At 45.3% G+C, this 210,647-nt stretch overlaps 5 protein-coding genes, 1 non-coding gene and 1 pseudogene across 22 annotated transcripts; 3 read left to right on the top strand and 4 right to left on the bottom strand.

Annotated features, from left to right (window-relative positions):
- Window positions 1-12,896: 12,896 nt before the first annotated feature.
- On the top strand, window positions 12,897-23,376 carry LOC100728558 (cytochrome P450 2J2-like). Its single transcript, XM_003476917.4, has 9 exons — window positions 12,897-13,067; window positions 13,771-13,933; window positions 14,686-14,835; window positions 15,324-15,484; window positions 16,056-16,229; window positions 16,571-16,712; window positions 17,148-17,335; window positions 22,498-22,639; window positions 22,738-23,376. Exons 1-9 carry the CDS (start codon window positions 12,897-12,899, stop codon window positions 22,959-22,961), a joined length of 1,515 nt encoding a protein of 504 aa, XP_003476965.1. The 3' UTR covers window positions 22,962-23,376.
- Window positions 23,377-25,650: 2,274 nt separating this feature from the next.
- Window positions 25,651-57,056, top strand: Parl (presenilin associated rhomboid like). 8 transcript variants are annotated; one of them, XM_003477049.5, is made up of 10 exons: window positions 25,652-25,844; window positions 29,836-30,031; window positions 30,516-30,656; window positions 33,568-33,616; window positions 43,903-43,998; window positions 44,900-45,049; window positions 47,008-47,078; window positions 53,428-53,529; window positions 53,621-53,718; window positions 56,744-57,056. In XM_003477049.5, the coding sequence occupies exons 1-10, from the start codon at window positions 25,720-25,722 to the stop codon at window positions 56,853-56,855; spliced, it is 1,140 nt and encodes a 379-aa protein (XP_003477097.2). In that variant the 5' UTR covers window positions 25,652-25,719; the 3' UTR covers window positions 56,856-57,056. The 8 variants fall into 8 exon arrangements, with proteins under 8 accessions (XP_063117195.1, XP_063117196.1, XP_003477097.2 ...); XM_063261124.1 differs by lacking the exon at window positions 56,744-57,056 and adding an exon at window positions 53,889-54,143; XM_063261125.1 differs by lacking the exon at window positions 47,008-47,078 and having other exon boundaries at window positions 25,651-25,844.
- Window positions 37,105-37,208, bottom strand: LOC111753655 (U6 spliceosomal RNA). The gene has a single exon (XR_002788443.1). It is a non-coding gene; the product is annotated as a U6 spliceosomal RNA (small nuclear RNA).
- Window positions 57,057-59,141: 2,085 nt separating the features above from the next.
- On the top strand, window positions 59,142-64,603 carry Map6d1 (MAP6 domain containing 1). The gene is made up of 3 exons (XM_003477048.5): window positions 59,142-60,036; window positions 62,933-63,050; window positions 63,412-64,603. Exons 1-3 carry the CDS (start codon window positions 59,690-59,692, stop codon window positions 63,490-63,492), a joined length of 546 nt encoding a protein of 181 aa, XP_003477096.2. The 5' UTR covers window positions 59,142-59,689; the 3' UTR covers window positions 63,493-64,603.
- Window positions 64,604-65,190: 587 nt separating this feature from the next.
- On the bottom strand, window positions 65,191-150,853 carry Yeats2 (YEATS domain containing 2). Of its 7 annotated transcripts, none has more exons than XM_063261120.1 (31): window positions 150,719-150,853; window positions 136,999-137,116; window positions 136,098-136,195; window positions 135,434-135,526; window positions 132,495-132,740; window positions 130,562-130,677; window positions 127,953-128,114; window positions 114,934-115,045; window positions 111,240-111,284; window positions 104,569-104,749; window positions 103,160-103,399; window positions 100,956-101,114; window positions 99,612-99,715; window positions 98,042-98,149; window positions 97,416-97,598; window positions 92,689-92,947; window positions 90,977-91,138; window positions 89,361-89,527; window positions 88,683-88,841; window positions 85,726-85,902; window positions 82,800-82,986; window positions 79,283-79,411; window positions 78,735-78,833; window positions 74,760-74,862; window positions 73,872-73,945; window positions 71,545-71,624; window positions 70,746-70,947; window positions 69,130-69,356; window positions 68,446-68,520; window positions 67,459-67,532; window positions 65,191-67,204 (listed from the first exon to the last, which is right to left on the bottom strand). In XM_063261120.1, the coding sequence occupies exons 2-31, from the start codon at window positions 137,096-137,098 to the stop codon at window positions 67,096-67,098; spliced, it is 4,230 nt and encodes a 1,409-aa protein (XP_063117190.1). In that variant the 5' UTR covers window positions 137,099-137,116; window positions 150,719-150,853; the 3' UTR covers window positions 65,191-67,095. The 7 variants fall into 7 exon arrangements, 4 of the variants coding, with proteins under 4 accessions (XP_063117190.1, XP_023416033.2, XP_063117191.1 ...); XM_023560265.2 differs by having other exon boundaries at window positions 82,800-82,983; XM_063261121.1 differs by lacking the exons at window positions 97,416-97,598; window positions 98,042-98,149.
- LOC134478751 (peptidyl-prolyl cis-trans isomerase-like 1) lies at window positions 137,123-150,284 on the bottom strand (annotated as a pseudogene).
- Window positions 150,854-166,190: 15,337 nt separating the features above from the next.
- On the bottom strand, window positions 166,191-203,481 carry Klhl24 (kelch like family member 24). Of its 4 annotated transcripts, none has more exons than XM_003477047.5 (8): window positions 203,245-203,481; window positions 196,014-196,076; window positions 191,295-192,275; window positions 180,567-180,751; window positions 179,500-179,618; window positions 175,656-175,844; window positions 174,149-174,337; window positions 166,191-171,225 (listed from the first exon to the last, which is right to left on the bottom strand). In XM_003477047.5, the coding sequence occupies exons 3-8, from the start codon at window positions 192,212-192,214 to the stop codon at window positions 171,025-171,027; spliced, it is 1,803 nt and encodes a 600-aa protein (XP_003477095.1). In that variant the 5' UTR covers window positions 192,215-192,275; window positions 196,014-196,076; window positions 203,245-203,481; the 3' UTR covers window positions 166,191-171,024. The 4 variants fall into 4 exon arrangements, with proteins under 4 accessions (XP_003477095.1, XP_063117189.1, XP_013015641.1 ...); XM_063261119.1 differs by having other exon boundaries at window positions 203,341-203,476; XM_013160187.3 differs by lacking the exon at window positions 203,245-203,481 and adding an exon at window positions 202,359-202,495.
- Window positions 203,482-210,647: the final 7,166 nt, after the last annotated feature.

Raw genomic sequence — 210,647 nt, 5'->3', positions numbered from 1 at the left:
TGCCAGAAGCGGGATGCCACGGAGGAGCCTGAGGCATCTAGGGATAGAAAATTCAAAATAAAGAGAGCATGTGAAAGAATATTTCTAGGAGACCCTCGGGTTGGGTACCAGGTTTCCCCTTTTATTTTATCCATAGTAGATTTGAGGGAGCGATGTGCATGTTCAACAATACTTTGTCCTTGAGGATTGTAAGGTATACCTGTAGTATGGAGAATGCTGAGACATTTGCAAAATTGAGCAAAAGAGGTGCTGGTATAGCCAGGGCCATTATCTGTTTTGAGCTGTTGGGGACATCCCAGGACAGAGAGGGCTGACAGCATGTGGGCTATAACATGTTTGGTAGCCTCTCCTGTCTGAAGGGTGGCAAAAATGAAACTGCTGTATGTATCAACAATTACATGTATGTATTTTAAGTTGTCAAATTCATTGAAATGTGTAACATCTATTTGCAATAGGGTGTTAGGGATTAAACCTTTTGGACTGACTCCTAGATGTTGAACAGGTAGCTGAGTAGCACAAGAGGAACAATTTTTTATAATTTGTCGAGCTTATTCGCAAGTGATTTTGTGGAGGAGGTGAAGCGTTTGGGCATTGAGGTGGTGTAACTGATGAGTCCGTTGGGCCTTGGATACCTTAGAGTCTTTCGTGGGCTTAGAATGGGTTATGAAGACCTGTGCCTGTGTGGCAATATCAGCCAAATGATTTCCCTGAGCAAGGGGACCCGGGAGGCCGGAATGGGCTTTTAAATGACCAATGAAAAACTTAAGACTGCGAAGCCGAATCATGTCTTGTTTGAATAGGTTTGCAGCTGGGGAGGCATGACTTATGGTGGCAACAGTTTTTAATAATGGAACAGACTGAGCGAGGTAGGCACTATCAGTAAACAAATTGAAGGGTTGGTCGGGGTAAGCAGTAAAAACTGCAAGAATAGCCTGTAGTTTTGCCAGCTGCATGGATGATGTATCTGTCTATAGGGTAAAAACACTGTTTTGTGCTACGTAAGCAGCTCTGCCGGAGGAGGAACCATCAGTGAATAACACTGGGGCATCAGGAAGAGGTTGTAAGGCTGTAATCTTGGGGAATACGAATGGGTGACGGTTAGCAAAATCAATCATTTTATTTGGAGGGTAATGATTATCAATGGTCCCTGAGAAGGAGGCTATAGCAATAGGCCATGCCTCAGTGGTCTGGAGCAGCCAGTCCACCTGATCTTTGGTGAAGGGTTGATTAATGACATCCAGTTCTTTTTCAAAATAACATTTTCCTAGCTTTCTGCCTCGAATTATCAGGTCAGAGACCGCTTGGTAGTAGGGCAATAGTACTCTCTTTGGGGAGACTGGCAGATGAAGCCACATAAGGGGAGCGTGTTGCCAAAAAACTGCCGTGGGAGAAAGTTTTGTGTTAAAAATGAGAAATTGTAGTGGCTTGTTATAATCTATGAAGGAGACAGTTTGTTGGGCGATAGCCTCTTCCACTGTGTGGAGTGCTTTTCTAAGCGCTGGAGGTGAGCTCTCGGGGGGAAGTTGGGTCAACGTCTCCTCGGAGGACCTCATAGAGGGGTTGTAGATCATATTTGGTCAATTTTAAATAGGGTAAAAGCCAATTAATATCACCCAGAAGCTTTTGAAAATCATTAAGTGTCTTAAGGTTATCAAGTCTTAGTTGGGGCTTTGGTGAATATATTCGAGAGCTCTGTAGCTGGAAACCCAAATATGTATATGGGTCTGTAAGCTGGACTTTATCTGGCGCTATTTGAAGTCCAGCCTCCTGTAAGGCAGCCTGTAGTGCCAGATAACATTGTAAGGTCTGGTCTTTATTATTTCCTGCTAGGAGGATGTCATCCATATAATGAAGGATGTATATGTTTGGCCAATGACCTCTAATTGGCTGTATGACAGCGTCCACGAAAGCCTGGCATAAAGTGGGAGAGTTGGCCATCCCTTGAGAGAGGACACACCATTGAAATCTCTGCATAGGGGCCTGAAAATTAGTGGATGGGAGACTAAAGGCAAAGCGTTTTTGATCTTGTGGATGTAGGGGAATTGAGAAGAAACAGTCTTTGAGATCTATGACAATTTTGAAAAATACTAAAGGAATGGCACTGGGTGAAGGAAATCCTGGCTGTAATGGTCCCATTATAACCATGGTTTTGTTTATTGCCCTGGGGTCCTGTAACAACCTCCATTTTTCTGACTTCTTTATAATTACAAAAATGGGTGTATTCCAGGGGGAATCACTTGGTACAATGTGGCCTGTATTTAGCTGGTCCTGCACCAGCTGTTGAACAGCTGCAAGTTTTTCAGATGTAAGGGGCCACTGATCGACCCAAACAGGGGCATCTGATAACCACGTAATTTCTTTGGCATGGGCCACAGGAACATCACTGACCCCTATTGAAAATGGCCTAGGCCTGCTCTTGAAGGGTTTGGGGTTGGGGAGATAGGAACTTTGATGCCTGAGCTCTGTTTACCTAAACCTTGATTAGGAAGGAATCCCTGAGTAAGCATTTGTTTGGTGACTATGTATTAGGGCTGCCCATCATCATTCCCACTTGGGTCAGCAAGTCTCTGCCCCACAAATTAAGGGGTAGCCCCACAAATTAAGGGGTAGCCCTTCCACGATATAGGGCTGTATGTGCCCCTGATTGTTTTCGTTATCTTTTCAGGTAAGTAGATTGGCACTACACTGTGGATTTTAGATTGTCCAATCCCTTGCAGATGAGTCATAGTGGTCTCTAGAGGCCATGTGGGAGGCCAGTCTTCTTTTTTAATAACGGTCACATCAGCACCTGTATCTATAAGCCCTGAGAAACTTTTCCCATTGAGCAATAAAGCCATAAGGGGTTTATCTTTGGAAATGAATTGAGCCCAATATATATCTGAAGACCCAAGGGAAGAATTTCCCCTATAGGAAGCCACAGCTGCATTAGGAGTTTGAACTAAAGGCAATAGCACCAACTGAGCAATACGTTGCCCTTGACAAATGGAAACCAGGCCAGAGATAGAGGATGCCATAACAGTAATTTCACCAGTATAGTCATTATCTATGACTTCTGGGACAATTTGTAATCCTTTTAATATTGTGTTGCCACATCCAAGAATCAACCCACAGGTGCCTTTGGGAAGGGGCCAAAAAACCCAGTAGGGATGGCTTTTATACCCATGTCAGGAGCTAATACTGTGTTGGAGGCAGAACAGAGGTCCAGTCCTGCACTTCCTGGTGTGGCGCAGAGGAGGTCTGAAACGGATTGTTTCGTGCTGGATTGTTTTGTTGTTGTGGGACAAATCCTATAGCCCCAGGGGTCTATCTCAAGTTGGGGGTCTGGGGCTGACCCCGAGTCCTGTTTCCCTGCTGGGGGAGGGGATTGCCATCTGTATCTGTCTTTGACCTGCATTCATTAACCCAATGATATCCCCTTCTGCATTTTGGGCATAAGCTTGTAGGTTTTGGTCTTGAGTTATTGTGTTGAGACTTTGGGGCTGTTGGGCATTCTCTGGCAAAATGGCCCATCTGATCACATTTAAAACATTTGCCGTTATTTGTTTTTCCTCCTTGCTTGTACGCAAGGAGGATCTTTTACAGCTGCAGCCGTACTTGCAGCTGTGACCTGAGTTGATGATGGGCAGGGCATATATCAGCGCACAAGCGAATATAACCTGAGAGGTCTTCTCTTTTTCTATATGGTTTGATTGCGGCCTGGCAGGCAGAATTTGCATTTTCATAAGCTAATTGTTTAACTAGGTCAGTGTTGTCCTCAGAGGTGCCAAAAAGATGCTCAGTTGCCTGTAAGAGGCGATCAACGAAATCACAGAAGGGCTCCTTGGGTTTTTGTTTAATTTTAGTAAGAGAGGAAGCAACTCTACCAGAAGGGAGTTTTTTCCATGCTTTAGTTGCTGCCAAGGTGATCTGAGCAAAAAGGCCTGCCTCATATCACATTTGAGCTTGTTGTGTAGCATATCGGCCTGTTCCTGTTAGCATGGAAAGAGTGTAATGATTTTTCCTGTTAGCATTATCTTTAGCCAAAAGTTCACATTGGTCTTGGAATTCTGCTTTCCAGAGCAGATAATTGCCCCCTGAGAGTGTAGCCCTAGTTAAGTCCCTCCAATCATTAGGTGTAATCCAACCTTGGGTTAAGGAGTCTAAAACTGCAAGGGTGAAGGCTGCCATGGGGCCATATTGGGATACTGCTGTTTTTAATTCTTTCAGGGTAGTTATAGGGAACAGTGTGTGGGCCCTGTTAGCCTGTGGCCCTGGAGGGTCTGTTTCTGTATCGCTATCATGTAGGTCAGAGTCATTTTCTTCTTTGCTATTATCAATTTTTATTTCTCACCTCTGTAGACGTGGTGGCTGTCTATCTCTCCTAGTTGTAGTAGCAGCTTGTGTTCTATCCCTCCTGTTTTCCTGACTTTCCTCACGTCTAGTTCGTCCCTTTTGTCTCCCTCTTTCCTTAACTGTTTTGTTCCCGCCATTTTGTGGACCAGCGTCATCTTGGGCGGGTTGAGTTGCCTTCCCGCCATATTGTGGGCTAACACCAGCTGTAGCAGTCTGGGCGATTTCCGTTACTGGAAACGCTAAATGAGGCGCCATTTTTAAGGCGTCTGTTTTTGGTGGGTGAGTTGTTTCCGTTACCAGAAACATCATTGTTGGTGTGTCTGAGAAGGGATGAGAGCCCACATCTAACGACTGGAGTTGTAAAATGAGTCTCTGTTTCTCCTGTTTTAATTGGAGCCGCTGTTGTAAATAGTGAATTTCTGTTTCTAAATCAAGGAGATCAGGAGGTGGCCCCGGGCGGCTTTTGGAAGCCAGGCTCGATGTTATCTGGTTTTCTTGTCAGTATTTTAGTCATTAATTTGGGATCAATGGATAATGCAGGGGCTGCAAAAGTTGGTTTCTCACCCTGATATTGCACAGCCTCTTCCACCAACTGCAACCAATCAACCCCTTGGAGCTTAGAAAGGTCAGAGTACGTAGGCCTATATGGGGGAGGGCTGTAGCGGCATCGAGCTCCAGGGAGCGCTGGAAGCCACTTTGAATAGTGGCGCCATTTTGAGTATCCCCATGTGCTCTAGAAAGGGGAAGTGGCGGCAAGTCACCATTTTGGGAGTCCCCGAGGGGGAGAAGCGAAGCTGCCATCTTGAGGGGGGTCTGGAATATTAAGAACTTCAGAGCCGGGAGGGCTGGGTCCTTTAGATAAGTCTGGTGGCTGTGGGGTACAACTGTGGGAGGCAGATAATGCAGCCTCACCCTGAGCAAGTGTCTCTGCAATCTGGGGATCTTCGTGACGTTGTGTCAGCAGCTCAGAGATTAAAGTCTAATATGCAAAAGCAGTTACCGGAACCTTTTCCGGACCAAAAACCCTATAATAATTCTTAAGAGCGTCTCCTACTCTCTCCTACCTTTTTAAATCAATGGTGCCCTCTAGTGGGAACTATGGGCAAACAGAATGAACAAACTGAAAGTCACATTGGCCGAACAAGGATGGGCCATGAGCCCACAGTTTACCGCGTGGTCCATGGACGGAGGGAGAGAGGGTTCAACTCACGTAGCCACCCATAGACCCGCCTCCACCCTGTCACTCTCTGGGCCACTCTCCGGGCTGCAGGCTTAGGTTTTCAGCAGGACCTGTAGTGCAGGCTGTCGGTGGATCAGGGAAGAGACCATAGTATGAGAGCACAGGGTGTCTGTAACGGGCCAGGCCTAAAGGAGCCACGTACACACCACATCCTGTGGCTTCCGTTCCCTGGAACTCGGGTGCCCTGTCCTTGACTCTTTCAGTAGGACCTTCTTCAGTCCTCTCAATCATTTTACAGCGTAGGAATTCTGTAACATCTTTTGCAAGTGGGAAATTTGGTGAAGTTTGTCATCTCGACCACGCATCCTGCAGATGGTCAATTGCAGAATTCATGCCTAGACAGCCATGGCGTCTCAGGATCTTGGCTTCCCTTTCACCAGGAAAGGGTGCATGGACTAAGCTCTTACTCTGTGGCTAATGTGAACCAATAAATCTCACCTGAAAAGCCTGTCCCTGGCTGACCATGCTGGAAGATTAACCCCAGAGCTATGCCTGCGGCTCCCAGCTCCCAGGAGGGGGACAGCAGCATATAAGGGGACAGAGTCCCTCTCCTCTGGGAACCCCGCTCCCATGGCTGCCTCTGGCTTGGGCCAGCTCCCTTGCTGCCTTTCTGGGGAGCCTCAGGGCCACTGACCGAGGAGGAAACCAGTCTCCTAAAGCTCTAGCATAGTGTCTTCCTGCAAGGAGCCCCATCGCCTGCCAGGTCTGGCCCAGGACCAACCAGATGGGACCACAGGCTCAGAGACATGATCTTGCCAGGAATGCGTGGTTTCCAGGGCTGGAGGTACTGTCCTGACTCGTGTTTTGTGTCCTCAACAGAGAATCTGGTGGGCCACTGTGGGAGACACTTTGAGCGACTGCCCTTGAATGCAGAACAACTGCTACAGCACTTATCACATGGAGGCTTATTCCCATGTACTGACGTGTACAGAGCCGACTGTGGTATTTCCTTCTCTTCAACTGGCTCTAAGCAACGCACCTAAGGCCAGTGGAGGTACTGGGATGTAATCTCCAAAGCCATCCGACAGTCTCCTGTTTCCTTGCACAGTGCTCTCTGTAACAGATGAGTACAGCGCAATGGCAGAGCCAGTCAGCTCCGGGAATGTCTGCGGGTAGGAGCCTCAAAGTAAGAGGCTATGAGTCCCCAGCGCACAGACGTTCCCATATCAGAAACTAAAACAACAGCCTCAAAAAACAACTCAATGACTACCTTTATTGAATTATGCAGACTGATCCTTCTCTATGTCATTCTCCCTGCATTTTGCAGAGATGGTTCTCTCCCCACCTGGCCAGCCAGTTCAAGTTACTCACGGAGTTCCCACTATCCTCACTGTCACTCATCCAGAGTGACACTGTCGCTCACCCCCTTCTTCACAGGATAATAAATCCTGGAAGCGGCCTAGGATCAGGCCACTGTCTGCACATTCTCATGGGGATTGGATTTAGGACCCCTTGGCTGCCCTTAACTTTGAATAAGTCTTTGGGTCTATACCCTTACCGTGGTTGCATTGGAGGTGCATTGGAACTAACTTGCTGGGATTCCAATAACATCTCAGTGGGATTACAAATACAGCTTTCTGGGTTGTGAGGAAGATTAGAAAAGGGATTACAATACTTAGATTACAATACTCAATGTTTGGGATTATACTAGGCCACAGTCCCAGGGCCATTCTGACCACAGTAGTGGGCCCACAGGGCAGCTCTGAGCCTATTCCCTCAATTTCATCCACCTGGACCTCTCTCCAACCCTCCAGAAACTGCGGCCACCCCGCTTCTGCCCTCAGTCTTAGGAGTAACTGATGAGTCCGTTGGGCCTCGGATACCTTAGAGTCTTTTGTGGGCTCAGAATGGGTTATGAGTGTCAACACTGTCTTCCCTCACAGCTCCCCAGTGATATAGGGGAAGGAAACTCCTGACCTACTATGCCCAGTAGGAGTTCATGTTCTCTAAAATTGAAGAGTGAATTTTAGGAACAATGGAGATTAAGAACAGAATGCATTTACTGAGAGAAAGAAAGCTTCTATCTGAGACGGGTCCCGAGCGGGCTACCAAAGGACTCTGTCTTCTCTAGGGACTTTCATAGAGTAAAATCATGGGGTGAGATGGTTCAAGGTGGGGAAGGCAAGGCAGAGGGGCATAAGGTGGGACAGAACTATGGTTAACCAGTAAGATTAACTGTTGAGGTAAAACTGATTAAATCATTAGAAAGCTGGCATGCTTCACAGCACTGACTCTTCCTGTTGGGGGTTAGGACGGTGGCTCCCAACTTCCTCAGTGGTAGAGACCTATTTAGAGTACTTGTTGTTAGGGTGTGGGTGCATTTGTTTGAACTTTTGTCTCGAGGCCTGGCCCACAGCAGATGTGTGTCTCCCCAACAGTTGCAAGACATCTGGGCTTCTACACTGGCTCCTTTGGGGACCCGGCCCTGTCTCACTGCCTGTAATATTTCTAACTAACTCAGCTGCCTGCAACAGCGTGAGGGACTGGTCCTGCAGGGAGCACGGCAGATGGTCAAGAATGCAGGGCCACTGCTAAGAAGGCAAATGACATTGGTGGTTGGCTTTGTGAAGGGTTAGCTCTTGGGGAGATGCTCCCTTTTGAGCACGTTGGGTCTTTTCTTTTGACTGTCTAGTGTATTTCCAGAATCTTGAGTAACAGCTGCCGGAAGTTGTTTTGGGATGAGATGAACATGCTGAGCACAATGAAGACATCATCCCACCAACCCCGCAGCTCTTTACAGGCAGAATCCGTCAGACATGGGGTGTGCTTGTGGGACCAGGGTGACGAGAACGTCTGCTGGCTGCCCTGTGCTGCACGCATCAGACACTGAGTCCCTCCTGAGCTCAAGGTTGTGCCCGGAGCACCAGCACAGCACAGGGGTGTCTCCTGATGCCACACCCACTTCGTCACAGCTTGGGGTAAAATCCCCACAATACTCAGCAGAATTCCCGGTTCGTTCCGGCTCCATTTCCCCATCTACACAACCAGGAAACTCAGGGTTCATGTAGACGCTCGCGAGGCACAGCCACACTAGTGAAAGAAGGCAGTGTTAATAAAATCTGCAAACCAGTCGGTCCCTTCCATGAGGGATTCCTGGGTTTCCCAATCCTCCCTGGAAACAGCTTTATCCTGCAGAGACCATGTAACATGCCTCGGCAGCCAGGTGGTTTATATGTCCCATGTCTGCCATGAGGCACTGGGCACATTAGGCAGGTGAAACATGAACCCTCTTGGTTGGGATGCCTCAAGATGAGTCTGGGGATCTCTCCTGCCTCATCTCCTCGTTTCTCCCATTTCCAGTGATCTCCATATCTCCATGTTGTCTCTTCCCTCCTTCATGGCAGGCACAGAGTGAAGGGAAGTGACCCCTGCCTGGGCTCAGACTGTGATGTACAGCTCTTCTCCAGTTTCTCCAGAGGCCACGGAAAGGCCTCTCCTCAGCAGGCACAGGAGGAGGCGGGCAGGAGCGGTTTCGGGTACAGCATCAGTGTGGGAGCAGTCTTAGCCCTGGAAGCGGGGGACCCCCGCAGCTGGATCTGAACCCCCAGGAGATGCCAAGCTTGCATTTGCCCATGTGTGTTTGCTCAGCCCTTAGGTGCCTTCTGCTGGCGCTGCTGACCCATCCCAGCTGGGAGGCAGCTGTGGAAGAGAAAACGGAATTTAGAGACAGAAGACCCAGGTCTGAATTGTAGACTGCCCACTTTCTCAAGAAAATGACCCACAGCAGTGTGGAGAGTAGTTTAGAAATTCAATGCAAAAAGAGTAACTCATACAAAGGGCCGAGGGTTTAGCTCACTGGCACAAGCGCCTGCCTGGTAAGCTCGAGGTCGTGAGTTCAATCCTTGATACAAAAAAAAAAGAGTAACTCATACAGGTAAGAGGCTCAGGGAAGACTTCTGAGAGGGACACAGGAGAGGAGTCTGAGATGCGTCTGTCCTTGGCCTGCTGTTCTAAATGGGACCTAGGCAGCCCTTAGCCCGGGTAGTGATGTGAATGAAATCACAGGGTGACTGTGGACAGGGGGCAGGGACTCCCTTCAACAAGGGACCTTGTGGCCACTGCCATCAATCTGCTGAGGAGGCCGCCTCTCAGACATTAGGGGTGAACAATGGAGGGACAGTTCCCCAGGCCTCCCTGTCCCTGCCCTGCTGCTCTGCGGGAATCCAGCTGCCTCTGGCCCAGTGTGCCAGGTGTGTCTCTGCTCTGGGAACCAAGCCCCACCCACACAGCCAGAACGCTGTGACCCTCGGGCTAGGGAGGGAGGATGCTTGTCAGAGGTCAGCAAGCTTGGAAATGCTGAGCTGGCCAGTTTCCCACTAGGGTGATGGATTCTTCCCTCTTAAAGAAAAGGTGTCAGATGCTTTGCTTCGCTGACTTGAAGGGAGGCTCAGAGTCGCATGCCTGCTTCAGAGAGCCTAGTGTAAGGGCCTCACAGGGCAGATGACAGGTCTGTCTTTGGGTCTCAACTCTGTCTCCAGGGTCCTGGCAACCATCATCTCTTTCATCCATGCTAGGACTTCCACTGAGCCCCTCATGTTCACCAGCACTGCCCATTCCAGCACCCACGATGACAGCTATGGTGTGCCAACACCTGAATTGACTGAATGAACACAGGAACCACATACTGAGTGTGCAAGACACGTCAGCTGCCAAGGCTCCCGGCTTGAGTAGCCCTAAGGGCAGGGGAGGGAAGAAGCGGTCAGCGGTCAGCAGCTGCTGGCACAGATGGAGCTTGGAGCAGCGCTGTGGGGCAGGGTCCTGTGGGCCACCAGCTCCACCAGTGAGCCACGACTTTCAAGAGTGGTTGGGGACTGAGCGATCACTGACACGGTCAGAGAAACCCAGCGGAAGGGAGATGTGGAGCTGTGAAAAAGATGAGGCAGAAACTGCAGGGAATACAGAGCCTGGAAGCCCACCCGGAGCGAGGGGCAGCACGCCTGCTGCCAGCAGAGAGGGTGTGTGAGGAGGGGTGGTTAGAGATTGGCGGAGTTGGTTGTGGAAGCTTTCAGAGACCTGTGGGATTATTTTTTCCTTGTGATACTGGAAGTTGAACCCAGGGCCTTGTGCATGTTAGGCAGGCACTCTGCCACTGAGCTACATCCCAAATCACCATCATCATCATTAACTCTAAGATAGGGTTTCTCTAAGTTAGACATACACACCGTTCTAGGCTCTTAAACCATGTTTTGTGTTTTCAAATGCAGTTCAGGCTGCCTTTCAGCTTACTTTGTAACCCAGGGTGGTCTTGAACTTGCAACGATCCTCCTGCCTCAGCCTCTCAAGTGCTGGGAGCAAGCATTATGCCACTGAACCATGTCCCCAGCCTGTCAGCAATGTTTTGAAGAGGGAGGAACATGGCTTGGAGGGGGGAAGGCAGCCTTTGAAACCAGGAGGCAGCAGTTTTGTAGAAGTTGCCCAGCAGCAGAATTTGTAGGAGCATAACCCAGGCACACAGCCCCTCCACATCTCACCACCTCACAGCCTGTGACACAGCCCAGGAACCCCTGGAGGAGGAGTCCCTGGGGAGCCAGGACAGAGGCACCATGCAATTACCCTCTCCCCCCAGCAGTAAGGTCCTGGTCACACAGCATGTGACCCACCATGTTCCCCACCTCAGGAGCACAGCTGGGCACCAGTGCTGCTGTCCACTGTCTCCCCTACCTGGGGCTCTGTACCCTTCTTTTGCAGAAACCTGGTACCAAACCAAAAGGAAGATGCCCCGGCGTGCCGAGGAGTTGAAAGGCAAACTATTTATCATGCTGGTGGGCTGGTGGGAAGATGGGTCCCAAATCACCAGCCTGGGTTAGCTTTGGGTTTTGGTTTTGCAGGATTTGCAAGCAGGAAGCACAGAAGCCAACAGCAAATCAGTTAGAGGCTCCATCATACGTCGTTAGGCAAATGAGGCAGAGGCCATTGCAGGGATTTTTTTTTTTAACGGTACAGGGGATCAAACTCACGACCATGCGATTGCAAGGCAGGTACTTATGCCGCTGAGCTAAATCCCTAGCTCCAAGGGATTGTTTATCATAAGGCGGGAGAGTCCTGGGAGGGAGTTGGGGCTAGGAGGTGGGTGAAATCATCTATTTCCAGGCCAGGGCTATAGCTTAGCAGCACAGCACCTGTCTGGTAAGTGCAAGGTTGTGAGTTCGATTCCTGGTACAAAAAATAAATAAAGGAAACCATAGATGTCTTTGTCCTTGCCTAGGCTGGAAAACACTTGGAACAGCTTGGTAAAACAGGATACATTTTTAGATAGGAAAACAGAAGCCCTGTAGCCTCACTGAGTTGAGTTGGCCTGTATACGGCTATCTATGGAAAGCAACCAGATGTGGTCAGTCAGGGCTGACTGGGCTTGGTGGTCCAGCTATGGGGCAGGCCCAATGAGCACATCTGTCTCAGTATGGTACAAAGCTGCCGGCTGGTTTACACATTTTTAATTTCCTGTTACACTTCCACAAGGGGGTCCCCTGCCTATATCAGCCCCAGTGGAAAGGGCTCCCCACTGTGGCCAATATTCTCCCTGCAGGTTCCCTCTGCTCCCCTCTGGATTAAACTTTCCTTAGTTTGCCCAACTGCCGGGTGGCCTCTCTCTGCTGCTGGGCCCTGGCCTTGCACAGACAGTTTGGCCACGGCATCTCCCATTTCCATCATACAAGTGGGAAACTGAGGCAGAGAGAGGCCAAATAACTTGCCCAAGATCAACTAGTGAGGGTGACACTGGGGTTTAGACGCCAGCTGTCTACTTCGGAGACAGCTGACACACACAAAAAGGCCCAGATCTCAACTGCCGGCAAACATGAGGACCTGGGGCAGGTGAGGAGCCTGAGGTCCAGGCTGGAATGAGCACGGGTGGGAGGCTGGAGACGGTGTACTACCCATGCACAGCGGAAGAGCAGGTCCGAGAGTAGCCACAGTTGTGTCCAAATGGAGCAGCATGTCCCCAAGAAGGCATGGTCCACAAGGCCCTATGGCCCCCAGCTGTCCCATGCAGTCTGCTGAGGGCCCTCACCCCAGGCAGGAGGTGAAAGGAGCTGTGCCAGGGCAGAACTTCTTGGGCAAGAGGTGTGGCTGATGTAGCATTTGGGGTCTCCCAATGCATCTCCATGCTGGAGTCCGTGCTGAGCAGCATGGCCTGGGTGTGGCTGGTGTGACCAAAAGGATTTTACTCCTCTGGGAAAAGATGCCTGGGGTTTGACTCTCTCCATGACGCTGCCTGAAAGGCCAGCATAAAAGCTGGGTCATCCAGGAGAGAGAGGAGAGGAGAGAGGAGAGCAGTCAGGTGGTACGGGAAACAGAGGGCAGGCGACAGGACAGGACCCTGAAGATGTTCTCTCTGCTCGGTGGACTGGCCCTCCTGGCTGGCTCCTTCCTGCTCCTGAAACTTGGCACCTTCTACTGGGAAAGGAGCCGCCTTCCTCCTGGCCCCTTGCCCTTCCCCGTCCTCGGCAACCTGTGGCAACTCAGCTTCCGGCTGCACCCAGAGATGCTGCTCCAGGTAGGGGACCTGTCCTGGAGCTGAGGCCCTGGAGGGGTGGACAGAGGGGCCTCTCCTCCTCTCAGCCCAGGCACAGTGGAGCTGGATGGGCCCAGAGACTGGGGGGCCTGGGGAAATCCTGGCCCCATCACTTGCAGCCCCTGAAGCCTGGAGCCTCCATCTCCACACCTGTCAAGCATAGGCTCAGAGGGATGAGAAAGTGGAATGTCAAAAGAAAAAAAAACCCAGAGTGCAAAACCAAAGTCCACTGGGGAGAAAACTGCATGTGACCAACCAGGATACCAGGAGAGCACTGCTGTGGCCTAAAGGCATTTTCTGTCCTGGCCCGGCCTGCAGTAGAAAGAGCATTGGACCGAGAGCCAGGGTCTGTCTTTTGGTCTCTGGTTTCCAACGGCACGCTGAGGCTGAGGGTGACATGGGAAGCCCGCCCGAGACACGAAGCCTCAAGCACTGTGCCTGCAGTCATTATCATTGTAAAGATAGCAGACCACCGCTGCCCCAGGACAGATGGGTCCAGATTCCTCCAGGGGTCCAAGGGGACTGTAACTGCTATGTGGGCTGGCCTGGGGACAGGGTGAGGATGCTCCAAGGAGGCGTCCCCCAAAGTGCATGTTGACACAAGAAGGTGGGGGGCTCACGTCCAGGATAGGGTTCTGGGGGGCAAGGCCAGCAGCTCTGCCTCAGCTGCCCTCTCTGTGCACAGCTGGCTGAGGCCCATGGCCGTGTGTTCACTGTGTGGGTCGGCTCCACGCCGGTCGTGGTGCTGAGTGGCTTCCGGGCCGTGAAGGAAGCGCTGATCTCCAACTCGGAGCAGTTCTCGGGCAGGCCCCTCACCCCGCTCTTCCGGGACCTATTCGGAGAAAGAGGCAAGTCTCACCTCACCTCAAGTCTCCGGGTCCCCAGGATGGGGAGGGGAAGCAAATACCTCTAGGGGACCCCTTGGACCCTTAGAGCTGGGTACAGGGCCCACCTCAATCAATGCTCCCCAAAGCATCCTTCCTCCCTTCTTTTCTTACTTCTGTCTCCATTTCTTTTCCTCTTTTTTTTTTTTTTTAAGTGAAGCTTTGGTTGTGGTATAATAGCACACAGTGAAAAGCCCTATTTTGTCACTATTTGCTTCCTTCCAAGCCCACAAGTAATTTGTATTTTTTATTGTCTTTTTATGAGACAGGGTCTTACTATTAGTTCAGGCTGGCCTTAAGCTCACTTTGTAGCCCAGGCTGGTCCTGAATTTGCAATGATCCTCCTGCCTCAGCCTCCCCAGTGCTGAGATTACAGGCGTGCACCATCAGCTCCTGGCTAGTAATTTTTATTTTTAATTCATTAATTTTTGCAGTGTTGGGGGCAAACTGGGCCTCCGGCAGGGTAGGCAAGTGCTGTCCCACTGAGCTGCCTCCCTGGTCCTGCTCCCCCACCATTTCTTGCAAGAACTCTTTCCGGGGACATCAGGATGGGGACTGGGATGGGCCATCTGTGCAGGCACCAGGATTGCTAACCACCTCCCCACAGCGCCCCTCACTCTGTGGGCAGGCACCAGCCCAGAACTGGTGGGGAAAGGTTGTAAAGAGCCAGGGACTTGGAGGTTGGAGGGGTCTAGTGACCGTCTGTCCCTCCGCAGGGCTCATCTGCAGCAATGGACACACCTGGCGGCAGCAGAGACGCTTCTGTCTGGTGACGCTGCGTGGGCTGGGCCGAGGCAGGCTGGCACTGGAGGGGCAGCTGCAGGAGGAGGTGGCAGAGCTGGCCGAGGCCTTCCGCCAGAAGCAGGGTGAGGAGTGGGCTGCTCAGCGCCCACCCCCGGGCATGCACGTGCTTACAGAGGAGGATGTACGTCCCTGAGGTCGGGGACATTTCGAGCCAGGTCAATAGACCGGAAGTTTCTCCAAAGTGGGTGGACACAGGCCTGGAATGCCCAGGTCAGTGGAGGGCGGAAGCCCTCCTTCTCCGTCAGCCTTTCACACCTCCAAGTTTCTGCACTGCCTGCTGGCCCTTCCTTCTCCGTGAGGAAACAGTGCTCCCCCTTCCAGGAAAAGCCCTCCCTGAGTCCCAGGCACTGCTGGTTACCTGCCCCTTATGTCCCCAGCAGTAACTCGCCCGCTGACCTCTCTCAGAAAACCCAGCCCCTGAAGGTGCTTAGTAAGCACTGGGCAGTGGGTAAATGAGGAAGGAGGGGAAACCACACTAAGGTGCAGGCGAGAGTTGGGCCAGGGGTCCTGCTGCCCGCTGTCCCTCAGCCCTGCCCCTCTGTGTCCTCAGGGAGACCCTTCGACCCTCAGGTCCTCATCGTCAGGTCCGCGGCCAGGGTCATCGGGGCCCTCGTGTTTGGCCACCGCTTCCTCTCGGAGGAGCCCATCTTTCAGCAACTGACTCAAGCCGTCAACTTTGGCCTGGCCTTTGTGGGCACTGTGTGGCGCCGGGTAACTGGCATTTGAGGGAATAAGCTGGGGCCCAGGTGCCAGGGATAGGGCCTCAGCCAGGGCCTGGCAAGGAGCTTGCAAAGCATGAAAAAAATAGAGGTCGTGAGGCCCCATTCTGGGTATTTTTTGGCTTTTGTTGTTTGAGACAGTCTCACTATATAGTCTAGGCTGGCCTTGAACGCATGGAGATCCTCCTGCCTCAGCCTCCAGAGTGCTGGGATTATAGGCATGTGCCACCACACCCAGATCATTCTGAGTTTTGTAGCTGTGTTCCAGCACCAAACCCCCTTTACTGTGCTCATTTAGCATGGGTCAGGGGGTAAAGGCAGGTGGTGACCTCATAGTCACACATTTCTCAGCCTGCAACATCTTAGCTAAGCCCCAGAATCATGATCGCTGTTACCACCACTCTCCTTTTCATCTGGATTACGTTGGGGTCTCAGGTGAGAGGTGGCCTGGGTTGCCGCCGTCAGATCCTCCAGCTTAATGTGGCACCCTAAGCACAGCTCCCAGCTGCCCTGACTCAGGGGATGGCGCCTGAGTGGGCCCTGGGGGACCCCTCTCCCCACAGCTGTACGATTTGTTTCCCTGGGCCCTCCGTCACCTGCCAGGACCCCACCAGGAGCTGTTCAGGTACCGAGAGGCTGTGCGAGGCTTCATCAGCCAGGAGATCTCCCGGCGCAAGCTCAGGGCACCGGAGGCCTCTGAGGACTTCATCAGCTGCTACTTGGCGCAGATCACCAAGGTGGGCCTGGCTTGGTGGAGGAGAGACCAAGCGAGCCTCGGTCCCTGCTGCACCTGCATCTAGGCTGTCGTCTCAGTTCTTTGATTCCATTAGCAGACCCTTGATGCCCAGAAGCCTGGGTGAAGAAAAGGGTTCCTCCCTGTGTTTCCCCAGGCGGGGGCTGATTTCTGCCAATGGGGCCAAGTGGGAGGAGATGACCTGGCTACTATTGGGGTCAGCATGCCAGGACAACCCCCAGCAAAGGCCAACGCAGTCCTGAGTCTCAGGTCCTCTCAAGCCTTGGGTTCAGTTGGGCTCCATTAGGCGAGAAATTTTAGGCCCATACCTGCTCCCTCTGCCAGACCGTGGATGACCCGGTCTCCACATTCAACGAGGAGAACCTGACCCAAGTGGTGATTGACCTGTTCCTGGGCGGCACCGACACAACGGCCACCACCCTGCGCTGGGCGCTCATCTACATGGTCCAGCATGGAGCCATACAGGGTGAGGGGCTTTGGTCACACCCTAACTGGTTCTCCTGCAGTTCATACCTCCTGGGGCTTTCTGACGGCTGGCGTGTCTCCTGCTCCACACACTGGTCACTGTGCTCCATGGCCCCAGGGCTGGGTCATGATCTCAGCCTGAGAGACAGGCAGTGTGGGCAGCTTTGAGTCACACAGAAAGAGCTTTTGTGCTTGGTCTGCTGTTTGCTGACCTTAGACCACCATTCCACGGTATCAGGCGGTAGGTAGGGAGATCCGGTCCCTTTCCCTTCCCGCAAAGGTCCCCGGCAAGAACAAACCCCCAAAGTCCTGCTCACGCCTGACTCTGAGCCGAGGTGGCTGGGTGGGGGGCACTGTGAGCCAGGGTCGGGAGCTCGGGTGGCCACCTGGGTCAGGATGGGGAGGCCTTCCGGGACCCACACCGAGCCACCGGCAGAGAGGGTGCAGCAGGAGCTGGATGAGGTGCTGGGCACAGCCCCGATCGTCTGCTATGAGGACCGCGAGCGACTGCCCTTCACCCGAGCTGTCCTCCACGAGGCACAGCGCCTCAGCAGTGTCGTGGCCGTGGGTGCTGTGCGCCAGTGTGTGACGTCCACACGCCTGCATGGTTACTCCGTGCCCAAGGTAGGTGGCCCCGCGGAGCCCCGCCCTCCACTTGGTACCTGCAACAAATATCTTCCAGCTGCTGCAGCTTCTGCCAGCCTGCCAGCTGTCTATTAGTCAATTGTCTATCATCTATGTATCATCTCTATCCATCTGTATCTATCTATCTATCTATCTATCTATCTATCTATCTATCTATCATCTCTATCATCAATCTACCTACCTATTATTTCTGTCTATCTATCTATTCATGGAATTAGGAATGGGACACTCACTGGTGGATATTTTAAAATTTTCCTGCTGTCCACAGAAAACCCTCACAGACATTTCCATGGACCCTTTCCCAGCCTTTGTGGTTTGCATATATTTAGGTGATTGTGGTTCTGCTGCATTGATCATTCTGAATGCTCATTTCACTTAACACAGCACCCAGCTTTCTGCAGAATGGTGCCCAAACCTCTAGCTCCGCAGAGGCTCTCTCTGGGGCTCCCCACCCAGCATCGGGATTTCCCACAGCTCCTGCTTGGTTCCTGTAGTCCAGGGACTGCACTATGCAAACCACTGCTCGCATCACTTAATGTCTGTACCATGTTCTGCCAAATGGGTGTTTTTCTGGGTTCTGGTCCTTACTGATGAATATATAGGCCATTTGCAATTTATTTATTTGTTCTTATTTCATTTTAACTTTTTTGGTTGTTTGTAGCTCAGGCTGACCTTGAACTCATTATGTAGCTCAGGCTGGCCTTGAATTCATAGTGATCCTCCTGCCTCAGCCTCCCAAGGGCTGGGATTACAGGCATGTGCCATTGCGCCCAGCTCTTATTTCTTTTTATAATAAGAGTTTTTTTTAAAAAGGTACCAAATAAGAAGAGAGAAGAAGAGATTGTATAAAAATATTTAGGTTAAACACAGCCTCCTAAACCGAATGTAGTTGCCTATACCTATAGTCTCAGTACTTGGAAGGCTGAAGCAGGAGGATTGCTGCCAAGTTCAAGGTCCGCCCAAACTATACTGTGAGTCCCTGTCACAATCAAACAAATGAACGAACAAACAAAATATTTAGGTCAAAAGCGACTATTATATATGTTTCTTTTCTTTTTTTTTTTGTACCAGGAATTGAATTTACAACCTCATACTTGCCAAGCAAGCACTGTACCACTGAGCTACATCCCCAGGCCCTTAAAGAAGCTACTATATATGTACATAAAACTTGTGTTGAACTTCCTTAGAGACAGGTACAGAAGGAAATTCCAGTGGGTTGTATCCCTCCTTACATAACAAAAGAAGGCGCCTATGCTCCAAGAGAGCTTTGGCTTATCACATTCTGAAATGCTAGTATGAGGACGTCTTTCATAAAAGCCTTTCAAGACTTGAAGTGGGAAGAGGTTTCATTTTTTATTTTTTTAGTTTTCTGGTACCAGGGATCAAACTCATGACCTCACACTTGCCAGGCAGGCACTTGTGCCACTGAGCTAAATCCCCAGCCCAGGAAGCTTTAAAAGATGCAGAAATGTTCTTAAAAATGGCATCGGCTTCTTATCTCCAACCCTTCATTATTCGAAATATCTTTATTGACTGAAACATCGATTATCTTGGGGTGCAGACCACATTGCATATTCTTTTTTTTAATTGTAAGTTTAAATGGAAGTATTTTAGTCTTTAATGATAAAGCAAACTATACAAAATTTGATCTTTAGGGTCAGGGACATAGCTCAGTGGCACAAGCAACTGCTTGGCAAGCTCAAGGTCCTGAGTTTGATTCCTATTACCAAAAAAACCTTGATCTTCTCAGGGACTGCGCCATGCAAACCACTGCTCACATCACTTAATATCTGTATTTGTATAAGTAGATACGATTATTATAGAGCAAGCAAGCAAGCAAGACAGGGCACTGATCGGCCTGGGACAGATAAATGTCAACTGTCAGCAACAAAGGAGATATTTTGCCTTTAAAAATGTTTTATATCATGCCATTTCATGTCCATCAACACAGTGAAGTCCAGTGCTAACAGCACAAGACAGGAGGATAATACTCTCCTTGTACATCTGGAGCTGACTCTCAAAAGATTTTGGTTTCCATCTAAATGCATGCACAGATTCTTAAAAATTAGAGACCTAACTAACATGATACACATGGAGCCTTTCTATTTACGGTCTCACTTCTAAAGAGCTTCTCTTAAATTTAAGCTGTAGTCGTACTTTTATTGAGAAGTCTTTTTCCTGTTAGCATAATTCCAAGGTCAGATTTCTTACCCATGAAAATATCCTTACACACAGAAATAGTTAACTTGAAAGACAAAACACAAATGTTTAAGAAGTGACTTCTCAGCTGATGTGTCTCGTTGGTGTTAAATGCTGGTTATAAAGGCCTGCAGTTCTTTTTCTGTTTTAAGGCTCAGTAGTTCGTACTGATACCTGCTTTCTGCCTTCTGCATAGATGAGATGTCTTCTATGACCCAATGAACACTGAAGTTGATGTTTATTTTCTTGCATGAAAGTTTAACATGATGTTGAGTGCATTTCTATGTGATGCCAAAATAATATCTCTGTGGCTTACAGGTCTTGGGCAAGCCACCTCCAGTTAAGTTTCCACACAGGGCTTGGACACAGCTGGGCAACAGCACACTAATCCCTGCCCTTAGCCAAAGCTGTCTGTGTGTGGGAGCTCTGTGACAGGCATACTTTTCAAGAGGTACATGGTGTCCGGTACCATTGGCTGAGCGAGGACAAGCCTGCATTAGCTACCGCCCCAGAGCAGTGGGAACAGCAGCACTAAGGGCTTCACAGCTTCTGAGGCTCAGGATCTGGGTGCAGCGTAGCTGGACCAGGGGGCAGCCAGTGGGGCAGGACTGCAGGCCCCACCAGGAGACTCTGCTTCCAGCTCCCTCACACAGATTCCCCAGGACTCGCTTGCTCGTGGGCTGCTGGCTGGAGGCCATGCTCAGTTTCTAGCTCAAAACACGGCAGCTGACCTCCGACAGGGAGAGCAAGCAGCGAGCACCCGAGTAGAGGCTTTTGGCTTTTGTAAGATAATCTCAGACCTGGTGATACCCCATTGCCTTCACCAGGCTCCATTTGCCAGAAGGGAGTAATAGATCCTGCTCTGCCTCAGAGCAGGGTATTCCATAAGGGTGGGGATACAATAGCAGGACTCAAGGATGTCGGGGAGCATTTAATAGCTCACCTAGCAGGGGTGCAGAGGGTATAAGAGTGCTTGGGGTCCGAGGCAGATTCAACTCCAGCCTTCCCAGGACGGCATCATTAATTTACTATTAATCGATCAAACTCTTGATTCCTGCCTCCCCTTATTTTATTTCTGCTTCATGGTAACCTTAGCCTTTAGGTCCATTGTGATGGCTTTTATGAGAGCACGAAGACATCACCCTACAGAGCTCCCGTACCTGCCCCAAACACAGCTAGGAGCTGGCTTTGCTCAGTTTCAAATTCACGGCTCTGTGACTGCAAAGGTTTTATTCCTCCCACAGAGATGGCTCCATAAATGCCACCCTAGAAAAGCCAGCAAGCCAGTGGGTTAGGTGGGCATTTTGCATGGCTCCTTGGTTAGCCAGAGTGGAGGACACAGAGCTGTCCTTGACACTGATGGGCCACCAGTTCATAGGTATGTGATTTGTATCCCAGGAAGGTAGAACGGGACCAGGGTGGCATCAGCTTGTCTCACTGCTGGCACGACAGGTTGTCTAAACCCAGTGCCAGATTATGTCAAGTGAAAAAGGTGGGGACCAGACTCGGCCTGTTTTATGCTGTTTGGGATTAGAAATACCCTGATTAAGAGTCCAATACCCTGATTAAGAGCCAATTGGGTTTGAGGAGTTGCTCTGTGAAACAGACTCCTGGGGGTCATTAACAACTTGGAATCAATACCCAGCTTTTACAACTTTGGAGACAGACATCTGCTGAAAGCGGAATCAAAGCTTGACAGTAGATCATTAAATGTGACAGATATCACTAAACACTCCCCAGCCATTTCATCAGCGACGACAGCCTTGGTCCCTGTTACAGCAGGCACACAAGCCCACCTCTGCTCAGTCTATTTGATTGTCCAAAGTGCCATTGACCGGGGAGAAGCTGGCACATGTGCCCAGGAGGTGCCAGAGGCAGATGGCTTTGTCTCCTGGAGACAGGGAGAGCTGCCCTTTGTGTGCAGCTAAAATCAGTTCTGAACCCTTCCCCAGAGCTGAGATTAATCAGTCAGTGTGCAAGGAGGCAAAAGGTCACTCAGAAGAGGGTGGAAATAATTCTGGAGGGAGCATAGCAAACTTGGCAAGGGCCCCATGGTCTGAAGGTGACTGGCACTGATCGCTGAGCCAGCTGAGGATGGAACTCAGTGGTAGAGCACATGACCTATGTGCGGCCTTGGCTTTGAGCTCTGGCACCGCCACAAAAAGAAAACAGCAGGGGCATGGTTAAAAAGGATTGTTACCATGCAGAGGGTGCTTAATGCCATGTAAAGAAAACCAGGGTGGACTATAATGGGACAATGTGAAGGAACACAATGCCTCCTCCGTGCCTCTGCTTACAACCAGAGTGCTGGGCCTGGCTGGCGTATCAGTCCAAAGGCCATGGCCAGGCCCCCTGACCAGGCAGCACGGCAGCAGCAGCACAAAGCAGCTTCTGGCTTCTTTATTGGTTTCTGCTTGGGATTCAGGCTTCAAATTCAAATCTCAGGCAGCTGAGATTTTGTTGGCTTTTTGCTTTTGTTTTAAATTTAAACTGTGTTTGTCAAAACCTATAGTGGGTACCCTGGTTCAATCCTATGGCCCTTGGGAAGTAGGAGGCCTTCCCAGAATCTCAGTGCCAGGTCCTGGGACCATAATCAGGTCCCTTTTTGCTACAACAGTAGCCTCCTTGTGTTGTTTCTGGTCAGCCCAGGGCCACAGGGGAAGGAGCAGAGGTTACCCTGGCTGCAGCCACTGGCTCCTTCTTCAGAGACAGGCTTTCACCATGTAGTTCTGTTTGTCCATCTGTTTCTCACACGTGGGTACCACTAGCCCAAGAGGTGTGATGCTCAGCCCTTTACTGTGGTGACCTAGATGGAGGTCCTCTGCGGCCACCTACTGGACAGCCCTAGCCTCGGCCCCTGTCGCCACTGCTGCCAGCACAGGTTCCCTTTGGTCAGAGTCAGGGCCTCTGAGCTCCCTGAGCCCATCGATTTCTGTTTGCAGGGCACCATCATCCTGCCCAACCTGGCCTCTGTGCTGCATGACCCTGAGCACTGGGAGACCCCGTGCCAGTTCAACCCTAGCCATTTCCTGGACAAGGATGGCAATTTCATGGTGAACGAGGCCTTCCTGCCATTCTCTGCAGGTACTTGGCACAGTGCTGGGTGCTGGGTACTAGGTAGTAGGTGGGAGGGTGATGGCGACTGACATAGACAGCCACTACCCCTGACCTCCTGCTTCCAGGACATCGGATGTGCCCGGGGGACCAGCTGGCCCGAATGGAGCTCTTCCTGATGTTTGCCACTCTCCTCCGGACCTTCCGGTTCCAGCTGCCAGAGGGGACCCCGGGGCTCAGGCTGGAGTACGTCTTCGGGGGCACCCTGCAGCCCCAGCCCCAGGAGATCTGTGCAGTGCCCCGCCTGAGCAGCTGCAGCCCCAGCTCAGCCCCGAGCAGGGAAGGCCTGTAGCCAGCTGGCCTCCTTCCCAGTCTCCCCTGGTCCCTGCAAAGGCAGAGAAGAGGGTGGACAGGGGTTCACCCAGCTGTCCTGTTCACAGGTTCCCTAACACAAGCTCCACAGGTGACAACAGTATGGCGACTTCTCAAGAATTCTACGCAGGTAGCTTAGTTCTCAGGTTAGATAGGCAGGGAAGGATATACAGCGTTCAGTAGAGTTGACATTAAATCAATTTGCATGGTACATTCGGTGAATCAGGCCTCGAAAGGCAGCAGCTAAGCAGATTCAGCGGGACAAGGCTTTCAGGCAAAACTGTACATACAATAATGTGTGCCAGCATTTGGGATATGGAGGACTGAGGAGCTTAATAAAAGAGAGGGGAGACAGGCATGCTGGTGCAGACTTGTCATTTCCACACTCTGGGAGGCTGCACCATGAGGATTCCCAAGTTCAAGTTAGATTCTGTTTCAAAAATGAAAAAGACTGGGGATGCAGTTAATTCAGTGAGAAGGCCTGTACCACCCTCCCCCCAAAAAGAAAGCAGCCTATTTTTGCCCTCTTCTGGTAAGATGGGAGAAGTGCAGACACAGCACAGGGAAAGACACACACACACACACACACACACACACCTGTTCCCAGCAACTCTTCCCCCAAGGACCTTCTACTTCCCAGAAGGGTCCCCAAGCTTTGTGTTTCCAGACAAGCCTTACTTCTTAAAAGGGAGCAGCCTGGTGAAGGAATGAAAACCAGATACTACTACATAGCGTTACGGTTGCCAGACACAAAACCCTGAGGGTCCTGAGAGCCAGAAAAGATGTGGAGAAACTGGAACGCACATCCACTGCTGCTGGGAAGGCAGAATGGCACAGCCATTTACCAGCTTTCTGGTAAAAGGAAGCAGGACACCGGGCAACACAGCCACCCCGGCCTGGGTAGTGTTACCTAAAGAAATGAAAACACACATTTGCGCATATGCATGTTAATAGGCATCTGTTTCTATGACATTGTTGAAAAATCAAAACTGTAAGAATCAGTGTTGCCAAGGTCTGGAAGTAGGGTTGACTAGAAAGGGATATAAGGTGACTATATATATATATATTTCTTTTAGCTTTTTGAGACAGGGTCTCACTATGCAGTACAGGCTGGCCTTGAGCTCACTGTGTAGCCCAGGCTGGTCTCAAACTCACAACAATCTTCCTGCCTCAGCCTCCCGAGTGCTGAATTTACAAGTGTGCACCACCCCCACCCCCCACCCCCGCTAATGCTCTAGATTTTGACTGTGATGATGATTCCATGAGTGTACGTGTTTATTAAAACACAGCTGCACACTTACAGCCTATTGTGTGTGTGTAGTATGTACATACTTCACACCTCAATAAACTTGACTTTTTTTTTTAATAAACCTGACTTTTAACAACAAATGCTTTATGTTTCCTGGAACGTGGTCAGCACACTCCTAGTGACCCTTGCACACATGGTCTCAACCTACTGATCCCTGGGTGTTCCCCAAACACCCCCCTTTTTCCACAGCCTCCTTCTTGGTCAGTTTGGGTTCTGGCAGGGAATAGAATGCTCATTCTCTACTACTGAGCCTAGAGGAGAGTTTTGGAACAGAGCACACAAGCCAAGAGCATGTGAGCCCAGGAGCAAAGGCACAGGAGATGAGCTCTCACTTTTCCTTCCTCCTCCCTCCCAGCTCCTGTCCTGCCTGTCACTGAACCCAGCTGGAAGCCACAGTGAAAGCGTCCATTCACCAGGCTCAGAAAAATGAGCATCAGAAGGCCTGGGGCAGTGTGAGAGAGTGACCGGAAAGGGTGAGGCCTAGAACATTTGGGTGCATCCCAGTGCCAGCTCCCCCAGGTTCTGGGTGGGCCACACCCACCTGTGCCTTAATGATCTTTCCAGATTTCTCACCCACCGATTATCTTGGGTGCATAATTTTTCCTCCACCAAGATTCTGCCCTTTATCTTCAGCACCAAAGACACTTATTGCAGCCTCTCCCTCACTAGAGTCTTAGGGCTCCATCCCTAGTCCAGCCATCATCCTAGAGACCCCATCTTCTTTGGACAATGCTGTCTATGTCCTGAACTCAGCCTCTGGGCTTCCTCGTCTTCAGGAAGTTCTATTTTCCTTTGTCTTCTCCCATCAGCCCTAGGGCCACCCCTAGGTTTTCTGTTGGCACCTAGAGACCCGTCCACCATCCCTAACCCCAATACTGAGACAGGTTTGATATTTTTCCCTACCTGAAAGCTAACAAGACAGCAGCTCCGCTGGTAGAAAACACAAGACCTGGGGTTCAGAGATGCAGGGTAATGCATTGCAGCAAGGGCACACGCCTGTAATCCCAGCATTGGGGAAGCTGAGGCAGGAGGATGGCTATGAGTTCGAGACTGCCCTGGGTTACAAAGTGAGCCTGAACTGCATGATGAGGCCCTATCTCAAAAGACCAAAAAAAAGAGAAAAAAAGTCACTTTCCCCACACTTCTTCTACTTTAGAGCCTCATATTCCTCATCTGCAAGTGGGGAGAAAGCCTGGCTCCCCTCGCTAGAGGGGTTCAGGTCGGGGCTCCAGGACGTCTGTACAGCTATAGCTGTAGAACCGCCGCCCGCGAGTCACGCATGCGCCCTTTCGCCTGGTCGGGCCTCCACTGGGTCGCACGGGGGCGCTCTAGGCGGCTCCTCTGCGCTCTATGGTGCCTCCTTCGCCCCGGAAGTGGTTCCGCGGCATTGGTGATAGGGTCGGGCCATGGTGGGGCAGAGGTTGGGAAGATGGCGTGGCGAGGCTGGGCACACAGAGGTTGGGGCTGCGGCCAGGCGTGGGCCCTACAGGTGGGCGGCCACATCTGCGAAGAGGTCACCACGGTCCCGGCCCCGCCGCGACTCTTCGGACGCCGGTAATGGTCGTCGTCCTCGGCTTGTCGCCTCTCGGCCCCGGCGCTTCGGCCGCGCATTTTCGGGGCGCTCGGGCTGCGGCTCTTCGCGTCCTTTCCTCACTCGTCGCCAGCCCCTTCCGCTTTTCCTTAGCCTTCGTTCAGTTCTTCCTTCTCAAGGCGCCCCCCTGCGCTGGGCTGGCCGGACTGTGATCGCCCCAGCCGGCCTTGGAGAGCCCGCGCTTTCCTGTCGGGAGGGACCTGACCGGAAAGGGGGACCGGCCTCTTGGGGCGACTTGCGGGCCACCCTCATCATCCTGAGCGGATAGTATTAAACTGTTCTTAAGGGAAACAGTTGCCCCGCTGGTAGAATGGCAGAGTCTAGTAGCCTAATTATAAAGACTGTATTTCGCTGCACCACTCCCTTCGTTAGGGTGCCGAGTACATCATTCTGCCTTTCTTGCAAAGCTTGTGTGTGTGTGTGTGTGTGTGTGTGTGTGTGTGTGTGTGTGTGTGTGTGAGAGAGAGAGAGAGAGAGAGAGAGACGGTCTCAGTATGCAGTTCAGCCTGGCCTTGAGCTCACTTCGTAGCCCATGCTGGTCTCAAACTCGCAAGGATCCTTTTGCCTCCGCCTCCCAGAGTGCTGGGATTACAGGCGTGCGCCTTCACGCCCGGCTTCTTGCAAAGTTTTAAGAAGAGTTTTTCTGTTGAAGAGTTGAGAAAGTGAAACTTGGTTTCTCCATGCTTTGGAGAAACCCTTGCTTGATGTATGAGAAGCTGTATGAAGATCGTGGTGTCTCAGTGTTCGCTGATTTTTCTGTAAGGGTTTTTCTGTAAGGGTTCGGTTCTATATTGAGAGAAATCCTTCAGCGTTCTAAGAATCGGATGTGTGCTGACTTTTAAATTTCACCCAGATCTAAATTTCATTCAGCTTTCCCAGTTCTAACTGGACCTCTTTCTTACTAGGCAGGCACTTGTGCCACTGAGCTAACCCCTTGGTCCTCACTATCCATTTTTTGATGTTGCCTCATTTCTGTTTTCCTAACTTACTTTAGGTGAGTAATTCATCTTTTTATCTTAGATACTCTTCTGAATGGTAGAGCTAAATAACCTAAACCTGTGAAAAGATCACAGGCATTTGCAGTTTGAAACATTATTGTTCTTGAGGTTTATTTTTGCCTCTTAGGAAATTTATGTGCTCCCAGCACTCAAGAGGCAGAGGCAGGAAGGTCCCCTCCAGTTCGAAGCCAGCCTGGGCTACATAATTAGTTCAGAGCAGCCTGCACTAGATCCTGTCTTAAAAAAAAATTAAAAATATGAAAAGCTATCTAAGAAGACTACCTGCCATGTAACAGGTCATGATATAATTATCCTTACACCTGAGAGTGTCCTCCTGTTAGCTTTGATCCCGTGCGTCTAGCAGCTAGAGTCCAGGCTCTTATGTACAAACTGAAGAGCCTTCATCCTGTAGTAAATGAGAAACAGCTGCATTGACTGAAGGTGCCCTGGAGACATGCTCAGGGTCGTGGGAATCAGCCCCTGGGTAACTTCTGTTGGAATTGTTTCTCACCTAATCCTGTAGGATTGAAATGTAGGTAAGACTGTTCTGATTAAAATCTCAGCATCACTAGAAGAGCTGGAAGAGTGGGGAATCACTCAGGAACTAACAGTGTAGGCGTTGTGTGGGACAGGGGTTTGGCCAACTGCTTTCATAAAAGGCCAGACATGAAAGTTGGACCGCGTGTATCTTCTCTAACACCCCCCAAAATGTAAAGACCATTCCTCGACAGAGGATCACATTCACCTTTCAGCCCTTGGTTTGTCAACTCCTGATTTAGGAGCTTTTTAGACATAAAAGCTTAACCTACCCCAGGGACTACGAAGTTACAGTGATGTTAATGTGATTCCCCAGGTGATCTGTATGTAGACTAAGGTTTTCCCCAAAGCTGTGATAAGGCTTGGCCCTGCTTGGACCGGAGAGTCCTTTGAGGAGCCCTTAGATGCTGAAGCCCTGGACTGCTCCTGGAATCTTAATTAATTTGACATGGAGCCAGGGTGTGGTCATTTTAAGAGCACACCAGGCTCTATTCCAGGACCAAGAATCACTGCTGTAAGCTGAGCTTTTAGAATTTCACCTGCCTCTACCACAGCTGGTCCATCGATTAAAAATCATGGCACGGTGTTGTCACTCCTGCGGCATCGAAGTGCATTTCTCTATTTGAAGCTGGCTGGCCCAGTCATGTGTGGCAGAAGAAGCATTGAGGAAGGTCCAAAGTCATTCCAGTGTTGAGAGACCTTGCGGTTTTTGTCCCCTGGAGCTCCGTCCCTTGTGTGTGGTAGCCCCTGCTAGACTGCTACATGCTGGGAGGCCACATGCAGAGATGCAGCGGGCACCCAGGCTCCAGACAGGGGACGCTGCCCTCTTTAGCTCTCTAGTTCCTGTTCTCTAGTCCAGTAGGTGACTGGCTGCACCAGTGCCCCAGGTGAGAGCAGCAGGACTGCCTAGCTGAGGGCAGCTGCCCTACGCAATCACCAGAAGCAGTGAGGTATGGCTTTAAGCCAGTGTGTTTGAGAATCGTTTGAAAACACGGCATTGAGCAGCTGAGGAAGTCTCTACCAAACCAAACCCAGGTCTGCGAAGCTCAGACTAGTGCTGCTTCTACTTCCCCTTGCTAGCGAACCTGGCCCCTCGGACCTTACTGATCGCAGTTTTGAAGTCAAGTATCGTGCTGTGTGTCCGATTGGCACCTGATTACATCTGGAACCTTAACCACAAAGAGGCTTAGGAAATAATTTTTGGCTTTGCAATCCCCGTGCTGTGTGAATACCAGATTCTGTCCATCAAATTCCATATGCACAACTGTAATTTTATATGTGTGCACCAGGACACACTTAAATGCATGTATACTGCATCCATTATGTTCTAACATAACCCTGAGTTCAGCTTGTTTAGCATGCTTGATATCCTCAGGTCTCTGCTTATTGCTAAGGAAACTGTCGAGGTAAAGAATCAAAGCTAATGGCCTCACTTAGCTTGAAGTCCGGATTCTCAACTGAGTATGTTTGTGTTTCTTTTCAAACATTGTGCTTCAGATTGTTAAGTGAATCGATGAGATGCCAAGGTTGGAGTTTTTAATTAGAATTGGAGTCTTTAGAGGTTGGGCGTGGTGGCACATGCCTGTGACCCTAGCACTGGGGAGGCTGAGGCAGGAGGACTGGTATGAGTTTGAGGCCAACCTGAACTATAAAATAGGAGGACCTTGCCTCAAAAAAAGGGGAAGGGCCTGGGGATTTAGCTCAATGGCATAAGCACCTGTCTTGCAAGCGCGTAGTTGTAAGTTCGATCCTCGATAGCGGGGTGGGGGGCAGTGTGTGTGGGGGCTTTGCACATATTTGGTAGTAAAGGTATAGAAGAAAACTTTCAGTTGAAATTGGAGCTGAATACAGTTTGTAGTTTCCCGGAAGCTGGGAATGGGAGAGGTGATCAGTAGTGTCAGGAGTGCTGAGGCTACGCTTTGCACTCAGCAAAACATCTCACTAGTGTATTTGTTGGCTGTTCCCCAAACTGAATTGGCATGAGGTAAGAGGAACTCATCAATTTACAATGGTCATTCTTGTTTGAATTTGGAATAACTGAAAGGATAATATATTGAAATGCCTGTTCTGGAACTTGATCAGACTTCAAAGTGAAGCCATTCTATACTGATTAAAACCGACAGCTGAAGAGTTCTCTTGCTGTTTACAAGATGGCAGAGTCTTTCTGTAGAATAGATACAAATTGTTCTGTTGATTGGTACATGAATAGCCCCAACTAGCACCCTCTTGGGGGCTGTAGTCCTGGCTCATCTTTTCTAGAAAGGTTAAATGCCGGGAGTGAATCCTGCCTGGGTTAGGAGTCCTGGCGCTCGCTGGACTACAGAGAATGAACAGTGAGGAAACCTGCCGGCTGGAGGCTCGCGGAGGCCAATGTTTGCAAGATGCCACCGTGTTTCTGACCCAGTATTTTCCCTCACAGGTTTAACTTCTTTATTCAGCAAAAATGCGGATTCAGAAAAGCACCCAGGAAGATTGAATCTCGAAGATCAGACACAGGGTTGAGTGGTGGAGCCCACAAGAGAAGTGCTTTGATTCCTCCCGTGGAAGAGACGGTCTTAGAACCTTCTCCCTATCCCATAAGGACTCTGCTGAAACCTTTTGTTTTCACTGTTGGGGTAAGAGTTCGTGGTGCCAGAAGTTACCCAGCTCACTGCCAGTGCAGTGGTGAGGTTCTGTGTCCCGCTTGGGCCCCATCAGAGCAGGAGTGGGTGAGGGTGAGGAGCAGAAGGCTCCACACAGCTGGGCTCGTGGATTCTATTTTCAGAATGAACTTAATAATCGCTTTTAGATGCTGGCCTGCTTACCTGAGCAATAGAGAAGAAATTATGGGCTTTCAATTTGCCACAGTGTTTGAAGTGATACTGATTAAGTATTTTGAATTTTGTCTGGGGATTTGTTGCTGGAAGCAGGCCTCAGGGTGCTCTAAAGTTAATAAAATGGAAAACAGTAAAATGTTCTTGGCACCTAGTAGGTTTTACTGTGTCAGGTGTATCTTCTGTTGGTTGTGAAAAGTAATAAAAATGAAATAATGTCCTTGGAAATACATGTAGATCTACTTCCCTATGAGGGCTGTTGTGTAATATTTTTAATTTCATATAGTTTACAGGCTGTGCATTTGGATCAGCTGCCATTTGGCAATACGAATCGCTGAAATCCAGGGTCCAGAGTTACTTTGATGGGGTAAAGGCTGATTGGTTGGATAGCATAAGACCACAAAAGAAAGGAGACCTCAGAAAGGAGGTAAGGATCAACATCTTTTCTTTGTTCTAACTAGTTGCAATTTTTTTTTTTTTAATACTGGGGCTCGAACTCAAGACCTTGTGCTTGCCAGGCAGGTGCTTACCCCACTGAGCTAAATCCCTGCCCCTGGAATCATAGTGTTTGAAGTCTGGTTGTAAAGTATTTTAGTTAACGGCAATGTTCCATCCACCGATGTGAAGTCAGTGCCCTTAACACTGTCAGTCTCACTATGGTGAGTGTTTACTAATGTGCTGGCCGTCTGGAAGTGTCATGCTTGGCAGTGTCCCCAGAATTTGGTTGTGACCCCCAGGCATCATAGTGGCCACAGATTATTGCCAAAAATGAAAGCTTTGGGCCCCACTGCAGTTTAAAGGCTGTCTTCTCTGGAACTCTCCTCCTGGAGTAGAGTATGTACCACAATCCCTGCAGGCATTTTTAAAAACACAGCCTTAGGGGCTGGGGATTTAGCTCAGCGGCATAAGTGCCTGCCTTGCAAGCAGGCAGTCGTGAGTTCGATCCCCGGTACCGATAAAAAGGAAACAGACAAAAAAAAACAAAAACAAAAACAAAAAAACGCAGCCTTGCAGTTTGCGGGATTTTTCAAGCTGCTCAGCAGCGCAGTGTCCCAGATGCAAGGTAGATCTCTGTGATCGAGCGTGTCTGGCGGTGCCCGCAAGGGGTGCGGGTGCAGGGCAGGAGCACAAACATAGAGCGCACAGGTCTTGCACCTTCAATATAGCCATGGCCCTTTTTCCTTTTATCTAAAAAGTTTTTAAAAGTTTCCTTCTAGATAAAGCATATAAATACTTATTTTACGTCCCAATATTTATTGAGTGCTCAGGCCATTTGTCAGTATGTTTCCAGCACCATTTGGTTTTCAGACACCTTTTTTTGTTTTGGTTTGGTTTGGGTTTTGTTTTTTTTTTTTGAGATGGGGCCTCACTGTGTAGTCCAGGCTGGCCTGGAAGTTACAGCGAGCTTCTGCCTCAGCCTCCTGAGTGCTAGGATTGCAGGCCTGTGCCACCTTGCATAACCCTCACACACCTTTTCTTAGATGACACACTGCCCAGCAAGTTTGGAGAGAGGTCGATGTTCTTATTCTTCCCTTCTTAAGAACAGTTCAGTCCTGGTCAGCAAGGCCCTGAGAAGGAAGCCGGGCTTCTGTTTTTACTAGTGACAGTTTGAGTTCCTACATGGAGGAGCTCGGGGAGCAAGTACCTTGTGCAGGAGAGGCTGATGGCAGGAGAACAGTGGGTAATGTTTACCTGTGAAGCAGTACCTAGCAGATTTCTAGTTGCTACTGTGTATCAGATGATAGTAAAGCCAGCCACTTCCCTAATCCTGGATCCCTTTGAAAGTTATGAGTTTCTACACATCTCTGTACTGAGAACTTTTAACGCCCAAAGGTACCCAAGTGGTTCTTTAGGATAAGAAAAACAGAGACATAAGCAGTGTATATAATCTTTTTTCCTCCCAGTTCTGGAGTTTGAACCCAGGGAGTACTTCATTTATTTGTTTGTTTGTTTATTGAGGCAGGGTCTTGCTTTGTCATCCAGGCTGGCCTTGAACTCAAAGGGATCCTCCGGCCTCAGCCTCCAAAATGCTGGGATTATAGCATGTGCCACCATAATCAGTTTATTTTATTCTTATTTTGAGACAGATTCTTGTTAAATTGCCCAGGCTGGTCTAGGACTTGTGCTCCTCCTCCCTTCGCTGCCTGAGTAGCTGATGTTACGTGTGCTTTATAGTACCCAGCTTCAAAGACAAACTTTTTAAAAAATAATGCACAAACAGTAGGTTATAATAGTCTCTGCACTTTAAAGACAATTGAAACAGTATGTAAATATAATGTGGGAAATGAAAATCCTACCCAGATGTGGTGGTGTGTACTTGTATGCTCAGCTGTTTAGGAGGCTGAGGCAGGAGAACAGCTTGAGTGTGAGGCCAGCCTCAGCAGCAAAGTGAGATTCTGTCTTGACAAAAAAGAAAAAAGAAAAAGAAAGAAAGAAAGAGAAAATGAAAGCCCTGGGAATCCCATTCATACCACTATGTGGACACTGAGGAAGGTCTGGGAGCTCACACACAAAAGTGTAGATACGGAATTGCATACACACTGTTCTGTACATTTTTTAACCTTGAATTTTAACAAAGCCTGGTTCAATATCTCAATTTTATATATATATATGTATATATATTCTTTTTGAGGGGCCAGTACTGGAGGGGCACTTTACACTGAGCTATGTCTCTGGCTTGTTTTATTTTTTGTGTTTAGACAGGGTCTCGCTGAGTCCTGGGTGGCCTTGGACATGTCCTCTTCTAGCCTCCTGAGTGCTAGCAGTGCAGGCTTCTTTTACCATGCCTGATTCAGAATTCTTTTTTTTTTTTTTTTTTAAATTTAAATCTTTAATCATGGAAGATTTCAAACAGATGTAGACTTAGCGAGAATCGTATAGATGAGCTGCTGTCGTCCAGCTACAGGGTGGCGGTTGGGAATAACTGAAGTGATGGCCAGCAGGAGCCCCCTCCTCCTCACAGCATTACCGTTACGCAGGCCCTGGGCTTTTTTCAGAAAAATTTCAGTTTAAATCTCCGAACACTTAGAGTTCTCAGTGTCTTTGTGAAGCCCAGTACCATTATATCTAAAAATAGATGAGTATACAATATTCTGTGAATTTTGTTCTGCTTCAGTTTTGAGACAGGGCCTCTCCATGTGGCCCAGGCCAGTTCTGAGCTCCTGTAGCACACATACCTTTTCCAAGCGCCCACACACTTGCTGTGTTTATTGGTCTCCAGCGGTTTTGTTTGAGGTTGAGGAATTGCACTTTTATACACGGCGTTTTCCTTCTGGGTTTTCGTTTTCACGCCCTGAAGTGTTTCGCATGTGGTGACACCAGCTTTCCTTCTATTATAGATTAACAAGTGGTGGAATAACCTAAGTGATGGCCAGCGGACTGTGACAGGTTTGTGTTAGCTTACACGTTTAGCCATTCAAAGGAAGAGAAATCAAACCAAAAGGTACAGTATGTCACAGGCAACGGCTTCCCTGCGCTCCTCAGTGGTAGAAGATGGAGACAGTGTCTGTACCGATGGGCTAATGTTTCAGCAGGAAAAGTGAAGCCTGAAGGTGTCAGGATTTTAGGGATATTTCTCCTCCGGTTTCATCCAGTGTAATACTGACCAGATGGTCAGTTTGTTGTAGAATCTTGCCAATTAGCTCCTGAGTAATTTTATTTGTTTGTTTTTGCTTTTTTGAAACAGGGTCTCACTGTGTAGTCCAGGCTAGCCTTAATCTCACTATGTATCCCAGGCTGGCCTCAAATTTACTGCAGTCCTCCTGCCTCGGCCTCCAGGTGTTGGGATTACAGGCATGTGCACACAATGCCTGGCTAACTCTAGTAATTTTTACTTTATTATTAAAGTTGCTAAAGGAAACTCTGACTCTGCACAGGTTACTTTATATACATTGTTCCCCAGGGTTGCTTAAAGGGTAGTTGTCTCCCTTTGCATAGATAAACTTTCAGAGAAAGAATTTTTTTTCTTTTTGTCTTTTTGAGACAGTTTCACTATTCAATTCAGGTTGGCATTGAACTCACTTTGTAGCCAAAGCTGGCCTCCAACGTCTAGCAATCCTCTTGCCTCAGCCTCCCAAGTGCTGGGATTGCAAGCATGAGCCACCATGCCCAGGGAAAGCAAGAAATTTTTGAAAATCAGACTGCTAGTAAGTAGTAGGGTTCAGATTTAAAACTGAGGCCTCTCTCAAAAGCCAGTTTTCTGGCTCTTCTACCATACTATTTATAAGATCCTCTTTAAGCAGTCCATGGCATCATGATTGTTTTTATTCTTTGTAAATTTTTATGGAAAGAGTTTGGGCTCTTTAACATTTGTACAGTGTCTTGATGGGGTTATTTGAGAAGGGTGGGAAAGTGTATTTGTAAATCCTTTAAATTTTGTAGGGAAAGATATTTCTAGAAAATGGGTATTTCTCACACAAGATTAGATTGATGTGCTTTTAAGTGCCTGTACCTAAGTGGAGAAAGAATGTTCTTTTTTCTTTATTCGCACTGTGCCCTCTGTCTGCAAGGCGTAATTTTTCTCATCTTTTTAGAATCCGATGGGCTTTCAAGCTTATAGTTAGTGTTGCTTCCCTCTGATTTTCTGATCAGTGCCTCACACACCTGCTGTCCCAAGGACAGTGCTGAGACTCGGTTTTCTTTCGTGTCTGGTACGGAGCTTGCACGGAGAAGGAGCCTCAGTTAGAATCTGCTGAGTGATTGTTTGGTGAGATCTCGGACCAATAAGTCAAATTTTTTCTAATCGTGTTGCCTCAGCCGCAACAGTAGGACTGATATCTCTGTCAGGCACATCTGTTTCCACCAAGGCCATGTGTTTTGTTTGTGCTGAAAGCAACCAACACTGATAGCATTTCCTTAGGGTAACACAGCTGTAAGTGTTTTCTGCCATTTAACGTGAAGGCCAGGCTCAGAATTTAAAGGCTTTTCTCCTGCCAGTAAATACTTCATTCAAAAAAGTCATTTGGAATATAATTTTACTCCTTAGACTATTTTACTCCTTTGCTCAGAATTTTACTCCTTAGAATTTTTAAAAACTCAAAACAGTAGAGAATGAATTGTGGTCTAACTAGCACCTTGAAGGGGACAGTGTTTGGGATGCCATCATGTGATCATGTGATGTCACGACATTGCCTGAGGGACTTCACAACTGGGGAGGTACTTCTAGGCAGTTCAGTGTCACCTAGGCCTCTGGTAGTGGCTATTCTAACTCCGCAGTGTTGGTTAGTGACCGAAGCTCTGAGAATCGCAGGGAAGAGCGGGGCTCCTTGCACAGGTCCCGTGGAGCCCTGCTTGCCTGGCTTAGCTTTCCCTGTTGCCGTTCTTAGACTGACACTGTTTCAGGGTGGCCCTGGAGAGGTTCAAAGCCCTGTGAGACTGGAGCTGTGCTCTGTGCTTTCCTTGGTAGCATTTGCACCTGGACAGCGGGGATGAGAAAGCTCTAAGAGATTAAAAACCTCTGCTGAAAACCAAGCCCTTCAAGGTACTGGGGTCTTGAATTTTGAACAGCAGGAGTCTAGGTAGTGCTAAGTTCAGGTAGTGGAGCCTTTTACTCAAGTGTCTGGTTCCTGAGTCTCAGAGACCCATGTGTCCAACTTCAATCATACTTTTTTTGACACTTTTTATTAATGCATACTGGTTATACAAATGAATGCGGTTCACCCTGGTGGATTTGTACACCACATAATATACTTAATTATTTTTATCCTGTTCTCTCTCCAGCTTAACGTGGTTTTTTTGGAGGGGGCCTTGGCTGTGTATAATATGTTTTGATCGAATTCATTCCTCCTCTTACCTGCTCACCCATCTCTCCCTAGTTCCGGATAAGAACTGCGGGACACCTGCAGTTTATTTAGTCATGGTGAGGTCTCTTGAGGTGGAAAACCTCCCTTCTTTACAGCTGATGGCAATGTTCAATTGTTGGATTTCAGTCTGTCCTTGAGAATTAAAATTTTATAGGTGTAGTAAAAAACTAGTTTTAATTCTTTTTTGTTGTCATGGTTATTTAATTTTGGCATTTTTTGTTGGTTTTGTTACACAGAAATATGTCCCTCAATTTCCAATAGCTCAGAGGAGTGGTAAGCTTCCATGGTGCTCAGGATAAAGAGGGCATAACGTAGAGTTCTCCAGGGTTAGACTCGTGTTTATGCTCTGGTGTTTCAGCTGGTTTCCTGTCCTGCAGTGACCAAAGGCTTTGAAACCTGCCCCCGATGTCCAGGCGGCCCTCGAGGGGGAGGGTTTTCTCTCGAATTCTAGCTGTGCAGGGTGGCTCTGAGGGTCTGGCCGGGCTTCCTGGTAGCTCAGCAGAATGCACACTTGAGCCCATTGATTAAAGCCGAGAGGAAAGAACCAGCAAAAGCACTGTTTCTGGTGTGGAGAATGCAGGGTAATCTCAGACACACTACCCAGTTCTTCTGCTGCCATCTGCCCGTCTCTAATGTCTGTTTATTTTCTTTGCTATTCTGTTTCCAGGCTTTTTATTCCCCCTTGTTTTTCAGTTTTCTCTTCCCTTTGCTTGTCCAAGGTTTTGAGCTCCCAGTCTAAAAATCTCCTTTTCTCTGGGGTTCTTGGTAAGGGAATATTTCCCTTGACCTGCTAGTTCATGGTCACCTCTTTCATTTTTTGGGAGGACAGGGCCTTTCTCTGTAGACCAGGCTGGCCTTGAACCCGCAGTGAGCCTCCTGCCTCAGCCTCCCAAATGCTAGGTTGACAGGTGTGCACCAGCAGCCTGGTTCATGTTCACTTTTTGTTTTATTTTATTTTACTTTATTTACAGAGAAAAGTAAAACAAAATTTCAAAACAATAACAATAGTTAATACATTCATTGCATATTATTATCTTCAAAATAGTCACTTAGAGTAGAGGAAATGGACATAAAATAGATGTGGAAGGCTTCACAGATTTGTGTGTCGTCCTTGCACAGGGACCGTGCTAATCTCTGGATTGTTCCAGCTTTAGTATATGCACTGCCAGAGCGAGCACTAATGTTCACCCTTTAATCAGGCACTTTTCTGTAACTCCTGTGGGGAAAGAAGAGCAAAAGTAGTGCCTGAGTGCAACTGAGGTTGCTAGTACTAAGCTAGGTGTGTTGCACACTTGTGTACAGTGACATTGTTCCTGATCAGGGTACACACAGTAGTGCCGTTATTGTTCAGCAGGGAGTAGCCCAGGTTAAGTAACAGGCTGAGATCACATGGCTAGAAAGGTGTGGAGACGAGAATCAAGTGTACTTTGTAGTCCCGGTCACACTCTGCTACGGCAGACCTCTACCAGTTACCGTACCGCCCCTCCGGTCCCAAGTGTCCCTGCTGATTCATAGCCCAGACTGTCCAACCCCCAGGTTGGCACCCAGGGGAGAGAGGGAGCCCTTTATGACTTCCTAAGTTAGACTTCGTCATTGTAAAATGAAGAATGTGCATAGTAACCAATGAAAACAGTAGTAAAGGACACAGTGATGCAGATCTTCCTCCAATGTCCAGTTCCACAGTTCACTGCTGCTTCGCATGTGTATTCTCCCGAAGCACCTTTTAATAGGCGTTTATATCTGCCCATCTGCAATTTAAAACCAAGGGCTCATGTAGTATATTTTCTGTACTTCAATTTTCCTGGTTTACGTAATATTTTAACAAACATTTCATTTCAGTACTTACTTGTCTGTTGCATTTTTTAATACTTTATTGAAGTGTTGCATAGAGGGAATGCACAAATCAGATGTACAACTCAGCTGATCTGTACAAACTGAGCACATCCATGAAACCAGCAGCCAAATGAAGAAGTGGAAATTATATCCTAGCCTTTCTCTTTTTAATGGCACTGTAGTTTTCCTCATGAATGAATATTCAAAAAACATTCTCTTTGTGAATTTAGGTTATTTCAGTCTTTTGCTTCCATAAATAATACTGCAGCGAATATCCCTATGTATTGACCTTTGCATAGTTGTGCAAATATATTTTTAGGCTAAGTTACTGAAAAATAGTATTACTGAATCATGGTGTTCAGTATATACATTTGTTTTGTATATTAAAAGAAGTATACCAATTTAAACATCTTCCAATAAGTATAGAGTTTAATTTCCAAGATCTTCTCAGAGGGGAGGTTAGAGACCCTCATCTTCCAACAATGTGTAGGTTGTGTATAGCTTAACTTGAAAAGTTGTTTCTTGCTAAGGTCCTTGCCTCTCTTAATTTAATTTTTCGCACATTAGTTTCTGTTTTCCCCTATTAGTTAGGAACTTTGTCTCTGTCCCAGTGGGCAGACGGAGGGGGAACAGTCTGGGTTTCCTCCGATTCTGTGGTTGTGGCCTACGTCGTAACTAGTTCCCTGGGTGCTACCTAGGAGGAGAGGTAGCTGCAGAGATTGCCCACAGGTGACCCCTGCACCTGCCTGTGTCCCACCCACCAAGGCGGGGACGGTGGGTTCAGCTTGGCTGGCGTGGCGCCTGTTCTTGTCCCTTCCTGTCTTTATTCTGCTGTTTAAGTATACAGTTTAGTGGGTTTTGCTCTATTCACAAGGTTGTGCATCTGTCTAACCCCAAAATACTGTCATCAGCCCAAAAGAAACCTGTGCCCATTAGCAGCCACTCCCTGCCCCCCCCCCCCAGCCCTCGGCAGCCACTCATCTTTCTTTTTCTGTGGATTTATGTATTCTGGGTAAGTGGAATCACGCAGGAGGCATCCTTTTGTGTCTGCTTCTTCCACTTAGCCTAATGATTTTAAGGTTCATCCGTGCTATATCTTGTTTCAGTTCAGTCATCTCTTGAATTCCACTGGGCATTGGTTCTGGGTTCAAGGAAAGTAGTCCAATTCAAAGTCACAAAGATTTATATCTAAATCTTTTTCTTTAGAGTTATACCCAAATCTAAATTTTTGCACTGGGAATCGAACTCAGGACCTCGTATTTGCCAGGCAGGCACTATGCTACTGAGCTATGTCACAGGCCTTAAATCTTTTCCTTAAAAAGAGTTTAAAATTTTCACTCTTATATTCAGGCCTTTGATTCATTTTGAACCATATAAATACATACACTGGACTTCTGTCCCATACATTTGGTATGGTAGAGGTCCAGACTCATTCTTTTGCTGTGAATATCCACTTGACTTGCACCATCTTTTGAAAAGTGTTAATTCCCCACTGAATTGTCTTTCACCCGAACACTAGTCCAAAATCAGTGGAGGCAGGCATGGTAGAACATACATGTAATAAATACTAACTGCTTGGGAAGTTCAGACATGAAGATCACAAGCTTAAGAGCTGCCTGGGCTACTGAATAAGACCTTGTATCAAAAAAAAAAGCAGGGGGGCTGGGGATTTAGCTCAGCGGCATAAGTACCTGCCTTGCAAGCAGGCGGTCGTGAGTTCGATCCCCAGTACCGATAAAAAGGAAAAAGACAAAAAAAAAAAAGGCTTGGAGATGAAACTCAGTGATAGAGAACTTGCCTTGCATGCGTGAGACCCTGGATCTTTCTTTTCTTTTCATTTTTTGATACCAGGAATTGAACACACAACCTTGCATTTGCCAGGCGGGCGCTGTGCTGCTGAGCTGTATCCAGTCCAAGGCCCTGGGTTTTATCCCTAGTACCACACATACACACAAGACACAGTTGACCCTAATTGTGTGTATTTCTGGATCCAGCTCTGTTTCATTGATCTGTGTGCCCTTGTACCTGAGCACACTGTCTTGATTACTGTAGGTTTGTGGTGTAAGTTTTGAAGCAGAATTATGAGTCTCTTTAATTTCATTAGTATGTATTGTGACATTGATTGACGTTCATATGTGAACCAAGCTTGTGTTCTTGTAGTGAGTTCCATCTGGTCATGATTTATAATCCTTTATAAGCTGCTGGGCCTGTTTTACTAACATTTTCTCTAGAATTTTGGTACCTTTGGCATTCATAAAGCAGTGTTAGTTCTCTTGTGATTTCTTCAGCTGATGTTGATACTACAGTAAGGCTGCTTAGACTGAATTGGGACATGTTCCTCCCTCTTTCTGTTTTAGGAGAGTTTAAGAATGATTGGTGTTGATTCATCTTTATTTTTGGTATTCACCAGCTATAAGGTGAATAGTATTCTCTCCAAAACTCCTGTCCACTGGAGCCACAGAACATTCCCTTATTTGAAATAGGGTCTTTCCAGATACAGTGATCACAATATGATCATTCTACACTGTGGGAGGACTTGGGCCAGTCACTTGTCCTCCTAGGACGAGGAAAGGACAAAGAAAGACACAGAAAAGGCCTCAGGCACAGATGGCCGCGGAGGCATGAAACAGTTGGCATGAGGCAGCTACAGGGCAGGCAACACCAGGAGTCATCAGGAGCCCCCAGAATCCAGGAGGAGAGAAGCATTTGTCCCCAGTGCTTGGGGAGGAGGCCAGCCTTGGCAGCACCTCGCTCCAGGCCTCCAACCTTGGGGAGTGGTAAGGGAACCAGCAAGTTCGAGGGAGTTCATCATGGCAGGCCTAGGAAAGAGCCCTGGGGAAGCCATGCAGTTCTCAACTGTGCTTTGCAGAAAGTTTCTTGGTCATGATTCAGTCTCTTTGCTCTTGAGCTATTTCAATTTTCTGTTTCTGTCTTTCTTTTTGAGACAGGGTCTTACTATGCAGTTCAGGCTGGCCTTGAGCTCATTTTGTAGCTGAGGCTGGTCTCAAACTTGCAGAGTTCTCCTGTCTCAGCCTCCCAAATGCTGGGGTTACAGGAGTGTGTCACCACGCCTGGCTTAGATTTTCTGTTGCTCTTTGAGTAGGTGTCAGTAGTTTGTGTCTTCTTAGGAGTTTTTTTAGTTTCACCTAGTTTTTGTTGTTGTTGTTGTTTATTGGTGTACAATTACAGTGTCATGGTTTATGTTGTGTCCCCCAGGCCTCATGAGTTTGCATTGTTCATTTGTGATGGTTCATTGTATAGTGCTTAGACTGATGGTGTCAGTGCTCCACCCACATAGGGGTGGAGCCAGGATGTGATGTAATGGCAGGAAGAAGGTGTGTCTGTCTCTTTGCTAGTTCCTGTTTGCAGCAGCCATGAACTGCAGCCCAGCCATGCCCGCCTGTCTTGGAGACAACTGAGTGTGGACTGAAACCTCCAAAAGCTGTAAGAAATAAACCTTTCCTTTCCCAACTTGGGCATCAGGTATTTTGTCTCAGCGACGAGTGAAAAGTAACTAAGACATACAGTATTCCGTGAAAATCTTCCTGCCCTCTGCTGTTGGTAAGCTCAGGGCTCCACACATTCTGCCACTGAGCTGCTCCTCCTAGCCCCTGTGATCCTCATCTCTCTGCTCTCATTCCTGATTTTAGTCATTGGGATTTTAGTTACTTAAGTCTCTGTTCGAACTGAAAAGTTTGTCAGTTTTTGAGTGTTATCTTGGAGAATCAAGTTGGGTTCACTGATTTTCTATTCTCCTCATCTTGTTTTGCCTCTGGTCACAGTTTTTGTCTTAAAGTCTGTTTTATTATATGGCATTCTGGATCCTAGGAGTATACTGGAGGTTTTCCAAGCTGATACAGAAATCTTACTCTTCTGCTCTTCCTTTTAAGATTTTTGAGTTGTTAGTCTCTTATTTGCCACAAACGTTACTCAGCAACTCAGGCAAACTTGAACTTAAAACCTTACCCGTAATTGTTTCTGACCAATGTCTTTTGGGAAAAGGAGTTTTATATGTGCAGAATTCAGTCAGGCGTCTCTTTTTGGTAGCAGGAATAGAGCTCAGGACTTCGCGCTGCCAGGTAGGCGCTGTCTCGTCCCCAGCCCAGGCAGGTAAATACAGACCTGGCCTGGTGAGCCGCTCTGCCAGGCCCCAGTACACGACCTTCCCGCTTCCTCGGGCCATCAGGCTGCACTGGGGACCCCTCCGGCCGCGGAGGGGGTGGAACGGGCATAGGTAAGCGCCGGGTGGCTGTGACCCGGGTCGCCCTGTTCCCCCTCCCCCCAAGCCTCTGCATAGTGCCCAGGATATGGGAACGCTGCTTCTGACGGTTTCTGTCTCAGTTTGTGTGGACGTCGTCCTGTGCTCACGCATGGCAGAGTGGGCACCAGGCCTGTCGGAGGAGGAGGGGTCACCGGGTCCACAGGGAGCATCCCGAGCTCAAGGGGCGGGGCCAGGCCGCTCAGCTGCTGCCCAGTGGCTCCTCTTGTGCCCGCATCCTGACCAGAGCGTGTGCGCATGTGCACTGCCGGGTTAGTTCCGGCTCGGCCCTTGGCACGCGCGGGGGCATCTCGCTCACCTTACAGCCGAGGAGCTGACCTGGAGCACGGAGAGCCACCGTCCCAGAGCTCCCGAGAGGCCTGCTGAGGGTCGAGGCTTTTCGGAGCTGTGCTCTGCCTGTCCCCCTCGCTCCTTCCCCCGCCCCATCCTCACATGGCTGCTGCAGGAAGCCGTGTTTTCCGACTCCTGGCCGCAGCCATTCCCGGGAGCTTTTCCTGAAGAGGAAACAGACTGCGAGGCCAGGCCGCTCGCAGGGCTTCGGGCTTTCTGTCCTCGGAAGTTCGTTTGTGCATCAGTGAAGTAATCCACCAACGAAGCCAAGCGGGCCGGAAGAGTCCAGTCCAGCTGCTCCCGCATTCCTGCCTCCCGCTGCCAGGCAGGGGCCCCCTTTCCTCTGCTGTCCCCTCTGCCGCGCCGTTTCCGTCGTGGAGCCTACCAGCTGTGGCCTGAGACCTTTAACAGCCGCTTGACCCCGATCCCATCCGGAACAGGCAGTGTAACAGTTCCCAAAAAGGCCTTGTGCATTTGGCTGGAGCGGTGGCAGGGTCAGCCCTTCTAGCCCCCGCCCGCAGTGTGCTCTGCAGTGCTGTGGTCCCGAGGTGCACGTGCTGTCCCTGGTTTAAGGAAGTAGCCTTCGGGTCGCTGAGCGGCCAGGGTTGGGCTGCCGTCGGAAGTGCTGCCTGCCTGTTGCCCAGAGAGGGAGGAGGACCGAGTCAGCGACTGTACCGGGCACTGTTTAAGGTCCTGTGATTCGGCAAGTAGAAGTGGGCCTGCTGTATGCAGGGAGTGTGGCCACTCGAACGTTAGTGGTTTTTTTTTTTTTTTTTTTAAAGTTTACAGTTTTTAAGAATAACAAGTATTTTTTTTCCTAAAGGGTGACTAGTTCTGAAATTAAATCTACTCAATTTTCTGATAGTTCTTGCAGCATGAACTCTTACAGACAAATGATAGCCAGCCACTCAACTCCCACATGTGAACATTTTAAAGATACTCCGGATTTAAATCTGTCAAATGAGTATTTTTCTCAGACACACTGACCTTCACTTACACAAAAGAGCCATCATTTCCATGAGCCATTTGGAAATTATAGAAGCTTACCGTCCCTGCAGAAAGACGTAATGTTAGCTTTTCTACTCATGGCCAAAGAACCTGATTCCTTGCCCCTGTCTCTAGGTTGGCTGTTGTTGAACAGTAGCTTTGGATCTAGTTATTGAGAAGGGTAAACTGTTGTGAAGACATAAAATAAGTCAATCTGGGTGCAGGAAGTGAGCCGCTAGGGCATTAGCAGTTCCCGGAATCCTGACTTCATCAGCCTGTGACAGTTTTGATACTGAAAGGCACGGAATTCACTGATTTCCTTAGCTCTCTGCACCCCCTTTCCCAGAAGTAGTAGTACTCTCGCGGAATTGTAGTAGAAATTTGTATTCAGATGGTGGTTGCTGCACAGCAGATTTTCTTATTTTTAAACCTTTATTTCACAGGTATCATAACTGCAAATGTTCTTGTATTCTGTTTATGGAGAGTTCCTTCTCTGCAGCGGACAATGATCAGATATTTTACATCCAATCCAGCCTCAAGTAAGTCACTTCTTTTTTTTTTTTTTTTAAGTCACTTCTGATTTAAATCGCTGTGTGTGGTTGTGAGGTAGAGATAATGTGAAAGAAATACACTTTGCTAATTGAATTACAAAAAAAGGTGTTACTTGTCAGTACTACAAGTGAAATCTGGAGGGTAGACTGCAAGTTCCTTATGGGCAGGGACTTTGACTGTTGTGTTACCTTGCATAGGTGTCTAAATAATTTTTAATGAATTAAGATTTGCATTTGCTTACAAAGGTGTTGTTTTTGTTTTGCAGATAGTATTATACAGCTTTTGTTTTGTTTTTGTCTCTGAGACAGGGTCTTACTATGCAGTTAAGGCTGGCCTTGAGCTCACTTTGTAGCCTAGGCTGGTCTTGAACTTGCCACGATCTTCCTGCTTCAGCCTCCCGAGTGTGGAGATTACAGATGTGCACCACCATGCCCAGCTGATACACAGTTTTATAATTGAAACAATTTACTCTCTGTCTCACTTTTGCCATAAATAAGGACAAGTTGCTTTCAATGAGTTGAGAATTTTCATTGGCTTCTAAGTAGCAGTGAAGATTTAAGAAAGCTTTTTATCACTTTGAAAAATGCTCTCTTGGGGCCGGGGATTTAGCTCAGTGGCAGAAGTGCCTGTCTGGCAAGTGTGAGGTCATGAGTTCGATCCCTGGTACCAAAAAAAAAAGAAAGAAAAATGCTCTCTTAGGCCAGGGATTTAGCTCAGTGGTATAAGCGCCTGCCTGGGGAATACACAGTTGAGAGTTGGATCCTAGCATCAGAAAAAGGGAAAGGAGACCACTCTGGGAAGCCTTCTCATTGCCTGCTGTTGTTGCTCCCTGTGCTGGTTCAGTTGTGTGGGGCGGCTGAGCCGGCTGTGTTCTCCCCAACCCCCCAGAGGTCCTCTGCGTGCCGATGTTGCTGTCGTCCTTCAGTCACTTCTCCCTGCTCCACATGGCGGCAAACATGTACGTTCTGTGGAGCTTTTCCTCCAGCATCGTGAACATCCTGGGTCAAGAGCAGTTCATGGCAGTGTACCTGTCTGCAGGTAAGAGCCTCTCCCTCAGGCCCTGGGACTGCAGATACCCCTAGCTCTCCAAAGAAAGCACAAGGGGGCGGGGCGTGGTGTGGTGCTGTACGCCTATAATCGCAGCACTCAGGAGGCTGAGGCAGAAGGGTCACTGTAAGTTCAAGGCCAGCCTTGGTTACACAGTGAGTTCAAGGCCAGTTTGGGCTACACAGTGAGACCCTGTCTCAATAAAACAGGCCAAAGGGAATGATTAGAGTGGAAGTGCCGAGGACACACTTGCCTCTCATGCTGTCTGCAGAGAAGGCTTCCTCAGACTGGTGGCACTGTTCACCTCCTTGTTCCTTGCTCCTTGCTGTGCAGGTTTTTTTCAATGAGTTGCTTGGGTGTGCTCAGTTTTAAATTAGTCAGGATTGGGGCTGGGGATTTAGCTCAGCGGCATAAGCACCTGCCTTGCAAGCAGGCAGTCGTGAGTTCGATCCCTGGTACCGATAAAAACGAAAAAGACAAAAAAAAAAAAAAAAAAAAAAAAAAAAAAATAAATTAGTCAGGATTGAGCCGGGTGTGGTGGCTCATGCCTGTAATCCCAGCTCTGGGGAGGCTGAGGTGGGAGGATCGTTAAGAGTTCGAGACCAGCCTGGGCTACAAAGTGAGCTCAAGGCCAGCTTGAACTGCATAGCGAGACCCCATCTCAAAAAAAAAAAAAAATTAGAATAAGCAGGAAATGAGCTCAGCATGCCGTCACTGGCTCCCTGCACCTCTGTTTCTCTAGCTCAGGCCTCTATTTTATACTTAATGGCTCCCAGACCTCCAACTACCGCAGTCATCCAGTTCTCTGTGAAATCCCCTGGAGCGAGCTCCCTTCCCCGTCCTTGGCTTGCAGAAAGCTTTAAATCAGTGGCATCCAGTGTGAGTGTCGGGATAGTAAAGTGTGTTCTGCCCTGTTTTGCATGGTCAAGTGTTGGCTTGGGGCCGCTCCCTGGTTCTGGTCCTGTGTGTTTCACCTAGGACATGGTATAGTAGTGTATGATTCCAGGTCAAATGAACCATTGCTCAGGTTTAATTTCCCTCACTTACTTGTAAAATTTATTTGAAAACAAATGCAAACATTCATTTCTAAAGTCCTATATTGCTTAAAAACTGCGTCTGGCCGTTGTGCCGTAGGGCAGAAAGCACTGAGCTCATAGAGACTGCAAACTGGGCTCGGAGCCCATTCCTGCTGGCAGCTGTGTGGGGTGGTCGGAATCACCACACCTTTGGGGGCGGGATGCTACTTTCCATGGCCAAGCGCGTGAGAAAAAAGAGTGTCAGCTGCAAAGCTGGAGTGGATGCTGCTTTAGGTTAATTGATGACTGATGCGGGTATAGCAAGTCCTTCAAAGCTAGATGCCAAGCAGTCTTTTTAGGATACAGTTCTTCCCCCAGCGCTGGTTACATGGTCGTAGGAGAAGCCACTCATCCCTGTGGCACAGGAAGTCGCTTCACAGTGAGCCACACTTAGCTGCACTGAAGTGCGGGGCCTGACAGGTCCTTTAGTGGAAGGCCTTACCCCAGAGACCGAGCCAGCCCAGAATGGGCATTTGCCATAGCTGCTGGGCTTGGGCGCCAGCCTTCTTGTCCTGTTACCCAGTGAAGATGATGACTGGGGTAAAGCGAATGACCCTGTGACAGTCAGCAAAAAGCGTGGTGGGCAAGGCTTTTCTCTCTCTCTAAATCAGTGACAGTGATGGGAGCATCATGGAATCTGACCCTTTACCTGCATGGAAATCAGGAGTAGGAACCATTTTTTAATTTTGTCTTTTGTTTGTTTTGAGACAGGATCTTGCTGTATGGTTCAGGCTGGCCTCAAACTCAGCAATCCACCTGCCTCAGCCTCTTGAGTGCTGGGATTACAGACTGATGTCATCATGCCCAGCTAGGAATAGGAATCATTTTTATACCTTACTTCTTACAGCTGTTGAAATATAACTTATTTCTTAGGTGTTATTTCCAATTTTGTCAGTTACGTGTGTAAAGTTGCCACGGGAAGATATGGACCATCACTTGGTGCAGTAAGTATTTGTGATTTTAAATTCGTTTTGCAATAATCATATACTTACAGAAAAGTTAAGAAAGTTTCCATATGTTTTTCACCCCAGTTTTAACATCTTACAGAGCCACAGTGTAACTGCCACAATCAGGAGATTGACAATAAAAAGCTATTTCATGGTCTGCATCTCAGTTGTGCACTTACTCATTTATGATGCTAGTTTTCAGGCTGTAGGGTTTAAGCACTGAACATCTATGAGTGCTGCCTGGGGTGCAGTTCAGACCAAGAGGGGTCCTGCCAAATAGCGAGTGTCTGATCCTGGAAAGCATCGGGCCTCATCCAGCTTTGGAAGCACTAATTGCAGATTGGAATCTGGTACTGCCTTGTGTGCACAGTCAGTATTTGAGCATCTGGGCTGACGAGACCACCAGCACTGTGACCAGGCTCTATGGGGGTACCTTTTTGGGGCAGGGGTACTGGGACTCAAACTTGCTACCTTTCACTTGTCAGGCAGGCGCTGTGACACTGAGCTGTAACCTCTGGCCCTAGCTTTTTTTTTTTTTTTAAGTGCGTCTTGAGTTTAGTGGCAGTCTCTAGATGTGGAAGGCTTTAATATTTCTTTAATGAGTGTGCATTCAGTCTGCGTACATATAGATACTAGTGCATTTGAATATATTTGAGTAGGAGGTTTCATATTTAAAGGAGCTCTAGAAAAGTTCAATTCTGGAAAAGAATGTAAGATAGTCATCTCATAATTGGTGTATTCTTCAGACCTGTGTATACTCAATCTTCCTAATGAGGCTGCATCTCACCTCCTGACCTACCTGCTTTCCCAGTCACCCCCTTGATCTGAAATGTTTGTTTTCTCTCTAAGGTTTGACTCTGGTATAATTTCTCTATTCGTCTCTTTCTCTACCTTGTCTCCCTGAGCACCTGGCTGCATGAAGCCGGTGAAGGCCTGTCAGGCCACCTGGAAGCAAACTTGGCTTCCAGTTCAGTTAGCTGAGAAGACACACATCCACCCATGGAGGCTCCGAAGCCCTAGCTGTGCAGCTGGGAGGGTATTGGCCATGCCCATGGGCAGCTGGTACTCTCAGGGTGACAAAAACAGAAGTGCAGGCCTAAGGATGCAGCTTTGGGGTGTCTGGAGGTGGGGTGGGATGGAGACCACGACCCAGTGACTTCTGGGACATGGAGCAGCTGTTGGTGTGCCCCTTTCTCCGCATGAGATGTTCAGAGTGGTACTAGAGAGCTGGTCACTGAGGGATTTCACACAGTGCTTGTGTTCTTTCAGATCAGCTCTGAGAATTCCATTTGCTTCATTTTGGAGGAAATTTTAATTGTGTTGGGGTTTTTTTCTCTGAGAAAGTAAGGTTTCAATTTGATTTCTTCTGGGATTTGAGTTGTACTTTCCAGCATTTATTTAAAAGGAAACCCAGGCTGCTAAGGTTGTGCATAGGCCCTGGGGCTGCTGCTCAGCTGTCAGTGGCACTGCCATCTATGCCAGATCCAGCACTGTCCGGCTGATAGATTTGGGGCAGGTGTGGAATGTGGAAGCGCCAGCCGGAACTGATCTCCCAGAGTAGGTGCAGACATGGTGACCTGGCAGGTTTTATAAGAATTAAGCAAAGCACCCGTGCGTCGGTCCTCACAGCCTTGGAGGTTGCCGTGCCCCAAGTGGGAGGTGGAGTAGAGCTCTGGGAATGGAGATGTGGCTCCATGTTGCGAGCAGAGGCTATGCTTCAGGGAGTAAGGATCAGAGAATCCCTGCCGTACCACACAGGACCAGGTTGGGGAACAGACGGTAGCCAGTGACCCTAGACCTAGACACAGTGCAGGAATCCCACTGCTGCCGTGCTCCATGTCCTAGGAGTGTAACTGAGGTCACTCTTGGCTTGTGATTCTCCCTGTTCAACCTGGGTACTGTGTTCTCTTCATCCATTTAGCTAAAATCAGGCCTGGAACTCTGTTCTCCAGAGGGCTTTCTGCTTGCTTCTGTCCTCCAGTTACCCCATCCCGCCCTCTGCACACTGCTGGAGCTGGTTTCTGTGTTTGGCCAGCAGCCAGCTGTGTATTTACAGGCTCTGGACATCCGAGCTCTCCAGGATTCGTAATATGTCTTAAGGTTCTAGTAACCCCTGTAACACAAGGTCATCCTGTATTCGGAAGCAGACTTCACATAGAAGACACTGAGAAAATAGCTGTGCACAGCGGTACACAGCTGTAATCCCAGTACTCTGGTAGGCTGAGGCAGGAGGATTGCAAGTTCCAACTCAGCCTGGTGACTTAGCAAGAACACCCAGCCTCAGAATTGCAAAGAGCTGGAGGTGTAGCTCAGTGAGAAGGCCCTGGGCTCAGTTCCTAACATCCAGCGGGGGAGGGCGTTGATGATTGAAAGATGTAAATGGTGTTTTATAGAAATAATATTTTTAGGGGCTGGGGATTTAGCTCAGCGGCATAAGCACCTGCCTTGCAAGCAGGCGGTCGTGAGTTCGATCCCTGGTACCAATAAAAAGGAAAAAGACCAAAAAAAAAAAAAGAAGAAATAATATTTTTAATATAAGCGTTCTTTTTATTGTTACTGTTGAGAGATTGGGGTTTAACCCAGGACCTTTTACTTTGAGTTGCATCCCCAGCCTGTTTTTGGTTTGTTTGTTTGTTTTGAGACAGGGTTTTACCAAATTGCCCAGGCTGTGCTTGAATTCATAGTCTTCCTGCTTCAGCCTTCCAGAGGGCCAGGATTAGAGGTACCACAGTGCCTAGGGGCTCCTTTTAAAAGTTGTTTCTGTCTTTTATTTTAACATACAATTTATAAATAATTTAGAATTTATAGCACCAGATGTGGTGGCGCACTCCTATAATCCCAGCTTTTGCGAGGCCTCGGAGGCAGGAGGATAGCTTGAGTTTGAGGCCAGCCTGCACTACATAGTGAGACCCTATCTACAGCACCCCCTTTCCCCCCAAAAGTCAAATCTTACAGAAAAGTGGCAGAAACTGGGCATGGTGACGTACTCCTGTAATCCCAGCACCTGGGAGGCTGAGGCAGGAGGATTGTTGTGAGTTTGAGGCCAGCCTGGGCTACACAGTGAGTTCAAGACCAGCCTAAATTACATTGCAGAAACCTAGTCTCAAAAAACAAACTTGTAGGAAATACTTTGAAGAAGTAACTCAGGGCTTTGAGTACCAAAAGGGCACATATTTAGAATCCATAATTTGTTAAGTTTTGACAGTAGATACCCATAAACCCACAGCACCCTCAATCAGAAGCATGTTCCCTATTCCCAGAAGTTTCCTGGTTTCCCTTTGCTGCCCCTGCCCTCCCCCTCCAGCCAGCTTTCTGACCTCCTGTGAGGATGGGAGGTGTGCAGACAGTCGCAGTGCGGCTTTCACGCACTGTTGTGGCTCCGCTTGGCACTGCCCGCCCGAGGCTGTCCTGTGGTGCCTCTGCGCGGCGTGCCAGTCACGCCCGGGAGAGGTGCTGCCGTGCCTGCACTGCCAGCTCTGGGGGCTGAAGTGAGAGGATTGCCAGTTTGAGGCCAGCTGGGGGACTTAGTGAGATTCCATCTCAAACATGATAATGCTTTTCCTGCACATTGGTGAATAGCCTCCATTCCACAGGGAGACGGGTTCAATGGCCGAGCGCTTGGGTGGTTTCTCGTGTTTTGGCCATTATTAAAAAACTGCGTGAGCGTCTGTGGACAGCTCTTCATAGATACACGCTTTCATTTCTCTTGGTTTAACGCCTACGAGGGCAGTAGTCAGGGCATAGAGTAGCTATGTTGAGCGTCTGAGGATCTGCAAGCCCTTTTCCCGAGTTGTGTGCTTCCCCGGCACCGAGGCGGCTCCTGGCTTTCCCTGAGGAGCTCAGTGCCGGTGAGAGCAAGGTGCGGCTGGAATCTTTGCTTTCCTAACAACTGATGACGTGTGTCATCTGCGTGCCTCTTTGCTATCTGTGTATCATCTTTGAAGCATCCCTCAAATCTACCCATTTAAAAAAGAAGTTTTTAACAGTATCTTAACAGTATCTTTCAAAGAGTGTTAAAATTTTTCATTTGCAAGGCCAGGGATTTAGCTCAGGGGCATAAGCACCTGCTTGGCAAGCCTGAGGTTGAGTTCAATCCCCGGTACCAACAACAACAACAACAACAACAAAAAGATTTTCATTGTGTGTAGTCTTTATTATGGGTCCTGCATGTAGTGTCACAGGAAATTTTTGTCTACACCACGGTTACAATGAATTTTCTCCTCTTTTTATTTTAGGTGCCTTTTACTTAAAAAATAAATAAACCACACAAACTCCTGGGCTGGGGAGGTAGCTCAGTGGCACAGTGCCTGCCTCGAAAGTGTGAGACCAAGAGTTCGATTCATGGCACCAACCCCCCCCCCCAAAATCTTTCAAAATACTCATTAATTTTAAACATTTTGCCACATTTCACTTAACATTTTCTGTCCGTGTTTATTTTTCTGCACCACTGGGAGCTACTGCTTACTCCTCTGTACTTGAGCGTGGATCTGCTAAGAATACAAAGACCTCCCATGCTGCACAGAGCCGTTACTGAGTGATAAACTCGGTAAATGCTGACAGACGTACCCCAGCGTTTACCAGGCAGTGCACCTTGTGGTTTGTCTGTCTCCCAGTGGTGCCCTTTGGGGTTCCGTGTCCCCTGAGGTCTGTGCTGTCCTTAGTTCTGGGAGCTGGGCCATGGCCGCAGCCTCTGCTCCTCTCCCGGGCTAGGGCTCGCCTGCTGCCCCGTGGCCGGATCCAGGCTCAGTGTTTGGGGTGGGAGTGGCCCAGAAGTACGGTGTCCTCAGAAGTCACCCAAGAGGGGCATGGTGTCTGCCCGCCTTCTGCGGGGTAATTTCTGGGAATGATTAAGGTCAGCCCAGCTTCTTGGCTGTGCAGAGACTCAGTAACTGGGAAGAAGGCACTTCGGGGTTACATGAGCATCATGTCCCCCCTACCCCCCCCCCCAGGGGGGTGGCTGCAAGCCTTTGAAGCGCTGCAGCCGGTCACTGAGGCCCAGCATTGTCCTCTGGCTCTCCAGTTCTTTTGTGATGTCCTTTGATGTTCTGATGTGCTATCCGCATTTAATCCTCACCTTCTCAGTCTCCCATTGGTGACAGTTTCTTGTCTTTCCTGACCTTGGATACTTTTTTTTTAAAATTTTTTTTTTGGTCTTTTTCTTTTTTATCCGTACCGGGGATCGAACTCCTGACTGCCTGCTTACAAGGCAGGCGCTTATGCTGCTGAGCTAAATCCCCAGCCCCAACCTTGGATACTTTTGAAAAATGGCAGGAGCATTATTTGTGGAATGTCCGAGGGTATTTGATTATTTTCCATCAGACGCCTGAGGTCCATCTTCTACTCGTTCTCCAGCACTCCCTTGGGCTCAGGTTTCTCTGCCAGGCCAGGTGATTACCTGGCCAGTCTGGTCACCCTTGTGCGCACAGCTTGATGGCGTTCGTTACTCTGGTCTCACATAGCTCTCTCTCCCTGAGCACGCTGCTTCTCATTGGGACTGTCACCGTTATTCTTACCTGTTCGGTGTCCTTCCGGGCACACTGGGAGCTCCAGGAAGGTGGGACTTCTCCCTTACTGCTGTCTGCCGTAGAGTGGGGCTCGATGATTCCCCTGAAACTTAATGTGAGCTCGGGATTATGACCCCTCCTCAAGTGTGCAACCACCCAGAGGAATTGGTAGCATGGGTTTTTTCCTTGTTGGTTTTTTTTTTGTTTGTTTGTTTATTTTTTTTGAGATAGTGGCCTAGGCTGGCCTTGAATTTACTGTGTAGCCCAGGCTGGCCTCGAATTTTGATGACCCTCCTGTCTCAGCCTCCCAAGTGGTGAGATTAAGGATTATAGTAGTGTGCCATCATGCCCGGCTCCATATCTGACGCTGAGAGAGACTGAATTAATATAAAAAGATGCCACGTGGACACTAACAATTTAAATGGCAACAATTATGTATGTGACCGGGAAAAAGTGTAAGAAAAAACACACAGTGAAGCGGCCAAGCCGCAGGTCCCAGGATGCGGCTCTGCAGGTGGTTGGGGCAGGCGCCCTTCCACAGGTGGACCAGCCCTGGGGTGCTGAGAAAGGACCCCACCAACCGAGGGATGAGGAGGGCACCCATTCCCTCACCCTGGCATTCATCCCAAGCTTTAAGGAAAACTTTCTGTCTCTGTGAAGTCACATTTCTAGTGACACTGAGAGTCTGGTGTTACACTTGGAAGAGATGCCGCTCGGGTGGCCGTTGTGGGTGGTGATTGTGCACTGTGCTGAACGATGCTGGTGCCGAGGACCCCATGTCCTGCTTGGTGGGTGGGGCTGGGAGCCTCTGTCCTGGTCCCCACCGGCTCTGTACCTTGCAGTCGGGCGCCATCATGACCGTGCTGGCTGCTGTGTGCACCAAGGTGCCAGACGGGAGGCTCGCCATCATCTTCCTGCCCATGCTCACCTTCACGGCCGGCAGCGTGAGTACAGGGTGCCCTGGCGTGGGGGCTGTGCACTACCCCAGTAGAACCGAGGGGTGTGCCACTCCTGCTCTCTGTCCCCCACCCACAGGCCCTGAAAGCCATCATTGCCTTGGACACTGCAGGAATGATCCTGGGCTGGAAGTTCTTTGATCATGCAGCACATCTTGGGGGCGCCCTCTTTGGAATGTAAGTTGGGGGACCGCCAAGGCTAAGCAGCTTCCTGGGGTGGGAGGCCAGACCCAGGCCCCGAAGCAGGAGCAGCGGGGCTGGGAGGGAGGAAGACACAGCGGCAAGGTCACCAAGGACCCGCCTCTGCTCAGCCATTGGCATTGACCTTCCCCCCACCATTACTGTAGTCACCCCAGCTGCTGAGAGGACAGAGCCTGCCTGCGCACCAGCTTCGTCCCCTCAGGCCCTGTCACTCTGCCAGCCGAGTCACACAGCTGTGCAGATGCTGAGCTTGTGGCATCGAGGGCAGTGCTGAGCACACCCAGCCTCTGGGCTCTGCCTGGACCTCATCCTTGGGCCCTGGAGCCCCCACAGCACGGTTGTCATCTGCTGGCTCTGGTCTGAAAGGCCTGTCTTTCCTTGCATAAATGCTGTCACCTGCCCTTTGTTTTGCCTTTGTTTCGTGACAGTGGGAAACTTATTTTTTAATTTTAGAAAACAGAAAAATCTATTCTAAGTGACGCTGATTTCTCCCACCAGTGGGTGGGGGAATTAAATGTCATTATTCCATTTATAATTTCAGTGGTGATTACAGAAGCACATGTGTGTGCTGCAGCGTAAGGGCAGCGTGGTATAAATAGTGCACGTTGACCTGCTATTGCAGCAAGAAACAAAGATGTTCAAGAGGGGTTTGCTTCCCAAGCTCTAAATTTATCTGGGAATTCATGAAGGGTCTTCTCCCCGGAAAGGGTTTATTCTCCTGAACTATAAATAGATGGCTTTTTCCATCCTGCAGAAAACTGGATCAAATGCATTGCAAAATTCAGGACCTAAAAGGCAGGAATCCTTTTGTTTGCTGCTTTTAATTTCAACTCCTTTTCATCGGTTAAACTTGTTACAGTCAGAATTTTTTTTTTTTTTGTCTTTCTGAGACAGGGTCGTACTATGCAGGCCTTGAGCGCACTTTGTAGCCCATTCTGGTCTCAAACTTGCAACAATACGCCTGCCTCAGCCTCCCAAGTGCCGGGATTACAGGTGTGTCACCATGCCCGGCTACTCAGAATTCATTTTTTTCTTTTTTCTTTTTTTTTTTTTTTTTTGGTACTGGGACTCAAACTCAGGGCCATGCACTTTGCCAGGCAGGTGCTGTGCAGAATTAATCTTTCCTTGAAAGTGAATTTAGAAATGTTAACAGGCTAGTCTCTTTAATTTGTTTGAGGTACTGGATTGAACCCAGAGCCTTTGCATTGAGCTATAGCCCTCCCCCGCTTTCAGTTTGAGACAAGGTCATGCTAAATTGCCCAAGCTGGGCTTGAATTTGGGATCCTCCTGCCTCAGCCTGTCAAATGCTGGGACTATAAGCCTATGCCACCATGCCCGGCAGGTGATTCAGTTCTTACAAGGATTTTTACCATTGCATTTGAATGTCAGGGTGGTCTTTTTTCTGTTGTTATAAATTCATTAAAGAACATTACTTTAGGCCCAAAGAATTTTGTTGCCTTGCCTAATAAGCCACTTTTTCTCCCCCAGTACTGGGGATTGAATCCAGGGCTTTTGCACTGACTTGTATCTCCATCTCTTTTTTCATTTTTATTTTTGGTAAAATTTTGTTAAATGGCTCATGCTGGGCCAGATTTTTTCATTCCTGCCTCAGCCTCCTAAAGTGCTTCGATCACAGAATGAGCTACCATATGTGGCTTGATTTCCGTATTATTCAGTGTTTTCTTGAAAATTTATGTGTTTTTTGAGAAAACTTTAATTCAATGTACGTTCAATCCCATTTTAACTGTAGTTAATATTAAGATTCAAATACAAATCCAATGCCTTATTTAAAAATGTTCTCAACATTTAAAAAATGTTCACACTGCTGTTTTGACACCAGTTGGTGACACCAGTTGCAGGCAGATGGAGCCACATTTTCAGGCAGGTGTCTGGCTGTGGGTAAGACCACGCAGTGCAGCCTCTGCTTGGGGGAAACCGAACCACAAAGAAAGGTTTCAAGAAAGCAGGCTTGGGGCTGGGGATTTAGCTCAGCGCCATAAGCACCTGCCTTGCAAGCAGGCAGTTGTGAGTTCGATCCCCGGTACCGATAAAAATGAAAAAGACAAAAAAAAAAAAAAAGAAAGCAGACTTTCCTTAACTGCCGCTCCAGATCAGGTAGTGCAGACTCCCCAGCCTTCCCCACCCCTGCACCTCGGCTTGAGAGTCCCTGAGAGGCGGTCAGCTGGCTGCCTGCTCGGAGCACAGGTTTCTCCCTGTGAGGTGGATCCAGCTCCTACCCGTCCCGGGGCTTCAGGAGCTGGGGCTCACAGCCTCGGCTGCTTCCTAGCAGGAAGATGGGAGCCAGGTGGGCCACACACGCCTGTGATCCCAGCAGTGTGGGAGGCTAAGGCTAGAGGACCCCAAGTTCAAGCCCAGCCTGAGCAACTTCATGAGGTCCCCCCCCCCACCTCTCAAAATTTAAGAAACAGGAAAGGCTGGAGCCACAGCTCACTGTGAAGGCCCTGGGCTAAGTCCCTGGTGTCAGAAATGGACAGGAATGGGTTTCAGTCAGAAAGAGTGGGTGAGGTTTGGGTGAGCTGGGTGGGGCTGGGGAATGACAGGCGTGGAAGTCACTGGAGCCATCGCCGGCCCCTGCTGCTGGGGACCCTCCTGACACTTGTCCTGGTGAAGAGAGCTAGGCTTACGTGAGCTGCTTTGGGTCTGATCTTGACTGACCTGAGTGTCCTTCCTGCATTGGATGGTGATGCCCACAGCAGCGCTCACCGTCCCTGCCCTGTGGGACAGTGTGATCTTGTTTTTGTGTTAAGACAAAGCCCCTGCTATGTAGCCTGGGCTGGTCTTGAACTCGCAGCAGTCCTCTTGCCTCCTGAGCACTGGGATGACAGGTGTGTGCCACCGCGCTGGGTTTGCAGACTCATTTATTAACGTTAGATAAGCAGTTGCTTCAGTGGGGTCTGTGGGGAATGGCAGGGGCCACCCGGCCAGTCCCCGCCCTGTGCTGTGCTGTGCTGCCTGAGCTGAGCCGGGTCTGTCTCCCCAGATGGTACGTCACCTATGGCCACGAGCTCATCTGGAAGAACAGGGAGCCGCTGGTGAAGCTGTGGCACGAGATGAGGACTCAGGGCCCCCGGAAAGGAGGCGGCTCCGAGTGAAGCCCACGTGGATGTTCTGGTGCATGACTTCACCGCGGGCGGGCTCCCGGGCCTGGAGGGCCGCCTCCTGTCCTGTCCTGCCTGGAGGGCACCCGGCACTGCCACCGCTGCCTCTGCTGCTTCGGCCTCTGGACCGTGTCCCTCTTGGCTCTGGATGCAGGTGGCAGAGCTGTGGAATAAAGGTTTCTGGCCCTTTTGCAACCGGTGTGCTCTGTGTTCCCTGGCCCCTCCTGGCCCACCCAGTGCTATCTGTGCCTGGCCCTGTCCTGGGCCGCAGCAGGGGACCCATTTCCCTGAGTCTTCACCTCCGTCAGGAAGCAGCTCACACAGAAAGCCAGTTTAAATTTTGCTTTTCTGGGTTGAAAGTGTAGCCACCTGGAGGAAGTGACTGGGATAATCCCGACCTCCCGGACTGTAAGGATGTGTGCCTTGTCCTCCGGGATAGCACTACAGAGGGACATGGCCTGCGAACCCTCGTCCCTCGTCATCTGTGGCCGCCTTTGGGAGATGCTGTGGCAGTGGTGCGGCCTCCTAGGAGCTGTGTACATGGCTGCCCGGAGCCGCCTTCCTGCTGCTCACAGCCCCCTCCCTGGTGCTCCTGAGTACCAGGGGCCCTGTGGCCAGCTGGGCAGGACGTGTTCAAGAGGTGCAGCAGGGACCGAGCCACACAAGTTCCTGTTTTGCTGTGTCCTAGGTGGAGGGAGAGGCAGTGGAGACGTCTCTGCCATCCCGGCTTGTTGATGGGGCAGGAGGGCGTACCTGTCCCTGGGCCGAGTCTCTGTCTGTCTGTCCGTCCCCTCCCTCAGGTCTCTGACAGGCCTGGAGTAAAGAGCCTCCCCCAGCCGCCTCAGCATGACTTCTTCGCTGGCCTTGGTCCCTGACCACTGTGGCCACTCGGGGTCCCAAAATGTGTCCTGGGTGCTGTCTCCTGCCGACTGACCTGGTGGGGCCTCTGTGGCTCACGGCCCTCCAGGTGGCTTTAGTCCTGTCCGGTCTGGTAGCTGTCATCTGTGTTGCCCCTCTGTGGTCAGCTCTTCAGGGCCAGCCTCGGCCAAGCAGGAGCACGCAGGGCTTTTGAACTTGTTTGGTGAGTGGAAATAGAGCAGAGGCCGCGGGCGGGCACTCGCCTGGCAGGTGCAAGGCCCTGGTGTGCAATAGTCCACTATGGACCGTGGCTTAGATTCAGTATTTTAGTCCTGAGCTTCATCTGCTGGGTTAAGTTAACCCAGGGCCTGGTGTGTGGGGTGACAGAGCATGGAAGGGAGCTGTGGGCTGGGGAGCCAGGGCGGGGTCCCTTGGGTGCAATTCTGGCCACCAACTCCTGAGCAGGGACCCTGCGGCTTGTTGGTGCCAGAGACTTCCTGAGCTCAGTGGCCCACTATTCCTGTACCCCGGCTCTCACACTGCGAAGGGCTCCTCCTCTGCCTGCTGGGTATGTGGGAGATGATAGACCGGCCGAGCACCCAGGCCTGCCGAGGTGCAGGCTGGATCCTTGCTGAGCACACTGCAGTGGTTACTGCTGCGAGCAGGGCCACCTGTGGCCCTGTCACACTTGGAGTTGTTTCTGGTGCCCTGGCCATGATCACCAAACTCCAGCCTGGAGAGGGACGCAGAGTCGGCACTGTACGACAGCCCCGTCTGCAAGGTGGGGCAGGGTCTTTGAGCTCTGCGTCCCAGTCCCCCTCTCCTCACAAAGCCCTGGACTTTGCAGCCTATTGGGTCCTGGCCTAGATCCCTGATCACCCAAACAAGTGTACGGCAGAGACTTGCTTAAATTGAGACAAGTTATATGATTTTAGGGCTCCAGGAGGGTCAAAACTCTAGCTGAGCTCAAGACTCGGAGGGCTAAGACGAAGACTTCTCTGGATCAGGCTACTTTTATTAGGACCAAGGACAAAAGGGGAGGAAACTGGGGAAAGTGCAGGAAATGAGCGGGACCTTGGGAGTCATTTCAAAGACTTCTCCAAGTAGTAAATTATGCCAATTTAGAACTGTCTTATCTCCTGATAACATTTATGGTAGGGATGACTGCAGGAGTGAGATTCCTTCAGCTGCAGGCTCTATTAGTGTTGGAGCCAAGGCATCAGGCCCCTGTGGCCTTACCTGGCCCTTTGAGGGACCTCTGGCCACTGCAGGCCTCAGCAGGACCAGTGATTCATAGAGATTCACCTGCTGAGTGTGCTCAGAGACCAAGGGGCCGGGGCCTAGGACGGAGTTGCACATAAACTTAGAAAGCCAATTAGTTAATTTTAAATCCTGCTCAGAGCCGCTTCATAGTGGTCTCCAACAGCAGCCATGCTTATTTTGTATTTTTTTCCCCAAATCCATTTTATTCAAAGATAAAAACAAATTTTAAAGCATGCCAGTCGTCGTGCAACCAGACATTCACCCAGGGCGCTTCTGTGTTCCGCGGTCAGCACACTCAGCGGCGACCGGCTGAACTTTTCACACGTGTCACTTTTCTCACTGCTTAGTGTGCTCACGGCGCATCTGTTTCCTTGTGGAAGTGACCAGTGCATCCTCTGCAGCCCAAACCCGAGCTGCCAGCGCTGGGAAGGAGGCGGGCAGTGCCAGTCTCCCTGATCAGGGCAAAGCGAGGGTCCCCCGCCGGCGGCCTCAGCCTCTGCAGCCCAGGACCCGCTGCCGCGGTTTGGGCTGTGCAGCCTTCCTGCAGCGGGACGCGGCCCCGGGGCGCTGCCGAGCCCCAACTCCCGAGCCCCAGCCGCGCTGGGTCCCCACCCTCAGGCCAACAGCGCTGCGGCGCGGGCGGGCGCGGGGCGGGGCCGGGCGGGGAGCCCAGGGAGCCGAGGGAGCGGAGCCGCCGCGGTGCCGCAATGGCCTGGCCCTGCATTTCCCGCCTGTGCTGCCTGGCGCGGCGATGGAACCAGCTGGACCGCTCAGACGTGGCGGTGCCGCTGACCCTGCACGGCTACTCGGAGCTTGAGAGCCAGGAGCGGGGCCTGAGCAGCGCCGCCCCGCGCAGCAGCGTGCACCCCGCGGGCGGCCAGGATGAGGACCGGGCCGCGCCGCTCACTCAGTATCAGTGCGACTTCGGGGTGTGCACGGGGCCCCGAGACTTGGGGCCGGGTGGCCGCAGGGCCAGGCCTTCTGCGACCCCTCCACGGGGCGTCTACGTGCTGCCCATTGGCGACGCGGCTACAGCGGCCACCACCTCGTACAGGTACCAGACTGGAGCCGGGCAGCGGGAGGTTAGGGGTGCATGAGGTCCAGCAGGAGGCGCCTGGAGCGCGGATCTCAGAGCGTGGATCTGCGCGGGGGGTCATCCTGGGACCCCAGCCGGCCCTGCAGCGCCCCTTCTGTGCTCCCTGCCCGAGTGCCCACTGCTCATTTGCCCCGCTCTCCAGAGGCCTGGGCAAGGCCGCTTTGCCCAAGTTACAATCCGCTCCCCTCAGACTTTCATCGGGCGGGCCAGGCTGGGGGCGCCGCTGGCCAGGGCCCGCCCCCAGGACGGGCTCACGTGGACAGCTCCCCCTCACCCCATCCCCGGCTGCCTAGGCTCCTTGCCACCTTTGGTAATCACAAGTGACTTATCTGTACTCACTGTAGAGAACTGGGGTGACAGCAATGTCCTGAGCTGCACCCACACTAATTTTTAATGTGCCTCATGGTTTGATTCTCACTGTACACATCTTTCCCCCACTGTGGGCCGGATGTGCCTCTGCCGCATTGATCATAATAAGCGTGTACTGTTATCCTGTAGGTGCAGACATCTGCGTGTCCATGTGTCCTAGCACTGGCCATGCTAAGTATTCAGGATGATTTGGGGCAGGCATTTCTGTGCCTCTAGCAATTTCCCTGGAGATTCCTGGAAGGTGGGGTAGAGCTTGTGGCTCAGGTGCCTGGAAACAGGTTGCCTTGAGAGCGTAGGCTGTGCCACAGAGAAGGACACCAAAGCCCAGTTCGAGGTAGTGAAGCCTTAGAGGCGAGGGGTAGTTTCCAGTGCGGTGTGCACCTGAGAGCACGTCTTGCCGTGCTGACCTCAGGCTGAGCTGCTGGAACCTGAGTGGCGTTCACAGTGCCTAGGCAGACACGGTCGGCACTGACTCTTGCTGGGGGTGAGGATGAGCTGCAGACCATGGTGGGCCCGAGCTTCAGGGTGCAGCACTGAGGTCCTAGGCACTGGCACAGAGGCAGAAGTCCTGGCCCAGCAGAAAGCCCCATTCTGGGAACCGGTGCCATAGGTGTGCTGCAGCCACCCCAGGCAGCTTGCCAGCCACACTGGGAGGCGCACGCTGGTAGAGCACAGGGCAGCCTGCATGCCACTGGCAAAGGTAGCACACTCTCTTTTCCCTTGGCACAGGCCTGCTGGGCTTTGCACTGCCTGTGGGGGAGTCCCTGAGGCTGCTGTTACTGTCAACCCCTTTCTACAGGTGAGGAACCTAGCCTGGTGCAGGGAGTGGGACTGGAGTCTGTCTTGTATAGGTTCACAGCCCTGCCATCTGCTTCAGAATCAGTTCTGGGTCCTGAACTCATGATCTGAGCTACATCCCTAAGCTTTTTAACATTTAGCAGGAGGGATGCACTAAGTGCATCAGTTGCCCAGGCTTGCCATCCTCCTGCCTCAGCCTCCCAGACTGCTGGGATTCCAGATGTGAAAGATGTTTATTGAACTGAGTCCTGAAATCAGCCGTGGACAAGGACTGACAGATGGGAGTGGGTACGCACTAGAACGCCCACTTTCTGCTGTGCAAACTGACCTCGGACCCTGGCCCCGAGAATGGGAGATGCTGAGGTCCACTGCCCGGGCTCTCTCTGGGCTGCTCTGCACCTCTGGCTCAGGGTCCAGCTGAGGTCTACAGGAGGCAGCAGGGCTGGGGATAGAGAGGGCTGGCACACGGTGGCACGGTCAGGCTTGGAGTTCTCACTCTCCTTGGCTGGACCATCAGTTGCCTTTCTCCTCTCCTGGGCAGTTGCCAGGTCCGCTGATTCCACCTCTCATATTGCTTCCCTGTCCCTTGCTGCAGCGCACTCTGTCCAGGCTTCTCCAGCACAGCCCAGGGATGGCTCCAGCTCTGCTGCCTTAAGGGGCAGTCTGGGGACAGAAGGGTACACCTGGGGGGAGGGGGACCTGCTTCTCTGGGAGAAACATAGTGGCAGATGGCCTGGCCGAGCAGTAGCTCTCTGCAGAACCCTGCAGCTTGGAAGCGGAGCTTAGTTGCCAGGGCCCCACCCAGCTCTCCTCCTGGCACTGTGGCTTCCCCGAGTGCTGACCATGGCCAGACACCACCCTCCCTGCCCAATCGAGGCCCCAGCTGTGCACTGCCAAGGACAGGAGGCGCTTTTGTTGACCTCAGGGCTTAAAGCTGGGCCAGGGCTGGAGGGGAAAAGGGAGCCTAAGGCACCTGCAGGCTCTGCCCCGCAGGCCCACCCTTCTCCCTGGCCAGGTGTCCCTATGGTCACAGGGTCCCTCTGCTTTCTAAGCTCACCATCCAGCAGGGACGCTGATAACTGAGAGGAACTTTAGGGGACTAAAATCTGACTGAAAGACACTCCAGGACCAGGAGCCAGGCTGTGCCAGCCTTGTGGCTTCCCTGTGTCAACATTGCTCGTGCAGATCACCAGGGAAGTTCACGGATCCACGCTGCACTGTGCCCAGGCCATGCTGCCTCAAGGTTTCTCGGGAGGGCCACCAGGACCCATGCCTGTGTGACGCCACATCAGTGAAAACCACACCGAGCCTGCCCTCCTCTCCTGCCTGAGGGGGGTAGAGCCTTTGGCTGGCACTCTGCAGACCCACAGGGCCACCACGACCATGATGGAGGTGGCTGTCACTGGCTGTGGGGTGCCCGAGAAGCAAGTGCAGACCCTGAGTAGGCGCAAGGCCCAGCACACAGCAAGCACTGGCATTCCTTCCTGGATGAAGCCTGGGTACCAAGCGAGTTCCGCCCTGAGCTGGCTGCTGCCCTTAGCAGCAGTGCCCCTGCCTACCCTCGGGGCCAGGCCAGCCAAGGTTTCCTCGGAGGTGAAGACCGGGGCGGCTACCAGCTCCCTGCCCTCGTGAGGGGACACAGGACCATCTGGAACTGCTGCCAGGCTCACTGTGTTCTCTGTTCCAGGCAGGAGTTCCAGGCGTGGACTGGAGTGAAGCCCTCAAGAGCCACCAAGGCAAAGCCAGCCAGGGTCATCACCACACACAGCTCCGAATGGAATGGCAGCCCGGAGCCTGGCTTCCAGGTCAGCTGAAAGTGGTGCTACAGGGTCCTTGGCCAGGGTAGGGGTTAGGAGCCACATTTCAGTGGTGTGACACTGTAGCCAAGGACAGCAGGGCCAACTCACTTGTGCCTGACAGCAGCAGACCCAGGTGCTTGTCCCTAGAAGGTGGGTGCCCTCTGGGCTGGCTTCCCTGGTGAGCCACACCAAACAGCAGGCACTGAGGGAGGAAGACACAGGTTCCCTGGTGGAGGTGGCTTCTTGGGCAGGACGCCACTCAGGGCAACTGGCAGTCCTTCATTCCTGCTGGGTGCGAGTTCTGTCCCCTGGCGCTGCAGCTGGAACTGAGCATCCCCACTCATGTCGCCTCAATTTTGTTTTTTAGGTCCCCAAGGTGAAGAGAAAGTTCACGCCTAACACCTCAGCCATCTTTCAGCCTTCCGCTCCCCAGGTTCTCAACGTGTGACCCCGAGCAGTGACTGAGCTGCTGTTAGGAGCGTGACTGCATCGGGCTGCAGGCCTGCTGCGTGGCAGAGCTAAAGGGGACAGCGCCCTGGCTCTGCCAGCCTCCAGCAGTCTCTCCTGAAGCTTCCCGTTCTTGGGGTATCAGCCGTGCCTGTCTCCAAACCGCACAGCATGGGGATCTGTTGAGGAACCCGTACCTCTCCGGCAGCTTCCCCAGGACGCTCGGTCCTTTATTCATCTTGTACCCCACAGCAACCGCCGTCTGCCTCGTCCGTTTCCGTTGTAAACTCAGGTCACCACCTGCATGTCACTCACGGTGATGCCCAAGAACCTCAAGCTCAGGGGCTCCGCCTTGCGAGGTGTTTCTCTCCAGCCAGGATGACCCTCAGGTTTCAGCACAGCGCTGAGGCAAACGTGGTACCTAGGGCATGAATGGCCATTACCCTGCAGGACTTTCTACTTTGACCGGAACACAGGGTAACTCCGAGTGACCTGGCATGGCCGTTAGGGGGCGCGCTTCGGGGATGGTGGCCTTCGCCTCACTCCTTAAAGGCCTGTAGACGGCGCCTGCGCCAGCTTTCAGCCCTGCTGAAGCTTGCAGGACAGGTCTCGGGCTCCGGGAGCTCCCCCGGAGCCGCCCCGCAAGGAAGGATGCGTGCCCTGCAGAAGCCCTGGCCCTCTGCCCAGCAGCTTCCTGCCACCTCAGGGGCTCTGTCCCTTCTTGCAGAGTAGAGGTATAAAGCTCAAGGTGGTTTGGGGGAAGGAAACCAAAGGATTCCTGTGATTCTTTCTCCCAGGCCCTAGGGGTGGCATTCGGCTGCAGAATCCCGTCCCCTCCCCTCAGAGGTGCTAGCTCTGCAGGCCCAGCCCCTCCTGCGGGCCCTGAGGCTCACGTTGTGGGGGGAGGGGGACGGCGGGGCGTGGGCTTGCGGTTTGCAGCTCTAAGCGATGGTTTGCATATTGAAGGCCGGGAGGAAGGGCCCCCTGCTGGGAGCGCCGCAGATTAACACAGATTAACATACAATCTGACCTTACTAAAACGCAGACACGCCGTTCGTTTCTTCTTTAAATTATAAACGGGGTTTAAATTATAGACCTGAAAGTCTCCTTGGTCAATGCCTCGGGGCTACTGCCAGTCTCCATGGAGGCTTGGCAACCCTGGCCCCTTCCGCAAACAGGCTGAGAGTGACAGGGCCGCTGCAGGCATGTCCTCCTCACCCATGGAGAAACCCAGAGGGAACAGATGGATGGCAGCACCAGCCAGGCTCACACCCTGCCTCTGGCCAGGATGGGTGCTTCTGCTGCCTATGCAGGTCCCCTTCGGAGCCGCCCATTCTCACCCCAGCCACAGCTGTGCCAGGAGCCTCCTGGTTCTGTGCAGAGGACACACAGGCTTTGCTGCTGCCACCCTTGGGGACAAAGGCCTGCTTATCCCTGGCGGCCGGCCGGTGCTGGTGCCACAGGAGGTTCCCACCCTAAGGGGCCAGACCTCCGACAGGGCAGCTGCTCACCAGACCTTTCAGGAGTCTGCCACCTCCCCAGGAGGTGTCACCACCAGATGACCCCTGGTCACTCCATGTCTCACGAAGGCTGGGCTTCTGCTCAACCTGCCCCAGCCTGCGGGCCTCACAAGTGCCCTACAAGCTGCTGACAGGAGGTGGCGGCCTGTGACGGCTTGTGGAAGCGCTGGAGAAGGGGCTGGATGGCTTCCCACCTTTATTATGCTCGCCAACATTTCTATAGAATCAGCATTTTTGTATTAATTCTCGGAAGGAAAAGCTTTTAGAAAGGGAAAGCAATTCAGCCTGGTGGGTAACTGTATCAGAGCAAAGCGTGGCACATGAGGGAGCCTCACTGCACATGCAGTGAAGCCCCCAGTCCTGCACCAGTGAGTGCCCACAGGATGCCAGGATTCCTGAAGAGCTGCTTCAAGACGACCCCCCCCACCTCGTCTCCCCGCCTCCCTGCAGCCTCCAGGGCTTCTCAGCTCTGCCCTGTGGCTGTCTGCACTGCGCGTGGGTGGCAGGAAGCATCCTCTCCCTCTTCTTGCCCAGGCTTCCCAGCTGTGCTGACACCTGTGCGTCTGAACAGCCTCTCGGCATGAGGCTCCTGGGCATTGAGGCCTCTTTCAGCCCACTGCACCCCACTGCCGGACAAAGTGACCTCTCTCGGCAGGACCTCAGGAGCTGCCTCCCTCTGCTCTTTTTGGAGGAAACACTGGGCTCATTTAAGGGCGAAGCTGTCAGAAAGAATGTCCCTGCTGCTCAACAGGTGTCCCCCAAAGTTTAGACCTTCATGTAACTGCAGTCCATTGTTTTATAGGGCTGCAAGTTCTTTTTGGAAAGCAGAGGAATTCAACTCTCAGCCTGTAGCGCATCACAGCCCACCGCCAATGCTAAGGCTTACTGCAGATGTGCTGATCCATTAGCACAAGCGGCTTAAAATCATTTACTATTTCTTTCTCAAAAAGAAAACGTAAGGGCTGGGGATTTAGCTCAGTGGCATAAGCGCCTGCCTTGCAAGCAGGCAGTCGTGAGTTCGATCCCTGGTACCGATAAAAACAAAACAAAACAAAAGAAAATATCCAGGGCCAAGGGTTTAGCTCAGTGGCACAAGGCCTGCTTGGCAAACTCCAAATCGTGAGTTCAATCCCCGGCACCCAAAAAAAAAAAAAAAAAAAAACCCACACAAAAAAACATCCTTAGGCTCTCACACCTATATCCAGGCGTCTGTCTCCCGATCTTGCAGCCTGTGCCCTTTTGCTGAGGAGGACCCACTGAGCTGCTCCGCTGGCCCAGCAGTGACCCTGAGGCCTGCGCCCCGCTGTAAAGGATTCTCCGTATTCACATCCTGCATGCGGCAGATCCCACTCCGCCACCTGGCTTCATTTCCAGCAGACACCTAGGGTCCCGTGGAATTGGGATCTTGCTGCTTGCGTTCGTTTCTCTGGCTCTGCTTACAGGCTGCAAATATTATTCACTGGGCAGGACAGGAGCAGCGCAGCCCTGGCATAGGCAGGTCAGGGGCCCGAGCAGCGTCTCCCGTTGTCTTCCCTGTTGCAGCTCCTGCTGACCCCACTCTCTGCTTAGGCCCGCACTGGGTGAGCAGCTCCTCCAGACTTAAAGGCACTCGCAGGTGTTTCCTCCTGGGGAAACTGGCAGGAGGACAGCACAGACAGCCTGGAGGGCTGGTGAGCTGCTTGGAGCCCATGGGAGTCTGCAGGCCAGGCCAGAGGCTGCTGCCGGCTCCTGAGGCTCAGGCTCCCGGCTCGGCCAGTCCTTCCCGGCTGCTGCTCAGTGCTCATCCCGATCCTGGTTCCTCATGGCTGCACTGTGCTCCCTGATGCGAAATTCTGCAGGGTCCTTGCTGAATGTGGAGCCCCGCCTGCCTCTTGGCGACCCCATGCCTGACTTGTTTCTGTCCCGAGGAGTCAGGCCTGCAGCTTGGCTGCTCCAAACCTGCCGCAAGGAGGACGTCAGACTTCTGTCCTAACTGGTATCACTTGGAGTGGACACTGCAGTACAGTCAGGCAGGCAAAAGCAGTGTCTGGTGGCCACTCTCCAAACAGCAGTCACAACAGTCCGCCTGCCCAGCGCGATGGTGCTTATGGGTCCACACTCAGTACCCCCATGTGTTTGTTGGTGAGGAAGTCCAGGAAGGGAATGTTGCAGATGGCCTGGTGGATGTTACTCACTGTGATTTCTTTGGGAATCCTGATCCAAAAAAAAAAAAAAAAAAACAAAAAAAAACAAAGGCCTTACCAGGTGTAATTCTCCCAAGTATATCCAACAATTAAACCATCAAATTTGTACTGAGTGTCCCCGTGGGCTGGGGACACAGCAGCATAAACGTCTGCCTGGCAGGTGCAAGGTCCCAAGTTCAATTCCCAGTACCAAAAATGAAACACCGCCTGGGCACCCTCTGCCTCAGAGGTGCCTGCAGGCTGCACCCTAGGCGCATGCAGTACCTGTTGTGCGACACTGTCTGGTACCCAACGGCCAGTGCCTGTCGCAGGATGTCGCTCACCAGCTGCTCTGTGGCCTGCAGTGAAGACATCATCATTGTCATGCGACCCCTCCTGAAGGCAAACATGCCTGACCCCATCCCACGCCTACACTTTCGAAATAACTGCAACTAAAAATCAAAACGCCCTCCAGGAAAACCAAAGATCTCAGTCCCAGACTCAAATGACTGAGGCCGTGGCTCAAGACACTTATGTTCAGAGATTGCTTTGGTGAAGCAGATCCCATTCTGAAGGGAGGGCTATGGCTGCCACTGAGGCACCCTAACTGTTGAAGAGGCTGTGTAAGGAGCAGCTGCCAAGCTGGTGCCAAGCTGGGTGCAGAAGCCCTGGTGCTACCCAGGGAGGGGATGCAGGGGCTGGGTCTCTGTCACAACACGCACAGCACAGCCACCTCACACCCAGACCACCTCACACCCAGATGCTTCCTGAGAAGCACCGAGGCCAGGCACCAAAGCACCTGCATCTAAAACTGCAGCCGCTTGGAGGGCCGAGGTAGGAGGATTGCAAGTCTGAGTCCACCTGGAACCCTGTGCGACCTTGTCTCAAAGTGAACAAGGCGGCTGCAGGCAGAACTCATGCAGAGCACCTGGCTTAGTCTGGGTTCAGCCCCAACATGGCAAACTGCCACTTTAGCTGTATCAGTGGAAACTCCTGAAGATACCTCCACATACAGAAAACGAGTTGGTGCCCTTAAAATCAGAAGAGACAGAAGAGAAAACAACAGAGATATCCCAAGGAAGAGAACCATAGAAACCTGCCGTCTGTGTTCCTTTTCCGTCCTTGTCCTCCCCGAGAGCAGCTGGGGTAGCTCAGTGGCCGAGTGCTTGCCTGGCACAACTAGGACCTGGGTCTCACCTGCAGCTCCACCAAGAAAGCCACTTCCGCCCCAACCCTCAGGTCTCCGAGCCCGCCCCACCTGCTGGCACCCACCTTGAGGATCATGTCCTCCACCACTGAGGCATACACGTGCCGGTGCAGTGCCACGGGCTGCAGCGTGATCCCAATCTGGAAGGGAGGAGATGTTCTGTTCCTTTTCCGTGTTTCATAGCACCTCCTTCCTGCGGGCAGAGCCTGACACCTCGGAAGGGCTCCTGGGTGGCACCAACAGTCTTCCCTTTGGTGGGGAACTGGCTGCCACCTGCCTAGAGTTCTGGCAGCAGGGCCAATAACCTGCAACCCCCCCAACCCCCAGCAAGCAGGAAAGGAGCACGGAGCCTGCCCCCGCTTTCCTCTCATCCCAAGCTGCAGGCAGGCGGGCAGGTGGGCGGGCGGCAGGTGTCAGCGAGCTGCTAGCTTTGGGGGAGGACAAGCTGCTCCCTCTCATGTCACTGGGGCAGGGTGCCTGCACAGGCAGGCCCACAGGAGCCATCAACTGTCAGGAAAGGTCACCGGCTACAGCCTGACTTGGAAATATTATGATGCACTGCATGGAGGGAAGGGCTTCTCCTGGGACAGCAGAGAAGGGGCGAAGGTAACAAGCTGCCCTGTCCACCAGGCAGTGCTGCCCCGGGACCCTTCTCTCTGAGGCTCTGCTGAGAGGGCACCCAGCTGCAGGTGGGAGGAAGGCACATTGCTGCCACCAGCATCATCTGTTGCCCCCGGCCAGCTGCCTACCTTCTGTGTGATGTCGCCAATGAACTCAGAGCCCGGGGTGGGCGGCAGGTAAAACTTCATTTCTTCCTGCTTCTCTTCCTGCTCTTTTTTGATGTTTATCTTCAGCGGCTCCGAGAGGCTGAGGATGTCCACTTCCTCCTCGTTTTCCGGTTCTCGTTTCTGGAACTGCTGCAGGTCCTCCAGCTTCCGGCAGAGGTTATCAGCAGAGGAGAAGGATGACGGGCACTCTGAATGAGGAATCAGTGCTGTCACAGCTCTGAATCAGGGAATCACTGCTGTCACAGTTCTGTGCGACCCAGGGTCGAGAAAGGCAGCCACATCCCAAGGGAGCCGACCTCCTCTCCACTCTTTGAGCTCCGCAGATCCAGCTTGCAAAGCACCAGCCCTTCCCAGGGAGAGACACACTCACAGCCGCCCCCCACAACTGCCACTGGAGCCACACACACAGCACTGATTCTGACTTTCGCCACCAAAAACCAGGCTGATCTCCTACCCAGAGTATTAATGGCTGAGCTGTTGTACCTTTTAAACATGGAAAACTAAGTAGGCACAGTACAGAACACAGAAAGCATCCACACCGACACGGTTGGGGTATAGCAGGCCTTACTAAACACTCCTCAGGGTGAGGCTCATGAGGCTGCACCTCCTTCCCCTCCACCAAGGCCGCCAGTCCCACAGCAGCCCATGACGGGCTTCCTGCACCCAGTACCAGGGCCTCCGCTCTGGCCTTTTCTGTTCTACTGACCAGACTCTGACTCATCCGTTGGTGCCTTAACAAGACCTGCATAAGCAGAGTACCGTGCAACACGGCCATCAGTATGGTCTCTACCTGCCTGGGAGCACAGAGTGAGGAGCCAGTGACGCCTCTGAGGAACTGCAGGCAGCAGGGATGACAGGAGGGGACAAGGCACCTGCACAGGGCTCCTGCAGGTGGCATGCAGCAAGGGATCCTGCATGAGGTCCTGGAAGGACACTGCTCCGGGCTTCAGTCCCGGAGACTGGGAGGCAGATTCATCTTCTTGTAAACAGGGCAGAACCTTTCCTTTCCTCTCCTCCTGTCTTGTGGGGATGCTAGGAATGGAACCCAGGCCTCTGTGTGCAAGGCCGGCACTGCCCCCAGCTTTTCAGAAACAGGATCTCTACGCTGCTCAGGCTGGCCTTGAACTTGCAATGCTCTTGCCTTAGTCTCCCTAGTGGCCATGCAGCACACCCTTTATAATCTTGGGAGGAAAAACTCAAAATGCTGCTTCTCCTCCAACACCTCTTTGTTGTTTTGCCTAAGACACCAGGGAGCGTAGCCCCAGCTATGTGTGGAGGTACAGTGACAGATAGGAACAGGGCCCGTCTCCATGCAAGGAGGACAGGCGAGTCCATCAGGAGTCCTAAGGTCACGAAAGGAGGGAGGTCACCTCATTTTGGAGGAGAGGGGGCACAGGAGGGATCTTCAAAGAAGAAAGGAAGTCCAAGGGGCACCCGGAACACACATGCCTGCTGCACAGCTCCATGGAGTACCCCGGCTTGGGCTCCACTTGAGACTTGGGTCAACAGTGCTGCGGGCTGTGCACGGGCACAGTGGGGTTGGCGGGGGTGTCAGGTCCTGTGCCGCACCCACTCACCCGGCTCACTATCGATCTGGGTCAGCACGTCCTCGATGGAGTCGCCCTCGCTCCGCAGGCTCTCTGGGTCCGGGGGTGTGTAGCCGTGGCAGCGGCACCAGTGTGCAATGTGCTTGGTCTTCAGGGGTGTCAGGTGGTGAAACCGTGGATTCTTCTCCAGGATTTCTTGTAAAACTTTTCGCATGGTCATTGCTCTCTGCCACTTAAAAAAATTTTATTGAACCATCATTAAATCATTCAGCTTAATAGGTGAGTGCTGAAACGAATCCTGTACCTGAAAAATCACCATGATAACTTAACTTGCTGCAGTCACCGTAGTCTAAGGGAAAAAAATCAGACTGCTATGCTCCAGAGTGAAAAATAAAAGAAAGGGGCCTACTGGCTCCCTAAGGCCTAGGAAATGGCAGAGATGCCCGGTTGGCGTCTGTGCCTCCCCCCAGGGGCCAGCCACACTGCTTTCCAGACGCCTCTCCACATAGGCTCTACCTTTTCTTCTTTACCCATTTTGTGGGGCTAGGGACCAAACCCAGGGCCTCAGCGGCTAAGCAAGCCCAACACCGCTGCACTACGATTCCCAGCCCTTACGCCTCTTTTCATACTGCTACTGTATCACACTTTAATTCCTGTCATGTTTTAAAAACTTTTAGAATGTAGGAAAGATGCTCCTGTGAAGGGAGGAGCTTCCTAGCGCAGGCTGGAGGGTTGGAGGGACCCACTCTGCTTACTGCCCTCAACACTGACCCAGTTGCAGGTGTCCCTGTAGCCCTGGGGCGGGGCGGGGCGGCAGGAGAAGCCTTACCTCGGCCGCTCTCCTCTTCCCGATGTTCCAGCTGTAATACTGCTCCACGGACTTGGCGGAGAAGCAGCTGGTGTCTTCACCTAGAATGCACAGGCCCCGCACACTCTGAGTTAGCTGTGGCCACTCAGACCGAATTGCACCCTGTACAGCACGGCTGGAGTCTCCCAGCTCCTTTCTGGATCTGCACTCGCACCTGGGCAAGTCTGAGAACAGCATAGTTCCTGCTATTCTAAGCATAACCATCCCTGGAGAATCAACTTCTTGGGCAATTTCCTGCCTCCTACCTCCCAGTACTGGGGACTGAACAAGGTGTCTACTATGATCCACCTCCCAGTCCTGTTTCTGGTATTTCGTGAGGCAGTGTTTCACTATGCAGTTTAGGCTGGCTTTGAACTCACAGCCATCCTCCGGCCTCAGCCTCCTGAGTGCTGGGGTTACAGGTGTGCGCCACTGAGCCAGGCTCATCCCAGTCCCATTTATAGTTTACTTTGAGACGAGAGTCTTGCCAAATTGGCCATGCTGGCCTTGAATTTCTAATTCTCCTTCCTTAGCCTCCCAAGTAGCTAAAATTATAGCATGTGGTACCATGCTTGGCTCACAAGGGTATTAAATGGGTGCACATGGCATTCTGGTTGGGTGTGTGGCCTTATCACTAATTCACTGAGCAGCCTTGGGCCCTAAGGCATTTTTCTGGACCTCAGTCTTTCAGGGTGGCGAGGTCTCACTACATTGCTCGGGCTGGTCTGGAACTTACACTCCTCTATCTGGCTTGCCAGCCCCCTAAACAGCTAGGACTGTAAGCGTGTGCCACTGTGCCCTGGTGGTTTTGATTTGGAGTGTCCTTGGGAGACTGACCCAGGGCTTCATGCAGACCAGGTGGGCATCTCACCATGGTCCACACATTCCCATCCCCTCCAGCTCTAACACTTTGTATCTAAATTATGAGAAAAATCCAGAGTTTTGAATAATTTCTGTTGGGCTAGGAAACTGTCACTGAAATTTTATTTTGAGCACCCTCAGAAACAATTCCTCAAAAACAAAAAAGAACCCTCAAACTTAGAATAAAAACAAAAAGATCATTTTTTTGCTGTTCCTGTTGGAACTTGGACCTGAACCATGGTTTCATTTCCCATGACAGCTCAGAGCGGAAGACCATGTGCTCTGAGCCTCCTCTGAGTGAGCCTGCCCCGGCCCCGGGAGGCTAACCAGTTCCATCACACAGGGCTGGACAGGACCACTTGGCACAGGCAGGGACATGGCAGGCCTCACTTTTCAGTCTTGGGAACTGCGCCTCCCCATATGGTGCGGGGCCTCCCCATATGGTACGGGAACTGAGCTCCAGAGGAAAGCTCAGTGGCCCTTCACAGCCACTCAGGACGCTCTCTACTTTGCCTCCCCACCAAGGCTGGGCGCCTGGCTTCTCAGCCCTCCCACTGGTCTCTTCTGCGAAGGGGAGGTGACCTGTTACGTGAGGGCCTGCAAGTAACTGGGCATTACGCAGAAGGCCCTGCACCAGGAGGCAAATGCTGCTTACTTTCCTCATTAAAAAACAGCAGCGGCTAATGGAGAACTTAACTACATATGTAACTGTTGTGGCTTAGCATAACTGATGCCCTCGTGAGCCTTGCATTTAACTAGTGCCCTGTATTTGACTCAGAAAAATGGAAAATTACTCAGGGTACAAGTCCCATGAGAAAAGCAGAATGAGCTGTACCTATAGGAGAAAAATTAGCCTGCTCAACAAAATAAGCAAGATACAGGTGTCAACTGAAAATTAATGAAAGATTCGATCTAAACTGTTTCCAACAGGATGTCTTTTGTGATTCTCTCTTTTAAAAACTCTGTAACTTGGGGCTGGGGATTTAGCTCAGCGGCATAAGCGCCTGCCTTGCAAGCACATGGTCGTGAGTTCAATCCCTGGTACCAATCAAAAAAAAAAAAAAAAAAAAAAAAACTCTAACTTTTCAGTTCTGGGCCACTTGTTTGGACCCTGAACCAGGGGAGTCTATATACAAGTGGTCCTGAGCTCAGTTAATAAATTCCAAATTTATCAATTTGGCTATTTGGATTCCTATACTGTTGTTCATGAACCCCTATCAGTAACAATTCATAATTTACATACAGAAGTAAATGCAAAAAAATTCCTTTGGCATCAAGCAGTGAAAATAAACTGAATGACCAAAATATTGTGAATTATAAAACCCCTGAAAATGAGCTATCTCTAGCTAAGACTCCTAAGATCATAATTTTACAATTCCAAGTGATTTGAGCTCACTCCTCAATACTCTAAGCAGGTCATAAGCATATATTCAGTATAACTGTCTTACTTTTTGCAGTGATTAATGGAATCTTCTTTACCACTGCCGTTAAGAGTTGCTGAATCGTCTCCAAGTGCTCTATCCTGAGAAGGGGACAGGGAAGGGAGGCAGTAAATACCCAGGGGAGTTTGTAACCCACACATGCAGCTACACAAGTAACACACAGCTACACATCCAATGCCACTCCCTGAGGATAATAAAACCGTGATGTCTTCCTTCTAGGACAGCCTTTATAAAGGAACGGCCCTGCTCGCTCTCATAGAAAATGTCAAGAGTAAACAAACAGGGCGGGGAGGGGAGGGAAAAGATTAAGTGCGACACACACGCCAACTCCCCACAAGAATGTAAATCACTATATATCACAAGCACGCACCAGTAAAACTTTAAAGGAAAAACAAGTGAACAGATCCTGGCAAATGTCAGAAGCATCACCGTGTTCAATCTGCATTTTACAAGAGCAACAAAGTCTTTTTAGATGTCTTTACAAGGCAACTGCTGCTGGATCAGAGAAGCCGCAGCACGTAATAGCTCCAGGCTACTTGGGGTGCCGCCTGCACCCAAAGCCGAACCTCGGTGCGTACTGCCCTGTGAACAGCTTGGGAGGAGGCAGCTGTGTAAGAGTGGCCAGGTGTGTGGATAGAAAGTGATCAGGGCTGAGGGACTGAGAGAAACCTGGATTTCATCTCCCATCCTGATCCCACGGTGGGAAGCTGTAACCCGCAGGAAGCATCAGGGGCTGATATCAGGGGCTGATATCTGGGGCTGCCCCTAAACCACGATGCCACCTACACAGACTTTCAATGCCTGGGGCAGGCTGTGCCCTCCCCAGGGCTCATAGGTCTAATTTCGCAGAATCACCCAAGGCAGAGCACCTTTGGAAAGGACCACAATAATTACTTAATGACATAGCTGCCCAGCTCCGAACTTTCTTCTGTTTTCACCGCTGTCTGGACCTCCTGCGACAGGCAGCTGGGTGCAGGGGCTTCCGGTTCAGTTTTCACTGCAAGGGAGAAAGGGAGAGGGAAGAGAGAGGAGCGGTTAGGGCTGGTGATTGGGGGGCCTGCCGGCGGCCAGAGACCCCTGCAATCACTCCAGCTGCTGTGGGGACACAGCTGGGGACCAGTGGGCTCTGGTCACCATGAGGTCAGCACAAAGGGAAGAACAGAAGAAGTACCCGAAGGCACATGACAGCCAGGACAATCAAAAGGCTTTTCGGATGGGGACCTGCCCCTGTGGACAGCGCCACACTATTTTGCGTGCAGCTGCCCTGGTGGGACGGCCTCTCCCTGCAGGCTTACGACTGTTAGCAACGTGCCAGTGCTCTAGGGCACAGTCAGAGATCAAAAATCAGATCTGCTGTGCCTGGAAATGTACAAGTGAATCACGGTTTAACATTAAGGATGGAAACTGGGGGTGGTGGCACACATCTATAATCTCAGTACTTTGGAGGCTGAGGCAGGAGGATCATTCCAAGGTCAGACCAGCCTGGGCTACAAAGTGAGCTCAAGGCCAGCCTGAACTGCATAGTGAGACCCTGTCTCAAAAAAACAAATATAAAAACAAAACAAAAATAGTATTATGGGTGGACCATACTTCATCTGAATATCTGCAATTCTCCAAAATAAAACTTTCTGGGCACCAATATGATACAATAAGTGAAAAACTCCACAACGTGAAACTCTTATTTCATGTAAAAAATTAAAAATACTGCATAAAATTATCTGCAGGCAATGTTCACGTGAGACATAAATACATTTCACGTTTAGAATTGAGTCCAAATGCCAAGATATTTCTCTGTATACAAACACTGTGTTTCAAAGCCTGAACTATGTCTAAAACCTGAAACTTAGAGCCAAGCATTTGCAGTAACAGGAACCCGCCTGGACTGCATCTAGTGATGAGCAGACAGCCGAGTGTCGGGTAGAGGCCGCCGTCCTCTCCCAGACAGCACTCTCTGATCAAACACCAGGGCTCCACACCTCCCTGACACGTGCCCTGAACCAGGTAACCTGAGACTGTGTGGGGGTCGCGGTGATATCCCTGTATTTCCTTCTCCACTTTCCTTATCAGCCTTTCCCTTTGGGGCTACGATCCAACTCAAGTTATTTATGTCCACATTTATGTAAAGACAAGGCTCCCTGCTTTCTCAAACAGATAGCACTGTTTACTGAGAAGACCTCCTTTCCGTACTGAACTCATCATAAACCAGGTTAACGATTATGTGCAGCTTGAATTCTGGACTCTCTGCTGTTTTATTATGTGTTCTCGAGCCAGTTTTACACTATTTCAAGTGCTGTATTGTACTTGTATGTGTTTGGTAAAATTTTCCTGCTTTTTTGTTTTTCAAGACTGCCTTGGCTATTTTAGGTCTTTGTGTTTGGGGGTTTTTTTGGAGGGGAGAGGGGTAGGTATTGAGTCTGGGTCCCTAGGTAGTGCAGGCTGGCCTTGAGTGGACTACCAAGCCCAGGTAGCCTTCATCTCATGGTGATCCTCTTGCCTCAGCCTCATACTGCTGAGATTACAAATGTATGCCACCATGGCTGGCAATCTTTGTATTCCTGTACACATTTTAGACTACTGGATTTCTATACACAAATGTACTCCGTGACACACTCCCACTCTACCATCATGCTAGCACTACAGGGAGTATGGTTAAAACCATGTCAAATCCATACCTTTCTGGAGGGAGAACTGGTAATATATCAAATCTTCCAATAAAGCATGCTATAGCCACATTATTTAAATCTTTTAAATTTCTATCATGAATGTGTAGCAGGTCGTTTTTAGTAGATTGTCCTAGCTTTTTAAATTTTTATTAAATGATTTTTGGTATCTTTGGTGCTACTGTAAATGTTTTCTTTAAACTGTGTTACCTAACTGTTGTAGCTAGTAGACAGAAATTCAAGTCATTTTCCTATTTATGCTGACTTAAGTGACCTTGATAACTGCCCTGCGAGAAGTACTATTTCCTAAACTCCTAGTAATTCTAGAAACAGGGAAATCTTGACAAAGCTCAGATTCTCCCGTTCCAAAGCCTCCTCACTTCCAGGTGGCATCTGACAATCACAGAAGTACATAGTCACAGCAACTTCAGGTTGGGGAGCTCCTCTACTAAGTCAGTGAAACTACGCTCTCAAAAATGTGCATGTGCCAGGCATGGCGCTGCACACCTATAATCCCAGCTCTCGGGAGGCTGAGGCAAGAGGACTCTTGAGTGTTCAAGGCCAACCTGAACTACATGGCAAGACTCTATGCATAACAGCCCTAAACTGGAAACAAATCTCATGTCTGCGGACAGGAGAAAAGATGGATTTCTTCAGTGTGTTTCCCAGAGAACTATGTAGCAGAACGATGTAGCACTGAGCAGCTAGAATGCTCACAGACACCAGTCACATGGCCACTAGACAATCTACAGTAACAGAAATGACGAGCGGAGGCTGGGGATGGAAGGGGACGGGACAGTACGGGCCACGCAAAACTCTGTGCCTTGGCTGGGGTGCTGCTCACCCAGGTTTGTCCACTTACCAGCTCACCAGACGGTACAGAGTATTTTCATATTTCACTATTTTCATATTTTACAGTTTACTCCAGCTAAAATCAAAACAGAGCTCCTCTGGCCTAATCCAAAAGTCAATCAGGATCTGTGTGAGGTGGGTCAGGCCAGGCCCCTCCCTCCGAGAAGCACTGGTCCAGCCTGCACCAACACTGTCACGAGCTCCTTCTAATATGGGACACTTCTCTACATGGGACGACTCAGTCAACAGCTTAGAGGTGCGGGCCATGTTCCCTCGGCAGGAACTAAACTCTGTGGCCAGAGGACAGCATGTAGATGAGGGAACATGGTCAGTGCCAAACCAGGCAAACCCTGATCACCAAACCCTGCTTTGTCATTTAGTAAACAACAGATCTACCTTTGCCCAAGGGAACCCAGACATACCTTCAAGGCAGTCCAGCTCAGTAAGGAAGATGCGATTTCCAATTCCAACTTCACTACTTTCTAACTTTCTAGACCTGGGAAGTACATCTTTAGAATCCTCATCTGCACAATGGACATAATAGCCCTGCATAGGCCCTGGAATAAGCACTGTGATGCAAGCATCCAAAGCAGCTAGCAGGGCCTGATCCACGGTGGGCCTGAAACCCAAGCCCACAATAGTTCTCATTCTGGATGTTACAGAAGGCAAACGTGCTGCTCTGATCCACTGAATTACTTTATTCTGGACTATTCTTTTTTTTTTTTTTTTTTTTTTTTTTTTTGTCTTTTTTGTTTTTATCGGTACCAGGGATTGAACTCACGACTGCCTGCTTACAAGGCAGGTGCTTATGCCGCTGAGCTAAATCCCTAGCCCCAATTCTGGACTATTCTTATGGTCAGGAAGGTCCCGCTGCAGGCTGCCAACCTGGTCCTTGCTCAGAGCTCCTCTGTCAATTTGTGCTTCCCTAGTGAGACCCTAATTGATCAACCTCTCCACAGGCGCCCTCTGAGTCTTTGCTTCTACTGTTCCCTCAACCCGCCACACTGCTTGACCTCTCCACAGGAAGAAGCTTCCCTGAGTTCAAATCTGGGGTAAAATCCACGCCCACACAAAATCCCGCTCCCTCTATACCCTGACAATCTTAACCAGATACCATGGACGGCTGTCTTTCAGCACTTTCCAGACCACCTATCAATCATGGCTTGTTATTTACTGCAATTCTCTTCAACCCAATTATTAATTTCTGGAGGGAAAAATCATCCTGCATTTCTCTCAATCTCATGTCTACTAGATAAGCAGTTAGTACTTATCTGTTGATGGTGAAAATGCAAAGGGCTTGGATCACAGTAATACCCTGGATAAAGCTCCGGGACTAGCATGCTGAGACGTGGCCTACCTTTGGTAACAGCTGTTGGAGCAGAGCTGGGCACAGCTGGAGCTGGGGAAGCCACAGGCAGAATGGTGGGAGATTTGCTGGCAGAAAATGACTGAACCACTAAAAAAGGGCAAAAAAGGAAGAGGATAAAAGACAGACAGAAATTGTTTTTAAATGAAATGTCCTAATTCCTACCGGCAGGCCCGTATCTTCACAAACAGATCAATCTCAAGCCACCGGGAATGGTTATCACAGTTTTCAAATACCATGATCTGAGAAGCTGGCTCTTTATTATTAGCACTGGGCTAACTGAGCTATACATACCCTCAACTGTGGAAGTGGAGGCTTTTCAGTAGATGAAGAAAATCAAAAGGCATTAAATTAAACTCTCTGACTCAACTTTAGAAATGATCCACTATTTAGGTTGTGCTTTAGCCCTGGAATTCAAGGTTCCAGGGCTGCGGCCCAGAAGCAAAAGGACAAGCCACGCCAGGCAAGGGCCACCAACAACTGCAAGAGCACGAGCTTCTCCCAGAGCGCCTGGTGACAGGCTCATGGTGGGGACACACCTTTGTTCACAGGCATTAGGATGGTCTGCACCCCGCCGGAGGTGTTCACGCTGAGAGGCTTGAGCTGGCTGGGAATCGTCAAGACTGCTTGCTGTGGGCTGGACTGACTGGAGTGAATTTTCAGCAAACCTATGGGAAACGGGAAGACAGGGCGGAATGAGGACAGGTGGCACTCTGCCACTTGTATTTCCACCCCGGACAGACATACGGTCAGTGAATAAAGAACAGGAAGCCAGGAGCCACAGACACTGCAGATGTCACAATGAAAGACCAAATGAGAGTGATTTATCTTTAAACTGTCCCTGTCCTACCCACATCATTAATACAAGAAATTTCATGAACAGGTCAAACAGAAAGGACAGAACAGCCACCCAAAGTCCAGCACAGAGATGATCAAATTAACACGCTCACTGAACCCTCCATGTATATTTTCTACAGCAGCCTGTTGTGTCTATAGCTGTGATGTATACATACTGGATTTAAACCCACATATTCTGATGTAGAAACTCTACTACTTAAAAAAAAAACCTATCCTGGCTCCCAATTCCCTGACGAATACTTTCAAAATTAGCTTCAAATTCTTCACAGTCCATTTTAATCTGGTCCCTACACATCTAACGTACTCCAACCTGTCCTCATGCATTAACTTACATTTCCCATCTCTGGGCAGCCCTGAGTTTTTCAAAAGTCAGATGTTCTCTATCTTTCTAGAGGATCACCCTCTCTCACTTCTCAGGAAAGGTAGTTTTCACTGTCTCATCTGTGTAAGGCCAGGGGTGGGGAAACTCCAGAGGACCTTTGCCATGAAAGAGCACAGCAGACAGGAACACTTCAACAGCGGTAACCCTAGTAACAGCAGCAGTGGCTGTGAGCAACTGAGAGCGAGCAGTGAGTGTAAGCCGGGGAAAGACGCGTTTTTGTTAAGTACTTTCTTCTTTCACTAGGACACTCTTTGGAGCCGAGGAACGCTCCCTGTCAAGGAGGTCAGCACTTCCTGAGCCACACTGTTGGAGAGGTTTTGTTTTAAAAATTCCTACCAAAATGCTGTACACTGAGCAGCTGAAAGGACAGAAAGGGATTATAACTAAGCTCCTGGTTCCAGCTTTTAAGCCTGAACTCGCTCAGCAGCAGCCGCTTTAACACTTTGGGTTCTCTCCGAGTCTCGCTGGCCTTCTGGTCAGCTGTGCCTGTTTCCCACTGACCTGCTGCCGGGGGCCAGGCCTCCCTCCAGGCTCCTCTCCCTCTTCCCTATACCTGCCAGTGAAGCTCCTTGCTGTTACTGAGAGGCCGACCATGGCACACTGATTGTTTTATTTCCTGAAATTAATAATCTCCTCCCATTTTACTTGAAAATTTAGTTTTCTTCCAAAACCTTCCCAAGTTTTCCCACCTCCTTCAAGAGCTCCAGAAGTTGTGTGTACAACTCTCCCCATGCCTCATCTACAGCCCTGTCTGTCAGAAGAGATGTTGTGGGGGCACCTGCAGCCATTGCAGCCGAGCCTCCCTGGCTGCCACAGAGCCCTCGGCCTCAGAATTTCCCTCACTCGGCTCTCTGCCGCCTCCTGGGCTGATTTCGTCTGCTTTCTTCTTAGTTCACCATTGTCCAGTCTCCATTCTGGTAAGCTTTCTGCCTTGCTAATGTTTCCTGATACATTGTATTGCAAAGACATCCGGATCTTTATCAATCAATCTTTCACTCTATCTTGTTGACTATAAACTTATTTAGGGGAAAATAATTTTCCCCTAAAAGTTTGAAAAGCGCTATTTCTGTTTCCAGCAATGAGAAGTGCAGTGATACTGTAACACAATCTCTAAAATTCCCCATTGTCTTTTTCTCTTTCAAAGTCTTCTCTTTATTCTTGGGATTCTGATTTCCTGAACAAATCGTGCCTGGGTGTGGGCATCTTCCCTTCACTGTGCCACACAGTGCACCTTCTGAATTCACAGGTTCGTATCCTTCAATCCTGGGGGAAATGCCTGTTTCCCTCAGGGATCATTTCCTTCTCACTATTTTCTTTTTGGAAAACTCCAGTGAGTCTGGCTGGAGCTCCCTGATACAGAGATCGGGGAAAGTTCCCACTCACTGTCCACTCCTTGGTCTCTTCTCGGCTTTCACTCTCTGTGCTGCCCTAAGAGTCCTTTGAGAAGGGCAGCTGAGCACTGCCCCTTGTCCCACTGCCCTCCTGGCCCTGAGTCTGACTGTGACTCCTACTATTCACTCTTCCAGTTCTAGTGGTGATCTTGTTTAGAGCAGTTAACACACACATCGCTGTCTACAGGAAGTTTTGTCCTTCTTGAAAATATTACACAGCAAGTTTACTAGCAATGTCTTAGCAAAGTAGAACTTGAAGCAGTGACTCTTAATTTACTGCATGCTAACACTTGATCAGGAAAGGAGAGGGAGGAGGACATTCAGTACCTGCATTTCTACCTGCACTCTACTGCCTAGCACTCCAATGAACAGTACACAACACACACACTATACTGAAACATGGCAAATTTTAACTAGGAAGTAGGAATTATGGAAAAACTTAATTCTTTTCTCTATCCCAAAAAATGAGTAAGACACAGGGGCTTGGTCTGAAGCCACATTCAGAATAACACCTGTAACTTCTCCAAAGGCAGGAAGCATGTGGTGTGGGTGAGCAAAACTCTGGAGACTAGTGCCAGCTGGTAAACCAGAGGTCCCCAATCTAGAAATCAGGATTGTTCAGGAGCTTTCCCAACAGCCTGACATTGCTGTGAGAATTATTTATGGAAAAGGATAACCTTCGGTTTTCACAGCTCTTCTGATTTTAAAACAGTACCTGAGGGATTACAAGCCAAAAACAAGGAGGGCAGTGAAGGAGACGACAGCAGCAGTGATTTACACTGGACAGCATCCACACAGGTACGCCGAGGCTCCTGTGATCCACCCCATAGGCAGGTGTCATCAGCCTCACCCCGTGCGGGCTGAAGCATGATGCTTAAACTTGGCGATCTGGCCTCGGGGTTCCCATGTTACTCAAAGTAAAAGGTACATTTCCAGGAGCTGCTTAGTGTAGGCAAAGAAATACCCTAAGAATTTATGGGAGCAAAGAAATGTATGCTGTTTTGCAATGAGTTCCATTCAAAATTAATTGTTAATAAAAAAAGAAAAGGTTCTTTAAAAAGAATAATCTCTTAACTTTGCATAAAATTACATTATTAAAACAATAAAGTGCATGGTAGGTAGGGTCCCAGGTGGCTAAAGTTTTATTATATCATGTTAATATTATTCAGGCTAGAACTGCAGAGTTTGTATTACTGTTTGCTTCTGACTCCACCACAACTGGGCTGCATCTCCAGCCTCTTCTACATTTTGAGACCAGGCCTTACTAGGCTGCCCAACCTGGCCACGAACCTGTGATCCTTCTGCTTCCCAAGTAGCTGGGATCACAGGTGTCTGCCATCATGCCCAGCTCTGGGTTTTTATTAGCTTACTAAAATGTTTAAGATCTTTCAAAGAGAAGCTGAGAAATAATGCGAAGCAACTGACCTGACATGGTGGCCTTCCCAGAGACAGGGCTCGGGGCGGACACCAGGGATGCAGTGCTGACCACAGCGGGAGCCGCGGCCTTGCAGGTTCCCACGGCGGCCTGGCTCACACACACCTGGGTCTGCCCCACAGTTTTCATCGCAGAGCCGGCAGCGGCTGAGGAGCTGGGCACTGTTCCTTCCGACTGCTGCCCGCAGGGCCAGAGACGAGGCGGTGAACAAGAAAACAGCGTAACCTACTCGGAGCAGTGCCTGCCAAGCAGCACAGTAAATGCAAACTACTAAGTGGCTCCACCTACCCAAGGGACATTATACCATTTGGAAAGGGACAGCTTCTCTACCTGGTGGGTCCTACACTTTAAAGTTACCACATTAAGAAAACTTAAGAAAAATTCACTACTTATCACTATAAAAGGTTATTACAGCACCAAAAAAAGGTAGGGGAACATTCTCAGAATAAAATCATTTTTTCAATGAAATAAAACCAGACGTGAAAATCTCACTACAATATGTTAAAGTCTAACCTTTCATCCGAGAGCCATCTGCATGGCAGCTCCTTAGGGATGGAAGGCGCCAAATAGGAGAGGGTCATTGTGTGGCCAGCACTACAGCAGCCACAGGTGCGTGGTGCCCCCACACACAACTGATGAGGATTCAGAGAGGGCCTTGGAAAAGCTTCAGGTAAGATAAGCAGCACTGCAGAGGACACTTCGAGAGGCAAGACAGAGGAAGTGGGAGAACAGAGCATTGCTGCAGAGGACAGCATACAGAGTTGGGCACAAGAGAACACGCATGCAGAGGAACTGCAACTGGCAGGACCTGAGAGCAGGCGGGGCAGGGGCGGAGCTGGGGTACAGAAGCTGGAGCAGCAAGCGGGCAGACTGAAAGTCTTTGAGTCCCCAGGCAATTCAGAAGGAAAGAGTCCTTTCAAAGCAATTATCTGGGTCTACTGGGCATTATGCAGAAGAATGAAACTTGGTCCCCACCGCACACCATATAGGAAGTCAACCCAAAATGGATCAAAGACCTAACTGTGAGAGAGAAGTAACCACAGGCTAAGAGTCTGTGATCCTTCATTAGGCAACAAGAAGAGGTGATGCCAAAAGTTGGCAATGAAAGAAACATAAGTAGGACTACATCAAAATAGTTAAATATTGTTGTTGTTGTTACCACTATACTACTACTATTAGTGGTAGTACTGAGGACTGAGCCCATGGCCTCTGCTCTAACTCATATCACAGCTCTTTTTTACATGTTTTGCTTTTTTTTTGTGATAGGGTCTTGGTATGTAACCCAGGCTGGCCTTGAATGCAGCAATTCTCCTGCCTCGGCCTACCAAGTGCTGGGAAACAGGCATCGGCCACCATGCTTGCGTCTGTTTTTAAATTTTGAAACAAGGTCTTACTATGTCACCAAGTTGGCCAGCTGGGCTTGAATTTGCAGTCCTTCTGCCTTGGCCTCCCAGAGTGTGAGCCACAAAGCCCAGCAAAATTAAAAACTTTAACTCAAAACACACCATCAAGAAAGTGAAGGGTAATTCAGAGTAGGAGGTAATCTTTGCACATCTGGTAAGAGGCCTGTATCACAAATCCAGGATAAGCCCAGTGGGACATGCCTGTGACCCCAGCTACTTAGAGGCTGAAGCAGGAGTATGAGCTCAAGGTCAGCCTGGACAACTTGGTCTCATAATGAAAATTTAACAAGGTTGGAGGTGCAGCTCAGGGATAACAGGCATATAGGCATGAGGCTCAGGTCCAATACCCTGAAATGCCAAAATTAAAAAAAAAAAAATCTGCCTATCTACCCATCCATTCATCCATCCTATTCCTACAATTCTACAATGAAAGGCCAAGCCAACCAAAATACAGACAAAGCATATAGGTAATTTTTCCAAAAATATATAAATATCACTTAGTAAGTACATGAAAAGAGGCTCAATATCATTACCTATCAGGGAATTTTAAATCAAAATTTAAAATAAAATAATGAAATACATCTCACTCCCCCGAGATGCTGATAATTAAAGCTCAAAAGAACAGAACATGCATGGTGGCACACCCCTATAATCCCAGCACACAGAAGGCTGAGGCGGGAAGGAAGATCACTTGTAAGTCTGAGGCCAGTCTGGGCTACACAGTGAATTCAAGGCCAGCCTGAACTATACAGAGACCCTGTCTCAACAAAACAAAGCAAAACAAAATATTATGTTTATACTAAAACCTGCACACAAATGTTCCTAAGTCAAAAAGTAAAAAACAATGCAAATGTTTATTGATTGATAAATGGATAAACAAAATGCAGTGTTATCCATAAAACTGAATACTGTCCAGCTATAAAGAGTGGAACATGACATGCTGCGAAACTGAGGACCTGGAAATGTTACGCTATACAAAAGGAGCCTGACTCAAAGCCTGCATGGTCTGTGACTATGTTTAATGAGAAGCCTGTAACAGGCGATCAGTGAGGAGAGAAGGGTGAGTGGTGCTCAGGGTTGAGGGGAGCACTGGGGAGTGACTGCTGCCTTATGGGTTTCTTTTGGGACAATAAAAGCTATTCTCAAGTCAGATGGTGGTGAGAGGTGCACAGGCCTGTGACCACAATAAACTCCCTGAAGTGTGTAATATAAGGAGGTAAATTTTAATGGATGTAAATTACATTTCAATTTTAAATGTATTTTTAAGTTTTTATTGATCCATTCATTTAGAGGCAGGCTCTTGCTATGTAGTCCAGACTGGCCTTGAACTCACAACCCTCCACCTCAGTCCCTGGCGTGCTGAGACTATGGAAGCGTGCCAGGCGGGTGCCCACTTCGACTGTTTAGAAGGCGGTGTTGTGGGCACACCGGTGCGCCCGCTGGCAGCTTTCTGATGTTCATCCCACCTGCATGGTCTCTAGGCTCCTCCCGCCACACTGATTCCGCGCCTCACCTGCTGTGCAGGCCCGTTTGCAGAAAGGGCCATGGTGGGGGGAGCAGCGGTTGTAATGACACCTCCTGCCACGCGCACCATCGTGGTGCCAGGCTTTGAGAGTTGTGAGGTGGCCGGCACAGACTTCAGGGTGCTGTCGGATATTTTCATTAGTGACGCCTGCCCCCCGGGAGCTGCCTGCAGAAACAGAACAGGTGCAAGTAGCAGTGGTGTCCAGGTTAAAAGGCTCAACTTATTCCTCACCTACCTTTGAGAACACAGCCAAGAAGTCCTGCTAATCGAGACCCACAGGAGAAGCCTACGTACTTTCTACAAGCCTCAATTTTAGGATCTCTACTCTTCCCTTACTACTAATTCAGAACAAGTAAATGAATGCATTTTCAAGTTACTATTTGTTAAGTCTGTGCACACATCAGTGAGCTGCTAGAACACAGCAAGCTTGGCCGGAGGCCCCCAGGCTTCCTGTGTTGCCGTGTGACCTCTCCTCATTCCTTGCACTCCTACCACCACGCCGCCTCCGAGCTGAGACACAGCCACAGATCACTGTCAGAGGCCAGGCAGACACGGCCACCTGATCCTGGGCTTTCACTCTCCAAAACGCAGAGCAAGACAGACCACTTTCCTTTACAAATTACTCAGGTGTATGTATTTAGTTGCAGCAATAGAAAACAGACTAATAGTGTTGTTTCAATTCAAATTCTTTATGATAGGATCATTGCCCTGGGTGTGGTGGTACACACTTGTAATCCCAGCAATCACCAAGAAGACAAAAACAAAAATGCTGGTGCAGCTGTGGTGAAAAAAGAACACTGCTACATTGCTGATGGGAGTGTAAACTAGTACAACCACTCTGGGATCACCACGGAGATTTCTCAAAGAACTGAAACTAGGAATTCCGTTTGACCCAAACCTTCTAGGTATCTTCCAAAAAGAGCTAGAGACACATCACAGTGATACATGCTTGCCAATGCCCACACCAGCACAACTCACAGTAGCTATATCCTGGGAGCAGTCTCTTTATGCCAACAGGCGGATGGAGAATGGAAATCTAGGCTTTCTGTATAATGGAGTACAACTCAGCTACAAAAGGGTAAATATGAGACATTTGTAAAAAATGAATAAACTTGAAAAATGTGACGCTAAATGACACAAATCAGACATATAAGCTTCAATACCGTATGGTAAAAATGGAAAAGTTTTTTTAAATAAGTAGCAAAGGGTTGAAGGGAGGGAAGGAGATTGGGGAAAAAAGAATCAAGATATATTATGTAGCTAGGTGTGGTGGTACATGCCTATAATCTCAGTACTTGGGAAGCTGAGGCAAGAGGATTTTGGCAAGTTTGAGGACAGCCTGGGCTACATAGGGAGTTCAAAGTTAGCCAGAACTACGTAATGATACCTTATATCAAAAATTAAAAATATATATATATACATATATATATCATGTACAGGTACAAATTCCCTATGATGAATGTGATTTTGTGTGTCTGTGTGTGTGTATGTGTGTGTGTGTGTAGTACCAATGGGAAAAAAACACACAAAATAAAGATCTTTTTTTAAAAAAAAAAAAAAAAATCTTTTGAAGACATCAGAATACATTTCCTTGGGCTGGGGATTTAGCTCAGTGGCCTAAGTACCTGCCTGGCAAGTTGAGGTCATGACTTCAATCCCTGGTATCACCAAAAAACCAAACAAACAAACAAAAAAGAAAATACATTTCCTTAAGTCATTAAAAAAATATCACCTGATATCTTTCATTTGAGTAAGGTGAAATCAAGAGCAAAATAAATGAGTCACAGAACAAAGATGAGCTTTTGTAGATGGCTGGGTCCTGGGAGAATGAGGGGAAGTGGGCGCAGGATAGAGATGTAAGACGTGTCCCTTACACGCACCAAATACCCATGATACATGTAAAAATTGTATGTCATAAACATGAACCAAATGTAGCAAGAATGACAGTGGGGAAAGGATTTAGAGAAGCAGACCAGAGTGGGAGGGGAAGGGAATTTAGAGCCACGCTGTGTTGTGGCCTTGCCTCCTCCCTAAGACGATGTAAACATCATCTGCAAACACGTACTACTATTTTCTAAAACAAAAAAACCAGTATCGACCAGTGTGATTAACAAATTAGAAAAAAAGAAAACACATGATCAGCTCATCAGACACAGAAGGCGTATCTGACAGAAGTCTCATATCCCTCTTCAGAGAAACGCTGATGACATGTAGACGCCCAGGGGATGGTGTCACACTGCAGTGTGTCCTCCTGCATCTTTGTGCTTCAACTGCTAAGTGTGTAGATCTAACAAAGGAATCGTCGTAGAGCCGATTAGGATGTTCTCTCAACCAAAATTCTGTCTTTTTGATGTATACCAAAGAATGCCATAGATACGTGCCCCAAGGGTGGAGAGTCCAGCTCCATGGTACAGCACTTGCCAGGCATGTGCAAAGCCCTGGCTCTGATCCTCAGCACCACAGAACAAATGCAGAAGGGTGCCCCGTGCCTGCCAGAACCTTCACTGCAAAGACACTGTAATTAAACACTACTCAAGGTCTCTTCTATGAAGGCCCATCAGAGAAATTTTAAAAAAGAGTATTAAGAAATCCATTCCTTTTAAGGAAGTACTGTTGTTTTACACAGTGTAATTTTTAAAATAACTGATCATGGTTTTTGTTTTGCTTCTGTTAAACTTACACCTTATTAACTGTATGGGAACCCACTGTGTCTATCTGAATAACCTCCAGCCTTATTTTCTTATTCTGCTTATATTTTCTAAAACCTCAACATTCTTATTTTTCTATGCTATTCTGTGGTTCATTTTCTTATGTAATCTTGATTTCTTCTAAACTTGTGAGTGTTAAGGTGCAAGCTATACATGTGCAGTCGGTGCCACCACCCTGTGTCAAAAGTTTGTGTGGGTGTGTGCAGGTGTGTCAGGAGTGTGCGCAGGTATACTTACCTGTGTAAACAAAGTGGTTTTCTGTCCAGAGATAACTTTCAATGTCTGCTGCCCTTGTGCAGAAGAGGAGCCCACTCCCAGTGTTCCTTGGACCACTGATCCAGCAGCTAGCTGTTTTCCAGACGTCTGGGGTGAGGGCTGGCCAACTAAAAATGTGCCCTAAGACAGGGGCAAACAAACAATTCCAGGAGTTTATTAAATTCAAACAGATTGCTCTGACCTTTAAATCACAAAGTACAAGCTGCAAGCTACAGTAGTCTCCTCTTCATTCTGTAGCTACTCTGTCAAAATCACTGAATCCAACCTAAGTCAAATGCCACGACTTGACACTATCGCTCTGCTTAAGTCCTTCCAAGAACAAAACCCCAGCTGTACACTAACAGTATTTATCATGTCACAGATCTGGGATACAATGAACATAATGGAAACTTTTCTTTGAGGCAGAAACACCTGGGTTTAAACTGAAGCTCCACCATTAACATAGCAGCAATATCATAGATAAATTATTGTGGCCTTCCAGGAATCTGTTTCCTCATCTCTCAAAAAAAAAAAAAAAAAAAATCAACCCCCAAATAATATGTATTTATAATATGGCTAAAATGTCAGTACATCAACTGTAATTAAAGGCAATCACCAGACAGCATGATGATTTAAAAGATGGGGCACAAATCAGCAGACCTGGGGAGTCTGCTTGAGGATGTAGGATGTGTAAGTCAGGTGCTGGGAGATCCCTCCAAGGCCGGTAGTGCTCTGGGTTCCTCCTGCTGCTCCTCCACTGCTGCCACCTCCTCCACCACCTCCACCTGCACCACCAGCACTGGCCGTGGCTGAGCTCGACTGCAGGCCTGCAAGTGCAACAAGTGCATCACACAAAGGGTCAAGCAAAGGGTCACCAGAATCAGCAGATGGGTCCACACACTTTCCTTCCCGCACCATTCCCTCTCCTCCTCAGCAATCTGTCTATCCTGTGAGAAGAGTAAAACTCCCTGGAGTTTGCAAATGAGGCTAGAATCTATTCACAGACTGAGCATGTGCAACCTGGAACCTGAAATCCAACTTTTTGAGCATTATGAGACTTCAGATTTTGGATCAGAGATGGTCAACTTCTAAAGTCTGTGCAAATAAAAAAGCTGCAATCTGCAATACCTCTGCTCCTAAGCATTTTGGAGGGAACATTCAGCTACTGAGTGGTAGCTGATTGCATTTTCGCTCTAGGTACAGTAAAGGGTTTATCTTTGATAAGTCTTTAGACGTGGTTGTGGGAGACTGTGAGTCTGATGCTATTTTCTTTAATCAGAACCTCTCATTTATAATGACTCCAGGATCCTACTCTTTTTTGCTCTTCAAATCCCATCTCAAAGCCTACTTCTGCTCTGATAATGTTGGTGGTGGTACGTGATAATATATTATGAGGTCACATAGATAAGCTACCTGGACTGTAAATACCAAACTTCTCACCCTACCTCACCTCAATTGCCCTGATTATTATTATTGGGGAAATTCCTTTCCCATAGTTTATTTGGAACATAAGCCTATCATAAAATCCTAAATTGCTTTCCTGGTTGAATTTTGGAATGCTTATATTGTCCTTTTGCACTTAACCTTTTGACATTCCACTGTTTTTGGGACGTGGAAAACATACCAGACCAAGAGAGTGGCAATGACTTATCACAGAGCATAAACAATAGTGGCCAGCTTATATTGCATTTGGCAAGGCTGCTTAATTTTTAATGACCCTGGCTGCTATACTGTTCTGTTTCTGATTCAGGGGGAAATAAATCATCTGTTTTACTCTTCCCTTTTATGGACAACCCAAACTGGTGTTCTCTGTGTGCCCAAGCAAAGGCTTACAGGACTGATATCCTTGGGAACTGAAGATGTACACATGCAGGAGAACCTTTACTTCCCCTTCCAGCTCCCAGCCTAGCAAACATAGAAAAGTCCACATAACGGCACACAAAGATTCCATGCCACGTCCTTTAAAATAGAAATAGGCTCCAGCTCCTGGGAGGAGACAGACCTCCCCTCAGGTAATGCTGGACACCCAGCAAAAGGAAAATGCCTGGGCTGCAGGCCAGCACCACAGCTCCTATCCTACACCTCTCCGCTGAGCACGGTCTCAGCTCCGAGCAGGGAGCCCAGGACAATGATGCCACCGCCCATTTCCAGTCACACCCATGTGAACAAATGCTAGCACGAGGGAATATGGAAAACTTGCTGGAAGAGGTAAGGACCACCACCCGAGGAGAGAAGAACACCACAGAGCCCCAGGCCAGTCACAAGGGTAGACTCACTGGCACTGTTGGTCGCTCGCAGGATGGCTCCCTGTGGGATCAGCAGCAGCTTCCCCTTTCCGGAAGGATTCTTGCTATTAGTGGTAAGGTACAGTTTTGTGCCTGGGGGCAAATTTGCCAGGTTGGCTAAATTAGTGGCTGGTAGCTGCAACGTTGCCATTACTAAAGTGGAAAAGGGAGAAACAAGAGGAAAAAGGAAGAAAAACAGTAAGACAAATTACAATTATAGACAATACTCTGAATTAAAATACAGAGTAGCCAGGGATTTAGCTCAGCAGCATAAGCACCTGCCTGGCAAGTGCAAGTTCGCGAATTCAATCCCTGGTACCAAAAACAAACAAACAAAACCCACAGAGTAGTGAATACCTAATTAAAACCACTAACAGGAAATGTTTTCCAGATACTTTAAGGCCTAATACTCAGCTGGGTGTAGTGGCACATGTCTCAGCACTCTGGGAGACTGAGGTAGGAGGATCCCAAATTTGAGCCCAGTCTGGGCAACTAATTTATGAAAAAATTATCTCAAACTAAAAACTAAAAAGGGTTGATGACATAACTTACTATGTAGGCTGTGTTCAATCCCCAGTACTGGAAGGGAGGGAAAAAAGGCAATACCTTTAAATATCTTGCTTTTTTTTTTTTCCCCCCCTGTCTGAGATGGTCTCACTATGCAGTTCAGGCTGGCTTTGTAGTCCACTTTGTAGCCCAGGCGGTCTCGAACTCACAATGATTCTGTCTCAGCCATCCGAGTGCTAGGATTACAGGCATATACTACCATGCCCAGCTAAATATCTTGCTAATTAAAAAAGTATTTATGAACCAGAAGCACCTACCATAAACAAATTTATGCTATTTATAAACAGGCTGATTATAGTCCCGGTTCTGCCTAGAATGGTTCTCTTGTGGTTTACACCTAAACCTCACGGTGAAGATTACTGTGGGCTGAGGGGTTCACGTGTGCTGAGCACACATTCTGTCTACACTGAGTAAGCCTTAACCCTCAGTGTAATTATTGGTACTGTACTCCCAGGATTGTGTTGCTGGGTGTGGGAGCACATACCTATGTAATCCCAGCACCTGGGAGGTTGCAGCAGGAGGGTCGCTGTGGGTTCGTGGCCAGCCTTAATTACAGAGCAAGACCATGCCTCAGAAAACAAAAACAAAAAAGCTGCCAACCTCCTAAGCCCCCAAGACCTTTTATCTCTCATGCACTTGTAACGCCACAACAGGAATGGTACTGCCACCAGCACTGCACTACCCTGAAATCTCTGTTTCATTCTCTTCTGCTTCCCCTATCACTGCAAAAACAGTTTGGTCTTGTTAGGACCTTAAAAATAGACGTCTGATCTCCTCCACATCCCCTCACAGAAGCAATACAGTTCATTAAGCACTAAAATACATTCCATGTATTCAGGTTTCAGTTTCCCAGAGAAACTCTAGTCAGTATCTCAAAAAGCTGCTGGTAAACTGGTCACACCAGGATTCCAAATCTCACATGTAACTCCACAGTACGGATGGGGACAGAAGAACATTACTGTTTAGACCCAAAGGAATATCAAGGAATATGTAATAAACTAACATAATATTATTCAGGAGCAAGCTTCTTACAAACCCTTACATGAACTGCTCCATGAAAAACAACCAACACCTCCACACACTCCCGAGAGCATCTAGCAGAGAACACTGGGAGAGCCCCGAGCCAGAGCAGTCACCTGAGCCTTGGGGTCCGCTCTTCTGGGGACCGGAGGCTGCGACCTGCGCCTTGCTCAGGGTCTGCACTGGCTGTGCCACGATGGTGCCCCCTCCTCCGCTCACGATTGCCTTGGCGACTCCTTGGGTCATCACTTGCTTCGGACCGACTGCTTTGGCCACAGAAGAGCTGGCCTTGGCGACAAGGATCTGGCCGCCACCGATTGCCACCGCCTGCTTCACGGAGGAAGGTAAGGCAGCCCCGACTGGCACCCCGACCACCTGTTGGGAAAGAGAAGAACGGGGCTGCTCTGAGCACTGTGCTCCCGGGATGGAGCAGCCGGAGCATGGAGTGCCTGGTGGGCACGCGGCGGCGTCTAATCCAGTCCTCCAGGAAGGCTGCCCCGGCAGATGGGAAGGACAGTCCTCACACTGTGGGTATAATAATAAAAGCCTAAAGACTGCAGTCATCACTTCAGTGATGTTTTAGAACTTACTTTTATTATAGAGTAATATGAGTTTTGTAACAGAAAACTTGGAAAATAAGAGAAGTCTAAAGAAAATGTCTACATATCCAGAAGTAATCTATCAATGTTTTTAATGTATCTTCTTCCATTTCCTTCTAATACATATTTTAAAACACAAAATTGGAACCATGATGTACCTTTAATTCAGTAATGTATGTTAGCCAGCATCTCTTTTTATCTTACATTGCAAAAGTATTTTTAACCCACCAAATAAAGCATTAGACTAGTATACCACAGTGTATGCATAGGTTTACACAGTGTATGCATAGCATACCACAGTGTATGCATAGTGCTGTGTTTCAGTGAGGGACTCTTTGGGCTGGGTCCTCGTTCCCTGCACATCTGGAGCCAGCCTGTGCTGGAGGGGGCAGGGAGATGAGGGCTCCGGCCGCCCTGGGGAGGTGCAGTCTGCTGACGGGATAAGGGAGGATGAGAGGCTTGCTCTTCCCCCCTTTTTTCTTGTTGCTTTTGCTCTCTTCTGCTGCCTGGAACCGCTGTCCCAGTGCCTGCCACCCTGCCTTGGAGCCAGCTGAGTATGGACTGAAACCTCCACATATTGTGAGCTAAATAAATGAACCTTTCCTTCCTTCATTTTGGGTGTCCAGTATTTTGTCTCAGCAAGGGAAAAGTAACTGAGACAACTACTATTGGCTATTTATGTAATTTTATGCTTCACATTAGGAAAATAGTACAGTAAACACTCCCATGTATGTATGCACTATAAATTCCAATAAGTACTTTGAAGTCCCATATCTTTATAATGTCTCCTATATTATCTCCATCCAAAATGATCATTTCCTCTTCCCATTTCTAGAACTCCAATTGTCATTTATTACATATATATATACCACATGATGCCTCGTCCAACAGGGTCTCGCTGTGTAGTTCAGGCCAGCCTTGAACTCCCACTGATCCTCCTGCCTCAGCCTCCCAAGTGCTGGGTTGGTTTGCTTTTTAATCAGGAATCAAACACAGGACCTCATGCTTGCCAGGCAGGTACTGTGCCACTCAGATACATCCTCCATTCCAACTGATTATTTTTTTTGTCTTTTTCCTTTTTTTTTTTTTTGGTACAGGGGATTGAACTCATGACTGCCTGCTTGCAAGGCAAGCGCTTATGCCACTGAGCTAAATCTCCAGCCCCCATTCTGACCAATTTTTAAGAAAAGTTATGTTACTACATCTCTTCTAAACGAGTGAATGAGTACATATGTCTGCATAAACAGAGTTGCAAGAAAGTGTACGTTATATAAATCTCAGAAGCACAAACACTAAGTCTTCTGTGGCTATGTATTTATGGAATAAAAGCACAAACTAAAATGCTACATATCAAATTCACAACAGCGGTGTTTCTAGGAAGAACAGAACGTGACTTGGGCTTCCCCGAGAGCCTGACAAAAGGCAACACCTGAGTCGGCCACAGGAGGGCAATCTTTACTAACAGACATTACTGCCACATGCACCGCGCACTGCTCCCTTCTGGACAAAGTCTGCATTACATAGGGGAGTACTGCGCACGGCTGACCAAAAAGGAAGAAGAGCTCTTAGGTACAACACTATGACACCACTGTGGTTTTTCCTCTTTAAACAATGCTTTTGGCCCTACAGCTTGGACTCCCATGCCAGTTCCTCTCCTCTTCCTGTTGCAACTCCTCTGGGATGCAGACGGCCTTTGTTCTGCATCCATCACAGCGGTTCACCTGGACACCTGCTGGGATCTGATACATCCATTTCTGCCCTTCTTGGCTGTGTGCACACCTCGGGCAAGTCAGCACTGAGCACCCCAAAGGGGAAGACTCAGCATCTGCGATCTGCCCTCTGCCTATTTAGAACCACAGCCACCTGTGCTCAGTGACCATCACCATGGTGCCTGTGCCCATCTCCACACACACGACACTAGGCACCATCTATGATCACGGTCCCTGCTAGGCCTGTTGGACACAGAATTCTCTCATTCTCCTGCAGGGCGGAAAGCAGACATTATTCCTTTGACCAGATAAAAACAACAGGGTTCAGGGAGAAAGAACCACCTGCTCAGGTCACAGGTCACGAGCACCCAGATGACACAAGTAAGAGGCAAATTCCAAAGCTCACAGCCTCTCACAAGGCCTCACTGCTTTCCTGCCATACAGAACCACTTGTCTCCAGCGGTCTGTGGCCATGTCCAAGAAAGAACCTCTATACATCTTCATTTTAAAAAAAAAAAAAAAAGGGCAGTGGCACAAGCGCCTGCTTGGCAAAGTGTGAGGTTGTGAGTTTGATTCCTGGTACCAAAAAGACAAAACCAAAAACAAACAGAAAAGAGCTGTGTTTCTACTTTACCAAAGCTAATGGAGGACAAATGACTTTTTGCAGCTGCCATTTCAGGCAGCTCCTAGGAACAAACGCACTTGAACAATGCCAAGGCTAGTCTGTGTGTACAGACAGCTCCTGTGTCAAGCCCAAAGCAAGTGGGCTTCTTCCCTCAGCTCCTTGCTTGCAGTTCTCCCACTGGGTTGTTGGGGAACCTTGCTCAGGGCCTCCAGCATGAGCCCACTTGCTCTCCTAGTCTCGTATGACAGCACGCAGGCAGCGATGTGACAAGACAGAACGCCTGCTCAGCACTGCTGGACGAGTGGACTGGCAACACACAAAGTGTAACAAGTGGAGACTAAACCACCCAGAATTTCTGAGCACCAACACCACAGCAAGAAATGACTCAACACCCGGATGAAAGGATGAAGGCTGGCTGAGTAGGCGCACACCTGTCATCCCCACGCTGGAAGCAGGAGGCAGGAGGACAGGTGCCACAAAATCCAAACCGAACCAAACCAAGAAAACCTACAGGTGCCCTAAATCAGGAAAATGACAGATTCTCTGCTGAAGCAAAGTAGATTCTGAGGAACACGAAAGGCAAGTCTGACACAAGTGGAGATGACCATAACTGACTAAAGGACCATGACAAAATCAATGTGTAACCTTGCTTTCAGCTACAGAAGCACCAAAATCACACAATGTGACAGCTCCATGCTTTCTCTTTCCGCCTAAGCACAAAAACCAGCAGGAGAGCTTACAAACAAATGCAGGACACCCCACCGCAAAGGAGATTCCGATTCAGTAAGTTCAAGAGATGCCTTAGGTATCACTACTTTTTGGATCTGCAAGTGATTCTTACCAGATACTACATGAATTTTTATCTCAATCCTTATCTAGGTATCTAAGCAAGTCCAAATTATTTAAAACCTCTTCCTATTTTAGAATACAGTACTCCTCTCAAACAATTCACTCTCCCTGGAAAATCTGGCCTTCAAGTTATTCTTAGTAGCTTCAGAGCATACTTGCCAGAAGACAGGTGTAACTGCTTTACCTCTGATGGTCGGAAGCATGTGGAGTGAGAGACAATGCCTCACTACTTTCCCTACTTCTGGATTAGGAAGCTGGAGTAACCAGACCTGGGTTTAACATCTTGTCACTGGTCAGCCATGCATTTTTTTTTTTTTTTTTTTTTTTTTTTTTGGTACTGGGGATCAAACTCATGACCCCGCACTTGCCAGGCAGGTGCTTATGCCACTGAGCTAGCCCCCCAGCCCAGCCATGCATTTTTGAAGGAGCTGTTTTAGCCTCTCAGGGCCACGGTTTTCCCATTTGTAAAACTCAGGTGAAGACATTCACCTTGCAGAGTGGTGAGATCACAGCTAACAGGGAGATATGAGCCTGCACACACAAGCACTCAACAGATTCTCAATCAATGCAGAAAAACACAGCTCTGGATGCAGCCCTACAGTTCTCTTCACACATGGATTCCCCTGTATATCTCTAAACTCTGAGGAAGATTACTTCTCTGAAGAGGCAGGAATCATCAACCAGAGTCTGGAGAGCAGAGCTGTAAGTACAATGTCTCTGATCACACACACACACAACCGAACAGTATCTTGGGTGTAGACCTGAATCCCATGCAAAATTGTTAGGAAGCCAGTCCCCCACGCTGCTGGTGAGGATGCAGCCGCCCTCTGCCACTGCGACTCTTCCTGGACTGGCTATGTAGGTGCGCTACCCTCGCCAGGGAGGCTACAAGGGCAGGCAAGCTCCCCACCCACTGACCTGCTTTTCTAGCCAGACTGTCGTCCACACCATCTGACAGGGCCGGCAACTCTGCTGTCCCGAACCTTTCCAGCACTTGTCAATTACTTAGACAAACAAGGCTCATTTACGTGCTGCACTCCCAACCCCTATCCCACACAAACCTTGGAGGGCTGAATCTTTGGTGACTGGGCAGTCCCTTCTGCAGTAGTTATGACTTGTTTCTGAGGGGATACAGTTATCATGTGACCGCCTTTCACAGTCACATACTGAGGAAGTGGTGACTGACCAGCAGCTCCTGTTGTGGGCACGTGAGGGGCTTCACCAGGTTCCTGTTTGATGATCACCTTGCAACAAACACAATGACACTGAATAAATATCTCCTGGAGAAAACTACCAGTATCTGCAACTAATTTTGTTTGTGGGAATTAATAAGGAAAGCTTGAGGCCAAGCTTTGGGAGAATGACTCCACAGCAAGGACCAAATACTCCTTAAACAGCCCATGACAGCTACTAAAGGGACCAAAAGTAGGGCCTGGACTTGATCCTGTGTTTCCATCATGGGCTGAGATTGGTGGCAAAACAGACACGGAGAAAAACAGGTCTGTGTTTCTGAGCTCCCCTACACGCTGAAGCGGACAGCACTAACTCAAAGGACTCAGGTCTCAAAACGAGTGTCTGATCTTAAACTGAGACAGACATGGAGGGAGGGGGCTGGCTCAACTCCACCATGCCACAGGAAGGTAACAAGACCACAGACCTGAAGGGCAAGGACCTAAGCCATACTCACCTTTGTGAAAGCTCCCAGTCCTCCAGTTATAGGTTTGGGGCTCTGAACCTTAGGGTGACTCCCAATTGGGCAAAGAGGTGGCATTGATGCAAACAAAGAATCCTCCTGCTGCGTGTACACAAACACATATCATGCAGCCAGGTCAAATGGGTGCTTTCAGACATTCTGATCCCTTGTACTCCATACAAACCCACGGTGTTCTTGAACAATGGAAGTGAAATACAGAACAAAGTAGCCCACCATTCTGAGGGGTGCTGCAATCTCCACACCTGCATTTTAGTGTTGCTTTAGAAACCAAATGCAAAGAAAAGCTGTAACTTAGCAAAAACATGCTTGTGTATATCTTACTATGCAATGAAAACATACCTACCCTACTCCACAACCTCTAGTACCTGGCTGTCCTATGCCTTGCTGTGTCTGACCTTCTGTGCCCTGCCGGACAGCTTACTGTGAAAGGACATCTGTTGTAACCCTGCACACTGACAAAATGAAATGAGCAGGTGCAAGGGTTCACTACACGTTCTTTTTAATTGTGGTCTCAATAACTGTCTCTTAATTCTGAAAGACAAAATGCAAATCTCAGAGGTGATGTGCCACAAATCAGTTTTTGGGTTAAGAACATTTCTTGACTATGTTTGATGAGTTCACCAAAAAGCATCAGAAACTGAGCTGGCAGCCAGGTGAGGCAGCGGGTACCTTCGGTCCCACCTACTTGGCAGGTAGCCGACTTGGGTAACTGAGGAAGATCCTGCCTTGATAAAAAGGGCTGGGGATAGATCAGTGTGAGTCCTGGGCTCCAAGCCCAGTCCCACCAAAAAACCAAAAACCCAGCACAGTTAAAATCTTCAAGAGTATTACTACAATTCAGACACTCACATTACACGGTACACACACACTGTACAAAATTTAGAGGAAAACCGCCACTGGAGTAAGAAAACATTCCAGATCATGACCAAGCATCTGAATAGTAGACACACCGTGGCTGGCACCACTGATGTAAGAGAGGACCTTTGTGTCCTCAGGTAACAGTTCAGGCCTTGAGGGCTTCAGAGTTAAGGTGGCCATACAAGAATAAGCTGAATAACCAACCACACAGTTGGGAGGGGTCTTTGCCAGACAGTGAGCAGATGTTTAGCATGTTCTTATCTGGGGTGGCAAATTTTAAAGGACTGCTCACTCTGAAGAATGAGACACCAAAAACCTTGTGGAGAGATAATAATAAGCATTATTTTTAAGTAACTAAAAGGCACATGTGGGAAAGGAAACACATTTACCCCTTGGAAAAGAAGGAAGAAATATTTTGTCAGAGGAATGTTTTATAGGGAAATGTTTTTAACAAAGCTGTGCCTTTCAAAAAATAAATAAATAAACACGGCCACCTCGTCACCACACTGTTTTCAACCCCCTACTGAGTGACCATCTGACAGAGGTGCTGGCAGGAGAGCAGAGTGAGGTACTGCTCTCCTGAGGCTCTGTGCAGTCCCTACCAACCCACACTCCTGCTGAGTAGAGACTGCACGCACCGCCCTCTGAAACCAGCACCCTGCAACGACGCAGCAAGCATCATTACCTTGACAGCAGACGTTACGAAACTACTTCCGTGAATTTTAGGAACAGGGGAACCTGTTCCTTGGGAGACCTGAGAAGCCGTGGAAAGCTTGTTTGTCGGACTTCCTAATAAACAAGGCAGACATCAAGATTAAGTATAAACAGAGTAAGATTTACAAAATGTGATTTTCAACCCTTTCTACCACCCCCGCCCTTCCCACTCCTTATTTTTCTTTTATGTGGATGTGCAGTACTGGGGATTAAACCCAAGGCTCTGCACTGAATTACTTCCCTAACCCTTTTTAAGATTTTTATTTTGAGACAGGGTCTCAAGCTAAGCTGCCTAGGCTGGGTTCAAACGTGTAACCCTTCTGCCTCGACCTCCTAGAGTGCTGGTATATAGGCATTAGCCAGCTCGCCTAGCTTCTTTTTCATTTTTAAGGACTGAACATTTACAACTTAAACTACTATGGGAAAAATACTTGAGGACTCATCCCTGAACACTGGTCACATGGTTCAAGCTGAGAAAGGCTAAGGAGATAGTAAGGGCAAACAGGACAACACACATTAGGTACTCTACTCCTCACGGCAGAGGAGGTTCAGCACACAGTGGGTCTGGTCACCTTACAGACGGCCAGAACGTGCGCCTTCCTACGAAGCTGGTTCACCAGCAGGCCACACCCTCCCACGTGCTGCCCACGTTACACAGTTTACACCTGACTGCACAGCTTCTAGGTCTGATAAGAATAAGTCACATCACTAACAGTCAGGATAAATCTAGAACTGAAATGGTGTTCATTCACCTGTTCCATTTCCCAAATGTGCCGCCAAAGACTCTAATCATTCTCCAGGGACACAACTGGAATTCAAAAAATAGGTTCAAAGGCTATCAGCAAAGCCCCCAAGCAGTATTTTTATAGGAGTTTCAGAATTGTAACTGTGTGAAGGGCCTCGCTTGTCAAAAATGCAATAGCAGCAGCAATAACTTAGAAAAGCCCAACATATGTGAATGTATGTTAAATTCAATTAAAGCCAAAAACAAAAATAACTCAGATGGGCATGGGAGCACACCTCTCTTATCTCAGCCTTCGGGAGGCTGAGGCATGAAGACTGCCACCGGTTCAAGACCAGTTTGTGCTACATAGTTCAAAGCCAACCTACACTACACAGGGACACCCCGTCTCAAAAAACACAAGAGAAAACACAACAAAGCAGTCTTAAAAATCTAACTTTTACAAAGATTAATTCTCCCCTCAGAGAAATAGCATTGATGTTATTTTTGTACGCTCTTATTTATGGATGGAGATTTCACAATAGGATTTTGTCTTTAATACAAGGTGACAATGTTGAAACTGCACATACATACCTGTACTTGCTGTGGAGGCTCCAACAACCTGCCCGGGCTTATCCACAATAACATAAGGATTGTTTATAACCGAGCTGGCAGTGCCCTGTTTCACATGGACTGGAGTGGAAGTTGGGGTTCTAGGCAATGGTGATGGACTTGGAGTTGATATTGGGGAACCTTTGTCAAGTAAAAAGAAAAGAGAAACAAAATACATAAATTCCACTCATCTAAGATGCTGAAGCCACACGTGGCGACACATGCCTGTAATTCCAGCACTCTGGGAGGCTGAGGCAGGAGGATCATAAGTTCAAATTCAGCCTGGCAAACTTGGTGAGACCTTGCCTTAAAATAAAAAAGGATGGAGATGTGGCTCAGGGAAAAGGCCTTATACTGTGAAATGAGAGGAGAGGAGAGGGGAGGGGAGGGGAAGGAATGGAGGGGAAGAGAGGAGGAAGAGGAGAGGGAGGGGAGGGCAGGGAGGGAAGAGAGGAGGAGGAGAGGAGAAGTAGGGAGGGGAGGGCAGGGCAGAGGAGGAGAGGGGAGGAGGAGGAGGAGGATGAAGAGGGGAGGGGAGGGGAGGGGAGGAAAAGGGAGGGAAGGGGAATAGAGGGGAAGAGAGGAAAGGAGAGGAGAGGAGGGGAGGGTAGAGGAGATGGGGGACAAAGGCAGCCAGCTGGGAAGAAGGAACAGAACGCGCCTGACAGCTTCAGGTGCTGAGAAGCAACAGCAGTGGTACAGGTAAAGTGGAGGGCAGAGCTTCGCTCTGGGCCTAATCTATGCAATGCCAGCAGCAGCGTCACCGTGGGACTCACATGGAGATTCCAAGGTTCACACCCAGGCCTACGAAGTATAAATCTGCATTTTAACCAGATCCCCTCACATGCACATTGAGGTTTAAAAAAGCTGTGCTTTATTTAACGGTATGGAACTGCGGTGTCTTGATATGATGAGCCCCTTCCTGTCAAAGGCAGGCTATTATACTCAAAGACAGTAAAATTAGGGAAAAAATTAGTACATGAACTGCCAGATTTAGAAATCTGGTATGTGCCAGGAAGTCCTGAAGGACACACTGTCAATACTGTACCACAGCCACGATCCAGAAAGACTCATGTTCTCACAGGGCGTCTCACTCTGGACGGCCTTAGTAAGCAAATGTGTCATCTGAGTATTTTTCTGAATTTCAAACTCATCTTTCTTTCTTTTTCTTTCTATGTGTCCATCCACCATTTTAGAGACAGGTTTTGCTATGCAGTTCAGGCTGGCTTTGAATTCCCTTTGTGGCCCAGGCTGGCCTCAAACTCACAGCAATCCTCTGCCTCAACCTTCTAGGTGCTGGGATTACAGGCATGCACCACAATGCCTGGCCTCATTTTCTTTTTAATTTTTAATTTTTGAGACAGGGTTGCACTATGTAGTTCAGGCTGGTCTTGAACTTCCTATGTAGCCCAGGATGGCTTTAAACTTGAGGCAATCCTCCTGCCTCAATCTCATGAGTGCTGGGATTACAGGCATGCAGCACCACACTTGGCTTTAAACTCATTTCCATGTTCACCTATTCTTCCTCTGAAGCACTGAGGTCCAAAACTGTAGCTGGTGGGTGAAATTACCCTCTGCCTTTCACCAAAATTTGACCATGTTTCTGCTCAATTGTTCACTTTCAGTACCCAAAACTCCTGTTTCCTCCTTCATTCAAGCACTGTACCCCCTCCACAGATGTGCTCAACTGCCCCTTCCTTGCCTTTTCTGACATGCGGCCAAAACCTTAGGTGTGCTCCTATTAACATAAATGGGAGGTCATCACGGGGCAAAGGACAGTCCAACTGCAGTGAAAGGAAGCATTAGAAAGACTATAGATCACAGGAATGCTTCACTGTCCAGTGTGAGAGAATAAAAAGACTTCAGTTCCAACCCTCTAAAGCTTAACTCCAAGCCAAAGCCTCTCGATTTGTTCTACTACTAGTCATTCCACATCCCCACACCCATTTCCTATCTTAGTTCCAGCCATGTATCCTAGAAAAAAATTGATTTCTGCTTATTTTAGGAGACAAAAGTCCTATTTTGAGCTTCATTTTTTCACCTCACTCAGAAACTCTACATAGCAAGTCATATTTTTCATTGTAACAGCTTTGCCAATCGATAGCAATTAAGTCTTTTGGTAACAAACAGTGCTAAGAAGAACTCCACTCTCACAACGCTGATCTCCACACATATCTTCCACATACCTGAGACAATCTTGCAGCTCATGGTAATGGGCTGGAAAGATTTTCCAGGTGACTCAGGATTAGGAATCTGACTTTGTGGTACAATTTTGCAGCTTGATGCTATTGGCTGGAAAGCTGAATTGCCATGAGAACAAAAGGTAACTTTCTGGGATGCTGTCACTTTTGTGGGTGTTCTTTCCAACGAAGATGGCAAAGAATAAAATGTAGTGTGTCTCTCAGCTTCAGTGCTGGCTGGGAATCCTGTTTGAAATTTAGTAAGTACATGATAGGTCATCAATTATTTCAAAATAATCAAACCTTACCATATGGCAAAGGATTAAATATATTACGTTATTCACTAAGCAATACGTATTTAAACCAATTACTGATAGTAAAATAATCAATTATCTTTTCATATTTTTGGGTGGAAAGTAAATATCACGTTTAGGATCCTATTCACTTAAACTATTTCTAAGAAATTACAAAACATTAACCATAAACCATGTACAATATGAAAAGAACACAAGTTTATTATGTTCTTCATTTTTTAATACATGAATTGAAAAACTGTTTAGTGGAGAAAAACTCAGAAAGCAGTCACTTAATCTACTGATGTCCTCTCTCATTAAATGCTAATCAAGAGGATGCTACAAAAAGAAAATTATATGCCAAGAGATAAAACACCACTTAGGATCAATTTTACATGTTCTATGCTTATAGATGAGAACATTTAAACACCAGAGTATACACTTAATGAAGAAAATGCCACAGCCAAAATATTCATTGATGCTGAACATTATTTTAAATAAGATTTAGATATTCAATACTCAGTTCTCCTGTTCACAGAAGTAGAAGCTGAGTCACACGATCTTCATCAAAGGGTAAATATCTAGTGTGTTATTTAGCTGGCTGTGGTGGTATATGCCTATAGTCCCTGTTGCTCAAGAAGCTGAGGGGATTTAGCTCAGTGGCATAAGCACCTGCCTTGCAAGCAGGTGGTCACGAGTTCAATCCCTGATACCAATGAAAATAAAAAAGACCAAAAAAAAAAAAAAAAAAAAGCTGAGGAAGATTTCAAGTTCAAGGCCAGCCTGGGCAACTTAGGACTCTTGTCTCAAAAGAAAATAAATAAATAAATAAATAAATAAGGGCTGTGGATGAGCTCAAGGACAGAGCACCCCTCAACTCAACCCTCAGCACTGAAAAACAATAAACAAAAAGCTTGGTTCTGATTTTCGGTGACATTCACAGTTTATAAAATGTCAGCAGAATGCTACAGGAAGGGGAGTTTCGGAGAGGAGCAGACAGTCTTGCAACTGTGCTCAGAGAGCTTCGAGGCAGAGGCAGCAGGCTGCTCATGAGCAGTTTACTCTGCACACCGTGGAGTGGCGGAGGCAGACCACGCCGCGAGCAGAGCCAAAGAGCGTTACCTTTCTCCCCAGCCGCGTCGGGACCCGGCTCGAGGGACTGCTTTATTGGAGAAGAAGCCTTCACGGGGGCTGGAATGGTCAAAGGTAAAGACGGAGGGGCGTCAGAGACGTCTGACTCAGAGGACTGAGGGTAAACGCAGTCTTCTCCGAGAGAGTGCCGATGGAGCTCGACATCCACTACCTACACAATCAGGCAACAATGCGGCGCATGAGTCCAGCATCCTCATCCCGGAAGCTCCCGTCCTGTCCCTGAGCCCGGCACCCGCGGGCCGTGACAGGTGCTTCCTGACCACACCGGAAAGGCATGCTCTGTGGGAAGAACGAAGGGTCAGCCCTAGGGTGCCCGCTCCCCTGCTGCACCAGATACACGCGGTCCAGAGGTCTTTCCAGTTGCTGTTTCCTCTTCCTAGAAGACAGTTCCCCTAAATCTCTGCATGGCTGCCTTTCTCACTAATGGTCTCCGTGAAGTGTCACCACCTTCTCGGGGCCCTTCCGTAATGACCCTAGTTTAAGCAACAATCGTGCTCCCCACGGCTACTATCTTCTTCATAGCGTCACAGCTTCTTACCTGTAACTGAAAATAGGGGCCCAGGCATGCGTCCCAGCATCACCTCCCCCGTATCTGCCTTCAGGTTTGCTGCCTACTCAGAACATCCTCAAATCCATCAAGGATGTGACTTTCTGAGGGGAGCAGCCACAGTGTTCAGCTCTGGGTTTCCCAACACCTGACCAGTGCACAGCATGGGGTAAGCGTTCAGTAAGTATCTTCCCATATGACACAGCCACTTCTTGAGATAGATAAGTTAGCTGGTCAACTCTGATAACTAGTTAGCTAGCTATCCACTGCTTTGTATCATGAATACAAAAGAGAGAGGAAAGGAAGAGTACAAAGTTGGAGGCATCACACTTCTGTTTTCAACACCGACTACAAAGCTATAGAAGTCAGAGAGTGCCTTGATAAATACAGAACCCTGACCCACGGAACAGAATAAAGCATTCAAGGGAACAGCCAAACGACCTCCTTCCTACAAAGGGGCCAAGGCCATCCAATGACCAGAAATACAGTGTTTTCAAGATATTGGTGCCTATAATCCCAGCACTTGGGAGGCTGAGGCAGGAGGATTGCTGCAAGTTCAAGGCTAGCCTAGTCTACTAAGTGGGCTCAAGGCCAGCCTGAACTACACAGAGACCACACTTAAAAAAAATGAGCGAAGAAACTGAACAGATACTTCTTCAGAGGTAATAGCCAATATATTTGTGCAAAGATGCTCAATGTTACTATTGTTAGAGAAATAAAAATCCAAACCACAGTCATTAGAACAGTCATTATAAATGCAAAAACCAAAAAAATAACAAGTATTGACAAAGACAAAAGCTGGACTTCATACTTGTGGAGAGGATACAAACTCATGTCGCTCTCATGGAAAATACCGTGGCAATTCATCAAAAAATTTAAAGTAGCATTACCATACGATATAGCAGCTCCACTTCTGGGTATATACCCATAAGAACTGAAAAGAAGTATCTGAGTTTACAAAGGCTGTAAGGTATAAGCCACCAAGTGTGCATGGCTGGGGATACACAAAATGTGGCATAGACATAAAAAAAGATTATTTAGTCTTAAAAATGAACAGCACTTGAGACTATACTCATAAGTGAAATCCAGACACACGCGTAAACATTGTACTGTTTCACTAGTGAGACAAACTGAAAGAAACGCGTGTGTGTGCGCGTGTGTGTGTATATATATAAAGACGGTTAAGATAGTTATTAAAAAAAGGAACAGGAACTTGAACCACCACTTCTAAGATGACAACATGTCATTTATTAACTAGTGAGTTCTTAGCATTAATTTTTTTTGAAATTTCTACTTTTTTTCTGTTTTGCTTTTTTCCTTTAAATAAAAATAAAATTTTAAAAAGGGAACAAGATAAAACAAGCAAAAACATAACCAAGGAAGTGAATGACATCTACAATGAAAGCTACATCAGACTGAAAAAGGAAATCGAATGTCAAAAAAATGGAAATATATCCCCTGTTCCTGGGTAGGCAGAACCAACATTATCAAAATGACTCTACTTCTAAAACCAATATACAGATTTAATGCCATCCCAATCAAATATCAATGTTATTTCTCACAGAGCTGAGAAAACAATTCTAAAGTTACACAGAGTCAGAAGACACCCAGAATAGCAAAGGTAATCCTGGACAAGAAGAGCACAACAGGTAGCATCACAGTCTAGACCTACAGCACTCAGGAGGCTGAAGCAGGAGGACTGATCACTGTTAGACTGAAGCCAGCTTGGGTTACAGATGAGTTCAAAGTCATTCTGAACTGCAAAGCAAATACCTCATCTCAAAAACCAAACCAAAACAAAACTCCCAAATTTGAAGTCATACTATTAAAACTATAGTGATTAAAACAGCATGGTACTGGCACAAAAATAGGCATGTGGATCATTGGAACAGAGAAGAAGCAGATACAACCCCAGGCATGTACAACTATGTGATTTTGAACAAAGGAGCCAAAAATACACCCTGGGGCTGGGGATTTAGCTCAGTGGCATAGGGCTTGTCTGGCAAGCAAGAGGTCCTAAGTTCCACTCCTGGTACTTAAAAAAAAAAAAAAAAAAGAAAGAAAGAAAAGAAAAGAAAAAAAGAAAAAAGAAAAAAAATATGGGGCTGGGATTTAACTCAGCTGTGTAAGTGCCTGCCTGGCAAGCACAAGGTCGTGAGTTTGATCTCCAGTACCAAAATAAAACAAAAACCCACCCTGGAGGAAAGCTAACTTCTTTAGTAAATAGTACTGGGAAAACTGAATATTCATATGTAGAAGACTGAGTTTAGACCCATATATTTCACCATGTAATAAACTAAAACCAAAGTGGGTCAAAGATCTCCATGTTAAAACAGAAACAATATACTAGAAGATAAAATAGGTGCAACTCCTCAGGTGTGGTGATGCACACCTATAATCCCAGCAATTGGGAGGCTGAGCAGGAGGATCGTTGTGAGTTTGAGACCAGCCTGGACACTAAAGTGAGCTCAAGGCCAGCCTGAACTGTAGTATGAGACCCTGTCTCTAAATAAATACATACATACATACATATAAATAAAACAGGTACAACTCCTGAAGACATAGGGATTGGCAATGACTTTCTAAACAGAATCCCAATGGCATGAGAAATAATAATGAGAATCACTAAATGGGATCATGCCAAATTAAAAATCTGCACAGCAAAGGAAATAACCAACAGAGTGAAGAAACAACCTATGGGAATGGCAACATTTTTTACTAGCTATTCCACAGAGGACTAATATCAAGAATATATAAATAATTCAAAACACTAGGATCACCCCCCCAAAAAAAAAGAACCAATCAAAAACGGGCAATGAAAATGAACAGACATACCACAATGATATATGTGCACCTATGTTTATAGCAGCACAATTTGTAATCGCCAGGTCTTGGAAACAACCCAAGTGTCCATCAACTGAGGAATGGATAAAAAAATTGTGGTATTTCTATACAGTGGAGTATTACTCAGCTATAAAGAAGGATCACATTGAGATATTTATCAATAAATGGGCGCAGCTTGAGACCATACTCATAAGTGAAATAAATCAATCTCGCATGTGTGAATACCGAATAGTTTCCCTAATGTAAGTAATGATTCAAATATACAAAAGTATGTGGTAATCATGATTTCCCATGTGGCCTTGAAGCCTTATAAAGTTTTCACTTATTAATTGGAAAGGCTTTATTCTGAGCTTCTTGATATGGAAATATTTGAAGCTATAGTATATGAAGTTATATTCAAATATTTCAAGGAAAAAGACACTATGGTAACTACTATTAAGTCGGGTTATTTGGCGGTGAAGCACTAGGTTGCTGAAACAGTCATGCTTTGATCTGTATTATTATGTTGTTATGTCCTCTTTTATCTCAATCTCTCCCTTATTCATTAAAAAAATTAGTTTTTTTTATGGTTTTTTTAATTAAGGGAAAAAATTAGCAGGATATATTATAGTAACTTTTTTTGATTTCCTATTAACTTGTTTTGAAATCCTGTAATACTCCCACTATCTTGTTTTGACTGATTAGACTCTGTTCCGTTCTGTATGATAGTATCAAGTTTGAGGGTATAGGCAACTACTTTGAAGGCAGTAAGATTCACTAAGATGCCCATTCTGGTTTGACTATTATCTCCTTTGGAAGTCCTGTAATGTTTACAATGTTTAAGTTTTATTGGTCTTGTTCTCTGTTTTGTTCAACTTTATAATACCTAATGAGATAGACAATTCTTTTTAAGGAAGCAACAGGCATTATGGTAACCATTGTTGATAACCTTGTACTCTGTTTTTACATCATGTGCTATGTCTACCCTTGGTCTTGACTGACAGCTTTGTTTTGCCATATTTGACTTTATTCTCTTCCACAAAAAAAAAGTAATAAGAACTAAGGAGTAATAAAACCCAAAATGTGTAAATTTTGTTGTAAAAAAGAGAGGGGAAAAAAAGTGCTCTAAAGGATACAATTGCAAGTGAATTTAGGGGTGTTAAATAGCTGACCATATTAATGTTTTTGGTTGGATCACTGAATACAACTGTTTGCAGTCTCTCTGTTTGAATGTCCACATTGTATGCTTTGATACTGTGACTTGAGCAACTATCTCTAAGATGATAATGTGTAATCTATTAACTGGTGATTTCTTACTGTTTTTTTTTTTTTTTTTTTTTTTTTTTTTGTAGTTCTGTATTACTTGTACCCTTACACCGCTTTGTTTTGTTTTTTCTCTTTTTCCTTTTAAATAAAATTTTAAAAAATTAAAAAAATTTAAAAAAAGAAAATGAACAGACACTTTTCAGAAGAAGAAATACAAATGGCTAATATGTTTTAAAAATGCTCACCACTGCTAGCCATCAAAGAAATGTAAATTAAAACTCCACTGACATACCATCTTACCCAAGAAAGAATAGCTAGCATCAAAAAAAATCCAGTAACAAGTGTTGGTGAGGATGTGGGGAGAAATGAATTCTATTATATTGTTGGTGGAGATGTAAACTAGTAAAACCACTATGAAAATCAGTGTGGAGATTCCTCAAAAAACTAAAAACAGAAATTCCAGGGCCAGGCGTGGTGCTGCATTCCTGTAATCCTAGCACTTACAAGGCTGAGGCAGGAGGACTGCTGTGAGTTAAAGCCAACCAGGGCTACAAAAGCAAGTTCAAGGCCAGTCTGTACTACATAGTGAGACTCTGTCTCCAAGAAAAAAGAAAGAAATTACATTTAACCCAGATGTCCCCTTTCTAGGTATCTTCCCAAAAGAGTTCATCATATTAGAGATATATGCATACCTATGTTTATAGCAACACAATTTACAGTAATTCTTGGAAACAGCATGTGCATCCATTAACAAATCAATGGGTGAAGAAAATGCGGTACTGACTCACAATACAGCACTTTCATAAAGACACACTTGGGGCCTCTGGAGGCAAAGTGATGCAACTCAAGAACACAATGTGAGCTGGGTGTGGTGGCTCACGCCTGTAATCCCAGCACTCGGGAGGCTGAGGCAGGAGGGGATCATTGCAAGTTCGCGACCAGCCCAGGCTACAAAGTGAGCTCAAGGCCAGCCTGGACTGCACAGCGAGACCCTGCCTCAAAAAGACAAAAAAAAAAAAAAAAAAAAAAAAAGAACATGATGTGAGGCAAGTCAGACACACACCCAAATACCACACGGCTTTCAGGAAACTTATATAACACAAGTAGAGACTAAAACACAAGAGAAATAACAAGCAGGAAGTTCAAACACTTTTCCAAAATGCAAATTTCATTGTTTTAAAAATAAGCTTATATATATATATATATATATATATATATATATATATATATATGCTAATTGGTTTCATTTATACTACTAGCTTATCTTAGTTCACTGATAAAGTTTGTGTTATTATTTGTTTGCTTCTTTTTTGATACACATTTGTTGTTTTTTGGAGACAGGGTCTCCCTATAGTTCAGGGTAGTCTTGAATTCACTTTGTAGTCCAGGCTGGCCTCAAACTCTCAGCGATCCTCCTGACTCAGCCTCCACAGTGCAGGGACCACAGGCATGTGCAAGCACACCTGAGCCTTGCTCCTCTTTTGTAAGAATCGTTTTTAGCTTGTATCTTATACTCAGAGTAACTGTATGAAGATAATGATGGTCAGTGTAATAACTACTGTTATTCTCCATGAAATTGTTTTAGTATTTCCCAAAACAAAAAAGGAAGGACATTCTGACGTGTGCAGTAATACTAAAAGTACAATGAAGTACTCACAAAGACTGTTACATGATTCCATTTATACAAGTTACCCAGAACAGCCAAATTCACAAAGATCCAAGCAGCACACAGGGCTTTGGAACCATGGGGGAGGGAGGAGCAGGGACTAAGAAGGGTGGATTTTCAGTTTTGCAAGACAAAAAGAATTCAAGAAACAGGACTGTAACAGTGGCTCACAGTAACATGAATGCACTTAATGCCACTAAACCATACACTGAAAAATGACTGAGATAATATATTTTATTATGTGTTTAACTGTAACTGAAAAGATCAACTTAACATTCACATACCCCACCACCCTGGCAGACCAAGTCTACTCCGCCAGAAGGAGAAATAAATACCTACCGTCTCTGCGCCAAGCGTCTGCAAGCCAGTGTACGTCCTATCCAGCTGTGGGAAGCAGGCAGAGGATTAGATTTCCGGGTTTAGGATTAAACTCTAGGATACAATCTTATCTAAAACTCCTTTCATCGCAAGTTTTGGTAAGGTAATACGTACTTTCTCATGACATAAATTATCAGTTTAATAAAAATCACTTCAATAAAAACCCTCCATTTTCTGGGGAAAAATTTAGTAAAAACTATAGACATATAGCCATTCTATCTGTATAAATTATACTTCTATAGACCTAGTCTAAGAATAATCTGAAAAAGAAGTTCTATACAGGAAGATATTTACTATAGCATTGTTTACATCACAACCTAAGCAATGTAAATGCCTGGTAAAGAAGAATGCTTAAGACAACCACGGGTCATCATTTTTGATGTATTATGCAATTACACTTGATCCTAGTCCAGAGGTTGAGAAGAGATGTGTTATGTAATCACAAAGATGAATTCACAAAAATTCTGTGAAGATCTGGTCATGGCAGTGCACACCTATAGACCCGAAGCTCAGGAGGCTGAGGTAGAAGGGTCACCCTAGTTCGAGGTTAGCCTGGGCTACTCAGTGATTTCCAGGCTGGCCGTAACTGCATAGTGAGAACCTGTCTCACAAAACTAAAATATACAATTGGATGTGGTAATATTCATGTAAACTTAGTAAGCCATGAAAGAAAATGTAGGTAGTAGAGGCAATGCTAATTACTTCAAACACATTAGTGTCAAAAGTTTCTCTGAGGAAAGAAGTAAGTATAAACAGGGATAATATAAATAAAAGTTTACAATTACACAGAAAAAGGCTGCTATGCTTCACTTCACATCGTACCATTAAAAATGATTGTTTGTCCACATGCCAGGCCTGTCACCTAATGCTTGGGGAGGAGAATCACTATGAGCTCAAGGCCAGCTGGAAGGCAAAACAACCAAAAAAATTAAAAAATTTAGAAGATAGTAAAACTGCACACAAAGACTGACAAGAGCATGATTAAACTGGGTAGAAAGGAAACTCAGAGGGAGAAACTGAGGAAGCCTTGGCAGACTGGTAAGTGTTGAAGTCTTACAAGGCTTGAGAGGCAGGGCTGTCCAGTCCCGAGAGGGCAGCTCAGTCAGTGAGAATTGAGACACAGGGCTGGGAAGCATGAAAAGCAAGTGGGGTGATTAACAGTACTTCCACAGCTCAGATCTGGGTTTGTTTCTTTGTTTATCTGTGTTTGGTTTTTTGAGACAGGGTCTAGCTAGATAGTTCAAGCTGGTCTTGAACTCACTGTGAAGCCCAGGCTGACCTCAAACTAGGGTGCTCCTACTGCCTCAGCCTCCTGAGAGGTGGGATTACAGGTGTGCACCACCACACCTGGCTCGGTTTTCATATTTAAACTCTAGCCAAGAATATGACTGTGAAAAAGATACGGGCAATTCTAGTTCACATCCATGTTCTTATTCTCTAAACACAGACACATTTTAATAGTCCCTCTGTAATCTATGCTGACATATGTTTTACTCTTCTGACCAGATTTGAAGAGGGCCATTGATAAATCACAATGCTTAACCAAACTGCAAAAGGAATTAGAAAACAGAGCACACAAGAAAGTTAAAGGTACCAATTTTGCCTAGAGAATAAATCAGGACATCAGAAGAGGCATGAAACATATCACAACATTTTTTTGAAGTCTGGTATTATTTCAGCATCAAATTGGGACGATGAGATCAAGATTTTTCCAAAGTGGTTTTAGGTAATCATGAAAGAACTTTCTATAGTTTTCGTATTCAGTAGTTTATGGGAAGCACTGTGATGTCTCATGACTTAGGAAAGATTTAGTGACTACCTGTCAGGGACACAGAAGAGGGCATTTTATATATTCCAGGAACTTCAGATTTCTGTAACTAACATGTAGAGTATTTTACATTTAATTATATTTGGCAGTATCAAATGTACACTATTTTATATTACAGAACTTGAAAAGTACAAAGATCACTATGGACAAGTTACACAGGAACCTGAAGAATGGGAAGCTCTTCAGCCAGCCCTCCAGGAGAAGAAGAGAAAGAGCAATTCCCAGGACTGGGGAAGAAGGCCCACAGCATTTTTAGGATGGGACAGACACATGTGGCTGGGTAGGGTGCTGAAACAGGGACCTGCTGCGGGACACTGGCAGGGGACATGCTGAGCTGGACAGGAGGGATCTGAATAGCAGGAGCTCAGCTAAGTCTTCTGAAAGAAGACTGACGTAAGGGTGTGGCTGTGCCAGCCAGGCTGGGCAGGTAGTGGCTACAGAAGTCACTGAAGGGAAAGGAGACGGGGACAGCACACTAGCGACCGTGAGTATGTAAGGAAAATTACTGAATAAAAAATGGTCTTTAACCGAACATTCAGAACAAAGGAGAAAGAATCAAAGAAAAGTAACACAGACATGACAGGGAAATGTTACACCCATAAAAATAAACAACCAGTCTGGCACGGTGGCACACGCCTGTAGTCTCAGAGCTTGGGAGGCTGCGGCAAGAGGACCATCATGAGTTTGAGGCCAGGCTGTGCTACACACAGAGTTCAAGGCCAATCTGGGCTACATGGTGAGACTCTATTTCAAAAAAGCAAAAACCGATAAAGAAAAAAAAAGACTGCATGGCCACAATATAGGAGTTCAAAGTCTCAGGTTCAATATACAACAAAGTAATAGTTATATTTTCTAGAAAAACTGGTAAAGGGTACTTGTCATTTAAAAACACTGGCTCATGATGTAAACAACTCCCCTCTCTGTAGGGATTAGAGGGGGCCACTGCAGCTTAAATTGGTATGTACAGCAATTAAGATAAAAAAGAAAGCAAAACTATTTTAGACCTTGGAGAGTAAAGAATAGTGCTCTGGCCTGCTGAACCAAGGGTCTGCACGCTCTTGCACTGATTTCTGCACTTCTCTCAGGTCATAGGACAATCTAGTCTACAGCAAGCTCTAGAAAAACACATAAACGTCGTTACGCAGCACTTGTCTATTGCTAAAGAAAATTCTCAGCATGTTTCAGGGCTGAAACAGGAACAATTGTGTAACAAAAGTGGTGAAAAAGGAATTCTACCAGTGAACTTGGCTTTATGTAATTCACTTCTAGAAGCCATTAATGGATAACAATGTGATAAATCACTACGCAGTATTCCTGGGAGAAGTTTATATATATAGTTTATATTCTGCTTTTTACTTACTGTCATTGTAGAGGAATTGGTAGTGGCTGGACACTAAATCATATGGATGTATCAATGAGGGATTTTTCACCATACAAATAAAACATATTTGTAGGAACTTTCTAACTGCCAAAACACGTTCATTTCTCCTAATCCTTCAGATAAATAGGCAATGCTTATTATTTCTCATTTTACGAAAAAAGAATATATAAAAGGTTTCAGTTACTCAGTCTTACACAACAGCTTTATGTGGTGATGCGATTTAAAAAATTCAATTATCTGAACATTCAAGTATCACCCTAATTATCTGAACAGTCTGTTCATCTTTTTAAGGAATATACATTCACTCTCAAGCAACTGCCTTCCAACCCTCACGCTCAAAGTGTATGGCTACTGCACCCCGCCACTCCCCTCAGAGGGCCCCCTGCTACCATCTGAAAACATCAGAAGAGGCTTCACCTCCCGGAAGCAATGCTTTGCAACAGTACCTTCAGGTTGTGTATGATGTCTATCCGCTTGTTCTGGCTGTCCTTAAAGTGTACTTGGACTCTGACGGGAAACTCACCCCAGCCTCTTCTGGTCAGGTGAAAAGGAGGCTCTCTAGGGAAAAGCAGATGTTTACAATTCGCCCGTGTCTGTGCTTCATTCCACACACAATATTCTTCAGTGAAAAACCCCTGTCCTAAAACTCACCTGGGTTTCCTTATGTGATGCTACATCAGCATGCTGAATTTTGTGAAAATGCAAAATTATGAAAGAAAACTCCCCTTCAAAACTACATTAACTTCAGTTACTGAATGCTTCTAGCCACATCATCTTCACAGACAAAGGAACCAAGATGACTGGTGAGAGGAAGTCACACTCCAGAGCCAACACTCTTGACTGGCACCCGACAAGCAGAGGTTGTGGGAGGTATGTGCTCCTACCTGAGGTGCCCAGGGTAAAGACAAAATAAATCATGGATATGCTCAAGTGGAAACTGTCTGCCAGAGGGCTTACAACAAATGCCCATGTTCACAATATGACCTTCTCCATGTAGTGGCTATGATTTCAATGGACAGAAGAGAATGTGTGTGAATGGTAAGTGGACTGAAGAATTCTTAGTTATAATGTAACCTGAGAATGGAGAAAAAGGAAATTAATGGAACAAGACTGGCAATATTACTAGTTGTGATGAGTATGTGAAGGATCAATGTACACATTACATTTGTATGTGTGTAAAATTTTCCATAATAAAAAGTCTAGAAATCTAAAGCAAAAAGACATAGGATTTCAGTAAGGGCAGAGTTCACGAACACAACCTGAGAGAAGTTAACAGATCTGAGTTATAAAAAAGTGTAGAACCAGGAGTTACAAGGAAAGTCAGAGACACAAGTATCTTCAGAATGAGAGCAACCTAGCAAGTAAAGAAAGCAACACTGTTACAAGCCAGAGAGGAAAGACAGCAAAGCAAACACTGCATGTTGGCTACCAGCTGAGGTAAGAAGCAGCCATGATGATAGGGCAGACTCAGGTCTCGGGTCACTGTGGACTAGGAACAGTCTGAAAAGCAACTCAACGGCCAAAAAGATAGGGGGCCTAGAGCATGGCAGAACAATGGAAAAGTGGTGAGTTTGGTCACTTACATCCTGGTGAAGGTAAAAGGATGGTCTACTAGGAAATCAACAATGTCGGCCATAATATATTTTATTATCTTTGAAATAGTTGTTCATGACATCAAATGCAATAAAATCAAACATAACAAAGCATATTAAAACCAGACTAATCAAAACAATTAAAACAATACAGGATTTCAAAACATAGTACTAGATCAACAATCGCCACTGCCTTCCCTTTTTAGACATTTCCTTCTCTTTCGCTTTCACAATATTTACTGTGCATTTTGGATCCCACTAACTCTTTTAGTTTTTATACTAAGGAGACAACACGATGTTCACCCATGTGACTCTGAACTGTTTCACCTATAATGAGCATGATCTCAAGTTGTATCCATTTACCTACAAGAGCCTCAAGGCTATCTTCCTTTATATCTGAGCCGCTTTCTATTGTATGAAAGTGCCATGTCTTTCTTATCCACTCTGCAGCTGATGGGAAAGCTACCCCCACCTCTTTCTGGTTCCCTGTCACATACAGCATTATTCTCGCTCCTTGACTTTCAGTCTATGAACCCCCTTTTGAGTTTAATGTGTTTCTTGTATACACAGTGTATTGATGGATCCTGTCTCCTGGTCACTCTGCCTGTTTCTCTTTATTGGTGAACTGAGGCCATCTACATTAATAGTTATGGCCAGCATACCCTGGTGTATCTGTGCTATGCTATTTTCCTGCTGTTGGCTGCCTACTTTCCCCCTCCATTCAACTGTCTGCCCTGCTGGTTTGGTCCCCCTCTCCTGCTGTTCCTGTAACCATGGTTATTTTTATCTCCCTCTAAAAAGTCCTCCAGTATTCTTTGTAGGGTTGGTTTGGTGGTCATGAATTCCTTCAGTTGTTCTTTGTCATGTTTCTCTAATTTCTTTTATAGCCTCATGAAGTTGTCTCCTTACTTCAGTTACCATCATTTCAGAAACTTCAGGTGTGCGACTCCCAATCTCTTCCACATTTACATTTCCTAGACTTGCTCTGCTCGCAACTAGAGGCCTAAGACTGCCTTTTGCTTCTTTATTTTAACATAGCCCTGGATTCTTCCAAGCAGGTAGTGGGGTCCCAGGCACTTCCTGCATTGACTACGATGTCTCTGGTTCTCCTGGCCAGTGCTGGCTATGAGTGTCCAATGGTGACCACTGAGTGTACTGGTGCAAGGCTGGCTGCTGCTTTTCCCTGCCTGGCTATTGGCAGCAGGGAGCCTCCACAATGGCTGGAGCGCACACAGGCTGGGCAGGACTGGCCGCTGTCTCCTGACCTGAGCTGGTTACTGGTAGGGAGCCTCCCCGATGGTAGCTGGAGTACACACGTGGAGGGGCAGGATTTAAACTCAATTATATTCTTTGCATGCTAAATTTATCCATAACCAGTAGAGTAAATTAGGTATGGGCATAATCTATGTATACAGGCTTTCAGTGAACAGACAAGCAGGACTGTGGCCAGGAAGGACACAAACAAATAGTATAAAGCCAGGAAACAGGAACAATGCTTTTTAACAGGAAATTTCTCCATAACCATATTTTTGGAAGCAGAAAGGAATCTACCAACACAGAAACAGTTCCTCACACCAAAAGATGTTATCACATACAAAAAAACTCTGCTTCTCCTGACAGAATTCAGTATTTTTAGATTCCTCACAGAAAACGAAATGTACCAAGAAAGAAAAATCATATGAACACAGACTGAAAAAAAAAAAAGGCTTTAGAAATGCAGAATGGAATACAGCTTCCTTCTCAACTCATTAATTCAAATGGCCAGCCAGTTTTCCCAGAGTACCTATAGTGACCTAAATCCACTCAATTACTGAGATTCCTCATTACATATCTAAATAGCTGTCTTATGATACTTCCTCTAACTCCTGCATGATAGGCTATGACATTCGGAATCACAAAAAATAAATCCATCCTCTAAATGAAGACCTTCGAGGGAGCTAACACTAAGCTTTCTCAGGGTGAATGTCTCTGTTTCTCAGCAGCAGCAACAGTCAATTTTTCCTTGACCCAAACCCTCTTTGAAGCCCTAGGGAGCTGTTAACTTTCCTGATCTTTATAACACAGTGAACTGTAACCCGAGAGGGAATGGAACGGACTTGCCAAGCGAGCACCACAGCCAGTGGTGCAGTGCGACAGGCTGCAGTTGCCCTGTTTTCAACACTGGGCCAGCGCAGGCCCCAGCAACTGTCTCACCATGCAGCCCCTTCCATGCACAACGAGGCCTGCTACTGCTCCCTCAGTCAGGACACAGCATACTTGACACCTACTAAAGCAGCTCAACACTGTTACGATACTAAGTTATTAGTCTTTATTTTCTGGCCTTTAGAAAATTTTAAATTACACATGTGGATCAGAATACATTTTTGTTAAGACAGGGCTGCATTAGAGAGTTCCTACATTTGAGCTAAATGAAAGACACACATATTCCGAAGGGTCTCACACAGTATTACCCAGGGGCTGGGTTCACTCTAACCTCACATGCAAGGCCAAGAGACACTTCCTAAAGGCCCAGGAACCTTGTGATCTTCATCTCTGCAATTCCTGCAGTGAGCCCTGAACTCAGCACACATTTGGTGACTGTCTTATGCCTAAAAGCAAAATTTGCAACCACAGCTTTCAGGAAGTTGGCTAAGGGTGGTCCTGACAACTAAATCAAGCATGTACAGACGCTTTTATGCAGAATCTACCCATGCTTTTCGGCAGATGTGATGTGATGAGACAATTCAAAGTACATGAAAAACATAGTTGTGTTTGATCTGAAAGTAAGATTAACCCCAGGTTTCAAGACGGCTACAACAGCCTCTCCTACTCGAATTCATTTTGATGCTCAACCCAGAAACAGCTTTGGAGTCTTATAAAGAACATAAAGAGCTATTACTAAATCTAGGTCAGATGTTAATAGCTTCATCCTACTTTATAATGGTTATGCCATGTCTGGAGTACTACATTCAATTCTACAAAGACTATTTTAAGAGAAATACAGAAACTGGAAGACTGTACAGCCCAGATGGCAAAGCAGCACAAGTCATGTGAGCAACAACTGAAACACATGTGGACATTTATCTTGGGAGACAGGAAGACTGATGGCTGCTTCCAAATATCTAAGCAGTCATCACATGGAGAAGTGTAACAATAACTCTCTGTGGTGTCACATGCACAGGTAAGCTTACTGCTTAGGAGTAAGAGGAAGTTTGATCTTAGCTCAACTTATTTAAAAACTTCCTGGGCTGGGGATATAGTTCAGCAGCAAAAAAAGCCTGCCTAACCAGCATGAAGTCATGACTTCCATCGCTGGTACCAAAAAAACCCCAAACAAAACGAAACAAAAACTTCCTGACAAACACAGAAAGGATCACTTATAATGAAACGGTCCATTTCATGAAATTAAATAATTTATTCATCATCAAGACCATGAAATAAACATTTGATGCCAGAAACTATGCCTGACCTTGGTGATACTGAGATGAGACAAAGTCCTAAGCATCAAGAAGCTCGAGGTCCCTGACCAGTAAGAATAGGAACAGCGGGGTGTGGCTGCACATGCTTGCAGTCTCAGCTACCCTGGGGGCTGAGGCAGTAGGATTCCAATTAGGAAGTAGTAGGATTTCAATTCAATGCCAGCCTGTCAGCTTGCCGAGACAAAACAAACCAAACAGAACCAAACAGAACTCAATAAAAATGCCTGGGACTGCAGCTCAGTAATAAAGTGTTTGCCAGCACACATGAGATTCTGGGTACCACAGCATCACAAAAAGAAGAAACAAGAAAGTCTAATAAGTAAACTACACATTGTTAAAAACATAGCCAATGATTTCTCCACCTTTAAAGTGAGATTCACACAAGCAAGAGTCTCTTTTAAAATAATATTTCAAAGTCATAACTTTGTCACCAATGCAGGATGACTCACTATGGGAAAGGTATGCTGCGTTAGGCTGTGAAAAACTGTTCAGATATATCACAATGGCCAGTTTATACAACATTCCCAGAGTGGCAAGGACTGGACTGAAAAGAACTAGTGGCTCTTGAAATGATGTTAAGTCCCCCAAATTTCATGAAACAAAGTTCAAATGTTATCAGCAAAGGACACTGCTGTAGTACAACAGGAAAAGATGGGAGTTTGGGCAATCTTTTCTTTGTACTCCCTCAGACCGTTACATCCAGCAGAGATTTGCCAACTTTTTGCCTGTAGTTAGTAAAGATTTCTGTTATGGTTTGAGTCTGGATGTCCCCCACAGCCTCATGCAGTCAAGAAGGCAGACTTCCAGAGTTTGTGAATGACTCAGGGCCCAACGCTGGGATAATGAGTGAGCCTGGCGAGAGCTATACCCAAGTGGGTGTGGCCTACATAAAATGTAAGGAACAGAAAGCCTTCTCCCCACGCTCCTCCCTTTCTGTTCTTGTTGCTTTTGCTGTTTTCTGCTGCCATGAAATGTTGCCCTCTCCCATGTGCCCCTCTGCCCTGGGGCCAGCTGATTATGGACTGAAATCTCCACAAACTGTGAGCTAAATACATCTTTCCTCTCTTATCTTTGGGCATTAGATATTTTCTCTTTATGAAGATGAGGATACTGCTTGTATCCACCTATAAAAATCTCATTGCCAAACTGGGTGTGGCAGTGCATGCCTGTAATCACAGCACTTGGGGAGCTAAAGCAGGAAGGCTGCCATGAGTTTGAGGCCCGCCTGAACTACATAGTAATAAGATCCTGTCTTAGAAAAACTAAACCAAATCATCTGAAACCAAACAAGTCTCATTTTGAAGCATTACACTTTCCAACCACCAACTTTTCCAGCTCCATTCCTTGGATCCCCCTAGCACTTGGAATTCTTGCCACATAAATTTTCACTATCCCTCTCTGCTCTCTTTCCTCAGTTTAAAGTCTACTGCAAAAACAACCTAGTCATTAAAGTGAGAAAGTCAATGAAGCACAAGACCATGGTTTCAAATGAATAGCCCACGCGAGGTCTGTAAGACTGAGTACTACAGGCGGAGACAAATGAATGCACTGGGCACTAAGGCTGGTTTTTTTTTTTTTTTTGCCTTTTTCCTTTTAATCGGTACCAGGGATCGAACTCACGACTGCCTGCTTACAAGGCAGGTGCTTATGCCGCTGAGCTAAATCCCCAGCCCCTCTAAAGCTGTTTTGAAAGAGGGGATTAGTGGGTAACTGCAACAAAGGAGAAGCAGGGCTTTCCCTAGACCAAGGTTTTTGTTAGGGAGAAGAGTGCAAAGTGGGCTGGAAACCACAAATACAACCCGGAGGCCACCTCCTGTCGCCAGACCCAGGGGTACCGGTGTGAGGAGACAGAACAGCCCCCACTTGGAAAGCAGTCTTGGGAGACAGCTATGCTAGATCCACGAGTTGGGAGTGAAGTGGTGTTCGGGTGGGGCAGAGGGTGCGGGAGATTCCCCAGAAGATTCGCCTGACAGCTCCACAGCACACAGGATGGTGTGCGTGGTATGCAGAGCCACAGAGACATACAGGATGCGGTGACACGGTGCATGTGGGCTCCACACAGCACAGATGAGACCAGCCCACCTTCGTAAACTAACAACCAGATCAAGTCAGGGTATATACAGGAAAAACATGATCCGGGCACTGCTGACAGGGGAAGGCTGCGGGAAACTCCGTACCACAGGTTTCTGCAATGGGAACTGAAAGGTTCTAGCCTGAGAATAAATTACTGTATGGTTATGGCGGTGGTCTAATGTGGCGGGGGGCCAAAGCAGGAACACCTACCACTTCCTGCTTCTTCCTCAGCCTTAACTGCATCTCCCCTGCCTGTCTGCATGGGAAGAAATCTCCAATCAGCTCCTCACGCCTCAGCAATGCCCACCTTAAGGGCCACCCCCAGTCAGAGGTTATATGTAGGTCCCATGCCCCACATTCCAGCAGAGAAAGCCTGGCCACTGGTGGTCATGAGCTCCTCTCCACGTCCTTGGAATAAAGGCTATTTTTACTTTATATTCTCTCTTTGATCGCGCCAAAAACTCTTTCATCATGTTGATGTGACTCACATGGCAGAGTGAGTGGCTCCTGGGGCCCCTCCCAGTTTGAGCCCCTTGCCTGAGATCCACCTTTTTCTTCCTCCGGGACAGTTTACTTGCCACCACTAATCTTCCTCACTGAACATGGGTGAGCTGCCGTCCTGCCATAGGTCTGGGGTTTTGGGTCTCCATCCCTTAGCAAGCTGGCAGCAGAACACCCATCCTGCTGTCCCCAACAGGGACACAAGTTTTCACACTCCTTAGGTGGCATGGCTTGAGGAAAACTGGTATTTTTGTTCCCTGGGACCCCGCCCCGCACTCTTCCTTGACCTGGTAGAGGAGAATGGGTGTTGGGACTGTGTCACACTTTCAAAACTGGTGACTACCCTTTTTGATAGATGTGACCCAGGACAGCTTCCACACTCCTTGCGGGGAGCTACAGTTCTTACGTCCCGAAGCAAAGTTGCTCTCTCAGCTCACTTATAACTAAGTCATGAGGACCACTTCCTGTCCCCTGAAAAACACACCTCCAAGGTTCATAACCTTGGGCTCTTGGCCTCTAGAAGGCTATGAAAACCAAAGCCATCTTTTATTTATGCTTTTGTCACAATGGTGGCAAGTTGGCAGAATCCTTCATTCTTAGGCCTTGTCACTTTGAGAATGCATCTTTCTCCCACTCTGTGTTCTGTAGTGGCCCAGGTACTTCTGGCTCTCGCTGCTCCCCCAGGATCTCCCTCCCTCCTCACAGGACCCCTCTGGATGAGGCGGCTCCTGTCTTTCCAGCCCCTCCCCTGCACCTCTCAGACCAAACCTGGCAGCCTTCTCAACCGAAGGTTTCTGTGACCCCAGTGCCGCCCTCTCCTCCTCTGTCACCCACTTCGGCTTCCAGTCCTTCCCTTAGCACCTCTCCCCGTCTCCAATTTCTCAATCCCCACTACCCGAGCCATCTGTTCTGTCGGAGGACTCTTTGTCCCCTTCCTCTGCATCGCCATTATCTCCGCCACTCACCAGACGTGGTCTCAGGCATTCTAGCCTTCTGGCAGGCCATATGTTCTCAGCTGCCATCTTGCGGCCCTCTGTCCACCATGTGACAGGGCACCGCCAACTTGCAATAGGTCTCAGGGTCAATGGCCACTCCCTTGTGATTCCTCCTGCGATCAACAGCAGGCATCCTGCTGCGGGTCACATGATGACGAGTCGCCGTGTTATGCTCACTATGCTGCCAGCAACAGGCCGCTGCGGGTCACAAGGTGACCTGCCAACAGCCTGCGTTTCCTTGTTGCATGGTGACGAGCAGCTGGTTTATAACCAATCATCAGATAATTGCCCCCACACGCCTGCCAGACGGTTGGCCACTTGGTGGCCATCTACTCCACAGCCTTCTCAGCCTCGATCTCTACTCCTTGGTGGCCATCTACTCCACAGCCTTCTCAGCCTCGATCTCTACTCCCACTTTAGGAACAAGCTGGCCCTGAAGGATTAGCTAATATTCATGTTCCTTTATTCCTCTCTGAGCTATCTTAGATTAGCCAAAAATTAGGTTCTTTTTCTGGTATTCTTATTTCAAGAGATCTCTATTAATTGATCTACAAAAAGGTTCCTACTGGTCTATTTATTATAGTTCAAATTGGCCAAACATATTTGAGCATACTCTGATTTTATAAGAAGGTTGTCAGTCTATACATCTGTTATCTGTTTGTCCATCTGCCTGCTCTGTAAACGGCTGTTTCCTTTTATTTGAGCTCAATAATTTTTCCTCCTCTTTTACATTTTCAGATCATTTAATCAAGATTATCTGGCTTATAGATTTAAAAAAACATGCTTCCACCTAGGTTGCCAGCTGGTCAGAATGATGCTAAAATTGGTTAAACAAAATCCCTTGGGGTGAGGAGACACTGAACAGGACTTCAATTGATAAACAAGAAAGTAGACACCTGGTAACTTTAACCAGCTCTTGTTCATTAATTGGAAGCCCCAATAATCTACATAGCTTTATGGGAGACACGCCTTCAAATATAAAATTGGGATTGTTTATGATGATAAGTGTTTTCTTTCAGATCCAGACATCTGTCTTTTTCTTGTGCTCCAGCCAGGAAATTCAGGACAGACCAACATAAGATCACCAAATGATAGTTTTTAAACAAAAATTTATATAATGTATATGTTATAATTAGAGATGCTTAAATAGTGAGCAATCCAAACAATGTCACCAGTTTCTTCAGTGCTCAAATGTTAAAACATGCATGGTTAATAGAAAATAGTAGTTCCATTTAATGTTCTATGTTAAGCTTACTGCGTTTACTGCACTGTACTGTTACCAATCTTCTAGATGTTCAACAACTGAAATTAAGATAATTATAAATCTTTTGCTGGGATTCATCAGATCTTTTCCAAAAAAGGTTATATGATTCATACTGGGGCCATAATTAACTATACTCAACTGGTATTAAATGACACCACAGCTGATCTCTCTCCTAAATAAAAAGATAAAATTAATAAAACAGGCCATCCTCCAAGAATCAGATGGCATTAGACATTCTAACAGCACAGGAGATACTTTTACAATTGTAAAACCTAAATGTGTGTAATGACAAATGAATGACATGTCAGACTTTAAAATTCCCTGGACCTTATCCTTATCCTCCTTTTCGGAAGCCATTACTAAAGCTATAATCATAAATACCCTGTTGATTGTATTATTTGACTCCTGAATACTTAATTGATTCTTTGCCTTTGTCTCCTTTAGACTTAAAGCTGTACACCTACCCAAGATAAAAACCAGATGGCTTATGACTGTGGAGGAGACAGATACCTTCCACTGTGGGCCAGATCCCAAGACAAAAGGCTAAACTTGGCCCTCAAACCCCACAGGGAGACCTTCTTAATATGGCTTTTCATGTTTTCAACAACAGAGATCAAAAAGAAAAATAACAATCTGATCTTTTAGCAGTGACACTTGGAGCTCTGAGACAGGTAAACCAAGACAAGGGGGAGCTGCCAGAGCCCCTCCCAGACCATGCCTCAAGTACAACAAAAAGAACATTGGGCAAGAGAGTGCCCCAACCCCGGTGTTATTCTGGGGTCTTGCCTCTATTGCAATCTCAAAGGTCATTAAAAAAGCGACTGTCTAGCCACCTGAGAGCAGATAAGCCATCCTCTAACTCCTTGCCTTCATAGGGGATCTCATCACCACTGGATTCATTGCTGACTGATCTATTCAAACTTGCTGCTGAAGACTGACGGGGCTCGGGGCTCACAGCCCTCCATTAAGGTATCCTGCTCAGAGCCCGAAGTCCCACCAGAGATCTCAACTAAGACATTCTCTGTACTTGTGGACACAGAGGCCATATACAGTGTTCTTCCTAAGTTTTCAGGCCACTATATTAAGTCTGTAGCCTGTATAGTGGGTGTTGACAGCCAACCTATGCAGCCTTTGCAGACAGGGCCTATTTCATGCAGGTTCCAGACTTCCTTCTTCTCTGGACAATGCCATAGTTTGAGATAACTCCAATCCCACCTGTGCTATCCATGCCACGCCTACTTTAATTCATCTCAGGGATCCTTCAATTTTTCCTTGTGTTCCCCAATTCCCAAAGCTCCCAAACATTTACAGGGACTTAAACCTATAATTGAGCGCCTTTTAGACAATGGTTTTTTCTTTTTTTTTTTTTTTTGTCTTTTTCCTTTTTATCGGTACCGGGGATCGAACTCACGACTGCCTGCTTGCAAGGCAGGCGCTTATGCCGCTGTGCTAAATCCCCAGCCCCTAGACAATGGTTTTCTTAAACCTATTCACCCTATGGTACTCCTATTCTTCCAGTACTCAAACCTGATGGGTATTATCTAGTGTAGAATCTTGGAGTAATCAATAATGCCATTACCCCAATCCACCCACTGGTGCCAAACCCTTATACCATGCTCTCTCACATCCCTCCCTACCACTCACTGTACAGTCATAGATCTTAAAAATGCCTTTTTTATTCCATTGTGTTTGTGCAGACTGACCCAGACCCTCTGTGGTCTCAGTAACTTACACCTGTCATCTCTATAGTAAAATCTCTCTTCAGGGACACATACCACCCCCTTCCTTTCCTATTCATCAATTTCACACACATGCCCTCCCACAAATCTCTCAAATATCTTCTTACTGTTGTTTGTTTTTTTTCAGGATAGATAAAAGCCTTTCCCACAACCAGGGAGACTGTGGATATACTTACTAAAGTCCTGTTACATAAAATCATCCAAGGATTATAACCAAGGTGGAGCAACCCCTACCTATCTTCTTGGCAACCCCAACAGCAGTCAAAGTTGCTGGACTCCCATCCTGGTTTCACATCACTCAAGACAAGCAGTGCCCTCCCCACCCTAAACCTAACCATTCTGAGTGGTCATCTCATCTTCTATTGTCCACTCATCTCTGACTCACCAAGGTCTCACAGTCCCAACTCTCAGGCTAAGTCATGTTTTGTTACCCTATTTGGTTCCTGAACCCTTACATTCTATTAGTTAAATTTTTCACTATATCTTAGTTCTTTCCACCCACAGCTGTTTAGTTAAACATGAGATCCCTGTGGGTTTAGGTTCTTAGCTCCCTTACGGTGACATAGCCAAGTCCCTCTCCACACCTCTTATTCTTTCCAGTTCAACACCTGGACCAGAGACAAGCCCTACCTACCTACACTTTTAACTGTTACCCTTTCAGATGGGGGAATAACTATCTCTCATAACTTCACTCCTAACCCTGCACTGATTTTTCAGAATACTATCTCACCGTGCTAATGATTCTACCTCACCATGGTCCTGATGAAATGACATATCTAAATCAAAGGCACCTTTCCTTCTACCTCACCTGGGTCCTTAAATATGATAGTGGCCTTCCTCCTCGTATCACCTTGTCTTTGTTTTTCTAGTCTAAGACGTAGGCATTCACCAATTGTCCTGGCTGAAACACTTGGTACCAGCTTCTACATGGGCATCAACCATCATCCTGTCAACCTTCCTAAATCCCAATACGGTGCCCCCCTTTTCAGCAGGAAGTAGTAAAGAAAGGACTTCACCCTTTTCCTAACAATACAAAGACGAGGATGAATGGTTCTTGTCCTAGTATAAATCACTGTAAGGTTTTGGTGGTGGTCTAACCTCGCAGAAAGCCAAAACAGGACCGCCTACCACTTCCTGCTTCTTCCTCAGCCTTAATTGCAACTCCCCTGCCTGTTCGTGTGTGAAGAAAGTTCCAATCTGCTCCTCATGCCTCATTAATGCCCACCCTAAGCGTCACTTCCTGTCAGAGGTTATACATATATCCCATGCCCCACGTTCTGGCCAGAGAAAGCCTGGCTGCCAGTGGTCATGGGCTTCTCTCCACATCCTTAGAATAAAGGCTATTTTTACTTTGTATTCTCTCTTTTACCACGCCGAGAATTCTTTTATTAACCACGTGTAACTACTGCACTCTCTCTGGTGTGAGAAACAGAAAATGTAAGAACCAAAATGTGCAAAGAAATCATGAAATCAGGAAGAAAATGTTCAAAAGGAAAGGGGACCTGAGGAGGTGGAGGGGAAAAGGAAAGAAGGGGAAAAAATTCTGTTATTAACTCCATTATACATAATAAATGGCGAAATTGTGTATGTCTCTCTATCAATGTAAACAGAGTATTCACAGAGGGGAGCAATAAGCTAAAGTAATCAGTATGGTGACAAATCTGACAGTGATAGTGCCTGCTCCCGGAGACTAATGTGCAAGAGAAAAGCAGAGCCAACCATGAGCCAACACTAGGTCAGTTATTAATAATACAAGAATTCCCACGCCATGTTGTGAAGCAAGATCACTTTGTCACGTGTCAGTGACTCTGCTTCTGAGGCTGCACAGATCGAGTACACTTACCTAACTTCCACAAGGTCGTTTGGTTTATAGCTGGGATGAAGGAAGAACCACACTTTTTTGACAAAATGATTAATGCTGGGTTCACGGCGAGACCCTCGCACATACACCATCCACTTATGGGTTGACTGGTCATTTTCTTCTCTCTTATCTGGCGGGATATACCTGGAGGAAAGAAAAGAACAAGAAAGGACATTGAATTCTTTTTTCCTTCAAAAATCTAATAATGGTAATAATAAACTCCCATTTAAAACAAGATTAAAATTCCAGCAATATTTAACAACTGTAATACCTAACCAAAGAAGCCAGGTGAGGTGGCACACGCCTGTGATCCCAGGGGAGGCTGAGGTAGAAGGATCATTGTGAGTTCAAAGCTGGCCTAAACTACACAGTAAGACCCTGTTTTAACCAAAAAACATGGCCAGGTGTGGTGGTGCACACCTGTAATCCCAACACCTGGGAGGCTGAGGCAGGAGGATCACAGTGAATTCGAAGCTGGTCACTGAACTACATGAGATCCTGTCTCAAAAAAAAAAAAAAAAAAAAAAAAAAAAACCCAACAAGACAAAACATACACAAAAAACAACAAAACAAAGCAAAACAAAGAGTCTCTGTAATCATTTCATGTTTTCTTTCTAGAATGGTTTTTTTGGATATTTTAAGTCTGAAAGGTACTACCCAAAAGTTTGTTTTGTTTTCTGATTATCAGTCTGAGATTAAAAGAAAAAAATCCAACTTGTTTTTCCTGTCAAGTGAGTATGTGAGGTGGAAATGAACTGGCATAGTTTTATTCTTGGGTTATGGAGCCTGTAGTCCTGGGTTGATTTCAATAAGATTTCGGGGGGTAGCACACGGGGCTTTCTGGTGCAGAAGCAGCACTACCCAGAGCTGCACCACTCCCAGGGAGCCGTGCCCGAAGCTTTGGCCACCATGGAACCAGCTTGTGAGGCCCTGACCCTAAGGCAACTTAACTACTGTCATCTCAAATCTTTTATTTTCAATAACTGAGTCTAAACACAATTTTCAAGGCTATAATGATTTATTTACCAGTCAAATGTTTACTAAACATCAAGCACTATCAGGCAAAAACCAAAACCTAGTTCCTACACTAGAGTGATTCTAGAAAAAAAACACAAACTAGGAAATAACATAAAAATGACAAAAAACATACTTAATGAAAGCATCTACAAATAAAAACCTCATAAAGAAATTAGTTAAAACTGCTAATGTTTAAAATCTTGGCCACTATGACCAACTTTTTTCTAACAACTTAATCCCTTCTATATATCTGTATCCACACTAAATATTTCATAGCATAATATTCCAATTAAAACATCCAACCCCAGACATTAGACAACTATGAAGACAGCTTGAGAACACACTGTTAGACACAGCTCTCTACTGCCTTCAAAACCTGCTCTGCAAACTGGATGAGGTGGTACATGCCTGTAATCCCAGCACTTGGGAGGCTGAGGCAGGAAGATTACTGAGTTCGAGACCAGCCTGGGCTACAAAGTAAGCTCAAGGTCAGCCTGAATGGCATAGTGAGACCTTGTCTCAAAAAAATTAAGAAAAAAACCTGTTCTGCACCCTTCTGTTTCACCTTTTAAATACTTTGGTTTGGGCAGGCAAATCAGCGTTTTTAGGAACTAGCTAAGGCCCTTATGACAGAATGGGGTTAGAAGTCTAAAGTTCCTCTGAATCTACAGCCCCGATAGAGCATGTGTGCAAGCGTTCAGGTCTCTGAAAGCCTTACCAGGTACAATTCTATTCTAAGTCAAAGACTGGCAGACAGACACACTAACCAGGGTCTCCAGTCTTTGGGTCCTGGTTTATAAGGTTGGGAAAACTATTCCGTGTGGCCTTTTCTTACTGCGATACAAGGATACTGGAAAGTGTTTATGCCCAAGTGTTTGCGTGGAGGGATGACTGCAAATGAGTCTCAGGCCACGATGATTTGTAAGAGTCAAACCTCTCTGACTCCCTTTCAGGGTCACTAACAGGACTTTTAGATTTTTAAAGACAGGGAGAAAAAAGAAATCCCATTTCAAGACAAAATGAAATAAAAGCAATCTACCAACCAAACCCAAAATAACAAAAAATAACCAGTAAGTGGATTCCCAGGGAGAATAATCTGGAATGCGTAAGGTTTCTTTTTATCTATGTGAAAAACATCCCTTTTAAGTAGCATCTGTTACAAACTTCGCATGAAAATGCAAGGTGATGGCACTGCCTCTTCTCCAGTGACCCCCTGGGCCCACATCTCCCCTGACTCCTGGCTGCAGTGTGAAACAGAAGCAGAGACAGAGCGGCACGGCAGAGGGACTGCCCTGGGAAACCCAGCAGACCCAGATTCCAAGTGTCTCTGCTTACTCTAAGTCAGTCTCCAGACCATGGGTTCCTTTTGAAACAATCAAGAGCTTAGGAAAATGCACTCCTGAGGCCGTGGACTACTGAAATACTGCAGCAAGGAGTTGTGACATGTTCACCACAGGGCGTAATTTGTGTCTCACCCCAGGGCAGCTTGAAACCACTCAGTGGTACAGGCTGAGGGGACACAGCAGTGCCGAAGTTTAATATAAATGGACAGCAGAGATTCAACCAATACTCACTTGGACACATTGCCTACTACTATGGTTTTCTTCACAAAAAGCCGTGAAGTCTCATCTCCTGTGAGATCAGTGTCCCGCTGCTCTGTTTTACGGGAACCAGTAACACTGGAAGTATCCTGAAACAAATCATAATCAATGACAACTTTTATTTTAAACAACTGTCTTTTTTTTTTTTTTTTTTTTTGGTATGGGGAATCGAGTTCAAGCCCAGCCTAAACTACACAGCAAGACCCTGTCTCAAAAATTGAAACATAGCTGCGTGGGGTGGCACATTCCTGTAATCCCAGCACTTGGGAGACTGAGGCAGGAAGATCACTGCAAGTTTGAGACCAGCCTGGGCTATAAAGGGAGCCCAAGGCCAGCCTGAACCACAAAGCAAGACTGTTTCTCAAAAAGACCACCCCCCCCCAAAAAATCAAAATATAGTTTTAACAAGAATACAAATAAAGTGATTAAAGGTCAGAATATAGTGACAGACCATTGGGGAACAAATCCTGGCCTTCCATGACTAATATGTAATCTTAGATAATGACACTCTCTGCCTCAATTCCCTTACACAGTGTTAATATGTTACTAATACCTACTTTATGACTGTTTTGTATAGTTTCCAGAAAAGAGCTAGGGGCACAATAAGCACTAAACGTTTGTAATATAAATATATAAATGACCACATGTAAGTTTTTAAATCTCATGACTAGTATACATGATCTAAATTGGTTTTTTTTTACAGAAGAAAAACGGTTACAAGAGTTGCTGAGAAATAATTCTAGAAAAACATAAGCAAATTCAAACATTAAGAATGCTAAATTTTTAGCTGGGAATGATGGTGAACATATAATGCCAGCACTAAGGCTGAGGCAGGAGGAACCTGAGTTTAAGGCCAGCCTGGGCTACACAGCAAGTTCAGGCTACACACCAGTCTGAACTACACTGTAACACCTTGTCTTGAGAAAAAACAAGAAAGATTTAATTTTTAACTATCAATACCATGAATGCTTTAGAAAAGTTATTTTCTTTTTTATCTTTTTGTACTTCACAATTTCTTTTCTTTTCTTTCTTTCTTTTTTTTTTCCCTTTGGTGGTACCAGGAATTGAACTCAGGACCTGGCACTTGCCAGGCAGGTGCTATGCTGCTGAGCTTATCTCCAGCCTCATATTTCACAATTTTTAACAATGAACACATATGAATTTACAATGAGAAAAAATTTTAAAAAACTTTTTAAGGAAAACATTCAAATATTTGATGCCTAACTATATAGAAATCAAGCTGGAAATATGCTCCATTCCAGAATACGAGGCTGAGGAAAGCCAGGGGTCTAATGCAGTAATGACTGCATAGCCAAAACAGCCTGAGCAGGAAAATGCAAGTTCACAGGCTGACAGGACCAAACCCTAATAACTGATTTTGCATTCTTTTTATTATTGGTCTAACTTCCTCCAGCTCCTACAGCACCCTAGTTTCACAGAGCAAATGGCTTAAGAGCCAGTTGAAAGAATAAACAGTCTGGGTACAGTATTGTGTGCCTACAATCCTAGCACTCAGTAGGCTGAGGCAGGAAGATTGCTGCAAATTCCAGGCCAGCATGGGGTACTGGGCTGCATAGTGACAGCCTGTCTCAAAAAAAAAGAAAAAAGGGATAAACAAGAGAGCAGGAAGGACTCTGATAAGGCACTGAGCTGAAGAGTCCTTTCATGCAAATAAGGACAACAACCAGGAGCTGCCTATACATGGGAGCCTTAATCTCTAAAATTAGAGACAGGTTTAATTCAAAATTCTGATACTATTGGACACTTACAACTGGAACTTATCAAGACTCAGTTTCCCTATTCTAAAAGCAAAACATCCTGCCTTCCTAGATTACCTGTGAAGTTAAATCGAACAAGTATTAGTTCCCTTCTATGACTCCCGCCCCGCCCATTCCACCAACTTTACCCTTCCAGCATTTCGGCGTGGCCTCTGCTCCAAGCTGTTTGAGAGTCTCTCCTCCATATCCATAGTGCTGTTATTATCTTTGTCAGATAAGAAGTCATTGTGTTGTGATAAAGAATCACTTTCTGAATGATTAGCCGATGGTGTTTCTGATCTCTGATTGGTAGGGGATGATGACCTAGATGGTGATTCCAAAAATTTCTTGATAGCAGGATGATTAAAAACCATTGTATCACATGTCTTGGCTCCCTAGAAGAAAAAAAAACAAAAGCAAGCAAACTTTAACCCAACTCACCAAAAGCAAGCAAAAACATTTAGCTATGGCAGGATCAAGACCCTTCAAAAACTTCCCACATTGAGCCGGGCGTGGTGGCTCATGTCTGTAATCCCAGCACTTGGAGCTGAGGCAGGAGGTTCGCTGGGGGTTCGAGACCAGCCTGGGCTACAAAGTGAGCTCAAGGCCAGCCTGAATTGCATAGAGAGACCCTGTCTCAAAAAGACAAGAAGAAAAAAAAAACTTCCCACACTCATAAAGTGAAATCCAAACCTCTTAAAATCTGCACCATCATCAACAACAGCAAAAAACTAGAATGATGATTAGGCCACATTTCCAACACTAAAAGCAAAAGATGTGGAGCCTTCTGAAGATAAATGAGAAATACAGCTTACGGAATGGACTTTAAAACCATTAAGTTTCAAACAATTTCACACAAACACATCAACTATTCTAAACAAAACATCCTTGTTAGAAATACAGTATACAACAGGGGTGGCAAACCTACGGTACATGTGCCACAGTGGGCACACAGAGCCCTCTCGGTCAGCCGGCAAGCCAGGTGTGCGAGTGGCTTTTTGTAAACTAAACGTCAGTGTTCAGGGTAACTGCAGTGCTGGCACTTTGTCATAAATGAGTGGGTTCTCAGCTGCAGTTTGAGCACTTGGTCCCAAAAAGGTTCGTATCAGTGGCATATAGAAGCCTCGGGCAGTTTCTACAGATTAATTACTTCCAGCCAAAATCTGATGTGTCCATCTTCATGTCATACGCCATAGTCATGCTCCTAGGAAGCCTACCTTTTGGAATGGTATTAAGAATTAAAATTGCATTAAAACTATTTTAATGAAAAGGAAAGATCTGTGTTAACAGCAACAAATTTCTTAAGTTTCAACAATAAAGGTTTCTGAAAGCCATGCTGTTATTGTGAGCTAAAAATAAAAAGCTGATCATAAGAGCAAACCTAAATACCCTTGAATAAATCCTGATCAGGACACAGCAGGATAAACCTAGAACATTTCTAGCACTAGAACATTTCTAGTGAAAAACATGGATCAGGCCTGCTAATGGTACAGCAACAAAACATTCAGCGAATAAGCAGTTCTGGCTGCCTACAATTCATCTTATGTCATGCAAATTCGAGCTCTCAAAGGCCATTCCACTGAACCCAACATTGAGCTACACAAAACATAGCATCAGAATCTGTCTTAGGTTGAATAGTGTCTTTCCAAAATTCACACCCACTCAGAGTGTAAGAAAGCGACTTTATTCAGTAACAGGCCCAGGGCGGGGCTCAGAGGCAGATTATGTGCTGAGAGGCACAGAGGTCTTAGGTTCAGTCCCTAGCACCAAAGGCAGGGGTCTTTTACAAATGTAATCAGGTTAAAATGAAGTCATTCTGGACAGTAGGAAACCCTACTCCAAGACATCCTTAAAAGACAGCAACTTAAGACACAAAAGATTCAGAAAAGGCACACAGAAAGAAAATATCCATGCAGAGTAAGAGGCAAAAGTCACAGCAATGTAGCAGCTAGTGAAAGGTAAGAGGACTCTTCTCCAGGGCCTTAAGTGGGAACATTGCACTGCTGACACTTTTATTCTGGACTTCCAGCTACCAGGGCTGTGAAGTAATATGTCCTTGTTGTTTTGTCACCAAGCTTGGGGTAATTTGTTATGGGAACCCTAGGAGATGAATGTAGATCCTAATGGGCATTACAGGAAGCTAAGGAAGATCACAAGTTCGAACCCTACCTGGCAACTTAGTGGTTTAGAGTGATGTGTCTCAAAAAATAAAAAGGACTGGAGTGGTAGCTCAGCTTAAAAGCCCTGGGTTTAACTGAAAGACAGACAGACAGGCAAATATAGAGACAAGACAGAAAAGAGACAGAGACAGACAGACACAGAGAGAGAGAAACAAAGGAACAAACAACCAAATATAACCCACAGACCTTGATGAATACTGGTCTTAAAAAAAAATCTTAAAAGGTTTTGGGAGCCACTAGGAAAATATGAATTTGGACTGGTTAACAAATAATAGAAAATGGTTTGCTTGGATATTATTTTATTACAAGGAAGTTATCTTTTTTTTAGAAAATGCATGCTTGCATGCTTCAATAATTAGAACTGAACTATAATGACACCTGGAAGTTTCTTGCAAATGTATTAAAGAAAAGTAAGAGAAAATAGGGCAAATGTCAAAGTTGTTGAGTCTTAAGTGGTACACAAACAGGTGCTTATTTAATACCCTTTTCTGTGCATTTGGATTCTGTCATAAAAATGCAGGACTTGCAGAACAAGGTAAATCAGAAACCAAAAACTGCCATGACTGGAGTAGAAGGTAGGAGGAAACAGCATCGTCTATGACTTCCTCCAGAGCAGGCCACAGTCAGGTGTACGGCAGCTGAGCATGTCTCAGGAGGACTCACTCACCCCGCATCTCTATGGCCATGCATAATGCTAACAATCAGGAGGAAAAAAAATTAGTAAGAACCAGAAAAATGTGACTCCGGGCCACTGATGACAGAGAGATGACCGAAGGACCACAGGTGAACCCAATGCTCAATAGAGAAGATTGTGCATTTCCCTAGAAAGGCAGCCTGGGCTTTCTGAAGCCCATGATGCAAAACAAATATAGCAGCTAGGAAAATGACTGGTTGCAGGGAATACTTACCTCAGAAACTTTCAGAAGACCCGCAGAAGCATAGTAATTTGCTACAATGCAGGCTCGAAGTTTATCCATCATCCTCCGCGCTTCAATCAGCCGCTAAAAACAAGTGTTAACTCATTACTTTAAAATACCACAACTGCAAACTACAGCAATTCACAAAGTAAGAATGCGAATGAAGAAAAAAAGTTCAATTTCTCTAAAAGAAAATCTCAACTTCTCTAGTAAAAAAAACGCAAAGAAAAAATGACATTTCTGATTTATCAGACTGGCAAAGATTTAAAAGACAAAAATGTGATGTAAGGTATGAAGACACTCTAACACGTATTTGTAGTGTACATGTATAATCCCAGCACTGGGAGGCTGAGACAAGAAGATTGCAAGATCAGATAGGATTATAGTGAAATTCTGTCTCAAAAACCGAAACAACAGTAAGTATACCTGATTCATTAGACATATCCACAAGGATACTGAGCACAAGAGCAGAGGGACTGACTGTGTTTGGGGATGGAATTTAAGGGGTTTTGTTATTTTTCCCCTTAATTTTTGTTAAAAATATTTGCTTCCCTAAAAAGCTGTTTTTTTTTGTTTTTTTTTTTTTTTTAAAGAACAGCAAAGGCAAATCATGACTGTCTCAAAAGACTGCTTTTTCAATATATTATCACTGTACCTGGTCAATAACTTCAATCTCATGTTCTTTATTCTTCATCTCAAGAGCAAACTGTTCTTTGATAATAGTCTCAATCTTCTGCACAGCAGCATCTCGAGCTACAAAGAACACAAAGCACAAAGTCCTAATTAATCCACAGTTGTCCCAATATAAATCATCAAGCATAAGAAACCCAAGAAATAGTAATTGTAGAGCAGAGAAACCTAGTAGGCAAACCTTCACCCGAGGGATGGGAAGTTAAAACCACTCCTCCTGGGAACAAGCTAACCTCATGCGCTTTCGGACGTGATGCACTAAGACCTCTGCATCACTGATATTCTTGCCACAAGTGCCAATGCATAACAAGAGAGATGTGCACCTGTAATCTTAGCTACATGGGAGGCTGAGGCAGATGGTCCTCAAGTTTGAGGCCAGCCAGGGCAATTTAGTAAGTCTGTTCCCAAAATAAAACATAAGACCAAACATACAACAAGAGGATTGGAGATACAGCCCAGTGGCAGAGTGCTTGCCTAGTGTGTGTTAGGCTTTGGGTTCATCCCTAGCACTGCACTGCTCACAATGAAACATTAGATGAAATCAGTATGACGGACATTCTACAAAATAACTAGCTTGGACCACTGAAATATTAAAAGTCAAAGGGGCCGGGGATGTAGTTCAGCAGCCCAAGTGCCTGCCCAACAAGTGCGAGGTTATGAGTTCGATCTTCGGTACCAAAAAAACAAAACAAACAAAAAAGAAATATTAAAAGTCTAGAAAGACAGCCAGCTGTGCATATGCTACCTGACTGTCATCCCAGCACTCACGGGCTGAGACAAGAGGAAATTTATCCCAATTCCTATAAATCTAAGAATAGAGGCAAATATCAACAAAGTAATAATTTCCTAAGATGGTTAATTTCTACCTGAATTCTCAATTGCTTTATGCCGCTTATTTGGAAGAGCCACAGATACATCCTCATAATCGGGGTCGGTTTCTTTGATTGTTCGCTTGATGCCAGACATGATGACCTTCAGTCTTAACTGTGAAGCAACAATAAATTAATAAACACAATATAATACTAGCATTTATAAAGACATGTATACTACATAAAAAAGAGAGTAAGTAAGTATTACAAAATTGTGGCACTTATGTTTATGTGTATTTGTTGTACATGTTGAATATTCCTTATTTCAAATGTTTGGGACCAGTGCTTCAGATTTCAGAATTTTCCAGATTTTGGAATGTCCACGTAGACCTTTTAGGTATAACATCTCTACTGCAAAAACTCTTGAAACCTGAGATTTCCTGAGCATCACGTCTGTACTCAAAAGTTCTAGATCTGAGAGCACTTCAGAACTGGATTTTCAAGTTAAGGATGACAACCAAGTATACACCCTCTTTAGAACCAAAAGAGTAAGTTTAACTTCAAAACGTTAAAAAAAAAAAAAACCTTTTATCGGCATGGTCACCTGTTAAAAGCATGGGTCTGCCTTTTAAGAGAAAATCTTTTAAAAAGGCAGCACATTGCTCAGACTTTTCAAAAGGAGCCTTGTTTTGGAAGGACCCACATAAGAAAAGGAAAAGAAAAGAAACCAGACTTTGAGGAAAGTATCTAAAACCACACAATACACTAGAATTCACAATGCATTAACAAGTATATCACAAACATGAATGACAGTTAACGACTCTAAATAGTTATACAAACTGTCTCTGATAGTTATACCAAGTCTACTGTATAAGAGACAATAAATATTACTAACCATTCCCTATCACTCATGATAAATATAACTTAATGCTATGGTTCGGATCTAAAATGTCCCCCAGCAGTCTTAGGTTTTCAGAGATGGGCTCTTGGAAGGTGACTAGGTCACGGGATGATATAATCCTCTACACTCATTCATAAGTGGATTAATTCACCAATGGATGAGCTCATAGTAGCTGAGTGTGCTTTAAGACACGGGACCATCTGGAGGTAATACCTTAAGTGTGACTCGGAAGGGTGGATTCTTGTCCCTGGCTCCTCCCTTCTGTTTCCTGACTGCCATGAGTGGGGCAGCTGTCCTCCACCAAGCCCTACCACCAAACTATTTCTTTTTTTTCTACCATCAACAGATGGCATTTTATTTTGATGAATTTATGTATTTTTAATTTTTTATTTTAGAGAACAAAACCAAGCCAAAGAAAACCACACCAGAATAAAGTCAATCAAAACACAACAGTGGAAGTGGTACAGGATTTCAAAACAAGATAATAGGAAATCAACAATGGCTACCATGATGCCTCTTGTCTTCAAAATAGCTGCCCAGGGCGCACGATATAGCTCAGCAGCACAACCCCTGCCTGTCAAGTGCTAGGTCCTGAGTTCAGTTCCCTATACTAAGACAGCTGCCCATACCAGCATACATAGCAAAATCAAACAAAATAGAACAGAATAAAATAAAAACCAAACAATGAGTGCAGTTAAGGACTTCAAAACAATGTAACAGTAAACCCAAAATAGTTACCATTTGATATCTTATCTTTGAAATAGCTGCCCGTGCCATCAGATACAACAAAATCAAACAAGACAAAACAGAATAAAACCAAACCAAACAAGGAAAACGTTACAGGACTTTAAAACAAGATAATAGGGTATTAACAATGGCTACCACCTCAGAAGGAGATTCCCATAGATACTACACTGTGTACTGTTATCCTCTGAGCAGATGATCAGACTACGGGTTTCAGGCCTGCAAAGTCAGTGGAACCCTAAACACCACAATCATTAAGTTGCACATTTACTTCAGTAGCCACCATCGCAGCCTGTGTTACTCCAGACCAGCTCATGGAAGGGATAGGGGACCTTGGGCCTTCTTGTCTCCCAGCCTGTGCAGTGGGAAGGGCTGGTGTCTGGTTGTACTCCTTGCAGCCCGCACATGGTGCTGACTCCCAGGAAGTGTTCTCCTCCCTGCAGCCTGTGAATAGTGCCAATAGGAAGGAGCTGGCATCTGGCTGTCCTGGCCCATCGCCCACACATGAATCTATATATTAAAAAGGTATTAACTTCCTTCTTTCCCATCACGATTTTTTACAAATGTACAAAACTCTTAACTAATTTCTCTGGTCTTAATTTAAAAAACTGAGTGATGCCTCCTCTTCTGAGGTACTGCTTCTGAGGAAGGCTGCAGTCTGTCCTCAAGTTCTGGGGATTTCTACCCTTTCCTAGGGAACAAATGCTCAGTGTTTCTGCTTCCTTCTGTTAACTCTATTCATGATCATCATACACTACCATTCCCTAGACACCTCCCTAGAAACTTGATTGCTGGATGCATTTTTCATCTGGCAAAAACCCAACGTGGCTTTGTGTGGGATGTTTACGTCTCCGAGCAGCAGTGTCAATGTTCTGGTTTTGAGAAAACAGGAAGAAGCATGCATATTTCCTGGAAGCACCAAGCTGAGACTGGGGTGGGTCTGTGGAGGTGACAGGTCCCAGACGTGGCGTGCTTGGAATTCTGGGGCAGTCCCCACTAGGGTTTGGAGGGTGGCCGAAATATGGATCTATAAAGGGCCGAGTTTGCATCCCTCTGATCTGAGTGTATCAGCACAGAGCCACAGGAAAGACAGGAATGGGTCACTGAGGGGGGTGCCACCAAAATCCTGTCAACCCAGACCCAGTAAGATGTGCATCCGTCTGTGGCTCGCCTAGGACCCCATGGTCTGCAAAGCCTAAAGGAAGTTCAGAGTCAGCATCACTCAGGCTCATCCAAGAGGGCTGCGTCCAATACATCAGAGGTCTACCCAGAGGGGTACCCCTTGAAAACCTCCACATCCTCCTCAGGCAGCCCTGGGAGCTGGTCTCCACCATCTCCATACAATTCACCATGCCAACCCTCTGGTATGCTTGGCCAAAGGTGGTGTGCTTGTCATTGAGCCACTGGGTGGGTGCGAGGGTCACAAAGAACTGGCTGCCACTGGTGTCTGGCCATACACTGGCCATTGTGTGGGTTCCAGCCCCACTGAACTTGAGGTCAGGGTGAAGTTACTTTTAAACTGTTCACTGCAGACAGAAGTGCCACTGTGACCTGTCCCTGTCAGGCACCTCCCTGGACCATGAAGTCCTTGGTGATTCTGTGGAATCTGGTGTTGTAACAACCACACAGGACTAACTCAGGGAATTTCTTACAGGTCTTTTGCAGGTGATTCCAGTACAGCTCCAGCATGATGATTCCTACCCTTGCCTCCAAGTAAGTGATCAGGGGAGATCGCCGCCCCCACCAAGCCAAAGAACCCTCCATCAGCAGCAGCCACCTCACTGTGCCTTTTCTGCCAAGGAACCAGCTGATTATGGAATGAACACTTTGAAATCGTGAACCAAAATAGACCTCTCCTACTCTAAATTGTGGGTGACAAGTGTTTTGCCTCAGTGATGAAAAACTGATGACCAAAACATTTACTATTAAGCCTAACCCTAACCCTTAAAGTCTGAAATTTGATAAACAAGGCCTAGATGTAGAAGTATCTAGAAAAGAACCCATAAATCTTCAAAAATCACATTACATTTCAATAGCCATTAACATTACATTAGCCATTAAACATATGTGGCTATTTAAATTTTTTAATGTGGCTATAAAATTTAACATTAAATAAAATTAAATATAATTCAGTTCCTTTTTCCATACTACAATGTTTCACATGCTTAGTCACCACTGTAGCTTGTAGAGACTACTCACAGCACAAAAACCTTACATCACTGCAGAAAGCTATATAGCAGTGCTCCTCTGCTAAACTATGTCTTGTGGAACCCAAGTATTTCACAAATTAGTTTACCAAACAGTGTACACACTAGCACTGTTTAATAGAAACATGAGGCTGGGCATGGCTGCCTGCATCTGTTAACCCAGCACTTGGGAGGCTGAGGCAGGTGGATCACAAGTTTGAAGCCAGTCTGGGCTATTCCAGTGAGTTCAAAGCCAGTCTGAACTACACAGCAAGACCCTCTCAAAAAAAACCACCACCAACAAGCTAGAAATGAGTCACATACAGAATTTTAAATTTCCTGTGGCATTTTAAGAAGAGGAATGAATGAATTTAATTTTAATTATGTAGCTAGCTAGTATAGTCAACTTATTACCCCAACAATGTCATCAATATGAATAGATTATCCTAGCCAAGTAACCAATACGAACAAACAAAGATTCTACATTATTCAAGTTTTGTTATTTTACTCCCTTACTGGACAGCACTGCTGCACGGATGTGCAGGTAAGAAAAGAAGTTCTGGATGCTTAGGTGAGCTGACCCTTGCAGGTGCTGCTCTATGATGTGAAGACTGAAGCGCTCTCTAATCTCCAGACTTCTGCTCTAGCACTAAGCAAGGGCATGTATCTGCTACTGACCTGAGGCAGAAATACAGTAATAATAAATGTTAACTCAAAATATTTACTTTGTACTCACTACAAGGTAACACAACTTCAAAGTCACTCAGCTCTTAGTTTACTTTTTGCACTAGGGAGGGAGTTAAAGAACTGAGCACAACTCAGTTGATTCAAGTAGGAGAGACAGGTATGTAAGGATATAAACCTAAATCCTGGGTCCAATAAAACAGTTTTTCTGTAACTGTTACACTGCCTGATACCAGAAAACCTAGAAAGATTCTAAAACTACACAGCAGTTTTAAGAACCCTAAATTAAGCCATTAATGTTTGTTCAGAACCATGAGTTGTCAGCTATAATTTACAATACAAATATTTTTAAGCAGGCCTAGAACCTACTAGAATTCTTTAAAGTTTATAAAGTGAGAGTAAGGTCTTACTTTTTAGGTTTCTCCTCCCCGCCTGCAGTACAGGGGATTGAACACCTAGGGCCTTCCCACTAGTTACAGCCCCCGTCCTTTATTCTCACTCTGGGTGAGGGTCTCACTGAACAGCCCAGGGAAGGGCTCGCACTTGTACTTTTCGTGTCTGGGCCTCCTAGAGGGCAGGGATTCCAGACATGTGCCACCTTGCCAGCTGTAATTACTTTTAGACAAACTGAGGAGTCTGGGGTAGTTACACACCCAACACACTCTTAAAAATCAACAAACCTCAGGCCTCTTGCCTTAATGCAGATAGGAGTTAAAAACAAAACAGGGGGCTGGGGGTTTAGCTCAGCGGCATAAGCGCCTGCCTTGAAAGCAGGCAGTCGTGAGTTCGATCCCCGGTACCGATAAAAAGGAAAAAGACCAAAAAAAAAAAAAAAAAAAAAAAAAAAACAGCAGTGGCCCATACCTGTAAGCCAGGCACTCATGAGGCTGAGGCAGGAGGACTGCCGTGAGTTCAAGGCCAGCATAGGCTACATAGGAAGTTTAAGACCTACCTGAGCTACACTGCAAGACTCAGTCTCAAAGCAGAATAAAAACTAAAAACAAAACAAAACAAAACCAGCTCTGCTTCCTGCCCCCAGGACACAAGCTGCTCTCTGCCCATCCCCTCCCACCATACCATGTACTTCTCTATAGCAAAAACAAAGGCAAAATCACCTCCTGCTCCTGGACAGACCCAGAATCAGAGGCCCACACAGCAGACCTTCACACTCATGACTGTGTTTTACCAGTTCCTCAGGGCTACACATATCCGCAGTCTGCCACGTCTTGAGAGATTATCCATCAGGATGCACCTTCGCTTACCCATTCTATGGAGTCCCCTCCCACCTCACAAGGGATCACAAGAGTAACAGTGGCTGCTCTCTGGAAAGGCTGGGGAGCCTTGAAAAAAAACAGTGTTTTGTTTCATTCTTACAGGATAAAACAAAGCTCTTCTGACTTCTGCTGTAAAACTGGGGGACTAGAAGGGAAGAAAAGAAGAATCTGGAGGAGATGGTATTAAGGAGAAAACCACCAATGAGTTAACTTGCATTGCCCCAGTAATTTACTTTTCAATTAGTTGTTGGAATAAAGCTTTTCTTGTCATCTTTGGGGGTATCTAAGCTTCCCGTAAGCGTGTGTAACGAAGATTCCATGAGTAACTCAAGTTTGCTTCTGTCTGGCAAAAACAATACTGATACAATTGCACATCTCATTCAGGCTAAGTGCTACAGTGGCCAGATATGTCCACAGGTATGTGCCCTCCTCATGCCACCAATGATTGCTGGGAGGTGGAACAAGTGACCACTGATAGTATTACATTTGGGATTCTCTTTTTTTTTTTTTTTTTCCTGGTCTTTTTGAGACAGGGTCTTGCTATGCAGTTTGCACTGGCCTTACACTTCACTTTGTAGCCCAGGCTGGTCTTGAACTTGCAAGGATCTTCCTGCCTCAGCCTCCCAAGTGCTTGGATTCTGTAACAGGAGTGAGCCATCACGCCTGGCTAGGTTTGGGATTCTTGCCTGACTTAGATGTATGAAAAGGACATGTGAGCAGTTGTTAATTATCATCAGTTACACTCTGAAACAGAATGTCCTACAATCATCCTCATTTTGTTTTGAATTTATGGAAACTGAAAAGAATATTCAGATGGTAACGTGAACTCTTTAAACAAAACCTGTTTTACTCTGTGAGAATGGATTTTCTCTACACTATGAGACCAAATACGGAAACAAATGAAATGCTGGAATGAAAATAAATTACAACTGTAGTCTGCTCCTCCAACTTAAAATCTGTATCTCTCTATTAAAAGCAAAGGTTGTCAATTTAAACTTAGAAAATAAATGTTTCAATCTCATAACCAAAAGAAGTAAATACCACCTTACAGAAGTAATGATACCATTTAAACTTATCATGCCACTCAAATAATACATGTGAGTCTGAGTTTCTTACCAAAGTTAAGGACTAAAACCATCTTTAAAACTCTTTTAATGTCCCATAGTGTAAAATAAACTCTGGAACACTTCCAGGGAGACAGGGACCGGTGAGCAGCAGAGACAGCCTCTCCAAGGTTTGTGTCCAGACACTGGAACACAACAAGGAGGGTGAGGAGGCAGAGGGAGGTAGGCTCCCGAGACTAGGAAGGATCTTAAGTGAGAAATGAAGTCCATGGGGACAGCAAAGAGAGACTTCAACAGAGATGGTGGTGGTAGGCAGCGCTTTCTTTCTGAGCCCAGACTCACTGTGTGGGAGCAGAAGCTCAACCTGCAGGGATGCCTGTTAGAGACCCCAGAGGCCTCACAGAGAGGCACACCACTGGACAGCAGTGCCATGTGGACCCAGTGGACTGCACTGACAGGGAAGCTGGTCCTTTCTGATGTCCTGCAGGAGAAACAGGGTAACTGGCCAGAAACCAGCCTGGAGAGAGGCCAACTGAGCATAGGACTCAGAGTAGCTTCTAGGTGTGCAGAGTTCAAACCCCAGGGGGCCTGTGGACTGATACCAGCTGCGCAGGACCGGTTCCAGCCTGGCAGCCAGAAGAAACAGGGCTGCAGGCTCACTGGGATCACCCACTACCCTGCCATGGAGCTACTGCTGGCCGGCTGGGGTTGGTCAGTGTGCATCTGGACTCTCTCTGCCCATACTGTCTACCAGTGGCTGCAGACACACCAAGAAGTGGACGTTCTTTCTTACTGTTTTCGTTCTCTCTTGGTTTATTTTTTATTGTTTGTTCTTGTTTTTATATGACTGTGACTACAGTTTCTAGGGGTTTTTTGTTGTTGTTCTGTTTTTATTTCTTCCTTCGCTTCCCTCCTGTCACCTTCATCTCCGAAAGTTTGCATGATCTTTGTTCTCCAGTCTTGTCCCTAATCTTCTCTTCTTCTTGTGTTTCTTTTTTTTTTTTTCCCCTAAACCCTTCTAAATTTTGTTCCCTGACGGTAAAATTACCATAGTGAGGGCTTACTTTCTGCATACAGTTTTCTGGTTCATTTTAGATTTTGTTATAAAAATCACAAATCTATTTCATACTGTTAAAGGTGGCAAATTAATAGTTACCTCAGCGTGTCATTTTCTAGGCTGTTTGATGCCATGGTTATTGCTGACTGTACCACTTTAGCGACATAATTGTTCTAATCAATTATGTCCTGGTGTACCAAGACTGAGGCTGCCGAAGGTCCAGCCCCACAGGCCAGTGCCAAAGAACCAGGAGCTGGGTTAAGCAGGTGGCAACTTTTCCTCCCCAATAAACTGAGATGGTAGGATCTTGCAACAGACTCAAAACCCAAAAGCCAGCTACACCAAAACCAGACACTCCTGAGAAGCAGACATTTTCTGAGGGCTCTAGTACTAGCAATAAAGCTACTTACCACAGGCAATTTATAAGCATCAACCCAAGAATAAAACTAGAAACAAAAACAAATCGGAAAACACTTAAGATGCAACCCAGCCATCCAGCTCACCAAAATCAGAGAACAGTCACTGAGTTGGAACAAGCTGAAACTTGGACTCCTGAAGTGGTAACAGCAGAAGTAACAATGCAAATTAATGAGGCACTAGAAAAAAAAAATTAAATGAGAAATAATTTCTCAGGTAACTACAGAGATGTTGGCCATAATGAATGATAAAACCAAAACAAACAGAGGTGCTTAGGAAAGGGAAGGAAACCATGAATGCCCAATACAGGAAAGAAATGGGGTCCATGAAACACATTTGAACAGATATCCAGGTGACAAAATTCCACTGAAAGTACATTCAGTTGAAGTCAATGTCAGGATAGAATCTCAACTATAGAAGACAGGATTGCAACTAGTGATCATAGAAAGACTTCTTAAAAATGCCAAGGGAATAGGAGGAAATCAATTCAGAGGCTGCTAGATGCAGAGAAGTATAACATAAGGTTGACCAGTCAATGAAAGAAGCAGGAGATAGCACAAATGACATAAAAAACCTGTTCACAGAAATCGTGGCAGAAAACTTGCTTGACAGGGAAAAAAGAATTTGATATATAGATAAATGAGGCATACAGAACTCCAATTACCCATGATTAAAAAACTCTGGGAGTAGCCAGGTGTGGTGGCTCACGCCTGTAATCCCAGCACTTGGGAGGCTGAGGCAGGAGGATCATTGCAAGTTCAAGACCAGCCTGGGCTACAAAGTGAGCTTAAGGCCAGCCTGAACTGCACAGCGAGACCCTGTCTCAAAAAGACAAAAAAAAAAAAAAAAAAGTGGGAGAAAGATAATTTTTAAAAGCTATGTAAAATACAAAAATTATGTGGCGTTTCCACAAATTCTTATTAAAGGGTCTTAGTTCTCATGTCAGGGAAGAAAATCTAGAGAAGCCCAGAGCCCAACCACTATCTTACAAGGTAATGGACAGTTCTTGAGGGAGGAGAAACAAAATCTGGTAAAGTCACCTGGAAGATCTGCCCCACATCAAACACAGCCGCTTCTCATTTAAGCCCCTGCTCCACTGGGCAGGGAAGCCTAGTCAGAACCTCGGAGCTCCGTGTGCTGGCCTAGGTCTACAAAGGGCAGGGGTGGATAGCCTTTTCCATCTGCTTCCACAGACGCCCCCAGAATGCCACCACGATTTTATAGTTCTCTGGCCCTGTCCTTGGCATACTTTTCCTTTCAAACAAGAGTATTTTTGATCTTTGAGCACAACCCATGTTTTTGTGTTAAATATTTCACAAGACAACCTATGGTCTAGTCTCTTCCATCGGCCAAGGAAATGTTCTGTTCTATTTTTTGGTACTGGGGATTGAACTCATAGTCTCATACTTACCAGGAAAGTGCTTGAACAACTGAGTTTAAACTACCAGCCGGAGATGTTTTAAAAATGTCTATCTAGGGCTGGGGATTTAGCTCAGCAGCATAAGCACCTGCCTGGCAAGTGCAAGATCCTGAGTTCCATACCCAGTCCAAAAAAGAAAAGAAAAAAATGTGTACCTGGAACAGGATAACAAAGGACTGGCACACCCAGGGCGCTCTTGGTCCACACAACAGGGATGGGCTTCAAAGCCACTGGCTAAGCGAGCAACTTCCAGTGCACACATATTAAACTCACCACCCATCAGTAAAAAGGAATACACTACCGATTAATGCAGTAATGAGTTAATCTCAAAGTGATTTTGCCTGAAAGGCAGCTGAAGAAAAACATCCTCCATAATTCCATTTACACAGAATGCAAGTAGTCTATTGTGACTGGAAGCTGCCCAGTGGTTGCCTCGGGAAGGAAGACGACCAGGACAGTGTGTAAGAGGAATCTTTGCAAATGATGGACATGTTTACTATTGTGACTGGGCAATGGTGTCACATATACAAATGTCCAAACTTGTAAAACTGTGTCCTCTACACTGTATACATGTGGGTCACAGTATCCCAATTGTGCCTCAACAAGTTGTGTGTGTGTGTGTGTGTGTGTGTGTGTGTGTTGTTTTTATGAGACAGGGTCTCAACTATGCAGTTCAGGCTGATCTTGAGCTCACTTTGTAGCCCAGACTGGTCCCGAACTTGCACTCCCCCAACCAGCGTCTCCAGGCCAAGAGAAGCCCTAAACCCAGCTGCAACACTGAACACACCATGCTGACTCCAAGAAGGTCCGAGCTGCAGGGAGTGTGCAGAAACCGGCAAATCCGGACAAAGCACGTGGGTGCTGGGAAGAGGGAGGGCAGAGCTAAGGCCAACAAATTGGCTATTTCTTTTTACAGTGACAAAAATGTTATGAAATCAGGTAAGTGACAGTTGTACGACCTTATGAATATATAAAAGAACTCCTGACAACACACATTTTTTTTTTTTTGGTGGAGTTAATACTAAGGAGTGAACTCATGGACTTTGAACTGAGCCACATATATACGTATTTTTAAAAGAATACATACATATATCATATTTTTAAAATTTTGAAGTAGAGTCTAAGATGAATAGGCTGAGTTCAAATTTAAAATCCTCCTGCCTCAGTTTTCCAGTATGCTAGGATCACAGGCATGCATCACAACACCTGACTATAATCATACACAAACAAGTATGTGAATATTTCAATTTTAGAAGTATGTCAGGTGTGATGGTATATGCCTGTAATCCCAGCACTTGGGAGACAGAGGCAGGAGGGATTGCTGAGTTCAAGGCCAGCCTGAACTTGTATAGTGAAACCCTATCTGAAAAAGACAATAAATAAGTAAACAAATCCATATGCTCAAATTCATTTAAAAACAAAAGAGTATGCATAATTGTGAATATAGCTCACAATTACCTTCCAATGGATTCAGATTTCAACTCAACCATCTCCACTTCCTGAAACACTCCTCGCCCTCCAAACTGAATTTGAACCAATCCATGCAGACAGCTAGCTTTTGAAAACTTTTTTCTTAGACAGAACAAATGATACAAAAATAATTTGCTGTACAAATCTTGTTTTTAATACAAGAAAAGCTCTATCCTACCTTCTAATGGGTAACAGCAAAGGAAACACTTAAAAAGGCAGGATTAATGGCAGGAAGACAAAGCCTAAACCAGGCGTGGTGGCACAGGCCTGTAACTCCAGCACTTGGGAGGCTGGGGCAGAAGGATCCACTGAAAAAGTTTGAGGCCAGCGTGGGTTACTTAGTGAGTTACTATAGTTCAAGGCCAGCGTGAACTATGTATTGAGACCCTGTCTCAAAAACAAAAACAGGCAGGGAGGCTGGGGATTTAGCACAGCAGCACAAGGCATCTGCCTGGCAACCCTGGTACCAAACCAAACCAAACAAAACAATACACAGGCAGGGAGATGGGGGCAGACTTAAAGAAGTGAAGATGAAGATTCAAACAAAAATCTATAGTGGAATGAGAAGACAGACCAAGCACTACTGGGAACCAGTACTCTCAGGACAGGGTAACCCGCATCAGATATGAGCTGTACTTACAGACCTGCAACGTAAACATTAGTACTCCTCTATAGATTTCACAATTAAAAAATAGATCACAGCAAACTGCAGTGCATCCACTGAATAAATGGAAAGGAATTTAAAACAATGAAAAACATATGGTGTTTTAAATACCTGAAGCACTCTGGATAATCAGAAAATAATAAAACAAGCAAGCACTCTGCCATGAGACATTCCGGCCCCAACTGACCATTAAACCTTTCAGAAGCATGGATGGGAGGGCCAATTCTTGGCATCCAAAAAGGATATTTCGCTCAATCGTTTATCTGCTGGTCCTTGGAGTATTTGAGTTCATCACCTGTTTCCCTAACTGACCTCACATGGGCCCATACTTCTGCATGCCATCCATACACTGATCATTCCCAACACCTTAGCTCTAGCTCAAGTTTCTCTATCCCCAAGTTCCAGAGCTGCTCAACTGACTGCTTCCTTGACATACTGATTTTGTAAGTAATGTGCATCTTGAATTTAATTCACTCAAAACAGCACTCATGATTTCTCTCATGTCAAATTTGTCTGTTCCATTCCTCAGTTGATGGCACCACTATCTATCTCCCCTGTGGTTCACAACAAAAAAATTAAAAAAAAGCAGATTCCTCTCTTTTCTGGTTGGTTGTTTGTTCTGTTTTGGAGACAAAAATCTCACCATGTAGTTTAGGCTGGCCTTGAACTCATTAAGTAGCCCCAGCTGGCATCAAATTCACAGCGTTCCTCCTGCCTCAATGTCCCAGTGTCAGTGCCGAGATTATAGGCATGCAACGCCACACCGGAACCCATCCATTTCTTGTCTTTTTCGTTTTTATTGGTACCGGGGATCGAACTCAGGACTGCCTGCTTGCAAGGCAGGCGCTTATGCCGCTGAGCTTAATCTCCAGCCCCAACCCATCCATTTCTAAATCTTGTTAATTCTAAAAAATAAGTAAACAAATCTTATTAATTCTATCTCCCAAATACTTTTCAACCTTTGTACTCTTTCCCATCTCCACCATCTGGGATCTAGTCCAAACTACAGCGAATAGCATCCTACATCATCTCAACTCCCTCTGCCCACTACTTCTTCCAGGTAGCAGTGGGATTATGCTACGCCCATTCTCGAATCCTGCAAAGGCTTTCCCCAAACCCATCAAAGGAACCCTGCCCTATCTTTACGCTTACACACAACCAAAACTATTCGCCCCGGCATAATTACCTGCAGACTGCAATGCCTGTCTTCATTTTTAAAATGTGTCTTCAATGAATACTTGCTACTTAGTAAGAAAGGAAAGTGATACTGAGATATATTTTAAACGTATATTTCAATGTATTACATATATAAGTATGTATTTTATACTACACCGCATTTGTCTCCTATTAACAAAGAAGAACGGTGAAAGTGGGTCAGCTGCGTTAGGAAACACGTTGAGAGGATAAAGCTGCCGTCGCAAACACACTAGAACTCTAGGAAAGATATGTCAGAGTCGCGAGATTCCAGGTGACACCATCCCACCTCCTCCCGGAACCAGATGAGTAACGGGGGCGGGGGGTTTTCACGACCGGCTATAGCCACCAAGCCAGGCTCTTCCGTCAGTTCCCCACTCTGCAGCCCCGCCACAGCACGAGCTGGGGTCCACCTGCGCCCCCTCCCGAACCGAGGGCTGCAGCAGTCCTGGACTTCGTCTGTGTCCCGTGTTCCACGCGGAGTACCCAGGCAGCTCGGGAGCCGGGTGTCCTCATACAGCGCGTCGCCCCCGAGAGGAAGCCCCGCACCCCTCTCGCCCCCTCGCCCACGCCTCCACCCCGGCCTCGCCGGTCCCTACGTGGCGTGGGGGAGGGGCGCGGTGCGTGGGGGAGGGGCGCGCACGTGCCCGCGCCGTCCCCCGCGCAGACAATGGCCGAGCGCGCGTGCCCGCCGCCACTCACCCTGCGCGGCCCGGTCTCTGACTGGACACGGCCCGCCGGGGGCCGCGAGTCCCTACAGGGGAAGCAGGGAGCGGGTGAAGCAGCCGCCCCGCCACGAGACCCCGGCGACTCCACAGCCCGCGGAAGCACACGGCTCGCCGGCGCCCACACGGCCCGCTCCGCCCTGTACGCCAGCAATAGAGGCGGGAGCGCGCGTGCGTGCGGAGAGGGCGGGGACGCGCCCGCGCGGCCTGGGGGCGGAGCTCTCACTGTGTGGGCGTGTCAGGGGTGGGGCTATGCCTGGGGCGGGATGGTCCAGACTGAAGTGGGCTGCGCTGCCCAGTTCCCTGCACCGTGTGGGCTTGGGTTTTGGCCCAGGCTCCACCTTGCCATCATTTTCCTGCCCAGGAGATGGCGAGTGCTGCCCCCAGGTTTGACAATATTCGTCGTACCCGAGTTCTCAGTAATGACAGTAGTGCTAAGGTGGTAGGACTACAAATAGCTATTACTCACCCATTTTGCAGATGCAGAAAGAGCCTCGAGCCAGGCGTGATAGTTCCCACTTAAAGCCTGAGCCACTCTGGGGGCTGTGGCGGGAGGATCCTTTTAAAGTTTAGGAATTCGAGACCATCCTGGGTGGCAAAAGTAGAAGAAAAAAGAAAAGAGAAGAAAAAAGAAACTCAGGCCCAGAAATGACATTTGCCTACGTCACACAACTGATGAGTGACAACCCATCGTGGCTAGTTCCTCACATATATATAAAAAATATATTATATATAAATTATATATTTAAAAATGTTGTATCTTTTTTCAAGGTCTCCCTAAATCACTGTACCCAGACTGGGCTCAGACTTGCAGTCCTCCTGCCTCAGTCTCCCTGAATGCTGGGATTATGGGTGTGAACCACTAATGTCAGGCTTCCTCTAAATATCTTTCGAGGCCAGACTTCTCTTTCTTCCTCCCTGTACTACCCTTCCTGAGATGAATCCTTTCTACAGTACCCTCCCATCGATCTCCAGGATCTACTTCTGCTGGTTCAATTCCTTTTCCTTATAGGACACTTACTTAGTATGGGAGCCGGGTGGTGGGTTTAGGGAGTTCATTTTATTTTTTAATACTTTGCATACACATTATCAGTTGTTTGATGTGTCTAATATTTAATATGAATGTTTAAAAAGATTTATTCCTACATCATTAATAACAAAGCCAGTGCTTTGCATAATAAGCACTCAAAAAATATTTGTGGAATGTGTCAACAGTGTGGCTGGACTCTAACTCTAAAGTCCTGCCTGATGAGAGAATACAGGAATTTATATTACATCACCCCTGGCCTCGTGACCTTAAAGTTTATTAGAGGTAAAGACAGATTAACAATCCTTGCTCAAGAAATTTGTACTTCTCGTTCTGTGTTCTGGAACTGTGTTCCCAAAACCATGCTAGTTATAATGGCTCTGAGGAAGCTGAACTGATAAAGGAAAGTTCCAGCCCTTGTGAAGTTCACCCTCTAATAATCCCTTGACAGAGGAACTTAATTGATTTGGCAGGTAGGAAAAGCTCCCGAAAGCTTCAGCTAAAACTAAGAGAGCTGGTGTATAGCATGTACCACTGTGATCGAAGCTTTTGTGAGGCTGAGGCAGAAGGGTCACTTGAGAGTTTGAGGCCACCCTGGGCTGCATAATGAGTTCAAGGCCAGCTGAATTACATAGTGATGCCCTGACTCAAAAAATAAAAATTAAGGAGAAAGAGGAGGAGAAGAGGAAAGAAAACATAATAATAAAAAGCCTCTTGAAAAACTATCAAGTGAAATCTGAAGGAAGTAGGAGCTGTTGGGGAAATTAAGGCTGAAACAAAGCAGAAAGAAAACATAGGCTCTTCAAGCAAGAAAGAACTGGGCAGAAGGGGCTGAGATTTAGGGAGCTCAAGATTGGAGAGGGAGGTAGAGGCAAAATTTTGATATTCACCACAAAAGCAAAAGGAAGGGGGCTGGGGATTTAGCTCAGCAGCATAAGAACCTGCCTTGCAGGCAGGCGGTCATGAGTTCAATCTCAGGTACCGATAAAAAAAAAAAAAAGCAACAGGAAGTTATCAAAGGTCCTAAGCAGGAGGAAGTCGTATATTCAATCTACCCCTTTAAAAAGGATCCCTTGCCAGTCCAGGGATATAGCTCAGTGGCACAAACACCTGCCTGGCAAGCACAAGGTCCTGAGTTTGATTCCTAGTTCCCAAAAATTAAATAAAAGGATCCCTTGTCAGTCATGGTGGTGCACACCTGTGATCCCAACACTCACTCAGGAGGCTGAGGCAGGAGGATCACCACAATTTCAATCACCACAATTTCAAGACTGGCATGGGATACACAGTGAATTCAAGGTCATCCTGGATTACATAGGGAGACCTTGTAGCCAAATAATTCACTTATCCAGGCTAACAAATGGGGAATCACTGGCAGGGAGTGTGAGACCAAGATCATGATAAATGGGAAAATCTGAACTGTCCTGGTGAAAATGAGGATGTCTACTCCTAGGCAGTGTGGTGGAGGGGGGCAGGGTGATACAAGGACTGTTTGAATGGAATAAAGGCAGACTTGGTGTTGAACTGGGGGGAGATGGGGGAGGGACAGTCACCAGCACCCGTGGCTGCTCCTGTCACCTCTGCCCTCAACCTGTAGCCATCACACATGAGTGCATCTCCCTCCATGTTGGCCAGGCTGGTGTCCAGCTTGGCAGCTCCTGCTGGGACATCCAGCCTGATAACCAGATGCCAAGTGACAGGACCAGGCAGGAAGAGATGACTGACTCTTTCTGGGAGACAGTGCTGGCAATCATGTGCCCAGGGCAGTATTGCAGACCTGAACCCCAGTCACAGATGAAGTTCACCCTGGTGCCTGAGCAACTCATCAGAGGCAAGGAAAAGCCTGCGGGTGGCTCTGCCTGTGGCCACCAGGCCCTCAGCAAGGAGAGCCATGACATCGCCTCGGAGTGAATCAGTAACCTGACCAATGCTCATGCGCAAATCTGCAACACAAGAGGTCCAAGCAGGAGCTCTCCGTTTACTCAGCTCCCTAGATTCCCAACCTCACCACCCACACCCCCTAGAGCAGTCTGATGGTGCGTTAGGAGCAGTTGGTGAGGCCGCTTGTGACATCTGTCCTAGAAGCCTCCATATTGAGCACCCAGATTATGCTCACCTGAACCGCCGTGCTGGCTGAGTTTTGTCTTCTATCACCACTTCTCTCAGATTTCATGGAGCCCTGAGTGTTAACTGACAGAATTCCAGACCAACCTGTGCCCTGCAGCATCCACTGCCCACTGCCCCTGTCATCGCTGCCGAGAAAGCCTACCACATGGCAAAAATCACCATGCCTGCTTTGAGCCAGTTGACCAGGTGGTGAAACCTGACCCACGCGTGCCACGGTAAATACATGCCTTGCTGCCTGTTGTACCACAGCAGCGTGGTCCTCACAGAGGTCAATGCTACCACCAGCACCAAGCACAGGATCCACTGTACGGTTCAGTGCCCCTCTGGCTTCAAGGACCACAACCTGACCAGGGTACAGCGGGCTGTGTGCACACCAGGTGACACCTCAGCTGTTGCTGAGGGCTGGGCTCTCCTGGACCTCAGGTTCTATCTGCTGTTTGCAAAGTGAGCCTGTTTTCCAGCACCAAGTTTCTAAAGCATCTTTCCGGCGCCTTTCCCCATCACATATGCTCTAGGAAGGATAAGGAGAAGGTGGGTGTGGCTTCTGTTGAAGGGGAGGGTGAGGAAGCAGAGGAATACAAGCTATCCTTTCCTGAAGCCTTTGCTGAGGCTCCTGCTCACCAAACCGCTTGGCTTCAGCTTAGCCAACAAGCCTGAGGGGTTCTACTCAGACTGCCCTCACTGGACCCTGTCCGACCTCCTGGGATTGTCTCTCTTCCATGTATGCCTCTGTGCTTTTCCTATCAAGTTTCAAAGCAAAGGCTTAAAAAAAGAATTCTATTTGCATCTCAGCGTGATGAAGCACACTTGTAATCCCAGCACTCTGGGAAGCTGAGACAGGAGGATCACGAGTTGAAACAGCGTGGACAACTTTGTGACTTAACCCGGATGGCTTGAGGTGTTGTCCACAGAAACTGGGGAGTTTCCCAGAGGGGAGAGTGTAGAGGTGAGAAAGGCTGCACTATTACAGCCTCCACAGGCCACACTTTTTATTTGAGACAGGGTCTTGCTCTGTAGTTCCAGCTGGCCTGGAGCTCACTATGTAGCCCAGGCTGACCTTGAGCAAACTAGGCATGCTCCTCCTGCCTCAGCCTCCTGAGTGCTGGGATTAGAAGCAGGCACCACCATGCCTGTCGGCAGCCACCTAACATCAGATGTCACACTTTGCTTTCTCTCAAACACTGAGGAATTTTGCATTTTGTACCCTGGGTTTTTGCTTCTGTGAACAATCAGTGGATATTGAACCTGTATTGCTAAGGTTACATATCAGCCAATGCTACTTCCTGAGCTGTGTTCCAAGCGCATCAAAATTCCATCTTCTCAGTGATTTTAATCTGACTCCTCGTACTTGAAGGGAGAGAAAACTGAAGCACAGAGGTTCACAGTGGAGCAGGGCTGGAGGTCCAGGTAACTGCCAGGGCCCGGGAACACAGCCACCTACAGCAGCAGTCAGGAAACTGAATTCATACCTGAGGGAGCCCTGTTACTCTGGAGAAGAGCCCACCTCTCCTGCATTTTTGTGACAACACAATTCTTATCTGAGCCTGAGTTGACATTTATTGTCTTAACTGGCACCTTGATCTTCTCATAACAAGTAATTTATCTCTCTACACCCATGCCAAGTAGAAAGTTAAAGATACTCTGCTGAGAGCTGGGATTGTGGCATGGCAGATGGCTTGTCTTACATGTATGAGACCCTGGGTTTGATCCCCAGAACAGAAAAAAAAATTAAATTGAAAGCTTTCATTATTATAATGTAACATTTGTTTCTGAGTAGGAAAAAAATTTAATAAAGACACCTAACTTTTATAGATAAACAGATTAGCCTGGCCAGGTGGTGCATGCCTATGATGCCAGCCCATAATCCCTGCACTCAGGAGGCTGAGGCAGGAGGATCACCATGAATTCAAATTCAGCCTGAATTATAGTGTGAGTTCAAGGCCAGCCTGAAGATCATAGCAAGACCCTGTTTCAAAAAAATCTTTTAATTTTAGTTTTAGCCTATGGAGCTAGGGAGTCCAGCTCAGTCCCTAATAGGTGCTAGGCAAGGGCTCTCCCCTTCAGCAGCATCTCCGCCCCACACCTTTTTTTCCTCTAGGAAAACCAATCTCTTTAAGTGGGGATGGGGAGACTTTAACAATTAGTTTAAGCCACGGTTTTCACTGACCTCTTGGTCACTGGGGTGGTTTCCATGGCTCACCAGTCTGAGGGAAAGTATAGGAGTGGGGAGGGCAGTGAGTGTGAGTGTCAAATGTTAATGAAAGAAAAAGCAATCATTACTGAAGGCCTGGATCAGAGAAAGAAAGAAGGCAGAGTGGGAGGGGGACAGGACCGGAAGCTCTGCCTGTGCCAGTGAGGGAAACTGTCACTGAGCTTTCCTGAAATGAACCCCAAACCCAGAAAAGCAGAGCGCCCCTTCTTAGCCCCCAAGAAGACAGTTGCGGGCATCAGAGCCTGGGAATGACTCTCTGGCTGTTGAAAATAAGAGCTCCTCTTGCATCAGGTCCAAACAAGAAACTGAATGCCTGGTGGGCCTGTTGCAATTTGGGCAAAACCTCAGCACCCCCTGGTAGACCTCACTGGACCTCAAGGAGCCCCGAGCCTGGCTGAAGAGGCTCCACTCGTCCCACCCCACTCAGCGCTGCCCTGTGAAGCCGGCAGGGGACCAGCCTGTGATCTTGGACTTCCCAGAGCTGAGCCATGTTGCTGGGGTCTGCATGCCACCTGGCCTGGGGACCCCAAGGGAGCGGCCTGTGCACTCTTACCCCAGGATCCAAACCCCCTGGAAGAGGAGGGGCTTTCAAGACATGTTCATTTATAAAAAAAACATATATTTGTCCTGCAAAGGAAACTCTACATCTGGAACTGGTTGGTCTCCTGGTGCTAGTTTTATATAAAAACAAAGCCTTTAGATGGGGAGAAATTGGCCTTCTCATTCACTGATGCTAAAAAAAGGAGATATGAGGGGGATGGCCACTTGGCTCCCAGAAAAATACCGGGGAGAAATAAAAGAGATGTCCACATGAAATCTGTACCCCAGTGTTCATAGCAAAAGCTTGTGTCTCAAAAAAGTTGATTTAAAAAAAAAAAAAACAGAAAGAAAGGGCCGGGGATTTAGCTCAGCGCCTAAGTGCCTGCCTTGCGAGCATGAGGTTGTGAGTTCAATCCCAGGTACCAAAACAAAAAGAAAGAAAGAAAGAAAGAAGGCTCTCACCAACCCTGGTGGCACATGCTGGTAAACCCCAGCACTTAGGAGGCTGAGGCAGGAGGGTTGCTCAGAGTTGGAGGCCATCCTGGGCTACAGTACATAGCAAGATGCTGTCTCAAAAAACAAAACAAGGAAACAAGCCTCTGAATGAACATTAAAAATATCTTTTAAAGGTGAGGTAAAAACCCCTAGGTGAGGGGTTTAACATAAAATTTACATAAAATTTCAGTTATGACAGGTGTTATGATTTGTGTCTAGAGATCCCCCCTAAAGCCTCATGTGGTCATAGGGGGAACCTTTCTAGGGCATGTGGTGCTGGGACTAAGGGTGTGTGGTTACTAAATAAGTCCACTGATTGATTTTGTACTGCCCTAATCCCAGTAGCCTAAATAGAGTATAAGAGGGGCAAGAAAAAACCTGCTAATTTCCCTTTCTTGATTGCTTTTTTTTTTTTTTTTTTTGGTACCAAAAAAAACCCTCATGACCTTGTGGGGTTGTGAGGGATCAAACTCATGACCTTGTGAGGTTGTGAGGTTGTGAGGTTGGCCTCAGATTTTTGAGCCTCTTTCCTTAGCCTCCTGAATAGTTGTTATTTGCCACTGTGCTGGCTGGAAGGGCATTGTTCTGTTGCTTAGCTTTGGCATGGAGATATAACACGTTTGGTAATTTTATTTTTTTATCAAAAAATCTCCAAAAAAAATCTTTTTTTTTTTTTTTGAGACAGGATCTCGCTATGTCATCCATGCTGGCCTTGAACTCACTATGTAGCCCAGGTTGGCCTTGAATTTGCGGCAATCCTCCTGTCTCAGCCTCCTGAGTGCTGGGAATATAGGTGTGTGCCACCATGCTCCCCAAAATCTCTTTTTTTATAAAACCATTATGTCTGCTTTGCTTATAAAATGCTTTATTTTGGAGTAAAATCCACATAGGATGCTCTCCAGCTGAGTACCAGATGTCAGAAATAAATGAATACTTCTTCTCATTATTAAAAAAAGAGGGGAGGGGAACTGTCATTGAATTTTCCCTGGCTCTTTGCATCCTACTGATGATTGATAAGACCGTAGTTTGATTATAGTTTGTGCACAGAATCAGTCTGGAACTTTGTGGCTGAAAAGGCAGGCCGTGCTTTTGAAAGGTGAATTTAATAATTCCGATGATATATGGTACAGTGTGAATGTGCCCCTTGGCCCAGGTTTCCTGTGTGGGAAACTTAAATCTCCGAACGCACGCATTGCTGGTATTTGGAGATAGGGTTCCGGAGATGAGTAGGATTCAGTGCGGTTTGGGCGGGGTCCTCCTAAAGGCACCGGCGCCTTTATGGGAAGAGGAAGGGAATGAAGCCAGGGCATTAGTGTCCTGCGATCCCTTGCCGTGGTATGGGGCGGTAAGGAGCCCCTTCCAGATGCTGACCAGATGTTCCACCTTGCTGCGGCCTCCCAGCCTCCAGTGCTCTATCAGTTACCTGGTCTGTGGAATTGGGTTACAGTAACAGAAGCTAGAGGAACACAAAGGATAAACTGATTCCAGGAAACGCTTGATGGTGCTTCCTGAAACTCACAGAATTCTTTTTCCCCTTGATTGTACTTTCTGATACAATATTGACACCTGTGTTTTGTATAAAAGATTTATTTATGCAACAATATAGGGGTCCAAAGCTCTGTACCCTCTTCCCCTTTCCTCTCTCTCCTTCCCCCTCCCTCTCCACCCCTTCATCCTCTTCCTCCTCCCTCCTTCTCTCTCTCATTCTTTTTCTTTTTGTGATACTAGTAATTGAACCCAGGGTCTTTGTACTGGCTACATCCCTGGCCCTTTTTTATTTTTTAATTTGAGACACCAGCCAGGAGTGACCGTCTGAGCGAGTTACTGACCCTTGGCTTTCTGGTCTGTCCTCAGAGCTCTGCTTCCTTCCAGTCAGTTCTCAATTTAGGCACAGCTTCCCACCAACAGGAGCTTTGGTTTTAGGGGAGCCATTTAAGTCTTACATGCAGGAGATAATGAAGGCCTGAACTAAGGCAGTAAAGGTGGAAAGATAAGTGGTTTATAGACAGGTAGATGGGTTCTTGACTTAGCTCTCAAAGAGGAAGAGTTCCTGGCACAAGGTAGATACTATTGGAAGGCATGTTTAAATAACAATTACTCCTATATTTCTTGATTATTTTAGCTTTTTTTTTTTCTTTTTGAGACAGGGTCCCACTATGTAGTCCAGACTGACTTTGAGCTCACTTTGTAGCCCAGACTCATGGCAATCCTCCTGCCTCAGACTCCCAAGTACTGAGATTGCAGGTAAGTGCCACCATTCCAGCTCTTACTGATTTTGATAAGCAGTTAATATTGTCATGACTAGCCAGAAGAGAAAATACAAGGGAAGTGGGTATTTTGGAAGAAAGAGTTTTCACACTTCCAGATGCTAATAGTCACGTATTAAGGACTCAGACATTTGGACAGAGGAGCCTTGACAGAACCTGTAGATTAGTTGTGAAATACAGTCATAACTGGTGCCAAGGAGCAAGTAAAATTACCCAAGCTAATTATCTGCATGACAAGACTTTATGGCCAAGGTGGAGAGACAGCACCTGAAAGAGATGGAAAAGGAAATGCAAGTCAAGACAGGAAAATACACTCACGGTGGGACCTCGGATTTCACAGCAAATACATAGTTGGCTTTTCCTTGAGTACAGCTTTGGTCACCGTGTAAGTGTGTGAATGAAGCCTGTGAGCCGAAGGTATCTGACTAGGCAGGAAAGACAATGTGTGTGAAATAGATAGGATTTCAGGATTCCAGCGAGGATTTAAAGATGTAGGGAGGCGAGAATTCATTCAGCTGACCCAGAAAGTGCTCACACAAAGGGGGTGAAACAGGTGAGAGAAGGAGACCCATGGGTCCCTAAGAAGCTGAGATGGTGGGAGTCAGAGTTCGGGGCGAGGAGAGCCCCTTCAAGCAGGAAGGCCAGAGAGGGTGGGAAGGAAGTATTCTATCCTTGGGAGGAGGGCAAGATGTTGGGAGAGATCTTGCTGGCTGTGATGGTGCACTCCTGTAATCCCAACACTCTCGAGGCTGAGTCAGTAGGATCATTGCAAGTTCAAGACCAGCCTGAACTATATAGCAAGACCTTGCCTCAAAAAAACAAAACAAAACAATGGGGGGTAGGAGGAGAAGGAGAGAGTAGGCACATACTGAAGGGCAGTCAAGAATATCTTGCCCATTTGCGGTTGAGGAACACAGGATTCAGGGGTGTCAATGTGCAGTTGATTGATTTGCTCTGCCAGTGGTCAGTGTCTTGGGAGCTGGAGCAGAAAAGGCCAGTAGTTAGATTCGAACCTGTGCAGGCATCGAGAGTAACTGGAAGGGGAGAGCACAGGAGGGAACAAACTGTTAACCCAGCGAATGTGCACAGTGACAGTTTAACTGTGGAGCGTGGCTAGGAAGGGGTGAGGTGAGGCCCGGGGCCTGCAAGGGGAGATGTCAGAAGACTGGATCTGGACAAGACCACAGGGAGGGCTGGGGAATTGAGAGGGAAGGGAAGATCGTGGGCAAATGACAGACAGGACCAAACAGTCTGAAAGTTTTTTTGTTTTGTTTTTGAAACAATGTCTCACCATGTAGCCCAGGCTTGCCTCCAAGTCTCAGTGATCCTCCTGCCTCAGCCTCCCAACTGCTGGGATTACAGGTGTGTTCTGCCATGCCTGTTGAGACTTTTCCTTTCTTTTCTGTTTTTTGTGCTAGGGATCAAATTTATGACCTTGCCAGGCAAGCAAGGCAGGCACTGAAGTCTTTTCTTGAGTATCATGTATCTGCTGAAACTTTACAGAAAGTTTCTGGAGGGCAGGGCCTGTCTCTGTTGATTGCGTGAGTCCCACAGCACCTTGTCCAATATTTGGTAACAGTGGGAAACACGATGCCATAACATTTTCCGTTATTCCCATTTTTACAGGGATCGTCACACTCATTTTTGCAACCGTAGCAGGAAGCATCAGCCTGACCTCACTGAGGACTCTGGTGCCTTTCACCTCAATAAATGAGCAAATAGTTGGCTAACATCTCCAAGCTGTTAAGAGCTACTTTTCTGCCAAGGCTGTGGCGCTTTGACCTTCTGACTGAATGCCTGTGATGAGGCTGAGAAGCAGGAGAGGAAACCAAGGCTTGAGAAATTAAGTATCTTACTCAGGGACCCAGCAGCATTTGAAGCTGTCATTTGAGCACAGTTCTAACTTCAAAACCTGTTTTCACATTGTGTTGCCACTAAGCCTCATCTAAGTGTAACAACTGGGATTTTCAAAACCCAGGTTCAGGCAAGTTGTGGTGGGGCATACTTGTGATCCAAGTACTCTGGGAGGCTGAAGCAGGAAGATTGCAAGTTTGAGTCCAGCCTGGGAAATTGACCTTATCTCAAACTATAAAATTAAAAAGGGTTGGGGAAGCCAGGCATGGTGGTTCACTCCTGTAATCCCAGCACTCAGGAGGCCGAGGCAGGAGGATGGTTTGGAGTTCAAGATGAGCATAGGCTACAAAGTGAGCTCAAGGCCAGCCTGAACTGCATAGAGAGACCCTGTCTCAAAAAGGCAAAAAAAAAAAAAAAAAAAAAAAAAAAAAAAAAAAGCAGTGTAAAGGCTTCAAGATCCTTAGTCTCACACACACACACGTGTGCACACATGCACAGGTTTTATTATTAGGGCGCTAAATCGTAAGGGCTATATATGTTTTTAGGTTCCTGCATGAGCTAGTCTTGTGTGAGATGTAGATGGCAAGATGGATTAAACATGGAAAAATTTTAATAAAAGCATGCAAAAAAAAAAAATACCCCATGAGAGAAAACATGAAGAAAGACAGCCAAAGGTCGGAAGAGGGGCATTAGAGCCCAAAAACAAGTCACAAAAAATCAAAGTTGGGGCAGAAGTATCCTGCATTGCATGTGGTTCCACGAAGGTTGCATGATCACAAGGGGAACCTTCAGTTCTGCCCATCGGAAGAGGCCCATCTCCCAGGCACAGAGGGGGCCTAGAAGCCTGGCGCTCATTGGCTAGGAGCTGCCGGGGGTGTGGCCTCAGTTCACACAAAGGGATTCCAGAGCCAGCAGCTGGCTGCTTGGCCTGTTTGTAGTTGCAAGTGAGCCAGGCCCGTTTCCATGGAAGCTTTTGGGCCCGAAGGGTTGGGTGCTTCCTGGGTCCCTTCGCTGTTTACTCACCTGCTGGCACCACATTGCTACAAAGCCTGTCTGTCCTCTCTTCTGATCATGCCACAATGTGCCATGTGTTAGACAACTAAATGTAATCTTTAAAAATCCAGTTCCCCCTTCCCTTTTTAGATGATTCATCACATTTACTCAGAATAGAGGGTTCAAAGATTTGTTTTGCACTCTAGTATGTGTGGACTATTATGCTTATCAAACTATGACTCAAAGGTCCTGTCTAAAGTCTATTTTTAAAATGCATAAACAACAAAATGGATGCTGCTTCTGCTTACTAACATTAAGCTCCACTATGAAGAGTGTGGTTTTATTTACTTATTTTTTGAGACAAGGTCTTACTATGTAGTTCAGGCTGGCCTGGAACTTGTGGAGATTCTCCTGCTTCAGCCTCCCAAGTGCTGGGATTACACATGTGCACCACTATGCCTGGCCAGAGAATGCTTTATAATACAAAAATGAGCCAATTACTTAATTTATAAAGTCACTGAGTGACAAGATGAAGAGATCAATGCTGTTGAGGTCTGTCTAGACCTCCAATCCACCAAATGGGTGCATGGGGAAGGCTCAAAGAAGTGAGACATGGGGGCTGGGGATTTAGCTCAGTGGCATAAGCACCTGCCTTGCAAGCAGGTAGTTGTGAGTTCGGTCCCCAGTACCGATAAAAAGGAAAAAGACAAAAAAAAAAAAAAAAAAAAAAAGGAGTGAGACAGGCTGCACGAGTAAAATCCTCAGCAGAGATTATAAGCGGGGCTGGCTGATGCTGGGTAGCTCATATTTAATCAGAACAAGCAAGGAGCTGAGTGGACAATGGAGGAAACCTAAGCAGGATCTTGGGAGGGGTTCAAGGACGCCTCAGAGCAACAGATGATGCTAATTAAGAAAAACTACTTAGAAAGGTCTCCTCAGCTGTGGCTGATCTTGCCCCCTGAGGCATCTCCTTGTTCTCAGTCCAATCACAGGCCATGCCACAGCCCTGCACATGTATTCAGCTTCAACGCTCTTCAACGAATGCTATTGAAAAACAGTTCTAGGCAAGGTCATTTGTTTCTGGGGTGCAATACCTGACACCCACAACTTAGAAGAGATTTAATTTGGATCACAGTTTTTTTTTTTTTTTTTTGAAACAGGGTCTCACTTTGTAGTCAGGCCATACCACCAACCCCCCAGGAAGATCCCAAAGCTCATGGAGGTGACTCTCCACGCAGCAGCCACAGCTGCTGTGTACCTGTAGGCCCCGCAACCCAGAGGCTGAGGCAGGAGTTCAAGGCCAGCCTGGGCCACACAGGAAGGCCTTCCATCTCCGAAACAAACAATAGGAGAAAGTTCTGGAGGCTGAGGATATAGCTCTGTTTAAGTGCGGGGTTAGCATGCCCCAAGCCCTACATTCAATTCCCAGAATACAAAGTTAAAACAACAAAAACTATTCAGTTTCCTATGACTGACAGCTTGTCCACACAGGGCCACAAGAGTGCCACTGTGGCAGTTAGGAGGCAGAAAGTAGCAGAGAGAACATGTAGGCTGCAGTCTGTATGGGGTTCCCCTGCTTGTCTGGACCCTGGGATGAGTTAGTATAGGGGAATGGTGATCAAGGCTTAACAGTCAGATAAAGAGGAGGTGGGAGCATGAATGTGGCTTTGTTGATTTGTATGTAAAGTGCAGGCTCACCACCGATCAGTTCAGCTGTGTCTAGGAACTGGCCCGCCCTGGGGAGGCAGTGCTCCCAGCTAGCCGGCAAGCCCCCTCCCCAGACATACAAGTCTACACGCTGGTCTTCAAAGATCCCAACACAATTAGGAAACTGTCCCTTCCGATTGTTTCTATGACCAGTGAATAAATCGTGGTGAAGTTGAAGACAGGTATGGCCTATTTCCCCTGCGTTCCATTGAGCAAGTGATTGTTTTTAAGAGAACATTTAAATTAAAACACCTGAGGTTTCTATCTACTCACTGTTACAGTTTTCCAAAGGTAAACTAATGTATCCACTCGGTGCCCCAATGCCAGGGATCCGACTGAGGGCCTCAGCCCCACCTGTTTTATATTTTGAGACAGATCTGCCCAGGGCGGGCTGGAACCTACTATCCTCCTGCCTCAGCTTCCCAGTGTTGGGATTACATCTATGCACTGCTCTGCTTGTTGTATACTTTTAATTTTTTCCTTTTCTGCACAAATGCCGTGTTCTAAAGTAGTCACATTTTCCTGCAGCTCTCCTGCATCCGTTCTTTTACTGGAGTGTATGTTGCCTTCCCTTCTCTCCTAAAAGCTGCTGCTGGGTGTTGGTGCTGTACTTCCGGAGGGAAATAAGACTCAGGCAAATGGCCCTGTGGCCGGCACGGTAGGAACCAAGCCTGGTAGGAAAGCTGTGCACTTCATAATGTAGCAATGTGAGAATTAAATCAAATGAAGATAACTTTAACACTATTTAAAAGCTTTTTTTTTTTTTCTGAGACAGGGTCTCACTATGCAGTTCTAGCTGGTCTCGAATTTGCTGCTTCTCCTGCCTCAGCCTCCCAAATACTGGGGTTACAGGTGTCTGCCCCATGCCTAGCTATTTAAAAGCACTTTTAACTTGCTATTTTACTTTGATGGTAGAATTCTAAAACTAAGCATAAAAAGGTAAACAAACATATGCCTCCCCAGCAAGGAGTGACACTGACTCTCTAGTAAATAACACTATGTTTTTTGCTTTTTCCCTCCAAATTTATTTAAAATATTCAGCCTTGAGCCTGGATGTTACTTTAATGGAACTTTCAAGAACCAAATTCAAGCCAGGTGGTGGTTCACGCCTGTGATACCAACACCTGGGAGGCTAAGGCAGGATGGAGCAGGTGGATTAGTGTTTGAGGCCAGTCTGACTACACAGCAAGACTCTGACTTCTACCCCTCCCCCAAAGAACCAAATTTAAAAAACAGTGGAGTGCAAGTGTTGGGAATTTTTCTCTGTAATTAAAATCTTTTGTTTTTTCGAGATGCCCTGTAATTCAGGTTAGCCCTCAAACTTACTGTGACCCTCCCGCCTCAGCCTCTCAGGGATTACAGGTGTGCAACACCACGCCGGGATTCTGTGATTAAAAAATTCTGGAACAGTTAATCTCTTCATGTAGTTCAGACTGAAAGGCTGATTTTATTCCTAAGTACACAAGCAGTTAATTTCCTGCTACCTACCGTAGCTGCTTCATATTGCTGTATTAGGGTATTTGATACAAAAAGTGTGTTGCTCAGCTTAGTTCTGCGAGCACAGCATGGGCATCTGCTCTCTTCTGAAGCCCCTTCTGCCCAACTCACGACGTGGCGATGGCACCATGGCAGGCACAGGGAACCATCCACTCTGGTGAGACCTAGCCCACTCCTGGACCAGCACTGATCCCTTCCAAGACCTGGGAGAATGAAGAGATAAACACCCGAGAGGGCAGCACAGCCACTCTTAGAGCAGGGGCTCAGAAGGGGCAGCAGGCAGTGAGGATGCTGGGAGCTGTCCTGGGAGCGGGTGTCCCTCTCAGTCTGTGGTCACTGGCCCATTTCACTTGTGCGGGTTCATTACTCCTCTGGAGCCCAGGGCTCCCCAGCCTAGGGTGGGCCAGTGGTATTGTCAGGAGGCCCGGGGGCTGTGGGGAAGGGCCAGAACCTTGGGAAGAGGTGGTCCTTGCACTTTCCCTGTCCCTGAACACCTGCCTCTTCCTCCTCAGCACCACCAGCCAGGGACCCCACAGGAACCTCAGTGAATCTGCTTCTCGGCCACTGCTTCTCTTCCTCCTGACGCCCAGGTTTCTAGTCTCCTGTTTATCCTTCCTGTAATTTCACAGTCACACCCAGAACAGCACACATACACCACGTATGGATTTTCTCCTGGCTTCTTTTTTTGTACAACTACTTAGGTATATTTAAGTGAAGACAGAACAATGTATTTTTGGTAAATAAAATTTAATACAACCATACAGTCAAGTAATAATGGTTAAAAACTTTCTATTAGTTAACAACTTACATAAATTTACACTATGCAGTATTTAAACAAGATGGATGATTGTGCTACAATTGAACTGAGAATGATGAAACCAGCTTTTTAAAGGTTTTCTTCACTGTGAGGACTCTGGAGCCTCGTACGGAAAGCAAATGACGCTTTGCTACCAAAGGTCCGTACTAGATGCAGATTATACTTTTGTTCGACTGTAAAGCTGGGTTGCCTTAGATAGCTCAGGAACCTCTCAAGAGAAGTTTAAATACACTGCAGGGAGGGGTGAGGAAAAAAAGAATAAATGTCTTTTCAAGAAAGTTAAAGAAAGAGCCTATGCAGGAAGCCAGAAAATGGCACGTAAGAATGGACTGGAAGCAAGCAGATACACTTCTTCAGCATCACATGGAGTACTGCAAATGGCTTTTATAAGGGTTTACTCAATTTAAGGTCAAGGTTACCTGAATATTTTATTTATTTTTTGGTACCGGGGATCGAACTCATGACCTCACACTTGCCAGGCAGGCACTTATGCCACTGAGCTAAATCCCTGGCCCACCTGAATATTTAAAAAGAGCACCTGGGTATCAAAGAGTAAAAATGAAAAAGAGAACTCCAAGCACCCAATAGCCTCTCTGAACATTCTCATTCTGCCAAGAAAGTTAGTACTCATTAGAACACTTAGGAAGGGAAGTTTATTGTCTCTAAAGGAAACAAATATGAAACTTATCTAACGTTATATTTATTTAGATTGAGATCTTAAAATAGCCCTGGTAACTTAAGGCACATAAACGCAGCTGCAGTTATTTTGAAAAAACTAAAACAGAAATTCTTTTCTTTGGAAAAGAAATATAAAATAATTTACAACTTTTAAAAAATTATTTATGAGGATCGTCCTTAGTACTATGTAAATTCACTATCTAAGGCAATCACACAAATGTAAAACACTCATATAAAACATTTAAAAATGTTTAGCATATGTTGAAACGGCACTGGAATTATCAGTTCACACTCCTGGCTCAAGTGGCTTCCGGTGCCTAAGCATTAGAGGTGACTAATGCTAGGGCAGCTAGCTCATCAGACCTCCTGCTCCACAGGTCAACCCAACTGACGAGCCTGGGGCCTTGGTACGGTCTATTTACCTAAAAAGATAATAGGGTGAGGCGAAGTAAACCTGGCTTTCAACATAGTGCACAACGGATTCTAATAAGGCCAAAGTTGTGTTGAAACTATTTTCTTGAGTTTACTAAAATAAAGGCAGTCCATAGGAAGCCTTAGAAGACAGCATCTTATCACTTGGCACCGTATAAATAGCAAGCTCTCCTTTTTGAAAACAGTCTGGAGATGTCTTTTCCACATGTAAATGTCAAGACATACAAGGCAGACACAAGCAGCTCAACCCCTCTCCTGTCATGTACAGGTTCTCACAGTATTTTTTAAAAATCCATTGCCATATCCAGGTAACAGGAAAAAAGAAACACACACCTGGCTTGCATACGGACAAAAGTGGTATAATTGAACCTTTGTCTTCCTGAGTTTGAAAAAGGGTTATCTGACAGACAGAGCATTCATAGTCACCAAGAGAAAATGCATCGGTTCACAAAACATTTTCATCTTTCTAGGTACAAAAGAATGTCCAATGACAGCTGTGTGCAACGCCCCTTTACCAAATTAAATTTACTCTAAAATTATCAACCGAAAGTTAGCACTTTAAACACCCCAAACAGGCGAAAGTGACAAATGAAGACCCTCCCTGAGTACTTACATCATCTTTTCTTAACCTGGTTTAAATGCAGTAAATACCTGTATTTCAGTCAGCTAGGAAAAAATGGTCACTGCACGTCCCACGAGCTACCATTTCACACCTGCGCAGTGAAATCAGTGGCAACGTCACAGAAGAGGCAGCAGTCAGATGACTCTGTCACTCACTCGCGTAGTGGAGGACATAGGAAGGATTAAAGTTCATGAAGCACACATCGACTGGACTTCCCACTGATCTGTAAAGCAACTCCGAAAATCCTTTCTCACTGAGGCATCATAGTTGGGTCAGCAAACAGCTATTCGGCTGATTTGTTTTCTGACCTTGTAAAACTGGTGAGCTATAGAGATTCTGATAGTGTAAAAGTTATTGTTATTAACACTAGTCTTCCACTTTTTGCTGTTGTTGAGACAGGCCCTTGCTATGTTGTTCAGGCTGGCCTCAAATGCATAGCAATCCTCATGCCTCGGCCTCCCAAGTGCTGGGAATTCTGGCATATGCCACCATATCCATCTCATTTTGTACTTTCAAATATAAACGTACTGTAGAAATTCCCAGTTAAAAATTTTGGAACTGCATTTAAGATGATCAAAGTTTTCTGATCATCACACTGCAAAAATCCTTGATGTTTGTATATATGTGTGTATACAACCATACCATCTATCTACATATACATATACATGTATACTAACCCAAGGGCTCCTGTGAACATCACCTGTTAAAAGAAAGTCTTTCAACTATGGGGGTGACAGAATGAATGAACATCACCTGACAGCACTCTGGTTGGCATATCCTTCTTCACATAACCTAAGGTTCTGTCTCAAGGAAAATAGCATTAATTATCAGGAATTAGTAAAGGATCTTTAACTGAAGTTAAAATATCATTTGGAAACTTTAAAAACAATTTTCTAGTAGTCAAGATGATTCCTTGGTGATCTTTAACATAAATTACAACTAATTTATGTAGAGAAAAAGAATTAAACAATATTGGTATGAGGTTTATGTTCAAACAAATTCTGGTTTTTAGTTTCACTTCAAATTTACAAAAAACATGGATATGAAAAATATAACAAAATACATCAATTAATATTTTTATAATAGACAAAAATACTAGGATACGAAATTATCTTGAGAAAGCCCTTTTATGTGAAGTATCTGTATATATGGATGAACATAACCTTACAAATACACATGAAAATAACAAGTATCATTTGTATAATCCCAAGCATTTACAGAACAGTTTTTCATACATTATGTCATCTAGTATAAAGAATTTCTGAACTAAATAGGTTTATTTACAAAAGTATAATGCAGATGTTTACTATAAAAATGCAAGTCAATTGTAGGAACAACTGGTTTTCAAATAAATGACAGATACCTGTTTTCTGAATTGCTTTGATAGTTATCACAGTTATATATCGTTTTAAAATTATGATTTAAAATGCCCTAAAGATACAGTTTTTAGAGCTTTCTTCAGAATTTGGATTCTAGCTAAGCATTAAAATTTCTCAATCTGAAATTTCTAAGGTGAGGAGAAAAAAGTTTAGCAGCGTTAGGTTTTTGATGACTACCTTGCTTGTAACAGGAAACTGTGATTGGATATCTGCCTCCCGACCGTGACACAGCACATACCGTTACAATGTGAAGGGGGACAGGGATTCCAAGTGAATGCGGCAAGCTACCTCCCATGGCCCTGGGAGGTGGGAGGCAGGAGGTATACCCATCCACCCAGGACTCCTAATAATTGCTTACGCTGCAGTTCCTTCCATAGCCATTTATCTGCCTTAGAAAAAACCCTATATTCTTTTCTGGAAACTGGTAAGCTTTATAAACTGGAGTTGAGAAACATAAAAAAAGCAGTTTGTCGTCTTATGGAAACTTGAAAACGCTGATCAATATTTTACACAATGGGTACCAAAGGAAAGAGGTATCTCAGAAGACTGCAGTGACTGTTCTTTCTTTCCAGATAGCTAAATGTAAAAGAAAAATGGACCCACTAAGATATGTGGTCCCTGGTTTGGCCTCTGAAAGGCACCCTAAAAACAGAGATTCTCAGAACGTTCAGCCTTCACAAGACAGCAGTAACAGGGAAGAGTCTCCACCCAGAGCACTGCGAAGCCTGCTGAAGCCTGCTGAAGCCTGTTGAAGCCTGCTGGGCTGGGGAGGAACTCCTCACTGCTTTCCACAAGACCACATTGCAAAATGCTTCAACTCCCTTGTGAGGTCCAAGGAATGCGGCTTCCTTAGAGGACTTATTTTGATGTACTGCTGCTTGGAAAATCACTGGAGGCCACAGTTTTCTCTTCAATAGTTACTTACTTTTTCTTAGGAATTAATCTGCATTATTTAATCTGCATTTTTAATCCCTCTTTTATGGGCATTTACTTTTGTATCTCCTACCTTCCCCACAAAAATATGTTTTGTGTAAGACAGCAAATATAAGAATGAAGTCACAATAATTCAGTATTTTCATGGTACTCAAACTGTCATCATTTTAACATTTTTATCAATTACAGGAAAAATCCTTCAATCAAATTAACCAATTTGGATATTCTAGGTCAGTAACAAAGATTTTTAAAACTGATTTTCTTCCTATCAGAATGCAATCTAAATGTTTTTAGCATTAGATGAGTTGACCTAATAGAAGCCTCGACCATGCAATTTTCTCTACACAGGATAAAATCAGGGGTGTACAGTCTTATAGCCAAAGATACATACAGTGTGAGGAGTCCTTTCAGAGTCCTAAACAGTAACGTGGACACTGTTTTCCAGTCCACTCGCGCTTCTTATAAATATTTACAAGGGTACACTCGCAAACGCCAAGCAACCGCTATTACCCTTAACAAGGAACATTTTTTAATGAATAGAAAAGCTTCATTACAGTTTACAAGGCCGGTATTTCTGGGAGAAAGGCACCAGGATCATTCTTTTTACCGCTTTTGTATAGGGCCCGAAGGAGGACATTCCCACTTGGAGGTTCCAAGCCTCTCTTCCTGGCTTGACGCGGCTCCTGGGTGAGGCAGCCTGGTGTTAGAGCTTAAAGCACTTCTCACTGTATCTGTGAATGGTCACACAGCCATGGTAGGACACGGGCCTGGGCATGGCAGCCACACCTGTGATGATACTTGTTGCAGGGTCGTAACAGAGAATAGTGTCTGTGGCCTCTCCATTTTCCCGTCTTCCACCCAGGATATATATTTTACCATTGCACACAGACATACCACAGTTTTCCTGTTTAACCAAATACATCAACAAATTAACTGCTGAAGATAAAGGCAACAAGCTGGAAAGTAAAAAAGAGGTGTTTTAACATGGGAGGGGGCGCGACACAGCTAACATCCTAGCCCACTCCTGTCCTGTGTGCGGGTGCCAGATAATTCTGCCTGCATCAAGTGAGCACTGAAATGAACTTTGTTAGTAACAGGGGCCAAGTGGTGGAAGGCAGGTGGGTTTGAGAACCTGACAGGAAGGTGCTGACTCAATGGCGATTCAGCAAAAGCCTCTCAGGAGCCTGGCTGGCTTCTCCGCCTGTAGACAGTTCTTTACTATAGACAGAAACTACCACGGGGTGGAAGAGCAGCACCATTCCTCATTGCAGAGGATGAGCGACAAGTAGGATGGAGGAGTTCTCATCAAATCAACAAAACATTGTTGTTATGTAGAGGTCTTGGCTGGGGCACAAAAACGCCCCAAATGTTTTATAGTTAACTTCCCCTTCCATGTAATGGGATTTTTAGCTAAATTTTACTCTTGTGTTTCAGTAATATAATTATTACATGAAACAAGTATTTTTGTGGTACTGGGGATTGAACCCAGGCCTTTGTGCGTGCTTGGCAAGTATTCCATCACTGAGCTGCAGCGCTAGCTCCTCCTTACCGTGAGACAAGTCTCACACGTTACCCGTGCTGGCCTTGAGGCTATGATCGCCATGCAGGGTTATAGGTGTGCCCACCGTGCTGTGCTGGTTTACTTCCTGACACCATCCTGCTCTCACACAACTAACAAACCTGTCTAACCAGTGGTTTCAATGAACATTTTTACTTGGCCAAATATGCTATATATAGACGTAGAAATTAAATCTTGGTAGACTTATATAACAGGATACTTCTTTAGGTCTGAAAGAATTAGTGAGTGCTTAAACATGTCTCTATTAGAGATTATATATATCAAAATGATGTGGCTTATTATAATTAGTGAATGTCATTTTCATCCATAATCCCATTCATGAACTGCCACAATTATGGGCAAAAACCACAAAAATTTTCACCTAAAGCACAATGAATTCTGTAATTTAAAAGTTCTGAACACAACAAAAACAACAAAGTACCATTAATTTCTAGGCACAAGCTATTTCCTACTACTAACCCTTGTAGTTATTTTGAGAATATTCTAACTAAAAGAATGTATAATTATAAAATATGACTATTAATATTTCAGATAATAATGTTTAGAATTCAATGAAGCAAGCAACCTTAAAAACAATTTTTCATGTCAAGAAATTATGTCTACTGGATAAAACTAATCGTTACAGGTCATACACCTGAGATAAATTTAGTACTGACAAACACAAAAATGAGGAAAGGGGATTTAGAGGATGATAGAGATTAAAATTATCTTAAAACTAGGTCCCTTAGTTACTTCATTTCCTTAAGTCTTAGTATTTACTGAGCAATGCAAGATATGTCAAGAGAGGAGTTAGAACAAATGGTGACCTAAGGAAAGCTGAATTCCAGTATGGAAAGTATTTATACCCATAAAGGCATATGTGATTGCCATAATGGAAATACGAGTTCCACAGCTGCAAAGGGATAAAAAGAGATCAGTTCTAGCCAAGGTAATCTCAATTTTTTGAAACTATGAAGTGATTCTTTTTTTTTTTTTTTCACCTGAAGATTATGGTTTAATATGAAGTGATTCTTAAAAGATTAGTAGAATTACAAGCAGAAAAAGAAAAAAAGCAGCAGAGGCTTAAGAGTACTGCATTAACCAAGACCAAAACATCTATGATCTATTTAGAGAATGCACATAACACATATTTAATGTAACCAGGGAAAAGTCATAGAAAGACACGCTGAAAGGGATAAAGGTTAAAAAAACTGAAGGTCTTGAATGAAGTAATACTTTTGGATTTTGTTCAGCAGGTTCCCAATCCAGAGAGAGAGATGACTAGATCTGATGGAAAATAATTGGTGACAAAAGTATTTAGAAAATAATTCTAGAAAAGTAAAGCATTAGAGAAAGGAAGACTAATTAGAATATTATTGTTTTGTTTAGGTAAGAATATGTGTAAAAGTAGGTATACTAAGAATGGAAAAAATAGAAATTAAGGATACTGAACTAAATAAGCTAGAATTCAATTTGAGAGAAAATGAGGAAAACACTAGTAAGTTTCTAGGTTGTTTGGCAATAGGAAAAAGACATGGGAGAAGATGATTCTATTATCTTAAGTCTGAAGCCTTCCGACATCCATGGAAAATACCACGCAGGCAGCTGGAATTGGAGTTTGGGTCAGAGGAGAGAGACTTGGATGGCGGTCAAGACTTGCAGGCTTGCAGGTCAAGACTAAGCAGAAGATGAAATCATTCAAGAATACAGTATGAACCAGGAAGAGATCAGGGAATGAGGCTCAAGCAACATTCATAGTTAAGAATTAGGAAAAAAAAGTAAGAGGCTGAAGAGATTACTATGATACCATGTCATCATTACAGAGGTCTGGATGACGCCAGATACCCAGCATTGGAATCAGCACTCCAGTGCTGGAAGGACAGCACCGCCAGGAGCCAAAAGATCAAAGAAAAGGGGTTTTGGGAATGGTGGGAGTGAGGGAAGTGGGGCTCTAGGTGGAGTGTGTAAATGGCAGCGACCTCAGCACAACCATGTCATGTCAAAAGCCAACGACCTAGCCTCCAACCCGAGAAACAACTGTTTTGGGAACATATCTTCTCTTCTGAAATAGGAAAGAACAACAACCTGGACTCTGAAACAGGTTAAGAGAAAAAACAGCAGCAGTCAAATGCAATGCTACTTCCCCTTGGAATGGCAAAAAAGAAGTAATGAGCAATCCAATATCCACAGTATTTAAAAGGTGAAACCAATACTGATCATGCACTTGGTCTCTCTTAAGATCCCCCCACCCCAACTGTTATGCAGTTACCTGTCGGCTGAAGGTATTCTGTACATGCATCCAGTAGTCCTCCACCGGATCGTAACAATATATTGCTTTGGTCAGCCCACCAGCAACATAGATCAGATTGTTTAAGGACACAGCTGTTATACACCTCTTGGCAATTGGGATAGCTGCACGAAGGAGCCAAGAATTGGTTTCTGGATTATAAGACTGAACCTAGTGATACACAGAAACATTTAATTAAAATTGATAAACAAATACATAAATTTAGTAAAAAAAATTTACACAGACATGTGATTAAACATCAGCTCCCATTAACATTAATTCCCTGAGAATTAATCTGATTGTAAAAGGTATGAATTATGAAAATTCTCAAAAGACATGCAAATTTACTACCAAGCAGAAAAGAATAACAACAATAGACTGTTTCCACGATGGATAACTATCGAGTCTACTTTACTTATTTCCACTAAAATACACAGTCGCATTTTTAAAAACAGGTTTTCATTATGTAGAGCCAGGCTTTCCTTAAGCTCATAATTTGGCAGTCTTAGTCTCCCAAGTGCTGAGGTTAAGGAGTAAAATGGTCTAAATTTTTAAAAAATTGTGTTGGGTAGGATAACTATAAATGAGTAAAATTTCTTTACAACTTCTAGGAAGTTGTTTCTTCAGAAGAACACAAGTAAACTTCAATTCTGTGTATTTCATTTTGTTTTCTGACATAGGGTCTTGCTATGTCATCCAGGCTAGCCTTGAACTAACTCACTATGTAGCCCAGGCTGGCTTCGAACTTGTGGCAATCCTCCTGTCCCAGCATGCTAAGTGTTGGGAATACAGGTATGTGCCACCACTCCTGCTCTGTGTACTTTGGGTGATCACAAACTCAAGTAAGTAATATTTGACCATTTGATGTTAATTTTTTTTTTTATTGGTACCGGGGATCAAACTCATGACCGCCTGCTTGCAAGGCAGGTGCTTATGCCACTGAGCTAAATCCCCAGCCCCTTGATGTTAAAATTTAACTTAGGAAAATAACTGACCAACCAAATTCACTTAACATTACTGAACCAATTAGGTGGTTTTCCCCAGAAAAAACATGGTGCATTTTCTTTTGTCCCAGGAGGTCAATGAATTGCACCCACTTTGAGCCATCCTTTATTTACTCTATGGGGGTTTCCTCACTCTTAAAAACACTGAAAGTATGCAGAAACAACCCAGTTGGAGCAGGTGTTAGTTACTGTGCCTTATACTCACTTCCCAGCTGTGTTGTTTAGATTCTGTAGATGACAGCAGTGAAGTTTACAAGTTTAGATTAGTCTCATTTCAAAGAACTTTAATCCCATTTGTTACAGCAAATTATTAGATCTATTTGACTCTCAGTAACTCAAAAGTCAATGCTTTTCCTCAAAATAAGGTACTAGTCTATTTTTAGAAGATGCCTTCACACTAAGTGACCTAACTACACACTCCACAAACCTTCTCTTTCCCTGTTTTCATATAGGGTTGGTAGTTCCTTACAGAGAACGTGGCTCACCTTATCAGAACAAGTGTTATCGTCAGGTCCTCCACCAATCACAAACAACTTTCCCACACAGCTGGTCACAGCAGGGGAGCTCACTGCCTCCTTAAGGGGAGCAACTTCAGTCCACCGGTTTGAGAAGGAATCGTAACACTCTACACTGCTGAGTCTGTTCTGCCCATCGTAGCCCCCAACAACATATACCTATGTGAAAGTACATGAAAAATACCTTACGAAAGGTCTAAATTTTGAACAAGTTGGTTAAACAGCTTAGGGCTTTCTTACTCTTAAAAAGTCCTTCTTGTGATACACCGTGCACATGTATGAACTCTCTACAAGGAATGTGATCATTATGTGCTATAAACATGTACCAAAAAAAGCTCCTGGTAAGTATAGTTGCAATATATTCAGTTCAGGTTTCCCTACTCATACTACCACGGGGCCTTTTTGTTCCTAAGAGCACCCTTTCAATGACCTTTCAATACCGAGATTCTGCTGAAATTTGTTTATCCTAACTGTATGTGCATCAGTGCTTTACACAGTACTTTTTCGGCCCCTCAAGAATCTTTCTCCATCATCCTTCTAGAAATTGCATGATTTAGCTCGAGTGTTCACACTCATAGGGGATGAAGCATTTTATAATTGTAAAATAATAAAACTATGAAACTAAAATATTAGGCAAGGGTTATTAGATCCCGAGATCACTGAAGCCAGGGGCTGCCTTCTATCTCCTACAGTACCTAGAAAAGTAATGAACTTTATGGTTTACATCTCAGAGAGCTTTCACATACATTTTCTTTTTATAAGTAAGAGGAAGGTGGGGTAAGTTAGTATCTTTGTATAAGTGAGCCAATGAATAAACTATTTATTAAGTGGCTTATCTGTAGAATAACCATTATGCCTGATGGAATATGTAAGAAACTTTTAATCTAAAAAAGTTCTCCAGCTGAATATCCGCATTCCCTTTTTTTTTTTCCGCATTCCTTTTTTTTTTTTTTTTTTTTTTTTTTTTTTAAATCGGTACCAGGGATCGAACTCATGACTGCCTGCTTGCAAAGCAGGTGCTTATGCTGCTGAGCTAAATCCCCAGCCCCCACATTCCTTTTAATGAACAGCTGCCATCAATCAATCCTTCCCTCCACAGTGAACTGCTGTCTTCTCCTCCAGCATCTCTCCTATCTAACCCTCTGCTACCGCCCTGACTCGGGGTGCACATCACTTACCCTACATGACCTCTTGGCGTTCACTCACATGCTCTTTAAGTCACAGATATATCCTCCTGAAACTCTTTATGAATTCCTTCTAAATTTTTGGGGGGTCTTTTGGTAGTACTAGAGATTCACACTTGCTAGGCAAACACTGAGCTACCTCCAAGCACCTATTGTTGTTGTTGTTTTTTTTTATTGTGAGACAAGATTGTAAGTCGGCCAGTCTCAAATGTACAACCCTCCTGCTTCAGCCTCCTAAGTATGTGGATTACAGGCACCATGTCCAGCTATGTTTATCCTGCAATTGTCACCTATTGTTAATCAAAACAATCTGTTGGTGGATTAGTGCCCCTAACTCCAAGCAACTGAGGTAAATTTAGTAGTTTATAAAAGGTCATGCAGCTATTTAAGACAAGGTGCCAGCGGTACACGGCGGTAGTGGGGGCATGGGCTTGGAGGTCAGGACAGCCGGTCAGTACCTGGCTCTATCACACAGTGCAGTAGCAGAGACTGGGTATTCATTTCTTCAATTAAAATCCAGAGTAACAGTTCCTTTTACACAATTGTTTTTTGACAGAGGGTCTCACTTTGTAGTTCAGTCTGGCCTTAAACTCTTATGTTCAGGTTGGCCTCACACTCACAGTGACCCTTCTGCCTCAGCCTCCATGCGCTGGGATTACAGGTGTGTGTTACCACGACCAGCTACACAATATAATTTCAGAAATTAAAACTCCTACATATGTAATTGAAAATTTATGCTGTGAGGATCAAGATAAAAAAATCCAGATTAAGAAATACTGAGTGTTCACTACTGCTTTATCACTTTATGTGTAACTGGGCAAGGCTTTTGGGGTGCCATTCCTTTATCATTTGAAAAATTATAATAAAGATTGCCTGCAACTGCTTCCTGCTGTAAGAGTCTACACTTCATATTAGGTTTCTTTTTTTTTTGGTACCGAGGATTGAACTCATGACCTCGCGCTTGCCAGGCAGGCACTTATGCTACTGAGCCAAATCCCTGACCCTCATCTTAGGTTTCTTTACAAGAACTATTTATAAATAATTTTATACATTTGCATTCAAAGTATATCATAATTTTTGGTTTCCACTGAGTACTTGCTGTATAACAGGAAAAATTCCTTTTTATTTCTTGATTTAATGCTTCCAACCTTTGGGTACTTTTAATATACTAGTATTTGTGAAACAATTTGAGTTCATCAATATGTAATGGTTTTTGAGGCATAGTCTGCTTTTTTTTTTTGGTAGGACTCGAACTCAAGACCTCATGCTTGCCAGGCAGGTGCTGTGTCACTGAGCTAAATCCTTGGTCCAAGGCATAATCATTTTTGTTTGCTTTTATTTATCCAGGTTAAAAAATCACAAGTAAAATATGTTTAGTTGGGCCGCATCTCTTATGACTTTAGTTATTCTTTTCCAGTAATACCTTGTCATTCTTGAGGGACAATCACCAAACTATACCTACCACAGCAGGTATGGACACACTAATGGCTTCAGGAAAGATCCTACTACTATTCTGTTTCCAGCACACCTATCTCAGGGTCCTCATGATTTCACTGGCCTTGCTGACAGATGCAGACTATGAGATCAAGGTCTCTACGAATCAACAGCTTTGAAGCTGTTTTTAGAAGCTCTTAGTATTTTTCAGATTTAAGGGGAGGAAGACTGATGACAGCTAAGTGGAAAGTGGCAAAGTTCTTCTTTTCATTACTAGCTCTGAAATGTCTCACAGTAGAGTCTAAGACACAGCAATCTTTTTAGAAAGGGGTGCCAGGGAGCCAATCAAACATGTATATATTCCGTCAACTGTTTCACTCAAATTGTTCTGCGAGTTGTGGTGTCTCTAAGAGCTGAAAGAGGTGACAGCAGGGAGAGGCCAGCAACGGAGGTACCCTTGGCCAACTGCTGTATAGCGGTTTAGTACAGCGGATTTTTATATTATGTTTAACTTCTCTTTTTTGGGACTGGGAATTGAACTCAGGACCTTGTGCTTGCCAAGCAGGTGCTGTGCTGCTGAGCTATATCCCCAGTCCTAGATCTAACTTTTAAAAGAGGGTCTAATATGCTTTTTAAAAGTTGGGTAACCACTAGTCCTAGATGATTCTCAGGTAAATAGGGACGACAGAACTCAAATTATATGAATTTTAATATTAATTTGCTGCAATCAATAATACATTTTCTTTAAAATGCTGATGACTGTTAATGTTGATCTTAAATTTGTTTTGTCCCTATTTATGAAATTTTAAAAAGATAAAATGACGACACTTTAGAAAAACATATCTGCCTGCCTGCCAAGGGCAGTTAAATGAAGAATATAATGCCCTGGATGGGACGTGGGCCTGTGTTTTATTTGGTACAACTCTTTTCCTGTTCCCCTTAGGCATCTGCACTCCAATGGTACACCAGAAAAGAAATGTGCTGCACTGCCATCAATTCCAGAGTGAGAACAAAATACCCATTCAAAAGTACAGAGTCATACTGTTTATATCTTCAGTTTATCCACTGAGGTTGGGGATGAAGAGAAGCACAACTTGAATCCAAAATATCCGGAGGAAAAGTGAAACGCAGGATTTAGCTGTGGTATTTACTTTGGCAATCTACCAGCAATAGTAATAAAAGATGGTTTCTCTTACTTTACCAAGGAGTACCGCCATTTTGTGACGCCACCTGCCTTTATTCAGAGAGGCGACTCTGATCCAAAAATTTAACTGTGAGTTATAGATCCAGACATCACGGCTATTGATTCTTCCACCTTAAATGCAAAACAATACACATGCAATGACACATCACTAGGTATCTATCACCAAGGGGTCTCACCACCCACACACAGGTAATGAAAACATGGCATTAGGAAGCTCATTTAAGAATTTAAGAATTCAGTTCAATAGATCAACGAGGGCCCTTTTACAGCTTAGTGGAAATGGTTCTCAGAGCAGATTTAAACAATGCCTATCTTGAGAAGTAATGATTAAAGGCATGAAATAATAAAAAACAAAACATGAACTTTACAAATAAGATACTTTTAATTTAGGTGTCAGATATCAATCAGAAGACCTGAAACAACACAGTTATTCTAAATAACTTTTAAAAACCATACTATGACAAAATGAGGTATGTGTTGCTGTATCTTTTAGAAGATAGTAATATAATAATCTGCAAAGCTGGTAAATTTATTTTGCCAATTAACAGTTTCAAGCATACATACTACGCTTACACATTATGTAAGTTTGAAATTGTATTTTTATCTGACTTTAGAAGCAAAATTGCGCATAGTCAAAATTGAAAATTTTATAGAGACTATCCTATTTCATAAACTATGGGATAAACTATGGGAAGAATTTCAGAAAATGTGTAAATTAGAGATGCTTAAGACTGTGAGTGCCTCGGACTTTGCATACTTACAGTAATCTTTAAAACAAAGAGATACAAGTTTAAAGCATTATATCATTTTAAATACATTTGGGAGCTTTTAAAACATGGTAAGATTAAAAGCATTTTCTGGTGGACCATTCTGCATGAACTTGTACCTGTTTTTAAGAGTAAAAAGTCATTCTCAGTTCTATTTGTGGTATAAACTGATTTGCCTTAATTAGGGAGCATATTCATATTTCACTGTTTTCTTTTAAGACACCCCTGTTGTTTAAAACAGCCACGCTGTGTCCAAGTCAAAAGCAGCTACTGTAGTAATTCTTTAATTTACCTGAGACAAGAATGTCATTTCTTAGGGCGCATACCGCATACTCTGATTTGGTGAATTCTGGAAGCTTGGCCAGAGACTTCCATTCTCCTGTTACAGGATCATAGCACTCCGTGTATGGAAGATTAAATCCTCCAACTCGTTCACAGCCTCCAACAACAACTATCACCTCTGAATAGCCAGTGGACCTAAAATAATTATTTTAAGGATGTACAAATAATAATAAATAACAAATTAAAATATACTGAAGATGGTTTAGAGCCCTAAGAATAAACCACACCCTATCACAAACAGTTGGGTTTATTTTCTGGACACGCGCCCAACATCACACAGGCTGGCAGTTACTTCCGTTGAGAATGTGTACAAAGCGGTGACATCATTCTTTGAAAGACAGTGTGTCTGGCGTCTTCCCTACGGGCTTTAATATAAAAACTGTAAAGCAGTCCAGAGAACCTATCTGACTAAGTGAAACTCTGGTAATAAGAAGGATGACTTTTCAATGTAGTTTTGCAGCAGCTCAGCTGTACTGACTACACAAGGTAAGGCAGTATACTTTTCCTACTTGTAGGAAAATGCTGTCTTCTCATTAAGCTACACTAATGTTTTCATAAGTTATACTAATTCATAGTATAATCTAAGCACTATTTAAAGGAATATATGTACTCAATTATAATTTTTAAAATATAAATTAAGGCAATCTAACTAAAAATGTTGGGCAGTCGCTAAAAATGCTGGCAGATTTATAACAAAGAATGTGAAAAGGAATTTTAAAAAAGCAAGATAAAACTTGTACATAAAGTTTGTTCAACATGGCTGGGGATTTAGCTCAGCGGCATGGCTGCCTGCCTTGCAAGCGGGCGGTCGTGAATTCGATCCCTGGTACTGATAAAAAGGAAAAAGACAAAAAAAAAAAAAAAAAAAGTTTGTTCAACACTCTGTAGAATATGCCAAACTGCTAATGCTGGTGGTCTCTCTCCCACTATCACAAATTTTCAAACCAACAACTACTAATACCTATTTTTAGAATGGAAAAAACTCACCTTTTTTTTTGGTCTTTTTTTTCGTTTTTATCTGTACCAGGGATCAAACTCACGACTGCCTGCTTGCAAGGCAGACGCTTATGTGGCTGAGCTAAATCCCCAGCCCCCACTGAGCTAAATCCCCAGCCCCAAAAACTCACCTTTTAAGACAAGGAGAATCATGTTACTCATTGGCATCTCTTATTTTGTAATTTAAACATAGACACAAGAAAAACCAAAAGCTTATTCAAAATTGTTTTGTTCATGAGGTTCAATAGTTTTGGAATTTATTTATTTATTTATTTACTGGTTTTTTTGAGACAGGGTCTCACTATGTGTTCAGGCTGGCCTTGAGCTCACTTTGTAGCCTAGGCTGGTCTTGACCTTGCAATGACCCTCCTGCCTCAGCCTCCCCAGCGCTGGGATTACATGAGTGTACCACCATGGCTGGCTCAGTTCTGGAATTTAAAAATTCTCTGGTGCTACATATATACATATACATATACATATATATATATATATATATATATATATATATTTAACATACATGATCTAAATGAAAAAGTCTTTTAATTTTTTCCCCTACAAGTCTCATAAAAGAAATGTCAACAGTTTCTCCCTCTTAAATGTGAGGGGAAAAAGACCACATCACAACAGCAAGTTGTACACAGTGATGCTAACACTGTATAAACTACAAAACAAATAAAATAGGCAATATTGGCACGTCTCCTTTATCAGGGCTGCTCTATTCTATTTACCTTTAGTTAGAGCGATCCCAACTAATTCAATCACTCACCTATTCCATGCTAGGCATATGTTTCTGTTACCAGATCTGAAATACATACTATAGAAAAGAATTTTGGGAAGAAAGGTAGAAGGGAGGCTAGGGAATGGGGGAAAAAAAATCAAACTGTGTTATGTACAGGTACAAATTCTCTATGATGAATGTGATCCTTATGTGTACCTAAATTGTACCAATAAACATAATTTTATTGTATTTATTTATTTATTTATTTTTTGTGGCACCAGGGATTGAACTCACAACCTCATGCTTGCCAGGCAGGCGTTTATGCCACTGAGCTAAATCCCCAGCCCCTAAACATAATTTTAAAAAAAGAATTTTGTTCACAGATGTAACAAATTATTTTTAAATGCAAGTCACTTGTACTGTGAATGTCTCTTTAATTCACTGAAAAGAAAGGTTTGGTCTAATACCAATTGGAGAAATTTTAATGCCCATATCTTGTACCCTTAATAATGACTTTAAAGATAACAATATATAATGTATTAACTATTGTTATTCTCCTATTATTTCGTTACGAAATTTTGTTCCACATTTTTTCCCTAAAATAAAATTATTTCTAGGGAACCAGCAGTTATTTAATTCTAATCTATTATACAATAAAACATTAACAAGACTAAAATATTTTCAGTCATATTTACTATTTTCTAAATAATTCCAAAATGAAAAAATTGAAAACTGAGTCGCGCCAGATACTTTAATAGTACTACTAACAAGTTGCTTAATATTGTTGCTGGGCTAAACCATTTCTAATTATTCTAATATAAACTCCAGAGTAATTATTATGTAACATTTTGTTTTGTATTTCTCTTATAGCATTTTGTTTCTTCTATACTTCCCCTTTTCCTGAACTTTTTTGCTTTTTCCCAAGACTTCTTGGTCCAATAAACACACTATTTTTGTGTCTTATAACAGAGAAAACAGCACAAAAAGCTAATGGCTGAAACCTTTAGTTTCACTCAACGAAAGGGTCACTCACGGCCCACTGGGACATGTATCCACTGGAAGGGATTAAAGCAGTATGGTAGTTTTATCTGTGTGGAGGGTCCCATTTGCAACCATATGACTTTTAACTTAATTGATGTAAGTCTGGTGTTCCCTTAGCGAATAATCTAAATGAAAAAGTCTTACAATCTTTCTCTACAAGTCTCATAAAAAATGTCAACAGATCCTCTTCTCTTACCTTAAATGATAGAGACTATTACACACAAAGCATTTAAGTACTTTTAAAAACTCTTTTCTGTCTGTGTTGCTGGAGCGCAAACCCAGGGTTTTGCGATGCTGGGCAGATGCTGTACGCCCTTAGTCTACACTCCCAACACGCAAGATGCTAGCTCAGAGTGTGGAAAGTACTGGGAGCTGAGTGTCTCCTGAGTTTTGGAGAGCCGAGTGTCTCAAAGGAAATAGTTACTATAGCTGATGATAGTGGCAGAACAAAAGGCAATCAAGTAATGACAGTAAAAGATAAAGTTAAACTTCTGAATTTTTGCTATGTTGAAATAAATATTTGCAGGTCTGGTCTCACCACTTGTTTCCTAGGAAAGTGTCACTATTTCCAATGGTGATATAGTTAAAAATTTTTTCTCTTCTATTATAATTTTGGGAAAAGATAAAATTTTAAAAATAAAACTATTTATGGGAAAGATGAAATAATCATAAATCCACATGATATTCTCAACCAAATCAACAAAACATATAATAATTAAATAATTACCCAATTCAGTAAGAATCTCAAAGGAATTGCTGGTTGAAATAACAAACTTATGAACAGTGCCAGAATATGCCTGAGACTGTGAACTCACAAACTAACTTCTGTCAACAAAAAACACTACAAAGTTATCCTAATAGCTAAATGTATTTTTACACACACGCACACACACATGATGCACACACGGGTAAGCAAGTGTACTCTGTACAGTGGGAAAGTGTGAAGACAGACAAGGGAGAGACACTGGAGATAGTCCGTTAGCATCCCAAACCGAAGAAGGTCTGAGACTCAGACCACTGCACTAGAAACCCTGAACTGAAACAGAAATGCGAGCTCAAGCCTTACAAAGTCAGAATGGCTCTCTATCTCTAAGACATGACATTACTAAACTCCACGTACTAATTCATCTAAATTTAAAAAACCTTATATACCACAAGAGGGAACCCACCCTCCTCAGGAGCAGTCAGTGAGCGAATGAGGGTAAATGATCACAGAGGAAAATTTTCGCTGTGCCTGTTCAAGCTACGTCTAAGGGAGAGAATCCTGTGCCCCAGAAACCTTACTTTGGTCCTTTACTCAGAGTATGTGCAAGCTGAATGAGACAATCTCAAGCTGTCCTGGCAGAGAGCGCCCCAGCTTTAAAGATCTGCTGACTCCTTGTTTAGAGTCTATGTCTGCTGACCAACCTTGGGATACTTTTTATTTTATTATTCTATTTTATTTTAGACCTCAGAATATTTTGTCTTCCCATGTGGTGACCAGCCTCTAGCAATACCTAATTTGCCTGACAGTTCCATTTCTTCCTACAAACTGAGACAATGTGTTAATTAGCCTATCACAGTTAATTAGCCTATCATAGTTCATGTTAAATCTGTCCCAGAGTTGGGTGTGGTGGCACACACTGTAATCCTAGCTTTGGGAGGCTAAGAGAGGAAGATCACTGTGAGTTTGAGGCCAGCCTCTGATACCTAGCAAGACTTTGTCTCAAATAAATAACTACCCCTCAAAAAAAATATTTGTCCCCCAGGCTGACCTATTTTACTTTGTGAACCTGGTGAGGACACAGTAGCACCTTGTGCACCAAGACTTTCCACTGGAAACTGCAATAGGTGGAAGGAATGTTCTTATAAGGAAACAGCAGTATTCAAAGACTCAAAATGTTTAGTTTTTAAAAACCAGGGCTTATCTAAGAATTTACCATCAGAAACTAATCACAGATATGCCGGAATACTGAGCCACAGAGATGTTCATCTTAATGTCAGAAGATTAGAAACAGGGCTGAGCGTGCAGCTCAGTGGTAAGAATGTTTGCCCTGGGTTCAATCACCAGCACTGGATAGGAAAAGAGGGAGAGTGTGTAGTCAGTACTTTAGAAGCTCAGCTTAGTGCCACCTATGTTTCTACTTGGGAGGCTCATCTTGTAGAAGGAATGGAAAATTAGCATTTCTTGAGGGTAGTTCCTCTTTCCAGAAAATCATTATGCTAGGGACAGCCTGGGTTTGGACTGATGCAGAATCAGAACCTTTCTATCAAGCAATCAGGAGCTTAAAAGTCTGGTATTCAGGATGGAATGGGAAATATGGACTGGTATTTGGACTGGGGCAAGAAATGGAAATGAAGTGTATTAGAGATCAGAATCAGATTACCAAGTCATGGTCAGGAACATGAAACATCAGAATCAGGGACAATTAATTCCACAGTTAAGATTCATGAACTGGGCCTAGGCCAAGGCCAAGGCCAAGGCACAGAGCCCGTCACAATCAAAGCAGTCATTTTCTCCAGGTGAAAGGGTTTCAAGCCTAGCACTCCGGCACGTATAGAAGGCACAGAAGCAACTCAAGTATTTACTAGAGAAAAGTTAAGCACTGGTTCAGCTGTATCATTCTCTATACAGTTCAAAGCGGTCCTGAGTCCAAGCATGCATATCCCATTTTCCCTCTCAAGTGATTTCCACATAAATATTAAACTTTCAACTTGGAAACAAGTTTCCAATCTGTTTGGAGTGTGTTCAAGGCCAGCCTGAACTACATGGCATGTCTCAAACAACCAACCAACCAACCAACCAACCAAACAAACAAACAAAAATTAGGAATAAATGCTAAGAGCACTAAACAAGAGCAGAATAATAGTCTCCTATAAATTAAGAATCAAATTTTCAAAATGTCACTGGAATACTAATGTTCAGAAGGTACTACAGAGGCAGTCTACATGCTAGTTAGGTGCAGGGACTCTGGAGCCAGAACACCTGTGTTTTGAACTTTTGCTTTACAGCTTACTGGATATGTGACGCAGATGAAGTTGCTTCTCTGAGCCTGTCTGCTCAGCTGCAGAGTGGGCACTGGACTAATACTCAGGTCTGTTCTGAGTATTTAATGAGTTAATACACACAATAGCATGCAGAGAAGTTCCTGGGATATATGTATTATTATTATGGAATGACAGTGGGGTAGATATCTGTCTCACAAATAAAATGTAGTTCTTAAACTGGAATAATTATAAAATAAAATTTGAGGAAAAACATATTGGCACAGATGCACAGCTTTTTAAAAAATTATGTCTAACATAATTTTTTTTCTTTTTATTGCAGTGCGAGGGCCTTGCACATGCTAAGCAAGTGTGCTACCACTGAACTATATCCCCAGCCCCTAAAATAAACCATTTGTAGCAGGTATCTCTGTAGGAAACTACATTTCCTAGTTGATAAGTGTAATCTCTGTAGGAAACTACATTTCCTAGTTGATAAGTGTATAGCCCAAATTTAAAATGTATTACAATTTTCTTCATGAAACCAGTAACAATCTTTATTACAAATTTCTCCATCAAATGTGAGGCTCTGCATTTTTCATACAGTATCTCCAGTCTTCACAATAGTTTACAAGGTAGGTGGTACGATGCATGCTACAGAAGAGGGGCTGACACACACAGAAGTTATGCCCAAGGTCAGGAGATTAACTAGCTGTGCAGATTCAAAAGTCTGTTCCTGACCAGTGCTCTGAATATATCATGATGCTTGCACTGGTTACTAAAAATAGTATGTATCAGTATAAAAACTTACAGTTGAAAGTATTACTAGAAATACAACCATTGTTTCTAAGCTTTACTCTCTACCATGATTAGTTTTTTTCAGTGCAACCAACATTTTACATCCAGCAAGGCAGGTTATCAATCCTTGCTTACTTATTTATTTATATATTTATGAGACAGGGACTTGCTTAGTTTAGGCCAACCCTGAACTCACTATGTGACCCAGCTTAGCCTCAAACTTGTGGCAATCCTCCTGACTCAGCCTCTCAAGTGCTGGGGTTACAGGCATACAACCACCACGCCTGGCCTTAGTTATTTAACTTGAGCAAGCCAGGTTCTCACTATGTAGCCTAGGCTGCCCTTCAACTTGCCTCAATCTTTCTGCCTCAGCCTCCGAAGTGCTGGGATAACATCTGGCTGACTATCAAAATGTTTATGTTTAGCATGGCCTTTTTGTTAGGAAACTTCCATCACTTTAATGTTCCATTCAAGAAATATGGGTATATAGGTTGGAGTACCCAGTATACCTTGAGCACTTGCAGATACTTAGCATAGGATAAACACTAAAAAATATTGGCTAATGTGGCAAGTATGACCTAACTGTACAGTGGGAGGGGGGTCAAACTGTCACCACACTGTTAATTTTTGCACAATTATGGGAAAGGCGGCTGGATATGCTGTGTTTCTTGATGTGACACAGTATGTGAATACCATGGAGGATGAATTCTAGCCACAAATATTTAACTAGTATCCACCAAAATGAAGCTTTTACAGCCAACTTTCAATTTCCAAGAAATGTAGCCAAGTAACACCATAAGAAAGGGGCTAGACTAATCCAGAAAGTAGAATATTTTCCTGGACAACTTTTCCATCACAAGCCAGAATCTTGAAAAAAGAATTGTTTTAGAATAAAAGAGAATTTCCTGACATGGCTAAATGTAATGAATGATCCTGAACTGGATCCAGGTTTATAAAAAAATAGTTTGGCAAAGATTTGAATATGGATTGTATTAAGGTTCTTTTGCCTGTTATTTAAAAATATGCACACTCAAGTAATAAAAACATATATACGATTTAAAAGAGATATATAAATAAAAATATGTAAGCATTTAAAAATGTGAATCAACAAATGAAAAGAGAAAGGTCTGGGAAGGAGACACAGGTTTGGTAGTTAACAGCACGTAGAGTAATTAAAACCATGAGAACAGGGGAGATGAGGTCACCTAGCAAAGTATGTAAGGCAAAACAAAGAGCCAAGAGAAGTGAACCAAGCAGAAAATCAGCACTTCAAAGACTTGATATGGAGGTAAGAACTATCAAACTGCAAAGGAGCAGCTGGAGAAACAGGAGGCTCATGAGGAGAACAGTATTCCAGAAGCCAGTGGAGGGATAGTTTCAAGATGGATATGGCAATTAATAATGCCATATCTTTTTTTTTGTCTTTTTATCGGTACTGGGATCGAACTCATGACTGCCTGCTTGCAAGGCAGGCGCTTATGCCACTGAGCTAAATCCCCAGCTCCCAATAATGCCAAATCTTAAAGAGAGATCAGGCATAAGGACAGCAAGAGGCTAGTAAATGAAAAACAGGAGGTTAGTGATGACCTGCTCAAGAGGAGTTTCAGTAGTGACTGGAACAGAGGTCAGAGGAAGGAACTGCAGTTGAAGAAGTGGAGAGATCACACCTCATTCAAAGCAGGAAGATGAGAACCTGCACAAACAATACACACTGTTCAGAGTGTGACATTTTTAGGAACTGATGCTAGCATGCAGTGACAGACAAGTGAAAGAATGCGAAGGGACAAAAAGTGATGGCAGAGTTGTAACACTCCTCATTCAGTGTCCACAGAAACACTGCTACTGTATTTATGGTGGCCTAAAATTTCAGTATGACTATAGGTTGGTTTTTCCTACTGGTCTCCTAAAGAAAAGTGATGTTGTACATTTCATTGTACAAAATAAATTCGTTTCCTTAAAACTGGATATAAAATACATTTTTAGAAATCAAATAATAAGTGAATTAGGAAAATTACATCCTTAAAGGAGTGGATGGACACTGAGGCTGTGATCCCATTTTACTCAGGTCATGTTTCCCTAAGTAGTATTAATAACTCACTTTGGTTTTACTATCTATAACCACTGTTTCTCTAATACCATGAGATATGCAGGATGAGTACATTAATTAGCCCCAGTTGACCCCAGAACACTTTATCTATTACAAGGGGATTCTTCTTGGAAAATTTTCCCTTTGGAGATATACTGTGTCCAAAAAAGTCTGACAAAGCTAACAATCACACTGCGTGAGGCTATTTAGCTTTCTTAATGAATATATTAAGGAATCCTGGTCTTCCAAATTGCTTTTCTTTTTCTCTCTTTCTGTTTTTTTGGGTTTTTGTTTTGTTTTGTTTTGTTTTGTTTTGTTTTTTTGAGACAAGGTCTTGCTGTGTAGTGCAGGCTGGCCTTGAACTCACTTATGTAGCCCAGGATGGCCTGGAATTCACGGCAATCCTCCTGCCTCCGCTTCCCTAGTGCTGGGATTACCGTCAAGTATTACCACACCTGGCAGCTCAGAATTTCTTAAGATCAGCCCTAGTGTCCTTAAAAATAAAATTAGTGCATTTGTAGAATAAATCATGATTTCTGTTCCACATTAAGTAGAAGTAAAACGTTCTATGTTTCTTTTTTCTTGGTTCCAAGATCGAACTCACGATGGTGTGTTTGCAAGGCAGGCGCTTATGCCACTGAGCTAAATCCCCAGCCCATTCTATGTTTCTTTTAAAATTATACTTTTAATAATTTCAGGTAATTGAAGAACAACATTCTCTAATACAAAGAATTACGTCAATTTGTTGTAATACTAGTTACCCAATATTGTATCTAGTTTATAAAAAGTTGAGACTTTCAAGTATTGGAGTTTTCCTAAAGTGAGTGAACCTCTATTATACTATATACGTAATAATACCTAATAATTATTAGCTATTGTATATGCTAGTACTGAGATCATTGCATTTAATAGTTTCAAGGAAGTAAATTGTAAATCATCATTTTCATTTTACATATGAGGAAACATTAAATCTTGTTATATCCAACTAGTGTGCATTTTAAAAACCATCTCACAAGATGAATTTTAGTCACATTCCAAAACATTAACACTCCAAAACAGAGTAAAATGTAACGTTTTGAGTAATGCTATATAGTAAATTTATTGAAAAAATGGAGCTGGTATGGAAGAACACTGTTTTTACAATGATGTGGATATATTTAACACTACTAGAGTGCATAATTAAAAGTAAACAAGATGGCAAATTTTATGTGTTTTTTACCATAACACAAAAGAAAAATAAAAAACAGCTAACTTAGCTTTGTCAGAAAAATATTTAAGATTCCTCACTGTAGTACTTGCTTATTCACAATAAGCATTATTTTTTGGTATTTAAGCATGGAGATTATTTTTATACAGTTATGAATTAAAGTCCATAGGCATTTTATAGAAATAACTTATTGCAAGAAATGTGTTAATAATTGAATTCTACCCCAAACCTAAATTTACCAAGTACAAGTAGCCTTAAGAAAGCCTCTCAGAAGTGGTTAGCTAACTCTGTACCCAAAGACTGTTGGGAAGAAAAGTCAAATGTGTTGAGACATGCAGTTACAAAGATCCTTTGTAAAAAGCCTTTGACAGAACAACAATAATGAATAAAAGCCATTGTTGAATCTAGTCTTCATTACAGCTTTCATTCTTATGATTTACATAACCCAAAATGAGTCTCCAATTGTATAAAGCTACCTATAAACTAAACATATAAATGACTACTTTGAGATTGGACTCAGGAATTATAAAAATATTTTTATTACTTTATTTTTTATCAACCATGGATGTTCTAGTATTTAAATCCCTGTAGAATGTTTAAAAACATTTTAAAGCCAGAAATTTAGCTCAGTGGCATAAGCACTCACCTAACAAGCGTGAGGTCATGAGTTTGATTCCTGGTACTAAAAAATATTTTTTTTAAAAACAACTTTTGGATGCAATACATAAATGTACCAATTCTTTGACATGAATGTTACTATGTTTTGCAAATATATATTAATTTTTAAGAAAAAGAGAAGAAAAATAAGTGATAAAAATATCAACTGAATCCAGCTTTTCTTAGCCGTGTCTGTAAACGGTCTACTCACCTGCGTGGCCGAGTCCTTGGGGACATCATTTCATTCCCAAGTATGTGGTACCGTCTTGCTTCATGCAATAACTGGTAACACTCAGGAGAATTCTGGATCAATTGGTCCACCTCGACTGTTTGAACAAAATAGTTAGGATGCAACAGTGGGAGTCTCACATGTGTCAGGAGCTCGTGCAGCAGTGGTCTTCTCAGATCAACAGCACGATAGACCCAACGCATGACAGCTTCAAAAACCATCTCCTCTTTACCAATAACAAGTTCATCGCTACAGATATAGTCAATGAGTTCATCTTTGTCAAGCTCAAGAAATTCTTCATGCTGGGACACATCCTCAAAAGTCTGTAATGCAAAGGTTTTGCACTTTGTGAAGAGTGTTTTGAGTGAATGGGTGTCAGCAAAGCGCTGGATTCCTAAGCAGTTACAAGGATCAAGTTGCTCCTCCAAGAACTTGGCACATGCATCCCGGAGAACACCAATTTGAAAGAGGCTGGAGGTTTCAAAAAGATACTGCACATTCTCGGTGGTGATCTTCACCTTTCCAGTATAAACATACTGCAAAAAACATTCCATAGCCTCAGCTAAAATGCCATTGATCTCAACCAACATTTCTCGGCTTTCTCTGTGGTCATTACAAAACATAGCTCTGAAGTAGCTGCTGCAGGCGGAAAGAACAGCTCTGTGGCAAGGAAACTCTTTTCCTTCCACACAAATGATAACGTCTGTGAATAAGCGGCTGTCTCGGAATTCATTAAATATCTGGAGTATGTTTTCCGCATGGGATGATCCTGAAGAGAAGTCAAAAAACTCACGGCCTGTCAGAGATTTAGGGTCCATTTCAAAAACTTTACGCTTAGTTGCTGGCGAATCGCGCATTCCAAGATCCTCTCTATTTAGTCTGCGTCCCAATATTAGTACCATTGTTACATCAGACGGCTATATAATTGCTGAGAAATGGTTGTTAGGGATCTTCTTTATGTAGCTAAAATTTTTAAAAATGAAGGTTTTAGAATGTGTAAAAAATTCAGTGTTCAAGTTACATAATTTCATTCTGATGTAACTACAATAATCACAATCAATATAGTTCATAGGGTTACAGAGTGTGATCTCATTTTAATAAAAGTTAATGAAAATTAGCATATGCACTATTAAAACATCAGGATAATCTGTAAGATTACCCCTGAAGTTGCTCAGTTGAAAGGATACCATATATGTTTTAAGTTACAAATAACCTTCCACGTTCCTTTTATACAGCTGGATTTCATTTTTCTTACTAACTATAAAGGTGTGAGACAAAATTTGACTATATTCAGAATCTTAAAAAAATTATAACTTTTAATACAGCACTGTTATAATGGAATTTAGCTAAATCTATCTTGTATCTATCAACACTTTAAAAACATGTATATTGTTTGACTAGAGTCTCTAGCAATCTCTCCCTCAGAAAATAATCAGCAATATGGAAAGGTTTATCTACAGATTATGGTGTATTAGTAGAAAATACTTGAAGCCCTACAATAAAGGATTAGGGAAATGAGAATATAGTGTCAATCAATGAAGCTATTAAAAAGCATAGAGACCATTTAATGATATAGAGAAATATTAATATTAGCCAAAAAGGTGAAAAGGTAGATAATAAAACATCTGCTAATAGAAAAATATGTAGATTAGTTCATCCAGGGATAGAAAATAAGAGATATATATGCCAAAAATACTTTCTCTAAAATTCCCGTTATAAATAGGTAATAGTTTGAGATTTTAAAAAAGTATGTTATCCAGGCTTTGCTTCCTTCTGCTAATACAAGGAAATCCTCCAAGCCCCCAAAGACTACTATAAATAAGTAACCAATGGCTTTTAAGCACTTGGCTATAGTTATTCATTCTCTGATGTTAATTTAAGGGAGTTCTGTTCCAAGTGTGTACATTTCTGGTAGGTGACACATGACCCAACATATATTTGAGTTCTTAAAGGAATGTTCATCTATTCTATGCCCTCAGATGCTGATCTGCAGCCCCTTCTAAACGTCCCAGCTTATTCCTGATATATATCAGCAATGCATCAGTAAGAAGGTAACTAAACTACATCATGGTTTATTCACAAAATGGGGTGTCATCGTGCATTCAGAAGCCACAAAGAAAATTGCAATTTGACAGCTAGTAATCTTAAGACTGTACAGTATTTTGTGTATTTGCTCACATATTAAATTATATCACACTTTAAAAAATCCTTAGGTGTCACAAAGGAGAAGAAAATGTGATTAAAAAATCAAGAACAATTTATTTTATTATATATTCTTTCCCATGTTGTTAGCTTTGTCATTGTTTCCCAATCATTTGTTTTTCTTGGCAGTACTAGGGCTGAAACCTAGGGCCTTCTCGCTGAGTAACATTTCCACCTCACCTAGATTTTTTATTTTGAGGCAGTCTTTCACTAAAGTGCTGAGAGTAGGCTAGAACTTGTGATCTTCATTGTAATATTCACTAGATACTTCAACTTCCACAAATTCCCTCACTGTTCACACATGTTGCTTCTATCACCACCACTAGCAGCAAGTACTTACATACTTATTATTGTCTGTCAAAAGCCTGTGCTCACCAAGAGTTTAGAAACATTCAAATAGTGTTGTTGGGGTTTGAGTTTATTCTTTAATGTAGCTGCAACAAAGCACTGTAAAAAAGGTATGTAACAATCTAAGATAGCATAGATGAGATGCCACATTCCCACAGACAACACAGTTCCATCTTAAATGACTACTACTTTTTTTAGACAGTGTCACTGTTTCCAACCTGCCCTCTAAGTTACTATGTAACCCAGGCTAGCCTTGAGCTCTCAATCCTCCTGCCTCAGCCATGTGCTCTGCAACACCTGGTCCCCTAAAACTTCTATGACTACTTTTTTTTGTTTTGTTTTGTTTTGAGACAAGGTCTCTCTGTGTAGCCCAAGCTGGTCTCGAACTTGCAAGGATCCTCCCCTGCCTCAGCCTCCCAAGTGCTAGGATTACAGGCATGTGTCACCATGCCTGGTTCTATTGCCAACTTTAACTTCTTCCTACAGTCTAGCACTCAATCTTCCTGCTCTCCTGATTTCCCTCAAGTAGATGGGTATCAGGTTACTCTGATTATTCAGGGGAAAGGACCTGAGCATGCCAGCTGAAGGACACCTAAATGCTTGCATTCTGTGGACACTTTCCCATTCCTTAGTCTATCTTCCCTTGTGTAAGTAAAGTCAGAGATAACTGAGCAACTGTATTAGTCAAAAGGGATGAAAGACAACAATGAAATAAATAATGCAGTATTTTCATCTGAGATCCCAAGCTGGGGATTCAGAGGCAGTATGCTGACATTTAAATAGTCCTAAGATGACTGCAAGTATTATGCTCTGTGATCTCCTCTAAGAATCCTGAAAAAAAATCAGGAAGTTGTTGACTATCTCTCAGGAAAGATTTGATTAACTATTAGGAGCTAAACCTCGGTACTAATTTTGTGTCAGAAGATTGATGCAACCTTGGAAACTTTATTGTATGCATTAAAAACAAAACTACTAAAAATCTTTTTTCGACTGCATACTTTCTGAACTCTTTACATGGATCAGCTAACAGAACTCTATATAATCACTTGATAGGGTTGGTACTACAGTTAGCAAAAACGTTGGCTTACAGCCTTAGAGTTTTACATGCAGTTACTCCCTGATTACGCAGAGACTTCATGTGTGCCACACTGCAGGCCTCCACAGGCTGTGGCAGTCCACGCTTGTATGTATATGTTCATATACACATGCAGATAAGCATGGGTTAACATTTAAAAACCTACTTAGAGTGCACACAATCACTTCTGAATTCCAGGTTCCATGTCTATGTAGGCAGTAGCATACATCGTATCAAATGTGGTTTTTTTTTGTTTTTTTTTTTTTTGTCTTTTTCCTTTTTTATCGGTACCGGGGATTGAACTCACGACTGCCTGCTTGCAAGGCAGGCGCTTATGCCACTGAGCTAAATCCCCAGCCCCCAAATGTGGTTTTAATTTGAAATTATTTCAGTTACATTTCTATATACAGAAATCTATTCTCCATAGCAAGACAGATCACTGATGCTATCTAGATGTCAATTTTTTTGCTGTTAAAAAAACTTAAGTATGTGAAATCACAAGTAATAAAGAGGGAATAATTCGATTATGACAAACTGCGGTGACCTGGTGTATAACTTATATTTGACTCTTTGCTTTACTAGTTTTACATTATGATAGGATTAGTCACAAAGTCAGTTTCTCAAATTGAGAATTTACTTTTTCTTTTATGAACTTATTTTTAAATTCAGCTTATCTAATTTAAATTCTTCTTGCATTTCAGATTCAAAAAATTCATACAAGCAACTGTAACTTTGACTAGAGAAATAATTAGTGGTGTTAACAATAAAATACTATTGTCTCTGTTTTCATACATTGCATTTTCTCAGTGTTTAATTGAAAATGTGTTCAGAATACAAAATGAAGTATCATATCTTAAGAACTAAATTTCTCTTTGGCTCAAATAGACAAGCAGGAGATCATATATGAAAGTATTTTAGCACTGGGGGATACAGGCACATGACCATGCCCAGCTTCTTTATGATCTTACAGACAGAACAGTTCCTTGTCACTCTGGTGTAAGTTATCTGTGGTTAAAGTACAAAAAATTTACACTTTCTAACAACGTTTACACAATTTATAAGTATTAGGAGTATACCTTTTTAGCATTTGCTTGATCAAAGCTCCCACTGGAGTATTTGTGTTGTTTAAATGTCCACACCTAAAATAAATAACAACAACATATAAATTGGACACTAATCAATTTATACACATTTGGCATTATTTACTAATATGCTGTAAAAGTTCATAGTGAATTCCAATTTCTGAATGAAAGTTCATGTTTGTGTAGAAAGTCAATAACACTGAAAGCAAATTAATAACTTTGTAATTTTATGTCTTTTTATATATAAAGTAGTTTTTTAAATCAACTCGAGTATTTTACCCTGCAATAAGATGTTTTTTTGGTCTTTTTGACATAGGGTCTCATTCTGCAGTTCAGACTGGCCTTTAATTCTCTTTGTAGCCCACACTGTCCTCAAATTCACAGTGATCTTTTTGCCTCAGATTCCGGAGTGCTGGGATTATAGGCATCTGCCACCGTGCCTGGCTGCAGTAAGTCCCCCTCCCCATAAGACTTCTTAAATGAAAAATGAGTAAAATATTCATGGCAACACCAAGCTTAATATGGCACTGAGATTAGGAAAAATACATATTCTATGATAACTCCACTTTGGATATTTGAAGAAATGTCTGGAAATTGGTATTTAATTAAATTTTGTTTATTAGATAATTCATAGTCTATCAAGATTACCATAAATAATTTAGTTACTATGTGTTGTACAACTTATAGAATCAACGTAAGTAAATATTAAGAATTCAGAAAATTCCAGGTTTTAAATTCTTAGTTATCTAAATTTTTCCATATATCATGAGTTAATGAAATTATTTTTTTCTAATACACAAATATGCCTTCTACTTTATTGAACATTATAGACTTACTGCCTATAGAAGCCCAACTAATACAGAACAATTCTTTTCCTTTTTTGTTCCTCTTTCTTTTTGTGAAAGGGAAAGATAAGAATGCTTAAGAAAAAATACCAGATGTTTAAACTGTGCATAGACTAGCAATAGTATTTAAATACAAGCAGTTTTGATTTCTGGCCCAGAAATCTATAAATAGAACTCAAATTCTAAATAACTTTAACAAATTCAAAAGTTACTTCCAAAATAAAAAATAAACTACAACTGATATTTAATATACATGCGAACACATCTCTATACCCATACTGTGCTGATAAGGGATATTACTTTCAGACATCATTCTAATTTGTTCATAAAGAATACTGTAATTTGGCTAGATGAGGGGACTATTTGTTCTGGGCTAAGGCAGTATTTTTCTCAACAAATAACAAGATCCAAGTCATTGGAAGGATTTGGGTCAATTCAAAAAATATTTGTAGGGAGCCTAGTCTGTGTCTCACATTACAGTTGCAAATACTGGATTTGGATTAAAATTTAGACTTTGGAGGGGTAGGACTAGAACAAGAATTCCAAGATAGCAAAGCAGATTCAAATTCTCAGCATTCTTCCAGAAGAAAACTAGAATAGAGCCTCTAATTATTCATTTGGCTTAGTATTATACCTTATAGAGTAGAAAGGGCAAGGCAATTCACCTGGGTATTTTCTGCAGAACTTCTAGGTAATACTTACCAACCTAGTATAGTAAGGGCAAGGGACTGAAGAAGTCGTACAGACTCTGGAGAAGATGCATAGTAACAACTGACCTACATACAGAGCAGCCGTACTGCCACAAGCTTCTTTTTCCTTTAGAATAAAGGAAGCCTATAAAAGAGATTACTATCATTGTTAAAGGTAATGTGGACTAATGAAGGATTTTAAGGACTAAGTACTATACCAGAAAACACAGGAAACCAACAGCACCCCAACTAACAAGGCCTCTGCAATCTGTGGTGACAAAAAATGCAAAAACAGTGCATCACCACTAGCCATGCTCTATAATACTCCTTCTCAAATGTAACCAAGGATGAAGAACCCAGAGGAAACAAGAAGAAAGGTTAAAACAAGAAGAAAGGTTAAAACAAGAATATTAACCAAGAGATTTATCTTTAAAGATACATGGTAACTTAAAAGAGGAAAAACCGGCAAATAATTGCAACATAGTAAATTATTTTAAAATAAACAGCGAAATGTATTGAAAAAAGTATGACAAAAAACCAAGCAGGTTTTATAAATTTTAGATATTTTTACTGTCACAAATGTTGCTTTAATTATCTGAGAACCATTTTTCTTTTGTACTTTTCGTGCTAAGGATCATACCCACGGCCTCACTCACACTAAGCAAGTGCTCTACAACTGAGCCACACTCCCCAGCCTCTGATGAGCCTTTTTAAAAAATTACAAATTTGCACTGTTAAATTCACAAAATAAAGCATTGTTCTGGAGAACTGATCCTTAAACTAACTTTTGCAAAGACTATATTTAAAGTCCAAGCCAGATGTGGTATGCCTGGCCTGTAATCCCAGCACTCAGGAGGCTGAGGCAGGAGGATCATTGCAAGTTTGAGGTCAGCCGAGGCTACAAAGTGAGTTCAAGGACAGCCTGAACTACATAGTGAGACGCTGCTCAAAAAGATAAAAATGCAAAAATAAATAAATAAATAAATAAATTCTACTCTTCAAGCTATTTTCAACATTTCCAATCTCTTGCATGCGCATGGTGCTGCAGATCAAACCCAAGGCCTTGTGCATGCTAAGCTCATGCTCTACCACTGAGCTAAACCCTCAACATCTCCAATTCTTTTTTTTTTTTTTTTTTTTTTGTCTCTTTTAAGACAAAGTTTCACTCTGCAGTTCAGGCAGGCCCTGAACACACCTTGTATCCCAGGCTAGCCTCAAACTCTCAGCAATCCTGCCTCAGCCTCCTACGTGCTGGGATTACAGGTGTGCTTCACCACGCATGAATTCCAATCCTTAATCCAATTCCTTAATCATCCAGTATCACCAAGATCATATTTAACTACCAGAAGAGATCCAAAACCAACTAAAACCTCTCGTTATGTTATTTGGCTAGAAATATAATAAGTAACAATTACTCTGATCAACTAGAACATCAGATGAGTGATATACCTATTGGACTTTGGTGAGAGAAACAGAAATACAAGGGGGTGCATAAATTTAGATTTTAATATGTCAGACTAGATAATACACTTCTGTAACTAAAAAATAATACTATCTTCTCCTAAATCATAGAAAAAATCAAATATTTCCAGTGTTTTTCTCCCTTGCTATAAAACTTTCAATTATTGGTATTTTTAGACTCCTAAAAAGAAAAAAAAAAATCAGTCATTGAACATCATACTGCCCTGTTTTGCCTACTTATGCTTCTCATTAAATTTGACATGTAAACAATGTCATTAGCCTTTATCTTTTTTTTTGTCTTTAGTTTCTTTTAGGTGCTTAATGCATAAATTGAAAAATCTATAGATTTGTGACATGTTTTCTGTTCACAAAATTGTTTTTGTTTTTCTGTTAGAATTATCTGCAAGGACACCACCAGGTGCTCTGTCACATGAACAAGTTTGATAGCAAGTATTCTAAATAACTTATGTGTAAAAGCATTTTAAAGTGTATTTTTATTCACCTTCCTTGTAGCATAAATTATGGAATCAGGCTGGGGAATGTAGTGCATTGGCTTAAGTGCCTACCTGGCAAGTATGAGGTCGTGAGTTTGATCCCTGGTACCAAAAGGAAAAAAAATTACAGAATCAACTTTTAGAAACCTTACCCAAGAGTAAACCCTACCATTTTGGGTCTTGCTATGTAGTTCTGATGGGCCTTGAACTCACTATGTAACCCAGGTTAGCCTAGAACCTGAGGTAATCCTTCTGCCTCAGCCTCCCAAATGCCAGAATTGCAGGTGTGCAATACCACACCTGGCCTAAACCTAATTATTTTTTAAAGACATCAGTTTTAGTATTCTGTGAGATTACCAACGGGGAATGGTGGTGCACACCTGTAATCCCAGCACTTGGGAAGTTGAGGTAGGAGGATTTTGAGACCAATTTGAGATCCTGTCTCAAAGAACAAAAACAGACTTCCAAATGCTGAAAAACTATGTTCACTAGATGATGAATTTAGGCAAAGATAAATTTTTCAATTATAAAAAGCAGTCATTGTGGTATTCTTTCTTTTTTCTTATTTGGACACAGGGTCTATGTTGCCCAAGTTGGGCTCCAACACCTGGCTCTAATGATCCTCCTGTCTCAGCCTTGGAGTACTGGCACTGAACATGGCACTGAAATGGCTTATTGTGGTTTTCATAATAGAAAGGACTTTTGGTTTTGGGTTTTTTTTTTTTTTTTGAGACAGGGTCTCACTATGTAGCCCAGGCTGGCTTTGAACTCATGGAGCCTCCTGCCTCAGCCTCCTTATAGGTGTGTGCTACCACACCTGGCAAAAAAGGAGTTTTAAATGCTGGCAAGGCTGTGGTGAAAAAGGAACCCTCCTATGGAAATCTGTATAGAGATTTCTCAAAGAACTAAAAACTCAATTTCATTTGACTCAGCTATTTGTTTCCTAGGCATCTTTCTGAAAGAGTTAAAGACGTATCACAGCAACACATGCATGCCAATGTTTATAGCAGCACAGCTCATAATAAACAAATCTTGGAAGCAGCCTATATGTCTATCAACAAATAACCAGATAAAAAATGTGATATGTATACATGATGGAATACTACTTGGTTATAAAGGATGGATTTGAGACTTTTATAGGAAAATGGATGCACCTTGGAAACAGAATGGTAGGTGAAATATATTAGACACATAACCCCAAATACCACATGGTTTGTCTATGAGAAATTCAAAGCACAAATAAAGAGCAAAATAAAAGACATAAGGAAACAAGGAGACAGAGCTTCTGCAAATAGGAAATGGGTAAAGGTGTGGGAGAGGCGGATGGAGAAGATTTAAGATGTGTCATGTACATGTGCCAACCAATGTAATCATTGCATGTCAGACATGAACCAAAAAATAATAATGAAACTGGGAGAAAGGGTTTCTAGAGTCAGGTGAAGGGAAGGCAGAAAGGGGAACAAAAAGACTCTAAGTATGTTAAGTACATGTACCCACCCCTAAGATGAATGTAAACATCATGTACTGCAAAGATGTACTAATAAAAAAGTGAAAAAATATGAAGTGCTAAGTGGCCACACACACTTATTTCAGTCATAACAGAAAATCATAAAAACTTACTTCATATGTGTACTTGTGAGAATACTGTATCTATATTTTTCATTATATAGCCCCTATTTATTTAAAAAGCCCCAAATTTCTATTTCTAGGTTACAGGAAAGTGTATTTTAAAAAATCCTGCAGTCAGTTATTTGCTATATATAGCTAATATTTATTTCGCAAAGGCTTGACCTTTGGGTTTTAGTGAAGTGGCAGAAAAACAAGGAAGTTTAAAAAAAAAGTGTATTGAAAAAACATTAAGGTTTAACAACTTGGACAGAAGCCAAGAAAGTTTAAGATGAAGCTGATAGCCATAATTCACAATATTATTCCTTCTTCCTGTTTAGAGACTAAGACACGGACTTTGAGTAAACAAGTCTTTATCACGGGGCGGTTTATTTTTAAAGGTCAGACAGTTGCATTTATGCTTATATAGCTGTATTAAAAACTCTCAGCGCACTAGCTATGCGGCAGTTCGAATCACAACAGTTGTACATTCTTGAGCTGTCATCTCTAGCTGAATTTTAAAAATAGGCTAAGAATGTCTAACCAATGAAAACTGCTCACATTTAATTTGTTTCACCTAGACGAACTCTATCTTCCTCTTAAAAAACATACTGCGTCTTGGTGAATTGGTACAGATTCAAAGAAAAGAAAATCTGATTAAACCCAAGTACCCTATTAAGCCAAAAGACTAGAAAAACCACTCTGACTATACATTATGCATAAAAATGACTTGCCTTCCAAATTTTATAACCATCATCTTAATTTACAATTTTTAAACACATCTGCACTTTACTTCTCAAATCGTTGAATTACCTAGAAGATTAATACACAGAAGTGTGTGAACCAGATCCCCCAAACAAGGAAAACAACTCAACTAAGCTGGAGATTAGAAGAATCCTTAAAACCTTAGAGGGTAAACTCAAAGTATCTTTTTTTTTTTTTTTAAAGTAGAAAACATGCCAATCTTAACAGACAGCTGCCTTTAAATCTAACTTTAAAAACCTAAGAAAGATCAACCCCCAGGTGATTTTAATCACCCAGCTGGTGCACTTTAATGGTCGTAACTGCAAATGCTAAGAAGAGGTTTATAGCCGCCAAGAAGAGCAAGTGATTAATCATTATAAACTATTGTGACTAGTCACTGGCCCACGGTCACCCTCGAATGTGGCGTTATGCGTTATATTTAGCTGTCTAAACCCTTCTTACAGAACAGGCTGGAACCAATCCGCAGAACTTCCTTCGTACCATCCTGGCAGACGATGCGACAGCAGTTACAGGGCGCTGATTTTCCGGTCCTCGGAGGGCGGACCTGGCCGCAGTCTCCGGCAAGCCCGGAGCTGCCCACACGGGCTCCGGCTTCAGCAGCTGCAGAAGCGCGCGCGCCGCTCTCAACCCGCTGCGGCCCCCACAGCCCGGCGCGCTCCCGCGCGTCCTCCAGCTCACCTTCAGGGGGGCGGGAAGTATACGGCCCGGGAGACCCACTTAGTGACAGGTCATCAGCCAATGAGAACTCAGAGCTCCACAGTAGGCTCCGCCCACAAGCGCCGCAAGGGCCCAGGCGCTGCGCGCTAACGGTCTGCACCCCGGCACCCAGGACAGGAACTACAGTGAAACGCTGCCGCGGCGAGGAGTGGCAAGGGGCGGGGACTCAGCCGCTAGACGCCCGCGGCCCCCCACCCCCGCCCGGCCGCGGCTCTCCAGGGACGGCCGCCACAGGCCGGGTTCCCGGTGCGGGCCGGTAAACAAAAGGCTGGCGGGCGGGGGCGACGTCAGGTGACGGCGCCGAGAGGGTTTCGCAATCGCTCTAACGGCCCCGGGCCGTGTCTTCAGAGCTCCACCACTGGGCCATCGGCGCCCGCGGCGCTGCGGGGCGGGCAGCCCGGACCTCCGGCCGTCGCGCTCGGGCGCTGCCGGACGTAAAAGGAGCTGCAGCGCCATGTGAAGCCCCTCGGTTGCCCCGCGGGCCCAAAGCCCCGTCCCGTCCCTCCAGGGTGACAGCGTGGCCCCAAGGGCTGCCTCGGCCGGCGACCCCACGCCCCGCAGGCCACGCCGCAGTTCCGGGCGCGGGTGTCGAGGCGGGTTGCCCTCCCCCGGGGGTCGTCGCCAAGCTGGGGACGCCCCCTACACACACCGTGCGACCCGGTGACCCCTGCCTCAGACAAGGGTCCTGCGGGTCCAGCAGCAGCCTCCGAGGATTCCCGCCGCCCCTTCGTCTCCGGGTCCTCGCCTTGCGTCCAGTCCGGAGCTGTCACCCCGCCAGGTACCTCTCGGCGACGGCTGGAAGCGGCTGACTGCGCGGAGCACTCTTGGGCGCCGGCGTCCAGGAAAGCCAGCAGTCCCGGCCCCAGCTCACAACAAAGGAAACATGTGACCGTCCCGGCCAAAACACTGAGCGTCACCCAGCTTTGGCCAATCCGGAGGGCGGCCCCGTGCGGGTCACTCCGGGAATTGTAGTTTCAAAGCGTGCTGACGGCAGAGATTGTGTTGGCAGAGCCGTGTTACGGAAATGCAGTTTGTACAAGGAACCTAGTGAGAAACGTGCGTAGTAGGCTTATTTCCCTCAAAGTCCTCTCCAAGACCTTAGGCACAGACACATGACTAGAACTTCTCAGAACCAAAGAGCTTGGAAAGAAGGCTGGAAATGTCTTTATTTGAGCATTTCCTGGCCAATTGGGAAGTCTGAGAGCCTGAAGGAAAGACTTAAGAGAAACTTCCTTTCTTTGTAAGTGACTTTATAATTTTAAGCAGACATGTAAGTTGAACCAAAATATTGCAAATCAATTTTCCAAGGCAGATCAACTACCCAAAGGGCGTTAGTTTTATCATTTTGTCTCTATAAATAAAATTACCAGGGTTTTTTTTTGTTTTGTTTTGTTTTTTGAGAGACAGTCTTCCTGTGCAGTTCAGGCAGACCTTCAGTTCACTTTGTAGCCTAGGCTGGTCTTGAACTTGCAATAATCCTTCAGCCTCAGACTCCAGAAATGCTAGGATTACAGACATGTGCCAACGAGCCTGGCTAATTAACTGGTTTTTGATAATAAAATTATAATTCATTTCTATACTTCATGAATATAATCTGGTAAATAAGAGGATGTGTTCCAGTGATCAGGAAATAATATGGAAGTTGTATCCTCTCTCTCTCCCTCCTTTTCTAGGTCTCTTATTCAAATTATTAAAAATGAAAATGCCCGCTACTTATTGGGTATCTACTGTAGAGAAGGATAAATTTCCTCAACCCCCTCAGGGTTCCTGGGTAGTCCTAAAATAAAACTCTGGCTTGACCAGATCCCACAGGCAAAGATTTGAGAGCCCGATGTAAGATTTCTTTCTTTTTTTGGTTTTTGAAACAGGATCTTGTTATGTAGTTCAGGTTGGCCTTTAGATTACTGTATAGACTAGGCTGGCCTCAGCCTTCCAGTGATCCTCCTGCCTCAGCCTCCCAAGTGCTGTAAATAGGCATGTCCCACCACCTGGCCAAAGAATCCTTAATTTTCTGGCTCTAACTTCTGGATTCAACAAGGTGTCTGTAACAGATGGTGCTGCTGCCAGCCTATGATGCCTCACTCTGGGTGCCAGAAATTGTAGAGGCAGAAAAATGTGATACTTTTTCCCAAGCATCGTAAGGGGCCCTTTCCATGTTCCTAATAACAAAAGACAGTTTAATAATAGAAAAGCGTAACAAGTTTATTTAATTAATTGCAAAACGCCCCCACCAACCAGGCATGGTAGTGTACACCTACAAGCTTACCATTTGGGAGGCTGAACAATACAATTTCCAAGAGTACTAGACCAGCCTGGGCTGCGTAGTGAGTTTAAGGCCAGTCTCAACTACAGAGTGAGACCTGTCTCTAAACACGTACCATAAAAGAGCAAAACACGATTTCTACAGGGAAGGATACAGCTGCATGGTGGCTCACGCCTGTAATCCCAGCACTCGGGAGGCTGAGGCAGGAGGATCGTTGCGGGTTTGAGACCAACCTAGGCTACAAAGTGAGCTCAAGGCTAGCCTGAACTGCATAGCGAGACCCTGTCTCAAAGAGACAAAAAAAAAAAACACCACCAGACCTTCCGGAATCTACTTTGGAACTCCCTTGAATGAAGAGGTCATAGTTCCACTTCAGGCAGGGAACTAAGTGCAGGAAGATCACACACAACTCTGAGAGTGTTGTGGGTGTGGGGCCCTTTAGGCAGCATCAGGCATCCCTGCTCCCCTCCCCCCAGATCAAATGGGACCACACCTTTCTTGCACCACATACTTGCAAACCCCTCTGCCCTCCTCTCAGCTTGCGGTGGTCAGAGTCTCCCCTGTCCCGCAAGGCAGTAAAAGTTTGGGTGTCATTTAAAACCCTCTGGGGCCACCTAGAAGAAGTGGACCCCTGAATGCACTTGGAGCCCCTTGTTGAGCTGAAGCTCAGCACTTTGAGTTCCTTTCCCACCACAGTGCAAAAGCATTGATGAACCTGTGTGTGTAGCCCAGTGGTCCATGGAGATGTGCAAGCTCCAGGTTCAATCCCTACCACTGGGGGAAAAGGAAGAAAAAAAAGCATTGGTTAAGGAGATTTTACTGAAGATTTTGCGAAGACAGGATTACCTGACATTTTATATTGCCCAGCTCTCTAATGATCTCTTCTGTCAGCTCCTTTTCCCCCTCTTCCTCTGGGCTTCTGGTACATGTGTTTGGGTCTCTTCTCTTCCTGGGGTCTCTTCAACCTTCCCCTGAGAAGCCCTTCCTCCTGTCTCCACTTGCATAATCTGTATTTTCACAATAATCACCTTTCAAATGAGAAGGTTCTGCTCTTCAGAAAACAGAGACTCTCATAAGTAACAAATTATCTCTACCCAGCTCATTCCCACTTGTTGTCCTCCACAGAGGTGTAAGTGTCTGCCTGTGTGTTAAGAGAGGGGTAAATATAAGGCACTGTTTGCTCAGGCCACCTGCACCTCTCCAGTCTTGGAGCACCAAACTGTTGGTGCCCTCACTTCTCCAGGAAGGAGAGATCTAAATCACCTCCCCGCTCTGGTTCTCCCTGGCTGTTAATATCAGGAAAAGTCTGAGTTATCCCTGTGGGATCCACTGTTACTCTAGCCTCACCACAGGTCATGAGCCCCGCTAGGCCAGGCAAAGCTTGACATCAGACATACCTGTATCAGCGTTAGATTTCTACAGGGAAAGATACAGCTGCAAATTTCCATTTTGATGGGAAAAGAGAAAAATCTACCACCAGGAGGATGAGCTCCCCCCAACTCTTGCTCACAACGGAAGCAGGAAATTACCCTTCCATCTTTTGGGGGTGGTGTTTTCTGGAATTGGCCTTCACAGGTTTGCAGTACAGAGGTGAGGTGTTAGAAGGCCGACTCTTGGTGGCTTCGAGATTTTGTGAGCAAGCCTCCCACCCTAGATACAAATACTGTCATGACTTGGTACTTGACTACTTTGAAACCCTGTGAATTTGGTACTCTTTGTGTGTGTGTGTGTGTGTGTGTTTGCACTGGGAATCAAATTCAGGACTTTGCACTTGGCAGGCAGGTGCTTATGCCATTGAGCTATATCCCCGACCCCATAATTGATGCATTTTGAGGAGGAAATTTTGCCCAACTTTGGTCTTTCGTTTGGCACTCATTGTACAAGTTAGAACTTGTCTGTGCTGATTGCTGTCTGACTCACTAGGTAATCTTTTCAGACAACTTTCTTTATTCAGAACTCGTTTTTGGTACTTGTCATATCTCCTGGAAGCAATTAATAGGATAGAGGAGCCACGACAAGGGTGATCTGTCATCTACACGAGCCTTGTGTTCCAACCCCAGGAGGCAGAGACACTATGATGCCAGCTCTGAGTGTGCGGGGTATGTGTGGCCTCTGGTCACACTCTAGGTTCCCACTCTCCGCTCTGCTCAGCAGTCGTCCCCACCGAGTCCATATAGAATTCCTGCTGCAGTCACTCTCAGTGGGCTTCGGCTTCATCCCCAGTTTCTGGCTTCCAGGGAACTCCAGTCTGTGACATTTAAGAGGAATGGATTCCAGCTGAGGTTGCTCTTGCTCCACATGGCTGCAATTTTTGGGGATTTTTATCTTCCCACAATCCCCCGACTGATGAGCAGCCCTCCTAGGAACCCATAGTAGGCCCAGGGAAGGGGCTGGACCTTCCAAGAACATCCGCAGCTGACCTTCTTTTCCTGTTCTTGAAAGGCCCTCTCAGCTTCTTCTTTTTGGTTCTGGGGATTGAACTTACAACCTCTCGCTTGCCAAGCAGGCACTTATTCCACTGAGCTAAATCCCCAAGCGCTTCTCAGCTTCTTAAGAAATCGAGTCTGTTAAGGGTACCGTGTCAATCTCCAGTCAGAGAATTTTGAGTTCAGTATATGAGCTGCCGTCTGTTTGGGACATCCATTTAGAACAATGCAACTTCCCCAGAGCTCTAGTGCAGATCTAGCAGTTTCTGCTTACTGCTAGTCCAGGGATCACCCTAATTTGTACTGCCTCTTTGTCCCCTCCCTTCAGTAAGCTCAGCACTTCAGGAGTCTGGTCTCCATCTGCCAATAAAGACTTAGCGTCTCAGTGCTTCAGTGAGGCTTTATGTTCCAGTCTAGCTTTGGTTCCTAGTAGTTCTATGTATCTTTGAGTAAATGACTTAATTTTTATTGACCTCAGTTATCTAATCTATAAAATAGAGATAAAAATGTCTGCCTTTGCAGGGCCTGGTGGCACAGGCCTGGAAGGCTAAGACAGTAGGATTGTAAATTTAAGCCCAGTCCAAGCAGTTTAGTGATTGAGGGAGACACGATCTTAAAAATAACAACAACATTTAAAAAGTGCACTGGGGCTGAAGCTCAGTGTAAAGGGCCTGAGTTTAGTTCCCAGTACTGCAAAGCAAGAAGCAAAGCAAAACTAAACAAAATACCTGCCTCATAGAAGAAAAATTGTTATTAGCCTCTCTTTCGTCAATCCTATCTTATCCTTCAAGCACAAGAGGAGTGAAAAAAGGAAAGCATGATGAGGAAAGGATATAAAATGTCAGTCCCATAGATTTGAAAAGCAAGCCTGCAGAAATGAAGTGATTTAGACAGTCGCATTTCCTTTTTGGGGGGAGCACCAGGAATTAAACTTACAAGCTTGTGCTTGCCAGGCAGATGCTTATGCCACTGAGCTGTATCACTAGCTCTGTACCAAAGCTCTCCCTCTGGATATCAACCAGGGTTCTGACTGTATGGAGAGATTGAGCAGGGGTATAGGAAAGCACTCTGTCTCTGCTCATAAATATCTGCATTCAGAGGCCACAAAACTGAGCTCAAGCCTTGGGGACAGGGAGCTAGTAGTTGAGAAGACCTGTGGGGTTTTTTTCTATAATTTTTGACATTTAAAAAAAAACCCACTTCTATGTACATATATACACTATTGAAATATTTTTAAAATTAAAAAAAATATTATGTATTTGTTTTGAGCTCCGGATTGCTTCCTCTGTGACTGACCTAGAACACAGTGAGCTTCCTGGGTCACCAGTGCACAGGGACCGAGCCTCTTGACCCTGCTAGTGACGGCACAGCAGGCGCATGCCTGGCATAGTTTGCAAAGCCTGCCTGGGTTCTATTACCGGTGCATGAAAGTTCTGCTCCAGCAGCAAATCTCTAAATTTAGATGCTTTTCAGGATGAACTCTGAGTGATCTTTGTCCCCGAGACTGACAAGGACTGGAGGGCACCTTGCTGATCATCTACTAATTCAAGCACTAGAGCTGAGATTTTATAATGCAAGACTTGTGCCGATTATCACTTTAATGGAAAATAGCACAAACACACAGGGAGAGCTGTACGTAAGATTTCTTCTTTAGAGTTACAGAGTAAAAATTTATCCTGGGTTTGACTCAGGTGAAATGAAATGAGGTCAAGGTCCAAGTCCTTCTCCTGGTGACTCTATGGAACTATCAAGAACAAATACTCTTTAGGAGTTTAGTCCTAATACAATCTCTCCGAGATTCTTCAGCTGTGCCTTTTTAACTATGGAGTGGTTTACCCTGAATGTCACGTGGCAGCACATTTAGTTATGTACTATCTGGAGCATTGCTTGGGCAAGTTTCATTTCAGTTTTCGTATTAAATAAATTTGATACAATTGAATTTTTATATTTCCTGTTCTATTATAAATCTTAATGAAAGAATATGCAATATTTGGTTACTCTGTGTTTAAATAGTTGGACTGGCAAGTGGTTCATTGAACATAAGACAAATTCACAATACATTAAAAGGAAATTAGAAAAAAAGGGAATTAGAGAGTTGTAAATATGTTAGTGAAGAACCAGCTCCTGCCAAGGCTAGCCCGTCAGCCTACCTTCATGGAGAGTTAAGCATGTAACTTTTTGGGGTTTTTTTTGTCTTTTTCATTTTTATCAGTACCAGGGATTGAACTCACGACTGCCTGCTTGCAGGGCAGGCGCTTATGCCGCTGAGCTAAATCCCCAGCCCCTAAGCATGTAACTTTGGCCAGGTGTGGTGGCACACACTTGTAATTCCAGCATTCAGGAGGTTGAGGCAGGAGGATCACTGAGAGTTTGAGGCCAGTCTAGACTATACTGTGAGTTCAAGGCCAGCCTAAACTGTAGAGAGGGACCCTATCTTAAAAAACCATTTAAAAAACAATGTATCTTTGGATTTAGATTGGCTGGGTTCAGTGATCAGTGACAGAGTAACATTGGGTGATTTATCTAACTACTTTGCCTTGTGGCATCTTTGTTTAAAAACAGAGTCAAATCACACCTTCTTATTAAGTGACAGCTCATAAAAAGAGATCATAGTCCTTAATAAATGGTATTATGCAGTCAAGGCATAATAGTATAATTCTGTCTAGATGTGCTGACAGGTGTGATATTATCTTGACATGTCCTATCAAAAGAAGCTTTTTTTTTCTTTAAACAGTGAACATCATGGAGCAAAAAAGGGAAAAAAAATACACAGAAAAAAAGTGGCATAGTTTGCAAAGCCTGTCTGGGTTCTATTACCAGTCATGAAAGTTCTGCTCCAACAGCAAATTTACTAAAAATAAAACATCTAATTTTTGTGTATCCCCATCTCTAAAGGAAGCCTGTACTCACACCCAGGAGAGCGACTTGCTAAACTATGTCCAAAGATCTGTCTACTTTGGGAACTAGTGGCTATTTGTTTTGGAATACTGAGAACTGAACAAGGCAGGCACTTGAGCAAGATAGGCAAACACTCTACTCTGAACTATACCTCCAGCCCTGAAACTGAGTATATATTGAGTAAAGAGACTTCAACGAGAAAATTCTTTTTGGTTCAAGAAGTACCCGAGATGAGGACATACCTAGGAGCACATAGAATTCTCTAGAAATGAATTGTGTGGGCACAAGAGGCTACAGATGACCAATAATCAGGTCTACCCTGGGAGTAAAAAGCCAGCTTTATCATTTAATGAGACCAGGACACAGCTGCTTGCTTTGGGATTGAGCTGAATTCAGTTCCTGTACACACTGAATGTACACTGGTATACACCTTTATACACTCGAGGACTCTCCCCACATTAAGTA

The sequence above is a fragment of the Cavia porcellus genome, unplaced genomic scaffold (genome assembly GCF_034190915.1).
Source record: "Cavia porcellus strain 051 isolate PalLab524CR breed Dunkin Hartley unplaced genomic scaffold, mCavPor4.1 scaffold_14, whole genome shotgun sequence".
NCBI classification, from domain to species: Eukaryota; Metazoa; Chordata; class Mammalia; order Rodentia; family Caviidae; genus Cavia; species Cavia porcellus.
This window is presented reverse-complemented; position numbering and strand designations above follow the sequence as displayed.

Coding starts and splice junctions, on each gene's coding strand:
- Map6d1 (XM_003477048.5), top strand. CDS start 59,690: ATGGCCTGGCCCTGCATTTCCCGCCTGTGCTGCCTGGCGCGGCGATGG. Junction 60,037..62,932: donor GCGGCCACCACCTCGTACAG/GTACCAGACTGG, acceptor TCTCTGTTCCAG/GCAGGAGTTCCAGGCGTGGA. Junction 63,051..63,411: donor GCCCGGAGCCTGGCTTCCAG/GTCAGCTGAAAG, acceptor TTTGTTTTTTAG/GTCCCCAAGGTGAAGAGAAA.
- LOC100728558 (XM_003476917.4), top strand. CDS start 12,897: ATGTTCTCTCTGCTCGGTGGACTGGCCCTCCTGGCTGGCTCCTTCCTG. Junction 13,934..14,685: donor GGACCTATTCGGAGAAAGAG/GCAAGTCTCACC, acceptor GTCCCTCCGCAG/GGCTCATCTGCAGCAATGGA. Junction 15,485..16,055: donor TGGGCACTGTGTGGCGCCGG/GTAACTGGCATT, acceptor CTCTCCCCACAG/CTGTACGATTTGTTTCCCTG.
- Yeats2 (XM_063261120.1), bottom strand. CDS start 137,098: ATGTCTGGCATCAAGCGAACAATCAAAGAAACCGACCCCGATTATGAG. Junction 103,400..104,568: donor CGACGCGGCTGGGGAGAAAG/GTAACGCTCTTT, acceptor AATTTCAAACAG/GATTCCCAGCCAGCACTGAA. Junction 101,115..103,159: donor GAGCTGCAAGATTGTCTCAG/GTATGTGGAAGA, acceptor TACTTGACAAAG/GTTCCCCAATATCAACTCCA.
- Klhl24 (XM_003477047.5), bottom strand. CDS start 192,214: ATGGTACTAATATTGGGACGCAGACTAAATAGAGAGGATCTTGGAATG. Junction 179,619..180,566: donor AAATGACATTCTTGTCTCAG/GTAAATTAAAGA, acceptor TTTGCATTTAAG/GTGGAAGAATCAATAGCCGT. Junction 171,226..174,148: donor AGAATACCTTCAGCCGACAG/GTAACTGCATAA, acceptor TTGGTTAAACAG/GAAAACTGTGGTATGTCTGT.
- Parl (XM_003477049.5), top strand. CDS start 25,720: ATGGCGTGGCGAGGCTGGGCACACAGAGGTTGGGGCTGCGGCCAGGCG. Junction 25,845..29,835: donor CCGCGACTCTTCGGACGCCG/GTAATGGTCGTC, acceptor TTTCCCTCACAG/GTTTAACTTCTTTATTCAGC. Junction 33,617..43,902: donor TGGCCAGCGGACTGTGACAG/GTTTGTGTTAGC, acceptor TTTATTTCACAG/GTATCATAACTGCAAATGTT.